Genomic DNA, 246,869 nt, shown 5'->3' with positions numbered 1-246,869 from the left:
TTTGTATGTACTCTATGCTTTTATGTTTGGATTTATATTTAGGGCATGCTTTCAACATTAAATACAGCTTTAATTAGTACCTTCAAAAAAAGTACCACAAGAAGAGAGAGTTTTCTGCAGACTCCCAATCACTTTAAATTCTGTAGTGGGGAGGGAAATATAAATTTGCATGAAATAATGAAGTACAAAAATAAACACCAGATTCTTGGCATCAAGAAAAAATATTCAAGCATTTCTAGAAAATAATGTACAGTACAGAAAGGAACCGTGAGATTAAACAATGGCTACTTTGGTCACATGTTAAACGACTGGAGCATTTCAGGATCCGTTTCATTCACCATACCCACGCAGAATTACAGTCAATCCATTATTCACACAGGCATGCATACACTTACTGAACGTGTGCACTTAAGCTTCATTTTGACAAACAAACAGACATTTCGCAATGTGGTGGTACAGGGAGCTTGTCAAGTTGTGCAGAGAGAAAATGATCCCTTACTGTTCAGAAATGAATCAGCAGTTTGAAAAGACACTGACACTGTTGCCTACTCAAATGCACAGACTCTCTATTTTGGAGCACAAAGGGGATGAGGAGCATTTCATCACTGGACCCCCTCCACTTCAGAATTAAAGGGAATATTTTAGGCCAATGCACTGTACCCTGCGCTCCCTCTTCCTGTATCTACACACACATGTCCGCATATGTACATGCACACTGATGGATCAATATTCAAATATACTTCAAGTTGGAAACATATATTGGACAGGACAGTGGGTGAATATATGGTGTGAACCAGAAGACAGACGGAATGAATGTACAACTATATCAAAAAAATGACCGAGATGATTTTCAACAGCATTAAATGTAGCAGTGCAATGCAGCCCAAACTAATTAAACTACACTGCAAATGAGCCAAAGCAAGGGACAGACTCAGAAAATAAAAAAAAGAGCAATGCAAATTGCACACGCAATCCCAAATTACACACATCATACATACATACACCAGTCATTATGTATTTTCAGACATATTGAGAAATAGGATTCTTGTAGTTTTAGGTGATGAAAATGAAGCTCTGATATACATGAATATATATATACAGTTGACACTTTGCATATTTGTATCAGCAATTCCCACCATTTTGTTTCAAACATTATGGAAAGTTAAATTTCTCCTCTCCGAACAGTTCAGTCTTCCAACTTGTTTCAGATGCGTGTCAATATTATTCACAATCATAATCTGTCTTTCAGCTTTTCTAGCTGCACCTGTAGTGCCCATCCATGTTTCAGTGGCATCAGTCCAGACGCCTGACACCATGTGTCGGTCCCGGGTGTTTGGCATCTCAGACACTGCACAGTCTGATCAGTAAAGTGACTGGAAGCAAATTTTTAGCCGCATAATAATGGTTTCCCATTCTTCATTTTAGAAAAAAAAAAAAAAAAAAAAAAACTTCAGTTGGAATCAGTGTCTGAATTCTAAATAAGCACAATAAGGATGATACCGGCTCCTTGATTTGGATTATGGTAATTATTATCTTAGACTACTGCTTTCATTACATGTAATTATTATAGAGAGGTTTCAAAAAACATTCTGCCAGATGTCGAGGAATCAATGAGCACAACGTTTCAACTAAATATCGATACTGGGTATAAATTAAAAAAACAATAACTGTTTTGCATCGTTTTCTGCCAGGAGGGGGGGCAAATTCATATTTATAGAGAGTAAGAGTAAAGTTAGCAGATAGTGTTGGGAGTAGTAGTAAAACATATTTAGTGCCGTTTGTGGTGCCGATGTCAAAAATGTAAATATCATTCAGTAAAATCCAGATGTTACGGAAAACAAACAAAAGAAACTTCAATAACATAAGAAATATTTGTCACATTAAAAACACACCATGAAGTAAATGTGAATTGTCTTGATGTCACTCTAAGTAAGCACATTTTGTGTTGGCTATGTATTCATAGACACGAGGTGATATGTTGGACTGAGGGAAGCCACAATAATCAAAGCACGCTATGTTGAAAAATATCTCATATATTAAACTCAAATATACATAACTCTGAATATAACTATTTTATATGTACAAAGTGCTTTTAACCATGAGTCAAAAACTGGCAAAATATAAGAAAGGATTCAGACTCGCACATCAATTAAGGCTTCATCACCGACTTATCACTCATTCCTGTGGAGCAGAGAAAGGGCAGAGGGGCTTCTTCAATAAACAACAGCCCGGAGCGAAAGACCTCAGTCACAAAAAGAACATGAGTGGGATGAAACAAAGGGCTTCTCCTTTCAAAAATACTGAGAAGTGTTTACTTTAAGGCTAAAAGGGAACACGGAAAGGTCCAGCTATGCAACAGCTGTGGAATGCCAGAAACTGCACCACTACCGACTTGGAGTGGCAAAAATGTACATGTAATGTAGTAATCACTGACATGAGCAATTACTCAACTTTGGCCTTCTTATAACCACAGCAGCAGAGCTGCTTTCTCTTTTGGCACAAGGTGGGGAGGTTCAGGAACGGGCTCCATAATATTTACCTGATAATTCAAATAAATAATGTATTCTTTTTACTTTCAGCTGAGATAAATATGATTAATCTTACAAATATTAGAAAAAAATGGAAATGATTAGGAAGTCATGATATTACCTGCTGAAGCACTGTATGTGACTTAATGAGGAAAAATGCATTATTTACTCAGTATCGGAATGAACCGGTGTATTCTTGTTGCAGTACCGTACACTGTTGCTGCACTGATTTCTTTTTTTTTATATCTACTGTTTGATCTGAACTCTAAGCATTGACCCCTGATCAGGAAATGGCATATATGCAATATGTGGAAGTGAAAAATAGAATTGTTTCTTCATCCCTAATTTCTGCTATTAAATGTAGAACTGTGGTTCAAACTTTGTGGGATTTTGTGACGACGGACCAGATTTAGTTCATAATGGGCCAAAACAACACACCCTGGAAGTCATCTGGATGTGTGGGCAGTGCATTACAGAGCAAAGCAGAAAAAAACATTTGCTAAGATGTAAAATTGACAATAATTGAATCTGCCTCCAACGACATGAATGGATGTTGATATATTTTAAAAGGGTAGCAGTCCCCAAAGTTTGGATACACTAAAATGTACAAACTTAGTACCAGTGGAAATATCTTACAGTACATTTAAATACTGCTTTCATCCTTCATCTCTTGACAAATAAAAAAAATAAAATAAGAAATGATATCCTGAGGTCCACTAATCTGTGACCATAAAATTGACTAAATTGAAATGAAACTTTTATTCCTCTATGCAGTTCTTAAGGAGACCATTTGATCATGCGCGGTCACAGATAATACTGTCATGAGGGTTTATGAACTCGACAACACATCCGCTCTGTACAGTTGAATGACTTTGATATAATTTTTGACAGCTATTCAAAATGCGTTGTTCTAAATAGCGATACTTTTCAATCTCGGTGTCAGCAGCTCAAGCACACCACCACGTCAGTTGGCTGCTAGTTGTGAGAGTGTACTATATTGTATAGAATTAATTAATCCTATATCGACAATTCTATACATATTGTGTGGGAATGTTAAAAATAAAACCGAACCATAATGTCTCTTGGCTATGTAAATGCAGTTATCCTGTCTTCACATCTTCCAGTCCTATGTGCCTTACAAGCATTTATACCGTCTGATTTCCTTTATAAGCCACAGGAAGAGGAGGAGAGCAGAAGCTGTGCCAGTGCGGGTCTCTTGGAGACACTGTCCCTCCTCCAAAATGAACTAACAAGCTCACATCCCCAAACACAGCCTGGATGTGGGGGAGCTCTAGGCTGAGTCGTCTGCAGTAGGCACTTTTTCAAGTTTCAGTCACAGGGCTTCTCTTCAGGACCTCTTCAGGACCACGGAGCCCAAGGAGAGGAGGTTTGACCTCACTGAACACAAGCTCTCGTTCACACTCTCTAGATTGCTTGCTTTCCAAGTAAAGGGAAATGTTGCTGACATGTTTTAACACATGAGGTATCCCATCTCAAGTCAGGCTTGTTTTGGTCTACGATAGCCAGCCATCACTTTCACAACGTCATTTTATAAACTGGGATTTTGGTCGCTCCTATTTCTTACTTTGTTTTTTTACCTCACCTTAACGCCGCAGCATCACTTAGTGACTATCAAAGTCCCACAAAAGTCCTCACAAAAGATCTGAATGACAACTTGAACTGGAATATCCCCCATGTATGAGAAAAATCTCCACTTCTTCCCTGGAATGGCACAATCACAGAATTCCAGCCGTACGACGCTGTGATGTGTCCCCCCTCTAGAGGGCGGTATCGTAGACTTCGTTCTGTAGGATGGGGACCGGTCCTGGACCTGGGACCAGGTTGGAGGCAAATACAGGTGGGTGTGGATGATCCCACACAGGGTCTTTTAAGGAAGGGGGTATGGATGGTAAGGGGGGGCCTGAGACTAGAGGGCTCTGGCCTCTAAGCTGCTCCCTGACCTCCTGCTCCAGACTAGGAGGCACAATGAGCTGGTCCTCAGGGTCCTGTTGTGCTGGGGCAGTGAAGTAGCCAGATTTCTTCTTCGGAGCCTCCAGGGCCACCTCAATGAGATTATGACTGTCCTCGGGGGCTACCACAGAGCCATTGGACAGTTTCTTCCCAAACAGGCTGGATGTGGAAGGAGACTTTTTGAGGTCTGCAATCTCTCTCCCACACACAGCCAGAAGGCAGCCGTTCGTAGCAGAAACCACCACGCTGTTCTGTCTTCGCATTTTGCCATTGGGATAATCAGAACCTCGCTTTTCAAGGTCCAGGTCTTTGGGGCTCTCAGGGGCCCCTGACCGTAGTTGGAAAGCACAGCAGTGAATGTCAACCTCCACTTCCAACTTACTGCCATTGGAGATCACACCCTCAAGTGGAGCTTCATCGTCACTGTCCAAGCCGTTGTCAGAGTGGTTGCTTGAGAACGTAGCGCAGGAGGGTTGCCGCTGGAATAGGCCTGGGTGGGTTCCTGCCCCAACTGAGCCTGGCACCATGATCCCACACAGTGTAGTAGCAGGGTGTAGGCTACAGCGTCTCTCTGGACGGGACGCAGGGCCAGAGGATGGGTGCTCGTCTGAGGCGGTGGAGCCCGCCTCGCTGCCCACCTCTGAGGCTGATGTCTCACTGTTGACCTCGGAGACAATACCGCTGCTGGATGACAGGGGGACCAGGTCAGAGGGGCCTGGGGTCACAGTCACAGGCACAGCGACGGGAGGGGGACCCCGTGGTTCAGTGGAAGAGACAGGTGGCTCACAGGTACAGCTGTCCTCCCCAATATGCAGGGATACCACTGCAGCCTCGATGTTGTCCTTGCAACCATAACTCTGAGCGAGTGAACACAGCTTCTTGGCAGCAGCGCGAGGATCCCGCACAGCCTGCACAGTGCACACGGCCTCCTGGTAGGAGACTCGTTCAAACAGCGCTCGATTCCCCAGGATCAAGAACTCATCCTGGGTACAGAGAGGCTCAGTGTGCACCCAGGGCTTTGGAAGCACCCAAGGAGACAGATATGAGCAGCCCAGCAGGCGGGAGCAGCATGTCACTCCACTCACTTTATTATCCTGTAATACAGAGCAGACATTAGAATTGTAGATGCGCTCAGAGCTCATAAAATATACACCTCTGAATATGAAGCTGCACACACTAGCCGTGCATTACCTCGGTAATAATGGCTTTACTGAGTTTAACTCTCTCCATCTCCTCAGTGCAGTTCTCCAAGCTGTAAACCTTAGAGAGAGGTACAGGTCGGCCATCCCGACACAACACTGCCTGGCAGGTGCCCACATTGGCCACAGTGAGGCTAAAGTAGCCTCCTGGATCTGAAGGCTCATGGTGAATATAACACAGCAAGGCAGAAGCTCCCAGTTTCTGGCCAGCCATTCCTAGTTTCCTGTCCAATACAAAAAAAACAACAACGTTGCTGAGTCACTGGCGTCAGCCTACAAAACTACAGTAAGAGTGCAATTGTACATTTGTACAAAATCAGACAAAAAAATCTGTCTTACCTGTGTGAGGTGAGGAAAGTGTTGCACATATACACACTGTCAATACTGGAGTGCTGCAGTTCCTCGCAAAGCACATCTCCCATGGTGCACTGCAGCAGCCGAGGCACTTCCTCATTGCGGTCTCCGTCAAAGATGCCATAACATGCTTCCACACCGTCTCCAAACCGGTCTACAGCCAGTACGGACACACACAACCTGTCCAAAACAATAGATCAACATTAACAAACAGATGACTCAGCGCCTCCCATACAGAGGTAAAACAAATATACACTTCAGCATGCAACGCTGCAGCTCCAGGTCAAGGGGTGACAGCTGATAAAAGACACTGCTGTGTGGGTCCCTGTGATGGCCATGACCCTGGAGGAGCAGCCAGGCAACACTGATGCACTTAACATTGTTACAGATATTAAATCAAATTGATTTATTAGGCCCTACTGCACCTGCTACTCTTTAAATGCCAATGATTCAGTTATTGACTCCTTGGTCGACACTTGCTCTGTGCTTGTACAGCAACATCCAAACAGACAGATATACAGTACACCCAATGCACCAAAATGATATTCTAAGAGTGATTCTGTGCTTAACAGCACACAAGACACAAAGTAAAGCTGGCCACTTGACATAGAAAAGACAGACCCTGAATTAATAATCAAGTGTCTTACTTAGTTAAAAACACAACGGGTAATTGTCATTTCATTCACTTGTAATTGAAATACATGATGTCAGCAGTTATTGAAAATGAAGCCCTTTATTTTTGCAAACAAACAGAGAAAAAACACAGAAACACAAAGCAGTACTCACTTGTTCCGTTGCCCGCTCATTTCAGAGTAGCCGTGGTTCCACGGAGTGGAGGCACTCTGTGTGTCTCCTGCTGTCGTGGTGGATTTCTGGTCTAATTTCAGGGTGGTGATGTGACTAAAAAAGAATAAATATAGGAGATAGAATTGTAGAATGTATATATGCAACATTTCCTCACACAGCTATGTTATATTATTAGTGTATTCTTTATGCTTCACATATACGAAGGAACTGGTCTGGGTTATATTGCTCACCTGAAGAGGTTGAGGGTTTTATGTTCCAGCATCAGGCTGTTGTTGCCTGTCAGGTCCAGCTCTTGCAGAGTGGAAGGCAGCGAGTCGGGCAGCTGGATCTCAGTCAGCTCATTACAGCTTAGATCTACGAACTGCAAACGTACAAAACACACATGAGCTAACACGGGCTGAACATAATAATACACACACTGGTCAGGCAAATAAAACCAGAGTAAGTCTGACCTTGATCTCGGGTAGGTTGAGGATCTCTGGGAAGACCGTAATGTGGTTGGAGTGTGCTATGAGGGTATGCAGTCTCTTACAGCTGGACACAGTGGAGGGGATAGCCTTTAGCTTGTTGCCACTCAGATTTAGCTCCTCCAGCAGTTCCAGCTTACTCAGTTTACTGAGGACACACAAATCCAATGAGCTAAACAAGTAGAACACAAATGATCACTAACACTGATTGACATGAAAGCCAAAGCAGCCCACCTGGCAGGGAAGGAGAGCAACTGGTTGTAGGCAATGTGAAGGACCCGCAGGTTCTGGTGTCCGACCAACAGAGCACCGCAGTTCTCATTCAGGTTGTTGCTCGTCAGGTAGAGCTCCTGGAGTGTGCTGAGGCTCTCCTCGGATGGGCTGCTGGGTGGAATACTTTCCAGGGCATTGGCTGATACATTTAAGTATTTTAGACTGTGAGAGAAGGCAAATAAACGTTAGTTTACAGCCAGTCCTGTCTAATTTACAGTGGGTATGGAGAAGCTGATGCTAAAAAGGTGAGATGCCTGAGTAGAAGCATCAGTAAAGTTTTAAGAGAGCTTTTTCACACATAGTTCCTGGTAAATTACTGGAATAATGTTTCAGGCATCTCTATTGATTTTCACTATTCCCACATTCACTACATTCAGGAACAATTCTGTCTTGCACCTTCTCCCGCATGCCATGGCAACGCGGATAATGAAAATGAATAGATGATGCGAGGGACTGTCCTGCAGATTGCAGCAATGCAACAAAGCCAACCGACATTAAACTCAACATTGTCTAAATATTTTCAGGAATATGGCGAGCAAGGAGGTGTGCGGTGCCACTGTTTTGTCATGCATTTAATATTGAACAAGTTTGCGCGAGAATTCTCATCGTACTGAAGAGAATACTTCTAAACACAGACTGTAAATTCAATCCGAGCATTGATTAACATACTGTTGAACCTGCACCAAGAGAGACAGTAATTTAAGCTCCACCTTTTCTCATGTAATTGATGCTGTTGAGTCACGGTCTGAACGTATCACATACTGAACAGTAATAAAACATGTCCTTCGGGCAAATGAGGGAGTAAACCTTGTCACGGTGTTGTTTCAAATCAGTCAGACATTTTTAAAGTGCAGTGATATCTCTGCAGCCCACAAACATTACAAGGCTGTTGACACCTCATTGGCCTTGTGGAAGTGTTACTTATCAACCTAGTTTCTATAGCCATATATTGTTTCTATCAGTCCTGAGTGTAACGGCTTTCCCTTGTAAGCTGTGCAGCTCTTCGACAACATATCAGGAAACCCATCCATCACAAAGCAGTCACTGCCATTACGTCTCAGTATTAGAGACAGTAAAGTACATTAGAGCATTTGAACTGCTAATGGGTGTTAAGTGATTTACCACACAGGAAATAGGAGGGCAAATTAAGCTCCAGTTACGTTTTGGAATGCTCCATTGATTTTCACCACAATCCCTGCATACTATCTATACTTCATCCCCCAAAAAACAATGAGCTGTGATACAATAACTGTCGACCTCAACCAAACAGTGAACACACTGCAGGTAAACATTTCAAAGCAGAGGAACCAGCTGCTGAAACTAATCTAATCTAGACTCAACTAATAGCATAAATATTCTTGAGGACAGAATTAAATAGCAAACAGAAAGAGCTGCAGAGATGAGCGGGTTGAGAGACTCACTTTAAGGCCTTGTAAAACAGACTCTCAGGGAGCTCGGCTAGCTTGTTGTGCTGGAGGTCTAGGGCTTCCAGAGGGATGTGGTCAAGTAGGTCAGGCACTCTCTGCAAACAGTTGTTCCCCGCCAGCAGCTTTCTCAAACTCAAGCTGTTGAGCAGTCTGTTGGAGGCCAGAAGAGACATTAGAGAGCCAGATTAGAACAAGAGAAAAAAAAGCAAAAGACGACCAACAAAAAAGCAACAAACTGAAGAACATTGTCTGCCGGTGCAGACTTGACTGCTAGAGCTGCTAACTAATCCACCAATGACCTATTCAGCTTGGCTGCCTGCACAGACAAGCTCTGCGGCTTTTTATTCTCTCCTGAAACATTACAGAAGAGGAATATTATCTCATTTGCAAAAGCTTTTCTGAAGTCTCATTCAAATGCAAATGCCTGTGTTGCGTGTTTTCAGCGAAAGATTGGCAAGCACTTAAGGAAGGCCATATTTTACAGTTGCAACCAAAAGGCACAGTTACTGTCTTACACAAAAAGACTGATACCAGCTCTCATTTGTGCCTCGTCCTTTACATGGTCTTATAAACATAACAAATACTTAAGATGGACAAAATGAAAAGCAAAAGAGTGAGCAGTTAAAAAGCATGACCATATGTAAAGGGATACATGATCTTATAATTCAGAAAACGATAGTTATCTGTTTATCACAAGAGGCTAAATACATTCAAATTATGCAACATTAAAGATAAAGTTTCAGCATAAAAGGTTGTGGATTAGTGACGGAATAAGGTCAGTAACCTGGAAGGAAGCTCAGACAGGAGGTTGTGCGTGACATCCAGCATCTCAATTTTTCTGCAGTCACACACCCAGTCCGGAAGGTACTCCAAAAGGTTCCTGTCTCAACACACACACAGTCACACACATAGAAAGACACACACAAACACTCAAACTGAGCAGAGTTGGCATTTTGCTTTTACTAGCACAGATAAGTAAACCGTTTTGAAACTGTGATAAACAGGAGGCCAACATAATATCCTCCAGGGTTATTTAAGCATGCAAATGATCTCTATCTGCATTTTAATAAAAACAGTTAGTGGCTGCATTCAGTACTTGAGGTTGACTAGAAAAAAGGACATTTTGCAGATGTTTCTTACACTGGCAGGTGGTTTAAAAGCACAAGATAGCTTATTTAACCCCTGACATGCCGGAAGGTTTACGTTGCATACTCAGGCCTACAGCCAGCAAGGTTGAGATGCATCACAGAAATTAAGTAGAGTAAAATGTTGTGTTTAGGCCAAAGGTGTGTGTGTTTCTTTCATACATTTTCAAATATTTGACTGATGCAGCCTGAAAGGCAGACAAAGTATCTACACAGGCAAAGTCAAACTAGCATTGAAAAGGACGTTTATCGGGACTTGTTCCATTTGTTTAGCATCTTTGCCTTGTACATACATACAAGCTTCATGGGGTAGATTCCACAGAATATTTGCTTTTGTTAGGTATTGATTATCCAATTCTGTATAGAAATTGATTTTCCTCCGTTTAGCACTTTGCACAACTAGATTAATGAGCACGAAGATAAAGATACTATTTTTAGACATCAGAGCTTCTTTTCAAAGATCTGTGAACACAGAGACCACGGACATTTCTTCTTCCCAGCCAGAACTCACTGTGATAGGTCCATGTATGTCAGCTGGTTAGGGACTGGATAGATGTTGACTGTTGTAAGGCCTGTGGGCAGATAAAAGCAGCAATCAGCAGCTAAACATCTGGCCCGATCATATGTGTGTTTATAAGATGAATGTATCACAAGGGAGAAGGGCCCGAACATACAAACAGCAGAGAGAGGCAATAATAACAGCTAGTTGACGCTCTGTTTGACTCACGGTTGCTGCTGGCATGAAGCATCCGCAGTGTGAAACCGCTGAGTGTGAGTGTCCCCAGCTGGTTGCGCTGGCAGTGCAGAGTCTCCAGGTTGCAGACTGAGCTCAGGTCTAGTGAGTCTAAGCAATTGTCCCGTAAATCCAGCTGGGTCACCTGACTCACTGCCTCTAGACTCTCACTTTTCACCCAGTGCAGCCTATTCAATCTGCATTTAAGAAGGAGCACAAGAGATGACACATCACTGGGTATTCCTAATGGAGCAGAGGAGAAAGTATTAGATTCAATTAAATGCTCGATACAGTTAAGAAACTCTGAAATGTCATACTTTCTTGAATTATAATAGTACTACAATGGTATTCCTGCAGTGGGTGTTCTAGTTCACAGTGAGAGATCATCAGTATATATTACTGGAAGAATGTTAAAACTATTGAGGCAGATATGGAAATGAATAATAGCAGTAAACATGTGTCCTCAAAATGTTCCAGTCTGGTATATGTCACTGCAGTTTTGACTTTGGCCAGAATAATAGAGCAAAAAGTAAGTCTTATAATCTTTTAGATGAATCAATGTGATTTGAAAATGACAGATGAAACATATTTTAGACATATGAATCCCCCAGGTTTCAACAAAAATATACACACCGGAACCAATCTATTGTCTCTCCCTTTTCACTGAGGTACAACTTCTATTATCTTTTTTGTCAGACTTGTCAAAAAAAAAGCAAGCTTTAAAAGCAAGTGGGCAACAAAAAGTAGTAGAAAATTCTGAGTTCAGGACTGTCAGGTAAGGATCTGTGCTGAGATCCAGGCTCTCCCTGACCCCATCCATCCTGTTAATAAATAACAATTCCTCTTTTATGAGAGCTGCCAGCCTGCTAACTCACCACAGATTAAATATATTCTGCCATGGCCAAACCGCAATTTTACTCCCAAGCTCCCAAAGAAGTCCCCTTGAGCAAGATACTTAGCCCCCGACTGTTCCTGTGCAGCAGCCAACAAATAAGATTGACTGCTGTTCTAGGCAGCTCAGAGGTGTGAAGCAGGGCAATGCAGGAAGACATTTGTCTTCAGCAAACCTGGTATCTTAAAAAAATATGTTTTGTAAATAAGGTGAAACTTAGAGGAGTGGTCGAGGTTCAGATTAGTGTTTGTGTCATATATCTTACTGTCTATGCTAAAGGAAGACTAAAAAAAAGAAGAATTTATACTGAATTGACTGGGTCCCCGAACAGTGAAAGAAGAGTTGAGAGACTAAGGGAGTACAGAGGCCGAGAGCTGATTCTTCTCCGGCAGGCCTCTTACCGGAGGTCAATGTTTTTCAGGTGGCTCATTCTGGCCAGAGTACACAACTCCAGACTCTCCACTCTGTTCCCAGCCATGGCCAGCTTGTCCACTGCACTCAGCCTCTCCAGCACAGCAGGGATGTGAGAGAAGTTGTTAAAGGACAGCCCTAGGCTGTTGAGCTGGGACAGGCCATCCAGATCTTCAGGTAGCGAGCTGAGATGGTTTCCATCCAAAGACAGTGTCTGCAGGCTTTAGGATAGAAGAGAAAACAGCCGTGTTTTACTTCAAAGCGTAGTTGAAATATCTGCGTGTGTTAAATAACAATTGCATAACTGAGCAGCATTCAACATTAAAGCAGGCAGGCAGGATAAAAACGGCCGGATTTATCTTTCTTGACTTAATCTAATTGCATAACAAAATACTTTAACGTAATGCATTTCACTGGAACCATTAAAACCTCAATCCAGATTTTATGAGAACATTGTGTGCACAAACAAGTGCAAACCACAAATGTTGACAGATGAACAACAGAACATATTACAGAGAATAAATAATGTTATGATAAATGATTTCTTATTTCTGATTGAATATTGATGATACCCCACTCTGCTTCAGAGCAACACATTGTGTTTACTGTTTTGTTAATTTGTTTCCATTGTCGTTTCTCTAAAATATCAACCTACACACCACTTAACATTTTGCAATGTTCCCTAAAATCAGTTTTTTGCTTTCACAAATGTTGTTATGGCTTACATATGATAGACAGAGAATAGAGGGACACAATTAAGAAAAAAATATGTATATTTGCCAAACAATTAATTATCCTTACCTGTTGTGCCCAGTATGAGGCATGTTTGTGACGATATCATCTGTTTCATGCTTGTTTATGCAAAGGTATTGTCTCCTTTTAAGGTGACCTACATTGCAATGTGTGCAGCATTTCACTGTGTGGTTGTCTTTGGGATTTACTTCTTGTATCATTACTTGGTGTACTGTTTGTACAGGCATTTTATAACTATTGTATTAATGTACTGCAATGTATGTATCTAGTGTATGTGCATGTGTGACACACCTTTGAAGGTTTCCTATCTCCACAGGGACTGTGTGGAGACTATTACAGGAGAGGTTGAGTTCAGTCAGGGTGAGGATCTCACACACACATTCAGGGAACACACCCAGACGGTTGTGAGACAAGTTCAGACTCTTCAGCTGAGAAAACCTGAAGAAAGAGAAAACAGCATGGAGGACCTTGCTTGCCATATTCATTGTGACATCTGCCTAGTTAATTTTCACAAATATCTCGTGAACAGATGTGTTGTAACAGTGACTGAACACCAACATAGTGCGATGTACCTGGATGTTTCTCCACCCAGTGTCTGACATAACGTTACTATGATCTAGCGCTGTTCCAGTACGACAGAAAAGGGGGCAGACAAAAAAAGAGAGTGCTTGCATTTCTTCAATGAAATAGCAACCAAAAGCTGTGGTTTAAACTAAGAGGGATATAAGTTAGTTAGTTAGTTGTATTTGTTGTTTTCATATGAGTAACAGAAGGTGACTGTGATGTTTCGAAAAAGAGCGGTGGAAATACAGTTTGGATTCAATGACACAGAAGCTAGCTGACCTGCTATGGAGGTCGACATTTTCAGAGCAATTCCTCCAGAGCTACACGTTATGCCTCCGGCGAATGCAGTCGGCAAGAAATATGATTGAAAAGACGATATAATGTGGTACTAATTAACAAACAGCTGAAGCTCGACATCCTGGATGAACGTGGTGGAAATTGGAAACTGTAGATTAAGTCCCCTCAAGCTCACTTTGGGTTAGGGTTAGTTTAATGCTGTTATTTGTTCTTCTGGCTCGCAAGATGTTATTAAGACGGCTTTAAAAGCAGCTGGAAAAATAAGTCAGTGCCTCATTAGGCAAGATGGGGCATTGTTCACATTGAAAAAGGTATTCAAATCACCCTATTGGTGCGTTAGTATTACTGTGTATGATGTTACCAGATTTAGATCGACCAGTCATACAATGTCTACTACATTTAATGAAGATAGTTTGAAATGTGCGTTTGTTCATTCATGAAATAGGCTGTCACATCCTATGATACCAGGTGGCTGTTTCAAATAGAAATACATCCTAAGCATCGATTCAGATTCTGTGTGCGTGTGTTAACATTGCAACACATGTCAAAGAGACTGGGCTGTGATGAATGAGGTGGTGCGATGCCAGATCTTCCATATTAACTCCACCTTCCTATTGTTCCCCAAGGTGCTGTGAGTGGTAGTGGTGTCACTGGTCAGGGTAGAGACTATTTCCTTTTATCCACGCATCCTCTTTCTAAATAAAACAAACAAAAAGGCTGCGGCAGCACAAGGCGCACGAAGAGAAACGAAGTGCTCATCTTGTGCACCTGATTTAGATCACTGTCGTCACAAGTATTATCTCCTGTGCTCAAAGAAAATAAACTATGACACGTAGGGAAATAACTGATGCCGGAGCACAGGGTCAACTACAGAATAGCGCTAAAACAATGCAGCAGAGATTTTCAATTGAGCAGAAATATATTCTGCACGACAGACACATTCTGCTGCACGGCTGTGATCCCGGCTAAAAATGGTCTCCTCCATCCCATGTTTGTATGAAACTATACAGGTTAAGAATGTGTGGTTACCTGGGGAGGTTGAGCAGGCCTCCAGGCCCCTGAAGGCTCATGAAGTTGTGTCTCAGGTTGAGGTGGGTGATATCCTGACTGTAAAAGAGATATTCAGGCACTACTTCCAGACTGTAGCACGACAGGTCCACCAGACTGACTGTCTGAGACACCACCTATACACACACACACACACACACACACACACACACACACACACACACACACACACACACACACACACACACACACACACACAGAGAGTTAGGATAGGAAACTTTAAGTGCTTGGAAAGAGTACTACTATTTAATGTTTGGCATGTCAGCATCATATCTTCCATTATCTCCATGCAATGGGACAAGATTTTGGTAACAGAAGCGTTCTGTGTTCTGTTTGTTGTCCGAGTAGTATTGATCAATCCCGTTTGAGCAGGCTTTGGTAGAATGCAGGTAAATAGTCCATGTGGAGAGCAAAAGAGGCAGGACACATTGCCGAAATGTTATCTGGGAACCCACCTCGTCTGACGATTCTTCAGCTTCTCATTGGTTTAAAATGAGCTTGTAAACTGGTCACTTGTGAAACAACCCGGTTGTACACGTCGTCTCTCAACTCCAACTTCAGTCTTGTACCTGAAGTTGTCGATTGAACTGTAAACAATGAGCAGCGCACAGAAAAGGAATTCTTGGCCCGGATATCTGCTGGCTACACTGGAAACCCAGAGATATATATAGCCCCTTGACCCCAGAGGCGTATCCGTCATCAGGCCGATAGCCGATGGGTTCAGAGATTGCATCTTCCATATCACAACAAGTAGCTCATACAGAAGCACACCTGAAGCCCTGTCAACATCTTCTGAGCTGCCTGCTGCAGTGCACTTAAGCTAACATAAATGTTAAAGTTTTTTCGTAAGTTATCCTCAAGTGGTACTGATGGCATTACGATATTGGACTCAATTTCACATCAGCACCAGACAAATCTAATTGAGAAAACCAGTATATTTCCTAGCCTCATTATTTCAAGACAATAAAGCTCATTTTCTTCTTGTAGCCTTGCAATCCTCAGAGCATTTTATCCACACAATCAGGACGCGACCACCCTAACACCTCAAACCTTGTGGTGAACTCCAACTCCAAATACAGCAGACAGCAGGCTCCATTTAAAGAGTTTTTACCTTAGATGAGCTGGGACAATGGACAGTGGAAGCAACTACATTCACCTCAGATTATGCAAGCAGCCAGCTGCCTGGGCAAAACATTACAGAAAATGCCCCAGTTTCCATTTCAGTGAACTTTATCTACCAGAGAAACACAGTCATCATGAATTAAGAGAGAAATAGAACAACTGCTTAAAATACGGCAGTTACAGTCAGACCTTAGAAAGCATGTGTAATAATACAGTACACTGAGCTGCCAGTATATTAAATACACCTATCTGAAACAAGTCTAATACAACAGTCCTTTAATAAATCCTACCTTCATTGAGGTGCTATTGAATTGTTTTGGTTCTTTGCACTTTCAGTGCCAAGGCAGAGTAGTTTCTCAAAAAATGAATGAAAGACAGACAAAGTCCTCACAAGTAGCAAAACTAATGTGTGTGAGTGTCAAGTAGTGTTTGAATGCATCTACATGTGTGATTTTGTGCTTATTTTACCACAGTTAAAATCTTTGTCGACACTAACACTGTTACAGTACAGTTACACAGCTTCGTCTCACAGTTCCCTCATTGTAGACTACCCAGCAGTGCTCGTCCAGTCCAGTCTGACGACAGTCTCCTCCATTAACCACGGGGCTGCACACTGTGCAGCAACCCGGAAAATGGGACTGCTGCTCAGCAGAGCGTGACATCACGTCACCGCTTTTAGAGATGACAAAGGCAAAACATGCTACCAGAAAACTACTCATCTGCCAGCCACATTTAAAAACCAACAACTCCTCTTTAAAAGAGTAATTAAACGATGTGCGAGTAGAAGGATGGTCACAGAGTGACAGAGAAGAATTAAACAGGGGTAGAGAGAAAATAAAACAGTTTTGATGTTTTAGATGTTTTGCAGAGTAATTAAACATTGTGAAGCTATGTGATTGAGGAATAAGACAAGGAATAAAACCCCATAGCGTAAAAGGTGGGCCAGTCATTTTACCAGTTACTGTGGTCCAGTCAGTCTTTGATCAGTCACTACACATTGATTCAATCAGATCGTTTCCTTTTAAATTGAGAAACAAGGGTTCTCTGCTTTTGTGTGATTTACAAACTTGTCCAACTAGCCCAGCTGAACACAACTAAACGTAACACATTTCTGAGAGCTCTTGTTTGCCAACTGATGCCATCTCAGTTTTAGTAGCGACTGTCATCATCACACACATTTTGTTAGTAGTATATTAAAAAGTAGATTTCCTCTCAATTGTCATACACTGCGTCAGTTGCTAATAAGCTGTAAAATGAGTAGATAATTAGTTTTAAAATGTTACTTTTCTACCATATATTTAATATATTCTGACTTCCTATGAATATATAATCACACAAATTATAAATACAAATGCAAAAGACAAAAATTCTGATATGCTGCTCTGTAATGTATCCCTAAACGCCAATATTCAGTCCGGTCCTGCAAGTGCATTTTGCAAGTACAAATGTACTTGCTTACACACACACACACACACACACACACACACACACACATGAACAACTCGAGTAATGTAGCATAACTACTGGCCCAAACCTTCATCAACCGTCATCCCAATAGTCTCCATAAAAACCTCTTGTTTAAGTCTCAGGCTCAATACAGTGCACGGACAGTTTACTCTAACCCAGTAATCCATACCACCATGGTAGAGAGAGATCCTAGACTTAGCGTGAATCTGCAACTAATTGGATTTTCTTTCTTTTTTTCTGTTGGCTTTCTCTTTCCATGGCTAATTGTATGCTGGCTCTGCCTCAGTGGAGCCTCTCACAGAGGCTGTTCAGCTCCAGGAAGGAGCTGCGGTACAATAGCCATTAATTAGAATATTAGAGACAAAGCAAGCTGGGCAGAACAGAAAGAACATGTTTTTTGAAGAACAGCTGTGCAGACCTGGCTAGATTCTTTGAAAGACACACAGCATATAACATAAATACAAAAATGTGTTTGGGTCATTCAGCATCCTCTAATCCGCATTGACTGGTATAAAAAAAAAAAATCTCTACTGCTGAGTGTCTATGTAGAAAAAAACTCTGATGGATGTAAAAAAAAAAAACACAGGATAAACTATGTGAATAGAGGTCTGCTGTTCAATCAATGCCAGACACCGCTGAGAGTCTGCCTCTGTAGAGCCAATCAAACGCACTCAGAGGGGCGGTTTCTGATTGGACAACTCAACAGGCAGAAAACAACTGTAGTCCCAACATCTAATCTCTGATTTAAGTAGGACCCCAGTGGAACTAACAGGAAACAAACTGATGCTGAGACAAATCAACACATTTTGTGTCCTGCACACACCGTAACACACACACCCCTTTTCTCTTGCTTACTTTTGATGCCTGCCGTTGCCATCGCTGGTAGTCTGCGAGTGTGTCAAAGTTGACAAAGTATGTCTGGGCCTGTGATCCGGCTGAGCTGAACATCAGACAGTGCTGCCTCCGCTTCACCTCCTCCACCTCAATACAAAGACAATACACAGATACGATGAGGAGGAACACTGGGAGAGAAAACACAAACGGAAAACGATGATTATAAATACTCGTTACTGCAATGATATTGCTCAAACAATATCTACATTTTCAGTAATCTTAACTAATATCAGTCAGGGTCCATCTTACTGTTCTTCAATGATGTGTCAACTAGATTTGCTAAAAGACAAAACCGGTTCACTTCAACTGTGTGAGCTGGAAAGAGAGAGGACAATGGTGACCGCTTCACAACTGTTTGATTGTGACTGCACAGCTGAGGTTTACCTCTAGATATCACATCAGCACAGAAATGTAAGCTGCATCTTTTTTTCCATTATAATTTCACTGTTCAGTAAAAATGTCGCCCTCGTTTAACAGTTGTTACAAAGTGAGAGGAAATAGGGGGAGGGTCAGGGTTAAGGTCCCTGTCTGAACACAGATTAGAACAGTTGCAGCTACATAGCATGTAGGCCTTAGCAAGCTATCGGGTGGCCCTGCTTTGGGGATTTTTAGAGATTTTAAAGCATTTTATGGTGGGTTGCATATCGTCATAACAAGCTTACTATGAAATATCACAGGTTCAGGCAAGTGGGTCAAAAAAGTGACAAAAGCAGCGCCGTGAGTAAGTAAATAATTTACAGAAACATTGAAGTGCAATAGTCCACCTTCTCTTTGACTCTCTCTCAAACACACACATTGCAAGACTGCAGCGCTCAAGTCCGCTTGTCTCTGTCCTCGTCTCAGATCTCAGACACTAATATTTTTGTAGGTTGGGCGGTGCAAATTGGCTCTCATAACGGCTCGGGTGGGTGCAGATAATAAAGACTGACCTGTGCATCACTAGTATCTACAATTAGCCGGGAGTGTGGGCTCGACCCAGGCACAGTGAAAGGTTAACACCACTTCAGGTTATCTGATCTCGAAACACTGAACTCTCACCTTTCCCCCCACCAGGGGCAGGATGTGCATCTTCCCGGTCAGGCTGTCTTTGACGGAGGCCACAATTAGACAGGTGCCACAGAGGATGACCTGCCGCTCTGCCCACTTGTGCAGCTGCGACTTGCCCTTCCTGACGCTGAACACGCCTTTCAGCAGGGTCCGCTCCTGCTGGTCTGCATTCACTGGACGCTCTGAAGGGAAAAGCCCACACACAGAGGTTAGTGTAGATCCACAGACATCGATCCAACACACAAGAACCCCCGAGCCTCCTGTGAGAAACAAATTCATCAAATTAATAGCAAATGTTCTGCAGTTACCCATAGGATGAACGCTTCCAGAAAATGAAGTCATATAGATACTCACAGGTCAGTATGACATCACCTATGTATTAGTCATCTGCTTAGCTTAATAATTCCAGGAACTGATCTATCGTCAGCATTTAGGATGGACACTGCCCTATTATCTCATCTACTGTACAGCTGGATATCACTGCATGATAATAAGTTTGATGTAGTAAGTAAGGGGAAGAACGTTTCTCCATTAAAGTCCACTAAAGACAGAGAAGAGTTCTGCTGTGACTGGACCCAACGCAAAACCTTTGTTGGGAACTATGAGATACGAGTTAGGTTTGGTACTATTCTAATTTTCTAAAGATTGATTCTGTGTTCATGCTTGACATGTGTTATAAGTAGACACACAATGCTAACAAAGGGTTAGGTTCATTCACCGGACCCGGCAGACGGTTTGTTATACAGAACAATCTGAGAAGCTGTCGTGGGAAACTGTGTGCACTTTGATGTTTAGAACTGTTTAGAACGAACAGTTTCCTCTCCGTGTTGTCCCACGCACACCTAAGCCACGCCCATAGCTGCCCGTAGTTACTTACAGGAGGCTGATTGGTCCGTGCTCTTGCTTACCGGACACAAATGCAAGATCTGTCTGACAAGATCGATGTTCATGTGATATGTGATCCCGCGATTGTCGCTTGAATTGGTGACATCGCGAGAATTCAGCTCTGTGAAAGGTCTAGTTTGGCAGTACCAGTCAGTTTTGGTCAGGTTGGATCTTGAAGACGTTGGTATGGTGTCACTTTTAGACCTAAACAGAAGTCCAAGCCATAGCGCCTAAATTAAAGATCTTCTTAGTTTAAGGCCAGTGCAGAACTCTACCCAATAGTATCTTAATTGATCCCTGCAATTAAGGATCAACGTTCTTCTCTTTTTCCTCTTTCAAAAAATAAATTGTCCTCCCTCTCTTTATAGATCAAACTTGGATGTGTGAAATCAACACACCAGTCAAAACATCAGCCCTTAGGTGCAGCTAAATTGTCAAGGTGTCCTGTAAATGTAGCATGAATAATGTATCTATCTCTTCCTCCTTTCTCTCTCTCTCTCTCTCTCACTCTATGCAAGCAGCAGCAGCTTGTCATATTGATGAATGAGTCAGGGTTTTGTCACATTAAATTTCACTCGTTTCAATTCAATTATGCCAACTTGCACAGCAGGCAGCTTTAGCTGGCCGATGCTGGAGGACACATCAGACAGCAGTGCTGTTGTCTCTGCCAGACTTCAAGTACATTCAGGTTAATGGCAGGTCAAATAAGCACAGAGGAGACACTGCCTCAGCCTTGTGTCCTCTGTTGTTAAATTTTCCTCAAACCAACTTATGCTGCCTCCCACTCAGAGGCTCTCATTGGCAACCTGCTCTCTCTCCCTCGGTCTGTCAGACTTGCTCTTCCTCTCTCCACCTTCCCTTTCACTTCACGGGGGCATCCAAACGAAATGAAAGGCTGCTCATGTTTTTCTTCGCCAGGGAAACCGGTAATGAACAAGCCAAGTGCTTCGGACAACAAATTGGCTGGCTGGCAGATCAATAGCACTGACTGATCCTCGGGCGTCCCCTCACTCAAAAGGAAAATTAGAGACACAAACCCTCACAGCGTCAGTGACGGGTAGTATGGACCTACGTGTAAGGGGGAAAACATCTGGACATGGAGCTCGATATTGAACACTTTTTTGGCACGGACCGTAATGTGTCTGTAACACACAATGTTGGAAGTCAGCATTGAAATTTTAAGATTCTTACTGTTCTTTACGCTGGAATGATTTGTTGGAAGAAGTGTTTATACTCTTTCAAGAAAGACATCAAAAATGATTTTGATCTTGGTACCGAAAACATTTCAAACAATACCCAGGACTACAGAAACATGATAAAGTATGGAGACAAGGAATTACTATGAACTGAAGCTTGAATCCATGCCAGGAATCCACACACACATCCCTTATCTGTGTGTCAAATACCAAAAAAGTAATCACGGCCTTCATGAGAGTATTTGTGATTTGTATTTGTAACATCAAAGATTTACGGAATACAGCTGACCAAGGAGAGAGTAAGTTAGAATAAACTAAGAATAACATATTCATTTAAACAAGTAATTAAGCAAAACACTCACCCACTGCGGTGCACACATCAATAAAGTCATCATCACGCACCCACTCGCTACGAACTGACACAGGTGGACAAGATGCTCTCACTGGCTTCACAGTATATCACCAGAGACGAGCACAACACAGCACTTAGCTGTGTTGTGCTGTCAGTGGAGCAGTACCTGCAGAATGTAACGCACAGTCTGGTCAAGCTTATCAATGCTCTGAACATCCATAGTGCAAGAAAGAAATCCTAAACTACCCTAAAACCAGCGAGAAGTGGTTCGGTTGAAGACTTCAACATGTCCCTCCATTTTAACACAAGTAATATCCACCAACTATAATCTCCTGTACTTTCATCTTTCTTTAAAATCACACTACATTTTCAGGGATTTGTATGAAACAGGTCATCTGAGAAATACTGATAGGAGGCAGAACATCAAGTGCTTCTGTGCAGCGCTGAAAAGATCAGCGAGTTCAATCGATCGACAGAAAACGTATCTGCGGCTATTTCGATAATCAATTGGTCATTTGAGACATTTATAAAGCTAAAATGTTGGCGCTTGCTCTTCCGGTGTATACATTTTCATATTTTGAAGTCAAGAAGACCAACAAAATCTTAAATAAATGAAATATTACCTCTATTAAATCAGTTTTCTGTTAAAGCTATGGGTGAGAAATACTCACACAATATGCATACAAAAAATACACACTTCAGTTTTACGGTATGAGCGTGCAGGCATCCATGCATTCACAACAAACTGCTTTTGAACTTTCATGTCAATACAACCACCCATCTGAAAATCATTGGCCTATTTACGCAACATCAAGTTCTGGCCATAAAGAGCCAACTTTTAAAACAAACACACACGCGATCCCTCAAGGTCTGTGGGGCTATTAGTTGCTGGGGAAACAGGTTGTTCACAAAATCAAAGTCCAATCTGAGTTGGTAAACCTCCATGATGTCAGCCAAATCAATCTCCTCCCAACGATGACGAATATTGTTGACCATTCCTAGTGGCTCAAGAGGGGTTCGGTGACATTGTCGCAGATGTTGCGTAACACTGTTTTCTGTTGCAGGATGTTTCTGTCCGAGCTCGGGGAGTATGGAGGTGCAGGGCCACAGAGACGCCGCGCGGCCTCCACTAAACTAATCATCAGCGGGTCAAGCGGCCTCCTCGGAGGGGCTGCCGAACCACGGGGACGGCGTGACAAGTGACAGATCAGGGAGTCGACTTTACGACTTCTTGTCCCTCCTCTGTTCATCTCGAGTGTGGCTGCAGCCTTCACTTGCCGGCAAACTCAGTGACATCTCACGACAACAAGGTCACGACGGGTCAGACTCTGCTCACTTGTCACTAAAGAATATAAATGGACAGAGAAACAGATGTGAAGAGGGATATGAGGGAAGAGAGAGGTGGCAGAGGAAAGGAATGTGACAGGTATAAGATAGGATGTGATGTGATGATGAAAAATATGAGAGGAAGTGAACTGAGGAACTAGAACTGGGTGGACGGCTAGAAAGGAATATGTCAAACTGAAGCCATTTGGCAAAATAGCTCCTTGCAAAGGAATAAAACTGGGCTTTATCGAATCTATTCCTATAACTATGAACTGCTATATTAATAATATTACATGTACCATTAAGGATTCAAAAATATATTATTAATAACTTAATCAAAGAAAATAGCTTCAGTTGTTTTTCAAGCAAAAATGCCAAATATTTGATGATTCCATCCTCTAAATTATGAGTTTATCTTAGAAAATTGTCTTCAAATATATCTACAGGAGTAGCAATGTATAATTCAGAACAGCTGTTGATTAACTGGATGCCAGCATACATAATGTTTGTCAGCACACCAAGAAAAAAGAAGTTGGAAAAAAGAAGAACACTGACTTCAGTCAAAATATCCGCTCTCCTGTAAACCTCTTAAGGCTAAATAAATATAATTAAAAAAGGATTAATCATTGAAGGAGGGATAAGGAAATTTACCCCAAAACAGATAAAGTGGCCATCTTTTCTATTTTATTGTCAAACACAAATGCCAATTTTCATGTCTTTCAGTTTGTAGCTCCTGATCTTGTTCTGGTGGGTGTTTTTGAAACCGTTTTAATCACATGATTGCAGGGCAACTGTGGAGCACTCAGTCGAACACAATACTCCCTGTATCCCACAGGTTTTCTGTCTCGCTCAAGATTGCATAGATTGCTTTAGCATTCAGTAGGGGGTCAGTGGAGGCGGAAACACAGTCTCATTTGACTCAGAACAGCAAGCTCTTTTTGGCAGCAAATTCAAATTCAACCCACCACCCAGATGCCCGCTGTTGGTGGTCTGTGTTTACCTCAAGAAAAACCTCTTGTTTAAACTTTGTGCAAGAAATTCAAATTCTGATATCAAATATGGCAAGTCAACACTGTGAACGACACAGATAGGAGACGCACCGCTGAACACTGCTTCTGAATGCAGATGACCATTAAAATAGTGGATACTTTTCAGTGGGAGTAAGCCATTTGGAAACTAACCACGAGTCTTGGATGAGAGACAGTCTGCCAGTTTCAAATGATAAAGAGGAAATCCTCGGGAGAAACCGAGCTCCATCACAGAAACAGCATGTTATGAGGAGCTGTCAGGAAACAGCAGAGAGCCTGCCTTTCGCAGAGCTCTGTTGCTCGGGGGCAATTTTGTGTGAACCCGGATCTGAACAGAGTTTCACTTTTCTCTTAAGTCTCATTCTGACTGCTTCTCCACTTTCTGGCCCTGTAAACCAATTCTTTCTGCCTTTATACCATAAAATGAAGAAGCACCTTTGATTGTCTATCCACTGTGATTATAGCCTCTCCTCCAGGACACAATTATTACGACTCAGTGATGAACCACTAAACCTCAGAGTTAGACATAGGTTCACTGTCCATGTCATCACAGTTTAGGATATCCACAGTCTTCATTTAGGTTTAATTTGCATTAGTAAATCAGCACCAGCAAAATCAGTAAGTGATAATGTGAGTTCACACTGCTCACGGATGACTTATTTCCTTCTGCTCCGACACTGACAGTGGGCTTGACGTGTACTTTGCACAACAGCTTCAGGTCTCTAATCTCAAAGATGTAAGACAGAGATCACCCAGGCAGAGGCGGAACCGGGATCAGTGGAGTTTACAGCCGGCCTAGGCTGTGCTGCAGCTGCATGGGCCGACACAGACAACCACTGGCCCGCAGGTCTCTGCACTTGTTTTCACTGGGAGGGTTTTTTATTAAGTCAGCATTTGGAAATATTTACTCCCCTGTCCATGTTTGTTTTCATCTCATCTGTGCACCACAGTCGGGTGTGTGTGTGGGGGGGGAGGGGCGGGGGGAGCAGGAGGTTGGAAGAAGGTTCGAGATTAGTTTCCTAAAAAAATAAGAGGACAGTGTAGTTTAATAAATTACCTGCTGCATTGCCCTTTGAAACACTTGTGGCTTAAGAGAAAATAAGGCCGTGAAACAGACAAGCGTGCAGAGCTGACACATGCAGTGCACCACATCAGGTAGTTCTGTAGCGGCTGTAGTCTTTACTGATGGACCACTGTTTGCCTCATCTGCTGAGTCAGATCATTACCCCTGACAACAGCCGAGAGACAAGCAAGCACCTGGGAGAGGGATCTCAGAACAAGGCAGTTGTTGTGTGTTTCAACAATGCATCGCAGCCCACCTACAATACCACTGTGGGTGGGAATGAAAAACCAGCGTGACCTTGTGCCAGCCAGGAACTGAGATCTACTGGTGAAGCTGTATGACTGGAAAGCTCCTGAACACCAGCACACAACACACTAATTCAGCACAACCACAACAAGCTGCAAGTTATACTCCAAAACAGTACTTCTCACCACCTCCCCCAGTTCTAAGAGCAGAAAATGGCCAAAACGAAGTTGTGCCCTCAGCCTTGGCAGCGCATCAAGAGTGCCAAAGTACCACTCGTGCCTGGTCTCTGGTCCTCTTTTCCCATGAGTTGACAAAGGGAGGCAGGAAGTCTCCAAGGGGCCTGGCTACACGCTGACCAATGTGGCCTGACTACAGATAGTAGCCAAGATCCGACCAGTTCTCATGTTGGCAAGAGGCAAACAACAGTAAAGCTTCAATTGGACAAATAGGGACTAGGAATAAGACTGAGGCCACAGTGAGCTTAAGAGCTGACGGCTAAACAAACAAACATCAGTTGTATTGACAGGCAGACATAAAGAGAAAGTTGTATTCATTCTACAGAGGCTAGCTTAAGTCAGAAAAACACAACACTACTGCTTCTTACCCAAGTGATGATCATCAAGACTGAATGGTGTGTTTATAAGAGACAAAGGACGCCAAAGTATCTTATTCTACAAAGAAGTCCAAGATTCAAATTGTACACTTTCCAAGAATCAAACATGTCTCAGAACCCTCAGAATTCTATCAAACATATTATGGGGTCTTTCTGTGTGGAGTTTGCATGTTATCCCCTAAAATATTTGCCATGTCTCCGCAGTCTCCCCATGAATCAGCCAACCAGAGAGTTTCAGAATAGAAAGCGGTTGAGATTTGTGTTTAGCTTGTATTCTTATTCAGAGTGGCAGCACCACATTTCAGTGTGGGGAGGGTTGTGTACTTTATGCGGGAGGACTAACATGTGAGCTCTTTAGACGCTGTGGTTTGCTCGCTGTATTCTCTGGCACAGCCGCATGTGAGGAGTTCAAACCCCAAACATAAGGAGTTCCAATGACTCATCAGAAATTATCAAGTGAAAACACATCACAGAACATCGTTCACCATTCTCCCTTAATGGCAAATCCCGTCATTGCTGCAACTGTAGGAGTTTCATTAGACCAATCTAGAGACGTGAGCTGTATTAAGACCCAAAGAGTCCCATCCATTCTGTTACTGCATTAATATATCACACTGACACAGGGATACTTAGTCACTCTGATCCTGGGGTCATGGGAGCGTGCTGACAGCATCAGGTGAAAAGCAGCCCACATGGGGATGGAGAATTACCACAGGATGAAGGATGATCAGGCACTTATCATGAGGCCATGATTGGTGTGCGTTTCTGTCATCCCAGGCTATATTGGATACTAGAGACAGCTTCAGAAAGGCATCACTCTCAAGGAGCCTCAAACAACAACTGGCTACACTTTGTCCTTGCTGAAAGCACACACACACACACACACACACACACACACACACACACACACACACACACACACACACACATTCGTGTACACACACACACAGACACAAGATAAAAAGAGGATGTGATAAAAAAAACGTTTTGATCTGCTGTGGATTGTTTTTAGGCCCTTTGGTCAGTTTTCCTCCTGCTAGATCCCACTGAGCAGCAGCAGATTACAGTGAAGATTGGGGATGATGGCCCCTGTGGGTCAGTACTCACCACTGTAGAAACGGATCAAACAGCTAAGGTCTGAGTTGGCTGCTTCCTGCTGCACTCGTACAGGCTCTGCGTAGCCCAATGCTGCCAGGTAGTCATACAGCATCTGGAGCGGGCGCTCACAGGGGTCCAGCCGCCTACAGGACAACAGAAAAGGAGAGGTGGTATAATGATGCCCGCCAAAAAGTAGTTACCACCATTTCCCTTCACTCAGTATAAGGGGGATACATACACTGAAGCGTTAACATCAAAGTTAAGGCGAAATCAATTCTTTATCCTCGTTAAAAACAGCAGACCAATTTTGAATGAGATAGCAGGAAAGTCCAGAGAGAGAAAACTTTCGGAGCGTTCAGGAGGTGCATCGTCCAAAGGTGTAAGTTTGCAGCATATCACAGCACACATTTCAATAGCTTCAATGGCAGATGATCTGGCCAAGTTGAAGGCACCACTGCCAGCGACTGAATCACGGTCCTTTTTACCTCTAACTGTGCATTTGACTTAAACTGAGGAAATCATCTCGGTCCACTATCGCTTTAAGGACTCTCCCCGCTGATTTCTAACAGGATCAATGTCAACCCTGAAATCCGGTACCCACAGCCTGATTCAAGCAGCCTTTCACATAAATGCTTACTGTCTGGCTGCATGATGAAAGTCTTGCAAGCACGATGTGCACTATATGACTTGCAGAATCATGTTATTTTATTTCAGACAGCTGTGGCAGCAACACTTTAAAACGTTAATGCAGGATTTACGCAGCTTGCAGTAGGTCAGCGAGGAGGACGACCGACAGTCCCTATTGACCATTTACACTGACGCATACACTTAGATATGCCTCATTTATTCACAAATCCTCCAATCTTGGGAAATGCAGCAAGAAGCTGTTCAATCATGTCAAATGCAGTGGGTTAATCTGTCCTCAGGGTGGAAGGTACATTTTGCAGCAAACTATGGAAATGTGTCCCTCGATTTACTTGGGACATACCGAGAGAAGAAGAAGAGAGCTGGGGTTTACAGAAACAATGGTCTATCCATACACATGTTTTACTGAATTAAACCTCTCTGGGATGTTAGTTTGTGCTTGTAATTCCCAGCATGGCTCCACTCAACATCAACCTGAGTAGAGGTCTAATCAGCCAAAATATCTGAAAATGTAGGTGTGTAGGATGTGTGGATTTTATCAGGGTATGTTTTATATCTGACTTGCTGGCATGAGATGTGATGCCTCAGCAATCACAGATCATTTAGCAAGGTTTCAGTTCCTTACCATAGAGGCAGAGTGCTGAGAAAAGGTGGTTGTTGTTTGCAAAAGAATCAGAGGAAAAGGAACATTCCCAACTGTTTAAACCTATTAACTAGCTGCTGCCCTTGTACTGTATTGACCGATAGGTCCTGTGAAAATCAATAATCAGACCATAATGTAGCAAAGCTTACTATTAACAATGCAAAACACAATTTTTGTGGGTAGACATGGGTTTCTAAATGGCCGTTACAGTCAAGCCAAGCCTGTGTGTAATGTTAAGATTTTCATAAAGAATATATATTGCTTTGTGACTAACATTTGTTTTCATATACAACCAAAATCTTGCAGTTAATGCCGGTCAAAGTTTTGAACTCAAAGCAAATACATGACAATATTCCTCATCAGCGGTTTTCTATTGAACACGGTCCCAATGCCTAATCTTTTCCATCCCCTCCTCTTGGCCAACAGGCCTTTCAGCCAGCCTCTACTCGTCACCGTGTCAGTGGTGAGCCCACAAGATAGTGGCCCTGCATCACTTATTTGGGCTGTGCTTAGAGGGGTCATCCAACCTGACTCATGCAGAGGTTCTCTCTGCACTTCCAGACCAATCTCAGGGGTGTTCTTGAATAGCAATTGGTCTGGGCCCTCACCATGCAGATTGTAGATACAAGCAGATGAGATGAGATTCCCCTGCAGGACGGCTGGCCTCACTTTACATTTCAGAGTGACGAGCTCAGTGATTTGGGAGGCCCATGGTATCAAGCCGTTAACTCCCCTGAGAGGAGTCAGTTGAGATGTCTGGGAGCCTCCCTTTGGGAGTGTTCTGGCCATGACAAACTGGGAGGAAACCCCGGGCATACCCAGAACACGTCGGAGGGATTACATATATCATCTGTCATGGGACCACTTAAGGATCCCCAAGGAAGAGCCTGTTGCTGGGAAAAATAACACCGGACAGCTCTGCTCACCTTGTTGGCACTGTGACCTTGACCAAGAGTGGCTCAAATGAAACGGATGAATGGAAGGATGAATGTCCTCAATCAACTCCATTGTCTCAGTAAATTTATCTTAAAAGGGAGTTTGTTCCACTCAAAATACAACGTTCCCCAAGCAGCAAAAAATCATGACCATGTCTTCCTGTAAGCCGCACATTACTACAAGCTATAAAAAGAAAATCACTAAAAAAAGCTCCCATTCCTCCCATCATGTCCTTACTAACAAACCTCTCTTCAGTGCTTGTGTCAGTGCTGCCAACTGCTTTGCATGTTTCAGATGTTCGTTTACACATCTATTATCAGTCACAGTAATAAGAACTATTACACATAGAACATTTATCTATAGAGTTTATAAAAAAGGAGAGACATTTGTAGGTTTAGAAGCCCCTTAAAAGTCAAACTAAATGTATTTTCTATGGATATATGCACTTTTAATGAAACACATTAAATGAAATCTTGACTTGTCTTTACCGTGTGTGTGCTGTCCGTCTGTAGGAATGGATTTTTCCTCAACATAAACAGAAAAGTTTTCTTAAGTCACCAATACCCTTTTGTTAAATGATGAAGACTTTAATATTAAATGTAATCCCACCTGGACAGACTGCAATTTAAGTTCTGTACTGCTGGAATGTACACTGAACCAACACAGCCTATCCACAAGCTTCATTTATTACCAGTCTGCATTACTGGGCAATGCCCACAATCTGTAATCAGCAGAGGTATAATGAGGCTTGTTCATTGGCTGTGAGCTGATCACACCATTGGCTACCAGCTTGTGATTAATAACCACCGGCCGTGTTTCCAGCACAATATCTGCTGCACGTCCACGGCATGATCTTCAAGTCATTAATACAACAAGTATCATTTAAAATTCTCCACTTTAAATGCACCTACTCACAATTTAGCTGGTACCCAATATGTCTTGTACGATTTGAAGGTTTTGCTCCGTCTCAGTATTCCACATTATTAAAAAATACCTGAAGAAACAGTAAGGCTGACATAGAATATGGCGTACGCCATTGTAATTTAAACTATAGCTAATCTATTTCTTATTCTAGACTCTGTTTTCTAATATCTTCACAAAGGCTTTCCTAGACAAGGAAAGGAGGAATGGCCCAGATTCCTTCCTGGTCACGGAAGGAACCAGCTTTTTATCCTTTCACAGATAATCAAGGGGTCATTTGCTATTTCTGTCTTCATATGGCTTGTGTAGCCGAGAGAGGCGCACAGTCATGTTCCCTGAGGGTATCCTGAGTGAGGTGCTGTGGGAGTATGGGATGTTGGAGGAACTGCAGCGGGTCCTCAGTGCTGTGTTTACCGTCTTTGCTTTAAGTCAAGCTTAATTAAGGTGACATTCTGTTTAGGGTTTTCATGGGCGGGATATCAAGCAACAGCCCAGGCCTGGTGTAGTTTCTTTATATTATATAAACAAGGACGAGATGTGGACATTTACTTAAATTGACATTGCTTCTAAATTGCTATTTTTTTTGGATGTTACTGGATGTCATTATACCAATTTAAGCTCTGTTTTTGTGGATCCGATGGAAGAGATGTGCTTCCATTATTACTTTAGCAGCTGTCTAAACCAGTTGTACAACATCTCATGTTTCACTTGCACTATATTCAAGTGCAACCCAAAGCGTCTTTTTATGCTTCAAGTCAGTTTGTATTTCTTATTTCTTCCCCATTTCCACGTTAGTACATGATTATGCATTAAGCTGTGAGCACTCAGATGCTTCAGAGTGCACAGCAGCACTGTATTGAATAGATCCAATGAAGACGCTGGTGAAGGACTGCAGATGTTGGATGCATGGACCAAGGACAGCACAAGCCTTCAAACTACAGTTGATCCCTGGGCAGCTATTCTAACTTTTTAGGATATGTTTGCCAAATAGCTGAAATGATGAAGTACAACTTTACTTTGACGACTTAACTTAGTGTGTATTTTACCTGACTAAGTCGCCATGCAGCTGAACATAGAGTCCCTGTCCGTCCCTCTGAGCACACAGTTCCTCCACTGTGGTACTGGTGGAGCAGAGCACCAACTGCAGGTCTGTCTGAGGGGTGGAGGAGGCCTGTGGACCAGAGGCAGGCGGCTGGGGGTCCACTGTCCCCCCATACAGACACACACAGCCCCGCTGGGCGTCCCCCTTCAGCCAGTCCCGCTCTCTTGATCCAAATCTGGTCTTTCTCGTCACACAGCCACGACTCCCATTCCGCTTCATGTTGCGCTGCTGACATAAAAAGAGCAGTTTTAACACATAGATTGACATCAGATACGTAATAGATCAGATACGTATCAGGTATGTTAATAGATAACAGCCACGGGCTGCCTAAAGAGCTTGACGGTGGTTCAAAGTTTACTGCTGAGATGGTCTTATTCAACTGTGCTGGTAGTTAATAATTGGATAATTTCAACAATCTAGTAACTCAAGTGCGGTTTTAGAGCTTTTTAGATCAGTACTGGAACATAAAATGTTATCAAACTACAAATGAGACAATCATGAAACACGCTGATACAGTATAAGCGTCCACAGGGCTGAAACAGTCATTTAAAGCAGATAGGGGTTGTTAGAAAATAAAAAAGAAGGATTTCAACTATGGAGACGTCAGACTCAGAGGGACAATACAGATTGTATCCTAATTGTAAGGACCATTTTCCTTTTCTTGCTGTTCATGAAGACGTCAACAACATGTATTCAATTTGTTTAACAGTGTTTAGTGGACTGGACTGCAACCACATCTCCTGATATCCAATAGGATGCTCTGAGCGACACAGTGATGTAACTGCACACTTTTCTGTCTGGACAACTGAAATGAGAAGCATGCTGAGGAATTGAAGGTGACTCTGCTGGAAATTGGTGCAGTTGTATTTGTCGTGGTGAAGGAGCACCCTTCCTCCCACATAATCAATGTTCTATAATCAATATTCTGGTACCATCAAGTATGTCGCAAGTATTTCTACTGAACATACTTGCAATTGTTTCCCTTTGTAGACTCACCTCTACTGAACTTAACATCTCCTGTGCAGCATCTGTCTGTTCATTCGATTACCTTTCTCTCTGAGGATGGACTCTTTGACTGCATTACTCACAGGAACCAGAATATCATGTTGTTCATTCTTTCCCTAATCACTTGTGGTGATGTAAGCCGGATGTGCAGTAGCCTGATGTTTTTCAAACTGATGTCGTGCTAATATGCTATGGCAGTAACATCAATTACTCTTGAAAGACTACCATTCACAGGCACAACAAAGGAATACAGCATGTCACTTGTTCCAAAGGTAAAGATATCTTATCACTATTCTGACTCTGCACGTACACACAAAGAGACCCACCAACACACACACACACACACACACACACACACACACACACACACACACACACAACACTCTATACAGTTTGTCAAGGACGCACCTTGACTCCACATCTATTCAGAAGATTCATATGAAAGCACAAGTCTGGAGAGCATCCAGTTTGGTGACCTACAGGTGTCATCAATATTGTTTGAAAATGTTGCCACCGTTGTCTCATTCAGTTGTGATATTCAGTAAGCATTAGAGCAATTTGCTGCTGTGTGAAGGAAGAGTACAGTGAAAAAAAAGGGAAATGGAAAATATCAAAACAAGAGTGAAGGAAAAGTCTGCTGGACCACCACTTACAGTGGATGCAGCTTGATACTGTACTGAGCCAGAGAGCGAGAGCTTTCAAAGATCAACCACCTGTCAAAACACACACACACACCTACATAATGATGCAACACATATTCACATACTGTTTTAATTTTTTGACCATATTTAAAAACGCTTACTTATTTCACAAAACTATAACAACAACACAAGTTCAGAAACATCAGCTGACTGCATGAACACTTCTACTCAGAAGATCCAGTAAGGGTTGCAACCAATGATGACATCGCTGTTATCATGATTAGTTCTGTATATCTTTGATTACTATCAAAAAACAATGACTAATCTTGGTCACAGCTTCCCAGAGCTATGTTTTTTTATCATGATGAAATAATAATCAATAATGAATCATTTGTTTTGTCCAACTGTCAAAAACTTAACTTAGCGGGAGCAAATGAATATATAATATTATTATTATCTCTGTCAGGCGTAAGACTGTGGGGAGATCATGCGTTCGGTCGTGTGTGTGCATGTGTGCGTGAGTGTGTGTGTTTGTCTGTCCACGGCTAATCTAGCATACCACTGAACCCATCAGCCTAATATGTGTGTGATCATTTGTGACTGTACGCTTCAGGACCTATTGTAGTTGCCGTGATTCACAATTTTTGAATAACCTATTTTACACCGTCATTGACTGCTGACTCCTCTCTCACTCCGGTGGGGGCTGCAAGAAATCAGTAGCAGAAGCCTTCTCCGGCTAATGGCTCGGCTAAAAACAAGCCCTAACTCGTCTTGTGCAGGCCTCATTTTGGGCTTTGTAGTGACTCAAAAAACTGACAACCACTGATATGTTATGCATAGATTTGCACACTACTTATTAGTTATTTGATACATTATTTCAGAATCAATTGCTTTTCGAAATAGCTTTTAATTAAATTAACAACAATATAATTTATAATTATATTGACTCAATCGATAAATTTGAAAAAATAATTCTGCTATTTGATGTTTTTCCACTTTCATATTAGTTACCAATTGATAGAGAAATGCATTTTAATAATATGATTTTGAAATACATTTCTAATGTTTTAAAAAACGTTCCCTGCTTGAATAGGTCATAACTGGAGCAGCATTATTCCAGAGGTGAGAGAGGGAACCGGTGAGAGCAGCTAGTTTAAATTCCTCACCTGTTTGAAAAAACTGTGACCACAGTGACAGTAAGCTGCCATACTCTTTCCTCGTCAGCTACCGTCAATGTGCGTCTGAGTGAAGCACTAAACCACCGCTTGCTGCTGTGGAACCACTCAATGGTTAACCTAGTTGACTGCAATACTGGGCCTGCTCCACAGGGCAGCTCCCAGGTGAGATGTGCCACTGTGTGTAAACTTTCCTGAGTCAGAAAGGAGTAGATAAATAAACTGTATATAAAATGAAATGGCAGATTTGTCAATGAATGATTGCTGACCTGGTTCAGTTTTACGGTTAGTCCCTTCACGAAACAAACCATCTTGTGCTTCAGCAAAACAACAAACATGGTCAAACTTTAGCAAAGACAGACAGGCAGGTAGGTTTTGGATGTGGCTGCTGATTTAATTAATACATTAGGGTACTGATAAAACACAACTTAATTATCTATTTTATGTTGATGTGAACAGGCATGAAAAAAAAAACTTATAAGCATTGGTCCTCTAAATTGACTGGATTTTAGGTGAATGTTTGTTAGCAGAAATATCATGAAGCTTAATCAGATCTGAACAAAAGCTAACATTTACATATGATAAACACTTAACAAGGAGGTGACCTATTTTATTTTATGATTTCGATGTGCACTCTTCCTTCAAATACAATAACTGAGTAATGCATACACATTCATTGAATAGCACAGCTGAGATTCTTTGTGTGCGTGTTTGTCGTTGCCTTGTGAGCAGTTACCCCAGGGAATTATATGTCATTACACATCATGTGTCTTGACCTAAAATGTCATAGAACAACTGTTCAGCAGTGGGCCTTCCTAAAGAAAAAAGGCTCTAATAGCTTACAGTGTGTGTGTGTGTGTGTGTGTGTGTGTGTGTGTGTGTGTGTGTGTGTGTGTGTGTGTGGTGTGTGTGTGTGGGTGGTTGTGTGGGTGTGTGTGTTAATTGGCTCTGGTACATTCCTCACTGAGTGGCATTCATCCACAGATCAATCATCAACCCGAGAATATCAATCACTGGATACCACAGCCATTACATAACATTACAAGGATGCGTTTTCACTCTCGTGCACTTTGCCCTGTTTGAATCACGAACTGCAATGCCAGACAAACCTTGACATGTAGCACAATACAGAGAGATTTTGTCGAGCACCGTTTGAATGCTGCATCACAACAACATATATATCTATCCCCCCCCCCCCCCCCCCCCCGTTATGACTTGCCTTGAGCACTCGGATCCCCGTCGCAGCATGATATCCCGGACCACTGCGGCTGCCGCGACCTGCAGTCTGATTCAGCCCCGCTTGGTGTACCACCGTGTCCGGCTGCCTGTCTATGCAAGCCCCGTTATCTCCGACATCACCTCCTTTCTGTTGGGTGTTCGTCGCCACGACCGCTGTGCGATTATCCTCGTCCTCCATCGCCATGTATGATCGCTATTAACAGCGACGAGAGCCAAGAAGTGCCGTCCCGGTACGCGACTGGCGAATTCCCACAGAGAGGTGAAAACGCATCCCGTGTCGGTGCAGCGACGCCATGTCCAGACTGGATGTGAGTGCTGTCAGATAGGCCTGCTGGAGAGCTGATCAATAAACATTAAATGGGCGGGTTCAGGGTATTCATTATTCATACCCCTGCCCCTATTTGAAGGGAGAGGCGTATTAGTCATGAAAGCAAGAGTTTTACCACTTAATGCGATTCATAACGAAACATCACGATATATGCCCTTGGAGGGCGTGTTTTGAATTACTCACGGGGTTAAAACCTGTTGGGTTTTGTAGTTTGTGTTTATATTTGTCATGGTATAACAATCATGTAATAATGTAGTTTTCTATTTTCTTTAACATCGCCCCCTCTAAAATAAATTATTGTGGAAGTAATTATAATTAAGAAATTATTCATAAACTGTAACTTGTCTTTATCAATGTTTTATAGATCAGTTATAAAACATGATTATTATGTTTGTTCACATCTAACTAGCCAATGAGAAAAGCTTTTTCTGTTTAGTTCGATACATCAGGTAAACATATATATTGCTTTGACCACTTAGCTTCTGCTAAAGAACTGTGGTGCATCTGGAACAATATTTATTTATTTAACGTCAGATAACATGGTTATTACAACTGAACTATAAAACATCAAGCTTATCAACCATAAATGAAGTCACAAGTTTAGTATTTAAATATTCCTTAATAACGGATGCCTTGATGCCGAAAATAGAACTAACATAACGTTGCAGGATTTAAGAAGTTTTATGAACGTAGTTAAATTGTAGGCTATCCTTTAAATTGGTTGTTTAAGGCCTGTGTTAAGCTAGCTAACGTTACCCTAACTAGCTAGCTAGCTTAATTAGCTAGATAACATACAAATCTTTTGTTGCTAATGTTTGCAAATACCATATGATACTCAAACTCATTAGCTTAGCCTTCTTTTTGCATCATTTTAGACACGTTTTAATATAGTTCAACGTTATTCATATTAACGTTAACCGTTGTGTAACTAATAACATTAGCGTTAACAGAAAACAGTCTAATTTCTGTAGCTTTAATTTAGCTAACGCTAGCTGAAACACAAAGCTAGCATAATAAGAATCTTCCTTTACTTAAAAACTAGTATTTTTATGTTCTTTTTTAACTTAACTTTGTTACACTTGGCGGTGAAACCAAAGACCATTTTGCACAAAGTGCACAAATATCACTAACTAGTTGGGAGGAGCTTAATTTGGGTCTCAGGACCCTGAAACTGAAGCAGCTAAATGGAATTCAGCCATAATCACTTTATCACTCACACCTGTACTCTAACTATATGTCAATATGTCTTCCATGAAAATGAGGTACTCTTTAACTTATTCAAATTGAGCTCTTCACAGATCCCCGCTCACCCTCTGAAACTGCAGTACACACAATATGGTGAAGGTTTGATTCCCAGAGGCCCATCATGCTATGTTAATAGCCTGTTAATTTATTAGATGGTTGATACAAGCAGCTACATGTCTGCTAGTTGCCAATATAATTTATTTTTTATTTAGTCCAATACAGATTATATGATCGATTAATTGCGAGCTTTATTTTTTCCCTACTTATTACAGTATTATAACAATCCACCGTGTGCTAAGTGTGATATAAGAAATCAAGTCATTGATGCAAAAATCTATTAAACCTAATAATGAGCATATAGCACTAATATTCTAATTACACCCGATGACCTGTGTGACATCTTTTGTTACACCACATCCCCGAACCAAGAAAACAAACTAGATTTTTATTTGACTTTTTATTTGCTTGATCATTTTCGCCAACCCAAAGACAAGAATACACAGCATAAATTGAAAATATCCCATTTAATAGTTTACAACTTCTCATCTTTAATCATCATTTCAGTCTGACATTCACACTCACGTTGAAGCTATGGAACTGGGATTCAGTTCAACATGTCAAACTTGACTGGAAAAAGTGAACCTCATGCCTCCACCCTCCCCCCAACACATCAGACACCATATTGTTTTACAGTCAGGACAGGCCTTGGGGTTACAAACAGTTTTTGTTTTCCAAATACAATGGATGCATTTTAGATTCAACAGGGAACGTGAACATGGGTGGCAATTCAGATGCTCTTCCAAGCCCTTGACACACTGAATTCACCCAAACAAATTAAAAAAATAATCATATTATCCAAATCAAATGAACCCAAATGAAGGATGTGCACTTTCACCACTCTAAAAAACATTAACAATATTGTGAGCACTATCTGAACAACCTCCTATAGTACATATTAGTACTGACCCATGACAGTGGTGTGACGGAGCTTAATTTAACTTTTCTTGCATTTCAAAAAGAGTCTCAGGTCAAGAGTAGAAATGACATTATTTACACTGGTTTTCACATGCAGCTCAGAAGCTGAAAGATTAATTTGCAGCCAAAAATCATGTCCTATAGATAAGACATGTAACGCCAACACGCTCCTTCAAGCATGATTATTTTCTTTCTGTCTCACAATCTCTCACACACACACACACACACACAATCTCTCTCACAAACTCACAAACACACACACACACACACACACACACACACACACACACAAATATAACCTCACACCCTAATATCACCTCAAAACGCTGATCACACCGCTGATGGGTATTTGTTTGTTTGTTTTCTTCCTTTTTAAGTTAGTGTCCAAAGCACTGTTAGGTTCATTTCCAACATTTAAACCTTTATGAATTTACGGTATAATTGAAAGAACTGATCAGATGTGATTAACAAGGGTACATACTGGTTGAATAAAACGATACAAACACCACCAACAAAAACGTTGCAGGAATTGATGTATGATGCTTCCTTTCCCATCCCGTCAGCCTTCCATTTTGCACAGCTCCCCCTTGTGGTCATTATCTTGTAGCACAGGCTTGTCCCAGGTTTGTTTTGGGGCTGGTAAAGCAGCAATCCATAATGACAAAAAAAAAGGTCTGAACAGAAAAGAAAAAAATGCTGTCTTCCTTCCTCAAATCCTGCCGTGATTGACTGCCATGTAAAGTTGAATTTAAAACAGTGAGGGCTCAGATGACATGATGTGTTACAGCCCCGCCTTTTGTATCAGTGACTGCAAAGAGAAACTGAAAGCTGTGCCGTGCAGAGGCAAATTAGGTCAACAATAAAGGGACGAAAAGGAAAGGAAGCCAAAAAAAAGAAGCCTTGTAATGTTCAGATCCAGGGAAGGACACGGCTGCTCATACATACATATCTGGAACCACTTAGCACAGTAATATGTCTATCAGCTCTAGACAAAACTCTATTACAATTTAAACCTACTGGCCATACTGGGAAAATGAACAAAATGAGTGTGGCACTTGCTTGCTTGAGACATAATGCCTTTAAGAAGGTGCTACATGGCAGCAAAAAGGTAACAGGCAACCGTGAGAGCCAACACGCCAAGACCACAGGGCATCATTTCAAGAATCAATTTGTAGGTTGAAAGGAGTTTAATAGTTTAAATTGTCAAGTGTGCAGAAAGCTAAACCAAACGAGGCCAGGAAGCTGCTCCTCTCCGAAGGAGGGCGTGGATACACGAGGCATTTAAGGGGGTTAGGGAAGCAGACGAAGCAAGGAGCCACTTCTGCAGTTGTGCAGCACTGTGCTTAGGTTTCTCAGTAGTTCATCATTCAGACATCTGTTAAGAGAGATCCAACCCTTATTCCAACATCCAAAAGGAACCCCGACCAGTAGCCTACCATCTTTGTAAAAGTAAAGATGACACATCCGATAATGAATGAAGTAGGAAGAATGGTAAATCAAATGCAGCTCAATTGCATCCTTTTAGGGTTCTTTTTTTTGTACATATAAGCATACAATTATACTTCCTAGCTAATCTTTTTAGTCTTCATGTGGGTTTTATTTAATTTGATCAGCTTTTGTTTGTTTTACAACTATATACAATGTACAGGCAGCAGATCATATATCTTTTACAATGAGTGAGTGATGATACAGGGAAGTCTTTCTAGGCTGATGTTGACTAGATCTATTTAGACAATATACATCGTGAATAATTGGAATTCTTTTAGAAAATGGTATCTAAAAAAATGATGAAAGATAGTACAAGAGACAAAATTGTAAAAGCCCTCAATATGTACAGAAAAAAAGCCAATATAGCATTTGTCAACAGAAAAAAAAAGTTAAACCGCAATAATTTCCTCCATATACACATATAGCTCAAAAATATTTCCAAAGCTAATAGTCTCTCTGATTTGGTCACAGAAGTTAGAAGACAGTGAAGTATAGTGAAAAGAAAACAGCCTGATTGAACATCCGAGGATCTCAACACGGCAGCGCAGGGCCGCTAAGCTCGTTAAGTAATGAGATGTACAGACTACCGTTAGTTTCTCTCTAAGTAGATGCTCCCCTTGATTGCAATTAATGACGAAACAAAGCTGTCACTCTACTGCAACTCAAAGTGAACAGAAAGACAGAACATCGTGAGGTATTAAGGTTACTGCCCCCGACAGCATGGTCAGAATTCGGATTTGGAGAAGCCGAGAAATCATACAGTCACCACAAGTCCCAGTACCTCAGCAAGTGATCCCAACTCACACTTCAACGTTTGTGGGCGTCCTAATGATATTTCACTTCAGTGGAACATTCAGACTGTTTGAAAACACTTGAGACCTTGTAGCCGGCCTATGAAAAGTCTACTAGCTGCCTTCAAGTTTGAGATTTGCTTGTTTTAGGACTAAAGCATTCTTAATGGAAAGTCTGCCACACAATATAGGGAAAGAAATATTTTGTCGCTATAATTTATGTTTCTCTCAAAACAAAGACAAAAAGACATGTGGACATCCAGGTAGGCCGGTATTAATGGATGACTGACTGTTAACTTATGAGATACAGAAGTGAACAAGATAAAGTTATTAAATTAAGTGATTTACAGCTTTAGATCCATCAAGACCATTTCCCTCAGATTAAAAAAAACAAAAAAACCAATGAGCACACAAGCAGACTTACAAACGAAGCTCATACAGAACTCAATAGTTCAGGGGCTTTTATCCAGCCAAGTCAGAAAGGCACATCACTTTGAGATCAGGCATAAATAATTAAGTCAAATTACTGCAGAAATCAAACAAACGTTCACAAAAATAGTGCCAGTAAGATGAGTGTCCCCATCACAGAGACAGCCATGAGAAAGAAGACTTGAAGGGGAGGGAAAAAAAAAAGCATTCAGTGCATGTAACTACATTCATAACAAGCTTCATTTACATGTATGTGCATGGTGACCAAGTTCATCCAGGTTAAACAAATCTGAAATGTATCTAAATTGCGAGCTAGACTGTGATGACACGGATGCAGGAAAAGTTTAAAACGCAGATCTCCAACACAAATGCATTCGGCTTATATTGATATAAATGTTGGGCCTGGATTTCATTCATCCTAATGAATGCACCTCCCCAAACTACGCCGAGCAAGTAACCGTTGGATTTATTATACAGATCGAAAACTAAAAGCAACGATGAGATGATTTGAGGAGAGCTGTGTGTGGGGACGTCTGGGCACATTATCTGAAACCAAACCGGGCATCTTGGATGTTGTAAAGCTCTTATCAGTGTCAAAACAAATGTAGACTACTTCCTGATACAAACAGAGGAGTGAGAGGCCTACAACCAGAGCTTGAATAAAAGGTGCAATTGTGATCCTACAAAATGCTCAAACATGCTTTAAGGAAATTTATGTAATTCAAAATGAATACAACTATCTGACAAATGATATCACCAAGGATGTGTGGAGGGTCAAAGGTTACCAAGACGTTTACAACTGCACTGGTTCATATACAAACCTGAATGAAAAGCCAATCATTAATATCAATGGAGCAAAGTGTTTCAATTGCATTTTAGCTTAATTTTAAATGAAAATAAGACTATGGTTACTGCAGTGCTCATGGTGGGCAACACTGTTCCTCTACAGTGACTCGGGATGTGAAGTGTGCCACAGGAAATGGGGTGCATGTGTGCTTTTGTGGGTCGTGATGGTGCCGAGCGAGGGTTTATGTGGAAAACAGAACTACTACACTAAAGACACGATGGAAACCAATTGAGAAAGAAAGAAAAAAAGAAAGAAAGTTCATTGATTGATATGTTTTCCCAATTATTCTGGTGATGTCAATAGTCAACAGGGTCTTCGTAACATCTGTATTTTTCTCCTGTGTTAGATGCTCTGCTGCTTCCCAACTCGAGGGCAGCGGGGCTGCAGTGACGTCACGGGGGAAGGGGGGGGATCCATAGGAAGAGAGGAGGGAGGTGAAAGGAGAATCGTTTTCATAGTTCCCTTGGTCGGGGCTTTTAAGAGCGACAGGAGCAGCTCATCACTGCCAGGACTGAGGAGGGAAGTTATTCACCTCAGCCAGGTCTTGCACAGGCGAGCCTTTGAGGGTGTACGTCAGCTTGATCCTCATTCGAAGCTGTTGCTGAAATTTTGTGAGGATGATCATGTTTATAGAAAAAAAAAAAAAAGGACATTCTTGCTTATCATTTGCGACTGTACAGGTCTTAAATGTACGCTTAGTGTGCTTCAAAAAGGACAAAAAGAAATAAAACACAATTTGTGAAGGACAAACTCACCTTCTGTGGGTTGAGGACTCTGATGACCTGCGTGACGGTTCCCTGGTTGAGTGCTGGGACAACATTACTGCTGGGGGAGAGGAGCTGCAGCTGGAATGTCTGACAAACAGATGGGGGAAACAACGGTATATGAATGTTTGGTGATGCCCGTTGAGAGTTGGGGTCAAAATACGGATGCTTACATTGATCACACACTGACCACAACTGATGGAACTTCAGATCAAATCAAACAGAGAATGTGATCGTAAAACAGGCAATGCAGAATAACCAACGTCACTCAATCTGTGTTTGTTGCCTGATCCATCATGGCCGCCAGATCTCCCTGATAAACACCTCTATAGCTGATCTGTCCCTCTAGTTGTTGAACTTATAATAGAGTGAGGCAAAAGCATCTTTCTTAGGACTGCCTGGTGTATACTGGCAGCAAGTTACTTAAATCATACTGAAAGAGTATTTTACGAATGTTTTGTTTTATACTTTCCTGTCCTGTTTAAGACATAATAGACACATACATCATAGACACAATATCATGTAAATTCTAGACATCAGAAACAACAGATTGTGGTGGCACTTTACATGTGCTACTCTCGTGAGGTCGGATAGACTTGCAATAAATATAACTTCTAAAATCTGTAACTATTAGTAGAGATAAATACATCATTTTTGGGTAGTTGAACGGAATTTCGAGAATAACACGGGGAACAAACAAGAGACGAAAAGTGGTGGCTTTTACCCAAAAGTCAAAGTAGTCCTAAAATAAAATATAACTTACAGAACTAGTTAAAGCTTCCTAATACAGTTGAAAATAGCATACCAAAGACATTTAAATTGTATTAATGAATAATTTCAACTAGTAAAAGACTAGTTTTCAGATCCAAAATGTATATTTGTAGGTTCGGCATACATGATGTACACATTAGTGCCATTGCACGTTGTGAACTGAAGAACATTCCCATTGTAATACGACACAGGAAACTCAGCAGTCATGAACACCATTATGCATTAAAACATACCACGTAATATCATTGTGAGATTGTGCCTGCTTACCTTTGGTACTGCAGCCTGAAAAACAAAGTCTGTCATATCTGCCTCTGTTGAGTTGGAAGCATGGATGGTGATGACGGCGATGTTTGGATTGGGATTAGCTCTCTCAAACGTGAAGTCTATTTTCAGCCCGTTCTTGTTGTATGCAGTCATAGGAGGAATAGCTACATAGAGATTTCAGAGGAACAAACCAGCCAAAGATTTAGAGACACGATTACGGATATTTCATTGGACGATACTTGGAGGTGGGTGGTCAAGGGGAGCAACAGACTCTCACCTGTAGCTGCAATGTCATTAAACAGGGGCTGTGAGGAAAGGCCATCCAGAAGGAAAGAGGGTTGGGAAGAGGGCACAGAGGGAGCAGGAGCCGGGACGCCTGGAAAGAGGCGACAGCAACACACAAGGGCTTCTGTTCACTTTCTTTATACCAAAACCAGACCGTGTCAGCAGTACGTTAGTACTGAACAGGAGCAGGCACAGGGTGGGCACTACATTCACACTGGGGGAGAACACAAGTCTAGTCCAGGTCCTAGAGAGCATTTAGGAGAGCATCCTACCACTTAGCGAGAGGTCACCCAGCAGATCAAGCAGCTCTCCTCCAGCTGAGGCAGGCTTGGTGGGCATCGTGGTCTGGATTACTGGCACCACGTCATTACCACTTAGCAGGTCTAATAAATCATTAGCCTGGGGAACAAGGACAACATGTGGACATGATCAAACACCTGCAATATCTATGTATACACCATATTAAAAAACAATTATCCTACAACAATAAAATAATTATTAGGGCTGTCCACAAATCGGTCATTTCTGTCTTTGGCTTTTGTGCGATTCTTCATGGAGAAACTTAAGTTTACAAAATCTTAGTGTTAGTCAACTACAAATGTATCTGGTCAAAAACCGCCCTAATAATTATTCATTATCAAGAGACATTAATTCATAATTTTCAAATTCTTTAACCATTAAAAAAAAAACGATAGTCAAAAAACAACAAAGTTTGGTAAAGTCAACCTTTTTTTTTGCACAAAAATATTACAGCACAGGGTACAACAAAGTATTCTGTTAACTGTTTATTTAGTGACTCAAATCCATATTTGCATGGTGTTAAATTTGTTCATAAAGTAATCTCTCACCTGGTTGGTTGGCTGGGTGACGGGTGGTGGATGTTTTGATTCTACAACGGAGAGCTCTGTCTCCCCATTTGTCTGAACAATCTCTGTGGGGCCATTGGAAGCACTTTTCTCCATAATGGGCATTCGCTCGAGGAGAGCTGGCCTAAAGTCAAAGAACAGGAAAGCAATAAGGAGGGAGACAAAAGACGCACCAAACACAACCACCGTATCTACAAACGGGTACAAAGCAGTTGTGATTATTTGATGTGTAATGCAGTTTCACCTCATGTGGTCGTATTTCTTGAACAGCGCGTTGTACTCCACCGCTCTCTGCTGAAGCTCCACGTCGATGCTGCTGCCATATATCGAAACCACCTTCTTGATTCGGCTGAAACAAAAAAAATTAAATTTGACAGGTTAGAAAAGGGGAAACGTTATCACCTTAGCACTCAAAGGATTTGCAAAGCTTCAAAGTAAAGGATGAATGTAATGTAATGTACTCACTTCACACTGCTGAAGCGAGTGGACAGCTTCATGATGGCAGTAAGGGAATAACCCCGAGTCACAGGTGTGGACAGGTTGGACACCAGGAGGCCTTCCAGCACGTCCAGAACTTCATCCTCAGTCACCTTAAATCAAAAGGAAGAGAAGAAAAACACAACATCTGATGATCTGGTGTTTCTCTCGGGTTTGAGGTTTGTGCACACTGACTGGGCTTCTTCAAGGTGTACCTGGATGGGCTCCTCCTCCTCACACTGTCCAGATACTAGCAGGTCCCCGTACTCTCCTATGCACCAGGACGCCACCTGCACTAGAGGTTGCTACAGAAAACAGAGAAACACAAGTCCATTCTGGTGCATTCTTAAGCTAGTATGACTGTATGCTTCAAAGACAGAGATGTCCCAAATCCAGACCAGAACTGCTCTGACCTGTGAGATGTCATCAAGCAGTGCTTTGTAAAGTCTCTGGACCGTATAGGCATGCATCTCCACACTGTTGGTGATGAGCTGGATGAGGTTGGGAACTGAATCGTCTCGCACATAGCTCCCTGCCTGTAAGGGTGAGCACAGACGTCAATGACAAAGACAAACAAGTGTTTCTTTGTTTCCAACCAACAATCAAAGAAATGAGAGGCACTGAAGTGTGTTTGTAATATACATACCGTTGTCAGGACTCTCATAATGGTGTCTATGTGCCATCTTTTCGAAGGGGCATACCTGCAACATGATACATTGATTAGTCCAAATCCTGAACATGCCAAGTTATCTAAACTCTACACAGTGAGGAGACAAATGCTGTCAGAAAATAAATGGTATCAACATGGTCTGTCAGACGATGGATCACTCATTGTATCATCATTTCAGTGTTAGCCGTCCTCTGTCCACTACAGTACCACACATTTTAGCTTGATGTTTATTTCTTCTTCACAGGCATAACTCATATTTAGATACTAAATGTGTATATACTGATATTTAGTCTGCATTTATCGAATTCATACAGATGATTACTTCTGTCAGGTTCTAGCAACCTGGACCTGGAAGAAAGGAAAGTTAATAGCTGAAAATCTCTTTTAAAACCGCACCCATGATGAAGTCACTATCTAATAGATCTAATTATAACAAAGCAGCTGAGCATAGATGTGATATGAAGTGAAGTCTGTGTGTCAGTGCCATACTTCTCCGCAGCTAGAAAGACTCCTGATGCACAGTCTGCTTTGAATTCGGGGTCACATGAGTCCAGGAAGTAGAGCAGCTCCTTCATCATGCCTCTGATGTTGTTGCCGTTCACCAGGGCGAAGCTCAGTTCCATTGCACGTCTACACAACAATGAAAAGTAGCCAAAAGGTCAGAAACAACGTGGCTACATAGCAAGAACGGATAGTTTGGGTGTTATCCATAGTCAGTGTAATGCACTTGTGAATCACCTCTTGATGGACACATCCAGGTCTTTCAAACAGTCCACAATGGTGCTCCGATGCCTCTGCACTGCATTGTGGTCCGTCTGTACAGTCTTTAGTAGAGATGTCAATGCCACGTATCTGAAATGGTGAGTTAAATTAAAAAGATATCATAAGGAATGAATAACAGCATTTGAGATGACTCAATGCAGACAAGAAAAGTACAATAAGCTAATTAGTTACCTTATATTTTTGTCATTGTTTAGAAGGAAGCGACCGAGTATGTTAATGGCCAAAACCTGTGAGATAAAAAGAAAATTTAGCCGCGAAGAAAAATGCTCAAACAAAGAGTTCCTTTAAATCAAATGAACTCACCCTCAGTCCACTTTCAGACTTGATGTCCATTATAGTCAGCACAGTCTCGTAGAGAATTGCATTGCCTACATTTTTACTCGTCTCTGTGTTCGTTGCAACCTGTAAGTACAAATACGATGCATTTATTAATATAACACTCAACCTGAGAAGATTTAGCCGAAAACCACTGATCAAGTTCATTTCTAACCTGTGCAAGAATGTCATTCATTGCTTCACTGGAGTCATCGTCACTCTTGCCTAAAATTCGCAGTAGTCTCAATATCCGCACCTAAGGAAAGAAAGAAACAGTCCGGTCAGATCACTTGACATGTGTGATGCGCCTCATTCACTCCCACAGCTGAATTCTGATTTCTCTTGTCCCACTGTTCAACACTTCACTCGTTTGTAATTCTGACTGTAAACTTTCTGTTTCATAAAAATGTATGTACATTTAAATTTAAATATTCCTTTCATTCTCTTTAATACGTTTGTCCTAATGAAGTTATCTAAACTCTACACAGTGAGGAGACAAATGCTGTCAGAAAATAAATGGTATCAACATGGTCTGTCAGACGATGGATCACTCATTGTATCATCATTCAGCATTTCAGTGTTCAACACTTCACTCGTTTGCAATTCTGACTGTGAACTTCCAGTTGATGCCGTGCTCACATCACAAGTTCTGATCATTGGTTGCTCATCACGCCAGATAGAGGTTTACCTGCAGGAAAGGGTCGCTTATGCCGGACACATCATGCTCAGGAGAGTATCCAGACATGATTAGGTTCTTCAGGATTCTCACCAACTGAGGGACCAGCTACAAAAAGACCAACAACAGAACAGAAAAGGAGACGTGTCACAGTATTTTGAGTAGATCTCTCAAATGTTCTACTTTTCCTCTTTAACATTGATATCACGTTCGTCATTAACTGTTAAAGTTAGTAATTTGTCATCGACAGTGGCAGCCAGCCAAACTCATACCAAAAGCAAAAGGGCTGGGATTTTCTCTTTTTGAGGTCGAGTAAAATGGTTGATAGGTGATTGAGTAGCCAAAGTTGTGAAATCAAAACCATAACTCGTACAAATATATTGGGTTAGAACATCTGGCTTTGAGAGAAAAAGAAAATCTGCATACACACGTCTGTAAGCTCTGAGTGACACTAAATACACATATGTAGATTTAAAACTAGAGTTTAATTCAATACTAAGACAAAAATTGAATTGTATTAAGATAGGAAACTTATGGTCTTGCCGCAATAATCAATTTTCTCATATATGTAATATCAATTTCTCAATGGCTTAAGAAAAAAGTTATCAAAATGTAGAATTATAGAAACACTACAACACTTTGGGAAACAGCATGCTGTCTTATCCAGCATGAAATTAGAAGATTAGGCATCAATTCATCTCTTTGCATCCAGAACATAGATAAGTGTAGGATGCGTTAGGCCTAAAAAACACAAAGACTGGCTTGTAAATAAAACAGGTTTGAAGTTGTTTGCGACTTTCTGCCACACTGAACATGTTTGAGACCAGCTCCCTTTACAGGATAAATAATAATAAATCGTCTCCTCTGCTGTGGGTATGATGACAAACAAGCAACCCAAAATGCCAGAATGGGGCACTAAGACAGTAACTGACATGACAAATAAGCTCCCCTCCAACAGTGACACAGACACAGTGGAAATCATCCGTTCCCGGTGACAACACCTGTGGCAATTAATGTGAACACACCCACCAACTGCTTTTAAATAAAAGCGTGATCAAATGAGTTGCACATTAGGCAAAAATTACACTCACAACAATAGTGAGAGATGTGTCTGACAAATGGACCATAAGATCATTTCATCATTTTCAAAAACACGGACATTGTAATGATCACTGTACAAGTTAAGCAAATTAAAATTTGAAATTAAAACACAACATGACATTACTCAACATCACGTCTGAGGTGAGTGTGAGGCGTGATTACTATTTACAGCATGCACCAGCTATGAGATCAGAATGTACTCTTACCTTCTCATTCTAACACAATGCAGGAATTGTAACAAAGACAAATGACAGAAAAAATATGAGGTAGATGTTAGGGAGGGGAAACTGGAAATCATTCACTTTCAGAAAGCTTAAAAATAATGTTTAGATCATGAGCATGAGGGGCGGTGCTTCTGGCACAGTTTTACACCTGGAGGAGAAGAGGTACAGCAGCAGTTGAAACACAAGAGGAAAAGACAGCGGTAGGAGATAAAAGACTTGAGACATACTTTGAATGTAGAGCAAACCTGTCGCCTCAAAAGTTTAACATGTTTGTCTAAGCTTAGCTCTACCAAAAAGGAAATGTTGTACGCAAAAGGAGAATGAAATGTGACGTGAGCTTAAGACAAATGCGTAAGCAACTACAGCGAGGTCCTCTGGGTAAGAGAATGTGTCGTTACCTTTCTGAAGTGGGACAGCATGTCAGGACTTCTTTCACACATCTCAGTGAGGAGGACAACTGATGTATGGAGAACACCTGGGGAAATAGAAAAAGGAAAAGGTTACATTCATATTTTGACATGAGAGTTGCTGGGCATCCAGACCTCAAAGCACAAGTGACTATGCAAGTGGTAAGTATTTTAGATACAAATTATACAATAAAAATTCAGGAGGGCCGGTTTGAATAGTAGATCCAGGAGTTTGAATGCACATCATGACCGCAGGAGTGTGCGCTTGTATTGCATTTGATTGGAGACCCTTCAGTTTGGCAAAGAAATATGATGGACTAGCATACATATGATTAACTGCGGGGGAACATCAGGGGACAGCATCATAAATCTCTAAGAATATCACACGGTCTAATCATTTTCTTGTGACTTCATCCGAATGTTACAAGGTTGAAAACTAATCATGTAAGTGACTGCAGTGGAGAGCAGTGGCGGTGAGCTCTGAGCTGCACAACACAGTCAGAAATATGTCTCATTCTAACGTGTTGGAATTGGAAGTTACTTTTTGACACATTATAAGTAATCAATTCTGTAATTGTTATTTTTACAGGTAAGATAACATTCATATCATCGATTATGTTAGTTGTTTCTGTAAACGTGAATATGCATATATGGTCTAATTACAACATGCATGATTACGAATCCAACATTTCTTTGGATGTTTAAAAATTAGTTTGCGTTAGCAATTCCTGACAAAGCTTAGTGCATATTTGTGTATCTTTTGGCCATGTCACACCATCTTCCATTTAATGTTCGTATTATTAATTGCAGGACAAACAATGATCCAGAAAAATAGCAAACAAAACACATGCATTTTCAAATTGTTTTATCTGAAGCAATCCCTACTGCATTGCCACACGATGTAATTTCGGCACCGTAACGAAAGATCTTTTCCTGCGACATACTGTTCTTATGACAGACTTATTAACTCCACTCTCCTCTGCAAAGCACACCACAAAAAAGGACATGAGCTGACCAGCCTTCACTGAGCAAAGCACTGTGAGTGGCAGGAAGTAGGAAAACCTCTGCATTGATGTAGGAGAGGCACACGTCCCCACGAGGCAGCAACATCCTGACAAACCGTTTACACTTACCGTGGTTTTTCTCGCTCAGCAGGTTTTTTGTGGCTGGAAGGAACATTTCCATAAGTTCTGGAACCTTCCTGATGACATGAACTGCACACAACGCTGCCTGTCAACAGATATTTAGACATAACATTGTAACAATAATGTCACAATGAGGAAAGGGTCCAACATTTAACAACATATTTCGCCATCATTTTCATTCATGAACAGTCAACCACAGATTTTAAAAAGTATCGATCAGGCTTACCTTTTTCCTCAAGTAGGAGTTGGATGTTTTGAGCAGCTTCTCTACCTCACCGGCAAGGTCACGACACATTTCTGAGGAGCCCATGCAACCCAAAGTGCACAAGGCCAGGCCCTGGACGTATTGTGTGCTGTGATTCAAGTCACTGTGTCGGGAGAAGAGAGCTGAATGAGTCATGGACACACAGAAATATAGGTACAACAAACATTTTGGATGATGTTACAGCAGCAGGTAAGGTACATTTGCCTCCACTTACTTCTTAATGCAATTTGTCATGAGTAGGTGGACGTCCTGCCTCTCGTCCAACAGCAGCATAGCTCCCAAATAACCTATTCGTTTGTCGGTGAACTTCTGGGACGCAATCAGCTTCAGGCACTCCAGCTGGAAAGCAAGTCACAGAGGATGTAAACTTTGCAACAATAATGTCACTGGGAATCCAAAAAGCTTCCTCCATTAACCAGTAATCACCAAACATACCTGCCCAAAGTGAGCCGGGTAGCCCAACATGTGCATATAAAGTAGCTTTGCCACATTTCTGCACCGGTACGTGTTGTCTTCCTCTCTGAAGGACGAGCGTATAGCAGCACACTCTTTCTGGATCATCTCACGCTCCTCTGCCTGGGTCCGTGCTGTCCGGATCGTCCGGATCAGCTCCCGCAGTCTGATCGGAGCTGGCATTCTCTAGAAAACAGTAAGAAAGGAAACAGATTGGCACTCATTGCCTCGGGGCTGGCACAAGACGAGACTATAACATAAAAAAGAAAAGAAAAGCTGAACTTCTAATGAAGACAACTTGAGGATAAATACAATGTGTCGCACTGCAGCATCTTATCACTTCTACGCCTAAAATATATAAGCATTGGTTCAAAAATATGGTAGTGGGTATGGAAGAAATTTGACTGCTGACCAGCTGCACTTAATTGTAATAAGTTATGAAGTCATTGCATGTAAACAAGCCTTCATAAGAGTTCTCCTAATAACCAGGTTTCCTATGTGCGTGTAAAACGTACCAACTTAAACTAATAAGGGGAAACCAAAAAGCTAAAAAATGTAATTCTTAGTGTTTCTTAGGAGTAAACTTGACTCCTAAAACACCATCGGCAAAAGATAATGATGAATAACCAAATAGATGAAAATCCCTTTTAGAGCTGCAATGTTTAAATAGTATTAAAAGTGCAGCAGGAAAGGAGAGCGACAGGTGACACTCTATATTCCCCAGAGAAGCTTCAGAGAGCACACATGAATTAAGCCCAAGGACCAGGTTTAAATATTTATGAGTACATGCTGAGTAGCAAGAATAAATTATCTTGTGTTTACATGTACGAACACACCCCAAAAAAATGACCATCACTATGCGTACTTCCTCTTTAAAACAGGCAACATAGGCAAGGTGATTGCATTAATAAAAGCTTGTCACAGAATTTAAAGAATTAAAAGTCGTTAATGGAGCAGGGCGAGACGTTTTTTCTATAATGTAGCTTCATTTAGGTCTTCTCTGGGTTTGTTGTACAACCTCTGTAGCGCTGTCGTTTCTTACCTGTGAAGGTAAACGTTGACATGCGGGTTCTCAACATGTCAATGCTAAATCAAACCGGAAAGTTATTAATGGTGACCCCTCCTCTACTTTGAAAGAGGTACGTTTTGTCTCCCATCTCATGAAGCCTTTATCTGGCAGCATGCAGTACATAATTAAGCTGCTACAGCAACAGAAATGATGGTAATTACTTGTCAAGTAAATCTATTTTCTCCATCTAACTAGTGCTGAAGTGGGCTTTTGGTAGACAGAAACATAAAAGCGCATTTGGACGGAGCAGATACCATAAAACCCCTTTTTGTTTTACTTGTGATAAACTAGTGAATGGGATTATTCTGATACACAACGTTTCTCATGAACAATGGCATTCTGTTAAATGTGAGACTGCATTGAGTACTTTATAAACCCTTGGTTCTCTTATCAAAGATAAAGGATTTCAGTGATCACAAAGCATAATAGATTCTGCTTTTCCCTGATACAAATACTACAGCGCAGAAAAAGTGCTGTGAATTCGACTGACACAGTCTGCCTTGATAATGTATTTTTTATATTTGTTGTGTAGTTGTGAGAGTAATTCTTGCAGCTGGATGTCATGCTAAGCATCAAAGAAACACTTTCATAGGGGAGATCTATCAGCCTGATGATTTCTCCGCTATGATTTTTTTAATGGAAGAATAATATCAAAGACAGCTTTGCATCTCTGTGAAACTGGTAAACATAAACCTGTGTTGTAAGCATTTGTCTTAGAAAATGTTGCAGCCATTGTTCCCACTAGAGCCTAGCCATTACTAAGACTTATGGGAATCTTACTAGGTCCTGAGCTAGCTAATTGCCAGAGAGCCTTACATGGAAAATCAACTCCAGCTCCTGTTCCCACATGACACATACTCCGAAAATTGCTTGAGCAGTTTTAGATTAAGCCGACTGTGCAGAATGAGCTTTAAATTAACCTAACTTCAACGTTAAATGTATCTTACATGAAAAACCTGGCTGCTCCTGACTCTTTTTAGACCAGTGTACTGTGGGGGTTGCAATAAATCTATCTGAATGGGAAAAGCGGAAAAATGCCATACCTTTTCTTGTTGCTAACTTTCACTGCAGAGATTTAATTAAATTATTTGAAACCATGCCAGTCGACTGATGGAAATAAGGATCCAGACATAGAGTGGATGAGGGCATCCTTTGTTGCATACGGTGGTGGTTTGTATAGAGTCTATGAATTCACTGTGATCAAAGAGGGATGGGGAGGGTGCTCGGGCAAGGCCACACTTTAATAAAGCCAGAGATCTACAGTCTGTCTTAACACCATTTAAATTACCTGAGCTGAAGGGGCCGAGTGTTGGGCTCCATAAATCATGACTCCCTTTCCATCGCTGTGCTTATAATCAAATGTTTGCACATGAAAGAAGGTAAATCCAGCCTCTGCTGAGAGCTAATAACAGTTACAGTTCCTCATTCCTGCAATTGCTGTACAACTGCACATTCTTCTACAATCAGAAGACGCATCATATTGTTATCCATAGTTGACATTAGTGTCATGCTGGTACCGTTTCTGGGAAGTGGACTGGTGTATTTAGTTTAAAAGACAAGAATTAAAAGGGAGGAATTGAGCACATCGTAGGTGGATTAGAAAGACCACAGGATGGGTTTATTCAACAGTCTCGGGTTCACTCACCAAGGTCAACTTCACTCAACCTTACTACAAAGACAAAAAGCCAACTGTTCAGCGGTATAGCCATATTACAGATTAAGGTGCTGATCACAAAGACGAGTAACTAGAGCCCATACTGATTTTTGTTGGACAAAACGGCTCAGTGTAGCTGGGGATATCTTGCCCAAGTGACAATGACAAAAAGGTCCACGCCCCGCGGCAGAAAGTTGAGGGAATAAATAAGCACTCTGACAAAATCATAGCTTTCTAGACTTCTTCAGAGTGAGTACCCCTAACACCTCAACATTTCTTTAAACCATTAACAATCTGACTAACACTAAGGGTCATTTATCTACGCAATCTCCTGAACACATCTTTCCTGTAGGGGCGTACTTTGTATTGTGAATGTTCAAAACAAGCTTTTGCTCTCATGAGAGTTGGAGAGCATGCCCAGATTAGCTTGCAGAGCCTGACAACAAGCAACAAGCAACAAGCATGCCACACCTCCGTTGTACCACGGGGAGCAGTCGACCTGAAGTATGAGACGTCATACTAGAAGCATTTAGAAATGAAACAGTTTTACATTAGACGATTGAATAACAAGAGGACTTGTGAAAATCAAAAGTACAGATTCAAGATTCACCACTACCTTCTTTTCCAGGAGAGAGTTGCACAGTTAAACTCTACAAAAAGATTATTAGGTGGACACAAGACAAAGAATATACAGAGCCACCACTGGGGAAAAGTATTTTCCCTACCAAATTTGGCAAGCTGTTGTAACGTACACCAGTGTTTCACAGCTCACCCAAATAGAGTTGAAGCCAACTATAAAAATGTCTTCTTGTCAGTATGGAGGGATTGTTCGAAAGTCTGCAAGTGTTCGTTAGCTTGAGAAAAAAACATCCACCCCCCTTTCCTCTTCCTACCAAGGTCCAGCACCACATTTAAGATGGAGACAGCCAAGATCCATCACTGAGCTTGATACTAGCAATTTGGCAGTCACGTGGTTTAATAGCTGAACCAGTAGAGGCTCTGCAGTTGCTCAAAAGATCTCAAACCAAAAACCGAATGCAGCATCAAGGAGTTCAATTGAATAACTAGCTGTTTGCAGAGTAAACAACGGTTCCTGTCCTTTAGCCGAGGCCTCATAGCTCTACTTTCTCATTTTTAACCTAAGCAAATAGTTCGTTATTTGGATGTTAGGTTGCAAACTAGGCTGCAGGTAAATCTCGCAAAGCAACAACGCTGAAAAACAACTAAAGCTATCACCTACAGTACTTTCTCTACCTCTGACTTTGTGAGTATACAGAGAAGAAGTAACAATAAATCAAAAATCTAGGAGCGTAACAATCAGACACTGTGCAAGTCAAATGCGTCATCAAGACAGTGGCGACGGTCACTATAGTAGTACAATGTCAAAAAGTCAAAAAGAGAATTGCAAACAAATCAAATAATGCAAAGAAGTAATCTGTTGAGTCTTTTTGAGAACCTTCAGACAAAACCAGGAGTAACAATAATGCCAGAGTGTATGGGAGACTGATTTGTAGACACAGTAGTGTGAATAGTTTAATTGACCCATGCCCTACTGTGAATAAACCTCGACTTAATTCACCTATCATGCCACAACGATAGTCACTGTGTTGGCATAGTTGAAGGTTAACTTTTAATTAAGGTAATAGCTGTCTTGTTTAAAGCTGGACATTATATACTCTAGTCGTCATGGGATTACACTGAATTATTAAACATCAAAGAACAATTTTGGATTTTGTTGAATCCTGGATATTTCTTGAACTTGGGTCGATATCAGACAACCGTATCCCGTCAAACACTGGGTAATACTAGCTAATATTTAGGAATGGTAAAAAGGGATGTGACAAAAAATGCCCAGGAGTCACTCAAACCTTACGTCACAGTCATTTAATCACTTCCTAGTTAACTTACAGCTTCCTTAACGTTTACCCACAAACTGATTTTATGTAAACTGGTCTTCCTCGGATGACGTATAAGCTTTGTTACACGACGCATGTCTTATTGTTACCCTCTTAATTAAAAGAAGTTGTCAACACCAAGTCACAAACTTGTGAAACAAGGAGTCAACGCTACACTAGCTATCGTTCGCTTTCTGAATATGTAACTGTGACGTTGACTTTTTTCGTTGAAACGTTTACAATTTGTCATATTTAGTAAAGTCTGATGCCAAAACAAAGCTTTGAGGCCAGATGCGTAACGTTACTTAGCCAACACAAATGACACATAGCAAAAGTCTGCTAACAGCAAGCTAACACCAGTATTTCCAGTGAAAGGGGAACATATTAGGTTGACACTACAGCAGCAGCTTCACCTTGGCTGACGTGATTTCGTTAAATGAAGGTTTGTATCCACAGCATTCGACTATGTTGTCGAACTGAGACGATAGGCCATCACAGGCTTGGCATGACACCTGAATCTGATCAGTACATGATGCAGTTCAGGCCTTCTTCAAGCATTTGAATTATCAAGCTAGCGAGTCCTCTGTGGCGTTAGCTAGCTACCTGACCACTCGTTGGCTTCTCTGTTATTTAGTTCGAATACAATCTCAACTGAAAAAAAAAGCAATGGGTACGAAGCTAGCTTGTTAGCTGGCTAGAACGATTTAAAACATAAAGTTGGCATTGCGAGTTGTCACGATTATTAGGACTTATTAGACAGCCACACCACCTAAGTGAGCTTCACATCCCTAGCCCAGCAGGTAGTTAGCCAGGCTAGCTAGTTAGCAAGATAGCTACAGCTATATGACTATGCTAACCATGCTAGCTAAGTTAGCTGCTGACAGGCACAGCCCCGGTGCACTGAGGGCTGCGACTTCCTATGCAGCGCCGCTGTGAGAGTTGTCAATGTAGACACAAACAAACCACACATAGTTACTCACACGTCAAGACGTTTTCGTGTATTTCTTCCGATATATTGATCTTAGAATATACTTACTAGCCGTAAAGATGCCAGAAAATAACTGGAATCGTCTCTATTAGCAATGGAGGGAGGAACACACTAGACATGCAAAATGGTGGCTACTCCAGCCTCAGCACATCTACCGCAGGCGGAGGGTTACACTGACATCTCCCAGAGGTTGGTGAAAGAAGCGCGGACTGAAGTTTATCATCACCGTACAGTACCGTGTGCTCCTGGTAGAGGACTTCTTCACACTACCTCTGCCGGAGACTCCCACCTGATATGCCAGTGTTCACTGGACACCATGGGTAACATATTCATTATGTATTCATGATGATTAGAGATGTAACGCTAGCTAAGTGTCTGCACTGTAAATCGTAGTTATCAGTGAGCTTGTCCTCGTCCATCGGTTCTCGCATTGATCATAAAGGGCTAACGTTTGACTTGTTATCTTTAGACCCGCTAGCTTACGTTATCTCACGAGATGATTGACTAAATCATTTTGTGTAACTTTCAGTTTGAGGATTAATGTATGTCATCTGTTACTTGCTACACAAACGCCGTAAATGTCACGACACGTCGAGGTTATTTTGTTGAGATGGCATATTTTCCTCTTAACGCTGCGGAAGAATATTTTTTTTTACCCTGTCAATGTTGTGCTGCGGTCCGTTTACTCGTGGCAGCCAATGATGACGACTACATGAAATGTTATGACTTTAGCAGTCCGGTGGTTTGGAGCGCCACCTAGTGTTTCTACTGTGCTGTCCAAAACGTGTGTGTGTGTGGGTTGGTCTGGATTAACAGTTTATTTATCATTTGATAAATGACCGCATCAGGGTTGGTCTTAAGTCTAAGTATAACATAAATAGCATACCAGTTAAGCTGTGATCAATGATAAAGTAACACCAGCAATAATCAAATGGGTGTAACCAAAAACACTATAGTTAAAAAAGGATGTTGTTGTCATAACGAAGTCATGACCCTATTTATTCTAGTGATTGTAATGTGGTGTGAAGACTTTGGTTGAGGCTGTTTTTCATATGTTCACATCCTGACTTTGTTAAAAAGATCATAAAACTGAATAAACAGGAAACCTGCTGGGTGTTTTCATCTCACATGGAAACTATCTTGAATTTATTAATTTTTTTAGTTAAACCTTAACTTGTTAATCATCAGTGATATTTCTAGTCCTTTGATCTGCTTCTCAGTTCATTTTTTTAGCCTAGCAGAAAAAATAGGGTTATTTTGAAATGCTGTAGCAAAACATATGACATGATTTTCTAAGTGGATAATCTGATGCTAACGTTCATGTACAATGCCTTTGTCTATTGTGGCCTTATCTTTTGGAAAATGGTATATTTGGTCAATTCTCAAGACTTTAGTTGAATGGTACACTGCAGCGCCATTGTCCGTCTAACTGTGGACTTTAGAGTGAATGAATCACAACTATGCTAGTGTTTATACAAGTGCACACCCATCACGTCACTTTTTCATATTGTGTCCAACCAGCCCAGAGGCTTATCACCTGGGTGAACAAAAAACACTTCATGCACTCTATTAGGCCTGTGTCACTCAGCAGGAATACACATCTGGAACGTTTGAAGGGTTGTTTCACCCTAATGTTATAGCCATGCTGATGGTTTTGGTTTAATGTGGCCAGGTTTTAGTTATCGGCCTCTCAGATATCTGCCACCACCCTCAAAACAGTATTTTAAGGAAGATGAGAGGAATCAAAGATTTGTTTGTGGTAATTTAGAAACAGTGCATGGATTGCCCACCAGAGAGCACTGACAAGTGTATAAGGTCCTGCTCATAACTTTGTCACAATTAGCCTAATAAACAACCAAATTTAGGAATCATTATCAAAATTATTTTAGGTGTGCGATGTTGAAACACATATTGGTCGATATATCATAGATCTATGTGGGCCGAAATCTTACATACAAATCAACCTTTTAAAGGACTTATACTTCAATTGCTTTCTTCCTTTCTCATCAAAGGAGGATGCTTTTATGTTGGAGCTATGACAATATACAGCTTCCTGTTGTATTGTGTGCTTAGTGGTCATGGAAATGAAGCCGTTCACATGAAGCTCTTTAGCTCTTATGGTTTTAGGTTTGCACTTTTGACCTTGAAACAGTTGTTTGACAAAACGGCAAATGTTTTACAAATAAAATGTAAAATAAAATATTGTCGTTACTATCATCTACTTCCATTTTATATGCTTACAAATATATAACAAAATTCAAAATATACTATTTTTAATTGGCATTAATTCTGATTATTTTAGATGTTAAAATATGTTGTTCCTCTTACAAATCTAAGATATTTTATTTCTGAAAGAAGACCAAAGTTACATTTAGATTTTCTATTTCCAAAACTTTCAGATTCATCTTATCTTATTAAAACGTTGAAGCACTAGGTTACGTGGAAATATTGTGATGTTTATACACAGCGTCGTTCTTTCTCCCACATGACTTGAACGCACCATAGTATCTTTAGCGTGATGAACTCCCCTTCGTCCCGTTCGTATCCCACAATGCAGTTCGGCGTAGCATCGCTGCTTTCGCGTTAGAGATCAGCTGAGCTCGTGCATCGCTGCAGTGAGTGCGCGGGTGCCAGCGGCTCTGGATCGGAGCAGCTCGGGGCCGCTCGGTGTGTGTCTCTCTCTCTCTCTCTCTCTCTCTCTCTCTCTCTCTCTCTCTCTCTCTCTCTCTCTCTCTCTCTCTCTCTCTCTCTCTCTCTCTCTCTCTCTCTCTGGTCTTCATCATTTTAAACCCGCTGATCGACTGGAGACCGGATCGTTTTAACTGCTGCAAGAATGTGACTCTTTGATGTATCCGGTTTTTGTTTTTGTTTTTTTTTAAAAACCCGTGAATGGTCCCGACTCTGCTGATCGAGTAGACGATTTGATTATTATTTTTTTTTGTATTGTTATTTCGTTCATCATCTGTCCTCTCAGTGCGGAACACACCTGGACTGGTCTCAGGGTACCCGTGCTGGGTTTAGGAGGAGATTCCAGGTTTTTAACCGGGACTGGGCAATAATATGTCCAGGCGAAAACAGACCAACCCCTTCAAAGTTAACTGTAGGTATTCCAGGTATTGTCTAATGCTATATTTCACGCGTTATCGACCCACGTCACGTCCACTATACGTGTGTACTTTGGTCCGTTTTACAGGAATGTGTTGAATTATTATTGTTTCTGCAGCGACCTGCAGCAGCAGCGTTTCAGTCGCTTCCCTTGATGTCCGCTGTAGCTGGTAATAGATTCATGTAGCATGTATTCCCTGTAATGACATACCATCACGTACTCGATTGCATATTCAGAGTATATTATGTCAGCAGCTCACATTCATACATCCTATATTGTTGTTGTTTTATTTAGAGTTTTCATAAAAAACATGTATGTTTTCTGGTCAGAGTGGTGATGGATATCTCAATTTCATTTTGGTTTATAAGACTTAATTAGCCGATCAATGATTTTTTTTAATCTTTATTGTTATTATTATTGACATAGTTGCATATACAAAAACGAAAGAGTGGACAGCAACTCTTTGTCTAAATCAAACTCTGGGTAAATACAATAGAATACAAAAAAAAGATGAGTAGTAACTGAATAAAAAAACATGCAAATCAGCATAGCTATGGTAAATATTCATTTAAAAGTAGCTGTCATTAATTTGACAAACTCTACCAGATTGGTAGATCTTTAATCTGATGCCAAACATATATCACATACGGTCTTGTCACATAAGTTGTGTCAACAGCTTTCCTTTGGAAAATGACAATGTGTGCAAACTTGCGGTTTCACGTCCGAGGACTCGTATAATTGACATCACTATTTGCGTGTTTTCCGAGTAGACTGGTATACAAGAAGTGCTGTGAGAGTGTCTTCCTGTAGTTGGCCTGTATGTCGGGGCTTGTGGGTGACCCTGTTTCTGGCTTCTGGGTTTTGTTTTAAGTTGTCATTTCTCTAAATTCATTGAGCGAAAGCACGTCTCAGGGGTTTAAGAAGAAGCAGACCCGGAGTGTCCTCACACCACCGTATAGTGAACGGTGATCGGAGTGTTTCTTTTACACTTAGCGCATGGTGTCAATTCGGAGCACACAATCTGCAAAAAAGGAAGTAAAGCCTCCGCTATTCAAAATGAGTGCAATTGCCCTGTACTTTAGGACGACACTTGTTGAAATCAAGGTCTCTGTTGTCTATTGTTCTCCCTTTTTTTAGGGTGAGATATCTACAGTACTATAAGCCTTTTCGTACACACTTCTCATATTGAGTGTCTTCTGAGTGGCACATTGTCCTCAGGCATCCTTGTTTGTATGCAGGGCTTTCCTACAAATCACCAATGGCACTACACAATTATGAACCGTAGCATCTCAGTTTGATTTCGTATTCTAATGAAATTAGTTCATGGTCTGAAATTACGTTTTGTTGTGGCAGCTCACTGAACATTTCTACCAGTCACTCAATGTTTTCATCTGCCCCTTCTAAAAATCTATGTAGAACGCTTTAAACTTGTAAACACTAAATCAGTGGAAGCAGACAGTAGGAAAATGCAATATACCATGTGATATATTCTTGGTAGAAGGAAAACCCATCTGCGTTGGTGGCAGGTGACCTGAACTGTTTACCAACATTTACCTTGTATTTGGCTGGTGGCAGGTGCTAATTTCATTCCCTGCTAACATTATTCAACATGAACTTAATTGAAACTAAGGAATACGTGTGAAGAAGCTATGGCTATCCCTCTTTGTGCTTTTGGCCTTCTTTGGGCCCCGGATCTTCCTTTCGGTGGACAGCATGCTGACCTCTTAAACACGCCTCGGCCCACAGAAGGGAACGGCCCGGTGTAATCTGCTGAAGTTATGTATGCTGCAGCCCTTCTTTTCTATACATAGTTTGTTTGAACTGCTGTTGAAATGCATCTTGCGACTTGCGATAATCCCTGCGAGCTAATGTGCCCTGTAGCACCTCGACCAGAGTCTAGAGTGGGAGGTGAAAACCCTCGGCAGGGCCTGATACGATGTAATGTTGGCGTATAATGGAGCACCTCATGCTGTGTGACAAATGCCAAAATATTTTGTATACTTGACAAGCCGTACCTCCCACCGTGTCACTGGAGTTTGAGTTCAGGCACTGTGTTTTTTACGTTGGCTCTCCTCTCTAGCTTGTTTTACCTGGTTATTGCTGTAAAGGTATGAATTGCATGCACAGAGCTGTCCTCCCCCTGAGAGGGTGAGACCAGACAGACAGACAGACAGACAGACAGACAGACAGACAGACTGACAGACTGAGAGACAGTCTGACTGGCAGTCGGATTCCAGACAATAATACAACAGTGCTGTCTTTCTAGCTTTGTCTTCCTCCTCGAGGTTGATGCTCAACAACCGCAATATATAGCAGTTGATTAGACGTGGAGGTGGTGCATGCTTTATGGAGAAACCTTGATGTTTCTTCAGGTTGACATTAAATAGACATCAGTACGTTAAACAATACGAGTGCAAATGTTGCCATAAACATTCTGAAAACCTCTTGATGAGTTGACTATAGTACAAAACAGGTTGTGTCAGAACTTTTCAAGTGTTTCAGTAAGTGTACAGAAGTGTGTACAGAAGCTACAATTTGTGTTAATTGGACTTTGAAAGAGCTGAAATAAGATGTGCCCTCCCAATTTAGCTCAGGACAAATGTTTCTTGCTTATCTGCGATGCCTGTGTGCTTTCATGGTGACAGTGTGGTCTTGTGGCCCGGAATCAAAAGCCAAATAAAAGTAAGTAAATGTGACTTCTCTGTTGAGATTATCTAGGAGGAGCATTTAGGTTCATTTCAGGTGCGAAAACTAACCAGAGAAAGTCTTCCACATAGAGAAAAAAAATATGGTTAATCACTTCACCTTCTTCTTTCCAGTGCTAGGTCACCAGTTAATCAAAGCGAGAATTGATCAGATGTCTGGCCCACTGTCCCCAGTCTCGTGTGTGTGTGTGTGTGTGTGCGTGTGCGTGTGCGTGTGTGTGTGCGTGTGTGTGCGTGTGTGTGTGTGTGTGTGTGTGTGTGTGTGTGTGTGTGTGTGTGTGTGTGAGAGAGAGAGAGAGAGAGAGAGTGGACGTAAGACGGGGGCCCCAGCACTTCCTGCAGATTCAGACGGAGTTGTGTGTGTGTGTTTTCGGAGGGGACGGCGGCTGAAAAGGAGAAGGAGGGGGCTTTGAATTCATCAGGACCCCCATTGCTTAGTGTTTGAGTAGAGTTTTGGCATTCTATCTTTTGTCTGTTTTGTTTTGCGTGCTACCCCTCCACCCCCCACTGCCCCCCCCCCCTCCTCCTCCTCTCTCCCCCTCTTCTGTGTGTCTGTTGGCTGATGAGTTTGTCTCTTTGTCTGGATTCAGTCAGACACTGCGTCACCTCCTGCCTACAGACACACAGACTCAGAGATAACATCACAGTGGCAAAGACTGGGGGAGGGCGGGGGGGGGGGGGGGGGGGGGGGGGGCGAGGAGAGACAGATGTACAGACAGAGCCCTAACAGCGGAGGGGGGGGATGGGTATCTCTCACACATCAATCATTGGCTATGTGCCGTGAAGCCAGCTTGTTGTAGTAGTTCATAGTTCAATACTCCGTCACTCTACTAGTGCTAATGAATGCTCTGATGTCTTTTCTAAAAAGTGCCCAAAACTGTGTTCACATACTAACTTCTCGCCAGAGGCTTAATAGTAGAATGACAAACATCACGGTTATACCTCCTCTTTTCCTCATAGAGTGTGTGTGTGTGTGTGTGTGTGTGTGTGTGTGTGTGTGTGTGTGTGTGTGTGTGTGTGTGTGTGTGTGTGTGTGTGTGTGTGTGTGTGTGTGTGTGTGTGTGTGTGTGTGTGTAATACCTCAGGATTGGGACGAGGGCTGTAATTACTTCTGTCAGTCTCAGGTAACTGAAGTCGGGATCTCTTTCCCATCTCTGATCTGTGTTCACGGAGAGAAAGAGAAAGAAAGAGAGAGAGCACAGAGAAAGAAAATTGGATTTTAAGCTGTCATTAATTTTAGTGCTCTTGTGTGTGAATGCCAGAAGAGCATTCAACAAGACTGTTGGTCGTCAAATCCAGGTACTTTGCAGGGTCACGTGTCATAATAAGAATGGGATTTTGCGAGAATCCTGCAACCGACAAAGCTATAAAATAAATGGTGGCATCACAATGAGTTAAATGAGCCACATATGGGCTGTCACGGTACGAAGCTTCATCCTCCCCCCTCAGAGGTAATGGTATAGATGTATGGAAGTAGTCAGAGCTACATACAAGCAGGAAGGACAGAGGGCGAGCCAGGCTGTTCAGTGTGTGGGTGGTACTGAGAGAGAGAGAGAAACACACCGAGCAGCTAGCTAGAGGAAAGAGTGCAGGCTGCTTCCCCCGTGGGACTGCAGCATGGCTGTCGAACAGAGCTAGCATGTATCTGTCAGTGTATATGTGTGTGTGTGTGTGTGTGTGTGTGTGTGTGAAAAAGTGGGGGTTGGGATGCAAATGAAGTTAATGTGTGTGTGTGCACGTATGTCTGTGTGCTTTTCTCGCTGCCTTAGCATTCATTACGTTTCAGTGTCGGATGGTTCACGTCTGGCGTGGAGCCCAAAAGTCGTGTCAAAAATAAAATGTAGAAACGTAGAAACAATGCACTATTTGTTACTGTTTTTTGTTTGTTGCACCTTTGTTACCATTTTGTGTCACTGAAATCTCTACCTTTCTACGCTTTAATTGCTAAATGTTCTGATATCGGTGTGGACAAAAGCTATAGGCGAATTCAATAGTCTTGAAAATTGAATACCTTCTGATGGTATGCTATGACAGTAGATGCTGTTTCTATGTTCCTGTGGAGATAAAGCACTCGTATGCTGAATACAATAGAAGGGTCAAAAGGTGGCCTGTGTATTACAAAGGATTTAATTTATTGACATGGTTAATTATTATGAATTAACATATTTTAAAAAGCATTTTCTTTGTGAAATCAGTTCCTGAACAGGAGGTCCTGCCATGGTGTGGCGGTATAGTGAAATACATTGTCATACAAGAAAGGCCTCAGACGTTGTGAAACTTGATCGACATGCTTGGTCTTCCATTCATGTGCTCCACACCTGTTTAATGCAGCTGCAGACATAAAGGTCATTGCGGTTCTTATTGATTGATGGATTTATTCAGTCATCGTCATATCAACAACCAATGCTTTTCTTAAGCAATGATATAAAGGTTTTGCACCATCCAACTCTACTATACCATCATATTATGATTTTAGTGTTAAATACAGGGCGCCATATCGCTGTGTATCGAGACGGAATACATTTTCTGGAAAATAAATTGGATCGTTAATGGCTAAAAAACAGATGAGAATGTCTGTTTTCCAGCAAAGTTTAATACCTGAAATATCAAGGTACTTTATCTCATTTATGTACAAACAAAAAGATGCTGCAACATTGTCAAAATGGGTCTAATACACCCAGAGATACCACGATAGATATCCAAGATCTTGGGTTTATATCGTCCTAATACTAACCCACATCAGTCACTCCCTCCCGTTCATTGTGCTCTCTGGAAACACTTTCATCTGACTGACTGCTACTGTCTTTTTTTTTTTTTTTTTTTATCACCAGGGCCATTCCACACTTCAGGCATCACAGGACTTCAGCACACTATTAACATGGATGGCAGGGACGAATTCACCGAAGACAATGAATGCTGCAGCAACAACTCCCAGGAAGTACAAGAGCAGGATAGCATCTCAGGTACAAGATGGAAGGACGGGACGAGGGGGGGGGGGGGGGGGGGGGGGGGACTGGATGGACTCTGTGTGGGACGTCTTGGGACTGAGGGGTGTTAGTGAGAGTAAGCCCTGCTCTGTGTTCTGTTGTCCGTCTGTATTGATAGGGCTGTGTTTGCCTCCATAGAAGACAGCGATAGTGACCTCGACAACCACGGTGAAGACTCTTCATCCAACACCTCTGCTGACGACCACATGACCACCAAGAGAACGCAGTGCCGCCTACAAGGAGCGGGAGTCAAAGAGGTGAGAGGTTGGGCCACTTCTGGTTCATAGCCTTGTAGCGGCCACTGTACTGGGAAGTTGATGCTTTGGCATCGGGGTGGGGGCGACATATCTGATATACTCGATGTGTTGCGAACGTTGGATCCGGATAGAAGCAGGGGACCGGAGAAGAGCCTGGAGAGAGCGAAAGAAGTGAAGTGCCTGTTTCAGAGAAATATTTTATTTCAATTGTTTGAATAATTAGTCAAATTTAATAATAAGGGATACATTTCCGAGACCAATCTGACTTCAATATGACAGTACACCACCTCAGAGTGTCACTCAGATATCATCAGGACATTCTGATGTGTGTAAATTGTCATATATATATACGAGCTGTGTTCCCTCTGAATTCTGATTAGTTTATGTGGCAGAAATTCTGTGATAAAGAGTTCCTAAACAAGAGTGTCTTTAATTACACACGTACAATCAAGTTTTAGGCTGCAATTACCTCCTCTCTCAGTATCCACTTTCTGAAGCCACACAGACGTAGGTCCTTCCTATTATTTTCAGACATACAGTCAGACGCTCCCTGTTATTTGACACACGTAGTTGGGTACTTCTTGTTATCTCCAGTCATACAGACAGTCATACAGAATGCATAGCCGGACATTCGATTCATTTACGGTCAAGGCTTACAGCATTGGTCCACTACGGTTAAGATCAGACACATCAAGGGGATAAATACAATGTTTGTTCTTTTTGACAAAATATGAAGATATTGCATTATAGATTGCACATCGCTGCATAGCCTAAAAATGTTATTTGTAAGCCATATTACTCTACAACCAATACTCCGCAGTGATGCATTTTTGACACAGATCGAACATTCATAAGGTTGTCCTTTTGTGTTTGTCTAGATTCAAATATGTATTTGTTAAACTTGTTAAAAATCTTTTTGACAGATTTTACTCTCTTGACATTTAAAATAAAAAATAAGTAAAATTGCGAGATAAAAGAGGTATTTTTGTTAATAATACTTTCTCACTTCTGTGGGGTGTAACGACCAACACGTACCCCTCTGCGATGTAGAAAAACAGCGAGCACTTCCGTGAGCAGAACACCTCTGGTATCGGCCAATATGTTTTGTGCCGGGACCTTCTGTTTGAAAATGTTCTGTATTTCAACTTGTGTGTGTGTGAGTCACATCTGTGACAGCACACAGCATCGTGTCACTGTTAGTGAGTCACTGGGGCTTGTGAGCATTTTTCACACACTCAACACACCACCACCACTTGCAGAAATGCTCCAACTGGAAACGTGAAGTCAGGAGTGACTCCACAAAAAATTAAAAAAATAAAATAGTCACGGCATCATTTTTCTTTTTAACCATGCATGATGTTCTGTTCATAATCAGTTTGGTATTTAGATTGAACTTGTGGAGATGTTGTGGTGCAGCTTTGGCTCCTGGTTTGTGTTTTAATGGTGCTTGCTTTCCCTCAGGAGAGCGAGGAAGGGGCCGACCACGGCAACAACTTTGTTTGTCCTCTCTGCCCGCTGGATTTCAGCAGCCCTGAGAAGCTCATCTCCCATGTCTACCAGGTGAGAAAGACACCGTGTCGCCTGTCCTAATCTACGACAGAACCATGAAAACAAAGCAGCCCCTGCAGATCCTTTACTGCAGTCTGTTTGTACTATGCTAGGGGTAGGTCATCACCTCTAAAGCCCTTAAGTAGCTTACAGCATCAGTGCCTCAGTGAAATGCAGGTTGAGGGAGAATGTGTTGACTTGTATGAGCTAGTGCTTACGTTGTCCTGTAACTGCGTGAGACCCTTATTCAGAATTCAACCATTCAACACTGCATGTTTTGTTTTTTTTGCAAGTGTCAGGCAGTTTGTGGTTATTGCACCTAAAGTTGCTGAACGATGATTGTGCATTCTGTCACTGAAATGTTGAGCAATTGCATTAGTGTCTGTGTTGTTAACCGGGTGTGGAACGTAAGTACAGTGGCTCAAACCGTAACGGTGTAATTCATTGCAAGGCTAGTTCTTGGCTCTGATGATCACATTTGAATGTCCTGTCATTTAAGTTTTACTTGTAGACTTTATTTCCAAAACATTTTGTCATAATGCATTAGTATTCCATTTAAATATTTGCTTTTTATAAAAAAAAAAATACTAACTTAACATGCTTATAGCATGCACAGTACTGTGCATCACGCCCCCACACCATCAAAGATAATTATATATTTTTTTTATCAAATATTAATTTAGAACAAACGTGTATGTTTCAGTATTTGCGAGGGATCACCTACAGTTTAAGATATGATTATATTCATATATCTTTTAATGTTGGAGGTGTACTTTATCATTTGTTCCCCTTTTTCCAGTTTCTTGTTCTAATCTTGTTTCGCTGTCTTTAACAGCACACGACGATGATGAGCAATAGCAAGAGCTATGTGTGCCCAGTGTGTGGGCGAGCCCTGAGTTCGCCTGGCTCGCTTGGCCGGCATCTCCTCATCCACTCCGAGGACCGCCTCTCCAACTGTGCCGTCTGTGGCGCACGCTTCACAGACACCAACAACTTTAACAGGTTCGGCTCATCGCTACTGTGTCTCTTGTCTCAGGTCTTTAATGCACCTTCATCCTTTAAAGGAATTAGCATGGATACATTTTAGATGCGATGTTTCGGATGTAGAGGCATTATTATGGTCCCAAAGTGTCTCTGTTTTACTTCAAATTATCAATAATGAAGCGGTCGACAGATGTCAAGTCAGTTGCTGTCACTGTTTTTTTTTTTTTTAATTATATATCTATATTTAATTTGAGTAGAAAGTTGTAAGGTATATAAATGACAAATATATCAATAAATAATTAATTTAAAATGCAGCGTTTACCTCGTAGGGTTTTGCTGCTGTTTCATATTAATACTTAAATATTTTAAACGAGATTGAGGGGTTCAGTCTGATTCAGCAGGAGAAACCATTTTTAAATACTGCAGTGAACAAATAAAAAACAAATGTCATCAGTTGCAGGTCACACTCCTTCAAAAGACGTATTCAGGTTGACTGGTTTTCTATTTGTCCGTCCAACAAGGAGTCAAATCTGTGAAAATGTGTCTTTAATGCAGAAGACTAAAACAACAGAGCAGTGGTTCTCTCGGTACGAGATAAGGCAGGATGCAGAACATGAGGGACGAATAAAATGAGTACCGTATTGACAGATTGAATGGAAATAAAAGTGCATGTTGCTTAGCAACCACCATTCCTTTTTAAATGTAAACAGCACTGGAGAGGTCAGGACACGTAGTAGAGGGAGAAACTGAGAGGCCGTAATATAAAAGCAGAGAAAAGAAAAGAAAATCACGAGCTATTATAGCTAGTTAGGTGTTAATTTAAGTGAAACAGCATACGGATGCATCATGGGGTTGGGTAAAGGAAAGAGAACATGTTGTTTCAGGGGTCGAAGAAAGCCTCCAGACATGGATAAGGGGATGTATTATTACATACATAGTATGACCGGCTGTTTTTTTCTTAGGGAGAAGCTTAAAGATGTCCTCGACACAACCAGGATGGAAGTCTCCGAAGGAGGGGACAGCTGCTCCATGTCCCTCTCCAGCAGCCCCATGACCAGCCCGGGCCCCGGCTCTTGCTCCTGCCACGGACCAGGCCCCAGTTCCTGTCAGGGCCCTGACCCCAACCCCAACCTATGTCAAGCCCATAGTACCTGCCAGGGACCAGGCCACATGCCGAGCCAGTGTCAAGGCCCCAGACCGTGTCACGGCCCTGGACCATGCGCGGGCTCTGACCAGGGACCCTCCTTTCCCTCACTGCCCGATAGCCTCCTCTCTGAAGGGCCCTCACTGGCATCTATCCCTGATGCTCTTAACTCCTCTTCCTCTGGCTTTCCTCCCATCCCCGACATCCTGAGCGCGATGCCGGTGTATCCTGCCGGAGTGCTGCTGGTGTGCAACAGCTGCGTGGCCTATCAGCAGCTCGTGGACGCCCAGTCGCCGATGCGAAAATGGGCCCTGCGTAGGAAGAACGAGCCCTTGGAGGCCCGCATGCAGCGTCTGGAGCGCGAGCGCACGGCAAAGAAGACCAAGCGGGCGTGTGAGTCGGAGGACGAGAGGGAACTCAGGAGGCTGCGGGACCGCGAGGCCAAGCGCATGCAGAGGATGCAGGAATCGGAGGATCAGCGATCACGCAGGCTGCAGAGGGACAGGGAGGCCATGCGTATGAAGAGGGCCAACGAGACTCCGGAGAAGAGGCAGGCCAGGCTGATCCGCGAGAGGGAGGCGAAGAGGATCAAACGACGGCTGGAGAAGATTGACCCTGCTCTTAGGACACAGATAGAGCACGATCCTGCCGCCATGGCGGCTCTCACCGCAGACATGAGTCTCTTTCAGTTCCCCTGCCCGATGCCCGTCCCTTCCATTGATAACGGTCTGTTCATGAAGCTGCCCTAGAAGGGGCCAGGCCACTAGAAGGGGCACTCTGCCATCAGGCTGCCATGGTCACACTGAAACCATTCCTAGGTTTACCTCCAGTGTCCCAACAGCTTCACAAACTGCATTGTTAAATACAGCAAAAAACTACTTCAATTTCTAATTTATTACAGTCTACAAAACCTTGGGAACAGGGTTGAGAATGTTTCATATTGTATGGATGATGACATAAAAGCATGTTGTAAAGAGATTTATCTGTTCGTCAGCAGATTTAACACAGTTCATTTCTAGTAGGAGCGGTTCTACTTCCTGTTGAGGGGGGGGGGGGGGGGGTTGAAATCTTTTTGCACATGGACCTTCAGTGACAGGAGAGGGGTCTTTGTGGCCTCAGCCCCCCCCCCCCCCCCCCCCTTCCTCCTCGCGTCCTCCCTCCCCCCCCACACTCCGCCAGCCCAGTGACTCGGGTTTACTGGCAGCTACACCTCTCTCTTCAAGCTGCCACCGGGGGGGGGGGGGGGTTCATTTTCTCTGTCAAACTCTACTACCTCAGCTGGCGCTTAGGTCGCGCTGTCTGTCTCGTGGCTTACTGCGTTCAAAACTCCGAGCTTCCAAAGCTCTTCGTGTACTTTGACACTACGACAGAGGATTGCAGGTTGTTTCCCCACAGCTTTAGGTTATCACTCAGGCACTTTTAATAGGACACAAACATTCACAGGAGCAGCTGATTTACAAACGCACCAGTTCCAACGTGAAATTCCCAGGTCTAAATATGAGGTTTGTTAGTTCTTAACAAATAAATTAAACGAATGTTTTGTCCTATTGAACGCGCCCGGTGTTGAGCAACATTCCCACTCGCCTCCTGTGTTGTACAACTTGATACATTCGCCTCTTTACATTCTCTTTGCCAATATTTAAATCTGTTTTCTTTTTCCTGCCTTGTTACACTCAAGTATTTTGCCAATGTCATATTTTGTTTTTTACCTTTTTTGTTACAGAGCTTTTCTTTGGCTCATAAAAAAAAAGTCAGTCTTTGCTGCTGTTATTGTACTGTACAATACATTAGTTACCTCGTATATATTTTGGGCTCATCACGCGAAGGAACATTGTGCTAAAATGTTCCATCAAATAGTCACAATGAAACAGTTCTGAAGATGATACTTTACTTGAATTCTGCCCGCAAAGACGCATTTGTTTTCCTCATGATGAGTAAATTGCAACATGAAAATGTATTATCATCATTTTGAGGATCGCACACAGATGATGCATTCTCTGCATGCAGTTTGTGTAGCATTCACATACTTTGTAAAGCTACAGTACCTTCAATATATGTGACCTGCACCACTTAAATTGAGGTGAAGTTATATCATCTGTCAGCAGAGTTGATGAAAGATATTTATTGATTCACATGAGGGGACTCATTTTAAACTCGTTTAAACCGGTTTTATTTTGAAATCCCGTCCGTTACTGAGCACTGGGGCTAATCTCATGACGCATACAGCCCATACTGGGAGAGAGATTTTATTTTAATCTATATTCATTAACCTCATTCCAGCACATATTTATGCAATATGATGTGAATATATTTTTCTTGTGAAAATGTTTTTTGGGGTTATTTTGTGACCTACCATCAGTGGTATAAAATTGTTTTAATGTTTTAAATTAGAGGCCATGTCTGGATATCCCTTGTTTAATTTCCTGTACGGTTTACTTCCAGCTTTTCTTGACTTCACTGCTCCAGATGCAAACATTTACAGTGTCAATAAGCAGTTTCCGAAATATTCTTCAAGGAATATCAGAGACGAGGACAAGTACTGGTTCAGTTTGAGTCACTCCTAGACGAGAGTCGATCTGCTGTTTGTCGCATCAAAGGGAAAGAAAAGAGGATTTTGTGTTCGTTTGTTACATCCTCGGAGGCTTTTCTAGGAGTGCATCAAACCTCTATGCAACAGATGTTATTTATTCAAAGGAAATTAATTCACTTTTCACTGAAACTATGCAGAATGCGACTTTAATTTAAACGGACTTCAATGCAAAGAGTTTCGCTTCTCAGGCAATTTAACTCAGTGGGGCTCCGACACCCTGGTCCATAAGAACCACATCAAACGATGTGATAGCAACCGTTTTTTGGGGCAGTTTGTGTGACTTTCCCCAGAGACACTTTGTTTTTAGATATGTTTTCTCTTCCTAGTTCAGCACAGGGTCTCTCACTGCCATCCTATTCATGACATCCTGTAACGAGGGCGGATCAGTGTTCTCCACAGAGGCTTCAGGTGTCCCTTTATTTCTCTCTTCTCTCAGACTATGAATACTGGGTATTCTCAGAGGTTGCTCTTTGAAATTGCTGTGATCACCTTTTGTCCTCCGGTGGACCAATGCGACAGAAAACTGCGGCGCCTGTGGTCTGACATACTATTGCAAAAGGAAAGTCCTCCGAACTCTGAAGCGATGCTGGTCTTTTACGAGCAGCACCTTCGGTACGTGGGTTAGGTAAGCACTGCATGTCGTGAAACTGCACTCGTCCTAGAATGGTTCAATATGAGCTTGTGTTCTACTGTTAGTTTATGCCTGCCTGTTTTTTACAGTTTAATCAAAAGAAAAATGTAAAAAAAAAAAAAGAAGAATATTGGCCTTTTCTATTTTAATTCTATCAGGATTTCCTCTCAATGTCCATGTTTACAAAACAAATCTCTCTGATCAAGGCCAAATGAATGAGCTGAACTGCTTATGAGAACATTCATGCTTGCTGCGATATCAATGCATTCTGTAGGAGGATGGCCTCCCCAAAGTGCCATCCTCTGTTACTGGATGAACAGATGTACAGACCGTGATGATGAAACCTGGTAAAGAATGTGCAAATAAACATTGACTTTACTACAGTGGCAGTGTCCCGAGTCACTTCCCTCCTCCTGTGTTTTATACACACAAATACACATTTCTGTAACTGGGAGGTCTTCTCTTCAAATGTCGGGTGTATTCTTTATACCTCTGTTCCACTAGATCACTAGATTAAAAATGAATACAGAAATATTTGTTTTTAGCAAATTATAGCCATACAAATGTAAAAACGTTTAAGAAACTGAGCACCTCAATGTGAAATGAATTACTTAGTATTGTTGAAAATTAAATGCCGCAGATTTTACAGCATTCAAGTGTAAAAAAAAACAGGGTTCACAAATTAAAGTCCTTGCTATTTTTTAATTTAATAAATAGATTTTGGTGTCGGGTACATGATCTTATAAAAGTTTTAAGCTACTTGATTTGTTTTTAACTTAACGCAAATAATTAAGATCAGAATTCGGCTAATTGATTTTAAACGACTGTAATGTGTAATTTGGAGTATTGTACAGTTTCACTTTCTATCTGAATTTGAGAAATTTTAAATGACCTAGAAATCAAAAAGAAAAATTCAAACCGTATGAATTCATGTAAAATTCATACTTCATTCTACTCGGTGGCATTTAAATTCCAGTAGTGGTTACATGTTGGTACGTATTCAGTTGCTTATGAAACACTCATGATGTATATTACTGGCTGCCATAGCTCTATACCACCATATTTACCAGCTATACTTCCTAGTCACTGTAAAGATTAAGGATTGACATTTAATCATATGTATACATAAACTACATAGTGTATAAAGTAGTTACATTAGCTCCCCAATAACAAGCTGCAGCATTCAAATAATTATTCTATATAAATGCATCAGTGACGATAAACCATTGTACATTCTCTACTCTGAGGTAACTCGCTTCATCTCAAAACCCTAAATGACTAAATACCACTGAAGAGAAAGAAACTCAAATAAATACATAAATGCAACTAAAGAAACACAGCACACAAGTTGGATAATAGTTTATATTTATATATATATTATATTGTGTTTACTTAACAAACATGATAAATGCAATGTCTCCAAGTTAGCTGTAACAATAAAAATACAATATCTTTGTGTCCTTAAAGTACATAGAATTAAAACAGCAAAACAAAAGAAAACCGCCCTAAGTAGTTCACAGAGAGGTACAAATATACAGTACAAATCTATTTTATTCAAAACCAGTACAAATAAAAACGCAACAAAATAGAGATATTAATGCTTTGTTAAAGTCAGGTAGGTGTGGGGTATTCTAAGGGAGCACTTTCGGTCGACAACTCTAAGGCTTCTGATAAAGATCAATACATATTGGTACGGCCATACGATATTAAAACTCACTATACAAAGTTCATACAACCTGGATTATACTTGAGGATTGAATGTTACATTTACATCATTGCATATATTTTGCAGATTTAGGCATTTAAAAAAAAGAAAAAGCAGTTTTTTGTGTGTTTGTTTTTCAATAGTTGCACGTCACATGAAAAGCAGTGTCACCATGAGGCAAAAAAAAGTAGAATGTAAAATCTGAAAATACAGACTTCTTTAAAACTTTGAACCGTTCTCCTGATTTAACTGGACATCAGCGACACCAAAATCATCTAAATTCACCGTTTGCAGTTCAATGCGAGATCAAACGGGAAGTAGTTCACACGGGGAGTAGAAATCCCCGCTGCCAACATCACAAAACATGATAAACCGTTACATTACCACCAATGGAAAGCTATCTGATTAATGCAGCCTGTCTGTCTCCATTTATTCACCGAGATTCAGCTGTCCAGAGACCAAGCACAAGACACCAAACACGCTCCATTAATTCTAGGGATAAAAAAAAAACACTACTGATCTTGTGCAACAACAATAAAAAAAACATGTGTTTGTGTGGAAATAATGGATTGCCCTCCGTTACAGACACTCCTCTCATCGTCTTGAAAAGAGTGCAGAAAAGTGCTTTCCATTTACTCCACTTACGCACCATGAAAAAAAAACTGGAATTAAAAAGGCAAGTATGACAGAAAAAAAGAGTGTATTAAATATGTAACGGAATAGTTCATGAGGAAAGAAAAGAAAATACAAAACACCACCCAAACACAAAGTTGCAGATTTCATGGTTGAAGCGTCTGGGGCCGGAGAGAATTCCCCGGCCCCCTTTTGAGAAACATGAAGATGAATTTCTGCTCATAGGCGTGACAAGAGTGTCAAAGCTCGACGTTTCTGATTTGCTCTTGAACAGCCTGAGAAGGGAACACGAGTCCAACAGAAGCTTTCCATCATTTCAACTTCACACATTGAACAAAGCAGAGTTTAAGGCATTATCAACAAGCATCATCAAAGCTATCTATACAACAACAAAAAAAAGAAAAAGAAAAATACAGCTATCTACAGAAACACACAACCATGATTCTGTGCGCTTTACATTTTGGAACTCTTCAATTTACCAACAGTTTTAAGCTCAAAACACTGTAAAAAGGAGGGAATTTAGTGCAATTACTTACAGCAACAGACTATCAGTGATGTGAATAAAATTCATCGGACATCTTGGTAGTAGAAGTCGAGCATTCCTGCTTAACATGGCACACACGCGCTGCTCAAAGCAGGAACCAGAAAACAACAAAAGGCTCATGGCAGTGCAGTCTTGCTGTGAGAGTCGACAGGCGGTCGAGTCTCAGGTGGCACTGCTCGCACCATTTAAATCCCGTCAAACGCATCTCGACTTAAGATACGACCGTGCCAAAAATAATGCCGGACAAACGCAGGAAAATTGAAGCGATACTCGTCTTCGAGTAATTTGGCTCCAACCGTGTGGCAACGCGAGAAGATGAAAGTCGAGTCAGCGGTGTGCTATACGTAGGGAGAGGGGGACAGCCGAGCAACAAAAAGAGAAAGTAGCAAAGCAAAAATACTGGTTTGTATTCTTATAAAAAGATCATTCAAAGCCAAAAAAAAGAAAATCCTATACGCAGACATCAGTGTAAACGGACTGCATCATCCCAACCTGCTTCAGAGAGCTCTACTTAAGACAATGAACGGTACAACACTTGAGTTTACTGCATAGAAAATGCCAACACTACATGAAATGTGCTCAGGTATTATGTATATTGCTTACAGCATGAAACTAACTCGATGTGGTGATCTTCTGAAGGTGAGATGTGTGTGTTTGAAAAATGAAAGCGAAGCACTTTTAAAAAAGGATAGGTTCACCTTTTCAAGTCTATCTTAATACAACACGAATCCCATTTGCACACCGAAAGAGTTACTAGTCATCGTCATCATTCCTCCCGTCCATAGCGGCCATGAAGAGAAACCTTGAAAAGCATTAGGAAGGAGTCTCTGTAGGCTGCAGTGTGGACAGGAGGAATGATTACAGCAACCTATAACTCTTTATGGGCGTGTGAGAATGACTTGTAATAGTATGAAGCTATCCTTTGAAGCTGCTCTTCATGACAGGACCAGAGGATACTTGTTCTCTCTGCTCACAGAGGTTCAGGCTGCTGTACTCTGAGGACAGATTTAAAAACATTCCAGTGTCTGGGGGCCGATGGACAGTACCAGCACATTAGTCAGACACAAAAGCCGTGTACCGGATTCTTCTGTCTGAGCCCGTCCCAATGAGAGGAGATATAACCGGTAAATACATGAAATATTCAAAACATATCAAATGTTTTGTCAGAGGTAAGTCCAAAGATCAATGACAGGAGAGAAAAGCTGTGTGATTAACACTTTGAAATTGGAATGTGTGCATGAGGAATGCCGTCTGATCATTACACTCTAAATGATTTTATGTGTGGTCTAATTGCACTTATTTTAAAATTTAACCCGTGTTGAGTTCTTTTTTTTTTCAGTGACAAAGATATAAATCTGTCAGGAGGAGGAAACTGCAGCATTCATCTTGGCTAATTTGTAAACAGGGTTAAAAATGCAAGTCAGTTTTTTATCTCACCGCGAAAACACAAACAATACTTCAAACATATTCCCTTCATAAAAAAAACAACAACATCTACTGTACTGCGATTCCTATCAACAAAGTCAGTGTGAAATCAATGAGTGATATTTTCTATGTGCAACACAAGACAATCATCAGATACACCGGATAAAGTGTATCCGAGTACAAAAGCGAAGGACAGAAGAAGATAACGATCACAACGTAATTAGAGTCAAGCCTTTCTTGGAGATGCACTTGAGTAAAAACATTAAAAAAAAAACACCATCAGTGAGATGGAGAAACAAAAGAGAAGCAGTTTCATCTACAATGACTTCTTGAGGAATTTGTCATGCATTGCTTGTGTAGAAATACTGAAGAGTAGATTTTAAATGAACACCAGAATAGTGCATCACCTTTAAAAGGTCGGTGAGGGTCAGATGTCCCGCCTCGGATGGACAGAGATAAAAAAAAAACTCCTGGGGGGCGGGGGGGGTTACAGTCGCATGCTGTAAAAAGAACTATTGCTTTAATTTGGTAACTGAGCAAAGAGTAACTAGGACGAAGATTAAAAACCACTCACTACCCCTCCTTTTTCCTATGGTTTCAGGCTGAACAGGCCTCCAAGCCAGTCATGTGACAGGGTGGTGTCTCATTCCCACAGGTGCCTTCTCCTCCTCCTCCTCCGTTTAATTACTTTGTTTAAAAATTGCATTGAAAGTCACCCGTCTGGTGTGGAAAGCTTTAGAGGTATAGTGAGGAGGAGGGAGGGATGTGAAGTGAGAAACAGTTAAAACACTGAGTGATGGATATTTTTCACCGATGATACTGGAATGCACGATATCTCTAGTTATCGAAGAGAACAAAGCATTAGTCAAAACACACTTACACGCTAAGGCCCTAAACAAGAGGGTATGAGCAGAGTTTTGTTTTGAGTGGACACTGATTGATGAACAGACATACTGATTGACTTATCACTATTTCGATTGTAAGACGAGTGCAACGTGCCACACTTGGCCTGAGAGAGGATCCCATTCACTGCAGAGCGGGCGGCCTTCTGAAAAGGAAGGAGGAGAGAGAGAGAGAGAGCATCTCTGCTGACAGCACAGGTTTTAGACTCCTGCAGGAGAAGCATAATGTAACATACACTGACAGTTAGCGTCAACAGTGCCGACATCACCGCAGGAGCTGCCGATGTCAGCAACTCCTCTCTTTTTTTTTTTTTTTTGGGTAAATGCTTTTGAAGGAAACGGGATCTGAGGAATGGAGGAGAGAAAAGATCAATGGCTGGGATCTTTTTTTAAATATATCAGAACCTGCAGAGTTGGTAGCTTCGCTGTGCTACAAACATTCCTCGTAAGTCCTCGGTCTTCCAGAGACGGTTTGGTCAGAAAGGAAGCAAGAGTGTGCTGAATGCGATGGTAACCTCCAAGCATGGGTTATGAGGAAGTGATGACAAAAGGGAGGGAGGGAGGAAGAGGACTGCAGTGTGCAAGGACTAGGGGAGGCGTTTCATCCGCTACATACTTTCTACTCAGTTTGTGATGTCTCTGCTGGACCTCAGCTGGCTGGGAAACCACAGGCGCGTATCCTTTGGCTGAGTGACAACCGGACCACAACTTCTCACCAGAGACCTTGTACTTTTGTATATTTTAGGTGTGCAAAATCTCAAACATTCTGAGGCTACATTCGCACTTTTTTTTCCTCTTTCTCTCCTTGTCAGACTCATTCGTGGCAGTCTCCTCTATAGCTGCTACCAAATGTGATGCTACTTCCCTGCGTTAGAGCGCCCCTCGATGGACAGTTTGACCTCCTGGGGGATGAAAGAGGGCCTCGTGTGGCCGGTGGTGCTTATTTGAGGGCGTGGCCCTTCGTCTCCCTTCATACTGTATCTTTGGAGGCCAGGTGAGGACCAGCGCCTCTGAGACGCACCTAGCGCAGCCTGCATCGCTCCCATCCCCGCCCCTGCAAAAGCAGGGCCCTCTGTGTGCAAGTGGTAGCTGCTCTGGCTCCTCGGATGCTCTGCTGAGGTCCTACTTATTCTGATGGGCGACTCAGAGTGCCCGACAACCCCAAAATGTGTGGTTTCCTCCTTTTCTACCACATCTTTTTCCCCATCCCTCTGTCTGTCTCTGTGAATGCGGTCTGGCCTGAAATGAGACGGAGGCCTTGATTGTTGCGGGGCCGGAGGCCCCATGAGCTGGTGGCTTGATGTGGCGTTGGTTTTGCTCAAAGTCCTGGACAGGTTCTGCTGTTTCTGTTGCTGCTGTGAATGATGGTGCTGGGGCTGTTTCTGCTGCTGGGGCTGAAGCTGCTGCTGCTGCAGTGTGATGGACACGCACACGTCTCCTACTTGCAGATGATGGCAGGCCAGGCCGTAGAGCTGGGCCGTGCGCTCGGGGTTGCAGGACGACCAGCCTTGCCCGAACACAAAAAAAGGGTGCTCCGGGGGAACGTCGATGGTCACTTTGCTCTGCTGCTCCCCCACGGTGAAGTGAAGCGACACAAGACCCGGTCTCTGCTGGCTGGCACGGATGTCCACTACCATGCTGGAATCAATCTTGAGCCCCCCACTCACCTCGGCGCTCCGCACAAAGTCCTGAGTCTGGAGGTCCTCCACGCGCTTCAGCTCCCCGGTAGCCAGCTGGATGATGGCTCCCTTCATGAAGTGTGACGGGTTGGAGGGAGCCGAGGCCGGAGCGAGGCTTTGAGCGAAGGCCTGAGTCACATCCGCTGCAGGCTGGACAGGGGGCTGCTGGGGCAGCTGCTGCTGAGCTGTGGTCAGCTCCGCCCTTTCAAGGAGGCACACTCTGGCTGAAGAATCGGAGGCTTTAAAGCTTGCGTTAGGGGAGGCCATGGTGGCTGCGTGGCTGGCTGAGGCATCATTGGCCTGTCCTAGGTAGTGTTGCTGTGGCGGTTGGGGGTGATGCTGCAGGTGATACTCCAAGGGTATAAGAACGGGTTGCCCGTTGGCAAGCATGACCGCATGGCCCGGTTGTCCCGCTTGCTGCTGGAGTCCGGTCACTCTGGGATCATTGTAACTCACAGCCTGGGTGGTGAAGGCAGTCCGCCCGGAGATCACGCCCGTGCCCTCTCCATGGACATCTCTGGCTCTCTGGGCACCCTGAGAGAGGTTCAAGGGGGCAAAGGAGACCTCTTTTCGCACTCCACCATGGGAAGCCAAACGACCAACCACTTGCTGCACCTAAAAGTTGATTACGGGAATTTAGTGTTAGACAGAAAACTTGTTATTTTTGCTGAAACGCACATAATGTAAAACTTACAATAAGACATTCAAATGTTTTTCCACAGCAGCAGACAGAATTATGGCATGCGAGTATGAAACATCTGTGTCGCTAAGTAAACCCTGATTTAATTGATTGATTGATTTGCCCTGCACACCATCTCAAACGAGGTACAGAGGGCTTCATTGAGCATCTCCATGCAACCAAAAATAGCATAGCTTTGCCACAAAGTAGCAGTTGTGGCTGTGAGTGATTGCACAATTACATACAGACCCACAGCACAAAGCAGAGTCTGTCAATAATAATGTAAGCAACTTAAATTTCTATAAAAATGTACTCATATCATTATGCAAAGAAACGGTGTGAGATATTAGTAAAAACTGTAATTTCTCATTACGTTGAAGTATTCCCGTCTGTATATATCTTATAAAAGATATTTTATTGCTTGATCAACATGAGGATTAGCCTTTTGGTACATTTACATGCTTCTGTCGCTAGTTTGCTGCTGAAAGTTGGAACTATGGTAACAGAGATTAACAGGAGTCATAAGTCCCATTAGGAGTCGTTTAGTGCGTCTCACCTCCAGGTCACTGTCTGGTGTGCTGCGCTGGCCAGGTGAGCTCCGGTCTTCCAGCCTTCGGTTCAGCGAGCCTCTGTCTTGGCTGTACTCCTGGGCTACAAAGTTGGATGCTCCCTGCAGCAGACGTGCATTTCTGGCAGCGAAGGCCGAGTCGAGTACAAGCTCCCTAGCTCCCTGCTCTTTATCGCCTCCGTTCATCTCTGGTTCATTCTCCTGCTGGGCACTGTGGGGGTCTCTGGTGGCCCTGGCGCCCTGAGAGTGATAGTAGACCGGCAACCCCCGAGAGCTGAGCTCTGTCGTGGGCAGGACTCCTACGTTACCGAGGTGCTGCTGTGCAGCTTGCTCTGAAGGCAGCATCAGCGGGACGCCGCTGGATGCTGAAACTTTGGCAAAGGTATGAGCAGCGACCTGGGCCTGGGGAGGTGGGGACACCACACCTTCCTGTATGACGGATGGATAGGGAACAAGGTGGGACACAGCATGTTGCTGAGGAATGGTGCCTGAGGGAGAGATTAAGGATCCCGGGACAAAGCCAGGGGGTAGGGCATAAGGTACCGCTGCATAAGGGGAACTAACGAACTGGAGAGAGGAATGAGGGATCTGGGCATAACCAAGAGGAGGATAGGAAAGGCCTGGATGCTGCAGGAGAGAGGAGTGTACAGTGTAGGCTTGAGAGATGTGGCTTAACACTGGGTGGAGACTGGTAGGCGAGTAGGTAACAGATGGAAGAGCCACTTTGTAGAGCATACCGTACTGGTCAACTGGCACTGCTGGTATGCCATCAGAACTATCCACTCCATAATGAAGCCCCGGCTGAGCTCGCAGCCACTCTCCAGACGGGGTACCTCCCTGAGTGTCACTGTTTGTTGCAGAGTTCTGGATAGAAACCACTTCATCTTCTCCAATACCACCACCACCACCACCACCACCACCGCCGCCGCCGCTGCTGCTGCTGCCACCTCCACCAGCCCCTCCTGCAGCCCCAACTCCTCCAGTAGTCGCTGCAGCTCCACTGCTGTTGCAAACTAGGAGGTCCCTCTTCTTAGGAGGCAGGCACTCCTGGTTGCGCTCCTGAGCTGGTTTCATAGCAATCCTCTGACCAAGCAAGTGCCTTTACTGTACTGCACAGGAACTGAAACTTGCAAGCCAGTCGGCCCGCATAGGAACCAGTTCTGAAATCACCGGGCTGACCTCGACTGCCAATTCACCTAGAACAAAGAAGAAAAGTCAAAGTATCTGTTTCTCTGGGTGCGTACTGCCCATTACATCTGCGCTGAAATGATTAATAGACATGTCAAATTAGATGAAGATTCTTTAGTTTCAGGTTGGAAATGATGGTGCTGCTACACTCATCTGTCACTGTAGAGACAGACATTGATGGAGAATCTTGTCATCAGTCTCTTTGACAGAGTGTATTTGAGAAATAAACCATTAGACTGGCCCAAGATGAACTTCACCGGCTCGAGATATACAAGATCGTTGATTTTTCTCACCAGGGACACTCATTCTGCAGGTCCTTTAGTGGAACATACTAGAACACTGAACTGTTCTGCTTTTTAATTATCTCAGTAAACCTGCGTACTGATCAGCACTAGATAGAAACCCCCTGTTTTATAAACGTAGTTACAAGTCAGTTTTCTTCCAGTTACCGCTACACTTCACTTCGCAGTAAGTTAACTGTTTACCGTTAGCTAGCTCAGTGGCTGACTTAGCTAAAGTTAGCTAGCGACTTGGGAGTCATCGTTTTCTAGGAAACACAGGAAAGTGACAGCATGACACGTTGTGCATCAACATTAACCGTATATGCTGAGTTCAGCTGATAGATAACGTTATATGAGGCCTATTAGTTATCGCTATAATGCATCACTGGGCACCAGCCCAAAGGTTCCGGCTAGTTAGCTGCGCGGCTAACACAGCTACAACTAGCTAACGTTAACATTAACTGACTCCAGTCCTGCTCGCAACTAACATGTCAACGCGCAGAAGGCCGATCAAAGATGTCTCCGATTTGCATCGTTGTGCGGACGTACCTCCAAATGTCATCGCGAACAGGCTGTTCTTCATAAAAAAAGTTATGATATGCGGAGGGACAATTGAAGAAATCAAGGCAGAGGAGTCGAGCCCATTTCGAAGGCCAGCAGAGAGGCGCTCACCGATGACGTCACTAAGTTTATTCAATTTCCTGTTTTTTTCATGTACAAACGTCCAGCACGTACACTAAAGAGCAGACAGCAACATACGTTACGTTTCGCTCCCCCTCCCTCCTAATACTACATCCAACTAATATTTGTACTGTAGTACTGTAGATATCTGTGAAATATAATACTCTCGATGCCATTTTAACAGAGACTCACGGGTCATGTGATTTTATCTCAGAAAGATATTTAAAAATAACTCACAATAATGAACTTTACGAAAAAATGCAACGGTAGTTACCGAAACCTCCGAGTTCGTTTAAATGCATCAAATCTACATTATGATGGTTGTATACAGTAGGGGGAGCTGGTGCCACGTGCACTGAAGAGATTTCAGTGTTTGAATACATCTGCCTCTTCAGCTTTAATTTGATCATTTGCATGGAAACCTCCTGCTGATAATAAAATAACTGATAGAGACATATCCACAGTAGATGTGACCTAGCATTTCGTGTTTGTAGCCTACTTGACTTTGACCTTTCATTTTTTTTCTGACAACAGTTATTTGGCTCAGTAAATAGCAGACTAGAGACATGTCACTCCAGTCATAACTGTGGCTAGATTAAGCTGTTATAGGGAGCACATACTGACCCTAATTTCTACCATATTCCTATGCTGGATTCAGTTTTCTTGAAATTTAGCAATATGCACTATGTGAGTAAAACTAAAATAACAACTTACCTGAGAGGTGTGCATTTGCATGTAATTAAATAACCAAAAAACAAAACAAACATGGGGAGCACAGGGAAGTTTGCCTGGTTGATAATCTATTTTTGAGACAAATACAAATCATGACCTTACGGTTAAAAGTGCATATGGTTAAAATCTTCACATCAATTTGACTTAAAATTGGGTCAGCAGTGAGAGTGTATAAATAAGCTTGTTGAGACTGATGCGGAGATGTGTCCCATCAATGGCTCAGTCAACACTGGGAAGGTTAGCAGGGATTTAAGGTTTTAAAATCAAACCAGTGAAGTTGTTTAGTTGGCTTGAAAGGTGCACACATTCAATTATGTATGCATAAAGTATGAGGCTGTGAAAAAAAAACATTGTTTGTTTCACCCACTCATTTCAGGAAGTCTATAAACTGAAAGGATTCACATTAAGAACCGTGGAATGCAAGGCAACCTCCCAGAAGTTTAACTAGCCACCTCAGAGACTTCTTGTAACACCACCAGTAGCAATTCCCTCATTAGGATCTCTTCTTCTCTGTTATAATAATGCTTGCAATTTTGTAATCCAAATGTTCTTATTTCTTTCTGGTTTGAATCACAAAGAAGCACACTGTAAATATTTGTTAGTAAATTAGTGTAGAGTTGGGTAGTAATTCTGAAGAGACCAACCAAAAACTAATGTGATGTGTGAATGGCCGGTTATATAGATAGATATATCTATATAGATATAGATAAGAGTATATAAACATGTATACGTCTCAGGGTAATAGACAGTGAATTCTTGAGCCAGAATCCAGTGAAATAAAAGCACGAACGCAAATTAATTTGAAAAATAATGTAATGATTGGTTATTGGTACACATTTGAGCCTTACTCTGTTAGTAAACACAGCTTCAGTGCAGTACCACTGAAGTTAACTACATTTACAGGATAGATAAATCAACAGTTTTAGAAAACTAACAAGTCAACAGATTTAGAATATAGTTACAAAAATGGTCAATCTTCCCAATAAAGGCACAGGGGATGTACAGCGGCACTTGCATCCCTCTTAGAGAACATTTGCATAACTGAATAAATACATCTGCTGCTCATCAATATCAAACTGTGCCACAGTGGAAGCACGGTCATCATGCAATTACAGCAGAGTGCAACATTGTGAGTTAGTGGAAAAATACAGCATAGAAATATCTCTCCAGAAAATATAAAGACTAAAAGGATAAAAGGTTATTTAGTACCATTAATCAAAAATATGAATTGGACATTTTCAAGCATATACAGTATTCATAATATTTGCCAAAATGATATTTAACAACCACCGTAAAACAAACTCTCTTATATAATGAGTAAAATGTGCAATTAAAAGCATTTGGGAGAGCAGGTTCTGCACTCGCGCTACACACACCTATATCAGAAAACACCTGAACGAGTTATTGCCAAAGAATCACGAGTTTATCTGAATATCATTGGATGGAGACTGCTCAATCAGATGTCGAGTCTGTCCAATAGTCTTATATTTTAAATAACAAAGGGCTTTGATGTTAAATGCTGTACTGTTATTTGACACGAGGATATTACACAGTGCTCGTTGCTCACCAATTGTAAAGAGTAAGAAAATGACGATGTGTCTCAAACCACTCTGTAGTTTAGGAAGTAGTGAACTTTCCAGACGGAATCTTTTCAGGGTCTCCAAATGACAAAGTCTTTGCAGCGCACTGGCAGTTCAGCTCTCCGACTGCTCCATACACACCTGTTAAATTAAAAACCTGTCCTGACTGAAAGTACAGTAACTTTTTAAAACTCGTTTTATTTTATCTCTCTATGCATTATCTGCAACAAACAAGATGCTTTTACAAACATAATTATTGTTGTATTTATGACACTTGTTATCCAGATGATTTATTGCTCATATTTTCTCGTGTGCTGCCGTGAAACTGTCACTTGTCATTGACCCATCGCTGTTTGGTTCACTGGATCAGTGCCCAAAATTCACTCTGACTAACTACACACTGGTTTGAGTCGAAGCCCTCGTCTGTGCCTTTGCTTTCAAATATTTACCCATCCAGCTACTGTTAATATGAACAGTTTCTCCTCAGTGCCTTACCAGAAGGTCTCTATAAACGTTGAATAAAGCCCCTTCCAAAAGAGAAGAGGAATTATCTACCACAGACTGAAGTCATCACAGCTCCACTTTGCCTTCTAGGTGTTCACCTGCTTTATGGTACTAAACATACAGGAACCTTTTCTCTGCTTCAAAAATAGAGGAAATCTACAAAGTTAGACCCTGAAATCACACTATTTGCTGCTTACAGTGAAACCTCAACACAACCATTAAAATATGGGTACTTGGCGCAAATAGCATTAAGTTTGTGCAAAAAAAATTTAAAAAAATAAGACCCCCCCCCCCCCCTCATTACATTCAAACAGGCCAGATCCTCTTCGTTATACTACATAGTAAAATACTTCCTAGCAGTGTTATGTACAATTTTTCATCATCAATTACTTTTCCTGGAAGCTACAAAATAATTTGAGTACTTAGAAATCAGTGTTCAGTGAAATGCATCATTGCTGCTGCAGTAAAAAAAAAAACAGGCATTTTCTAATTTCAAGCATTATTATTTGGATTAACTTCTTCAACTCCATTACAGTGAGGAAGTTTTACTGACCAATGAGGATTCAACAAAAGGACAACTAAACTGATGGCACTGCTACACCCATTTCAATTATTGCTTTACAATGTGTATTGAATCACAGGTAAATCTTGGAGAGGAAGCTCTCAACTCAATAGTAAAATCCCCAAAAGCCCTCTTTGTGTGTGTGTGTGTGATACAGTACACTCATTAAAGAGAGAAGTTTTCTAAGCTAAATCTTGCTTTAGTTAATCTGAATTCCTAAACTGCAATGATGATTCCGTCCTAAAGAGGAGACTTCAGTTAAAAAAAAAATTACCTCAGATTTCAATGCAGCATCAACGGTGCAAATTCTAGCTTATAAATAATAAAAAATCCAAAGTCCAAGGTTGATGTTTTTTCTATATTTCATTTTCCTTCTTGGTATTTAAGAAAGAGGGAATAGAAAATAAGATGATTAACTGTTACACAAACCTGTACTGAGCTCAGAAAAGTCTTCAGAGACTGTCATTTTCAAGAGTCTCTGTCGAGAGCCAGATCCTCGCCCCGTTCAGAAATTTGCTAATGGGGGTCCCATAGCTACCGCGGCGACACAGGTTTCCCATTGGGGTGAAAGGAAAGGAGGAAGTAAGGAAGTCTGGCGGTGAAGAGGGGTCATGCGGGGAGCTGGCCTTAAAATACATCCTCCTTTGGTCGGAGAGGGGCCCACTTGAGCCGGGGCGTGACATGCTGCCTGGACTGGGTCCCTTATACTGCCTGAGCTGGCTCTGTAGAATCTCCATTTCATCGACCAGTTGGGAGAGCTTGTGGTAGGCGGTGATGGGGCCTCCTTTGGGAATGCAGGCTTCAGGAACCCAGCGTAGGAAGTAGAGCTTCCAGAGAGCCAGGTGTGAGGGCATGAGCAGGGGAATCAGGAGGCCCTGCAGGTCAGCAGGTCGAGAGAACCAGTCTCTGAAGAAGCGCTCTGACGGGCTTTCGTCTTTCACCAGTGAGAAATCAGGCCTCAGGTCCGACATCAGAGAGCCCCGTCGGATCAATGACTCGTCTCCAGCCTTCAGTCCATTGCGCAGAGATGCAGGCGTTCCTCGCAATGTGGAACTGTAGGTTTTCTGGTGGCGGAAAGACACAGTTATGCATATTTAGTGAGAAAAACCATTCGTTCCAGGTTCTCTTTTAGTGCATCTGCAAAAAAACAATGATGCGTTTTCTGTGTAATGATTCACCTCGTATGTGTTGTCTCAAGTTGCTGATTACAGAAAAACTAAATGTTGCCCATAAAATCTCCGCAGCAATTATCAAAACTGCTGACTGGATGGATTATTCATGTTAAACATTTACTCCATCAGAGCAAAATGCAGAATAAAAATAAGAAGGCTATGTGGCGAGCACCTTAAATTAATTAGAAATCACAGCCGGAGAAGCAGCTGCACTGTATTCAAAAAGTAAAGCACAAATGCTGTTAAACTGAAAACTACTTCATAGCGTCCTCTTCCTAAATTCCTGGAGAATGAAAAAAAAATTAAACTGTCTTGATGCGTTACCCAATACCAAAGGAGAAAACAAGAACGCCACACTTGTGTGTAGACGTATAACAGGTCCTTGCACACTAAAAACTGGCTAAATGACCGTAAACGGGAAGGACTGGTAAAGGCCGTACGCCTTTTATCCAACATGGCTGAAAACCATTAAACTAAGGCTGAAAGTCTGTTTGTTATGAATCCAAGGTAGTAAAAGAAGTGAACATGCAGATAAAATAATGTGCTACTTCTACTCCGATGAACTTGTAAAGTGTGTTATGTACCTTTGTGCGTCTGAAGGTTTTCACTTCCCCATTCTGAACGCAGGCCGCTCCTTTGCCTACGTACATGGGGTTGTTGAAGAGGGTTTGGTCTTTGGTGGAGAACTGCTGTGACCAGTCCCAAACAGGAGGGAAATACACAACCTGGTCCTCTCCTTGAGGGATTGCTTTATTCTTGGCAAAGTCCTGTAGAGTAAAGACATGGTTACTTATACTCTGGAAGTGTTTTCATGACAGTAAACAAAAAAACAAAAAAAAAAACTGCCATAATCAGTCAATTTCATTTTGTTACTTTCCTGACCACAAGCTAAATGTGCTCTTATCTGTGTGCATTACGTTGTACTCTTTCCTGTCAGTTATCACACACACACACACACACACACACACACACACACACACACACACACACACACACACACACACACACACACACACACACACACACACACACACACACACACACACACACACACACACACACACACACTAGAGTCTTTAACATGAGATAGTACCACAAAAACATGTTGCTTCTAAGCAAGCACAAATCAAATAGTGTTTGTTTTGCTGAGTTTTTGAATTTTATATTTAATTAACTACCATTTTTGCAAAAGTTCGTTCTCATTTATTTGATTTCAACACACACACACACACACACACACACACACACACACACACACACACACACACACACACACACACACACACACACACACACACACACACACACACACACACCTAAATAAATGAATACACAATCATATGCGTGTGTCTCTTACCATCAAGTGCTGAGCGCGCTGTTTGGGAGAATTGAAGAGGAAAGTACTGAAGAGTGGGATCCACATGCTATCACTCAGTACTGTCAGATAAGCCTCTGTGAACTCGAACGCTGCTGGGTACTGGTTCATCATCTGCCACACGCAGTCCAGGAACAGCATGAACAGCGGGGACTTGACCGAGAGAACAGAGACGAACAAACAAGAAGCATAAGTGTCTCGGCATTTCTATTAGTTCTGGGAGCAGGCCATTTACCGTCAGACAAATACCTCGTCTTTGTCATTCTTCTTTAAGTGGTTGCATCTGTCCAAGAAGCGATGGCCTGCCATCACCCACTCCTTCTGCACCAAACTCTGAAAGCCAATGAGGCTGCGATAATGAGGGTCCAACATGAGCTGCACCAAGGAGGACACCACACAGTTCAGGTCTCTGTCTTCCTCTTCTGCACAGGTAGACAAAAAGGGAAACCAAAAGCTTAAAACAAGTGGTTTATGTTTTATGCGTTGTTGTTGTTCAATTGTGTTTGGGAGGACATGTTTGAACGTGGTCTGAACGATCCGATCTCAATGCGTCTTGGGTGCATTCACACTTACTACATAGAGCTGTCCACGTGTGATCGGATTACCCATGACGCATGTTAATGCAAGGTCCAAACAGGGCCTCTGATGGCTATAATATGGTAAGATTCTAAATTTGACCACAATATTTCAAATGTAATTTTGCTGGTTTGAAGCCAAACGTTGGTTCAATACAACAAATGACGGACAAAGAAAATCTAAAGTTATAGTCTGCCATCATGCACCATGATGTAAAGAATAAAAAAAGGCTGTTGTTCTGCAACTCCCTGGCTTGAAACTGTGAGGCTTGACCTCAAAATAATATGGGGACAAATGACCGATAAAGACAACTTACAGTTGGGGAGTCTTACCTTGAAGAATGACTGAAGTGTTCTTTCCATCCAGCAGGTACACCATCTCAGCCGAGTGTTTCAGGAAAGCCCTTGAGTCACAAACGGAACAGAAACGTTTATGGATTTTGAAAAACATGCAGTACTATTTTACAAGAACCCAGCTTAGCACTCAGTGTACGGTGTACAAAAGTAAAACATTAGTGTCTTGACAAAATATAAACAATCATTTTCACATCATTTTGTGCTTGTTGCCCAGGAAAGCAGTAGCTTCCCCGTCACCAGACCATTGATTTCAAGGCTAAATATTCATGCTGTAACTTGGCTCATGAGAATTATAAAAGGACATACAATGTGCTTCCACAGATACAAAATTAAAAAGTAACTTATATATAGGATATGTGAATGCATCTTAAATAAGATATAATGACAATAATGATACGTTTATGTAGGTATGTTATGTTCCTGCTGGAACTTTGAGGTTAACACAGACGTCGTGACATTCTAATCATAAAGAGCTATCATGACGTGTTAGGTTGTTTACATACCTGACGTACTCCAGCCATCGTGTGTTTTCAATAGATGAGAGCCACCTCTCCTCTGACTCCTCGAAAGGATCTGCACACAGTCAAAACAGTCAAATACTTGTACACCTACAAAACTATATCCACGCACGTGGAGAATCCACATTGGAATTGAAAGTGGCAGTGAGGCTCACCCATGACACAGATCTGCCTGACTTTAATAAAGGCACTCTGGATGTCCTGGATGTTGGGCAGACACTTGTCTACATCTGACCTGATGACTTCACTGCGCTGTGGGTGGCTTTTTGTGATGGCGGGGAAGACCCTACAACAACAACAACAACAACAACACAAGACAGAACTCGATGACGGAGGTCTTAAAAAAGCTGTCAACATCTCAGCAAATCCTAATATGTATATTCAGAACATTGGCATAATCAGCTTTATTACCAAAACTGTTGCATTCCAGTGTAAAAGACAGTAGAAAAAAAAACACATTTAATACATGTTTGAGGAGTTTTGTGTACCTCTGATCAATCCTCCTCTGCTGCAATGGATCACCTATGCCGGCCATGCGGACAAGAGCACTTCCATTTGGGTGATTCCAGCACCAGTGCTACAAGAGAGAATGGAAATAAATCAGCGGGCAAATAAAAAGGGATGCCCTGATCAATCAAAGATTACAAATTACTCCATTGGTGGTCCATGGATGTGCTAATAAAATAACATTCAAGGCCTAATTATATATAACGGACAGGGATAAATTGAGTATTGCTCAGTGAAGCTGAACAAGCACGCTGTTAATGGAGGCATCAGAAAACTCACAGGGACGCGCTGGTTCATGAAGAATATGGAGTGCTGCTTTAGATCCTGATCTGCCAGAGAAACTGGGACCACAATGTGCTCTGGAAGACTTAAAAGAAGAGTTGGAGAAAGACTGCCGTTACACAGGAAGCAATCATCAGACACCAGGAAAATATATCAAAGAAAAAGCACTTTTTCCCACAACTACCAATCTTAAAGTCTGAAAGACAAAGACCTTGGTCGATGTACTGTAAATATCTTTTTGGCACCGGATTTGTTTTCCTCCGTCTGTCCCAAAAACCTAAGCTGAGGAGTATCTCAGTGACTATTTTTGTGACTGAGGCAAAACTGAATCTGAGTGCACTACAAGTATTGTTTTAGCCCCATGTGATCTGCACAGTTTGGTGCAAGCTACTATTATGCAATCTTGAGTCTTTTCTCAAATTCCACATAAAACACTGTACAGTCCTTACTTTGAAACCCACCATGATGTCACCACTGAACTCAGATGAACAGCGCATATTGTCCAAAATAGACTTGCATGTCACACTGAGACATTCACAACGTTTTTTTTCCTCAAGTCACTGGTGAAGCGAGGAAAAAAAGCGTACAGTGTAAATATACCGTCTTGCCAAAACATACCAGGTTTTAGTAAAGGGTGAATAATGTGTGACTGTAACAACTAAGGCCAAGTGACGGAGCTATAGACATAATCTGCCTTTGACGCCCATCATAAATTGCCAACAATACACAACGTGAGCTGAAAACCTTGGTGAGATGGCATAACTCTCGTTGACGGAGCACACTCTCCACTCCGACGCCCCCGTTCTCTTGATCTCCCGATCCCAGTCTGATGGACGGTCGAAAATGGGGGTCTGTAATCCTCCTCGAGGGGTGGCACCATTGACTCGCTGCCCTGCAAATACAGATACACTTTCAGATTATTTCTGGCACATATTGCAGATAAATTCAATAGTCATAGTCATTAAATAGGATAACCAAAACTACGTCTGGATTAACCTAAAGATCACACGTTCAAAAAACATTTCATGCCTTTTGGAAGCAATAACAGGAATATGGCATGCTAAGGGCGTACCTTTAGATTCATGGTACCGCCGCCCTTGATACTCAAAGCCAAACAGCAGTGGAAGATCAGCTGGGTGGGAATAGTGGGCAATAGCAAGGCAAACCTAGAATAAAAAGAAAAGTGCACTAATGGGACACACGGAGTATAATACAATAGAAGTACAGCTGAATGGAGGAAACAAATTAAACATCATCAAGGCAGATTAGGTTTCATCAAAACCATTCAGCTTCAAAACTCTTCTTTAAAACACACAAAGACAAGAACAAGTAGAACCTGGGAGAGCAAATGTTGAACTGACAGCCTACTGCTCTGGGTTCATAGGACTGAATCTCCCTGTGGCTCCGCTACAGTCACACAAAGCCATCCATTCAGTAGTAAAGCTGTGAAGAACATGAGAGGACACTGAAAAAGTGTGTGCGTGTGCGCATGTGCGTGTAGACAAGGCTGCTCCCAACTCTGTAATTTCCAATGGCAAAATAAGCCATTATAGGTTGGGTTAATTCCATATGAAAAGAAAAAAAGAAAAAAGAACAGAGCCCCGTTTTAGGTTCACACTGTAATTACATACATGGGGTCCATAAATAAACTCACACGGAGTGAGGGAAGGCAGACTCATTTATATTTTGAGTGCTCTATACATAATCACCCTTCCAGATTCTGTTGCAGCAGTAGAGTACAGAAATTAAGGTGAATACTTCATTTTGAAATACATTAAGTCGAGACTTGTAACGCTGGTCATAGGACTGTTCAATGCCATACTTGAATGCTGTTGTTTGCCTAATGTGCTGCAGGTATGTGCTGTGGAGCGCCAAAACCTACACAGAAATTGCTCCCAGATGACATGGGAGGATATCAGACATGTAGCTTTGTACATTCACGTCCGTTTCATTGGCACGCTGTATACTTGAGCTATACGGCTGCCTAACTCTTGTGGGTCAGGTAGTGAGGCTGCAGGGAGCCAAGAGCTTCTGAAAAGCTTTGTGCACACAATTCACAAATACACATTTATTTCCTGGACTTCTACAAATCCAGATAGCACAATGTTTTGAACACGGCATCCGTGCCTACATATTCTGAGTCAGCTGATTGTCTACTTTGTTACCGTTGGCTGTGTTTCGAGTTGGTTCAGTTTACCGATCAAGCAATCACATGTTAATAGGTTTTGTCCAAGGTGCAAACTTCTTGTTTAATAAAAATGTTTCTTTAAAAAAAAAAAAAGGGCTTGAAAGTTTTGGCAAATTCACTCAAAGCCTGAATTGCTTAAAGGATTTCCTTTCATTCCCGTTGTGTGCAACTATCTTCTGAAAACATCACCACAAGCCATCCCCAAACTATCAAAACATTATATTACTGGTATTGAGGTATTTGACGAAGTTGAAAACATATAATCTTATATTAACAGCTACTATAAAAAGGTACACTCACTTCCAGGTCTCTATATTGAGCTCTAGTTTGAAAAATGAAACATCTGTCCATCTAATCTCTTCCTGCAGGAGATGAGTCAGAGTCACGCTGGAAGTTGTTCCTACAATAAGGATCATTCTCAGTTTCTGTGCCTTGAACGAGCATTGTTCTCTTTGTCTCTTATTCATCGTTTGGCGAATGGCCACACTGTTGAGAAGTTAGTCGCTTGTATCCAGATGGAGGGTGAGCGATAGAAATATCCTTGTTGCTGAGGAAGTGGTCATAGGACTGACACTGACTGGGAGTATGAAGTGAGCTCACACAGTCAGGAAAGGAAAAGTTTGCTCAGCAGCAAGTAACAGTGAAGTGGATAAGGGAAACGGAGAAAAGGGGAATGAATGGTTAATACTGAGCAATAGAGGCATTAAAGCTTTTACATTGGAGGAACCAGCAGAAGTAATCTAGATTTTAAAAAGGTACGCAGCTGCACTAGATCCAAAAATCAAGATGGCAACACTGAGGCCACCCTCCAAAACCACTCCCCCAAATTATCACAATGAACATTAACATATCATAATGAACCTAAAGAACAAACATGGCTATATTAGAGCCATAGATACCTTCTTTTTTTTGCCAGAGCATTTGATTTATTGATTGCTGTCGGGATGTTAAATATAACAATTACAAATATAACAATGTTTCTAAAATGCATTACCTACCCTAGCTTTAAGAGCCACAATGTAAAACTTCATGTGAATCTTTCACATTATTGTGACGGCAAGTTATTCTTTGCACAAAAATTAGCCAATTGTGGTGAAACTGGTGCCATTTGTGTTGCGTTCAACCCAATAATCTCAGGCTACCAGGGTTCGGATACTTGGATAGCCTTTTTTTTTTTATGCTACCACTGAATTTTTTTTAAGTTTCTATGTTTTAAATTTCATTTGTCTGTTTTTTTCACTTTTTCCATTTAGTCAGTCTTTCTTTCTAAGACGATAACTATGAAATTATTGGATTCGATATGCAACAAGAGTCAGCATCACTCACCTTTTTGGCACTCTCAGGCCCAGCCTCAACAAAGCAGAACCTAATGATGCGCAAGTCTTTGCAATAGAGGATGAGCTCTGTCGGGTTGAACTTCAGCTTCTGGTTCGAGCCCAATACTTTCTTCTTCCCCTTTGTATCATTTACTGGGAGGAAAAAACACAAAACACAACTCAACTTCCTCTAATGCAGATGGCAATGCTTAGTGATGTAAGATTGCATTTTAAAGCAACAACAACAACTACAAAACACTAAACATATCTCTGCCAAAGCTGAATAATTGTCTTTAGATATTTTAAGAGTTTCACAATGTGTTTGAGAGTTGTGGCAGTTTATAGACCCACAGCAACAAGAACTCTGCAACCAATTATATAAAAACTGTATGGCAAATCAAAAACAAATGAATCGATTTTGGGCGCAACCAATCATTCTATTTATCCATCCATGCATTATAGACCAAAGCCTCGTGCTTCATCACTGCGACACAACAAGCCTCGCTCTGGCCAGTTGCCCTTGCAGTGTCAGCAATCGACAGCAACGCGACATATAAACAAGTCTAATCCCAGCCAGGCTGCACTGCCCCTGAACGCTGCCTTAGCTGTGACATCACTTGTTATCAGATGTTTGACCGGGAAAGACGGCCAACGAACACAATCAGGCCACCAAGCTGTCGAAGATAAAACATGGGCCCATCTAACGTGTATTCTGATTTTAGCTCACTCTGGTAAAATGACGACTTTATGCTAACAGTCGATTGAGTAAGAGATTAAACATCTACTGAATACAAGATAAAACGCTTTAATCTTTAATACCATTAATAAAATGAATAGTTTCGGGTTATCTGGATACAGAAACATTTGGGATCTGGTAACAAGAACTCTACGTGTGGAAGTCAGTGAATGTCTGCCATGACAATAGCAAACAGAAAAGAAGAAACACAAAAGTAAGGTTTGCCACAAATGTTATGTTACACCAGATGTACCTGTTACTACTTGCTCCAGACAGGTGAGGGGGATGTCGTGTTCTCCAAGCAGGAGGTGGGACAAATGGAAATTCTGTAGTGAAGGCAAACAACAACAAATAGTATGAGTGACATCCTGTAGACTTTATTACACCTATAACTAACCGAAATATAAGTGGTGGCTGGATTGAGTTGATCCCCTCAGACCGAGTAACGATCAAGTTCCATTTTGTTATCACGGCAACAATCCGCCGCATAGCTGGAAATGACGTCTGTTCTCTCACTTCTTGTGCGTTACCGCTGACAATATAGTGCAGGAAAGTACACAAGTTTTCCTTCCTCCTCACCAGCTGCACTGCACATACAATCATGGCTGTGGAAATGCAAGTATTCAAGCTATTCAGCAGTCGTCTGGTGGCACCAATAGATTTCACATGCAAAAAAGCACTGTTTATGAGGAAGTTTAAAAAATGTGGTTTGGACTTCTATGGTATCATAATGACAGGATTCAAACCAACAACCTTATTTCTTTTTACTTCTTTTAACAATGACTAAACGGCACAGTTGAGTGCTTTGAAGTTAGACAACACAAATACCTGTTTGGAAGAGGCCTCTGAAGGGATGAAGGAGACCTTAAAGTTGGTGCAGATCAACTTCCCCCAAAGGTCATCCTGGCTGCTTTCCGCACTGATGCATTTCCTCACAAAGTTCACCTCATTAACTACGATCTCGCCTGGGGACCAACAAAAAAGAAGATGCGAGTGTAAAACCTTCAGTCTACCACAACACGGTTCAAGGAAGAATACATAAAGTGAAGATAAAGTAAATAAGATTAAGATTAACTTCCTGAACATACCAGTACTTGGCTATTTATGATTAAGTTTTACCCACTGGTATCCAATGAATACTAATGTGTATAAATATGTTAAAATATCTAACGTTCTCAGAAAAATAAACTTGTGCTTGTAAAAGTATCTCTAATTTACAAACATATTGCTTTGCAATAAAACCCACTGAACATTCAGGGTTAACTACATGACTTTTACATCCTTTGTTGTTGTTACATTTATGACCAAAGTTTAAAACTTTGTGATTTGTTTCTTTCCTACAGTAATTATCCTTCGCCGTAATTTTTTTAACTAACTGCCCAGTGAAAAACAAAGGATTTCCACATTTCAGTGATACACCTTGTGATTTTCCAAAAGCATAGCAGACACTGAAAACATCATTTTCTTTATACATAAATAGGTATAAAACCAAGCAGGAGGCTGGTGTCACTTATCTCAGCTCCAATGTGTTTCTGTAAGAGCAGCATGTTTGTGAAAGACTCAAAAAGTTAAATGATTTTAAAAAGCTGAAGCTCCTAAACTCAAAGTTTCTGTGGGGCAGAACAAAAAGCCAAAACGCCCCACACAAAGTTTGTGTGATGACAAGTGGGACAGTAACCCCCCTTCAGTTTGGCTATTTGCAAATCACTTTATCGATTATAAGCTTTAGGCTAACGACACATCTTCTCTGAGTAACATGCCCTTTATCTCTGAACATGACAACCAAACAATAATGCCGCTAAACGTTGTCCCAGGGATTCTCAAAAGATGAGAGCTGGAGCAATATTGTTGAGTCCTACAAGACGGAGACACATCAAAGGACTGCCTCAGAGCAGCATGTAGCACATGCACAGGAAGTAAAAAAAAAAGAAGAAAAAAACATGCTCATATGTCCGGCTCTAAAATCAAGATGGGAGAGGATCGACAACCTCTAAGTGGTAAATGCTGCCTGCGAATGGAAAGTACCAGTTATTTAGTACGCAATGAAAGCTCTAGTGTCGTACTTGACGTAAATAAAATACACTTCAAAGTACAGCAGGTTTGCAACATGAAGATTTTGTTAAATGTGGCTTTTAGGAAACCTTAAAAAGATCATCATCCTCATCCTTTCATAGCAGACATCTCTGTATATTTACTCCAAATCACACACAAAACGTAACACTATGCATCGGGTGTGTCGAGCCACTCCCATGAGGCTCCCAAATCTACTGCTCAGACCAAACCAGAAGAAATCTTTGAAATGAAGACTTTCCTGCTGCTCCAGTTAGGTAACTATCTACACTTAAGACTTTGGGCAAAGTCCTGGTGTCAAGTGAAGAATTCCATACATATATATAAAGACCACTTTCATGATAGTCGTGGAAAGTTATGTTTTTACTGGAAACACCACAGGAACAGAGAGGAACTGAGTCGCAGCCCTAAAAGTGATGCTGACAGACACTGAACAAGAATCTTACTTTCTTTTTGCGATGCCAACTAGTCTTAGGATGATGCAGAAAATAAGACTTACCTTGAAGTAACTTGGGTTCCAACTTTTTAAGAGGTGGTTCAATAGTTTTCTTCACATCAGTCTAGAGAAAAAAAAAGCACAAGTCACTTCAGAGTTACTTAAACATGACGTTTGTTAGATGGTTGATGAAAGAGGGCAATAATGCGCCATTACAGAGTGGAGGGGCTAGAAAATGACCACTCGCACACTCACCATGTGTGACCCTGCGTTGTAAACAAAAGTATGAAATATAAATTGCTTCTGTGGAATTGATTGAGACTTCTTAAAGGGATTGCAGATTCCCAACACACCTCAGATGCATGACGAACATCCTGACAGCTATTATGCTCCGTTTTGTTAAATGGATGTTGCATAAACAGGTGCAACATGCCGTTAGCAATGATAAGCCTGGGGCGAGCTGTTTACAGAACTAGATTGAAACCAAAGATACACAGCGGTCAACTAATGCTATTAATACTGTAACCCCCCCCCCCCCCCCCCCCAATGCTGCTCACACTTGCAGATACAGTAACAGCCTGTAAGGGTTTGCAGTCATGTGCTTTGAATGACTACGAGGCTTAAGTGCTGACTTTCAACTCTAAGGAGTGTTTGTGGTGGAAGTGTAGGAATCGTAGTCTGCATGTGGGTTTATAGATAAAATGGGCAACAGTTTCTATGCAGTTAGTCAACTGCGGCTGTATGGATGTAATCAAACTAAAAGTTAGCAAAGAGTTTTAACCTCAACGTTATTGCTTTATTTAAAATCCTAAGTGCTGGGGTACACGTCCAAAATAAAACCTACCAAAATACAAGGACATGAAAAAGAAACATTAAATGGTCAGAGCATATTTAGTTAAATAAGCGAAGGGCTGGAACTTACCAACATACATAAAATACATCCCCTCAGAGTGTAAAAGTCACTAAAGCTGTATCTGAGTTAAGTGGATCATTAACATTCTCTCATAAATGTGCCATCACTGCAAAGTGCATTTAATCCTCGATTGGAAAAATGTACCTAGACACAAATATAGGTAATCAGTATAATTTCTATTTGCAATTTTTAAAGTGATTACCAAGGCCAGAGCATGCCCAAGACAATATGATGATCATTTTAAGCTAAAATAAAAAATGTTAAAACAAAATGACAATGTTAAAAAATGTTATCTGTATTTAAAACACTTCCCAACTCTAGTCTTGGCCTTGACAGAACAAACACAGAATGTGTTGTTGCAACCGCTTTGACTGGCTGTCTAGACAAGTGCACACATACACCTGTAAGCAAATACGAGCCCATAAACACAATGAATGTCAAATTGTAGTCGGGCACTTAATCTCCTTTTTCAAAACGGTAACAGATTACCCATGCATGGTTTCAATTCTTCAAATAAAACAGGAATAGAGAGAAAACTCATGCCACTTCCAACAAGTGACATTTTCACTTGGCATGCACATTAACATCTTTAGTGTTAAAGCTTGTTTTTAGTGTTTGGCGAGTCCAATATACACAGCAGCAAATCAACAGGGCTAAACGACAATTTAAGCCTAACATAATACATATTATTTGACACTGTGTGGTGACCATTCACCGTGAATACTTAATCTTAGCAAATACATACCGGTACAGGAGGAAGATAACTCTTGAAAGTTGGTTTCATGGGTTTGACAGAAAACATTGTTTATGTTCTGCTCTCTCAGCGAGGTTCTGAAAGGGTCGTTTGGCTTTTGTCAATGGAAAAAAACAACAACAACAACAACAACCCAAAGGGAGCCTTCAAAAAAAAAAGTTCCGTTCAGTCCTTTTATCTGAGTAAATCCAACACGTCCGTGTGTAAAATACTCATCGAGACAGCCTGGGCCAGCGACGACACTCCTCCATTACGATCAGCCGTTAAGCAGCAGATTACGCTAGCTGGGTGAAAAGTTGTCAGAAGTTATCGCAGACGCAGACGTCGTTAGCTCGGTTAGCTGGCTAGCGGTAAGTACTGTGTGAAGTTTAGAAATGCCGTTCACGCACACACATAAAAACGGTTACAAAATAATTTGTAGGAACCCGTTATGTGTCCACATTTTCTTTCCACCTGTCACGGTGTTAGTTACCCTCAGTAACTTCCTGAATGTCCAACCAGTTCAGCCAGACGCAGTACCTGATGCTGTAAAGGATTTATCGGCCATGTTTATAAAAAGCCGAGGTCCAGCCCTACTTCCGGGCTCCACTGCTGAGCTGTATTTCTGGACCGAGACTTTCTTTCATCAAACTTTATGTAAAGCTGGACAGGACACCGGGGTACTTTGTACACATTCTAAGCCAAATTACTCTCTGCTACTGCACATTGTAGTAAATATTGATAACCTTGTAATTTGATGGATAAAAGACCGATTATTTTGTTAGCGTTGATGAAGTACACCACCCATGGACTACAACTCCCATGAGGCATTGACAGCTTACGGGCGTCAGTCGGTCAGGGTTGTAGTTTGTTTGTTTGTTTGTTTGTTTTTTGCGATAACTTTATTTCACAAATATACAAGCTCTTGTCGAATTCAGAACACTTTCCTTATGTATTTCATTTGTCAGATAATCGAGATAAAAATACAATATATGAGTCAAATACAATCCACGGAAATACAGGTACAGGTGTCCAACTAACTGTACCCTAATAAACCAAGAACTACAACAGAGCAATATAAATTGAAGTGTTGTGAAAGGTTGTCATTAATCTTTCATATCTATTTATCTTTCGACATTAGTGCCTCTAACTATTAATTACATCCACTATAAATACCTAGACTTTAGGAGATTGTATACACTGGGTGGCATTATTAGTTACGGGAGCTTTTGGCCTGCATATATAATGTGGAAAGTTTTCATGATGATCATTGAAAAAGTATTTCAAACATTTGCATTAACGTTGTAAGAATAAATGTTTCGTAGATTTAAATGATCTAGTATGATAAAACAGTAGATAGGATAATAGTTCAACCTCTTATGTCAAATTTAATTTACGAGGTAGAACTCATCTCAAACTGTATTCATAAATTACAGGAACCCTGCATGTCACTTTTTTCCTTTCGTTGTGTTTAGTAACACAGTAAGGAAACATACTCAGAGAGTTGACCCAAAAGCAGCCTCAGGAGACATGGCAGACAGGAGTGGGCTTTAGTCTACTCAGGTTTAAAGGCAGGCTTACAGTGAGATGATGTGGCAGAGGATAAAGTGGTTGGCTTGATGAGGTAATTAGGAGCAGGTGTGCAGGCAGGGACAGGTGACGGAGAGAGGATGGTGCTTGGTGGACAGATGGGGAAGGGAACGATAGTTGTGTTGCCAGTTCTGCCTCACACACATACTGCTTCTATCCGTTCAGAAATACACAGGACCAATTTTTACATTTCAAATCTATTGCTGATGCATTCCAACTCAATCTGAAATGTATAACTAAACCTCAGAGCTTTGGCTGAATACATTCAAAAGAATCCTCTAAAACATAAAACAAATAATCAACATGGGCAGGGCTGGGGCGGGGGGGGGGGGGGGGTACGACACGCCCTGTCTCAGAATCAGAATCAGAACTGTTAACTGTACGTTACACATATGGAATTTGACTTGGTGAATGTTGCTTAACAATAAAAACAGTGCAACAGTATGAGACATAATGTACAATAAAATATGTTAAACAAACAAATAAGAGTATGTTAAAACAAGTGTATTATTAAAGTGTGATGTACATATTAATAGAGAAAAGATGAGCAAGGGTGTGTAACTGTAAGAAATTGTCCTGGGGATGTAAGTGTTCTCAGTGGGGGTCTCGTCTATTATAGGCTCATGGTCATTGAAGCATTACAAGCACAAGCTCTTCTGATATTTCTCTCTCCACCGTCTGCAGAGTCTGAGACATTGGTTGTATAGACAATTTCACAGTTGTAAACATAAACAAAAACATTTCAAATGTGTCCCAGTGTTTGTTGGTGAGGGAAGCTGCCACCAAATACATCACTTGCCTCCATATCATCCGATACCAAAATCCAGTTGCATCAGCCTGGTTTCAACCAGTAGAGAGCAGTAGCTATGCATAATTGTATCCGTAGTCACCCACAACAACAATCTTCTGGCCAATGGCTTGAGGTTTTTTTCATATCTTCTGCCTTGTCCTATAAGAGCCACTGGGTGGTGACAAAATACTGCACCAACAGTATCCCCAAAGCTCAATGAATCATACCTTATTTTTCATTAACAGCTCTCTTGGTTTGCTCGTGTTACTTGCCAGATTTGTTACCGTCTGTCAATATTTGGAAACACCATTTACAGTCAGATGACAAATACTGGGCAGGAACATTTAGGCCATTACAAGTGAGTATTAATTATGTTCTGCTGAGCTGAGCAATTCCCATTATTTTTGAATATGTATCTCAGATGTAAAAGTACAATTTTAAAAGTACATTTAAAATAAGACTTAGATAGGACTACAAGACACACACACACACACACACACAAACACACACACACACACACACACACACACACACACATATAAGTGTCTACTGCTCACAGTGGCAGCCTGTTAGACAGGTTACACCCTGAGAGTGGCCTCACCGCCCAACATCATTTCAAGGCGAGCCTCAGTCTAGCTGGAGACTGGTTGTGAGAAGTGGATACCAGTGCCACCCATGTACTTCAAAAGAGCTTTCCTTTGAGTAGGCTTTTTCATTTGTCTCAGGAGAGGGTGGGACTGAATTACTGTACAAAATGTGTGAGCTACCTTTAAAAAAAAAAGAGTAATTTATTAAAAGATCATTTTAAATCAGATATGGGAAAGGACAGTCAAACGACATGAACTGGATACCAATGATACAGAGACAGAGTCACTTGAATTTTTCCGTCTGTGTATAAAGTTCAGATGATTATTCCACAAGCAGCATGTAAAAAGGAAATATTATGGCTTCACAAACTATCATCAATACTGCATATTGCATGGAATTATCAGTTGCACCTAAACATGGCTCCTTTTTGGTTACTGTTTAATCTGACAGAAGCTAAAAGGCCTAATTGCTAACATGTAAGTTACATTTTAAAGCACACAAGAAAGGCATATGCACAAGAACTTTATATAAATGTTGTTGGTATAAAGTTCTAATGGATGGTTGATTTGCACAAACAAGAGAGAAAGGCCCGTAAAACAGCGAAAAAAATATTAAAGGAAATTGCTTTTACTGTTAGATTTGACATTGTTACCTCCCTGCATGTGCTTTATGGCGCACTGGAGCGGACAAAGTTCAGGTCTGGAATGAGCTCGAGCCCGTTGTTAGGTAGTCCCAAAGCTGCGCATGCCCAGTTGTTTCTCTCCCATCACCTAATGAATATTTAAGTATATTCCGCGTGCAGCGTCGTTTGATTGGACCTTCTGGCTCCGTTTCCTGTGTTGTGTTTTTAGAGCCCAGTTTTGAGGGCACTGCTCCCTCCGCAAATTACTGTAGCTCCGTATTTGAGAGCACTGCTCCGCCGCTGTCAGCGTAGGACTCTGATCTGTCTGCACAATGGACGGAGGACACCGCTGAGGATCCCTGCAGTGCATCCATGCTTTCTGGAGTTTATCGGGAATATCTTCTTTTGACTTGGATTTTGTTCTCTGGCTTTAGGTTTAACATTTAGAGAGTTGTTGTTTTTTTGTAACAGTGTGAATTTTAAGGAGGTTTGTAACGTTACTGGATCGCGGAGAATACGACAGAGAAGACTGCGATTGTTTTATTGAAGGCAGAGGATGGTGAGTTATATTTACACTGGCTCATATTTTAAGATAAGATAATCCTTTAGTCGTTCCACAGCGGGGAAATTTGCAATTTAATGTTTTTTTAAATGTAATGTTTTGTAACTGTATTTTATACAGTACTGTACAGTACTTTTATACAGTATCAATAACACGTGTTATTTTATACTTCTATAATGGCACAGTTGCTATAAAGAAACAGACGTATAATCGATATATAGTCCATTTAATGTCTCCCAAAAATGACTGTCCATTAACCAAATCAAAAATGATAACCAACTCCAGTTTCTGTTACTTTTTTTTTGACAAATTGCTTTATTGTTGTTGTGAGAAAAGCTATAGGTGTCATTTGTTGGTATTTCTTTAATTATTTATGGTACATTGTTTTGGTGTTTATTCCCATTTTGATCATCAATCCACAATCGGTAAAAGTCTCCTCTGTCTGTCTCTGACTGTTTCCTCCTCTGTCTTCATCCTGACAGTCTCTCTGACTCATAGACTTTGTATAGGCTACAGTGAAAGTAATTAGACAGCACTGACCCACAGCTGTAGAATTACACCTGTGTGAGTGACACCCAGAGAGGATGCAATGTCACTTAAAAACATTTGTCATTAGGTGCAGCCTTTTCTTTAAAACTGGTTAGTCATGGAAGGAGAGGCAGCCCTGGAGCATGTGTCAGGTGGAGTGTGTGCGGCATTGTTGTTGTATGTATGTGTCTGTCTGACAGGTTTTTCCTGGTTACTGAATGCCATCCCTGGAGCAGACACGCCTAGAGCTAAGTTATCGAGGTCGTGTGGCCTAGTTGTTGTGTTTTGGCAACAATTCTTCAAGCTACATTCTTCTGTAGCGTAATTCCCACTTTAGCTGATGAACATAATAATACAGCTGTGATGCAGCTTTTTAGCACATATTAATGTGTCTTTGACAATATGGCTGCTTCTTTGTTATTGGATTACATCACTTTTAACCAAACATATCCGTTTGTTTTGGGCTTAAATTTGCCTTCAGGAATATAGAATCATTTGTTTGTATCTTAGCCGGCATGATTGCAGCTTCAAGCTTTGTTCACATACACGCAAACAATGTCCATTCAAAACAGGCAGGACTAAAACCTGTACTCGTAGTTCGGGTTGCCTAGAGACAAACCAAAAGGACAAAGGTTGCATAATATGCAGTCAGCATAACAGAGCGTTTGCACTTGAGCTGAGATGTAATACATTACTGCAACATTCCTGCTGTGATTCTGCTTTTGTGGAGTTATCACTTTTTATTTTGCGGAGTGAATGAGCAGTCAGCACAGTTGTTTTCTTCTTGTGAGGTAACTTAGAACACTCTTCAGCTTTGACATGAATAGAACGGCTTCAAGAACGGCTTCTAAGACGTGGTCAAAACACCGATTGTAGGATTTGTTTTTAAAACAAAGAGGGTATCATCAGTCAAAGAGAGAGTATCAGCTAATGTAGAGAGTAGAAGAGAGAGAAAATAGTCTGGTTGTCATCCTAACTGTCTGGAATAGCAGACACCAGCATCGCTCACTGGTTCTTTCTCTGCCAGATGCTGAATAGCAAGTCGGTATGACAGCAGATGGTTTGCATTAGTTTCTCCTACAGGGAGGTGCGTACTGAGTAACCCCCATCTCCCTTCGTTTCAAAGCTGGCGCTCCATTTTCAAACCGATCACTGCTGTAGAGATTTGCTCAGGAATTCAAGCCGTCTCTCTAAAAACAGGACGAACACTCATTCTGTGGACCTGGGGAACTCGTTAGGCTTGTCGCATGTGGTTCAGTACACTCGCACACTCTCGACCAGCTCCATACGTCATTTGTACAAAACTGTGTGTTCAATGAGCTGCTGTTTGTGATGACGGACATCAGGAGTGTTGACTTCTTCTACTGTTGCACTTGTTGTAAATCACTCTGGATAAGAGAAGCATATAAATTGCTCATTGTAAATTTCTGTTGTCAAGTTTGTGAGCTTTTCACTTAGTATGAGATAAACTTAAGTCAATTCTGGTTTTTACTTCTTTTTGCAACATTTCCATTTCATTATTTAATCTTTGAATTTATTGCAAGCAGATGTGGTACTATTTTCTTCCTCCTTTTAGATTTTGTTTCACATGAGCACATCCAGTCATGAAAAATGTTGACGCAACAACAAAAACCTTTATAGTCTGACACTGTAGAGATGAACGCCACACTCACAATAATGTACTCCATTACTCACCTCATCTTCTTAATTGGCCAACACATCTTTTCTTTCTTCTTAAAACTCAGGCATGGAGCCATCCAAAGTTGATTTGATTTATTGAAATCTTAAATTAAGTATTAAAGTATTAAGTATTCCTCTGTGCACATGATGCAAGAGGCTGGATTACTGACGATAAGTAGCAGGAGTTATTTCTTCTTTATTTGTTTGTTGTTGCACAGTAGCCTTTAGCTCGGCCAAATAAAACATCAGATACGTAAAATAAGGTGGCATGAAACCTTTGGGGTTTGTTTTATCCAAAATTAGTTAAACCTAAAGGATGGCCAATCATTGTTTCTACGTCATTATTTCAGTGTTGTCTCTTACCAAAATAAGCATATTTCGATTCACATTTCATCAGTGAGTCACCCAGAGATGACATCAAGGCTTCTTGTATTCCTGTAAATGTGAAACATGATATTGAACCCTGGAAGTGGTGAGGTGAGGAGCACCCAGCGGTTCTTGTGACTCAGTTTGTTTACTGGGTCCCCTGAGCAATGTCTGTGTGTGTGTGTTTGTGTGTGTGTGTGTGTGTGTGTGTGTGAGACACACCCCTCCTGGGGCCAAGAGTTCAGAGTATAGCTGCCCAGTGTGGCTCTATGTGTATGCCTCAGCCTTGTTTTCAAACTGACCACCAACCATGGACGCCTTTACTCGTCTACTTACACTGCTGTAGTTCTGGTTTTATAGTCTCAGCCGCCATGTTTTCACTGTGAGTGATGGGGAGAGGATGCACACAGCAACTAAACAGAGCGCTATACACATTTTCTCAGAGATCAACTGGCCAATAATTACAGAGCTGTAATATTTAATGCAGTTATCATGGGGTGCAAATTTAATCACATCAGCTGTAGCGTGGTAACAGTAATTACATTTTTAGCCATGCTACAGGTGGGGCTCTATGAATGGCGATGCTGGTCAGTCCCTCCACTACTTTTGCTCAGACTGAAATCTCTCAATACCTTTTGCATGTATTGCCATAACATTTGGTACAGATATTGGTGACCAGAGGGTTAATCATCATGATGTTGGTCAAATCTGCTGCACACATGCTCAATGCACCACAGTGCCTAAGTGCAGCCTTACAGATCCTCTTAACTTGTTAATGCAGTTCTTCCACAACATGTTTGAATTTGAAATTTAAATAAGGGGTTACATTAAGCACAGCTGTTTCTGCAGCTGTTCTGGGTTTGTGTTCTCACCGTTGGTGAACATCCCCATCAAACTAATAAGAGTGAAGTTGATGGAATTGTTTTATCAGAGTTTATTAATCATCTTTAGCACCTAAGCGTCTGTGCTGAAATTAATTTTCTCAAACATTTTTTTAAAAGCTTTAGGGTGTTAAACTAAATTGTCTTGCTCAGCTGTTTTTAGATCCTTCTCAATGCCTGACAGTCCACTTCTCTTTTTCTTTCATGAAGATAATAAAGTAAAGTAAATATACTTTGTCATAAAGTCTCTTATCTGTGTCAACATATTCATGTAAGTCCAGCTCCATGTAACATCCTTTAATGCTTGTTTAGTTTGTTTTCCTTGTTCTCAGACCATGAACCAAGCTGTGTCCTGTCGTAACCGCCCATTTGCATGTATGACTTTCCTCATCGTGGACGGGGAACAAGTTCAGACTCTTGTGCTCCGGTCTTCTCTGATAGTTTCCCATCGTCACATGCCAGCCAGTGTTCGGCCTTGTAATATGTCCAGCTCATTGGTCTTTAACTTGTCACTTGCTGTCTGTTTGGCCTGATTGATATTGTTTAACCCTACTTCCTTCACAGAGACACTGTCCTGGCTCATCTCAAAAAGGACCTTTATTTATCCAAGGGTAGTCGTATGGTGTTTAAATGAATATCTTACAGTGATATCCACAAAATATCAAGTTGAGTGTATATATTTTGGGCAAAGACCATGTGGGGAAAAACATGGTAGACAGAACAAGAACTGAGTCAAAGCTTTTAAAAGCCTTGTCAGATGTTATGTTTCTCTGGAGGGACGTGAAGGAACTGACTGGAAACAAAGTCAAAATTAGCTGGTTTGAATTAGTTGTCTTTTTTGGCACATGCCCCATGGCGGGGCTGAGTCAGTGCAATTCTCAGCGTGGAATCATGCAGTGACTGTCGTGTTGGAATAGTATCCTCTTGAACTTAAAGGTTATTTTCATCCTTCAACATGGTTTTACAGTGTACTAGTCATACTATGTCAGCTAAATATAATACTATGGTTACTTACAGCTGGGTCACAATAACATTAACAAAACTAAAGACATTGTGAACCATATAGCGTGCCCTAAACAGGACATTCAACAGCTTTGTCTTCTGATGATCTGATTGAAATGGGCTGCCTGTGGTCGACATCTGAAAACTGCCCATCTCAAAGATATTCTGCTGTGTTGAACAGTAGGATAGATTTACTCCTTCAAATTATGTTTAACATTGCCGTTAACGAATATTGACTTATGTGAGGTTTAATTGTACTTAAATGAACAGTTTACTTTAACGCAATGAGAAAGAATATCTCCAATAACAGTTACTGTATGTAAGCAGCCAATGTTCCTATTTGTAATACAGTCAGCACAGCATGTCTATCTACTCAGTTTGAATTGCTAATGGGGCTAATGGTCTCTTGTGTACAGTACAATTGTCTTCTGATTGGAATCCAGCTTTTCTATTCCTGCACTCAGCTTGTTATTGTTCATAACAGATAAATTACTGACGTGAAGCCGAGTAAGCAGATCAAGCTTGATGCAAACTTTGATGCGCTTCTTGTTTTAAGTCACCACCTATAATTATAATAATATCAAAGTGGCGGGCATTTCGTGCCCTCTTTTTTTAGATGCTCAGGATGAACACATCTGTAAGAGTATTGTGTATTTTCTTTTTCAACACTTAAGCACTGCTCTTTAATTAGGAGAATCACAGTATGCATCATCAACCAGTGCTGGCTGGTGCTCCATTCACCACATACTGAGAAGCAGCGCATTGACTTTCTGTGCCGTCAGTGCCTGCGTTAAACAGCTGAGTCATTCTTTTTTGGTACATTATGACTGTATTCACTTTGGTGGAGTTGAAAATGTCAAAGTCATTAAACTCCCATTTATCATATGCATGCAGCACAACCGTTCACCCAATGAACATGCAACAGAAAACACTGATGCACATGTCGACACATTCATAGATATGCAGTCAAAAGCTGTTTTAGTTTCACTTACAGTAGGTTTTGTCATGATAGAGCCTCCTATGGTATTTGAATCGACTAAAAACTCTCTGGAGAACAAGTGAAGTTTACTGAAACCACGTGATGTCAGGACAATGCATTTTTGCTCTTAGATTAAAGTGAGCTTTCTCACAGTAACGTGAGGCACCTTTGACCAATGTCAGCCTTTCAGCACTGTACTCGACACCCAAACAGTTTTTGCACACAGCGGAATAATTCCTATAATGTGACGTGTTTTTCAGAGATACACCTCTGTTTTTGACCGAGTCCTGGAGGTCTGTTTCAAGTTTATTTGTTAAAATATGATCAAGAGATATTAGATTTACAGAGAAAACAAAAGACTTTTGTTCAGGGATACAATGGCTCAGATTCAGCAAGAAGCTCTCTTTGAAACCTTTGTAGACTTTGACTTCAGTAATTTGCTTCTCTCATGGAAGCTGTTTACTAAAGTGAGCTGCCACTGTAGCTTGTTAGTGCTGATACTAGAGGGTATTTCTGCCCATGGTATATTATGAATAAATGGAGGCATTATTATGTCGTCAAAAACATAAAAGGCTGGGTTACTGACATAATCAAAGCCATCTTTAGTGAAATGCTAGCAACCCACTTAAATAGATTTATGCTCTAAATGCCAAATTCAGTCTTTTTTTGGTCAATTTATTTGTGAAAACTTAAATTTGTTGAGCCCATAATTTTCCTCTTACGTCTGAAGAAGTGATGGCGGCATTAAGATAATTCATGAGTGGCAGGAAACACAAGAAAGCCCTGGCATGTTTGGTGGCCTTTCACTAAACCAACGATTCACTCTGTCAAGCTTCCCCTTCCTCCTCAGATTCAAATTGAAAGAGTCTGCAACTTGTGTCTAACATGTATTCGGTTGCTACTAGGGAAGATGCTGGTTTGGGTTTCGTTGATTGAAACTTGAGACTGAAGCCCTGTTGTGGTACAAGGCATGGCTATGAATGAGTTTCCACTGCAGATGGTTTGTTTACATTCAACCACTACTGAGGCTGCTTTAAAAAGAAAATGTACAGTACTTTGTGACACGTCTTCAGTTGAATTAAACCACATTGTCTTTGATATTTAGTTTTATTAGCAGCCTTGTTGCCGTTGTCATCCACTTCAGAGGCTGAGATTAAAGTTTAAAGTCAGCCGCTCGGAAGTTTCCAAGGTTTTACTCCACCCGGAAAAAGAAAAGTGCTGCCACTCGTCACAAGCTGAAACTCTGTGTAGTTCATTCTGAGATGTGTTAAAAGCTGTCCAGTATCTGTTTACACTTGATCATTGTGTCCTCTTTCTCTGGGAGCGACGGTGCTCAGCCCTGCCCTGCCTGCAGGCACAGCATTATAACATCATCACAACCAGTCAGTCCTCATGTTACCAAATCCTGGCAGAACGATACACTTCATTCCTCCCTTGTGTGTAACCTCGAGCAGCTCAGATCCATCCCAGCATTAGAATTCTAGTCATGGAAACAAAGCACGAGGCTTGTTGGTCTGCATTATTTATATTGTTGCAGTCCCAATAACATGCAAGTGACCAATGTCACTGAAAGTTAAAGTTAAGAATGGCTTGTGCTCCCAGCTATCCTCTACTGTATGTGCAGGTGTGTATTACTTACATCACCTTTTCCTGTACACCTTATCCAGTGACTTTGGCTCCAAGCCTTTGCATCAATAGGAGATTATTGTTTTCCACATACGAGTAAGCGAAGATAGTAAGTAATAAGATGTTTAAAAAGAGAGGCTGTGTATCTAAGCCTAAGCCTAATATTTGAGGCTGCAGGCTATATATTTCTCCTTACAATCCGAACAGACCTTTCTGATATTTTTCCACAGCCAGTTGGCAAGTAAAGCAACAGGAAGCTTTCTGTCTTCCTCTACTGTATGTCATTGAGCCAGATGTGACTGCATGTTGTTTGAAGTGGCACAAAATGTGGATTTGCTTCTTTGAAAAAAACGCTTTAGTCATCGAGCTTTCATTTTGTTTTTTAGCTTTGAAAATGTCAGCACCACAACTTGAATTTTATATTATATATTTTTTGCAATCTTCAGTGAGAATTTTCAACACTTAGTTTAGAGAGAGTTTTTCTGCAGTTTGTAATTTTATTCTGTGTGGATTTACTCTTTAATCAAGTTCCAGCCTCATCTGGAGATTTCAGCACTAAGATGATCCCTGAAGTGTGTGTGTGTGTGTGTGTGTGTGTGTGTGTGTGTGTGTGTGTGTGTGTGTGTGTGTGTGTGTGTGTGTGTGTGTGTGTGTGTGTGTGTGTGTGTGTGTGTGTGTGTGTGTGTGTGTGTGTGTGTGTGTACAGGGCTCAGTGTGACCTTAATGAGCATCCCATACTTATGAAGTTCAGACCGGTTCAGACTGCCTCACACTGTGGGTCACTGCTCCTCTGACACCACACACACACACACACACACACACACACACACACACACACACACACACACACGCACACACGCGCACAAACTCTGCTTCTTCCACTTTGCCTCTCATCGTTGTTTATCTTCTCCCTCTACCTTGGAAAGGCCAACCATCTCAGTCAGCAGTTTCATCTGCCTCTGGTCCGATTACACGCAGTGAGTGATCCTGGATAAAGTGCAAACGTAAGCAAGAGAGACCAGGTGGAAATGCTGTTTAGAGAGTAATACCATTAAAGCTGTTTAGTTTAGGTCAAACCAGATATGTTTTGGATTCCAAATAAGGATTAGGCGAAAAATCTGTCAAATCAACCCACACATTACTGGCGTGTGTGTTGGAGATATTCACTGACCTCTTTTGGCACAGTTCAGGAGTGGACGGTCTTGGTTCACATTATAGCTCTTTTAGTAGTTTGAAATAGTGTCCTGTAGTAGCACTAGACAAAAATAATGACGATAAGCTTGGACGGTATTAATGTACAAAGGTATGATTTCAGGCTATTTGTCTGTGAATTAAGGCTCCCCAAGACTCAAGCCAAGTTCCAGCATCTTGCTTTCCACCTACTCATTAAAGCAAAGGGGATTTCAGAGGTGGACTGACCTTTAATCCAGCTATGCTCATTTTAGTGACAAGCCGCTCCTCCTCGTCATATACCTCATACCCCAGTGAAAAATCAGGAATATATGAAAGTTAGCGTACCATATTTTCTAAAATTGCTCATGCTCATTTTAGTGTAGCAATGATCTTGCAGATGTTTCAGGCTTGAGTAGCTAATCTATAAAAGCATACATTTGGGTGCCTTTTTTGTTACAATAGAACATATGTGGCTGTGTGATAACACTTATGAGCAGGGACTGTTTTGAAAAGTAGTCCTTGTTGGTGCATTCAAAATCAGATAATTGGAGAGTCCACTTCAAAAAGTATTTTATTCACAAGGTTTCCAAGTTTTAGGATTGTTGAAAAAGTAAAGATAGGGAGAGAAACAATAAGTGAGCATCTTGAAAAGGACAATGTGAACTTGGTTCTCTTGCATTAAAAATGTGATTCTCAGGTTGGAGGACAAAGTCTCCCAAAAATGTTTGAACCTATCAACAAGGATCGACAGGACATCACTGTTTGACAATGATGTAACTTTGTCAAACAAAATGAAGCTGACTCATTGTGCACGATGATGGATTGTCTATCACAAGCACGTTGTAAGTCTCTCAGTATGATTTCCATACTGTACTGAAATAAACTGCTTGAGGGAAGTAAATCAATAAAAAAAAACCTTATGGTATAATTTGGAAAATGGTTCTCAGTAGCGTAAAGAATACATGATTTAAAGTTAATGGGCTAAAACACGCAAAACCACTGGCATGGTGCTTGAAGTGTTCTGCCTGTTTGCTGCATGACGACTAAATATTTTATCTTTGAGAATATCGTGCAGATTTGTTAAAGCTCATGCAACAGTGTGATCTCTAACATGCATCAGGGAATAACTATTTTGTTATGTGAAAAATTTAACTGAGCAAATCTTGAATCATGACACACTGATCAGGCCAATACCCCCTTCAGTGCTTTTACTCTGATTGTAGATGCTAAACTCAACATGTTATTCTGATGGCGAGGCAACTCTTTTGTCTACATTTGGACCACATAATTGTTTAAAGATCAAAAATACTTTACACTCTGCAAAACCCATCGGAAAAATGACAAAATGCAGGCACGAATTAGAGCATTTAGAAATGTATTTTAGGTTGCCAGAACAAAACAAAAAACAAAAGTAATTTCAAAGGACAGAGTCTTTTGGAAACTCTCCTCCATTACTGGAATTACCCTTAATTTGTAATTTAATTTGTGACACGTGTTTACCAAATTAGATTACTCGGGTCTTTGTCCTTCGCTCTTTTGCCAGCAGGCTTTTCAAAACGCAGTCATTGGTGAGTACTGATGATAATTCGGAAATAGCTGTCACATCTGAATCACTGCTGTTGGGCAGTTATTCATAGCCCTACATCCACATCTTTTTACATTTTACCACCAGTTGCTTTTGAACTATTCTAAAGAGGAAATATTAACAGCAGTAATATATCGTCATGCAGTTAGTGCATCTGAGAAATAGATGTTTGGTCTGATTATTAAGTTTATTAAGAGGGAGGATTGTTATTTTTCAACACAACTACAAAAACATTTACTGTGTGTTTATTGTCGAAGCTTTAATTCTTGAAATTTGTCTTTATGACAGGAACGTTTTCGTAACAGGACATTTTCAATCAACATTGACTTTAAAAATCAGGTCAAGTATGCTGGTACATGGTGGCACTGCTAATCTAATACGTGAGAGCTTATCAGACATGGGGTCTCTCCTAAAGCGGTCCAGGCCCAAGTCAAAGTCACATCCTCTGAAATGCTTTGGGCATTTTCCTGGAGTTGCATTCAGTACATGAGCAGTAAGTCCGGCATGTAGCACTAAGAAGGCTGTGTAGTTAAGCCAGATTTGGCTTCATAGGCTTCAACTAACACATCCTGCAGTTTGTACTTTAAAATGTTCTGATCTGATAATGACAAACAGGAGAATCGGCGTAGTCCTGTGCAGAAACTAATATTTTACCAGTATTCGATTTACCTTCACCACATGTCGTCCTCAATCATTTGCTTGTACTGAGGTTGTGCTATTTCTCCAGACTTTTGGTACGCAGTGATTAACAACTTTAGTTGCTTCTTATTTTAGAACAGAGGAATTTGTTCTTATGGCTTCTATCCAGATTTGCCTCAGAGGGCAGAGCACAAATGTAGTCCTAACACATGGTGGACTGTGTGTAAGATCCTGGTGAGCGAAAGGAGAACGGCACAGAAGGGAGAAATGAGGGGAAAAGTGACGCTTATGATACCGAATCAAACCCAGCCATTTCCTGTCCCCCGAGCCAGAGCTGCTCAGCACTCTCCATATATGGTAATGGTATTTTCATGGAGGGAAACCCTGGGCTTATGGATCAGGACTGGTATTGAAATTCCTTTGTATTTAACTTCTGGGAAAAGGTCTGGTCCCATAGCTTGATTTTGGATGATCTGGAAGTCTTTGATTTTCAAATGGGAAACTAATGAAGTTAAAACTGTCTTATTCTTCCATTAATAACTGTTGTTATAGTATCTGTCAAGATATCATTAATTCTGATCAAACTGGCTCTGAACACTATATATTAGTGATGTCAGGCGCTCGGCTCTTTAATGAGTCCACGTGTTGCCGTGCTCGGGAGGAAGTCTGTGGTTCCATGGTGATGATGTTGTTATGGCCACCACATTTGTGCCAGATGTCCCTTGTGTGTGTGTGTGTGCGTGTGTGTGTGTGTGATTTCTTATCACACCTATATAATACAACTAATTGTGTTTTGAGTTGTGTGTGTTGCTGTTTTGTTCGAGGATAACTGGTTTGAATGGATGGACTTTGGTTATTTTTGTAACCACTAACACATACTTCATCTACTCGGACACTTCTTTGTGAGCGAATACTCCCTACTGCCAACAAGTAATGATGGGCTGCTGTTATGTTTACCTGCCTCTAAGATAAAAAATAATTTACTGTCAATCTGCAAATTAAACATTAGGTTATCGTTCTTAATTGTTATGCTTAATGTACAATATGTATGTTGTACTGCCTAAACTAAAATGTCCAATTCCCTTATAGGCATTATAAAGTTGTATTGTATTTAACATCTGCATACTTCAGTAACATCACAGTGTTACTAAATTAAAATACAAGAAAATCCAGAATTCAGTAAAACATTTAGGGAAATATCTTCATCATTTTTCAGATTGATAAAAGTATGTCAAATAATACTGTAAAAAGCTATTTTCATGTTCAAGCAGAGTGGTTGTTTCAGGCACCTCCCAGAAGTCCTTGTGTGTATATGTGCAGCCCTCCTTCGCTGTGCAGCGACTCCCTTAGTTCACTGCTGTAAGTAAGAATATTTTCTTAGTCCTCTTGCCTCATTACACAAGGCCTGAATCCAAACAGATGAAACAATCCTCAGAATATTAGATGTTTACCTCCTACATGTCCAGCTTATTACTTCTCCCTTCTTGAATCTGCACACGTTCATTCCAGACATAGCAGAGAGAGGTTAAATATAGCATTTTCAAGTGTTTTCACTCTGTGGCTGCCAGCTCTCTCTCTTAATGTCTGCTCTCAGAGAAAATGGTTTCATCTGTCATAGTACTATTAATAAGTAGGTTGCAGCCAGTAATGGCATGAATGAAAAGAGTTCATCAGTGATACAAAGAAAACAGGCTTAACGTCTGCATCCACAATCTTCAGTCCGAACAGTTTTACATACATTTTGCCTGAAACTTTCTTCTTGTTCTTAATCATTTGCCTAATATTATATGTGATGTACTTGATGTTTGTGTCTCAATATTGTAAATCAACCTCTCCTTTCGTCTGCTATGTATGAACGACGTCGATTGAATGTCTGTTCGTCCTGAAAGATGGATCTCTTCTTTGTGGCTCTTCTTTAGGTTTTCCATTTTTTTTAGGAAGCTTTTCCTTCACCGAATCAAAGGTTTTAGATATTGTAGCTTGAACAGATTGTAGATCCCTCAAAGACAAAATATTTCAAAGGCAAAATCGACTTTACTAGAAGACTGGAACAAGGTTTCTATGCATGTCTTCCTTCTCCACAACCTGAATTTGCTTCTTAAACTCCAATCAAATGTTCCTCCCCTCCTTTCTCTCATTGTCAGGAGGTGCTTTTGTCACTGAGAGTGACATCAACCTGTTGTTGTTGCTAAGACAGGAAGAAAGTCAGCATCTCTCTCTGCCGCACCTAAAAAGCAGTAAAACATGTTAATGGGTGTGATCTGAAGAATTAATCAAGCTATAATTTGCTTCTCGCCTCCTGAGGGGGAAATACCTACAGAATTAGGGTGAAGAGCTGGAAACATTCCTCGTCATCTCCCATGCTATGACCGAGTCTGTAAAGTGGCTTTAATTTAGCTGTTGTAAAGAATGAAGTCACCCTGAAGGATATTAAAAGCTTGCTTGCCCTCCCCCTTCGCTAAGTCATTTAGAGTAAATTACCAAATGCAAAATAACTTTCCACTGGTTTGTTTTGTACTGTGACGTTAGTTTGTGGATCAGGGTTTTGCTCTTGGTTGTTTTTGTTTCATCGACTTAATATCTGTTGTTGTTTTACTCACAGTTTTGGTGTTTTGAAGATTGTTTCCATTACTAAAGATTAGTCAGTGTAAATTCAGACTATTGTGTATACATTGTTCATTCCTGCATTGTATGATATTTCATGGGCTGTATAATATTGAAATCAAAAGGACACTACAATCTCAAAACATAAAGAAGGAAACAGAATACAATTGACAGTGTAAGTTTGTTCTTGACCTTGCACGCAGCAGTTAAGAAAAGATGAATTTAGGATCATTTTACTAAACGCCACAAATATCAACCGCTAGATGAAAAGTCAGGGGATCAAACTCTGGGCACCACGAATGTCTGTAAACAATTTCATGGATATTTTTCCTCTAGTTGTAGAGATATTTAATTCTGGACCAAAGTGCTGAACCGACTGACTGACATCCAAAGAGACATTCCTCTAGCAGGGTTAAAAATATCGATATATGTTATAAGAATAAATTATCCCTCCTCCTCTACATCAAGTACAGTATCTTGCTGTCGAAATATGACAGGATGATTGATTTATTTCTCTCTGCTCCTCCCTCTCCAATCACTTGCTCACTAAAGAGGGAGGAAGTCAAGAGTTAACTTGTGTGTGGCTTAATGTTCTGGATGCTCTCTGCAGCTCTGAGTGGTTCTCCATCCAGGAGAAAGAGACTCACTCCTCACAGCACATTGTGACCCTCGTCCACAGTAGCAAGACAACACTGACTCATAGCGCAACTGACTCATAGCGCATGATGAATGACCTCAGTTCTCCGGAGACTCACTCGGCTAAAACAAAAACAGGAATGTAGGAACAAACCAGATTGTTAGGATGTGGACAAAAGTTGGGTCAGAGCATCTTTAACACTTGGACAAATAACACAAAGCACTCTTGGGAATCTGACCTTGCACTATTTCAAAGTAAACCCAGGTCATTGTGCTGCTGGGATCAGAAAATGTGCGCACTTTGACTTTTCGTTGCTGGGATAATAACCATTTTCCCCTTGGCTTTCATTTTGTGATAAAACCGCACTACCTTGGCCTCCGAGTGTCCTGTAAAGACGCTCTTCCTTCACGTAGCAGTGCGTCAGTGTCACCTTGATGTCAGACTCTCGATTAGTCCACGCCGTCTCTTTGTGTCTTTCTCAGTGACCTAACAATTGTACTTTGTATGTGTTTTGTTGCAGGGGAGCCGGGGGTACCGGTACCACTGGCAGAGCCACAATGTCAAACTCAGCGGAGTGGATGACATGGTGCTGCTCAGCAAGATCAATGAGGACGCCATCGTGGACAACCTCAAGAAGAGATACATGGATGACTACATCTTTGTATCCTTTGCTCACAATCGCAGCTCACACCCCGGCGAGAAATAGCCGAGCCCCTGTCTCATCCCTGCTATTCCCAGAATAGCTGAATGGTCATTCATAGTGTTGTTGTAGCAGTTGAGTAATAGTGTCAGTGTTGGGAGGTAACGCCTTCCTCCTGAGTCTCTGCCATGTGCAGGGGGCAAAAGGCCTCTTTGTACGTACCTCCACCCAGACCCTTTATCTCCCACTCCTTCACCAAAGTCAGGTTTTATCTAACTGTGGTGCAAAATGTGAACAAAATGGTGTAAGAAACACTGGATGGCATAATGATGACATCACGTCTTTTTTTTTCCAAATCTGAGCATTGCTGCTATCTTTTTTTGAGCTGCTGTCATTTTTTATTGTGGTGGGGATTTAAAATGGGGAGTTGTGATTTTCATACAGTACATTGCACAGATGCTAGGTTTAGGTTTCTAAAGTGCAGCTGTGGCCACACACACACAAACGCTATTCATGACGTCAAATGAGTGAATGAATAACCCCCTTTGAAAAGCAATGCTGAGCAGCTCATTACATAAACTTCATCCTCTCTCCGGCAGTGCTCAGGATTATGAAGTTTAGTAAATGCTGGCACTTTTAGGTTCAAAGTCTCTGAGTCAGGCCTTTGATTTGGGTCAGTAAATAGCCGTAACTGTGAGGTCTCCTTGCCAAGCCTGTGGGTCACTGTAGGCCACCCACAATAGCAGCTTTATTTGCCTTGTGCTGCATTTTGGCTTCAGGGCATAAAACCTCATAGTGTTATATGGCCGGTCTATTCTCTGTCATTTGTAAGCACTGGATACTTATTTAGCCTCAGGCCTGATCACCAAATACTCCACTGCTGCACTGTTGCACTCTTGACGTCATGGCAGCCTTAGATTAAGTCATTTATTTTCTATGCTATAATCTCTTTGTAAAAATGTAATACAGATGTTTTGCCATTAAAGAGTGAATGTTTTACAATTCATACATAACCTTTGCACTTCCAATAAGACGTTTTTTCTGCTGATGTGTTTGTCTTCCTTGTATGATCTTTAATGTATAACCTTCTCAGACATATATTGGTCCTGTGCTCATCTCCATAAACCCGTTCAAGCAGATGCCCTACTTTGGGGAAAAGGAAGTTGAGATGTATCAGGGAGCAGTAAGTAGGATACTATATGATCTATGAACACGTTTTCAATGGCTTCTGTTGTCTGAAAGATTCAGACCGGAAAACTCACTTCACACTGTAAAAGCACTGATATGTCTGGGGGTTTACGATGGCAACAGTGCGAAGGACAAAGGCTTCGACATGAACTGGGTTCATTGCAGTGCGAAGTTTCCAGTGGACTGGTGCAGATGTTGCTGTCAGAAACTTGACTCAACCATTGAGAACACTTGGCAGTACCTTCACAGCACAGCCTGTTTGAGTCTGTCTCCCCTCTTGGCCGGCCTGCTGAGAGTGGGCTTGTCTCCTTAAGCCAGGGACACACTGAAAGACTTCTAATATCCTAACTGACTGTGAAAACACTCAGCAATACACATGCCAGATTTAACAGTTTGGCAGATTACAGTTAAGTGCGGGTTCAGGTTTGCATAGTGTTATCAGCTCGAACTACAGAAAGTTCAGATTTGTTCAGAATTGTTTGAACCAACCATTAAGTTACCGACGTTGGAGGGCAAAAGATTTAGCATTTATAAGCTATCCTATTTTGTTTTATTTAGAGCAGACCAAAGCCTAAGCGGGGTTAATATATATTTTATATTTTTTAGTGTCAACAAACGCTCCAAAAAGACCATATTCAATCATGTGTTAATCCATCTCTCACTACATCCCGACTTTCCTCTCTCTTTGAAGAGGCTAGGTCATTTTCTAAAACAGCTGGCCACTGCAGTTTTTTTGCAAATGTTATTCAAACAGGAGTAAATTGGGCATTTTTGGAGGATTATTTTCATTTTGAGGATTAATACACATTTGGGACTCTAGTGAGTATTTATAGTAGCAGGATGCGGGATCAAGTCAAAACACAGTACATTGCCCATGTTCAGCATAATGCTGGGATATGTCACCCAGCGCAACAGTGTGGCTGAAGTGAAGTGTGTTTTGACAACAACCGAGGTCTATGAAACAAAAGAATAGATAAATTAAGCTTTGGCTACACGGACAACATTAGTTTTGGATTAACAACCTCTACGAAGTTACAAAAGCTGTTTGTTCAGTGATTTTAATGAAATTCTTTTGTCAACTCTCAGGCTCAGTATGAGAACCCTCCTCACGTCTACGCTCTGGCAGATTACATGTACAGAAACATGATGATTGACAGAGAGAACCAATGTGTCATCATCAGGTAAGACTTTGAAAATACAGTCGTGCATCATTCTCAGCCTTCGTCACACATCAAGAACTAAACAAAAAAATGTATTGAGTGTTCATTTTATGAACTCACTCCTCTCTAAATGCCCAGGATAGGAGAGAGTGTGAGATAGTAATCTGTACAATGTGATCTGTGAGGTATTTTGAACAAAGCGTAGCTGCTGCTGAGCCTCTGCAGGTTGTGATAATGGTTGGGAGGGGAATCAGAGAACAGAACAGGTTCCACAACATCATTTGGTACAGTTGATTGACTGAGAGTGATGTGTTTCTTTTGTGTTTTTTTTCCATCATATCACTTTCATCTGGAATGCAAATGAAGAGAAAGAAATGTACTTATACGCAGATATGAAAACAATGCACAGTTCACAGTTAGACGTGGCCTCAGTACAGGACCTGAGATGGGAACAAAGCAGCAGTTACAGTGGCTATTTTTGAAGGACTTCCTGGTTTAAAAAGAAAGCAACAGGAAGAACACCTGCATGATCCTTGGCCCAGAATCATTCTTTCTCTACATTTAGGGAGATTTTAGGTACTTTCACAGCCTGTTTGAGTTTGTCTGTGAATGTTTTGGAGCTGTAAAGCTGTGGAGAGAAAAGTGTGGTGTCATGATGGGGGCTTTACCCATAGGCCCAGTCACCTGAGCAGTGTGGTTGCTATAGTGCTTGCCTCATGATGAATGACCCCTGCTTCAGCACTTTTGCCTGTTGTTTGGACAGCCAGCAGTTGCTAGTTCAGTTTCCCACATAAAGGCACTGAGGTGGATTTTGTGATCGACTAAATCAGCAAAAAAAAAGCATGGAAGTGGTTTTATGATGAACCAGGTCTCTGCAAACAAAGGCTGCTGTGAACTGCTGGCCAGGCAGTGTGGTCAGCATCGGCCCGCGTTAGCGCTTTTCCACATTTACTAAGAAAATGTGTGAATTAATCATAAGGGGAAATCAGGATGAAATGGTGGAGCAGTGTTGACCGTCCTTGTAGGGGAATTTGTGACTTGTTATTGAGTTTATCTTCCTGCTATCTGCATATTACAGCATGTGATGACAGGGGTGAGCAAGTTGGTGTTTTTCAGTTTGGCACTCCCCGTCAAACTATTAGATGAAATCAGAGCTGTTATCGGAGGACTAACCGCCTCACATGTTCCAAGCACAGATCAGAAATACACGATCACTAAGTTTGTCGACAGTTTCAACAGAGAGCCGTGCTTTTCTGTCGTGAAACATAATCCTGCAAATTAAAGCAAGTTTGTTCAGTGTTGGCTGGCTTATTACTTTCTTTTCTTTTGTCTTATTAATGGCCGCTCACAAGTCGAATGTGGAGGATCATCTTTGTCAACTGACTCTTGGTCGATGGCTTTCGTCCCGGTTGATTCTGTGACTGGCTTCACAGACGGCTCATGTCCTCTACTTTCGGTGTTCATGCAGTCTTTTGTCCAGAGGCCCTGCGTGTTCACCGATGTAGTATTCCCCTCAGCTGTTGCACATGAGGTCATACACGACTCCAGTCTTTTGCTCCTTCCTTTCCAAGGAACTGAGCACAGCACATCAATTATTTTAGGCTAAATCCTCTTCTTATCGACTGTTGAATTGGGCCTTAAAACAGATTAACTCAGGCTCCCTAATCCTAAGAGTCGACTTGGACATACTGTACATGCAACTAGTTCTGTAGGAATGCAGTGCGCCTTATTAGATTTAAAACTAGAACTCAGTGCTGACTGGGCATCCTTTTCATAGCTGATGTCAGTAATGATTTATGAAAGTTACTGCTTAAATCTTTGTGCCTCTGCAGTGCATTGTTTAACCTTGTTTGGTTAATAAATCTCTGCGGAAGTTAACAATGCCTTCAGCATTTCATAGCCAAAACAATGAGACTCGCCCATTTTGGGGCCTTAAAATGAGACTCCAAATCCAGCTGCAACTTGTGTTGAAAGAAGCTCTTCAGAGAATAACTTTCATGAGGAAAACAATGCTCTCAGATTGAGCTCTGGAGTTTTTTTTCTGACATTAAAAGTAAAACAATGTATCAGTTTTTGGTTGTTAGTTAAGTAGTAAGTGTGCATGGAGGAAGCCCAGACAATGCTGAAGGATTTGGAAGAAACAGGGAGGTAATAGGGGGAGGGTCACAACCATATAGAGACTGCTGTGTAATAGAGTGGCTCCCATGACTTCCTCTGGCAGCCTCTAACAGTCTGCAGCTGTGTTTCTCACAGAGGCATTACCGACCTGACTCTCTACTTTAAGGCACAGAGAGAAGAAAACAGACTTCACCGTGATTCACGTCCAAACCTCATACATCAAAATAAATATGACACTGGCAAAGCGAAAGGCAAAGGGGAAAATAGACAAGTGTAGGATGACAGGGAAAGAAATGAGGGAAAAATCTGTGAATGTGACAAAACAGAATTAATGTCCTTGTTGCTGCAGAGTTCATTTGGCCAGATGTGCTGTGGCCTAACACACATTTAGCTTCTGAGTTGAAATTTGCTCCCAGTTGCATAAAACACATTTGGGTTTGTACAGTAAACAGAGTGTGTACACATGAAAGCAGGAGTTGGGATTTCCCCTCTTTATTCAGCAGGTTCAGCATAACTGATGGGTTAGAAGCCATCTTTGCTTAGGTGGACACAAAGATGCAGACATGCACACTCTTTGCTGTCTGAAGTTAAAATGTCTGCAGTGTCTTACAACAAGAATGAAGTCAGTAGTTGTGCCTTGATATAAAGCAGGATGTTATAATTGTAATACAGAATATGTACAAATACTCTCTTCATTGGTGGGACCTGGAATTCAAAAGTAACCTCATCATCATGACCATGTTTACCACAGTAGTTCAATCATGTAAACAAACCACCTACAGCTTAACAACTATAAGGTATTATTTCCCATGTGTTGGAACTGAAAATAATGGCAGCATGCACATACAATCAGTAAAAGCACATAACTGTCTCATTCTCCATGACGAATGGTTGAAATACCAAACAACCACCCAGGTGTGCATGACGTCTGAGCATAAACTCAGGTTTCACATGCTATATTAGTTAATGCATTAGGTGGATTGAAATGTTCTGCGCCGATTGTAAGAATGCAAAAACGCATTGCTTAAACTTCTGTCTGTTTTTCAGTGGAGAGAGCGGAGCGGGGAAAACTGTGGCAGCCAAATATATCATGAGCTACATCTCCAGAGTGTCAGGGGGCGGACCCAAAGTACAGGTGAGAGGTGCTGCTTTTTTTTTTCCTGCGAGGACGGTATGTAATAGATGCATGAGATGTTTGAGATTTTTGAGATGTTGAGCTGCATCGATGGAATGATAGTGTTGGACATGCTGGAGCTGAACCTCAATGTGAAATGTTGGGGAAAGCATCCGCACACTTCTGTGCAGCAATCAGTCATAGTGGCAAGCTTTTGATCAAGGTTCTTCAAGTTGAAGAAGGTTGGAGTGTAAAGATGGTTTTTCTATCATTATTATTAGTATTACCATATATTCACTGGAGTGGAAATACATTTTATTATGTAACATTTTCAAATGAATGGGTGTCCTTCATAACACATCCCACTTCTCAAATCATTCACAAAATGCCATCTAATGTAATGGCACCGCAGACTTTTATGAAATCAAACAACATGTTTCTTCTTCATTCCTGCACATTTCTAGTTAGACCCAAATCTTCCTCTTATCATCTTCCTCCTTATACCCCATTATCAGCCCATCAGCAGCCTCTTATTCACCCAGCCCCCTTCAGCCATCTGGCAGCCCCCCAAACCAGCAGATGTCCAGTTCCTAAGCTTGATAAAGATCCAAAGTTTGATGAGGAAATGCCTGCACCATGATGGCAGAGGGATTTTTATATTTAATCCACTCAGAGCTGCTTCCACCAAGGCAACGTTAGAAATCATCTCCAGGCTAGAGATTAACAGTAGAGCTGGTAGTCTGACGACATCGCATGTGTTAAACTTGTGTAGCATTATTATTATTGTTTGTAGAGTTGAAAGTTGCAGTATAGATGTACACTTTAAAGCTAGTTATACAAATAACTATCTTGGTGTTGTTTGTTTAAACAAATGGGGCCTCTGGACACACACACACACACACACACACACACACACATACACACAAGCACGTTTATGCCTCCACCTCTTCCAGCTCCTGTTCAGCATCGCTTCCCGTTCACATGGTTCCCTTTAGCTTTGCACACATTGTGCGGTATTCTCAGTACAGCACATGCATTCTTATGCAATGTGTTTATGGCTTGTGTTCACATGTGTGTGAGAATAGTTTTAAAAAGAAAAAAATCCCTGACAGCAACACATCCGTTCATCTGTCCGAGTGTTCTTATCGTCACAAAGACTAATCACATCGATCAATATTCGTAACTCGAACTAAAGATATAAATATCTTATGGATATAGACAATTTATGTTAACATCTTGAGACCCTGTCGGAAATGTGTTCTCACTTTGAAGTTGTTGTCTCATGGATTTAGTTTAGAAGCTACATTCATATATAAGTCAATACTTGTCAAATGTGTATAGGAAGAATCTCCTCTGCCTTGGAGGAATACAATATGATAAAGTAGTGAACTGTTTGATTCTCTATAAATAGCTTTAAGTGTGAAGTTGCAGTGGTTATTTTTCCTTTCATACAGGCCTAAATTTAGATACGCAAAAGAATTCTTCTTTGTACAATAGTGGAAGTGGGAATAGCTCTGTCTGCTGTACCAATTTAAAACTCATGTGTTTCTGACATGCAGATGGCTCACAGGAAAAATAATGCCCTCCAGACTTTGTGTGTCTGTCTGTAGATGTGCTTTTGTGTGTGTGTTTGTGCTTGTATTTGAGTGGAAAGTTCCAGAGACGTGCACACCAGCCTGTCAGCGAGGGTGTGAAGTGTGTGGTATCCCTACCTGCTGTCTGTGACGTAGCTAACAGCTTATTGCATCTGTCTCCTCGCAGCACGTCAAAGACATCATCCTTCAATCCAACCCGCTGCTAGAGGCGTTCGGCAATGCCAAGACCGTGAGAAACAACAACTCCAGCAGATTTGTAAGGCTTTCATTTTTAAGTTTTTACACTTTTTGAGAATCAGGACGCCTAGCATTATAGTGCAATTCATAACAGGTTCTTGTTGACTAATGAAAACGTTTGAAAAGCCACTTCAAAGTAAAATACAAAGGACACATTTTTTAAGCCTAATTTTTTTTTGTGTATCAAAGCTTATTTGCAGTGTAAGTGAGGACAACTCTGGGAAACATAGACACAATTAGAGAAACCCACTCACATGGCAAATCCTGGACGGTTTTGCTCAGAGATGGGTACTACTTACCCCAGAATAATTTGAGGACTCAACTTTTCTGTGGCGCACCTTTTGGATCCAAGCTGAGTCTTTTGAACACAATGATTTGCAGTAACAGATTTTCTGTTTTACTGCACGAGGAAGCAATCCTCATGTGTGTCCTGGTTAACCAGAGCTGTGCTGTAAGGACACGTTGCATTGAAAGACATACATGCAGAACCACTGAGGCACATTCTTCACTGCTTACAAAGTAACTTGATCAAAAAAGGCTTAAAATTGGTATTCAAGTTAGCATACAAAGTCTTATTGTCTCATTACTCAGGATATGTTTAGAGCCAGTTTGGGGGAAATGAGTTTGGTTTGGCACTAATGGCCTGAGATCGCTACTTTTAAGGTACTGTCTTTGAATAAATAGTGTCTCTGTTCACTTTTGGGCCATGACACATTACAGGTTTGTCTGGGGAAGAGAGCAGGACAAAAAGCAAGATCAGATTTTTATATAAATGTACACACACACCACTAGCACAAGAACAACCAGGGGCCAGTATTCAAGATCTTATAGCTCTGGCTTTAAACTTTATTGCAGCCTGCTCCAATACTGAAAAAAACATGTTTTGATCCATCAGGGGAAATACTTTGAGATCCAGTTCAGCTCCGGTGGCGAACCAGATGGAGGGAAAATCTCCAACTTCCTTCTGGAGAAGTCACGTGTTGTCATGAGGAATCCTGGAGAAAGGAGTTTCCATATATTCTATCAGGTGAGGCTTATTTTTCGAGCCGAAGAGTGAACGGGAGACATTTGGCATGTGGAGAGGGTCTGTGAGGGAATTTCAGGACACGTTGGGCTCGACGTGCCATTTGGCTGCAGGAAGAGGGTCAATTTGTTTTCATTGTGGATGGCTCGAGGTCCCTGGAAGAGATAGTTTACCATGGTGCAGTTTTCTTCACTTGCAAAGTGGAGCACAGCACATAAATATAAGCCTGAACATGTTTAAAAGTGACATTATACACAGCCTTTGTGCAAGAACATGTCAGTTACATCCACAATGCACTATTCATTTCTGCTCTGCAGTTGATCGAAGGAGCCAGTGGAGAGCAGAAGAGCAGCCTGGGAATCACAAGCCTTGATTACTACACTTACCTCAATCAGTCCGGTTCCTACAAAGTGGACGACATAAACGACAAGAGTGACTTCCAGGAGACGACGGTACGGTCAGATTCCTTCTGTTTAACAGGCAATAATTTACCACCCTCAGTGGTGTTGTGTGTGTCTATGAACCTCATACCAGCGTTCATGTGGCTCACAGCCTTCTCTTTCCATTCCTCTCACTCCCTGTCCTCTTTTGTTTTCTTTTCCAACGATCTCCTCCTGGTTTTGTTTACCAGTGAGACCGCAACAGGAGTAATTAGAGGACTTGAGCTAGGTACCACAGGAGTGCATAAACCCACACTGCAGCAAAGATTTAGCATGACCCTTTCCTTTGCTTTTCCCAGCATGCCATGGATGTGATCGGCATCTCTGCAGAGAACCGCTCCATGGTGCTTCAGATTGTGGCCGGAGTCCTGCACCTCGGAAATATAAATTTCAAGGAAGCAGGCAACTACGCTGCTGTGGAGAGTGAAGAGTGTAAGTAGGCTTTTAATATGGTTCACAGTAACACGGGTAACAACCAAAGCTCAAATTAAAACCTTTTTTGAAAATTAACTTTGTGATATTTTTTGTTCGATGTTAAACAATTAGCCGGGAGGGGCCGATAGAAATCGTCCTTTTGTGAGTTTTGGCAATCAATAGCTAACTGAGATGGTGAATGTTGGCTCTGAAGCTTCACTTGAAGCTGCACAGCTTTGCTTTGAGATAAAAGCTAATGCTAGCATATTCTCATAATGAGAATGCTAACATGCCGATGTCTAGTCGTCTACTGACATCCTTGTGTCTCTTTGAGGCTGCACTTAGGCACAGCAGGGCTTTGAGCTAAATGCTAACGTCAGCATGCCAACATGCAGGTGTAGTTTTTACCATGTTCGCCATCTTAGTTTAGAGTTTAACGTTGACTAATTAGTACTAAGCGCTGAGGCCGATGGGAAAGTCATTCATTTTGTAGGTATTTGGTAATTAACAAAATGAAACAAATTATGAAAGTCAGGAAATTATCAGAGTTGTTTTAATTCATCCTCTGGGGAACATGAATGGCTGCACCAAATGCTGTGCCAATCCATCTAATAGCTTGTTATCTACATAGATTAAGTACAAATAAAACAATAAAAAAGTTAGTGGGATTTGTCCTCTGGGGACCATGAATGTATGGGCAAAAAAACATGGCAACCTATAAATAGTTGCTGAGTCTGGACCAAAGAGGTGGATGACCAACATAGCTAGTGTGGCTAAAAAGACTGATACAGTTCTCTGGTTACGACTGAGGCTGAAGACAATGGTGCTGATGTTCAAGTTGAGACTGAATTGTGGCAAATTTCTTCTTCTCATTACATTCTTGGCCTTTGGATTGTCTCTCTTCTCCTCAGTGTCCTGAGCTGCACTTCTCTGGTTGGTTTTGGAGGATATTTCTCCCTCACCACTTTCACTCCTTATTAAAGTTGTATTGTGTTAATGCAGGGCTGCAGCCAACTGTCTGACAAAAAATGACTTGGAAACATACTTTTCCTTCTGTCCTCTTCTCTTTTTCCTTCTCTTGCCTCATTTTACTCGTCGCTGTTTTTTTTTTTATTCCTTTCCTTTACCCTGCTCCTCATGCTGTGTCTGTATGATGCAGATGAGAGTGCAGTTGCCCGCGTACAAAGCCTTGGTCTGTTCTGTGCAGACGTAACAGCAGCGCTCCATAATCTCTGCTTTTCCTGTTTCCTCCAGTCTCACTTACTGTGTGCTTTAGCTGCAGTGTGTTGCACGTATGAAACTTTGCGAGCCAAGTTCACTCGACTTACACTCGGCAACAAGAGTCAGTGCGTCATCTGTTGTTGAAAGAAATGTTGAAACTACTAATTTGGACATTATTTTGGTTGGTCGGGTTATTATTTAGTTAAAAGTAAGTTGATCCCGACAGTGACGTGCTGTTTTGTAATAATGACTATTTTAGGAATATTTTTGGGTTTGGCATTATGTGTCGTCAGCAAGAAGGTTTTTGACTTCACTTGACCCCCTACGTCACAATATTGCATATCCATTCTCTCTCTGCCTGTAACAGTGCATCCTTAAGGCTGTATACTAAGTAAAATCCAAAGACGTCATTTTTTACAGCCGTATCAACAGATACCGTTGGTTTTGTACTGACCTTCAGCTAAGCACAAAGACTACTGTACAAAGAGGTCACTGTGCCTGATTGCAAAAATAGTCCCACACATAACCCCCTTAATAAAACAACAACATGGCGTTTAAAAAAAAATGTCTATGAATTAAACAAACTGGATATAAAATGCTTATTGGTGAGCTTTAGCGGTGCTGGAAGGTGGATTTTGTTACCTTTAAACAGAGCCATGCTAGCCGTTTCCCCCTGTTTCCAGTCTTTATGCTAAGCTAAGCTAACTCGCTGCTGGCCATAGATTTATATTTAGTGAACAAATATGAGATTGGTATCAATCTTCTCATCTTAGTTTTGGCCCCAAAAAAGTTCCCAAAATGTGAAGCTATTCCTTTATAAACCTCTGGGGCACCAGATGATAATCTCATAACTCACTGCAGATGGAACTCTTACAAAGTTGTGAAAGGTGTGCTTTAGTTCTTTATCTTGCACCACATGCAAACATCTCAAATTAGATAAGCAGAGTCAATATCGCAGAAATGAAGCATTGAGTGACAGAATCATTGTATCTGTCACATCCTATGGGATGTGACTCCCTCCTATTCCTCTCCTTATCCTGTGCCTCTTTGACTAACAAATGTCCTGCAGGGGAACTTGTGCTCATATGAGCATTGTTCCCGAAATATACATATTGTATACAGCCTTTGTATACAATCTATACTTTTGATGCTGAACACAGAGAATGACTTTTCCTCCTGATTTAAGCTGGCGTATGGTCAGTCACACCCTCATGTCCCATTAGGGGAGCTACTGCAGTGGTCTGAAGCATTCCCAGACGAAGTGAGTCTGCAGGCCTGAGAGCCATTTCCTTTTCAGGGAAGTGAGTCACTGTAATAAGGCAGGGAGGGGCTCTCAGGGGAGAATATCAATGCCAGGTCGGGACAAATGATCTCTGGTGTTCTCCTCGCTCTTGTATTTCAAGGGTTTGTGGCAATTTTGTGGCTTTACACCACACTTGTGCATTGATTTGTGAGACTTTATCACAGATAGATAACAGTAAATGAAGAGCAAAAGGTATATTGGAGCTCTAAATATGCAGTGGTTCTCTCTGCTACTCAAAGGTCACATGAGGCTGCCTTTCGAATGAATGCAATCCTGCATGTTGATTTGCATACTGGTTTTATAAGAGATGTCTCTTTGTTTTTTAGAGCATAATCCATTAACATGCTGCTCTATTTTATCATAACAGACAGAACAGCATTACAGCAACAGCATAATATGCATTTAGACATGCTTAAATAGCCAAATTGACAGTAATTATATAAATATACTGCACTTATAGATATATAATCTATATATGTCTGAAAAAATGGCAAATACAGATTCTGTTTGGAAAATGAGCATTTATAATTATACATGTTTATTTATACACTCTGTATTCTCCTCTCGTGTCTCTTCTGTCTTTTAACAGTTCTAGCCTTTCCTGCGTTTCTGCTTGGAATTGACCAGAACCGTCTGAAGGAGAAACTGACGAGCCGGAAGATGGACAGCAAGTGGGGAAGCACACTGGAGTCCATCGACGTGACGCTGAACGTAGAGCAGGCTTGTCACACACGTGACGCCCTCGCCAAAGCCCTGCATTCGCGAGTGTTTGACTTCCTGGTCGAGGTATGATTACATGTTTGTACAGTGTTCGATTTCAGTATTCATAAGTGACAAAGCTGTGATAACCTACAGTATAATGAAGATTTATTTTGGGAACACAATCCTTTGATTTCAGTCCATCAACAAAGCCATGGTGAAGGATCATCAGGAGTTCAATATCGGAGTGTTGGACATTTACGGATTTGAAATCTTCCAAGTAAGTGTTTTTGGCTTTTTCACAGGCCGACACATGGCTGCTGGAATTTTACCCTGCAGCAACGAATAAACTAAATAAAAGATTAACAGGTATTAACTTTGAACATTTAAAGAGATTAAACACAAAGGATAAAACTAATTTATAAAGTATGTGGATTAAGTTCTATCTCCCGTTTGAGACAGCAGACCTCAACAAGCTTTTCTAATCTGATTACTTGTTTGTTTAGTTTGCTTAATGAGAAATATTGTTGCTGAGATCGGACGAACTAAATGTTTTTGTATTATTTTAGTTAGCAAGAGCTTTGGATTCCTAATATTAAAAACAGGTACTGAGTGGATTTCTGTACTCCTACATATCTCACTCAGTCTGTGTGGATTTAATTAACTGTGTTAACTCTCTTCATCAGAAAAATGGATTTGAACAGTTCTGCATCAACTTTGTGAATGAGAAACTGCAGCAGATATTCATTGAGCTGACTCTGAAGGCAGAGCAGGTAAACGTCCTCGACAGCGTTCTCCTGTATTTGGTCTCTATGGTTTTAATTTGCTGCCTCGTTACATGTTTTGTATTTTGACTCATGTCTCTCTTTGTAGGAGGAGTATGTGCAAGAGGGCATCAAGTGGAGTCAGATTGAGTACTTCAACAACAAGATTGTCTGTGACCTCATCGAGAGCAAAGTAAATAAACCAAACATATAAATACTAAAGTGCTGCATGTGGATAACACACAGTAATAGACAATTATGGATAGAGCTGAAACGACATCATCAAAAAATGAACCAGCAATTATTTGCTAATTAAGTATTCAAGTAAAATATTGAATATTTTCTAGTTCCAGCTTCTTAAAAGTGAGGATTTGCAGGTGATCTGTGTCTTATGTGATAATATTATTATTATGTATAAAAATATATATATATTATTTTTTTTAAGAAATTACCTGGCAAAATAATCAATAAGTAAAATAATAATTAGTTGCAGCTCTTAATCATGTGATACAGGTGGTAGTTTTGTATTTATAGATTATTGGAAAATAGATACAATGTTTTAGAAATGCCCTATTTAGCTATTTTAAGTAATTATACAACTAGAAATACAACCTTCTTTTTGGAGATAATAAGCACAGTTTTATTGAGAGATTGTAAAAACACAGTATTATTATTCCCTGCATCAATTTAATGAAACGTGAACATGATCTTTATTAATGAGCATCTGTTTTATTGGCTCCCAACTGAGTTGCAAACTCCCGCCAAGTTTCTGCTCCGTGACTTGTAGCTTAATTTCCTTAAACCTGCCGACATGCCTCTTAATTTGATTTATCTGCCCCACTGAGAGGTCTAATCCATGAAATCTACAACAAGAGAGGAGCAGGGGATCTGTATCAGTGCCTGACACTTCAGCTCTTTACAACAGACTTTAGTTTGTCCAGTGACAACTTAACATGTGTCCTTTTAACAGAGGCTTGTGTTCGCTGACTTATAGACACTGTTGCAGCTGCGCAAACTGAAGGTCTACTGATCATCTCAGAACATAATGGAGCCAAATAGGTCAGCATGAGAGAGAGAGGCCGTGCTTAAGCTGCTCCACTGTTAGATTTACATGTACAATTTATAGCATTTGTAGCTTTTTTTCATGATACTTACTTATAATAGGTAACCTCTAATGGCACATAATAGGGCTGCAACAATTGATTATTTTCATCATTGAATAATCGATTGTGCGGTCTATAAAATATCAGAAAACAGTGAAAAATGTCTATCACAATTTCCCAGAGCCCAAGGCAACGTCATCAAATGTGTTTATTTTGAACCCCAAAAGGTAATTTATTTACTATCATTACAGACCAAGAAAACCCGCAATAAGTGGAGAAGCTGGAACCACAAAAGTTTTAGAATTTCTACTTGATAAATGACTTTAAAAGATGATTGATTTATCAAAATTGTTTTTGAATAATCTTCTGTCAACTGATTAATTGTTCCAGCTCTGGTACATATAAGCATGTGTCTATTTGAGTTATAACAGAAAAAAAGAAACCCTCATTTTCAGAATAGATAAAGTCCTAGCTTGTAAAGTCTTGGTGAGTTTTAGAGCCAATGATGACACAAGTGTGCAATGTTTTCTGTGTGATCCCAGAGTCCTCCTGGCATCATGTGCATCCTGGATGATGTGTGCGCCACCATGCACGCAGTGGGCGAGGGAGCAGACCAGACTATGCTGCAGAAGCTCCGAGTTCAGATCAACACCCACGAACACTTCAACAGCTGGAACCAGGGCTTCATCGTCCACCACTACGCTGGGAAGGTCAGTCTGAGCGTGCTCATCTAAAACGCTGCACTCATTTTGGGGGAGTTTGGGTCGTTTGTCAGCTCACCCTGACAACTTGCATCATCTTGTTTTTGACAAAGAATACTCCCGTCTGCTTGAAAATATTTGTATCTCATATTTCATGTTTCTTACATAAACATTTATGAATACTGGCAACCTAATATATTGTGTATTGATTATCTATTATCTGTGTGGATTACACCTGGTTTTATTATTCTTAACTATTGTCAACATGAGTATTTAAGCATGTTTATGCATGAGTGTATGTATGATCTATGATCTATGTTCTATGCATGCATGTGGATATTGTGTATAAATTTCCCTGTGGGACGATATAGTATGATTTATCTTAACCGTTTTTCTTATTAACATGCAAAGAAAAATGTACTCCTATGTCTCAAAACCAAAAGATTACGAGTTCAGTATAAGGTTTACAGCAACCTCCATACACTTGCCTTTGCCATGTTAGAAACTGTAATGTTTTACGCATAAGGTCCTCAGCAGGCAGCTGACAGAAACTTCTGGAAATAGAAAGTTATTAAAATGTCATTTTTTATGGTGTGGTATGATCTGTCATAAATACCAGTTATGCAGCTGGAACTTTAATTCTGGAGTCGGTGTCGTCATCTTCGCCCTTTTAAGTTTTTCCCGTCTAAACTGACACCACCTTTCTCTCCTCTCAATTTATAGTTACAGGCCCTCCTGTTATGTAACAGTGTCTAACAACGTCATACATGTTAATCAGCCTCATGAAATTCAGATATTACAGTTCGTCTTTTTTGCATTTATTTTTCACTCTGGCGGTTTGGGCCGAGGTTGTCCCGTGTCATTCTCCAGATGTGTGATGGCCTCAGCCTGGCACACATGCCGCAGGCTTAATGAGCTGTGCCATAAAGACTCGAGGGGCTCCCATGACCGGACTCAAAACATTCCTACAGTCTCAGGCTACAGTATAGCAGAAATAACACGGTTTCATTTATATACTTTAGTTTTATAAGGAAGCTAATCCTAGGGTGGTGTAAAGCTTGGATCTGCTACCCTTCATTTTCTTTTCCCATAAAATTCAAGCCTTTGATTTAAGCCAGAATATCAGTCACAGCTTTTTATTTTCACACAGGTGTCATCTGTCATTTTGTTGGAGGTTTCAAACAGTTCAACCTCGTCCTCTTTGATAATTATGACTCTTTAGAAATGCCTCTGTGTGTCTCTCCTCCAGGTGTCCTACGATGCGGAGGGTTTCTGCGAGAGGAACCGAGACGTCCTTTTTACTGACCTCATTGAGCTGATGCAGAGCAGTGAAATGTAAGTCATTGCACATTGCACCGACATGTGGTGAGGATTTCTATGGTTCACACTTAAAGGGAGTCTTCTATTGTGATGCACATGGTTATAATTGAATACATCTGAATGAGAGCTTCAGATGTTCCAGCGCATCTGGAAGCCGGTGGGACATAGCAGAAGTGTGCAGGGCCCGGTTATGTCGCGCTCTCTACCCTGAATCACGTCTGGCTGCTGCTCCAGATATGTGGCTTTTGGGGTCTTACAAGTGCAATCTCTCTGTGGGGGCTGCATTGTGGAGTCTGGTCTCCCCTGTGTTTTGGTTTCTTGGGATTTCTTTGTGTCAAAGTGGCCATCTGTGCAAACAGCCTGCATTGTCTGTGTAACCCCTGCAGGCCTCAGCCACTGCTCGCCCCCTTTGTGTACTTGTTACGTGAGGCATGAAAGGAGGTTACATCAAAATCCCATTCAGACACATGCTGGAAAATATATACATCACATATAGGCACACAAGCATGTATACACGCATAGATAAAAGAGTATGGCACGGTCACACATAAAGGAAGCTGGAGAAGGAAGGAAGCAGACCTCATTCCTCAGAGCAGCAGGTCTGAATAGAGAAGAAAGGAGTGACCAGTATTGTCAGCTGGACAGTATTAGCAGACCTCTGGTTCATTTGTACACACAACCTGCTGATCCTTTCTTCTGCGTCCATAGCTCTGAGCCGGAAGTTTAAAAACAAACAAATACCAATGTGGGAGAAAGTCAGAAAGGGGAAGGAGTTTAACAAATACTAATATGAAAAAGCACTGAGAAAGTGATGAATTGATAAACACCAAAGGCTGAATCACAAGCAAGTTGAAGTAAGCCAAATGTTACGCAGCAGTGGGTGTCAACTTCAGACCAGGCCTGACAGTCACCACATTTTTATGTGAGTTTTCAAAGCAAAAAAACAGCCGACACAGTTCAAAAGGAGCTGAATACTTTGTGCCTGAATGACAGATGTGCTGATCACAAAAGGCGCTTTCTTGAAGATCCTAATTTTAGATTACTTTCTTTTCATTCATCAATTAATATAGGTAAGCCTTTTGAATGTGTAGCCTTTAAATAAGTAATTGAAAGTGTTGATTTTACAGCATAACCTCAAAGAAAAACTACAAAAGCTTCTACTCTGTCGAGAAAGTGGGTGTAGCACTTTTCCATAATGCAGGAAAGTGCTGATACACAAGCATGTGAGACTTGAGATACTAAATCATTATTATGAATGGCTGCAGTGTGGCTCAGTACGGCCTGCAGATGGCTTTAAATGTACCTTTGTCACAAAAACCCACACCTTCCTCCCTTTTAGCACTATGTATGAAGTTCTATGAAGAAGGTACAAATGAACCCTTAGACTGAGTCTCCTACAAGAACATCAAGGGTTCAAGCCTGAGCTACTTTAAAATATTCTTGAAATTAGTTGAGTGTTTGTCTTCAGTTGAGAGAAACCCGAGGATATGTAAACCTCACAAATATCTGCTACATTCTGACCAGCAGCAACACATCATAGTGTAGTCGTGATGTTATAAAACACCACAAACTATGAACTGTACGTTGAGGATTAGACCAAAATATTGTTCCTTGAAATCCAAGTGTACTGGGACCCAGTAATCCTGCTGGAGGGAGTGTAAGAATAAGAATAACAATGAAATCTAATTACAGAGCACTTATCAAAACAATGTACTAAGTGCTTCACCGAGGAAAAATTAAATAAAATACCAAAGTGAATGATAAAATACAAGATTAAGAGCCAATAGAATAAACAGGCATCTCAGATAACACCAGGATAAGCGTTCTGATCAAAGTGTGTTTTTAGAAGAGACTTAAAAGAAGACGCACGACATGCTTTTATTCTCCATAAATTCGGCTTTGAAGGAGAAAGTTAACATTGTTCTTTATATTTCGTCTCAAAAGCCCAAATTTCAATTAAAAGTGATACATTTTTTTTATTTCACCGAAGCATCAAATAGTCACAAACATTCCTCTGAGCAGTGTGGCCTCGGTGAGAGGTGTTTGTACAAATACAGCATAGTGTGACCACACACACACACACACACACACTTGTTTTCCCACCCGCCCCCAACTGAGACCTTCCCAAGTGGTTCAGGAATTTTAACCAGTGACCTTAGTCGAAGGTCCTTGGTTCTTTAATCATTAACTGCATTTTTTGTTTTTGGCTGCCAGGGAAACTCAACATTATTTTCATCTCTAAAACACAATATTGAGTTTACTCTGTTTTCGTTGATACCCTTCCTGTGTCAGTCCTAACTCAATCTCCTCAACTTTGTCCTCTTAACAGCGCCTTTATCAGAGCACTGTTTCTAGAAAACCTCAACGCTGAAAAGAAGGGTCGACCCACAACTGCAGGCAGCAAAATAAAGGTGTGTGTTCAGCTGAGTGTGTGTGAAAACAGTATGTACCTCTCCCTCTTCTTTATCAGGGTTGCTGTGGTAAAGGCCTTTGAAAAGATAATGTGTGTTTGCTGTTCAGTGGTGTGTCCTTCAGCAGTTAGTCAGTTATTCAGACGCAGCATTTTGGGTTTTCATGAGATATCATTATGGTCATCAGTGACATCATTACCTTTCTTGATCTTTGCTCTTACTGCACCTTTTTTAGAAACAAGCCAACGATTTGGTGAGCACACTGATGAAATGTACTCCGCACTACATCCGCTGCATCAAACCTAACGAGACCAAGAAGCCCAGAGACTGGGAGGAGAGCCGGTAAGTGACTGACCCGCTGTGTCCCCTGATGTCCTCACAGTCTCTCATGACGACAAACCATCCAGTGTGTGTATCAAACTGATTGCTGATAAAAGACACATGTATCAGGTGGCCCACTCACTAACAGTAGGTGTGTGAGTAACATTTAAGGGTGAACACATGATTTGTCACATGTATGCTCTGAGCAGGACCAGACTATTAGAGACGAGGATGATCCTACATCCGTCATATTATTCTGTCTTTTGAAAATACATATGTTGTGAAAAAATATGTAATTTTTCATATATTTTTTTAAATCTCCAGTAGCAATTAACACAAGGAATTGATGACAATCTAATATATTTATGATCTGTAGATAAAGATGAAATAATAGAAAATTGTCTAACTCTCAAAATATTCTCACACAAAAAGAAAACACAGAATCATTGTTCTGATCTGTTTTGCTTCCAGCTGTTTTATTTCTTTGCTCTTTTTTGGATGTTTTCTGTCCGTCCAAAGACCGAGTCATCTGAGACCTTTTTCAGACATTGCCCCCCCCCCCCCCCCCCCCTTTCTCCCTTTGTTTCAGTTTCCCCGCTCTTTCCTCCTTGCTCACAGACTTTAGGCACTACATGTTCAGATACAGAGTTCTGTTGTATTGTTCAGAGCCTATGACCTTCCTGTTGTGAGTCGGGTGCAGAGTTGCTCATTAATTAGCACCGGAACTGCTGTTTTCACAGGAAGTCTGAGTGTACTAAGTAGTGCTTAAGGTCTTTGTTTGAGGGGAAAAGTTTGCAAAACGCAGCTAGTTTGCATACAATGACATATGATTATACCTTCCGCTGGTGGAGCAGGAGCCTCGTGCACCGTAGACCTGGTAAAAGAAGTTTGAGTTAAAAGCTGATATCTCAAAGTACTGAAAAAGTAAATTACTTTAGGATGTTTTTGTGTCTTGACTTTTTATGTCCTTTTGATATTATCTGATTTATTCTCAGCTTTCATAATTACATACAACACAAAACTATCGCAATGTCAAAAGAACAAAACCTTAAAACATGAATGTGGAAGGCGGGGAAGGGAAAACACAGCAAGTGTAAACTTTAATCAAACATCAATACAAAACCACATTCTGATGGCTTAGTGCTCAGCATGTATGAGAATACACAATTCATATTTATTATTATATATATTTACTCCAATTTAAAGATGAAACAATCAGTCGATCAACATGAAATTAATCAGCAGCCATTTTGAAAATCGATTAATCGTGATTGTTTAAGAGCAGAAAGAAGTTTGTTAATTGTATTCTTATGTTACAACTTTTTGTGTGTCTTAAGAGTAAAGCACCAAGTGGAGTACCTGGGTCTGAAGGAAAACATCAGGGTGAGGCGTGCTGGCTACGCCTATCGCAGAGTCTTCAAGAAGTTCCTCAACAGGTAACACACCTCAGACTCACAGTGAGCTCATACTTATTTCTGACTATAATTTGGTTTGAAGGAGTGAGCCTGATACAGACCTGGACATTCCCCCGAACTATTACATTGCGACCTTTTTAGCGACTGCCTGCTGCAGCGTTTCTCTGTTGATGTCTTTATAAAATACAATGTTTCGAGTTCCATAAAATCATGACTGATTTTAAGATGGCACCTAAAGTCAGTCCTGATTGGCCTCATGTTACCCTCCACACAGTGACGTGCACAGACTTTTAATTTTTGAAAGAGAGAGCGTTCGGTAAATACCCTGACTTTAGTTATTGGAATGGAATTAAATGTTGTATTGGTACAATATCAACATTAAGTTTGTCATATTGTGAAATGACCCTCTATTTTTTCCCTAATGAACTTCCTGGTCCTCAGGTACGCCATCCTGACCAAAGAGTCCTGGCCAACGTGGCGAGGAGACGAGAAACAAGGCGTCTCTCATCTCTTACGTTCTGTCAACATGGACCAGGATCAGTTCCAGCTTGGACGTACCAAGATCTTCATTAAAGCCCCTGAGTCGGTATGTTTGACATCCGCCATCGGATCCTGCTCTTTTGCTACGTCTTTGCACTTTAGGACACCACGTCTCTACTAGAAAGCAATCCAGAAAAATGGACCTCAAAGCAAAAACTTGTTCAGATGTTATTTATGTACAGACGTCGAACTCAAATCACATGTCAGAGTGTGTGCTGGCACACAAAAAAAGCCTTTTTGTTTGCAGGGAAAAAACTGAACTCACCATTTTTACAATAAGCACCATAAAAGGGCACTAGTGTCCCAAATCATGCTTGAATCCCTGATGTAGGGGAGGAGATTGAACCCGACCCTTGCACCACGTCAGCACTGAGTCAACACCGCTCTGGAACTAAAACACAAGTACAGACTGTGGTTGCAGAGTTTGGGGGGACATCGTAAAGGCTTGTCTTTTTCCACCATAACTACGTTTTTTTTTTTCATGATTCCTATGAAAGCAGCACTTGTGTAATGCCCGTGCTCTCACTTATTAACATTTGTACACATCGTGCACGAAGGAGCCTGCACACACACAGTGATGTATGTTTGTAAGCTAATACACAGACATCTTAGTTTTTAATTCAGGCCTTACAGCTGATCCTGAATGCCTTTACTCATTCATTGCAGCCGTGCATGCCAAGAGTCCCCCATCCCCCACACTGCCAGACTGAGAGTCCAAGTCATTGAGGTGTGCTCGTGAAACGCAAATATCACACAGGGCGGACCGCTGAAATGAGCTGCCAAGCTTCTCAAAACAAGTCTCTCTGTCTGATAAGACACTGACACTTAGTAATTAGTGGTATGATTGAAGCATTTTTTTTTCTGTTGGACGTAATAAGTCAAGTTTGTTTGACGCCGAGTTTCTCCGTCAAAGCGCTGACGGATGAGCGGCGGCTTACTGTCAGTCATATTTATTGTAGCCATGTATTAAATCTTTGTACGCTGCTTTTAAATACCAAATCGGGGGTTAAAAGTAAATTGTTGCCGACTAACTGATTAATCAGTTCATCACGTCATTATTATGATTTATTTATCATGAAAGTAATTGTTAGTTGCAGTCCTAATAATGATCATCTTGAGCTAAATTCATCACTGAGTAATATAAACATAAACCCCACCTGCTGTTTGTTATTAGATTTGTTATCTGGGAAGTTTAAACACTGAATGATGACGTGGTGTCACTGTCTCAATTAATGACTCAGTGCATTTTGTTGGTTGTGGTTTGTTCCTGTCCTGTCACACTGCAGCCTGTGGCCGGCCGTGTCGATGCCAGGCCTGTTGCTGCAGTGGGCAGGATGTTTAGTCTGGGAGGGAGAGGGCAGAGAGTGTGATTGCGTGTATAGAGGAGGCCCATCGGGAAAATGACAGACTGGTGGTCTGCTGGTACAGAGTCAGCTCCTTGAGCAGGAAGTGGTGAAATCACCTAACGGCCAAAGAATAAACTATTTACTGGATGTGGATACTGGTAAGCGGTGTATTGATCATACCGAACAGTACAAAACAATGTGCTGATGATCGGAAACAAATCAAAACAATCTCCGTATTCCAGTAAAACCTAATCAATAAGTTATCCTGAAATAAAGGATCGGTCCGCATTATTTCAAGTAAGTCTTAAAACACTCCTCGAAATCATTCCTCCTGTTCAGTAGTGGCTGATAGAATATCCCTTCCTAACACATGTTTTGACAACGGAAACACACAGTCAATGTTGTAGCTTAGTTGAAAAGGTCTTGGAGATATTGTTTGATGCTAAATCTCTCAGCAGATCAGCGATTTGACCCCTTACACCAATCAGTCAGATGCAGAAGATGACACTGCCTGTAGAGTAGTTAGGAGTAAAACCTCCTCTCATACACTGAAAAGCCATACAAATCTAAATGTTTAGATTTGGCTTTGTTCAACTCTACCCAGGAATGTTCAGTATGTATGTGCAGTCATTCCTTCCAGTCCCCGTGTTTTAGGTGTGTCTGTGTTTGGGTTTGAGCAGGTGTGCTCGTCTCTTACTGTGTGTCGTTTCTCTTTGTTTTTGTTCACAGCTCTTTCTGCTGGAAGAGACGAGGGAGCGCAAGTTCGATGGCTACGCCAGGACCATCCAAAAAGCCTGGAGGAGATACATGGCCCGCAAGAAGTATGTCCAGATGAGGGAAGAAGGTGAGTGGCGCAACATCTTACAGCTTTATTCTACTGTCAAAGTTCCTCTGTCTCCATCTCTCATTCTCTTTCTCTTGGTTCTAGCCTCTGACCTGCTGGTGAACCGGAAGGAGAGGCGGCGACACAGCATCAACAGAAACTTCGTCGGTGACTACCTGGGCATGGATGACAGGCCTGAGCTCCGGCAGTTCCTGGCCAAGAGAGAAAAGATTGATTTCGCCGACAAAGTCACAAAATATGACCGCCGCTTCAAGGTCGGTCTCTTTTGAGTCTGCAGCTTGCTCCGGTCTTTTAACAACTGACAAAACCTTCATGGAGTTCTTCTGTTGTTTTTGTTCCTGCTATTTTTAGGGAATTAAGAGGGACTTGATCCTGACCCCAAAGTCCGTGTACCTGATTGGAAGAGAAAAAGTGAAACAGGGACCAGAGAAAGGGCAGGTTACAGAGGTGCTGAAGAGGCGGATTGATGTGGACAAGATCCTGGCAGTATCTCTCAGGTACAATTCCCTCAAATCTGAGACAAACTGGGTTGTAATACTAGAAGTATTACATCATGTGTATCAGCTATCAACATAAACTCCCTGTCAACAGTTGAAACACAGGTTCTTACAGCTTTTCACTAACTTTCAGTTACTTTTTTTCTAAACAGGATTTTGCTCAAGTATTTTATTCCTTTAGGTGGTTTTAATGGAGTCTCACTTTAGTTCAAGCAAGCACCAAAGATCTTTTCATCACTGTTTATGACCACCACAAACAAAACCCTTCCATACAAACAAATTTGGTGCTCATACCATCTACATAAGTCAAATGTAAGCCCTGCATCCTGCTGCTACACCGCCAATTTAACTCCTGCCGCATTTGCATTTAGGGATATTACAATTTCCAGGTCATGGACAGTCATCAAGTTGTCAAGCTTACACAGCTTACGTGAGGAGCAACACATTAGTCCACTCAAATACAAAAACAAATTGTTAAAACATTGACCAGAGGTTCCTGATTGAAAGAGCATATCGTAGGGAAAAAAACACAACATAATATAGGATAAAAACAGAGCCTGAATACCAAGACTTGCAGTAGATGGCAATATACTCTAATGACATACTGACATTTATCAGATGTGCATTCAACTTTTTTGCAACTGAGCAACAACATGTTTCTTGGTATTTCTCTCGGATCGGGTTCCTTCGGAAAAAGGGTTTAAAGTTAGACGCACTTGCAAACATCCCACTCTGCTGAATACAGTGAACCTTGCCCATGCTTTTACTTTGAAGCTGATGTCTTGATTCACACAGTCCTCACTGGGACCCAGAGCTCTCCAGAGGCATTATGGGTGCTAATGACTAAACATAAAGATCACAGTCCGCCACCAAGGAATGTGTTTTCACGACATACCATAAACTGTATAGCTACACAAGGCACACGATTATTCTGTTGTTGTGAGCATAAAATCTATGTGTACGAGTATAGCAGTACGTAATTAGTTGTTTCCAAAACAAGACAATGGCGGCTCAACATGAAGCATGGGCCCACCATATGATCTCTACACATTGCACTGCAGAAAGACATGAATCTACTTCAAAGACATTTCCATTCACATAAGTTCCCATGTTCCTGTAAATGTCACTCAAGGGACATTGAAAACATGTGGAGTATGTTAAACCTGTCTCTTGTACATGTGTCTGTGTGTCTGTCTCTTTGTGTGCAGGCCTGACTGATGGTCAACATCTCACAAATGTTGCTAAATATAATGCAGTCAAAAACATTCTCATTAAAGAATGTCACAGAGTTAACTACAAAGAAATGGAAACAAATAGCACAAAGAACTGAGAGACTCTTTGTTGCCTTTGTTGTTAATGACACTGTACGTCTTGTTTTAGAGGTAGAAATCAGAGCATGTGGCTTTTGAGTCAGCGGGGTAATACGGACCAGGTGGTGCAATGAGCGAAAGCAGGAGTTGTAAAAAGCTCATCAGAGAAAAAGTCCACCTCTTTGAGAGCAACAAAGTATCCTTGTGTGGGTTACGGGCACAAGCTGTCTTCCCTCTTCAGATGTGAGCCGCTTTGTGAGCCCCCCTCTGTTTCTATGCAAATGTGAAAGATGATTCTGACTCTCCATCTTAACTTCCATCAAAGCAGTGAAGCTGCAGTGGAGTGTCTTTAAAGCATTAAAAAAACAACCTTGTCAATGCGTTTTTTCTTCTGTGAGATTTGCTTCAGGCCTCAGCGGATACGAGGATTTTGAGTTTTATTAAGTGTCATGTTCATGTTTTTGCAGTACAATGCAGGATGATTTCATGATCATGCACGAGCAGGAGTACGACAGCCTGCTGGAGTGTGTCTTTAAGACAGAGTTCATCAGCTTACTGGCCCGCAGGTTTGAGGAGAAAACCCAGAGGAAGCTACCTCTCAAGTTTAGTAACACGTAAGTAAACACACGCTAACCTTTTTGACAATAAATCAACCACAGTCAATAACTTAACTTATTGAGTTTAACTTTATTTATTAGAATTTGAATCAGACTGGTGCTAAACCCTCATTGCTAATAAGTCAGCATTTCAAAACCACTGGTTAAGCAGAGTGAAGCATTTCAAAAATAATGACCAAAAGAAGTCACAGGGACCATTTAAAGAGAGAGCGTTGTTTTGGCTTGTGCTCTACAAAACTTCATTTTTTGTCCCTCAGACTGGAGTTGAAGTTGAAGAAGGAGAACTGGGGCTTCTTGAGTGGGGGCGGCTCCCGGCAGGTCCTCTTCGTTGGGGGTCAGGGAGACATGCCAGTACTGAAGCCTTCGAGCAAATCTCTGCAGGTCAGCGTCGGCCCCGGGCTTCCGAAGAACACGCGTGAGTATTTACAGACCCAAAGTACAGCAATGACCTCGTTCTCACAGCGAGATGTGATTACGTTGACCCGAGGGGTGGACTCAAGTCACACGATGAAGTTGACCCATGAATTTGACCAAGTCAGAAAATCTTACCAAATTGATTGACTCTGTCCCATCTCGAAATTTTACATATCCACTTCAGATACAAACTAAGCTATTTATTCATTCCATTAATGTATCCCCTCTCTTCTTTATTTCTTTCATCCTCAGGCCCCACTAGGAAGAGCTTCTCTCAGGTTCGCTCCAATGGATCCAGAACTCACCAGAACACCCCCTCGAGGGCGGCGCCGGGACCTCCAGGTACATCAGCCATCTCACAGGATCTGAACAGGCTTCTCTTGCAACCACGTTGACTGTCTAAAACAATCTTCTTCTGTTTTTGTTGGCTGCAGTTGCTCACCAGAATGGTGGCCCTAAAAACAGCAACCACGTAGCCAATCAGAGGAACTCGCAGCATCACAACCAGAGGAATCCCCCGACCGGCAACGCGACACGCCCCTTCCTGCCCAGCAACGGCAGCCAGCTGAAGGAGCGAGGCGGCAGCCGGCCGCAGCCCAACCTGGACTGTCTGAAGGTGCCTGATCAAGGAGCTGCAGGGTGAGACACTGGCACAAAACACAGTAAATTAAAACACACCTACCACACAGTAAATACAGGGGTAGACAAAATAACACACACATGCACGTAGATGACGTGTCAGGAATAAGGACTTGTACAAAGGTGGATCAATTTACACTGAATGCAGCATCAGTGAACCCTTCCTGTGATGGATCTTCCTAACTGTCTTAGACAGTTGTGAGACTTAGACAGTTGTTTGCCTATTTGGAGCTGTTTTTGGTAAAACCCACCAGAATCATGTGTTAGTGTCTCACTGCCTAAAAATGGAAAATCTTAGTGTCGCACGACTAAAGAAAACTAGAAGTGTGTGATTTGAGTGAATGCTGCTGTAATGCTGCTCTGTTTTTGTTTGTTTGTCCTGTGGTGTTGAGATTTGAATTGCCTGAAAAGCATTGATTGTCATTTTCCCAAAAGGCCAGACCCCCTTTTCTATTTCCATTACAGGGAATCTGACGAGTATGACGAACACAATTGTATCTTGAGACCACTTTAATAGCTGATGTATGCTGCTAATTATCATTCAGCCTAACATGACTCCACCGTGTAGCATTTAGTTCACACGTAAAGCTTTCTCCCATGAGGTATTTAACATTCCTGTGTCTAGTAAAGGTATTAGTACAAAAAAAGATCACTTCTTTTTTTATTTCTACAACGTGTATATAACTGCTGAATGTGATGAGGTTTTAAGGCGGTATGGTGCAGTGGCTCGCATCACATGCACACACATCTTTTTATATTCCCACACACTCTAATGCACACACTTGTGTTTCTATAATTTGGCATAATTTGGATGATTTATTCTTTTGTAGCAATGGAGACAGACGGCCAACTTCAAATGGAGGAATGTGAGTTGGAGAGTTTGCAGTGTTTTGGGTGGTGGTTAAAGACTAGAAAAACTTTCAGCAGCAGGATATGTTGACGCTTCTTCTCATGTACTTTTTGTTTTTTTGACTGCAAAGAAAGCAAAGTTCAAACTCTCTGAAGGAGCCGACTGTAGTCCGCAACTAATATTTAATTCTCTGCTGCTGCTCAATTTCTTTGATATCGGATGGGAATTCTTTTACAATTCATCTTAGTACAATAGATCTTTCATTTATGAATGAAAGATCCTTGAATGCGTTTTTGTAATGAAAGAATCCCTGCTGTGCACTTCTTCTGATGCCTCATTTGTATCAAAGAGATGAACATTGAAGATGGAAGTTGCTTTCATGAACACAAATCTCACTGGGAGGCCTAAATGTTTTACCTTTATAAATGCATATATTGCATTATGTAAAATCTAACTATTGACACTTCATTTGTTCTGATGTATTTGATCCTCAGTTAGTTGAACAGTTGAGTGAAGTTGTTCACTCTCATCCTTAAATTTTACATTTGGCATTGTGTTACAAACTCATTTTAAAAGAGAATGTACTGTATATACAGTATTCATAATAAATGAAAACAGCCAGTATACAGAATAATAAACAGAAATCTTAAAGGTACCGCTGACTCTGGATCAACACTCTCTGCTCTGAAAGGCTTCCTGAAATTTAAACGTTTTCTAGTCTCAGTGCGTTTGTGAAAGATAAAGTGTGTAGTCAATCACCATCTTGTGGCGGATTTGTGTACAGCAACAAAATCGAGCAGGAGGCGTTATAAACACAAAACCTGTATTTACACTCACTGTCAGGTGAAAATAGAAAAACACACCTTGTTTAAAATTTGATCACAGTGTGGTTCTGACAGATGTGGAAAAATCTAATTGGAGTCAAAATGTTTTTATGTGACAAGATGGTGATTATGCACACACAGAAAACACCACACCTACAAACCGCTTCTTCTGACTTAACTTCACAGCCAACTGCAGCACAGTGAACTGAACTTGTCCCACTGAGGCCCCTTCTTGCACATGTTGACCGTCGTGTGGTTTCCCTCTGTTTTTTTCTTATAACGCCTCAGAGCCCACAGACCATCAGCCAGCAGGCCTGCGCCGGGAGGAGGGCGACCCAAACCTGCACCCAAACCCAAACCACAGGTGCCCCAGTGCAAAGCTTTATACGCCTACGACGCTCAGGACACAGACGAGCTCAGCTTCAATGCTGACGAACTTATTGACATCATCAAAGAGGGTAAGATGGCTTGCTTTTGAAAAAAAGTCGTTTCCGTGATGTTGAAATGCACTTGAATGTTTGTGTCGGATATCCGCTTGAAATGGGCCTCTAATCTAGTCGTGTTTGTCGGGTAGATGCATCCGGGTGGTGGATAGGACGACTTCGTGGAAAGCAGGGACTTTTCCCCAACAACTATGTCACCAAGGTCTAGGAGCTGCCGGTTTACAGCTCGAGGAGGAGAGCCCGCTGCGTCCCCACAGACCCTCTCAGAGGACGGGATGGAGCTTTCAGTCAGAGAGAGAAGCACCGCGAGACTCGCACATCCTCCACTGCTGCCTTGTAGTGAATGAATGTATCTCTCGGTTACACCACCAGACCAAAAGACCGTCAGGCTTGAAATGAGGCTCTGCTGTAAAGACAAGAAGACTGTTTGACCGTGGGGTCTGTTTTCCCTCCACGGTCCCTTTCAGTACTGAACAAAACTATTTATTGTATTTATAGCTTTCTGTATTCTTCTTACTGTCATTTATATCTTGCTGAGAATTTGAGCTCAAACATGTTTGAAGCGTTGGAATGAAGTATGCTTAATCTGTGGGAACCAGGCTTGTGATTTTTATTTTCAGAGGAAGGTTTGATTGCTGAATCAAAGGTGATCGCCTCGGTGGCAAAACTGGAGCGACTGCTGCTTTACCAGGAATATTTATTTTGGTGCAAAACTGTAACTTCTTACAGGGGACGGCGTTTCGGTAAATCATCACACTGTGATTTTTAATGATATTAAATACCAAAGCTATGACAAATTTAATAGGTCTGAAAAAACCCTTTTAGAAGGTCAAGTGGTGAAACGCCTGGAGAACCATATTCTTTTGTTGTTTTTGTTTTTCTATCACACCAGTATATTTTGGACACAGAGTAGAGGCAATGTATACTGTAACCCGAGCATGCTGTCTGTGGTGTATTAGCACTTTATTGGTACAGGTACTACCTTGGACACAGACATCGTCACTCGTTCATGCCACAGCCGGTAAGTCATGTCTATGAAGGACAAGTTGTAAAGCGAGAAATAAGCTCAGTTACTGAGGAGAATCATTTGTTTACATGAAATGATAAAAAAAAAAGGCATTTTAGATCTGATTTTGTATATGTGTTCATATTTTAGGAGTACGCCTGTCGTTGGTTAGAGGTTAAATGAATGTTTTTTTGTATTTTGTTTTGAAGGATATTAGTATTCAAATTGTTCTGCTTTTGATACTCAAAAGGCTGCTTTATTTCTGCTTCAGCTACAGATTGATAATAATGGTTAGGACCGATTAGGGTGAATGGATTTTTGTTCGTGCAAAAGTTGGTTTTGGTGAAAGACATTTGTTTTTTTCGGTGGCACTACAAAGAATTCCTTTTGCTTCTGCACATCTTTTGCACTGCTGTTACATTACTTACACATTCCTGAGTATTTTTTTAATCAAATAACCACACTATGCTCTCGTCAGTAAAAACAAAAACACCTGGGACTTCTGTCATAGATCTTCTGCATCATCAAATATGGTTTGATCTTGGATGGTTGATAACATCCTTGTGCAATACAAAAAAGTGGATGAGTCTTTTAATAAAGCATGTCATATTGTATTTTTAAATGCTTTGTTTTGTTTTATTATCAGAGAACACATTCAATGATCAATCAGATGTTTATGTATTTTAAAATGTTTACCTGCAGTGCAACAATTTACAAATATGGAGATCATTAGTTCAGGCTACTTTAACAGACCAGACCCCACTAAATAGTCTGTTATTTTTGTTTTTGCTAATTAGTTGTTTTTTCCACACTTAATAAATTAATTTAACTGTTCAGATATATATAGTTTTTGGTGAATGTAATTGCTTATTTAGAAGCAGTGCCACAGAGTTTCCCTACATGGTCAAAAACCTATTTCTACCTTTTCTGTCCAGAATAAAGTTCAAGTGAAGAAATCTATGACATTTTTTTTTTACTAAAATGTTGAAATGAAGGAACAAAAATTAGTCATTTTAATTTTATATTGTAAACTGCAATTCAGGTATAAAAAAGGACATAACAACAATGCTGGGGGCAAAAATCATGGCAGAATATTTGTTATGTAACTTTATGTGCCACCTTTCAATAAGATAAAGCCATTTTACTGACAAATATCACAAAAAGGCCTTTTTCACGGAAGGCATTCTGACGTACCACAGTAGGAAAAACACAGTAGCTGTAAGTAATCAAAGTAAATGTCATGAGGGGCCACCTGCCTTGCAGAGCCATCGTTAATGCTTTTGACAGCTGTGCTTTTCCTTATACAAGGAAACAGCCTGTTGTTAAAATCGTCCATCTGAAGAAACACTCTGGATCATTTATCTTGAGTGACGACTTGTAGAGAAGCCTTAAGGTTCTAAGTCATTTCTGTGATTAGAAATGTTCTTGGTTTATGGTATATGGCTGCAGTATGTACTGCACTTGATCTTGTCTTTTCATCTGAACTCCTCAGTCTTATGTATTCTCTTTGAACATCAGAGTTGGACTGTGGACACATCTCCTTTATTTCACCTCAATGGACCATCTTTGATACAATCCTTGAATCTTTTAGTCACCTCCGTCCAGTGGTTGCTACTCATTGAATTAAATGGTTTTATTTTACCATAACTATATTTTAATTACTATTCATTCAGATGTTTTTATAGCTACATATTGCACTTTATCAACCTGTTCTAGTTAAAGCACAGGAGATGAATCGTTGTCTTGCCTCTTCTCTCTCTCTGTCATTTTACTCACTTGGTTGACATTTTGATTGGAAGACAGATTTACCTGTTTGACTAAATTTGGTATTCGAGAGAAGGCCGACAGCGGTGGGTTCAAACCTGTAGGACGTGACCCCCACAAGGGGCTCCAACATATTCCACAAACTATGTATAACAACTTACATTTTATATTTCACAATTTCTAGTATTTTTTTAATTTGCAACTTCAAAATAAAAAAGGATTGTCATAGTGAAATCTTGCACTTAAGAGTAGTTTACCATCCTGTATATCTGGATTGTATTTGTGCCAAATACATTTACATATTAAATCTGTCAAACTCATTTAATACTAATCAAAATACATACACGTAAACTAAAGATGGAACTGACATTGTGTCAACTTAAAAATACAACTCAGAAAAGAGAATATATTCTATAAAATAGTCTTTCTACCCAGGGTAACGCTTAAAACTCTTACTGCATCTGATCATTTACAGCACATATTTAAACACGCTCGAGATGTTCACAGATTTTTATCTTTAAACTCATTCAATTGATTCATGATCGTAAGACAAAGCTCTTTCATGACATTTCCTAAAATAGACGTTTCATCAAGAACTCATTCACTCAAACATGATTTTCAAAGAGACCAGGAAGAAGACTCAATTAAGAGTTATCCAAGTTTATTAATATTATTTTTTTAAACTAATATAAATCCCACAGAATATGATCCTGGTGCCTTTTAAGTCAATGAATGCATGGATACCTGCTTTAAGTACTGCATTTCAACACTCCATTCAAAATATCTTTTTTTTTTTTTTTTTCCTTTTTTAATATTCATCAGAGTGGAAATACATGGCCTCAGTCATATTCACTACTATTCTCCTACCTTTTTCTCTCTTGTGCAAGTCTATGCGAGTAAGTTAATCAACAGTATTAGTGTTTTTCTTTCAGCAGCAGCCAAAAAGGTCGCTGCTGCTCAACTACAGAGAGACAAAAGGGAGGGTGGATAAAATGGTTTGAAGTGCGAGAACAAGCAGTAAATATTTATCCCAAAATGAGCTGTGTATTTCCCTCTGAACACACACACACACACACACACACACACGCACACACACACACACGGAGAGGAACTTAAGTCAACACCACTGCCGGTATCAAATTGACCAAATGATCCCAGGTTGCAGGCTCATGTGAAATGTCTTGCACACATGTAGACCTGAGATCATCTTACAGAAACCGAGTTAATCGTCACAGGCCCGTCTGCAGGGAGGAACCCCCCCCCCCCAAACAAAATGAAGAAAAGATTCACAGCCGGTCCCAACAATCGCTCAGTTTAGAACAGTCAAGAGAGGGATGCGACATTCTTTTTCTTGTTCTCAAAAATACAGATGATGGTGATAACGGTGTTTTTGTCAAATGAAGGTGCTGGAGGGAGGTGTAATCGTAGCAAAGCATGTGCATATTCTGGGACGTGAGGTGAACATTGGAGTTTATTTCCACTCTAGAAATACTGGGTGTGCACTAATACAGCAGCTGATCTGTTAACATATTTCCCTAGGTAGGAATGTCTTGATTTACTTAAAAAACATCTTTCACTAACAATCCACATCTTCTAAACAAACTAATCAATACAATGATTGGTAAAATGAATCCTGCAATGTTTTTTTTTTGTTTTTTTTTGTCTTTTTTACTTGAGGGTGACATTCTAGTAAAGCAAGGCATTAGGTTTACAGAAATGCATCTTTACTAGAGCAGCTATCCTCACCTGCGAGTTGTTAGGCTGTAATAAGCCAACGTTATATGTGCAAAGAAATGCATTGCAAGGAAACATGCAGAAAAACAAAACAAAAAATGACACTTGAGGAAACAATCAAAAGCTACATAAAAGCTTTATAAATACAATAAAATCTTAAACCCTTGATGGAAAATTCTAGCTGTTGTAGTAATATGTGATAGCTGGCACTCTGGGCTCAATGCTTTTTTGTCAGGTGTTTTGTTTTTAATTTTCTCGTAGTAGAGCTGCGCAGGTCATTCATGCCATCTTTGGTTGACTGCAGTACTGAAGAGAAAATTAATGTGATCTCAAAATAAATTTTCAACAAAAGGGGTGGTTAGAAAAAAAAAACAGCATCAACTCTCAGCAGACAGCTGCGCCTCAATGTCCACTCTGCAGATGGGGCACTTCTTATTGGTGAGGAGCCACTGATCCACACACAGCTGATGGAAAAGGTGCATACATGGTAGGCGTCTGGAGGGGAAACACAAGAGGCAAAACAAACAATGACTTGAGGCTACTAACAAATACTGCCTGTGGAGCCAGAGCTTATTTCTCCGTGCCATAGAGCTCCATTGTTGTCCAGAAACAGTTTGAAACATCTGTGAGCACCATCATTACAGCGGGTGACATGTTTCTTCATTATCTTTGTCCTGCTGCTGTAAATGCTCATAGAGCACCACATCAATGGTGGAAAATAGTCCCCAATAAATACACAATTTGCTAATTTTGGAGCAATATTTGTCACAAACCTATACCAAAGAAACAATATATTATTTGTTTCTTTATTAGGGACAAATGGGTTTGGGGCTTAATGCCACAGACAGGGTCGAGTAAACCAAAAGTACTGAGAAACAGATTTGGGTTTCGGTCATTTCATGGGATTTGTAGTGTATAAAATATCACCAGCCTTATCCTTTAAAAAAAATCTATCTCAAGCCTGAGCCTCAAATATCTGAATAATTCATTTAATTAAAAAAAGAGAAGATAAACACGCTACACTCATCACTTCCTTTTATACCAACAGAGGGCAGAAAAGAGTGCCAAGAGGCAGTTCCATGGGGCCGGTAATATTAAGGCACTCTGGGGTTTTTTGTTGATTACTACACCTTTGGGTTTAAAAGAATACAAATCTCCAGAGACGGTGGCAGAATGGAGCAACTACACCTGCCCTCCCACATGTCCCGCCCCTGAAAGCGTAATTGAACACACTCAAAACACAAACACCCAGGCGGGGAGCTACTCACCTGACGTCCTCCCCCTCCTCCAGTATCGACAGACAGATGGTGCATTTTTCTTCTGTGTCTTCATCTGCCCCCTCATCTTCGTCTTGCTTAATAAGCAGCTTTCTCTGTTCGTGAGAAACATTTGGAAACATGACTTTTGATACGAAGCATCGATTGGTTACATATGGTTAATAATCCTATTAATCCACTCTCTGTTTAACACATTACACTGCTCAACTTAAACACTGTGGTGACATAACGCGTACGTATTAGGTTAGAGTAAAAATATAGTGCCTATAAAGAACTGTTTAGAACAAACATTTCGACAAAAATACAAATTCCTTTGGGGACAGAGAGAATGGTCATTTTGTCATGAAAACAAACACTTTCTATCTGTCGTCTCTGTGCTAAACAAATACAAATCATCCAAATCAAAGCTATTCTAGAGCCGAATTCCCTGGCCCCCAAGACTAATACTAACATCTACTGTACACGAGAGCAGAGACATGTTTCCAAATTGATTTGTTCATTATTTCTCACCGATTCTGGGGTTGCGAGCATATTTTTCCCAATAGATGCCCAAGCTTCAGGGGTTAACTCTTGGTCAATGTCTCTCTCCAACACCTTCTGTATTGGGTGGCAGGGTGTCAGATTGCTTGTTTAGATACATTTGGAAACCTCTATGGAAACTTTTCCTCAACAATGTCTTCACAGCTGCAATCTAAAACACACTACAGTATTTCTGCTTAAACATCAGACGTTTGCAATGAGCACAAAATACCACTGCGCACTCTGTCCCAGAATAAACTGTAACAGACAAGCACAACTATAGACAGTCTCTGCAAAATCCAATACACCATATATACATAGCTACACACACACACACACACACACACACACACACACTCTCTCATTACGCCTCACCTTCTTGTACTTGTGTGGGTAAGTGCACCTCTCTATGGTTCCCTGAGAGGCTCCTCGGTTCACAGTCCCCAATCTTTCCTCTAAATGCAGCAGGTCCTGAATGGATGCAGTACAAACAAACCGCTATGAGAATGATGGACAGATGCACATTGTGGCTCTTTTGCATAATTCCTCTTACGGTGCACGAAACGGCAGCACACCGGGTCAGACCGGTTTCCTCATTGGTGTTTTTTTCTGACTAAAGGTCGGCTTTTCATTCAATCATTTTTCAGATTTAGGGGTTGAACCCTGTGAGTCAGTGAGTTAGACTTGTTTATAAAATGTTTAGAGTTCAGTGTCTTGCTCAGGGAAACATTCAACACGACATTAACTTCACCCAGTGATGAAGACCGTGACGTGGCTGAGTGCTTTGGAAAGAAACGAGTAAGTGGACATTGAGTTAAGATTTTGTCAAGATATTAAACTTTGTCTTTGTATGCACTTCCGCTATATCATCACATCCTGCTTTTCCTTGTGACAGCTGAGGACTGTTTATTTTGAATACAAATAATCAAATGTGTACTCTTATTACTGTTCAGTAACTCTTTAATATTGATCAGCCATGCGGTGTTGAGTGAAGCAATTATAACATTAATGATGATGACGGCAGCGATGAATGAAATGGGAATTCATTTATTTTAATTGTCTGAGTTGTGTCTGGACTGATTAAAACACATTTAAAAAGGAATAAATAAATGAAAGCAGTCCTCACCTCATAGGTTCTTCCAAAGCCAGTCATTCTAGATGAGATGTACCGAATGTGCGGGTAGGTCACTTCAGATATGCCAGTGTGCTGTGAGGGACAAAAGAAAAACATGCACAGCACATTTCCTCAGAATTATCTCAGCATGTCTCTCTCATAACTGAATCCTTCTGGACTCAGAGGGCTCATTTTTAATGTCAGAATTCCACAGACTTTTATTTACTCTTAAGCTTCTGGTGAGGGTTCAATATAATGCATGCCATTAGTGGCTGAGCCATTTGACTTCGAGCGATGCTGTAGTATTGTATCAAGTATAGTAACAGGCATTATCTCAGAGAGTAACATTGAACCTGCATTTAATAGAGTTCACTTCAGCACATTGTCATCTTTTAAGTTGCTACGGTGAACTTGTTAGTAAAGAGTTTCTTATTTAAACATCCAGCAGTTACGGAGCAGCATTAGCCTTCATCTGGAGTCGTGTTTCTGGCCACCTGATGAATTTACTGTCCAATACTCTCCTTTTAACTCTTTAGCGGCTAAATGCTCCACTATGATCACCAGCTAGTCGCTAGTCGGGTCTGTCTGCTGTTTGGTGCCGAGCAGTTAGTGTACATTGACGCCAACGGGGAAGCTGAGAGCTGGACGATGAGCTGAAACTCACTATGAAGCTCGATAAAGCCGAGGCGAGCTGCAGATTTGAATACTAACTCCTTGTAGGTTCATTGTTATGAACATCTGATACATTGTTACAATAGAAATATAGATCATAGCCGCTTTAAGTTAAACTACCCTGTGTAAGTGGTAGTGCCAGTTCAAACATGTTAATTGAGTTTTAAGATTTATTTTCTTTTAAAATGTATTAGAAGGGCCGATGAAAGTGTTCACATGGCAAATATGCAATGATGAAGGTCATAGACGTATACAAATTAAAACTAATGAACTCTGCCGAGACTGTTCATCAACATTCAATTGCATATGCTTTTGGTTCCATATTTGTACGCCCTAATTCTGAGCATGCATGCTGTGATGAACTGCGGACATGCTCAAAGCATTTGGAAAACAGCAAACTGACTTAAAGTGCACTTGCATCGATGCTACAGCGAAGAACTGATCGTGGAAGACAACCAACGTTGGTATATCTGAGGGTGACCAAGTAATAAAGCAATAACATCAGGAAACTGTCTACGACGTTTGCACAGGATCTGTCTCGAGGCTTGTGGATTTGTTGAGTGTGCACTTGAAATGCCTGATGAGCGACTATTAATTGCTACTGCATTATTCATGTGGTTAACCAAATCATCCTTGAAATAACTGATGTTATAAATAAGGGGGCCAACACCATTAATCTAAGCCAGACTTTATATAAAAGTGATTCTTTCTAATTTATGCTAATGTAGGCATTTGTGCCGAGGGTTTGTCTCACCATGAAGGGGATGGGGAAGTGGTGCAGTCTGGGGGGAGGGTGGTAGTGGGGCAGGTGGGAGTGCAGGTGCCCTGAAGGGTACGGTGCCACAGTCACTCCAGCCTCGATGCCAAGCTCCCTGTTGACAAACGCATTAGTCATCATTACGTCAAAACTTTCTCTGGTCGATCTAAGCATAAAACCAAGGAACCATAGAGCCACATTCAAAATGTGCAATATCTGATTAGCTGCCGTTAAACTAACACGAGCCATCTGCCAGACCTCGATTGCCCGATACTGACCATGCTGTTCTCTGCTCAGGCTGGCGAGGGTGGGAAGACATAGTTTGTGGCACATGGATGTGGTGTCCATGGCCGTAGTTGGGGTGCATTCTGTGGGGGTGTGGAGGCGGACGCTCGTGTGCTCGTCTGCAGGGACAGCAAAGTACAGGGTCACAATAATATGAATACTCAGGATGAGGGGGAAAACCAGCTGGGTGATGGCGGTACTCACGTTGGGTGCTGCATCATCCTGCGCCTCTGGACCTCCATCCTCTGCAGTATCTCGTGCTGATGGAGTCTCTGCACCGAGGCCCCCAGCGCCGGCATATGGTGCGGCAGGGTCTGGTGGTCCGTAGGCAGGTGCTGGGCCAGTGGGGCACTTGAACTAGAGAGGTGGTGGGTAGACAGAGGTGGGGGAGGGGCAGGGGGCACGGCGTGGCCTGCAGGGTGGGATGGCAGTGGCGGATGAAAGGTGACAGTGTGGGGGATAACGTATTCGCCTTGTGGAGGGGGCTGAGGTGCAAGTTGGGGGTTCCCATGGGAATGAGGACAGGCGGAGGAGGGCTGATGATGCAGTGAGCGTGCTAGAGAGCCATCTGGGTTTAAGGAAAGAGAAAAAAAACAAACATATTTAAACACGAAAGGATAAGATACTTATAACATATTTTTGTTATTGTAAACAAATCCCATGGAAAGACCAAATCCAACAACCGGCAACAATGCGCGAGTCTCTCCGTCAATACTTTTCCCGCCCGTCTGTGGCACTCATCCCCAAGTCCATCCATTCTTACTGAAGGCACGAATGTATACTTTCAGTATATAAAAATATGTATTTATGAGTATTCACGGCAGCAGGAAGGTGCATACGGCGTTGACTCGAAATACTCGACACGGGCGACATTCATTGTGATCAACAAACATGTCAGCTAGTCCAAACAACGTGGCTCAGTGATGCGTTTTTAATCATTTTTTGGATCCCCAGCTCCCTCTTTTTGTCTTTGGTTGAGCAGGATGTTTTCAATGGCGCTCTACAGCACAGAGGACTAAGCTACATCAGGCCACACAAATACATGCTAAAAGGATCAATTAACTTTTTGGTGTTGGGTCATTTTGTGGGATTTGCAACAGGCTTATTACAAAACGACAGAGTTCTACATTTGTACTTTATGCCAGCAGACAAACATCTCGCCTCATCGTGGTAAAGATGATGCCTTTGTAGCATTTTTCTGTTCTCTGGCAAAGACAGAAGTTCACGACTGTGAGTCATCCACTTAATAAATATTCATTTGTTCTATTGTTGTAGCTCTTCTTGGTGCAGACGTCCTTGCTACTCGCAGCAGTACAACGAGGAGGAGAGGCGAGCGTGAGCACCAGCAGCAACTAACCGTCTTACTACTTCCCCACCAGAGAGCCTCGTCACGCCGCTTCACTCTCCACACTGAGCCGAGTAGAATGATCAATTAACTACTGCTGCCTGGTGCAGTTCCCACAGCACTTGGCACATTAACCACCAGGCTCTGTTAATTACTATTAGCATTAGGTTTTAGAAGTGCAGCTGTCTTCCAATTTTCGCAAGCAATATGGCACTGGCACTGCAAATAAGTGGATTCTTCAAATGCAGTAGCACACATGATAGTCCAACTGAAATTAAATTGTATTTGTCTGCGACAGCATATCTTATATCGCTTATATAGATTTCTCCCTTTTTTGGTTTCTGATTTTTTTTATTTCATAATTGCGCCCCCTAGTTTTGCGTTAATTCAATGGAATTCCCATTTAAGTAGATGGAGACCTTATTTATAAACAACCAATCAAATGTTTCATAAAGCAGTAACTCCAGCTTTCTGGAGGTCACATTGAGGCAGATACTACTTATTAAAAACATTATTTTTGACCAGAAAAAGGATGACTAAATCTGCTATAGTCTGATTTTGGACTTTCAAAAATTCTGCTCTGAAACATTAAAGACCATTAAAACAGAGGTGCATGTCATGTTTTCTGTCCTGCATACGCCAATATACTCACAGGAGGGGTGCATGTAATGTCTGCAGGGCTGGGGCTGCGTTTGTGGCTGAGGCTGAGCCACCATGGAGGCGCTGAACGATTCCACCACAGCTGGCTGGCTGGGCCCAGGGGTGGCCTGGGACACGAAAGCAGGAGGCCGTGAGGTGGAGCCCGGGCAGCACGGGTCAAAGGCTGAGGTGCTGCCATGGAAACTAGCCCCGTTGTTTCCACCGCTCCGAATACCGCTGTTGCTGAGGTCCACCGGCAGTGTTTGCTGTGGAGGGAAGGTGGAGGAGATGTTATAGAAAGAAGAGGGATGAACTCCTCCTGTGGAATGCTGAATGAGTCACGCTCTAGTCATGTACGGTATCGTGTACGATGAAGTCGTCCTTTCTGTGCTGCATTTTTCTCTCAAAGTAAAAAAATTTATTAATATAGGAGAAACCTTTGTGTTGCCTTCAGTCTCCTGCTAAATGCCCTTTCAAGATGGCGAGAGCATCTTCATTAGTGACAAGTTCTTAAATAATTGAGGGGAGGATGATGCTAAGTGAAGCTTTGACAAAGTTAGCAAAGAAAAGACCATTTTAGACACTTTAATACTTAAAACGTGACCGACTGACCTCAATCAAACATTATTCATACTTTTAATGACACAACGAAATTGTTCAATCACTACTCGTCATAGATTCATTTTGTGTCGTGCTTTGTAGACTACTTCTTAATCTTCTTTAATATTTGCTTCAAAAGCTAAATAAATTCACAACAACCCAGAGTGAGGCTGACCTGCAGACAGATTTTTAGATTATGTTTTGTGTGGAGAGAGAGAGGCGTTTATGACGGCTAGGAATCAATGTGGGACATTGAGCCGATATGGTTTATCTATTATGACATTCAGCAACACCCTGAGGGATATTCCTATCATCAGAACGTGCCTGTTCAAGCTCACCGTTACACAATGCTAGCCGTTTAGAGGCTGCTGACCACAGTATGTTGTTACTGAATGCGGCATGGGCATACCTGGTCATGGTAGTGGGCTGTGTTGCTGCTACTACTACTGTTGCTGCTGCTGCTGACCCCGGCACAGGATGCAGGCAGAGCACTGGGTCGCTCCACGGGGATGCTCGGCTCTTGAAAAGGCAGGGTGCCCGGGGGCTGTGGAGCTGGGTGATGGACGTGGTGGATGAAGTGGTGAGCGTTGCTGTGGCCGTGACCGTGGCCGTGCTGAGGGCCACTGGTCTGCTGAGAGGACGACACCTGCAAGCAGCTTGAATGGGAGTGGCTCAGCGACAGGTGACCGGGGGAGGGCCCTCCGCACGGGGAGTGCTGCTGGCAGCAGGATGGCAGTCTGGGCATGGCCGTGCCTGTGTTTTCTCCTGCTGTGCCTGACAAACCTGGTCTACCGTCCTCTGATGAGCGTAAAAGGTATCGGAGGAAACAGCGGGTTAGAAGATGACCTATGGCGACATGTGACTACACAATATAGACCACTTCACACTTTGATGTGCAAACATTTCGGATAATATCAACAGCTGAAAGGAAGTCATTTTGGACCCCAACTGCCTCAGAGCAAAAGAGTTGAAATGAATTGGTCTCCAGCAGCTAGTTTTAACATGCCATGTCCTGTCTTACCCTCTGCGGCTGTGCGAGCAGAGATGCTTGGCCTCTGCGTGTGCATACTTTCAGGTATTGAGCCTGGGCAGCTAGTGGAAGGGCCTGGGGCATCATGGAGCTCTGAGGTAGAGGCATGATGGGAAGATGATGAAGAGGATGACCTGATTGTTTGAGGGTGAATGCTGCCAGAGGTTGTTGGCACAACTGAGAGATCTGTCGAGGAAAAAAAAAGAAAAAAGGAGGATTAATGTGCATTCATTGTACGACGGGTATTACTTCACCAGAGTCAATGCATTTAAAAAGTCATACAAGAGCACACAACTCGAGAGGGGGCTGTATCTGATTTTGTGCGTTTTGTTTTCCAAATCCTCCTACGATTAATGTAATTTATTTACCTTAATAAAGGTTAACAAAGCCTTATTGATTCAATATAACACCATGTAGATGTACCAATTTATATTTGTAGATTAAAAAGGCATGATTTTCACAATTCGTGTGACAACCTCAAATCCAACTTGACACTTGGAATAAAAACCCTGCACAGCGTGGACTGAAGCATGTGTGTACTTGTAGAGAAGCGCAGGAGAGCAGCAGTCCTCATTAGCATTCCAGTGTGTGCACTACATCCGCTTTTCATATTCACAAATTAATTTCCCCTCTTTCTCCTACGAGATGCAAATACTCTTAATACTCTAGTGCTCTACCATTTACTGTCTGTCGTGGGCGTGGGCTGATAAAGAAAGTCACACAAATGCCTTCGGCTACGAAGTAAACCCCTTTTATAGCGATTATAGTAAAAGGGGGTTAATGTAGAACATTAAACTCTTAATTCTTATCGCTGAGTGATTAATTGATGAACATGAGTTAATAGTGAAAGCATAACAACAAGTTATCAAGATCAAAAATATAAGTGTTGTTAACTGTTATTGTTAGCAGTTTTTTAAAACTATAGTTGATGATTTCTCCATCTCTGGCACATATTTAGATAGAGATCAATAGATACTTTATTTATTGCTCATGTCACAGCAGCAGCAAGTGAACGAAACCACACTGAAAGTAGTGTAAAGATCAAAAACACAAGCACTATCATAAGAGGAAAAACTAATAACGTATGCCCATTAAACATGTGCAAAACGGATGTTATGAGTTCTATCTACAATGTACAGATGTATTAAACTTTTCCAGAGTTAGAGTGTGTATTGAATTAAAAAAGAGAAACCTGAAGAAACTTTGTGGCATTAAAGTTGTGAAGGTGCTTTTCTTCACCTTGTCATGAATTTGACTTTATCAATTCAAAGCTATTATCACAGATCACGTGAGAAGTCTAAGGACGCCACATATTTGCAGCAGAAGACAGAAAAATATAAAAAGGCATCACTGCTGGCAGATGACTTGAAACGATGTGTAGCTTTAATTTAATCAAACACAGTTAAAAAGTATGTGGATGAAGGATTTTTCCCTATTTTTATTCTTACCATCTTCATCGACAGTGAGATCTACCACCTCCCCAGCGTTCTGCCGCAGCGGTTGGATGACGGTGGAGAGTCGGTGACGTCCACGTGGCTCCTGGAGACGATTCTGGGAGCAGCTATTAGCCCAAATCCTGCCAAGACCCGCCACTGAGCGTGACCTGTGGACATAGACATAAAAAAATAAAAAAAATATTACAGCCAACTGCAGTAGAAGAACCAGGAATATTCAAGTATTTCCCAGACTCTCAAGCTCATTTCCAGGACAGCGGTGTGCTTTGACAAAAGCCTGCTGGTGCAAAGGTAGGCAAAGAAGCAACAGCGGGCAATTCTGACAAAAGCATTTGGCTCCGGTCATAATAACCGGTGAGCACATTAGTGTAGGAAATAAAATAGCCACTAAACAAACAGTCTTCACCTTTCTTCATGGCAGACATCTTGACTTGGCAGGAAAAGCATTGATGTAACTACTTCCATTAATAGCGTCTCTAATCTAATTGGGTATGTTGGTATAATTCCATTGTCCTAGCTCTGGCACACATAGGTGGAATTACTTACATCCACGTTATAAATGTCAGAAACTACAGATGGTGTGTTCCCTCTGGACTGCCATCATGAAGCTCTGTCACCACTTTCATCTAAATATCAGCATTGTTCCCTTTTCCCTATATCTCGCTGCAATGCTCTGTACCTCTCCTGCCCTGCCTTTCCTTTTTTTCTCGTCCTTTTAATTTTCTCTCTCAAAGGCTGCCATCGCTCTACCCTTTGCTCTCTGAGACTGGAGTGAGAGCCCAGGGAATAGCCGCATTTCCCCCCACAGTGCCGTAACGCCAGGTGATCAGAGGGAGGAGGGATGAGCCTGAGGGACAAGGGACTATTTGTGAGTGCCGTAAAGCCGGATACCATGGAGCTCTGAGGCTTGGGGAGTTCACCGTTGTTCCCCGAGAGCGTTGCACAGGAGCAGAGGGACAATGCTGTTCATCGAGTGCCAAAAGCACTGCCGTGTTATCCACAGTCTTCATTGTAGCTATGGAGCTTTTGGTTTGTCAAACTAAACCATAGACTAGCTTGTGACTCTTGATTAAGACATAGAAACATAACAAATGATCAAGTAATTCAATAAATTGTTAATGCCTGTGTTTGCAGGGACCAAAAACATGCAGGTCAGGTGAATTGGAAACTTTAAACTGGCTCTTGGCGTCAACGAATGTGTGTTCTAGGTTTTTAGTGTTTAGCTTTTTTTAATGATGATTTTAATGTTTGTAAAGTGTCTTTGAGAATTTTGAAAAGAGCTTTATAAATACAATGTGTTATTAATATATAAATAGTGTTACGTGACTCTCTTTGCGTTTATCTGGCCTTCCCCCCCAATGGATACAGGCTACATATCACCGTACAGGAAGAAGTGGGTACAAGGACTAGATGGATGGAACTATGCACTTGATCAAGTTGGCAATAAAACATTTAAAAAAAAAAAAATGATTTTCTATTTCAAAAGCATCTCAAAAACTTAACTAACTGGAATTATGGCACAAACACGTTTGGTGTGTTGTTGCTGGTGATCAAAATGCGAGTACATGAGTTCAAAGATTTCAATATTGTACTGTATAAAAAGTGTAAATCATGCATTAATAGTAATGTAATGGTTAAATTATTGATCTTTTCCTCTTTATGCTGAAAGAGTTTGGCTTTGATCACATTTCTCTGATGTGTTGAACACAGGAAATGCCTTTCTCACTGCCGTTTGTGATGAGGGGGGATTCCCATCAGCTTATACTGGCTGCTTCCAATTCAATTTCCTGCGAGACATGCCGCACAATGCAAGTGGAATAGAGAAGGAGGAAGCTTATCAACTTTCATATTTCACAACTCGCTAAAGCAACACACACACACACACACGCACGCACACGCACACGCACACGCACACGTTGTGTTGGTGGGTAATTGGCCCGGCTCCTCAGCTCTGGGTTGATCCGAGGGAGCAGGACGAGCCACTAGGGAGGGGTTCCTAATTAAGTAGACCTGGGATTATTTTGTAAATATCTGTTTACCGCCACGATCTCCTGAGGGTAGGGGGGGTGAAGCCAGGAGGAAAACAATACATTGTAAACATGAACACTATGGGAATGGGTGGCTTGGTTGTGCCAAACCAAGGTGATGTGAGCCACAAGCCCCAGAGGAGCGCTGCAGTAACAGAGGAAACTACCGGTGTGGGAGTTAGAAGGAATAACACTGTGTTCTAGTGTAAACTATTTGGGATTTAAACTTTGCAGTAATTAACATATCAAGTTTACGAGGGCTTTACTTTCTAACTCTCGGCACCAATAGAGAACTGGCTGATATAATGAGTACTGATGTTTATCACTTATATTAAAACAAAGAAAATGTATCATTGCAATTACAGAGCTGCCTTTTACATTTTGCTTGAGCACATCGTTAACAAGAAAAATATACATACAATAACTATATATAAAATATATATTCTAATGTTTAAATGAGACGACAGAGGCTATAAATATCATAAAGTTCAAAAGAAAATGTGTAGACCTAAAGCTGTGAACTGAAATCTGTCTCATCTCCAGGTTGAGTGGAATTGGTTAGTTTTTTAAACCTAGCCCTATTTTTAAGCCTCTGCTCGAAAATGTCATACCCATACTCAAAAGAGTTTTAATGGCATAATAACACTAACACTTGTAAGATGTGTTAACATGTGTACATATCAGTGTATATGTTACTGGTTAACGCTGAATGAAGATAACATACAGTTCAAATTGAAAATGTTCAGGTTCGCCTGAGAAACAATATGCACTTTTATTGATTTTATTGATTTGAAATTATGCAGATATCCCCAAATCAACCCTTACAAGTCTCTACAAATATTTGTATATATTGATATATTGATAAATATTTTGAGTAAAATAGCTTCCACGGTCCATTTGCTCAGAATTTCTTCGTTACGTAGGTATATGACATATCATAAAAAAATCATTTTATTCATTCTCATAAGTGATTTGTACTACATGTGTGTACTCTGTCGCCCCCCCTAGCCCCCCCCCCCAATTGGGGGGGCTCTCGGGTCTAAGAAGTTTAAAGTTGATGGGATATGTTTGGGGATCCGTTGTTCAACGCAAGTGACTTTAACACCAGTTTGTTTGAAGCCACATCATCACTTTTCTATAGACGGAAAGGCTCTACTCTGGAATCCTGATGGCAGTATGTCTTGTACTCACAGAAAGTCTAATGGCATTCAAATCATTTCCTGTCCTGAGCTGATATGCAGAATAAGAACAGGAGCTGATCATGTTTTTTTTAATATCCATATCAGCTACATAATCCTTGTTTATTGTAACTCACTGCGTTTTGGGTAAAACCACAGCCAAACACGGCCCACAGTGCATTGTTAAAACACTTTATTGTTCTTATAATGCACTGCTTTGCAAGTGAGCGAACTGTGGAGCGACACAAACAAACACAAACCTACAGCCAGCAGAGACATATCCACACTGACAGCACGTCACTGAGCAACGTGCGAGGAGCAGCTTTGGGTTAAAAATGGTTGTTTTCCCCCTAATTTCAGTATCATTTTGCTTCATGTCCGTAACGTGCTGCTGTTGGTTGAGAACTGTATTTGAACATTCTGTACAATCTGGGGAAGAAGAGAGGAGACTGTCCACAACAAGTTACAGACACTCCTCTGTCCACAAACATGACAGATAATACCACTACACACAGCAAAGGAAAGGAGAGAATGTTCTTTATCAATGTAGGTCTGCTTGAGGCTATGAACGCAATTGTGCAGCTGTTTTAAAATCGGACAACATACACTCAGTTACTAACAGAGTCTAACACAACAGTCCTACCTCCATAAAAGTTCAAATGTTCAGTTTTTGTTGAAACTGTGCTCAGCGTCATGATAGTTTTGGAGGATGTAGTTCGTGGTGTTGTATGACCTCTGTCATAACTTCTCTGAACAAGTTTCAGCAAAAACTGAATATTCTAATTCTTATGAAGGTCGGTGAATATCATGTTTGACTTGGTATTTCCACATGGACTAAATTAAATAAGTTGCATCAGGGGGAAGCAATCCACCACAAAAACAATTTAATTATCCTCAAAATACTATAACAAAAAAAAAAAAAAAATACCCCGGAGCCATGACACAGAATGTGTGAGTATTTGTGCATGTGTGCACTTGTATTGTTCCTATATTGACAAACACACATTCACAAATCGGACCACAGGCGGCGTCAACAAAGCCTTCATTGCTCATTCTGTTGGCCTTTGGTTCCCCGCCCTCCTGCTCGCTGCTGCCCATCCCCCCTTCAGGGAAGCTCATCCCTGCATTCTCTCTAGGGATCCAAGACATCTTTGACAGTCGGGAAAACAGGAAGATTAGACAAGCCGTAGCATTCCAAGCTTGGCGCAATCACTTCTGGCCAGGGAACTATTTTCAAAATATTACTCATACATTAGTATAAAGTAGGGTGGAAGGAAAGATACTGTGAGGGATACAGATGGAGGTTAACACAGAGGCAGAGGTTTGTGAATTGAGCTGCATAATTACCAACATGAGAAATTAGGGGAGAGTTGAGACAGGAAGTCATTTTATGAGAATTGGGAAATAAGATTGAGTGAAATGCGGTGGGCTGCAGAGAATGGCAGTGGGAGCTATCTAATGTATCGCCCTCACACTGTAAATATCTAGCAGTTCTCTGAGAAACAGTGCGCTGTGTTGCAATTCTTACATTGTCCACTTATTAATCCTTCTTCAAGCCTTATCAACTATCCTATTGAAACAAGTCCACACCAGCTAGGGAGGTCTATGTGATGATATGGTAGCCATGATGTGGGTTAGGTTATACAGTCTGTTCCGGTATAGAATGTGTTTGAAGTTACTCACGGATAGTGAATTATGAACGTTGGCTCTGTGCTGATCTTGTGGTCAGAGATATCCCAGTGAGCAAGTAGCTCGTCAGACATTTTCCTCTTCAAGCTCTCATATCGTGGAATTAATTATGCACACATCACTGCCATTACCGGTGAAAAACCTCATACCACTGTGTGTGTGTGTCTACTTATAATCCTCGCTGAGATGTTTTGACAATGTCTACCTAATTCCCATTAAAGGAGCTAGAAGAGCATCTGAAAACACTTCACGTATTCTATCCCAAAAATTATACATACCAAATTTGTTTCACTTCCTGTGGCACTTAGTGCCAACTAACAAGTAATACACTAATACTGGTAACATATTGTTTTAATATGAAATATAACTAAAGGACCCTTCAACCTGCTCAAAGTGACATTGTTTGCTCCTACCTCTCAAGCTGTCCACTGGCTAATTATGAACCTTTATTTACAGAAGCAGTTTCTAGAAAGAATTAAATAACATAGACGCTGAGCGCGATGTGGTTACGTTGCTATATAAACAACAAGGCATGCAACCTACTCTCTCAATGCACTGTAAGCTATGGGGTTTTCATGAGCAAAGCACCGGAGTACACTGCAACCCACCCACTCAGCGCTTTCATCCTGAGAACCATAAGCTCCTTTCACACATGCACTGCAACCCTGAACTTATCTAGACATTACCCAGTGGAGCTGTATGTGAGAACGCAAATGTCCGAATCAGTCGGACCACGTACTAAACGTTCTTTCCACTGCCAGCTCCCGAGTTCAAAGTCAGTGTAATGTCTGTGTGAATAGAGCCGGTCATTGTCTGGAGCATTCACGGTGTACGAGTGGGCGTGTTGATGACGAAACAATACAAACATCCAAGAGGGATGAAGAGGGGTCATTTCAATTAATGTCTAAGAAGAAAACGCCAAAATCGTCAGACAGATTCAGAGAGCGGCAAGAGGAGTTACAAACCGGCCGGTGGTTTTTGCATCATGTCCTGCCACCCTTCACCTCAACCAAACGGAGTACTTCCTGTAGGTGAGAACGCATCTGGCACAGACAATCTCCTGTTGTTTGCTATATGTGTGAAAGGTAAACTCCGGACCCGATTCCCCTGATTCATAGCCCTTTGCCATATGGGGCAGTTGAGCTGATAAATGAACAGAAGCACATTTTCTTCTTCCCCAACACATGCTGAAAAAGCTGAAGGGTCCTACCTGAAACCATCTCCGACTGTGACGATCTCCACCTCGCTGTCTGTCGAGGTGACGTTGATCTCCTCGCTTGCAGGAACAACAGGCGCTGGAGCTGGAGTTGCCTCAATCACCACAACATCCTCATCCAGGGCACCTGAGCACACGAGATGAATTTAGTATAGAGCAGACACACAACATACAATATGACAAAGAAAGCATCCAACTACAATTAAATTACCAGAAAATACAAACTTGATCAACAACTACTACGACTACTCTTCATTGGATTGTGACACTTTACTTCTATTAATGTGGAATTAAACGATAGCAAATAAACGAACAAACAACAAGTATAGACATTTAAGTCTGTGCGGGCTGTCGTCTACTCTCATACAGCATAGACTCCCAGTGCTCTCTTTCTTTTTCAATGGCAGAGCCTAAATCAAGGCATGTTGTTTAACTTTCATCATGCTAACAGCAGTATGTTCAGGCTCAACAGTTTAACAGGAGAAATGTAGGTCATCAGTGCTCAACTCTATTTGCACTGGGATTGGCTTTTCTTCCCTCCTTCGCCGCTCCCAAATCTGCGCTGTGATTGGTTCACTGTGCACTAGATCTCACTTTATCTCTGCCTGGGCGAAATACTATGAGAGCCCCCTCAGGTGTGTTCACTGCGAGTAGACGGTTGCAATAGGAGATCAGAAAGAAGAGATATGAGGGTAGTTATCTTCCCAGCGGTAATAATTATAGTTGTTTTGACATTTTAGTTTGAAATTATTACAATTTCCATAGAACGAGCACTCAGTGAAAACGTATATATCTTAACACGAATGTTGACTTAGTGAAGATCTCAATATTTCAGCTCCAGAGGTCCCGCATGTCTATTAATGCCACCCACATCGCACACAAGGCGCCGAGTTCATCAAAGGCGCTGCTCAAAGCAAGCTAAAGTAAAGTAAACTAATCAAATGCATCATTCTCCTCAGCCTTCGCAATGGAGCCGCTGCCAAGACCATTGGAGGCCAACGGGGGCATTAACTTTCCACATACGTGTTGTGTTGCGTTATTTTCTATATCTGAACGCACAGCTTAATCTACGGGCTCACTTTAGGGTTCAAGCCCAGACATAGATCTATTACTTTAGCCCCCCCCCCCCCCCCCCCCCCCCCCCGATCATACACAGCACATAGTAGCAGACAATACAGGTTTATTTACAGCTTACAGTCTCATGTCTGTTTCTAATTATTGTCACAACTTCTCCTCCGTGACTCTGAAAACTTCAATGTAAATCTCCAACCAATGTTTTATGAGGGATAGTAGATGTCATCGACAGTATGTACATGTGTGTGTGTGTGTGTGTGTGTGGCTAACAAAGTAACTCGATTCTATGCTGCAGAAGAGTATACTTTGTTTTCGTGCACATGAGTAAGTGCCTTGCCATAATTCCCCAGTGTGACTTCTATTCCAATTGTCTCCTGAGAACTGCTGCTTAGCACCCTCTGCTAGACTCAGGTGAAGCCTTCATGAGGCTCCACATACAACAACACCTTACTTACAGCGTGCAGAGAATTCTAAGCAATGTGTGCAGTGTTCGGTGAGGTAGAAAAAAAAGATACGTACTACTACTACTACTACTACTACTACTACTACTACTACTACTACTACTACTACTACTACTACTACTACTACTACTACTACTACTACTACTACTACTACTACTACTACTACTACTACTACTACTACTACTACTACTACTACTACTACTAAGATGACGGTTTGTCAAACTCTGGAACAGAAATATCAGACGTCCATGAAACAACTCTCTGAAGTCCAACCAGCGACTTGATCAGTTTTTGGTCACAGGACAAGCAATATGCTTGAGACTGAACAATCATACTTTGTAACTGCTATTGGTGAAGCCAATAATTTAGCGTGACAAATCACCAGATTTGTGCAGTAGGATTTAAACTGCTACTTCACACATCTGCTGCAACACTGAACATCTAGAAGGCTTCTTCACCTGCCTCCATGCGTTCCCCTGCTGTAAACAAATGCCTTGTTTTCCCTGCGAGACCTGCTGTCTCTATGCAAAGCCTGTCACCAAACGGTGCCCGAGTTTTCTCCCATCTGCCTCCCACCAACAACTAACTTTCCATCGTCCCGTAGGGCCACAGCAGCAGAAACACCGCTGAGGCTAAATGGCTTCATGAGCAACACAATGAAGCAGGGTGAAAGTGGGGCTTTTTAAAGGATATACCGACTTCTGTTTGTCCGTCTGTTCTGCACACTGGGCTGAGAACGAGAGCAGAAAGCTATGGTTTACATTTAGGAGCTGTATGAACTCGTTGCTCCAACAGTAACAGAGGGCGGCAGTTTCCATTACAGACTGCCAGGTGTGGGGCCATGAGAAGCAGAGGGGAGCAGCTATTCCTTTATCAGCTGAGCCATTACAAAGACATGCAGACTAAAGTCTTATTCATGTTATTCATGTATTCATCTTACATTTTCTTATTTTACATAGACTTGGGACAATAGGTTGCCATGAGAAAGGCAAGAACTATCTGTGGGCATGCCTTCCCTCCAGGCAGCAAGGTGACTTCCCTTTCTCTGGTTGAGAGACAGAATGAAATCTCCTGGCACACAATGAGAACCTGTGGACTCTTGATTAAGCTTCAGTAAACACACACTAGGGGAGATTGCTTACCATTATCACCCTTCTGCTATAGCAAATTCATTTCTGATTGTTCAGTGAAGGGAACTGGACGTCTAGGGGTTATAAAAGTTTGATAAATGACAATACATGTGTGTTACATTATTTGAATTATGACACTAGCAACCATTTTTGTTATGAAAAAGTCCAGCTGCTATCGCAAGTTGCACAACACATGTCGACCTCTTCTCCGGCACAAGCCGTTTCTGTTTTGTTCGGTTTTGCCCTTCAGTGCATATTAATTCACATTGCATCAATGTTCTTCAATTAAAACGATAATTCATGCCGGGTTGGGATTTGTTTTTTTCTGCAACTTTAGAGATCCTGAAGCCATAATTTACCATTCTGCCTGTTGATATTAAACCCACGTTATCTAATATAGACAGTTAAAAAAAGGGACCTGATATGATGTAGGAGCCATGCAACGTTTATTTTATTGACTGTTTATCAATAAAATTGATATATTAATAAATGTAACTAAATCCAACACTACAAACACATTGCATAGTCTGACCTAGTATAGTCCAGAGCTAACCCTCACGCTGCGATCACACAGTATTATGCTACGCAAGCCTCAACTATTTTAACCACATGATACCGCCTATGTAACCATACCTCAACGAGATATGTTGGATAGAATGCAGAGATTAAAATGCAACACAGAGAAACAAACGCACTAGAGTCGTGGTTACCTGTGGCTACAGTAGCACTGTTGGGCTGGCTGCTGGTGCTGCTGACATCGACATAGAGCTCTTCTTCTGCTTCAGTAGAAGTGGGGGAGGAAGAGTCACTACTCAGCTCCTCGCTAGAACTACTGGTGCTATGGAGTAAAGCATACTTCCTACGTGCAATCACTTCCCGTTTCTTCCTCTGCAGCAGTAGTCGCTCCTTTTGCTTCTGAGTCCGCTGGCCCCCTCCCGGGGCCGTTTTCACAAAGCGCTTCCTATGTAGGGGCCGCCGGCTGCTCAGACACGGCCGCTTCAGCAGCACTGGCTCAGCTTCAGACCGCACCCACTTATGAGAGCGATTCCCCCGAGTTCGACCCAGAACAGGGTGCAGGCCAACTCCAGCGGCTCCTCCCGTTGTCAGGGCAGGAGCCTTGTGTTGGCCCCCCGTCGCTCCAGCTTCCCCCTCCTCCTCTGAGCTGAGAGTGTCCGAGTCCCCAAATCGCAGGCTAGAGGAAGGGGAGGAAGCACAGTCACTAAAAGAGGACTCGTGATTATGTTCATCCTCACTGGGGTGCTGTAAAAGTTCTACCCTGGGACGCTGAGGGGCCAGTGAACTCTCACTGATGTGGCCCTCCTTCAGCGAGCAGTCCGACGGCCCTGCCTGTTGACCTTTTCTTTTTCTGCGCCCAGGGAGGGTCCGTTCTGAGTCTCTGTGCGTTTCTGTGTCCCTCAGGGGCCGATGCCTGGACTCACACAGGGTCTCAAATTCGCTGCCTGCCTTTCCAATCACCTCCATGTTGTTCGGGAAGCTCTTGGCGGCCTCCATGGGCTCTGGGTTCACCAGTGGCTCCTTCAGGTGCTCCTGTATGCTGGGGGCCTCTGACTGCACCTCACTCTTCATGGTGGCAGGTCCGTCCTCAAAGGGCAAACAGCAAGTGCACTCGCATCCGTTCCTAAGCGGCTATCCGCTGCATGTCACAAAACCTGAAGAATAAGGAAGAAAGGAAACGATTACGTGATCATGACGCAGATTATATGATTGAATTGTAGTTCTCCTTACGCCGTCTTCACTGAATTGTTCAACATCAGCCTTTTAGAAAACAATTTACAGCAGAGCATATCAAATGATCAATCAAAATGTTTATTACAGATTGTTTTCTAGTATTTCAATGATCAATACACAGACCTAAAAACAAACATTAATATGCCCATGACAGTACTTCATGGTGGTCAATCCGGGGCAAAACATTCGGTCACTGACAAGTCATTTGTTTGTTAGTACAGATGAAGGCAGCGTGACCCGCGGTTGCTGATTACAGATGTAGTATGGAGTCAATAATGATGTGTTTGCCTTCTTGTTGATTTCACACAACCCATCAATCATACAGAACTGAAAATGTGATCTCAAGAGAGGATATCAACCATCTCCTGTTTCTTGACTCTGGGACATTTCTGTCTGTGTGTGTGTGTGTGATTGGGCCAACAAATAAGTCCCAAGAGAAGCAGACTCTTATGTGACAGTGGAGGAGTTTTCACAGCGGTGTAAGGTCTCCCAGAGCAACGCCAAATTCCAGCATTGCTGAAATGTAAGCTACTTCCTAAATACAACACAAAGTGTGTCTCTGGTAAGACGCCATGTGTATTTTGGCACATGGCTGACCACACCCTCTGTCAGCCAAAAGTCAGCTGTCAATAAACATGAAGGCTGTTTTTAATGCGATGAATACATTTTGTATATTACTGATTTCTGCTTTTAAGAAAACTGATGGTTTATAGGTATATACTCTGTCTGTTTCACATACATTGCTGTAAAGTAGACTCTAGTAAGATTACTTTTTTTGCAATATATCACATACCCAATTATCATGAGCAAGATATTGTGATACTGCTACATGGTAGGAACCAGTTCCAATGTTTTAATGGAGTGAAATAGGAAAGTAATTTTTTTTCCTGTTGTGTACACGGTTCCCAGTTCAATACACCAAGGATTTGTAATAGTTCAGGCTTTATGAAGCTAATACTCATCAATTAATGCTGTGACCCAATACAGCAGATCAGATGTGTACTTTTAGGCAATCACACACACAAAGTGTTCACATGGTTGCAAACAATAAACATGCTTTAAAAGCATTTCAAAAGCAGAAACATTACATGTGATTGCTCCTATGATCAACATGTTCAGGGATATCTCTATTGCAGATGTGTGTTACTAATCACAAAGTATGTTGCACATCTGCAGTGATGTCCACTGATCAACTGTGTTTTAATAATGTTAAGGACAGCGTGAAGAGAAATCGCAGGCTTATGCACTATTCACACGTGGCGATATCGCCCACAGCCAACAAGCCAACAGCACTTCTTGATATGATGTAATCAGAAAACTAATTCATGGAGCCACTACTCCAGCAACTGATTTAGGAAAACATTGAGATTTGGATGGTCTGTCAACATCCCTATGTGGTTGTATCTTCATCAAAATCAAACTTGCTATCAACAAAGACTGAAAAACATGCTAAAAATAAACATCCAACTACTGCATTAAGCCATTTAAAGACATGTTATTCCACTGTAGGACAGTTGAGAGCAAAGTCAAGACTCATATACTTTTTAAGAAAACACAGCTACAAAGACTTCTTTAGTGTTCCCATCTCTCTGTCAGAGACTCAGTAAAAAATGTAACACAACAACATTCCTGGTTTGCTGCAGGGTATTTGTATTGGCCTGCATTAGGTTGTGCAGTTGTTCATTATGTTCCTGCGTGGTGCAATGAATTAGATCTTGTGTTATAGACTAAAGCTGTATCGAGCAATGCATTTTCATCCTACATTCACAACTCATTTCATGATGATAATAATAATAATAATAATAATGTAGCTGGACCTGAAGCTGCAACTCCTGTGAAATGTGGCTGATTGATGATTCTTTAAAATAAGCCACAAACGCTCTTTGGTGCTTTTATAAACAAAAGTGAGAGTCCTTCAGATGCCACAGAGAAAGCTGCGCAATGACATGCATGAATTCAGGGGCGTCAGAGGACAGCCATGAAGAGGAGCAAAAAAAAAAAATCCCCTTGCACCAAGGCTGAATAACGCAAATGTCCAATAAAGAAGCCCACATCACACTAAATAATACACACTGTTGATGCTATCAGGTGCACCAACCGCAGCTACTTGTAGCAGAAACATGGTATGGTGCACCAGAAACGGCAACAGTAAACCAAATTGAAGCTGTACGACTGAGACAGGACAGCTGAGCTGCTGCTAACGATACTAACGAACTACCAACCACTCCGACCAGGCAAGCGAAAAACACAGAGCTGCATAGATGTATTTATCCTGACAGTAGCGAGCCTGAAACGGAGGCTAAGCATAGTTTCTACAACGCTTAACAATTACAATAAGCTCGGCTGCTGTCTGTCTGTCTGAGCCACAGATGCTGCTGGAGGGACTGGGGACACACAGACTCGAGCTAACGGAGAAAGCACTGAAATATAAATATATAACGTTAGTGACTTGTGTTTAGATTAGTACGATGACGAATCGAGGGGAAACAAAGTGGACAGCTAGCCGCCTAGCCTGACACACACAGTTAATCCAGACAGAAGACAACAAAGACAACACGTACCTGGGTATAAGTCCTTTTTCAAACTGTGTCACCGTCCTTTCTGTAACATTTGAGGTTAAATCCTGTGGGGGAAATAATGACAAAACGTTGAAAACGAGCACTCATCGAAATGTTAATCCTAAATGCAACTAGGCAGGCCTACAAAGACATCGCGATCCGAGGACGTTAGTGGCTCAGATTGTGAAACTGACAACACAGTCCCGAGCTGAGCAGAGAAGCAAAACTCGAAGGCAATGGGCCCTGGACGGCTACGAGCTAAGCTAACGCGAAGGCTAGTCCCACTTCACTCAGCGAATACCAGATTAAACTCAGCACATTTTGACCCGCAGAGGAATCCTGTGGAATCTTAAAGGGTGGTGCGATCTCTCGGTTGTGTTTTTATTTGACAAGATAGAAATGTCTCACTATTCGCCCTCGACGAAGTTGCCATTCCTGCCTTTCGATGCATCCACTCTTGTTTACCCAGCAGGTCGTCTGTTCGCTGGCTTCGGATCCAAAGAGAGTAGTTGTCCTGACTGCCGCACGGGGGCGCCAGATCGCGACCAATCTTCAGCTACTTTACGACACTTTACGACAGTTTGACTTAATCCCTTTTACTTTTTGAAGAGGTAGATACACAAAAAAAAAAAGACTTATGTTGAGAGGACACGTGTCGACAAAAGAGCACGATAAGCTCTGTGTAATTATACACCCATGTACAGGGGATAGTAGAAATTCATCCATCATTCTTTTGCATATATCACTTTACTAAATCTCAAATCCTCTATTCCAAATACTGGCGCGCCCACTAGCGGATGTGTCTGACGTGTGGAGACAACACTAGAGCCAGTGATTGAACCCAAATACAAGAACATCAAGAATGTCTGATTGCAAAAAATAACAGTTTTATCCATACTAATAATCGAAAGGCAAAATCTCTAATTAAATATGCCTGACAAATAAAACATTAGACATTACATGTATTAAGCCGTCGACGCTTTTATCCACAGGCACTTTCAACGATTCAAAGATTTCAATCGTCAACTTCAGCTGAACTGCTTCAAGTTCAACATTTAGATATACTAAAAGACAGAGAACGAGTCTTTATGGGCCAGGGTGCAGTCTGAACAGAAGCAACTAATCCTACCAAGGGTTGGTAAACACACACCCCTTCCAGGCTGCAAGGTATGAGAGTGATGGCGACCAATTAACCACTGGATGGTTCAAATCACTTAACTCACTCACATACACCGACTTTTCTCATTACCACGAATATTCACACAATGCAGAAATAAGCACTTGAACATCCCAGACCACATTTTTTAATTTACAATAAACCCTCTCAGATTAAGTAATTATTAAGTAATGAGTTATGTTTACAACATATGTAAGCCACAGCTACCTATGAACCCTTAAATTGTGAGCAGTTCAATCAGAGAGGTGTTCTCCCTTCACAGATAATTTAATTTGAATAATTTTGACTTTAACTGCTGACTTTTACTTAATTGAAATATAGAGAAAAGATGACAACCAAGTAGCAGATAAGATAAACCTGACCACTTGTAATAAAAATGCAGATATAATTATTTCAAAGTTTTAGTATGATTACGTTTCAGTGAGAGGTCAAGATTCAGGGTGAAACATCACAGTGTTGGTTGTGCTTGTGAGATTTATTAAGTCATGGAACTAAAATGGATTTGTGTCTGTCTCAGCATGTCTTTTAGTGTTGTCAAAATGTCATCACTATTATGATGAATAATTAGGGCATATCTGCTGCACCATCTTTTATATTATCCAGAGAGTAATGGCATTTTATTATCGGATTAGAGATATTATTGAATCCATTACTGACCTGGTGTCTGCGTGACTCTTGACCAGAGACATGATGCAGTCTTCACAGATGGAGCTGAAGAAGATATAGGGATCCTGATTCTGTCTCAACAGAAGAAAGGAAAGTAAACTGCTGGTGCTCTGTGGAAATAAAATGATTATGGAAGAGGGAAGCAATTCTGTCTATAGGAGTGTGGGTTTAATCAAGTAAATGTAGGCCTACTACACACACACACACATGTTGAAGTAGCTTGGTTAGCCTATAAGGACAAGAGCACATTTATAAAGCACATGATTGACAAAGTGCAGGTGCAGGGCAACACAAAGCAAGATATTGCATATTCAGAACACTAGTTTGTTAGAGTAGATTTACATCCTACAAGTAGGCTATCTGAGACTGATCAAGTTTAGGATTCAGTCGAGAGTCGATATGTCTTTTGAGACCAACAAGAGAGGCAGCTGAATATGGTCTGTGTAAAATCAACGGCTAGGAAACTATGCAGATCACTGTACATTTTCATTAGGCCTACATTTCTTTATCTACATTTTCCACCTGCTTGTGAAACTTTGTTGAATACAAGCTGCGATTCAACACTCTGTGTCAAGAATACAGTTGCCCCTTGTTTTATTTGTCACTAAATTAGGGTTGAATTAAATGAATGGCAGACTATTTTGTCCTTGAAATACAGTAAGTTTTCAATATTTCAACTCGTTCATTGGCTCCCCCACTACAGTAGGTGGCGTTGCGGCATTTAATGACTATAAAATCTAGAGACACGAAGAAGAAGCAGGGGAAAAACAGTCTGCGCTCGCGCACGGTACGGTGAAGGGGAGGTAAAATGGCGACGGATGCCATTTCCACTGAGTCAAAGAAAATATCAGATTTAAGAGTTGTTGATTTAAAGTCGGAGCTCAAACGAAGGAATTTGGACACTTCGGGTATAAAGAGCGTCCTACTTGGAAGATTGAGACAGGTAACCAGAAAAAAAAGAAGCTAATCTGTCCGAGGAAGAGTGATCGAGCAATGCGATACAAAGCTAACGTTAGCTAACGTTGTTGACCGATTTCCTTCTAACGTTAGGCTATTGTGTCAGGTTAACAGTTGCAATCTCCGCTGACTAGTTTGGCAATGTGACTACAGCCCGGATAAACCGCTCTGTGCACATATACCTGTCGAAAAGGGAAATGTTAGCTCACGGTCCTCGAGCTTGAATGAATAGTGAGAGCAGGTGATGCTGTAAGGTTAGCTGTAAAGTGAAGAAGGCCCGCGAAGTCTGTCGGTTCCTCGAACACAACGGGTGGAAATCTATATCCTCTCAGCGCTACAAGTTTTAGTCGATGTTCAATTGACATTAACAGATTGCACGTGCTAGACTTCAGCTGTTTAAATGAAGCGTCATTAACGGCAATTGTTGACTGCGTGGAGGACCGTGTGCACATGCTCGTGCGCTTTATAAATAACGTCAGTTAAGCAGCTTTGTTGTTCGACTATAATTTGTTAGATTGATCACGGTTAAGAGGCGTTTTGTTAAATCTGGTTTATGACTAAATTATTTCAATATTTGTACGATGACATTATTTAATTGATGAAGTGGACCGTCTTGATGAACAGATGAAGTAGTGCCTTGTTGAGTTTAGATTGAACACATTTTGGGGGTTAAAAATGACATTCTATAGATCAGTCTGAAAATATAGCAATTGGCCTAAATGTTTTAAGTTGAATTTGAGGTATTATGAAATTCACAATTAAGTTTAAATGGTGTTTTGGTTGAATAACAAGTCATTGAATTGTTAGTATTAACCCCCCCCCCCCCAATCTAAGGTCACAGGTGTGACAGATTGAAACTTAAAAATGTAGCCATAATAACACATATTTGGGTGCTGATATGTCATATTCACTATCAAAAGCCCTCTATAAGAAAACCTCATTTTTTACTTATTTGATTGGAATACACCTCAAAGTGGTTTTCATTGAGATCTATAAATCAGCTGTTTCTGCCTTTTTATAAGGAGGCAGAAACAATACAATGCTGAGTGGTGCAGTTTTAGTGGTCATCACTTCGTTTCACAAGACTGATGTGATGAATGAACAAACTTGACCAAGTTTAAAACTATTTTTATTTGTATCACATCTAGCTCAGTTTATTATGTCTTCCTGGCAGATGAGTTTGCATTTGACTAGACACTTGGTGATGTCCAGCATGAACAACAAGGAGATTGTGTCTTGGGTGTAAAGTAGTTGAAATGTTTTATTTATTTATTTATTTATTTATTTATTTATTTTTAAATTGAGGCTCTTGAGGATGAAGATGGTGACACAGAAAATATTGAAATCCAGCTTTCAACTGACTCATCAAATCGGAAAGGTGGGAAAGCTAAAGGTAATCTTGCTTTTGATTTAATCGATGGTATAGTGTGGCTCAGCAACACCATATGTTTTATTTATTCATTTTCTTTCTACATTTCACCTATCAGGGAAAAAAGTGGATTCTGATGCGGACACAACGGGGGAGGAAGATGTGCTGTCCAAGGTGACCGCCATAGATTCTCTTAAATGTTTCTCTGTTGCTGTTCTGTAGAGATGAACCGATTCCATTTACTTTTTAACACAAAACATTTGAGATGCTAATGAGACTTAACATGCTGAGATGTATTTAACTCGAACAGAAAGCAAAACCATGAACTCAAGTCACACTGGCTGAAACTTCCCATTACATTACAGTCATTTAGCTGATGCTTGCGACTTACAATTCAGATGCTATCATACCATAGGCACAGCTACGGGAGCAACTCCCCCACGTGATTCTGTAAACTATTGTGGAAGTAACTTAGCCATTGTATTTGTCAGCAGTTTAAAATGACAGTGCGAGCGTGTGTGTATCGATAGATGTACATTAAGTTAGCGTTTGGATAAAGAACCTTTGGAAAGTCTGACATAGTTATAACATACTTTTTGTTGCTGTAACTACATATTTGTCATCTTACCTCCGCGTTTTCTTTTCTAGGAAACTGAAGAATATGAATCTGAAAAAGGTATGTGTCATATGCTGGCGAGCTAATTCCCGACGCTAACGTTAGGTTGTTTCTTCTTTACAGCTTACATTTATGATGACAAGACCTCCTGGTCGAATGCATAACATCTAGTGGTATTTCATGCTTCTGCTAGCTACTGCACTATATAGGTCAGTGTGCTAAGAAAGAGAATCAAGGAAATGCTTAATGAATACATTTCACCAGTTATTTGTAATTGGTCCACACGTGACGTATTGAATGCGAGTTGCCTTGACTCAGGTACCCATTTTTCGTGGATTACTTAATATTTATTGCTGCTGTGAATTTCCATTACCTATGGCATTCAACTTCCCACATTCCCCAGGGAAACTTACGAGGCATGGTTCACAAACAAGCTGACATTTTATTATGTCCAATGAATTGGAAGAAGCGTTGAACTCGAGGATTGCACTTTCCTGTTGACATTTTGATCGACGGTAGTGGTGGACTGATGGGTGCAATTGGCAGGTCTGAATTCTTCGCTACCCTCGCCTCAGGAATCGGTCCCCTTATTACAGGTTCTGTCAGGTGAGATGGCCTTTGAATGAAGCTAGGATTTGGGTCGCTCAAGGACCACGAGACTCCTCCACTTTGTCGAGATGCTGACGCCTCGAGTCAGGAGCGCAACTGAAAGATCACAAGACTTCATACATTGCAGGCAACATCCATCAAAATTGCACATATTCCTGCCAGGTGACCGCAGCCCCTGCATGATGTGTGCAGTGAAGAGATGTGACATGAACCATGGGCTGGGACTGGAAGGACCGACTGTTGTGACCAAAGGGACAGACTTTTCCTTGGTTTTGATGATGAAAGATACTTTTCCAGAGTGCTCTGAAAACCTACTGATGACACACTGATGTTGATTATTGAAGATATTTAAATGTCTTTACATGGACTGATCAGCTGGAGATGTATTTTGGGCAATGGAAGAAAACCTGAAGGATGAACTGATGAGTTCCTCTACCTCATTTGAACTTTGTCAGAAGATTCCTCCCTGGAGAACTGCCACACATTGTAGGAAGCATCTGGAATTGTACGCTTTAGTATGAATTATGACTCAAGAACATAACATGTGACAAGAAATGAAGAGCACTGAATCATCCCCGGTTTCCATGAAGAATGTGTGTTTTGTGTCTTCCTGTGGTGTCTACGCCCTCGATGACCATTAACACTAAATGTGCTTTCTATTTTACTTTTAGGTCGAGTAACATGCGACATGTCAATGCTAAAAGTTGTGTTTTGCCATGTTTATCCTTGTTAAATCCCTCAGATGTAACTGATACAGATGATGGTACTCGTGAAAAGTCTAAGCCTGCACCCTGTGAGGACAGCCTTGCTCAGCCTGAGGTTGAGGTACTGGCTGAGGCTGAACCAGAGTCAGAAGCTGTGGCGGCTGAGGCAGATTCAGAGCCTGACCCAGAGGTGGATGCCGAGTCTGAGGCCGACCCAGAGGTGGATGCCGAGTCTGAGGCCGACCCAGAGGTGGATGCCGAGTCTGAGGCCGACGCAGAGGTGGATGCCGAGTCTGAGGCCGACCCAGAGGAGGTGGATGCCGAGTCTGAGGCCGACCCAGAGGAGGTAGATGAGGACGCCGACCCAGAGGCGGATGAGGACGCCGACCCAGACATGGATGGGGAGGCAGAGCCAGAGCTGGAGACCAAACTGGCTGAGCTGGATGATGAAGCCATGAATTCCTCTAAAGAAGTCGAGGACGATCACCTCTCCGTCTCAATCCCAAATGATGATGCCATCACCCTAGATGTTGATGGCGATGACCTCCTGGAAACAGGTAAACATGTGAAACTTCCAGATCCAGAGGCCGAGAAGGGCACTGATGAGCCAGAGTCCTCTGCTGAGATGGTACAAGATGATGACATGACGATGGAAGAGAGCGAGGGCCACAAAGATGGTAAGAAAGATGATGGGTCCCGGAGTGATCCCACGAAGAAAGACGGCAGAGAGGTCCTGAAGAAAGCTGAAATGGGAGACAAAGAAAAGGATTCTGGGAAGAAAGGCCCCTCCACTACTGGGGCGTCAGGTCAAGCAAAGAGGTTTGTCTTTCTATGTCAGTTATTCAAGTCCAGCTCACTAAGAACGCAACATTGTGGGTAGCCTCAAGATTTTTCTGCCATAAGGGAAATGTTCACTGGTGTACCTAATCCTGCCAATTACTACTGATTTGTTTTTCTGAAGTTGGTTGAATTGTGATATTAACCAGGAGCTGAGAAAACGCCTCTTATTTTGTTACTTTGGCCTTTGCAGCAGTTTTAAAGCCATTTCCAATTTCTACAAAAGGCATTGTAAAAGAGCATTAGTACCCGAGAAGGCAGTGGTTTTTTTCCCTTCTTTTTGGTCAAATGATTCGCTGTGAAGTTGAACAAACCTCCGAAGATTTCATTGGTCCAGGAAATAAATTGGCTGTCAACCTGACTCATCTCACCACTGGAAAAGCAATGAAGCCTTTGAGACATTGGTTCAGATCCACGCCTTGCCCACAGGATTTTTTTTTCTTCTTCTGAACAGTACAAAATATGGTGTTTCTATTCCACTAGATGTATGCCCATCACTTAACATCTGGATTTAGTTACGTTCACTCATTTACGTTTGTTGTTACATCTGCTTTGTAGCTCTTCAAGAGATAGAGATGGAAAAGCTGCAAAAGATGAAAAGGGTAAGAATTAGAAATATATAAAACCCAAACTAATTTCATTCAACTTGATGCAATATTTTTCATACCCAATGATTGCCGAATGTGTTTTGGAAAATCTCTTCATCAGGAGTCGTCAGCTGTAGCAGCAACAGCAGCTCTTCTCGTAACATATGGGTGAGCGGCCTGTCTTCAAACACCAAAGCAGCTGTCCTAAAGAACCTGTTTGGCAAATATGGAAAGGTAATTAACGTGTGCAGATTTCTAATGAATTAGTAGTTTCTTATTTTGAATATATCTGAAACTTTTGCTGCATGTCGTAGAAAAATGTTGAAATTTGTTGCCAACAGGTTTTGAGTGCCAAGGTGGTTACAAATGCTCGCAGTCCTGGTTCAAAGTGCTACGGCTTGGTGACCATGTCTTCCAGTACAGAGGTGACGCGGTGCGTCTCCCACCTCGACTGTACAGAGCTCCACGGACAGCAGATATATGTGGAACGGGTGAGTTGGGAAGGAGATGTCGAGTCAAAATGTTTTTTTAGCCAGATTGGTCTAATGCAATCCGTTTTATTTATGAAAAAGTGTGGCCCTGTGTCATTTGTATTGTCCTGCTGCTGTTTTTCAGGCCAAAAATGATCCGTTCAAGAAAGAGGGCTCAAAGAAGGAAGCTGAGGACAAAGCAAGTTCCACCAAATCCAGTGATAAGCGCAGTTCTACAGGGATAAAACTGCCCAACAAGTGGGTGACAGAAAAAGGTGTCAACTTAATTCTATGTGGATTGAAAGCACATTTAACATTTGGTTCTCCTTATGTTTAGAGCACCGCCATCTTACAAAAAAGAGGATAAGAAGTTTGATAAACTCTCAGAAAAGGACAAAGATTTGTCCAAGAAACAGGACGCAAGAAGTGGAAAAGAGTCTGTTTCATCTAACATGGGGCAAGATTCTTTGAAGAAAGATGACCGAAAGCATGGACGTAGGTTTTATTCACACATCTCTGATTTAGAGTATATGCAAGTATACGTCTGTCCTTCCTGAATATTAGTTAATTTTCTTTTCTTTTCTTTTCTAGGGATGAAGAGCCCAGGCAAGATGGTCGTTTTACATCATCCCAAAGGAGACAATCATTTTGGCAAAATGAGACCTTTTAGAAGGGGGCGGTATTTTGATAAAGTAAGACATTTTATTTGTCTTTGATTGAATTATATTTCAAAGCATATTTTTAATTTGCCACCAGAGGATGTTAAATGACTGTTTGATACTTTCTTTCCCAGCCCTTTGTCCCAGCCCACATGAACATTCAAAGGAGGCCAAAATGGTTGATTCCTCCTGAAGAGGTACAAACTCTTGATGAACATGTTGCTTAATATAATATTGGCTTTTAACATGCTTGACCTTTTCTTTTTTTTTTGGAGCATTTTCCTTTTTAACTTTCATTTCTATTTTCCCTCTTCCAGTTGGAGATGATGAGATTCAAACAGCGACCTTTTATGAACAAGGGGGAAGAACATGACATCCTGCCGTTTGAAAAGATGAAGGAGCAAAGGATGCGTGAACGGGTGGCTCGAGTTGACCGCGTTCGCAGAGCCGTAGAGTTGCGCAGGTAGTCTGCTGTAGCTGGCAGTTTTAAATATATTTATATATTCTTTTTATTGTTTTAAAGTTCTAAGCGGAGGGATTTCTCTTGTTTTTTTTTAGGCGGCGTGAAATTGCCGAACAAGAACGCAGGGAGCGTGAGCGCGTCCGTCTCTTACGAGAGCGCGAAGAACGGGAGAACCTGCTCCGGGAGCGCCAGAGACTTGAGATGGAAAGACAAAAACTGGAGAGGGAGCGCTTGGAGAGGGAGAGGCTTGAGAGAGAGAGAATCCGTATAGAGCAGGTACAGAGAGCCAGCCATGCTGCCTTCAACAGTCGTGTGGGGGCGGGGCTGCAGCAGGAGACTACGTGGCTTAATTAATGCATGAAATAATCAATGGAAATAGTGCGACGAATGTATCCAGATGTAAAGGAGTAAATGAGTTTTCTCTAAAAATCTATTCAAGTAGGTAAAGAGTATGCTGCATTAATACTACTCTAAGTAAAATTTACTCAAAATGTACTTGAGTACATGTATTCCTACTGCTTGTAATTGTATAATGACATCCAGGTTTCTCAGTTATTTTAATTGGTGCAATTTTCTTTATGACCTCTTTCAGGAACGCCGTAAAGAGGCAGAGCGCATGGCTCGTGAACGCGAGGAGCTGCGAAGGCAGCAGGACCAGCTCCGTTATGAGCAAGAAAAGAGAAACAACCTCAAAAGGGGCCGTGAGGTGGAACACGGGTATATACACAAGATTTAAATGTTTTACCCTCAGCAGTTTCATGGTGGTGTGACTATGACCCAAGTTGTTTCCTATGAAAAAAAACCTTGTAGTTCTTCCCATTTATTGCAGCCTAATGGCAGTGATGGAGGTTTTACCAGGATAAATTTGCATCAATGCATCAACCTTTTTAAGCAAACTCAATGTTGTGATTAAAGGTTCTCTAAACAATGTTCAAAGTATTAATAAAGCAGCAAACAACAATTTTCTATGTGAAGATATGGGGGAATATGTCTACCTGAGTAGAGAATGAAGTCGCTCTCCCTGTGTCGAGGCAGTAGATGTGATGCTATATTTAATGTTTCAGCCGGAGGGACGATTCTTATTGGAACGGCAACAAGAAGATGCAGTCTGAGTCTGATGTCCGTCTGAACCAAGGCTCCAACTACAACCGACAGCAGAACCGCTTTTCAAACTTCACTCCCAGAGAGAGGGGTCGCTTCCCAGAGGCTGCTGCCGAGCAGCCCAACACGTATGACAGGTACAAGTGATGGACCAATAGGAATCGAGGTAGTCAATTGTGGCAACAATATTATTTTTTTACAGACGACATTTTGACTTGAAGACCACGTCTGTGTAATTTAAAAACTAGATTTACCTCCTCAAGCTGTTATGCCAATTGGTGAAACATCACTTTGAACCTACAAAACATGTTTTTTGGCCATAGCTCAAGAATGAATATGCTAATTATGACAATTTAACACAAATATGGAATAACAAATAAATAGGACATAATAATGAAGTGATACTATTTTGGACAGACGAGTCTAATCATGAGACGGTAATTGTAGTTTATTTGTGATGTGACTAATCCCACGTTGTTCTTTTGTTGCCAGACGTAACCGGTTTGACGGTGAGCCGGAGGTAAAGAAGAGTCGCCCTGCTCCTCACAGAGAGAGCTCTGGCTTTGAGCGCTACCCGAAGAGCTTTGAAACAGTTCGCAGAGCTGAGCCGCCGCCTCCTCCACGCGCCGAACTCCGGGACACTGACCGCAGGGACCGAGATGAGAGGCGGCCTGTGCCCATGCATGATCGCCCTATGGGAGCCAGAGCTGCAATGCCTGGCATGTCGCACAACCGCTCACCCAGGGATGGAGGGCATGGATGGAAGAACGATGGCGGCATGAACTCCAACAAGGGAGACATACGGTGAAAAATACAATGCAGTTTTTGAACATCAGCGGTTGTCCCCCCCTCCCCCAACAACAAACGGTGAAAGCTAATTTCTTTTGTTTTTAATCTCTCGCCTGCAGTAATGCTGGGTTGACCAGAGGACCCATGCGCATGCGTGCTGAGCGTTCAGGCAGAGATGGTCCAGGCCCAGTACTTAGAGGAGGCACCTCGGCCAACCGTGGGAGGAGCAGCTTTAACGATCGAGACGGAGGGAGACCCATGGTGATGAGTAATCAGGTCAGCCTACCTTCAGACTAAAACTTTGTGACCAAAAAAAAAGGGGGTCGTGACAAAGCGGCGGTGTTTGAAACTGGGAATAAGAACGGGCTGCACACCCTGCTCATTGGTTGTGGGTTACACCCCCACATGTGGACCAAATCCTCTTTGCTGATGCCCGGAAGTGTCCTGAAAACGGCTAAATAATAAGAAAAGAGAATACAGGCAGAGAACAGGGTCTCTATAGATGCAGACCCCACCACACACTTAAAGTGGGTTGTAAGTGATGTTCAAGAGGGATTATTTTTTTGTATCCGTCCATACATTGTTTTGGGGGAAATTGTTGAACATTTTTTAAGGTTATCTTAATTCTTTAGGAAGTCAGCTAGTGCTCAAAGCAGTTTGAAGACATCTCTCTAAACTGTGGGAATTAGTAAAAACATTTTTTTACATTTCAATGACTGCTCATATAATAATTATTGATGGTGTACCAGTGTTATTGATGAAATGGGGGTCCAGTCCTGTAAATTAAGTCTCATACATATACGCTTTAAATTTCAACAACGTGTTCGTCTTCAGCTGTCGCTCACAGATTCCTATCTTGTGTGTCTGCAGCCATTCAGCTCTGGCCGCCAGGTCGTGGTGGAGCGTCACAGCCGGGACCAGGGCCTGAGGAAGGAGTGGCACGGTGGATCAAGCTCCCAGGGGGGGGGCTTCCCTGATAATCGCAGAATGGGAGACAGCCGGGGCAGCATGATGGCTCCTTCGAGGTATGCCGAACTTACAAAAGTCATGACGAAACTGAGTAGTATGACCCCTTTTCTCAGCTTTCTTACATTTGGGCTTTGTTTCTTTTTTGTGCAGTCACTCTTCGTCCGGAATGAACCGTATTGTACAGATCACCAACAGCTCCATCCCCAGTGGTGGCAACGTGGGGGGATTCAAGCCCTTCAAAGGAACGCCGCGGCAGTTTTAGCTGCATCCAAATTCTGCCACTTTAAAGCACCTACAAATTTGAAGACTTTTCTGAACTCTTTATTTTTTAGAATATCAAGTGTTTTTGTTTGTAGCCACGAGGTTGATAACACTATTTTATTTTGTATAGACAAGTGTTTACCTTGATGTAAGGTTTTCCTGATGGTTCCGTTGTTACCATTAAACAGTCCTCTGCGTAACATTTAGGAAGATATTGTACAGCCCCGGGTCTTTGTAACAAGTTTTCAAGTGATGTTATAAACTTCTCCTCCGAGTGTTGTATGTATATTTTCAATAGCATAGTGTCACACTCGGCAGTCCTGTGTAATGTCTTATTTTAGTGTATTGGAGTGCATTAAATGTCAGGGTTCATTTACTCATTTGGATTTTTTCTCTGTGAGGAAACAGATGACATAAGAGTATTTTTCTTCTCTTTTTTTTTTCGAAGTTATACTTTGTGTGACTGTCCTGTTTTGTAAAAAGTAGTTGGATTTGCGATGTCAAACTGTAAACGAGCCCGCATTGTAACAAAACTCTTATAGACCATGAGTTGAGTTACATACAGGCCTGTCTGAAATAAAATTTGACATTAAAATCTGTTACTACAGTGAGACCTGAAAGGACCATCACACTTTATTTGCTCATTGTTATTCCAAGGATTCTGCAAATTCATTTACACCTGCCATTTAAATGGCTCGATTTCTGGCAGTTCGGTTTTCTCAGTCAGTTCACAGGCTGTAGTCTGAATTTGAAGAGGAGAGGAGTTCGTTAATCGCATGTTGGGACAGTGTACAAAATGTAACCTTGTGATACAAGCAGGAAGTACTTTGACAGCTCGCAGAAAGTTTCAGCACACAGTATGAAATCTGCATGTTGATTAAAACTACAAAAGGTTGACTCTTATGTGGAGCAAACATTGTCAGCTGTGACTAAACCATTGTAAAGCTCCATATTGCTTTTTCATTTATGAATTTTGTCCTTTTTATGGTTGGACCAACACATCCTGGTGTGCACTGCATGGTGTATCACACATAATTTACCTACACACCTGTCAGAAGTGGTTAATAAAGCTTGATTCAATTAAAGAAAACTGAGCAGAATGACTTTTGCTGATTTGTCTTAGTAGCCTCATTGTCTCCCCTCCGGTCGTGGCCGGATTAATCCGTGGTAAAACTGTTCTGATGTGATTAGTTGACACTGAAGTTTGTGCTTCATACATTTCTTGAGGATTCATCCTCTCAAACGTATCGGGTTGTCTTCAAAGTGATCAGAGCTCATTACAAACGACAAGGCAACTGTTGATCTTAGTCTTTTATTATCCTGGTACTTCTAATCAGGTTGAATGTCCCTCGTCTATAAGGCATTTTGTTATATATATATATATATATATACACATATATCACCATATACATTATGTGACTGATGTGAAAGGCTACATACATTTGGTCATTTATGTAAATGGTTTAACATTGAAATCAACACAAATGAGTAACCTCCCTTATTCTCAAACACTTTCCTTTTGCTTGTATGTTTTATGTGAAATACAAACATAACGGGCCATACAGTGGAAATGATGTTCTCGGGGTAGTTAATTTTACGCTGCCTAACTTTTTAGTTCACACTATTCATGCACCACCAAGTACAAACTGGGGGTTTGACGTTGCATTAAAGAAGACGTCTCCCTTTAGATTGTTCAGCACTCTGTAAGTGTCTCATACAGCAAGAATGAACATTTTCCCTCTGCCACATAGATGACACACTCTAGCCTTCGCAAGCAGCCTTTCCCCTTTTTTGTTTGTCAAAGTTTAAAAGTATTTGTGGAAAGTTGTGTAGTTAAATGGACTCTGGACTGGAAAAAGAACTACCTGAATTGAGGGTGCACACACAACATTTTTTGCTGATTGAGTAGAGTACCAGTGTTGGCTACACATTTTCTAACGTTCTTTGTAGAAAAACTGCTTCTGTTCCACTCAAATGACATCCATCTCTGTTTTGTTGTAATTCACATCTTCCTTGTCATCTATGAGCTGTGTGCTGGTACTGAGGCCTTTGTACTGGTAGAGGTGTACCACTAACCTGAATGTATCAAATTGCAGCAAGTTCTATTGAAGTGGTACTATATTTAAACAAAAGTACTTTCATTTCAAGCCATACAAATTTTAACAGCCCTTTCATACTTTTACAAATTAATATTATTCAGCTGGTTTAAGATACCGCTACCATGTTGAGATAATTCTTTTGGCCATTTTTCAGTTTTGAAAAGGTACCCGAAGGACAATAGCACTCCTGCACAATTTATGTTCTGTATAAAATGAGGTATGTTTCTCTTCTGTTAGTGCATATCAATGTAACAGTGCAAAACCAATTACAACGACTATTTGTTCAACGACCACCTTGTCAAAACACTACTTTTACAGCATTTTACCCCACCATCACTTTTACAAGGCATACAATAAAAACCACTTTGAGACACTGAACACACAATATCCTTCTGATCAATTCGTCTTAGGAACGAGGGTGAAACTAACACATTACAACAAAATATCAAATTCTGATAGTAATGGCTAGGGATAGCAAGCCAATGCAGTAGTACATCTGGTGGCACTCTTCACACATACCAACACACTCATACAAAAGCCAACCAACTTCAAATGTTTATCTTCAAACTGCCCGAAGTGAAGTTACACTTCTTAAACTTCCACTGGAATGTTTAATCAGCATGTTCACTCAACGGGCCAAGATATAAATGAGGTGAAACTCAAGAGAAGACAGACAGAAAAAATAGCACAATGTTGCCGAAAGCTTCCCCTCTGCCTTTATGCGTTCACCGTTACGAGTATATGTGTTATTTACTTAATAAGCTGCATGGGAAAAAAAAAGAAACTGCCAAGGAGTCAATGAAAAGTCTACATAATTAATGTTTCTTAACCCTGTCCAAGGTTTTTATTTTTTCTATCAGGTAGTCCAGGTTAACACAAGAGGAGCAGCTTAATTCATATTTTGTTTATAGTGTGAAGTTCAACAATGAGGGTCTTAAATAATATAGTGTCCTTCAAAGTGTCAAAATAGTTGTGTTTATACATAAGCACATACTGAAAGTTGCGACTGACAAAGTGACTACAGGCCAAGGAACTGTGCCAATACATAAAAGACACTGGAGGATATGTCCCTTCGCAAAAGGCCTGAGCGTATTTCTGATGGTCATGGGGAAAATGCGTGGATTGTCTCGTTCTGGTAACACGCCCCTTTTCCTTTTGTCCTATTAAAATATGTTGAAATGTTGTAAGGCGTTATATATATATACAAAACATAGACTTGTAAGGGCCAAACAAACATGGAGCTCAAACTCCAGCCGTCACATGAAGCCCATAAGAAAGGGTTCCCACACAGTAGGTAGCCTGCTGCCTCCATGTAATCGTCCCGTCCAGTTTGTTCTCACTGAACAATATAATGGAGAACGCTTTACAAGCACTGCAAAGACCTCCTATGACAACCGTCTCCCTCAGTCTGTAACAGAAGGCTCGAGTCAAGGCATCCACTTGGAATGTATAGATAGAAAAGTTTCTCTGGAGGCAGTCCCATGGTACAATAATGGCACAAACCACTAGCTAAATCCATTATAAGAATGCATCAGGTAAATATATACATCATGTGTGTTTGCACGCTGCAGTGAAATGTACACAAGTTAGAAGGTGATACCACAGAATTCAGAATATATATCCTATGGTCCAGTGAACTTTCATTATTAGGCCTCATTTCCAACAAATAACAGATGAATCTTGCCCTCTCTGAATTTGACATTTGTGAATTTCTACTCAAAGAGAGGCTAGAGGAAGAGACTTAACTCGGGGAGAATTGTGGAGAACAAGGGAGAAAATATCTACTCAACACAGCATGAAATGAGTCAGGTTACCAACATCGGAACTGGAGTTGAAACACATTTTGTAGATCTCGGTGCCACGGATTTGGGGGTTTGGATTCAGGTTTGTGCGAAAAAAAACAGTTCATGTTCACAAATATGAATTGAATTTTCATAGTTTTGAGGAATAATACATGCAAATTACTGAATTCTGCAGTATTTCTTTTCAAAACCTGACGGCAGTGGAACTTCTACATCCAGAACCACACAGAGGAGATCATGATAGTGCACGCACACACACACACACACACACACACACACACACACACACACACACACACACACACACACACACACACACACACACACACACACACACACACACACACACACACACACACACACACACACACACACACTCTGCATCTTTTCAGAAAGCTGCAAGAAGAGACTGAGAAAGAAAGTACCTTTCAGAACTGCCATACACTCTAAACCGGGTGTGATCTACTACAAATCTAATCTGCTCAAAGATCGTCGTGTCTCACACAAACACAACTTCAGACAAAAATCCTGCAACATTATTCTCAGTTTGACTGTCGCAAACGCAGCTTTTGTGAAGTACAACCTCAACGTAAAAGACTAGACGAATGTGTAGCTGAATTAATACAGCACAAAAGATTTGACTATTTCCAAATGCTCAGTAAATGCGACATGTATACAACACACCAATTTATACCACACGTGTACAGTACATACCACACACATGGAAACAAACACACATTCACATTCAAACAGAGCAGAATACAACACCACCATACTCTGGTAAGGCAAATCTGAACAGGGCAAGCTGTGATGAGTATTGATCCATAGCTACAGTAACTGGCAGCTATCTGGCATTAATTAACCCTTAGGTACATAGTGTTTTGGAAGGGACACAAATAGTGTTAAACTGATTTCCTACACGCAATATTATGAGCAAATCTATCTCAGTTTACAGAAAGAAAAAAAAAAAAAACTCACCAAAAAGCTACCTCATACACAGATTACATAAATAAAATGTGAATCTTGGCATCAACTTAAAAAAAAAAAAACATGGGTCTGTCTATATACGTTTTGTAAATATTGATACGTACCAAAAAGCTTATGAGCTTCAGTCATGACAAATGAATGATTTTTTGGGGAAAAGAACATGGTGAGAGGGTGACATTTTGATTCTTCAGATTATGTCTTTTGCTATAAAATATACCACCCCAAATAAACCCCGCATCCCAAATATAGTGCACTGTGCAACTTGTAACAAAGTTTGGCCGACACTATGAAAGATAAGCTGCAGTTGTCATGGTCGTGTCCCTTCCTCTGATGTCCAGGTTCCACTGAGGAAAGAGGATAGCAGGCACCAGTGGTTTGGGAACAGCAAATCCTCTGTTAGTCTTTTTGTGTCTCTCCTCAAAACGTCTCCTTACCTTGTTTGTCGTCAAGTGGGGACTGGGCGTTGTGTGTCCAGTCCTTGGAGAAACAAATGCTGTCCGCTTCCTCACAGATAAGCAAATGCACAAAACACACACACACTCACAGAGACACACTGTATGTTACAAAATAACACATTTGTCTTTATCCTTCGATTCTTTCTTGGTTTTGCGCTCCCCGCTTGAGGACTGTTTTCCCGGGCTGGGTGTGGCTCCAGCTGCTGCTGCCGTCCCAGCGCCGGCTGCTGCTGCTCCGCCTGCTCCTGCACCTCCTCTGTCCGCCTCGTCTCCCTCGGCAGGCTCCTGCTGGCCCTGCTGCACAAACAGCGGACAGTGGGGGCAAAAAGGGTACAAGTTCATAGATATGTGTATGTCACAGGCACGGCTACTTATTGCTCTGAACTGGAACGTGGTGGTAAGGCAAATATGAAATGCTTGGTTGAAAAATGGCAGGTTGTATGCCATTGGAAACAAATTACAATCACCTTGAGAAGTGTTTGTGAAGCCATTCAATCTTTATTTAAGACAGTGATGTCGGGAATTTCCTCATAAATACGGTATTAGGTTATGTTTGTATATAAATCAAATACCATACCTTAAGATATAACAACCCTGATATGGGGTTAAATGCAGGCTCTGTTACTTATTTAGTTTTCACTTTTATTTTTTTAGATTTTGAATGATATTATTTAGGTATATATTAGGAGAGGTAAGAAGAAAGTAGGAATAAAGCATGGCACACATATTTGGTAGACAAATTGATAAAAAGATTCTTAAAAAACAGGACTGGTCAGAGAAAGAGAGATCGTCCAGAGAAGCTTCTTTAAAATGTGCAATGTCACATTGGTTCTAATTATGCCGTGTATAGTATATATATCGATATACTGCATATCTCACATAGCTGCACCAAGGAGGGCCTCAGCAGCTCCAGGGACAATGCCTGTGTCTTGACCTCACAGTGAAAGGAGGCAGCTTTACAAGGAAAAAGAATACCACTATCCCTTTTCATCTTAAAGTTCTCCTGCACAGCTCAAACTTTCTGAAGCATCCACCTGTCTCCAAAAGGCAACATCTTACCCGAATGCTAAATTAAATGCCCCTCATTTGCTCAAAGTCCTACTTCTCCTCCCTCTCTCACTTGCTTTTATCTCCCTCGACCCCTCCCTCCCCACCTGTGCTGCTGCTGCTGCTGCTGCTGCTGCTGCAGCCGCCGCCGCCTGCTCCTGCTCTTGCTCCTGGTAGTACTGGGAGGCTCGTCGGTCCTCCTCCTCCTGAAGTTTTTTCGCCAGCTCTAGGTCACTGATGCCCTCGGGGAGCTGCTCCCACTGTAGGTCCTGGCTTTGCTGCTCCTGCTGCAGTGACAGCGCCATCAGATAGTCCTGACACACATGAACATGCACAAAGAGAGAGAGAGGCTTGATGATTTACGAGCAAAGCTGTCACCGTGATATACTGTGCTCTGATTATGCAACAGCTGAACTACCTCAGCCTATACTGCAAACAGACCAATCCACACGCGAGCAACTTCAGTCACATTATTTCTCAACTGGGCCATCTGTGTCGGCCTTCATTCATTTTAATTTGCTGTACTATCTTCATTATTCTCTTTGTAGTAATTAGTTGCGGTGCAATTTACAAAATCTCCTTTACGCTGTTGCTATCTATTGTATTATACTCAGTATCTTCTAATATGTGATGTACTTTGTCATTGACAAAAGACACAATTTCCCATCTGGGGTCATTACAAGTTTTCTCCGATCTAACGGAATTGATTATGAGTGCAGAACATTGCCTGAATGGATTTTTTCCCACCAACCCCATCTTGGAGATAAAGAGGTGCTGGGTCTGAGTAAGCAAGGAGAATAAAAAGTAATAGCCCCCGTGCTCTTGTCTAGTCTGTGTGTGTGGGAGCAGAAGCAGACAATTTATCAGCAAGCTCTGCGTTTGGACCACTCTGGCCGACCAATGAGCAGACAAACCAGCCGGGAGACATAAACCCAGAGCAGACTGTGTGGTACAACAAAGCATGGATGAGAATGGAGGTGGGCGCCTTGCAACCCTGACATGTGCTTTTCAGGCTGTCATATGTGTGTGTGTGTGTGTGTGTGAAAAAGCTGCATGAATTAATGAGCAACTTCCTTTATTTTCCCTCTTTTGAAGAAGCGCAGGTGTTATTTTTTTTTGTATCTGGTTTCTTTTAGTCTCTCCTTTCCTTCAGTGTTTCTCCAATTTCGGTAGCACAGTAAAGACCAGTATGACCTTACTGGTCTGGTATTCTGTCTTGGCCTTTGTGATACACTGATGGTGTAAAAAGCGCAATCATGGTTTTTGGAGTGGATAATTGCTGCTTCTGCTAGTCTTGCCTGCATCAGTGCTCAGACCTGGTCTATCTGATCCTGCTGGCCGCGGTACACAGTCTCTGGATTGGAAGGAGGCCGCAACCGGAACTCCGAATCACAGAAGTTGCCGTCTCCGTCGACATTGTGCAGACTTTCCCAGACCACCTTCTCCTCTGTCAGGAAACCTTGGTCTGTAACCAGGTGATACAGCTGGCCCTAGGAAACAAGCACACATCTTATCAGTGTCACACTGTATGCAGACATACAGGACTGTATGGTTTCTACTGTTAGAACACACACACACACACACACACACACACACACACAATCTGTATATACTTGATGCTTTGTCTGAGGGTTTTAGGTGATCCACACAACTTTGCTCACGATATTATAGAGTACTATTCAAAACGAGAGTAAGCAGACTCAACTTCCCCTCCTGCAGAGAACAGGAAGGGTCTGTCCAAACTGCAGTGATATGGCAAGCCAGCCGTGGGCAGGCGCTGTTACAGATGGGAGGCAAGCCTCCTAAAGGGTCTTCATCATTGGTCTAAATCTGTTACACATAAATACGTAGCTTTCATCAGTTTGAAGAGCATGTTATAGCCAGTCTGTGCGATGAACACTGCAGGACAATCCTGAGGCTCTTATGTGGAAGAGGAAGAGAAACGCAGAGAAGAAGTAGATGGCAACACTTGATAGCAAGCTATTTTTCTTTATCTACGGCGAATAATAATTACAAATGTAAAACTCGATTAAATATTACTCAAGACTTTTCTATAAAACTCAACTCTTCAAAATCGACCTATCGTAAAGGTTTAATAATTGTCTCGTTAACGGCTTCAAGGCGCTTGTCACTGACTGAAGGGACAGTTCATAACACATCCTGACCTATTTGAGCCCCACACGTGATTCTCAATCTGACTCACGCAAATAATGCCAACACTATTTAGTGTTTACCTTGTATTTGATCATGGTGCTAAAGTGGTTATTCCTGAAGAAGACACAGAGCTCTCCCTCCTGTACGGTGGATGTGAGCTCACACAAGCCGTGGTACGTGAGCTGAGTGGCTGTGCTGCTCAGAAACTGCTCCGCCACGATGCCTGGGGCGAGAGAAGGGGAGGAAGACGCATACATGAACACAAAAAGGAGAGATTGAATTTGTGATTGATGAGCTGATGAGCAAATGAGGACACATGGACCCATGACGAGTGTTACTTAAATGCTTTATCGCATCTTTGATCGTGATTGTAGCCGTGTATTTTGCAGAAATTGCGTAATTATGATGCTTTTTTTTATTACAAGCTTCACCTCTTGACCTGTGAGCGACTAAAGCAGTTCTGAAGATAATCAATTATTTAGCTTAGCAAGGAGCATAACCTTTACGTTACTATTAAATGAACACATACTTTCATCGTTAGACCCCAGACCACTGGATGAGTCATCCGCACAACAATCAAGCAATCCTTACTCATTCATAGGCCACCGTTTGGAAAGCATGAAACCCTGCTGTAATGTTTGCCATAACTATTTGAACATTCTGACTCCGTGCTGCTGGAAGTGGTCGCAGTAACTACAGTGAACTCAATAAAAGGCTGAGAGGCAGATGGTGAGTGACATCTGCCAGACGGAGCGGCATTCAACGTGGAGCAAACTCGGTGCGACACTCAAACAGACAGTAAACAGTTTGCCCAACAATGAGACACAACTTTTACAGACTGGTGGAAAGGAACTATTGAATACTTCCAATAAAATATTTAAGTACGCTTTAGCATGGCAATAAAAATGAAAAGATTGTTTATAGTTTTCAGAGTATATCAGTCCATTTAAAGTGGTTGGTAGCATCAGCGTCAAAACACTTAAATAAATCCCTCAGCTAGAAAAAACAAATACAATAGAGGGAGGTGAATCACCCATATCAATATCATCATCGACTCTAAGGCTTTGATGTGTCCACTTGAAAGCAGACCAGCTGACAACTACTCAGGAAGCTTGGTATTGAATGAGCAAATATTTATTTTAGTGGAGAAGTTACTGACAGCTGGTAAGACAAATGTGAGCTGTGGAAGTAGGTCATTTGATGAGTGGCCACATGTCCTGGTTTCATTTGAACTTGATCTGTGGTTTTGTGCAGAATGTGTTTGCACTGGACAATCCAGTAAACAGATCACAAGTAACAAATGTCCCACTGAATTAATGGTGCACTGCACATGGACGTTACAGTGCCAAACGGTACTTGAGTCACTAGTTACGTAACAAAGATGGTCAAAATTGAAAGAATGAAGATTTTTTTAAATTAGAATGTTAACCTCTTTTTGCTCTGAAGCTCATACGTTTTAACCACATTGTTACCCAGAATGCATGACTTTGTTTCTTTTTCTCCATCTCCAGAACACAGAGGGAGAGAGAAGAGACGAGAGGGAGACAGGAGGGGAGTCAGGCAGGTCACAAAGCAGAGGGAGTGAAGAGAAAGCACTCACCTTCCCCTGCCAGCTCGCTGTTGTCTGACTGTTTGCAGGATATTATCTTCTCTACCAGCTGGTTGTAGCTGCAGTTGCCCACTGCCTTGACAATGTCATGCATCTGCAAACAAAGACAACAAAGAATATTTAACAAGCTGGGATGCTGTTTTACTAAAAGCCCAAGGAAGATTTATACTGAATGTATAACCGAGAGAAACCTTCTGGTGACAAGGGGTTCATATTGAACTACGACCACTTTGTAAAAGTAATCCCTTTTTCGGAACAGTTCAACTGAACTCTGGCACATTTATCCCTTAACTATCTTTATTTAGGGTGTTGTAAACGCTGTCGTTTGAAATGAACAAAACAACTGCACATAGACCACCTAAAAATGAGGTGGTGTGCTTTCCAAGAGAACTCTGGAGCTGTTAGCTTGGGACGGGAACACAAACCAGACGAGGACCAGGACTTTGTAGTACTGTTAAATATATGCAATCCATTTAGGTTCATACAAAACAGACAGAAACTGGAGGGCAAAAATGAACCGAACTAGTGTGAAAGTGACCTCAAACTGCAGTAGTTGGCAGGTAGAATATTTCATTACTTGTAGTGAATTTGAAAGAGACGTGTCCTGGATGGAGAGGAGGGCAATACAACCAATTTGTTTCCGGGAGGTCCGTCTCACCTGCGGGTCAACCAGCCAGCCGTGGTAGAGAGGGATGTCAAGCAGATCAAACACAATGCATTCTGGGGTGTACTCGAAGACTCGCACCCCTGTGAACTTCACGTTCACATCCAGACCTGTCTGCAGCTTGTGCAACACTGCCATGGCATCACTCATGTTCTAGGGAACAAGGAAAACAACGGTTCAGACTTTTGTTAAGAACGTGTAATAACAACGCAGCAGAAGGATCAACCAATGTGAACTTGAGCTATACACAAACAAATCTCTTAGAAAAAGCCAGACTTGCTTTTGTATTGAACGCATTATACAGAAACAAAAGCTGTGTCCAGTCCAGCTGTTTTCATGTGCCGTCTTTGTCTGTTACATTATACCTGGTTGTCTGCACGCAGTCAGCATAGCTGAAGCTATCAGGGATTGATTTGTCTACCAATCAAGAAGCCATTAGCTGCCATTTATTCCTGTACACAAAAACAGCTTCCACACACTCACACCTTACTTGGTTTTCGTCAAATAGTTCTTATTTATCGTTACTTCAATGTGACTAAGTTGACTGTTTTCAAATTGACTGCACTTACTAGGTTTTGCTCTGCTTACTGTCAATCAATTTACAACCACAAAAAGAAATGCGAGTCGCTGCCAGGAAACCATTTAATATTACATTTCTGAGTGAGCTCTCAGGCTCGTTGTTATGAGACATATTATAATTACGAAGGAGTGGACAAAATATCAGGAGCATGTAACAACATAATGCAATCCACTAGCCCTGCAATACACCCAACCTTTGTTTGATTTTTGACTTTAATTCTGATAGCTGACCGTAGAGCCATGACAGGAACTGAGGGGAGAGAGCAGGGATGAAATGCTACACAATAGTCATACATTAAAGCTTGAGCTGCAAACCAATTTTTTTAATCCATCAGTGATTTCTTCTTTGTTAATACAACTTTTTCAACTCACCACTGCTCTCTCTCTTTAAATAGATGAAGCCAGCAATGTAACGTATTTAACATCTTAAAAAGCCTAAAGTTCCTCAGCAGGATTGGAACAGGGGACGCTGTGACTACATGGTCAGAAACCTAAACCCTAAACCCTCCAGTAGTCATGTCAGACAGATGGTTCACTTCTTTGGCCATTTTAGTGATGTAGTCTGTTAACTTAGAATGTATTATACTGAAAGTTGTTCCACAGAATGCGGTGCCCATTTGTAAATATTTCCTCAAGGCTCAAACATTAAGGTACAGGATGATTCAACAATGTGGCAAAGTTCATCCTTCAGCTTGGCTGTGTGGGCCATAATTAGTTAAGGAGGTCAGTAGACCTTCGCAACACAACAATTATAAATTACGGCAAAATATCAACTTCAAACGACTTTAACTAAAGATATTGTTGTGTCTTTTTGTCCAGATGACGGAGGTTGACTCGCTGGAGGCGACAGTATGCATTTTCAGTATCACTTTTTCACATGACACCAATGCCCCTCACTACATGAACAGACTGAGCCGTGATACCAGAAGGAAAACACAAAAGTCTAGAAAAAGTAACGGCCACCAGAGTCTAAAATTCCCCTTGCTAGGCAGAAGGCATTAAGATGCATGGGGCAGGTTTACTGTCTTATCTAGATACATTTACTGAATTAAACCCAGAACATAGTGCAAGAAGAGCTGTTCTTGATTGACAGCTGCAAACGATACTATGTGCTTGCTATTTTAATGTTGCACAGACCCTGAGAAAGTATTGCTTCACCTTGCTTCACTTATCTCTGGCCTTCAGCAGTCTGTAAGAACTTCAGCATGGATTCTTTTTCTAAATCTGTGCAGCCCAATTCCAACAGCTCTTTACCACCGTGTTTTCTATATGTGGTGAGTGCACAATGGCAGATGCTGATTATTGCAATTGTGATTTCCCTAAAACATTATAAAAACAGAGCTCCGTGATGCTTTTTTTCTTTTCACACCGATAAGAAAACATCAGTTTAGTTTTGTGAGGTGGACAAATCTGAACTGTGCACTGACTTTGAAATTATGTTTTTATCTCTTGTAGTGGAGGAAAAGGTTTAAATAAATACATGTAGAAAAAAAAGTCCTTTATTTCAGTGACTGAATGATTGAAGAGACCGTCTCCACTTCATTCATCCTTTAATTATGAGTGAGGATTTTATTACTACCACATAGTGAACACTTTTGACATTAAATACACATCGCATCATATGTATGCCATATATGTCACATGCATGCATCCACACACATGTGAACCCAACAAAACAGACTCATTCTCGCATTAAGTCTCAGAGCAATGTTCCCCAGCTGGCTCTGAACCGCTGCTGCCATTTAAGTCTGGGATCAGGATAAGTCATGCAGCTGAGCCCTACAACTCTTTCATGAGTGTGTAGTTGTGAGGGATTTCACAATAAACTACTAGAGAAGGTAGACGGTCATTAAAAATGACTTGGAAGCAAAGCCAATAACTTTAGAGATACCAGAACAATATAAAGTGGACTCTACAGACTGCAGATTTATTTGCAGTTCGCCAGCTTTGAAACAGGGCTGAATAATAATTCAATACAACCGTCTAATACAAAACCGTACAAAAAAATTAGTTATAGTGCGAAGAGTTGTGTCTGGTGTTAAAAACAACATTGGAACACAATTCCATGCACCACACATCAATTAGATTATTTTATAGGCGACGTTTAAATATTCTGATTAATATTATTCAACTACAGTATCGACCAGTTCACTTCGACACTGTCAAAAAAAACCCATCACTATTTTGAATGTGAATTTTTATTTTTCATGATGTATTGCAATGCTTTTGTGTGTGCACCAATTATGAAATCTCACATGCAAAATGTTCAAGTGTTTCAAAGGCTTCTAAATTCATTATTTCTTCAATTTGAATTATTTCATGTCCAATAATCAGTATAACGGCCGTCAAATTTAAAAAGAAATGAGCAAAAAGGTCACAGTACAGTGTGCAGACTCTATTTTTCAGTTCACAGTAGAGATACTGTACGTCCCATGAACTACATTCTACATGAATGGAGAGCTGAGGTGAAAAGCCTTCAGCTGGCCCTTCTGAATGTGTGGATTAGGACGCTTATGAGCAGAAGTGATGCCAGGATTAGCAGAGCTGTGTAATGGACCATATCTCGTCACTTCAGGGCAGAGGGCTCCAACAGCAGATGAGCACTTGTTGATTAGATGATTAGCATAGCATCACTTGCATACATCTGTGCTTGTGTTGGATGCACTTCCACAGTATAACATGAGCACCGTGCTCTGCTGAGGATTTTCTCTATTCTTACATTCACTCTTCAACCTAGGTCTGCTTAACTCCATATGCTGACTTTCACCCAAAATGTACCTGAAAACATAATCCTGAGTAGATGTTATTAACTGGTAGTTGACAGAATACCAGTTATATACATAATGCTGTGACCCATCAGTGGAAGCTGTAAATAATGAACAGTTTACAAGACTGTAATGTCCCACAATGTGGGGCATACTTTCATGAATCCTGACACACATCAGCAGCTGTCGCTGCTCTACATTTCTGCTGGATGTGTCATCGTGCTAATCTCTAGTTTCTACACATACATTACACACATAAGGATGAAAGTACAGCTCTCAACATAAAGTGATTATAAGCTTCGTTAAGATACATGCTGGTGCATTGGAGCTAATGTAATAGATTGCATTAGATTGTGCACGTGTACCTAACAAACAGATAACCTTGTGTATAGCCTAATCTCTGATCGTATAATAACATTGATCGAATTGCTTGAATTGAATCAGTGTCCAACACCACAACCCGTTCAACTGAAAGCACGGTCTCTCCATTTACTCCTGTCGTGAGCTTTTATGATTCCAAACCAGTTCTTTGCCTCTGACATCACCGTCAGCAATTTCTCATCATGTGGTCGTCTCACTTAATGTCTCTGCTTACTCAATTACAGAGAGATTACTATTCAGAAAGCTTTTAATTTGATTTAGAGGGAGTCCAAACAGCATCCATTCATCAGCACACAGGCCAGGGTTAAGGAAATACGCGAGATCTGAGAGAAATGCCTTTTGAATTCCAAGGTGGGATTTTATCTGCTTTACTCAGAAAGAAACATTTGTGAACAAGGCCCATTGCTGTGAATGACATCAAATTGAAACAAAAGAGGCTTCTTTGACATGATAACCCATTTCCTCCAATGGCTGAACCTTCACCGTGGATGAGTTGTCTTGTACGAGTGCTTTTGAGCCGGGTCCACTGAGACAAAAGCAGAGAAAAACCATCTCTCACTCTCACTTACACAGCTCCTCCGAGTAAATATTTAACAATAGCTAAAGAGCAGCCGTGCAACTGCTATTTTAATCCTCATACGCTCCTGTGGCAGATGATGTTTTTTAAGCTGAATCTATAAATAGAACAACTTCTCTTATGAACTCCTACAGCTATTTTTAAAGTCAGGGTGGCTTCAGTTGTATTTTATAACAATCTAATAAGCATTGAAAGCACATCTCTCCACGATATAAACAAGGGGACACCTTTCGTTTGACATGCACATAAACACATTTTAGACTTGCGCTCTCTTAGCTCCCAAAGCCCGGCCCACTGTAGTCTCCACATACTGTGTCAACCACAGCACACGGACATGAGGACACCCACATGCTAAAGAGCTCTCAGGCCAGTTTAGACGGCCATAATAACTGTGCAACACAAACTCTTACCACTCCCTTGCTTTAACAGTGCATGCTGAGGCCACCACTGATTTATTTAAGAGGTTGTCTTTCAGCCAAACTTAAATTTAGAAAGGCATTTTGCAGTGAGCTTCTATGAGGAGACTGCACATTATTTTTCTCCTCTTTGAAAGAGGGACAAGTGTGGCTTCAAATCATTTACAGATGTGCTGGTGCTCTGCCACGCAAGAGGAGGAGAGGCAGGGCCTCTCCCACACCATAGGCAGGCAGTGGAGATGGGAGGAAGCAGGGGAGCCGGAGCTCCATCTCCAAGTGACACACACACACACACACACACACACACACACACACACACACACACACACACACACACACACACACACACACACACACACACACACACACACACACACACACACACACACACACACACACACACACACACACACACACACACACACACACACTAATAGCCGGGAGCTGAACGCAGCCATGCGTCTCTAAGCATTCACAGCCATGTGAAACAACATAATCTGACACTCCTGACCCATGTTGTTCCCTGGGCCTTGCAAGACTCATCTTATGTAACCTATAGAGCAGCGGAGAAAAGCTAAGCTGCAGTTTTATGTGGTTTGTAATCAACTCAACGCTTACTTCCACATTATGGAACTTCCACTGACCTTCACTGCTAACTCTATGCAAATGGGCAAAACCCGCTTCAGTGCCAGTCGACCGAGCTACTGAATGCACGTCCGAGCAGTGCTCACTTTGAATACTGTGGTAATCATTTTTCAATGACGACGGTGTGAACAGCTGAGATATTTTGAGTGTGTTGATGAGACAAAGTGAGAGGTCGTGTTCAACTTGCACAACTCTGGTTTCAACACAGGGAGGGAGTTCATCCCAGAAGCCCTGCGCTCCTAACTATGAACAGTCAGCAGCTTACCAACGCACACGCACGAGCAAAAACACACGTCTGTTCAACAATAATATTCAGCAGTGATTAGGCAGGACTTACCTGCTCATAGTTTAGCCGCTGAGCCTCCGATATCTCTTTAGGCTTGGTTTCAAGAATGTAGTCTCCTGCAGTGGGACAGAGGGAAAGACACGTTGACAGATACGTTGACTTATGTTGCATCGACAGAACAAAACAATCACTGCCTTGACTGATCATAACAATGGCTTCATAGCTTAGCTTAAGCGTTTGATAGGAGTCAGATGGTAGCAGGTGTTTTTATGAGCCGCATTGTGGGGGTGTGTGTGTGTGTGTGTGGGGGGGGGGGGGGGGGGGGGGGTTTGGCACTGGCCAGCTGTTTTCCTCACATGTGGCATCAACCATGTAGCATCAGTCCGTCCACCGTGGTGTCACTTGAGAGCTCTGTAGACTCGGCTCTGCAGCAGAGAGCACAGCCTGGCAGCTGTCTGACTCCAGCTCTGTGCAGCCTGATCAGCACTACAAACGTGCTGACCACAACACCTCAAGCCACATGTGCATTTTTTTGTTGTAGTTTGCCGTTCTCTTGAATAGCTTAGTGCTTACACAACTTTTAAGTTCCCTTTTCGGTATTGGACATAGTTGTAATGGCAAAGGAAGTCATGCAAACATATTCTTGTTATTGCTGTTGAAGTTTTATTGCAGTCCTTACTTTAAAAAACTCTTGTGTGAGTTTTTTTTTTATTTCAAACGCTTCACAGAGACCCATTCATTTATTAAGACCTGGAGAGAGTACCATGCTGCACTGTCATCCCATACGTTTTCCGAGTATTACTTAGATCAATGCCATCAAACCCGAGCGGTCATGAAGCGCTACATTAAGTATAAAGCTAAACAAAAAAGACACGGTCAAGTGTATTTTGCAAGCGAATTGAATAAATGGAGTTTATCCAGGGGGGGAAAACAAACATTGAAAGCTTTTTTTCTTGTAATTTGTGCTTTATAATAATGACTGACCAAGAAAAGCACAGTGGTTTCTTCAAGTGCATGCCGTGAGGGACCGTGTGACAGTAAAGACATGTTTAAATCTCTTTTTAGTGAAGAAACGTATGCTGTATAAACTGAACTCAAAATGATACACCAGTCAGGCTCGTATACTATTTGTAGCCGAGTTCTGCAACATGTGGAACTTTAGCTTTACAAAGTTGGACTGAACAACAGACTAACTGCTGGTTGCAGTTTTGAAAAATGTGTCCGACTTGATTTCCATGCGGTCACCGTAGATGAAGATTGTTTTCGAGCTAGGGGGAGCAGCAAGCTGAGTGGTTTTACCGCAGCATGCCCTCGACAGGGAAAACCCCTCACTGCTCTCAACGGTGAACTGTTGACTCACTCACCCTGGTCATCCCTTAATATCTGTGTCCGTCCGGATCACTGGCCTTGCTGCGCAGCCAACTGCTGAGCAAAGACCACCACCCACTTTAAACACCACATCTGAACTACATCCCCAATCATCACTCTTGGTGTTTTTGTCTGTGTGCCATGACAAACAGGACAAGAACAAGATGAACTCTGTGTGCAATTAATACACGCAAGCACAATCCTCCCAAATACAAAACAAGTGGGCACTTTTGGAGAAAAGTACACGCGGTGATGAAACTGCAAAATTCCAAGTTCAACAATCACAGTGAGGGGGAAATCATCCTTAAAAAAATGCACAGACATTGTTGTGATGTGGATTATTTGAGTCTACTATTGGCAGTGGATACTGAAGGCTCTGACAGGAGACACTAGTGAAGACTGGCTCTACTCACTGCTGTAATCATACACTCTACTTTGATATTGTAGAGTCATTTTAGTTATGAGGGGCAGGACACAGCCAGAGAGAAGAGATAGCTCCAGTTTCCTTTGCAACAGCAGCGGACTTAATCATGGGGATTCCCCTGTTCCGGTCTCTTCCTATGTTGACTCTGGAATATATATATATATATATATATATATATATATACACCGCAGCATGCCCATATATATATATATATATATATATATATCTCTGACCTCTCAAATTTGAGAGGACGTGAAACACAAGAATGTTTACTAGGCTGTTGAAACTCAGTGACAGTTGCTTTATGTTCCGCTGTGTTTACAACAGTGGACTCATGGGCAATACTCTCTAAAAGCAGGTCAACATATTATTATTCAAGTAAGCTACTTTTTATATATGTATATATCGTTTTTTTTATTGAATTGCAAGTTACAATTGTAAATTGTAAATGTAAAGCCAGGTGAAACAGGCAGCTATCTAAGTATTGCATTTCCCCCCATTTGATCAATGATGTGGCATCAACTTGCTCTTGAGTAATAGGTTCAATAGCTAAAAACACTCACCAAGATACTCCATTAGTTGCTCAACAGTTATAATTTCCATCATAGGCGGCATCTTAACCTGCAGCAGAGAGACATGGACACCCACTGTTCATTAATTCAGTACCCATTTATAAAAAAAAGACAAAGCACTGCAACACAAGTTAACTTCAACCACAGGAAACAAACTATTTACTGTTGGGACCCATGTGCTACAGTTTATAAAACACCTTATAGCCGATGTCAACGTTCAACATGCACCAGCATGTTGATATAAAACGATACCTCGTGCTAACATGTCTTGACAGAAATCACTTTTCTAACAGGGAGTTAGGCACCTGAGGCACCTGCACTGATAGATGTAGTGTTGGATGTGTATGTTAACCATAAGCAAATCTGAAAGTTAAATCAAGTCTTATAATAAATGCTCCTTTGTACATATAGAAAAATTACCACTGACACAGTTTACAACATATGCCAATTTGAAGGTAGTATCAAAATCATAGATCTCTGCTCGTCTCAGCACCTTTACCTTCCATGCAAGCAGAAGGACATTCATAATTGCCAGTAATGGACAGGGGCCGTTCTCGTTTTGGGTGATGATCGGCGTATTCTCCTCCCTCCACTTGATCCACTTAATGTGGTATAAGGACTGGCCGGCGGCTCGATCCTTTGCGCACGAAGTCTTCGTCCCATCAGCCCCGTGCTCGCCCTGCAGGGCCAGGGCCAGTCCTCTGTCCTCCAGTCCCTCGCTGTTCAGGTCGGAGCTGGGGCAGGAGTTGAGGTTGGAGAAGGACTCGAGTGAATCTATGCTTCGGGACTCTCCACCAAGGCTGGGATCGGGGTCACTCCCACTCGGCAATCCCTCCGACAAGGTGTGCTCACCGGACAGCCCGGGCTTGACGTGTGCTGTGATTGCTTTGTCCGGACACAGCTGAGTCGGTTTGGCAAGTTTTGTCGGCTCACTTTCTCCACGAGCCAGAACCTCAGCCTGCGCATGTGTGCCGTCCTTAGCGAGAGGTGTGGACGGGCTATCGGTTTTGTTGTTGACTAACTTTGAGGCACCACCCTCGCTATCTTCTGCAGCCAACACCGAGTCATGCAGCCCCATCCCGTTACTGATCTGATCCCCGGACCCAGACGCGCTCGTCTTGGTGTCGCTCCTCTTGTCTCCCTGGACAGCGAGGACTTCGATCACTTCTGAGACGCCAGACTTCCCAGCACTGGACATGACATTAATGTAGCCGGGCGCACTGACATTTGCGGTGCTGTTATTGCAACTAACGTTACCCAAAGTGCTGAGAGGAGCCTCACTATTCTTGCATTTCTCCGCTGCTCCTTTACCTCCGCCGACAGCCGTAACATCGCCCATCTCTCCCGCGATCGTGACGCACAAAGAGCTCCCGTCCGTGGCTCGATGCAGCTTTGCATTTTTCTCCATTTCGATTTTACAGACTGTCGACAGATTTTTTTTTTAGCTCAATTGCAGCAGGAGCTTCAGTCCCAACGACGCCATGACAACTCTGCGAGTGACGTCATCAGAGTGATTCGCTTTCAGGCCGAGCAAAAGGGAGGAGGGGGGGGCAGAGAAACCAGGCGGTGGTGGTGCCTTTGGGTGGGCTCGTATTCTTCAAATGAAGGAGTTTATCACTCTGATTTAATATCTGTGGCCTGTATAAGATATTTCTTTTGACAAACGTTATCCCCTCACGTGTGTTTTTAATGTCTGTGATGACTAGGTTACTGTTTACATTTGAGCTGATATTCATTGACTAGTATTTATAAAAAACGAATTTGTCATATCTTCGAGATATCCGTGTTTACATTAGATGTTCATTTTAATGACGACTTTTGTTTACACTGTGTGTATATTTGGCCAATCTCTGAATTGATGGGCATTTGCCATAGACGCAAAAGTACTAGTGTTCAGATTGTTTATTGTCTGACTGTATGAGCACAACATCCCCAAAATACAGAATACAAAAAAGTTATTGAAATGACGGGGTGTGTACATGGATGTATAAATAAAGATACTGATGTAGTTGGCTGTACAACCCATTGAAAAGTGTCTACTTTTACGAGTATTCCTGAATGTAGACTGAACGGAACCTGCCGTGGCCTGAATCATCTCGCGTACATGGCACGTGTGCTCGCGCATTTGTGAGACGATACAAATCTCGCGTTGTCAGCCCTCCGTATTTCTAAAGAGCCTACAATAACAACAATAATTTATAAATGATTAATAGTTATTGCTGCTTTATTGTTTCAATCCTCCGGATAAACGAGACGTTGGAATTTTTTATTTCTTTAGTGGTGTGCAAAAAACCCAATCACCCTCAATTCAAATTAATTCAATTTGAATACCTGTATCTAATTGTACATTATAATTCAGCATACTGTATCTCAACCCCTTTCTAATCTCACCATGTAGTATAGAGTCTTCAATCTTCTATCTATCCACATGCAGTAACCACTTACAACCGCTAGATGGAAGCAATCACTCGTCCGAGCAGAAGGGGCGCATCATTGCTCCTCAATGACAGACCTGAGGCTGATTTTACTATCAGACTGCATAAAAACCTTCCTCCATCCCAAACACACCCCTAACCCAGTACCACAGTGACAGTTCAGAGGAAGTGTTGCCAAGAACAAATGTGCTTTCTTTTCTTTTCCTTTTTTAAATATAGGATAAGGTATGCCACTCTCAAGGTTTATGATCTTGACAAGGGTATATCTGATTTTTGTCAAACTGCACCGTGTAATATATAAAGCCTCTTCAGTTGAAATGCCTCAATGAAAAAGAGCCTTTTTTTTGTTATGTTAGCCACCACTGATTGATTTGAGCATTCAACAAATGTGGTGATTTAATACAAAATAGTTTAATAGTGTTATTTTAAAACTATTTTAGCACATTTTAATGTAGTCTAATTTTGAAATTCTGAATTTGCTTCCAAGTATAGGCCAATATTTGTATGCAGGCCTTAAGGTCACCAGTCACAAGCGTGGACATAAAACACCTGACCTGCTGTGGGTGCAGAAACACAGTACAACAGTACCAAGTGCTTGAGAGAACCATAACCACATATTATACCTTAAGATTCCACAATGTCAAAGCACATACCTAAACATAACCATTATTAACTGCAAGCCAGTCATACTACATACCTCTAGTTGTGTTTATACTGAGGATCTATTGAGATGGAAACATTATTTTAACAACTGCAGTGTCTCAGTTTAGCACAACAGAGATATCTTTAAAAGTATTTTGTTCAAAGACTAAATTGGATAAGCGTAAAAGACTTAAAGTAACTTTGTGGCTAACAAAGGAAACCAAACCAGGAAATCAACACTCAGTGTTTTTTAACACATTTGTGATCCCCCCCCCAGCAGGATGTCGTTATGAAATCATTTACTTTAAGTCAGTCCCCATACGGATTTGAACTGTCCATCAGTTGTATTATTGTTTATTGCGCTATATGTGTGTTGACTGTGTAGTAATTGTGACCTTTCATACAGAATGACCCTTATTGGTGGAAAAAAAAATACCACCGTGCACATGCATTTTTTTAATTTAGTTGTCATTTCTTGATGATCATTATTTCCTCATAAGCAGGACTTTGTCCTCCATATCGCCTCACCACTAGTATGAAAACCCCTCCAAAAACACTTGGTAAACCCGGAAGTCATGATTTGCGGATGTAAACAACAGACTGATCAATGAAAAAAGTGCCTAAACATCAGTTTAGTGCATGTTTTCAGGCTGGTGTCAAACTGAATGGTAGTTTAGACAATGTCCTGCAGATGTTTTTAGATTCGCTCGACCTATGACCACAGTTATACACGAACGGGTGTGTCTATGATATCTTGGCAACACACGCCGGAAGGGAGGAGGGCCTGTGTCTCGGTCTATCTGTCTGACGTCCCATTTGTTTGTGATGTGTTCTCGTTAACTAGGAAGGGCGACTATACCTTTAAGTGAAAGAAAGCGAAACAAGGAGCAATCAGCGGTGTCGCTGGGTCGCTTTAGCTAGTTTACTGGACGTTCAGGGGGATTTCGATATGATATTTGTTAAAGTAATTTTCCTGTTTTGCTGCCTACGAGACATCACAGGTAAGTTTTCTATCGATTCACACGGAAAGGAAAGTGTTCAGTGGTCGTCAGTGGAGCTAGCGCTAATCGGATCAGGCACTTGTACTCCGGGGCTATCTAACTCGCTAGCTAGCTGGCTAACGTTAATGGTAAACGGCTGTTTGTAGCTGCTAACTGCTGTTTACTCGATATAGAGTGCGTACCAGGCCAGGTTAACCACCACGTACGTTACGTTTAACGGTAACATAGGGGGAGAACTCTCACAGGAAAGCAGCCTGTTTGTTGACAGTTCCTGTGTGGGGTAAACTAACATCACAGTGCTAACGTCTACGAACAGTTCAAATGGCGAGGAAATAATATCACACTCTTAAGTTACAGAAATGTTTACTGGCTTTAGAATAATTTGAAAACAACTAATGCTAGTTTACCATTAAGTGTAGCCGCGCTGGAAAATATATACAAGTTGCCAGTACGTTAGTCTGAGCTAGTCCCTTGCTTATAATGATTAACGTTACATCTAACAGAAGCAACTCTGTAAACTAGCTCTATTACTTTCACTGTTGACATTTAATGACCCAAACAGAGAGTTTAATTGGTCCACTGGTGTTCACATCAGCTTAATGTAATGTTCTTGTTCTTACCAGGGATGAGTAACAGACTGTGGGGTTGGGGTTCTTAAGGCATTCTCTAAGGACTACAGTATTATACTATTTCATCAGTGTCCCAAATCATCTCTTTGAGGACTGTTTTTAAGTCGACAAAAGCTTGTTGTCATTTCAGTAGTTAGTCAGTAACCTGAGGATTAGTGGCTCTCAAAACATCAAAATGAACACATTAAACGTACATGTTAACTTTGTCTTCTAGGAAAATGCTGTTTCTATTGGTGGAACATTTTTACTTAAACTCCAAATGTTGTGGAATGGAGCTCACATTACAAAGAATGTAATTCTTTGACTTATGTTTACAAAAGCCTACATTTATAGCGCGTATCAGATATGTTTCATGGCGCTTATCTTTTTGTCTGTTCATATACATTAACTTTGTGTGTTTTAAAACCTTTACTATATGATTGAGGCAGAGGGGCTACAACATAATGTTTGCATTGTGACTGGCATATTAGCATTTATAGCAAGTTCTTCTGCAGCAGTGCTAGTGGAAGTGTGTAATTTAGGTAAGAAAGCCTTCCCTTTTCTCCTTTTTCTTCCACCATACATCCTTCCATTCGTTGACCAAACAGAAATCATGGGGCCGTGTAGATAATAACAATGAGAGAAACATTATGCTCAAGGGATAAGGAAAGGTGGGACAAAAGATATCCTGATACAAACCTAAATTGTTGCAAACACCTGGCTATTTGCTTCATGCTAGTAAAAGAACATACTGCCCTAAAATGTATGAGATATGACAGACATGATGGGAAACCTATGTGTGGTTAAATGTGGATTGTGAAATTTTCTGAGGAAGTCAGTGTTTCAGATAAACCAGGTTGTCTCACTTTTGACACAGCTGCTGTTACTTGTCCCGCTTACAGTGACGGTACGTAGCAGAGAATCTTTTCTGTAGTCATAAAGCGTTGACTTTTGAAATGACACATCTTGTTCAGAGTTGATGCTTGCAGGTCACAAACAACCCTCTTGCTGTTATTTTACCGGTACTTGGTGATACACAAGTAGAGGAGATGGAGATATTTGAGTTGCCCTGAGCTGTGGGGTCTGTGATGTGTCGTGTTAGCCTGCCTGCCATCACCCAGCATGCATGGTAATGTGAGGCTCAGATCAGTTGTGATGCATGCTGTTAGCACCTCCTCTGTTCCTGTCAGCAGTTTCCTCTCTGTCAAGAGTTGCTCTTGAGGCTCTTGAGGCTGAAACAGATTGCACTGATATCACGATGACATAGCCGTTACAGTGAAAGTGACTGCCAGTTGTTTTCTCATGTTTTGTTGCTGTCAGCTACTACCTCTTATTGAGGTAATCTATTGGCCCAAATGAAATAAGATTGTTCCTTCAAGTCATCATGCAGTGTATTGTTTTCAGAACAGTAATAACAAAAGGTGCCTAAGAAAGAGGGGTGAGTGTCACAGAAAAGTGATTCATTTAACAACACTTTAAAGCAATGAAATAGATTGCAATTAAACAGATTATATATAATTTACCACATATAATGTAATCTTGTTAGAAACAATTGCCAAATTAAATGCATTTAAATGTAAAATAAAGTAGTATTTTTCAAAATATATATTTGTTAGTTATGTTACTATTGCAAATGATAAAATATTAATTCACGAAATAATGACATTATTACAGAAAGAAACGACCTCATCTTACTTATCGCTCTAACCCTAGAAGATAGATCTGTGGATGAATAGCTATTTTATTTCCTATGAATCCAGTTGGTTCGTATCTTTGTGTCACTAGTATCCTAGTTTTGTCATATTGAGGATCAGATGTTTACATGGCGCACAGAGTAACCCGGTCACTCAGATACCTGAAGAGATGATCATTATCCAGCTTTCTGATTGTCTGCCTCTGTCCAGGTGTGTCTTTGTAATTCAGGTATCTGAAACCAGGGTAGATGGTACATGCAAAAACAAACAGGTTATAACCAGGATGGTTATTTACATGTCAAATTATGCTGTAGTTGCTACACTCCTTTTTATGATATTTTTGTTTCTTTTTTTATGTTTAGATGAGCAGCAATCTCCCAGAAATGTCGAACTTACTGCTTAGTTATTATGCAAGCCACCGTCTGTTCATAAATCACCCTTGTGCTGTCACATCATTACATATTAATGGAGTTGTCACGTCCTACTGAGAAGGCAGATCTGGGCAATCTGAGCTGGCAGTGTTTGTTTTTGTACAACGTCAACATATTACCTGATTAATTACAGCGTCGTTCTCTCACCCCACAACCCCTCTTGTTGGTTTCCAGGCTGATTGTTGGTTCAGTCTCATTTTGCAGTCTTCATTTTCATTGTTGAAAAATGGCTAAAGATGATGGTTGGAATATTGTGCTGCCTTCATGGACAAGTTGCTGCTAGCCCGTTACAGCCACTCCCTGCTTGGGCAGGTGTGACTCACACTACATGGAAGCCCTACTGTAATCAACAAAATAGTGTTTAAATACAGGCAGTGTGGCGCACCATATCCCTTTTGGCCTGAGGGAGTCTCTTCATAATGTGTATTTTTCTACCATTTTTCGTTCACTACAAAAGCTTGAGCTCAGCTGTGTGTCAGTACCAGCATGTTAACCTCTTCTACTCCTTGCGTACGCTGGCGTCCTCGGCCGACTATATTCTCTGTCAGAGGTTGTAGCAGACTTACTGTATAGGGCGAGAATGACTAGTATCATATGAAACAAGAAAAACCTAAGGAATCCATTGGTACCAACCATGTCATGCTAGCTTGTAGGGAAGGATGCTAAATAAGTTAGGACCCTAAAGTTTGGCAAGGGAATAACTGGCATGGCCATATTCACAGGGGTCCCTGTAAACAAACGGCAGTATAAATGTGTTATTGTTGCCTATTCTAAAAGGGTTTTCTGCTTACTGGGGTCCCTAAACAGTGTTGTATTTGCATATAGGAAAGCTGAGACTCTTGTGGATTCAATGAGCTCAATTGTATTCATATATGGTGATGTTAGTCACTTTTTGATTCCATCATAAAGATCTACACCTTAACAAAACAAAATGTTTATTCCAGATTGAGATAAACTTCACACCCAGTGCTGAGTTGCATCTCAAATTCATCTTTAGACTTCAGATGATACGACACCACTTCTATGAGCATACACTGCTGATCTGCTATCTCCCCCTAATGAGGCCTAGTCCCCCCTTAAAAAAGACAAAAATGGTCAATGGTAAATGGAATTGAAGAGGTTAAATAGAGCCCTTGCTAATTAAATCATTTCCAAAGGCTGCTTTTGTAGCTACCAACGAAGCATTTATGACCCAAAACATGGGACTGATATTTAGTGAGTAGCCTTCTGTGTAGCCTTAGGAATGCAGATTAGCATTTAAATAGCCTGCAGCCAATTCAGTCACTGTGTTCTCGCACAATGACATTACAGTCGTACTGAAAGCAGAACCTCAGTCACCTGATGTGCATCACGTGCTCCTCATTTGCACTTTAAACTGACTTTCTTTGTCTTTGTGAAAAGAACAAAGAAATGGTCAGTATGAAAGCTGGCAGGATTACCTCTCTGGGGTCACATCAATAGGCTGAATAAGGCTGTTAAGCTCGTCTGGTGACTGACAGCTTTTTCGACCCTTTTCTCATGAAAGACATGTTGACAAGGCACAGGTAGATAATACGATTAATGATGGCTGAATTACATTTAACTGCTTCAGCTTCAGGGCCCTGATATTGAGCATGCTGGCTCCCTGTCATGGTTCACAGGGAAACTCAAATAGAACAGAGCCATCGTTCATTTTCTGAGCAAAACCTTTGGCTCAAAAGAGATGTGCAATTGTGGATCTTCCTCCAGATGTTCCCGTGTTGTTGTGGTTGCGTAATTCCAATCCAAGTGCCGATTGCGTGTTGGAAGAACGAAATGTGTCAGCGCTGTTTTGTTAGTCCATTAGTTCTAAACAAGATTCAGCAAAAGGATCAAAACAGAAAGTGATTATTTTAAGTTTTTCTTTAATTTGCTTTGTGAAAACAAACGCGTTGCAAGCTCTGATATCTGTCTACTGTGTCAGTCACATTCTATGTAAGGATGGATGAATACTCAGACTAATTAAGTCAAATGATAAAGCAAAACAAATGTTACTCTCTTGCAGCAAATGTTTGTTGTGAAATGTTGATGAGCTACTGAACTCTCTTTCAGGTCAGTTCGGGAACCCCTTGGACAAATATATTCGCCATTATGAGGGTTTATCGTATGACACAGAAGTCCTGCACAACAGTCACCAGAGAGCCAAGAGGGCGCTCTCTCCTCAAGACAAGACTGTGCACCTGGACTTCCATGCACACGGAAGGTCAGTTAAATTACAAGCTCACATACACACACACACACACACACATACACACACACACACACACACACACACTCACTGACTGTCTTCCTCAATTCTCCCCTTTTATCTTTCAACTTAACCTCATACAATGCTGCGTGAACTTTATTTTGTGTAGAATGTAGTTGAATGGACTTACAAATATAATCTGCTTTACTCAAGAACATTTAGAAGAACAATGTTAAGTACCTTTTGTTTAAAAAAAGAAAATAATTTAATGTCTTTTCTTTTTGACATTTATCTCAACATTTGTACCTTGACCTATGCTGGGCGTGGCTTATTATGTTCACTTACCGTGCCATCACCACAATATTATATATCTTCATTTGCAATAAAACTTTGTAAGGAAATGCTTTCAAATGTGTAATGGGAATGTTTGTTCAGTTCCCCCAGTGCCATTACATGTGACATGTCATGTTATTTATGACGTCAGAAACATTTCGTTGTGCCGTTGACCCTCTGTTAACCTACATATTAAAAAACAGAAACTTGAATTTGGTTACACCATTTCCTTATTGAACCATCTGGTCATTCAAAGACAAAATGAATGTCAACATAATACTGGGCAGTTGCATCAAAACTGAAAACCAGATCCTAAAAGTCCCCATGTGGAGAGAGCACCTGCTGTTTTCTTTAAATTAGACAAAACATGTGTGAGAGTTTAATTAACCCTGTTTGAGGGATCATCATTGATCTGGTGTTGATGGGTTTTGTACCAGGTATGAAAGATACCCGTCTCTGTGGTGCAGGCGTCTCTCAGAGTACCTGTGGCCACATTGTGGTTATTTATTTAAATCTGTGAAAGAAACAAGACTAACCACATTATTGCAAGCTGTAATCAAATTCTGTTTTAAATGACATGTAATTGGAGATGAGCCGTTGTCAATGCCAAGTAGTCCTAGTAGAGTGGTGCCATCCCTGTTTTGGAAACAGATGATTTTAGGCAATAACAATTGAAATGTTCTCAGATTTGTATCAGCTGAGTTCTTGTCACTTGGTATAAAGTGACAGCGGGCTGCAGCAAAACCTGTGTGTGTGTGTGTGTGTGTGTGTGTGTGTGTGTGTGTGTGTGTGTGTGTGTGTGTGTGTGTGTGTGTGTGTGTGTGTGTGTGTGTGTGTGTGTGTGTGTGTGTGTAAAGCATTTGGAAATAAATGGCACAAGAATATGCAGAAGTTATAGTTGAATATGTTCACTGTGACTAGCAGATGTCTTTGTGAGACTCTTTCCATTTGTCCCTTTATATCTCACTCTCATCTATCTGCTTTCCTTTTTTACTCTTTTATTCATTTTACAATAATTTACCTCAGCAGCACTGTTTTTTTTCAGCAAGCTCCCCCTGCTTTCCTCTTCCCCAAGCCAGGTTTGTTGTGGGATATCAAGGCCCTGTCAAACCGATCCCTTTCCTGTGTTCTTGTGCTCTTTCCTGTCTTTGCTGGCCTGGGACAAACAGCTGGTACTCCCTGTATCGGTGAGGTAACCACAGCGTAATACTGTAGTGTCAAAGGAGGACATTAACACTGTTTCATAGAGGGAGTTGAATTGGAGATGGTTTTGCAGTACGATGCAGTTTCAGAATCTTGGCTGACTGGACCTGCAGTATATTTACGCGCTGTGTACAAACTCTCATGGATGCTTTAGCAGAGGAAAGATCAGTAGTACTGGACCAACCTGATATTTTCAATATAGTGTACTCCACCCCAGTTTACTGAACAGGAAAAGACTAGATGATGAGAGATTTATGAGCAGGTAATATTCCCTCTGGCTTGACATTTATGACAAATATTTTGAATTGTTATTGATGTCCACAAGGAAGGAAACGAGGTTTAGCTTCACATTACTGGCTCCAGTTATAAATGGTCCAGTTATCTGCAGCAGAAAAGCATAGACCCTTGCACAAGCTTATGCACCTGTATGATGCTTACGGTATTACATTGTTATTGTATACTACCGCAGAGAAAGTTTGATTTAACTCTGGTGTTAAGGCTGTCGTTTGTTGTGTTGACTGACATCATATATTGCACATTTGCATTTGTGTTTTCCATGATGGTGATAAAGTTGGCTTCAAGAGCCAGTGGGGATAAAGCTAGTATCTTATTCTTTATATTCTCAATGTATTCATCACGTTTGCCAGTGAGTGAGTGTGTGTGTGCAGCATGTGCAAACACGGACACACACCCTCCCCTCAGGGAAAACCCAAGGCAGGACTGTGTGGCACTATAGAGGAGGGTTGCTGTAACAAGAGAAAAGCTTTCTTGTGTATGCCCGCTCACATGAGTATTTGTAGCTGGATCAGGTGATGGAACAAGGCAGGGCAGATAGCTGTTTCTGGGGAGGACTTCTTTACCAAGAGAGGTGCCAAAAAAGTATTGTCTATAATACAATGCTGGGGGAAGTGACACGATTCAGTTTAGTGTCCAGCTTTCCAAGACTATTTGTGATTTGTGAAATGTATTTTCCCCTTGGAAATACATCAAGATATTAATGATTTGCAATAAGAGAAGCTCAGTTGTGTTTGGAGGCCCAGGCTCACGTAGCAGGCTACGCAATACCCTTAATGATTTTGAAGTTAAATTATTACTCGCATAGGGAGTAATCACACATTTCACTTATTATCTGCTCTCTAATTGTAATCATAGTTCATAGCTATTCAGACCGAGCCAATTCAAATCAGGGTAAACTTGTGTGCTTACATTAGTGGTGAAAGTTCAGTGATTGTGTAGTTAACAGACCGAAAGCACCAACATAGATATATAGTTATACGTTGTGAGGTATAGGTGATTGTTAATAGATAAAATACAGTTTTAAATGTATGTATATTGGCCTCTTTGTAGACACACCATCTCTGTAGACATGGCTTGACGGCACTTTCTTTAGGCCGGCCTGCTTTCTGAGCAAAGTGTGTGACTGTCAGATGCTTGAGTCAGTATGTTCAGCATTTGGGATATGTGTGAATAATTGATCAGTCAGCTGCTTCTGTGTGATGAGTAGCACTGGCTTCATCCACCGCCTTTCCTCTTCCTGTCTGTTGCAACCACGTTTATTTGGTCTGCAGGTTTTTCATGTCTGCAACACGATGCCGTGATTTCCTCTCTTTTTTTTTCTTTTTCAGTTTGTAAAACCATTAACCGTTTGGGGTCCTTTTTAACTGTTCAGTGATTTCTTTGTACGTCATTGTTTTCCCTGAAATTGTGTCTTATTGATAAATAGGTTTTGGATTCCCTCTGATCCATAGAGAGAGGCTGGGCTGCATTATGATTTAGTATTATGTATTGTGTAGTAGCTTGCTGTGTTGCTGTGATTATGACTATAGCCATGGGATGATGTGGCTCTGGCTATGCTATTGTGATTGTGGTGTGCTTTGGCTGTTATGATTGTGGCTGTGACACATTCATTTATGAGTGTTGTTACACTAGCTACAATAGCCATATCCACAGCCACAGCTTCACCCACCATAGCCAGGCAAAGCTGCTGCAGCTGTTCTCCCAGCCAGAGGCTGTATAGTGTTGGAACTCAGCCCTTTTGAAAGGAGTAATGAGCACTAAATGCATAATGTAAAGTGTCACGTCATCTCTCCTTTCTGTAGTATCTGCAGAGTGTTTCCCTGAGCTGGCAGCGTATAGCTGGACTGGACCGACACACTTAATGTCCATATGCATCAGGGCGAATATTGCAAGGGAATGCAAGCCTTTTTTTACCTATTTTTGGATTTTATATTTGTATAAGTGTAAAATTAAAGCGAGGCAATGCAAAAGTAGTTCAGAAAAAACACCCGTGACCTTCTGGGGGGCTCTGCAAGTTTGTGTTTTTCCCGAGAGAAAATGAATCTGAACATATTGAGATTGTGCATTTATTCTTTGGTAGTAAACCCCTGAACACAAAATACAGAAGCTAGTCCATCTTTGTGCCCAAGCCCCATTTGTGTGTCAGGGAATATGCAGGGTACGTATTGTGGTTTAGTTCAAAAGGTTGGACATAGACTGGAGGCAATCTGTAACTGAGTCAGGGGTGTTGGATTTTCGCCCTGGATTTCAGTATTCACGCTATAGGTGTCCATTCATAATGGACTCTGGGCGATAACTTGCAACTTTGGTGTAGCACAGGCTTGGTGTTAAGGTTTGAATCATTGTCTAAATATATGGGGATTCTTTGGTTATGATGTTACTGACTTCCTTTGGTCCTCAGTTCTTTGGAGGACGATCTTTATGATCAAATGTAAAAAAAAAAATTGCACAATGTAGTTTTAAATAAACTAGGTTAATTATATAATTCTATAATATATAGAATGGCTCTTGCTTGGAGATGGTTCTCTCTCAAAAATGTTATATAAAAATGCTGTAATGGACAACAGTCACTGACGATGAACATTCAGAATGCCTTTGCAGATCCCTGATAATGCAGATTACATTTCTAAATAATCTACTTATGGATTCATCTGGGTCTGTGACCAGCGTGCCATGATGGTATCACGGGATGACCGAGCCATGCTTTGCTTGGCCATGAGTGAAGTCATGAGGTCATATTGATTGTTGTAGTGGCCACTGATAAGGTAGAAAGAGGCCAAGAGCTGTGACGGGTGTCCCAGGATGAATAACCAGCAGAGGAATTTATACTAAATCTGTTTCCGGGTGATCTCTGTGTCACCATTGTGACTTCAAAGAGTCTGTGTTCCACATGTTGAGCAGTTTTCTCTCTCTTTTGTTCAAATGATTTTCTTATGTTTTTCTTTCTCTGTTACAATTCTCTTGACTTCATTTGAAATGATCTTCTGACTTAAGAATTCCAGTTCATGAAACAGATTTTTAAGGTGGCAAAATCTTCAATCTAAGGACCTTTTTATTTTACTGTTGAATTGTCTTAGTGACAGGAAAATGTTGCAATGAAACAAAGGATCATTTATCATCAATAAATAACAACATAGCCTTTTCAAAATAAAACAGTAGTCCTACATTTAATTATCAGTGCACTCTCATAGGAATGCAGCACTATCAGAGCGCTAGATACTGTAGATTTAGAGTTTATGAAGGATTCTCTCAAATCTGGGGCAGGTCAGTGACTCTTCCTGAACAAGGATGTCCTGGACTGTGTCTGACCTTTTCAACAATATCTGCTATCTCACAAATATGTTCTCCTCCCCACATTCTGCTGCCTGTCTCTTGTGCTCAGTTTCTTTTGGTTTTGCTCTTTTAATGTTTTCATGTACTCCTTCCTTCAGTGTTGTAAGTCTGCCTTTATGTCCTCGGCCCTTCTTCTCCTCCTGAACACACATACCTCTGCAAATATATTAAGATATAAATATTCAATATACTCACGCTAATGCGACCGTAGTGTAGTTACTTTATAGCGTACGTAGCGTAACGTTAGCTTTTTTATTTCTGCTGATTGCGTTCACGCTTTAAAAATCAAAAGTGGTGTTTATTTGTAAAGATTATCTTGTTGAACAAAACATGTAAGTATCCTAACAATAATCTAAAATCAACTGGAAAAATGTCGTAGTTTTTTTTTTTTTGTCGAGGGAACCAGTGCGATCAATCAGCAAAAATCGTCATCTCTGCAGCTTTCTTAAACCAGACATGGGGCTTCAAACTAAATGTACTATTTGTTTTGTGGTAATGTAGGTAATGTCCAGTGTTTTTGGAGATGGACTTATACAATACATAAATGATTTAAAAACAGAGGCAGTGCCTACACTCGTTCGATTCCTTAAAAATGTAAAAATGTCTGCCAATGCTAATCACTGGTTATATGTGGCTAATTACCTGCCTATGAAAGGACAGGTAAAAAAAAAAAAAGATCAGAGAGTCAATAGTTTATCTACATTTTCCCGATAATGTTTTTTTGTCTTTTTGCAAATTGTGCTAATGTAAGAAATAAAAAATGGTACAGTCCATAAAGGGCTCAGTATGAGGTAGCAATGTGAACATCATTTGAGTCATTTTTGAGAAGCTCACAGCTTGAGAGTAATCCTTGTGATTACTTAAGAGAGTCCTGATAAAGAATATGCCTCTGAAATGCTCCCTACATTGCCTCAGGGTTCTGGGAAGCTAGGGGCTCATGTGCACCTCATGTGATGCTTTTTTTTTCTTTCTTTGACATCATGGTCTTATGTTAACGAAAAGATTATAAAAAAAAAAGTAGTATGGCTGTGCACAAATGTTCATGTGCTTTTCCTCATGACTATAACTCTTCTTCTAACTCAGTGAGCAACAACCAGCACAGCAACACTGTGAAGCTCAGTAGAAAATGTGTGAATGATGCTGCTTTTTCTGCTCAATTCTGTGTATTCCATCACGTCTTTCCAGAGTGTGTCATCCTCTATACTTTGGTATAAACAGTACCAGGGTTGAGGGTGTGTATCGTGTGACCCACATGTCAAAGTACAACTTTGCATTTGGTTTTTTAATTGCTATGCTAGTGACACGTTTTCTCCTGTTCTCCTCTTCAGACATTTTAACTTGCGGATGAAGAGAGATACAACTCTATTCTCCCCAGATCTCATCATTGAGGTATCGGGGGAGGAGACACCCATTGATACATCACATATTTACAGTGGAGAGATCTTTGGTAAGTCCAGCAGTTTCTTCAAAGCAAATGTTTCAAAAGTTGCTTTTATTTTCAATTAAATTGAAAGTCTGTACCATCATTTTCATTGTATCATCCCTACATTATCCCTTATATTCTCTTTAGTGACGTTGTTTTTTTCCAGTTGTTATCACATCACAACACCACACACACAGGACGGGCCTTTACCTTTCATCCAGTTCCTCCTTCCGCTCTTAATCCCCTCCCTTCCTGGACGTCTTCCTGCTGCCCGTCTCCAGCCGAGTTCAAATGAACAAGAGAGAAAACAAGTCTGTTCGTCCTGTTGTGATGAGTGTTTGTGAAACAAAGAGAAAGGGTACCAAGAAACAGAGAGAGTTCTACTTCTCTTATTGAGGAAGGCGCCCTCACAATATGCATCCTTATCGGCTAAGAACTAGCTTGAGTTTGAAAATATAGCTGTGGGAATCTACACAACATTTAGTTTTTGACCACACATTGAGATTTCACTCGAGACGTTTCACGACTGCTTACAATCACAATGTGGCAGCTTTGTATATTTTGAATTGTTCCAACATTTGGGAATGCTACAGATTCTAATTAATCACACAAATTAAGATGTGGTCAGATTCAGCACAAAGATATCTTTTCTTAAACTGCTTGAATATTTGGATCAGCTTCATTGTGTATTGGATATATAGACGTATATTACTTCGATCTTCAAGTTTCTTTACAGACAAAGACTATGTTTTGCCTGCCTCTGCTCATCCTCATCCTCTTTTGTGCTTCAGGTGAAAAGGGAACACTGACCCATGGCTCTGTGGTCGATGGGCGCTTTGAGGGCTTTATTAAAACTCACCAAGGAACATACTATGTGGAACCCTCCGAGAGGTACCTGAAGAACCAGAACGTGCCATTCCACTCCGTCATCTATCACGAGGACGACATCCGTAAGTCTTTGACATTGCACTCGCATTACTGAAAGACACTGTGTGGTCTAGAGGTACTTCATGTCCAGATAATATTGTGACTTCCTTGCCTTTAGATATGTTACAGTACAAGTTTAACAGGAGTATTTTTGAAATGCCTCTGTGTAGGAATGTGTTGGCTGAAGATTTTTACTTGACTTCTTCTATATTGTTTAAAAAAAAAAAGAGATAATCATTTAAAAAGCTACAAAGGAAGATATTAAGTATTTGGGAATGATAATAGGAATGAAAGTGTGAATAAGTTGCTGCAGCAAGTGTTTTGAAGAAAGGGGATGATGATTAAGCAGTTCATAGACTAGCTCACAAGCTTAAGGAGAAGGTTGTGTTTGACAGACTGGTAGCAGTAGGATTTGGTTCTGGGCCATGGACAAGGTGGTCAGTTTTTATACTAAATGTAGTATTTGGGCAGGGCACAGCAAAAATACATCCATTGCTATTGTCAGACTACAACCAACCAACTACAACCAAGCAGTCTCATAACTGCTCAGGAGACTGCAGCTGATGGGAAACTGCAAGTCAACTTTGAAAATGTCTGGAAGTAATAAGTAGATTTCAGACAGACTGTGGTTGGAGAACAAAATGTAGAGTAGGTAGATCAGGTGAGTAGAGAATCATGATTCCAGCAGAAAGTCTGATATGAACCCCGCCCTGGCTTGGGGCTGGCGTGTGCGTGTGCGTGTGCGTGTGTGTGCGTGCGTGCGCGCGAACACACGTATGCGAACACACGTATGCATTGACACAGACATAGAGGGTTTCTTTTGAACTTAGATAGAAATCACCAGCACCGTTATTCATTATTGTTCAAGTATTTTGGTGTCTTGGCTGCTGACCCTCATTAAGCTTTAACTACATAATAATAGTGCATGACAGTTGACAACACACTATTTACTTTTGCTATGAGCGACAACGTTAACATTTATGATTTTTAATGCATCGGTTTGTAACAGCTGCTGAGCTGAAACAACTTATCGTGCTCTTTTTTACTTTCAGTATGTAATATTTTCACATTCGATAAGCCCAAAATAAACATGCTCTATTCCCCATCACCAGTCTCCGTTTTCATATCTCCTTTATCTGAAATAGCTTTTTCAGAGAGGACGGGAAACTTTGAATCATACATTATTTGATCCTGGAAGGCCATATGGGTGTGGCCAGTGGTGAACTGTGTTGTGACTGTCAGCAGAGGTGGTGATTATGTATTGTAAGACTGATCCCATCTTGTTTTTGTGATCCAGTAAAGACAGCTGCTGAAGCCAGATGGCCATGCTGTAGTGGGGCACAGACTCGTATGTTGTAGAAGTGTGTCTTGTTTCTATGAAAACAGAAAAATGCATTAATTTAGTACACGGTGTGCAGTCTAGATAGAAACACATCGACGATTGTGATTGTAAAAATACTGTGAGAATTCCCTATGTAGTCTATTAGTGTTATATAATAGCGTTGTTTGGCATCAGAAATTCTCTTCATACTGTACACGGATGTTGTTTGAAGCCCCGTCTCATTTGCCCTTTAAGACTCACTGCAGTATGCGTACTAGCTTGGAGAGAACTCTGTTACACAGCAGTTGGAAAAAGGCTGGTTTGAACAGAGAAGCAATGTTTTCAATAAGTAGAGGCAGATCAGCTGGTAATACCCTTTACTGCTCAGTGAGAAAGGAGAGAGGAAGATAACGCTGACTTGTCAGTTAGGATTTGTAGAGAGTAAAGCCATAGCAACTCCAGCTTTTTTTTTTTTTTTAAATGCAGCTATTCTTAACGCCCAGCTCAACTTGATTCACCTTCTCCAGCCCACCACACGTGGTTCAAAAGAGATCCATGATGGCAGTGTAAGCCCTTCACAACCATCCTCTTATATCCTCCCTCTCTGCCAGATTATCCTCATAAGTATGGCTCAGAGGGCGGCTGCGCTGACCACTCAGTGTTGGAGAGGATGAGGAACTACCAGGCAACTGCAGTAGAAGACCCAGTGAAAGTAAGTGCCAGCATCACAACAAAGCCCCTCCTCCCTCCTTCCAGCTCATAGTTAATCACACAGATGGACAAGGCTCATGGGATTAAAAAGATCTTATCTCATATCCAAACTACCTTACACCAACAGTACGGGCATGTGTGTATATTTTAGCACAGGTGTACACACTTTCAATCCTAACAGCTGATTTTTTTAAATGCAAGCCATGCAAACATATTTAAATACCTTTTTTATTGCTGTGTAATATTTTGAGCACCAGGCTGTTCTCAGGCTTCCTCAGCCTGGTGCTCAAAACGTTACACATCACTTCAACAGGAGCTACTTGGTGTGCAAATCTACCTGTTTTGAATTCTGCTAGATATGTCTTTGATCCAACACTCTCCCTATCAGACACTGGATATGTGTGTCTTTCTTATCGTTTCTTATTAAACCTTTTAAACATGCCAATGTGTCCCCACTACATCTTCCTTCTGTTTTGATCCTGGTGTTTTTTTTTTGGTACAGGATGTGAACAGTGTGTCGCGGGAGGAGGAGAGCACCCATGGTCCTGTTATTCTGAGGAGAAAGAGGGCAGCGGCGAAAGAGAAAAACACTTGCCAGCTCTTCATCCAAACTGACCACCTCTTCTTCAAATACTATGGCACAAGAGAGGCTGTCATTGCCCAGGTATGCACACAGTGTGTACACATGACTGAAGTCTGGAGGCTCTTTGGCTGGCACCTATAAACTCAATCGCATATCTGTGAAATCAAATAATCACATAAAAGACTGATTAGCAGATATGTCACAATGTAAGAGATTCATCCTCTTTTTTTTTTTTTTTTAAATGGCAGCCCCTGGGAATGTGACAAAGCGTAGTGTCTTCAGTGCAGTAAACATAACAGACTAGCTATCATATGTTGCTTTTTTGGCTTCCTACAAATCTAATTGATCACTTTCTCCACAGATATCCAGCCACGTAAAGGCTATTGACTCAATTTACCAAGCCACTGACTTCCTGGGCCTTCGAAACATCAGCTTCATGGTTAAAAGGATCAGGGTGAGTTGAATCTCCGTACCGCTGCAGATTCAGTTTATATAACAACTGACCTGAAGGGAATTAAGCTGCTAATATGAGTGGCTTTGCAGTTTCTGTAAGTTTTGGGGTCTCTCTCCTCCCTCGCTCCTCTTGTGTAATTGTTCAACTCTCCTGTTTTCAGATAAACACCACCAGTTCTGTAACAGACTCAACCAATCCTTTTCGCTTTTCCAACATCGGAGTGGAGAAGTTTTTGGAGCTTAACTCTGAGCAGAACCACGACGACTACTGCCTCGCCTATGTCTTCTCTGACAGGGACTTTGATGATGGGGTGCTTGGCTTGGCTTGGGTTGGGGCTCCTTCAGGTTGGTACACAACACAACCACACACACACACACACACACACACACAATCCTGGTAATCACTTCCTGTGTTGCTGAGAGACATTTAAGCTGGGTGGATGCTTTCTAAGAACAGCGACTTACTCCAGGTCATCCAGTTGAACAGCATTCTTCCAATTTGCTACACTGATCTTTTGCTGGATACACTTTCATCTATTATTTTGTTAAATTGAGATTAGTTTGGATGTGGATTTTATCCCCAAAATGAAGTCCCCACAATGTGACTCATGTGATTCATAATTAGTTTTTCCCACTAGGTTTGTGCAATATGTTAAATCATTTCAAAACTCACCAAAATTGTCTTTGTTATTAGTCTTTCTATGAAGGATAGTTATGGCCATCTTGGATCCCATTGGTTATCAGTCGGACGACATCTTATCCTCTGAGGGTAGTTGCCCATAATTCTGTGGTTCTGGTGTGGCCAGCGGATATACAAATAACGGATATCTGGGCCAAGACTTCCTCTACCATGCTCTGGTCAATGTTTATGGTCCGATTAGCAACTTCAGACGCAAGAATAGAGTTTGAGTTGAGAGACGACGTCTACAACCTGGTTGTTTCACAAGTTGCTAGTTTACACTGCATGTTAATGCAGATGAATAACATGAGTTAATTCAAAACTAAATCGTTGTCAGACGATAGCCGGTGGGTTCCAGAATTGCTTTTCGGATGCGTTTTGCCTATTTTGCTGTCCACGCCGACTGTTAACCTGGCATTCAACCGAAGCCAAACGTGATTGGTCAATGCTACTCAATCTACAAATGGCAATGTTGTCCTGTTGCCTACAGATTCTGCTTTCATATGCATATATCTGTTCATAAAGATTACACTTATGGTGGCTTCTCCTTCCTATTTCTTTGAATAAGTTTGGATACCACCATCTCAACTTGAAGAATACAGCAACAAACACAGACGATCAATACGGGCAAATTGGCACTGCTGTAAGCTGAAAGAATCGATTGAGGATAAAAGATGGAGAGTAAAATGGGCTGCAGTGAGCTGTGGGGTGATAATTTGAAAAAGGGAGGCTAGAATGAACGGCCATCAGGGATGCTGGACGAGCACAACTAAAGTGCATCTTTTTTTATGTGAAAAGCTGTTTTGTTGCTTCAGTGGAGGAGCTGCACAAGAACACACACACACACACACACACGTGCGGTAAACATATAATGTGCCGCCTTACTTGTGTACACTTACACATAATGGACACATTGTGTTTATTGCTTTAAGTGCTTTGGTCTCTTGTCTCTGTTTCTGTGCGGTTAGGAGCTGAAGTTGCCTCTTTATGTCTGGGTTTATGGATTATGAGAAGAACGACTGCAATGCCGACATGCTTACTGTTAACTGTGGCTGCAAGTGATTTTCATTGTTTTTTTCTAGATGGTCTTTTTTGGGGCATTTTATATTTTTGATCATTAGTAAAAAGTACAGAAATAGCATCAGATTCATCACATATACGATCAGTTCTGTGACAATATATACAATATGTATATGTATAATTATGTATGTGTGTATATGTGTGTGTATATATATATATATTTTAAATTAATGACTCAGAAAATTTTACAGATACAGATAACAGAAAGAAACACAATTATTCAACATAGAGATGCATGCAGCCATTTCAAACCCCTTCTTGAGTGCAGAAGTACATGAGTAGTGTTTTTTTGTGAGCAGTGACTCCTGCTCAGGAGCAACTTGCCATCAGACCACTCTCCCTGCTGTGTGTGTGTGTGTGTGTGTGTGTGTGTGTGTGTGTGTGTGTGTGTGTGTGTGTGTGTGTGTGTGTGTGTGTGTGTGTGTGTGTGTGTGTGTGTGTGTGTGCGTGTGCGTACTTGTGTGGGTGTGTGCGTGTGCGTACTTGTGTGGGTGTTAAATGTGCTATTGTACCTGGTACACTTCACCTAACTCTTGCCTGGCTCACAGCAACAGCCATGCTTTTAATGGAGGCCGATTGATCCCATTTGATGATTGTTTAACTTTATTCTGCAACAGTGAATTTACCCAATTTTTATGTTAAAATACAAATAATATTCTCCATGAAATCTTGTCTTGTATTTAAATAGTGTCAGAATTCATTCTGCTCTCATATGTTTTTATTATGTTGTCTGTCCGTTCTTCTGTTTGTACGTACCAATGTCTTCAAATGTGTCTAAAACGCCCACTTGGACTCAAGGATGAACTGATTACATTTTGGTGGACAAAGGTCACCGTGACAGCATGTTTGGTGGTCAAATAAAAATTCATATGCTAATTATGACAATCTTACACAAATGTCATACGGATGTAAACTTCAATTTGACTGGTTGGTGGAGGCATGCAACCACGAGTGGATGATTCTAGTTATTCTCTTTCCACAGGGAGCTCTGGGGGCATCTGTGAGAAGAGCAAACTGTACTCTGATGGGAAGAGAAAGTCTCTGAACACTGGTATCATCACTGTGCAGAACTACGCCTCCCATGTCCCTCCCAAGGTGTCCCACATTACTTTTGCTCATGAGGTTGGGCACAACTTTGGCTCTCCTGTAAGTACTATGATTTAAAACACTGACCTTTACTAGTACACTTCTTTCTTTTTTCAAGATGTGCAATATATTATATGCATCTCTCTCTTAAGTCTCTATGTGCTTTACTTGCCTACTGTTTTACAGCATGACTCTGGGATCGAATGCACCCCCGGAGAGTCTAAGTTGCAGGACAAAAAGGAGCGGGGCAACTACATCATGTACGCAAGAGCCACATCAGGGGACAAGCTCAACAATAACAAGTTCTCTATCTGCAGCATCCGCAACATTAGCGCCGTTCTGACGAAGAAGAGAAATGACTGTTTTGTTGGTAAATTCTCTCTTACGAACATAACCGTTTCTTTGCTGAGAGTGTGTGAGAGAGATTCTGTCTTCATGCTGTTGTGTCTGTGTGTACAGAGTCTGGCCAGCCTATCTGTGGTAACGGACTAGTGGAAGATGGAGAAGAGTGCGACTGCGGCTACAGTGATCAGTGTAAAGACCCTTGCTGCTATAACGCCAATGAAGGAGAGGGCAAAAAGTGCAAGCTCCAACCTAACAAAATCTGCAGGTCAGATGTGATTAGCATGCTTTCGTTCAGTCCTGTAATTTGGTAAAGAATTATTGAGCACAAATATTGCTGTTAATAGCATTTGTTTGACTGCATATATTCGTAATTCTTGTTCTGCAGTCCCAGCCAAGGCCCATGTTGCACACCAGAGTGTATTTACAAGAGCACGAATGACGCATGCAGACTGGAGTCGGAGTGCGCCCAAGAGGGCACGTGTAATGGAGCTACTGCTCAATGTCCTACCTCAGAACCAAAGGCAAACTTCACCTCTTGCCATGCCGAAACACAAGTCTGCCTCAATGGGGTATGTTAGTATTAATTAACCTCCTTCTTTTTGTGTCTGGAATGAGCAGTTTGTAAGCTTGTATTTCAAGTAAACTTTTTGAAAGCTTTTTTTTTCTTTCTGCATACTTGTTTGGAACAGGTATGCTCTGGATCCATTTGTGAAAAGTATGGTCTGGAGGTATGCACCTGTGCCAGCGAAGAGGGCAAGGATGAGGCAGCCGAGCTGTGCCACGTGTGCTGCATGGAGAAAAGTGAGCGACCGTTCATGGATCAAAAATACTCAATCAAGCTCGAATGATGTGATGACATCAATGACGATAGCTGTGTCATCTTCAGGCTAAAGAACTGAGTTATTGTCAGTATCCAAAACGTCACTCCCTCTCTCTCTGCCCTCAGTGAATCCTAGCACCTGCAGCAGTACAGGCTCAGAGAAATTGGCCCAATTCTTCAACAAGAAGACCACAACGCTGCAGCCCGGCTCCCCCTGCAACGACTTTAAGGGCTACTGTGATGTGTTCATGAAGTGTCGTCTGGTGGACGCCGACGGGCCTCTGGCAAGGCTGAAGAAAGCCATCTTCAATGCAGAGCTCTATGAAAATATTGCAGAGTGGATAGTCGTGAGTGACCCACGACACAGCAAATGCAACAAACACCCGTCAACACAATGACACAAATGCATATAGAAACTATTTCTATGATGTTTCTCGCCTGTATTTAGATGTCCTTTAATATATATTATCTGTTATCCAGGCTCACTGGTGGGCAGTGCTGTTGATGGGCATTGCTCTCATTATGCTAATGGCTGGCTTCATCAAAATCTGCAGCGTCCACACCCCCAGCAGCAACCCCAAACTGCCCCCGCCAAAGCCACTGCCAGGTACAGTACATCATATGTGTTTATATTTACATGTATGTTCACATGCACCCACTTTAGATAGATAGATAGATAGATGAGTGCAGCTTAAGGAGACAGATGTTACATGTTGATGTACTTTGTTGTTGTTTGTGTAGGGGGTCTTGAAATGTGACTATTTGCTATTCAGTTGTAAGATGTTATTGCTATGTTTGCCTCTTCTTCTGCTGTGGGAACCTTTCTGATGGTGTAAAAAAGGAGCAGCATTAATTTCCAGTTTTCATTGTCCTTATTCTGACCCTCACCGAGATGTTTATGTCCTGTAGGTACACTGAAAAGGAAAAAGGCAAACCAACAGGCACGGGGCCAGCGCCACCAACGTCAGGACAGAGAGGACTATCAAATGGGACAGATGAGACGCTGAGACTCTGGTCTGCTCTTTGCCTTGTTTCTTCCTTGTGCCTATAATATGAGCACTTCAGTCCAAAGAGTTACCTTTACCACCTATTGCAAAATTCAAAGAATTTGCAACTGGATCGATTTCACTGGACAAAGCCCAAAGTGTTTTGTTGGGCCTAGCAAACTCACTCAGCTTTTATAGGAAATAAATAATACCTTTTCCAAGGAAAGACAGGAGGAGAAATTCACTGATCTCTGTTATGTGGTCTTAATCTTTGAATGCTTTTTTTTTTTTTTTAACCAGAATGGAGGAAAGAGAGGCAGCTTTGTCCTCCATTGTCCTTCCTCTGTGTCACCTTTTCCTTTCCCTGTTCTTCCTCTCTGCCAAGTGCTGCCATCATCAGTACGATGGCAGGACTGCAAGTCACATCGGTATTTACTACCACCAAAAAGAGCATTGAGATATTAGTTGGAAGAAAACTCTTTGCCAATGTAATTAGATTATTAATCAAAACACCCTCAAAAGCTTTTTATTTCTAAAGCATATATATATATTCCTTCAGTGTGCAATTGTACAGGTGTTGCAGTAGTTTTCTTTTTCTGTGTTTCAAATGTAATAGATTTTCTTAAAGTTATTATTTACTGTTTTAATTCACTTTCTCAGGATTAATACAACAACAGCAAACAAGTGTATTGAGTGGAAACGATGACTGCATGCGTATTTCAGGGTAGAGTCCCTCCTGGCTGAAGCCTGTACAGACGTTGGCGACTGTGGGATGCAGAGGACAGGTTCTATGAAAAGAATTTAGATAAATACGTTTATTATAAATGACTATGTCTTCTAACATCAGATGAAGGGGAGGTGGATTATCTGGATGTGTATATGTATCAACTGGTTTCGCAGCTGCGTTTACATAAAGATATAGTCTTTGTACTACTGAGTATGTCTTTACATTCAGAGCGGTGACAGTGCAACCAAACAGAGAATGTGTTCAAACCTAACTCTGAGGACAAAAAAGCCTGCGTATGTGAGAAGTTATTACAGAACAGAAGTGTCCCATTGGGATTGTCCTGCTCGTTGTGTTCTGTCCACTTTTTGAATTTCAGACACTGGCAGTTGTGTAAGAAATGACAAATTCTGTTAAAACCACTCAAGAGCAGTTGGATCCTCTCAGCCTCTGTATCCAGATGAGGAACCGTTCTGGTTTAAATGTGATTTAGCTTTTATTGATTCCACTTGCAGTTCAGATTACTTGTATATGTGGAGGAATTGAATCAATTGAGGAAAACTAGAGCTTCTAATTTTATTGTTGCTTTGTTGCTGCTGTTGGCGAACAATCACTATTTGTCAGCCATCCACCGCTGTTCTGTCCTTTTCTTTTCCTAGTGATCGGGATTTTCTCAAAGAACTTTGTTTCCCTTGTTACACCCTCTTGGTTTGTGTTATTGCATTTAAATGTGCCTAATCCGAGAGGTTTGACTGAAGTTGGTGTACTAGTGTCAGTGCTCTTTACCAAGGCTGAAACCAAGCATGAGCTGGCAGTTAATCCGAGCACTGTTACCAGTCTGGACTGCTTGACAATGTATGATGATCATCGGAAATGTAAGCGACGATTGATATATATTGGCCAACACATGAAAATCATGTTAGAAAAACTAATTTTCATATTATACTCCATGATTAGTTTCAGATTTTTTTTTAGATAATTATTATTTACTTTGTATAATATTTTAATATTCCCCAGCTCCAATTTGGCTTAACTTGAGTTTTCAGTCGTCTCCAACTTGGGTCAACTTCCTTGACAGATGGATGAGAGGGCCAAACACTACCAGTTTCTCACAGACTATAAAAATATGTATATCTATAGTTTCCTAAAATTATTTTAGGAGGGAACAACTTGGTGGAGCAAAGACAGACTTATTTTTTTTGTTTACCTTTGCAAATATGTTGAATGGAGCACAGCTGCCGCTCGGCATTGTGTTCTTTGCGAGATGTAAGGATGTTGCGTTATTGATTAGATAGAGTCTATGCAGAGTATCACAGAGCTCAACAGCAAACAAGTTAGCCTCTTCACAGAGAAATGCCTTCAATGTTTTCTCCTAAATGGGCACATGGAATATTCTGTTGTGTTTTCATAATAAACTAGTTACTTATGTCTGCAGCAACGTTTCTGAACGGACAAAAATGCAATCCTCTGTTGCTTCTTTTACTGATTTTGTTTGTCTTTCTGGTGCTACTGGTAGTGCTTTTTCTTGGGTTGGAGCTTAAACAATATTTTGTATTATCTTTGGCAAATTTTAAAGCTTTGCGTGTCTGTGTGTGAGTGTGTGCGTTTGTGTGAGAGTGTGTGAGTGAGAGCTTCTTTGCTGAATCATCCGTATCCATTTTATTGACATGGTAAGATGTGGACAATACTGGGTGTTAGGGTATAATACTCTGGAATTCTTTTCTGTTCCACATGTGTCACTGTGATGTTGAGAAAATGTGCACTGAAGTGTAAACGAATAATCCAAAAGGGTATAGATTCAATACTACTGTCTGATTTTAATGTCTCCTGTGTCTTATACAGTGTCTTTGCTGGTCTTTTTTGTTTTAATTTACATTTGTTGGTCAGTTTCCCGTTCTGCTTACTTTGACATTTTTACTTAATTTGCAAAGTTATTGTGCAAAAATATAATTTCTTTTGAATGACTTGAAATGCATTAATAAAGCAGAGTTGATCAAATGTTTGTTTTTCTTGTTTTGCATAATAGCCAAAGGTAGTATTATGATTGTTTAACAGGTTACAGTACTTTGTTTGTGTTTAAGTCTCATTACACCATAAAAGTCAGACACTCAGGGCAGCGATGACATGTGAGACATTACAGAATGGTCTGACATGAGCTTGTGTTTACTTCAGCGCTGTGTTTAAACCTGCTTCTGAATTTACAGATGTAGAAAAGAAAGGGTATATATTTATTGCTCTGATTTGACACGTATATTTATATGATAGTATTGATCAAGACTAACATAGGTTTTTAAATAATGAGATTGATCATTTTACATACACCACATAGACAAAAATGCATATACATCGTTTGTGATTAACGTCATCAAAAGGTAATTGAACGTCCGACTGTGTTCACTGTCTGGTTAATATTTGAATTGGCAATCTTTCAACTCTTCATACCCTTGAAAGACATTTGTATGGAGGCAAAAATGTAAATATGGGCTGGTTCCTAAAAGTACACTGTGCAATACTTATCTTATTAATAATTTAACACACATCTTTCAGACGATCAATCATTTGTAATTTACTCCTTGAATCTGCATAGCCTCACTTTCATGCAATTGTTAACTGCCATTCCATCCATTCGAGATGTTCAGTCTGTTAAACGGATTAAGAAACCCACACAAGTCTTTTAGCCTGGTTGTGCTTTCTTCGGTGCTGTCTTGGTGCTTCATCTTTACAGCGCACAAACACTTGATCTTGTGACACTTCAACATGCTGTCCATCTTTTGTCATGGCACAGAAAGACGTCCTACAAAACAGAAACAATGCAGTTGACACGATGTTAAACAGAAAGTATTTGAACAATGAAGTGGAGCAGTGAGTGTGCGAAACAATCCACTAGGTGGCATTAAAAGTCTGTGAAGGTGTAAATGTAGATATTTTTTCTTTCTGCTGTCAAGAGTGGGACACTGCAACATGTGATTGTATCTGCAAAAAAGTAAGTTTAATCTTTATCGAATGGGTTTATCTGTAATTAGTATGATTAATAACGCAGCACAGTTTACTCAAATAGTACATATGTGACGGATACCTTAAATACATGCATTTGATAGTAATACTCAAGTAGTAATAATCATCTAATACTAATGAGTACAGTGCATTTGCTCATCTACTGTTCTTACGTACAGTTTTGATGTACTATTTCCATTTCATGGTACTCCACGACATCTCACAGTATAATTATAGTCCTTTTTCCTTCACTACATTAATATGACAGCTAGCTGTTTTGCAGAGTACAATTTTCCATACAAAAAGTATCAGCTTCTAAAATATGATACACAATGATCTTAAACGGCCTCTTCTTGAAAATACTTACTAACTGTAAAAGCATGTTTGAAAGGCTGATTGTAATGTTGCTTATATTTGGTGTTTGTAGTATTTATAAGTCACATTACTAATTAGCGGATTGTATAAAAAGAAACTAGAAACCACCTCAGATACCACGCTCCGAATTGGGACAAATACAACAGAGAGCTGTGTTGAATTTTGATGGAATTATGTCCAAGCTCCCATTGGTCTGACCTTTGCTTTGTGTGCATTTTCAACTAAGAAGTGTATATATTTAACAACAAACAGTATATACATTTAGTAGAATTAGCTCCACTTTTACCAGCTGCAGCGTTAAAATCCTGCTTACATTTCAGAAAATCTGAAAGGGGCCATTCAGTGGTACTTTTACTTTTCTGAACTTGTATACTTTTTTGTTGCTAATACTTAATACACTTTTTTGAAGGTAGTGAATGCTGTAATGAACTTCTAGTATATTAGTATTGCTACTTTAAAACCACTGCTGCCTTGTAAGGTAGAGCTGTACCTCTCCTGCGTCTCGCCTGCTTTGACGCTGATCTTGCCCACAGTCAGCAGTGGCTTCCTCTCCCGGCCGCCCCAGGGAATGACGTTCTGGACCCGGTTCCACATGTTCTTCCACAGAGCCGATCCTTCCCAGTGCAATTTGAGCAACATCAGATCCCCTAAGTCTCTGTCCAGGGTGATCAGGAAGGTGTGGGTCTTATTCCCAGATATATTTCCAGTGCTGTCAGAGTATAAAAAGGAAAAAACAATCAGACAGAGTAAGATTACTACAGCAGGGAACATCTTGCAACAGGCTGTCACATTTCTTTATTACAAAACAAAGTGATGGGCAGGCCTGCACGGGATATTTCGTCTTCTTACACTGGTTTGCCTAAGGCTCTTTGATACACAGAACATGAAGGATAATACAGTTGGGGAATAGTGTCTTGAGTAAATTATTCACTCCATCATTTCCATTTATAGTTCACTTTCATGCAGCGGCTCCAGTTGTTTCCATGTGTGTCAGCTGCTCCCCTTAACTTGCCCTCTTTCTTTATAAGGTTGACTGCACAGCTGCATATTGCATGTGTCAAAGACAGAGTACACCAAGCGTATGTGATGTACTGTAAGCCTGATGGGAGGCGGTACAGTACTCACACAGTGATTGGGACATCGCCACTCTCCTCCTTTGTTCCAGTGAGGGAGATGGTAAGAGAGGGCTCGAGCCCCTCCATCTGGTTGACAAACTGGATCCTGAACTGATAATGATAGACTGTAGAAGAAGATAGAGAGAAAGAAGAACAACAACAAGGAGAAGATTGAGAAGAAGAAGAATAACAACAAGAAAAAGAAGAAAGATATGTTGAATTATTGAATTTCCACAAAATACACTCAGCAGTTTTGGTCTGCAGTATATAATAAATATAATGACTATAGATGCATACATGTATCAAGGTTGTTTGGTTGAAATGACAATGACGACCACATACGTTTGTAAGGCATCCGAGAGCGTGTGTTCAGGTAGAGCCTCTTGCTGGTGCCACTACGGACCTTCTTGATATTGTAGCCCAGTGTGTTGCAGCGATTCTTCCGACAGTCCAGACAGACGCCTTGGTCAAAAGCACTTTTGCCGCTGCACCTGTAAGCCATGCTCTGCTTGTCTTTATTCAGCACAGAGTCAATGAAAAGATGGACTGACCGCTCGTGAGCACATTTCACGGTCTGCTGGAAACCTACGGGAGGAAATAAAAATACGGTGGACATTTAAAATGTGAGACATTGATTTTTTCTTTTCTTTTAAACAACCTTGATTTTGAATTTCAACAGATCATTTCCATCCAAAATATTCTCCTGTATATTGAGAGGCTGTGGAGTACCTCAATCATGGTGTCTGACCATTATTAGTGCATTGACTTCATTATCACCAAAGTCTGACATCTCTCAGACTGTCCTTCTGTCACATCTCCTAAAAGCGTCTCATTATGTCTGATACTGATCTGCTCTGTGGGCCTTTTCTCTGAATAGACTCTTGTAGCCTGGAGGCAGCTCAGCTCAGAGGGATGGACAGCAGAGGAAGGCACATGTTGCTAATTAACTTCCGAGGATGACAGATGCTTTAATGTGGCTCTCACTATCATATTATGCGGATGTGTTTTGGATTGAGAAGCACCATAAATCCCAGAGCCACTTGTGTTGGACTGGAGGGAATTAAACTCATCTGCCTAAGCACAGATCGAGAAACTGTCAACAAGCAAAAGATGAATTGGTGCCAAAGATATTCCTTCTGAACCAGTGTTTTGAGGTGGCAAGACCAATTAAGAAAAAAAATATGTTATGATAGAACAGAGGAAGAGGCAAACCAGTAAGCGATTAAGCAGCAGAACACACTGCTTTAATTGAAGTTCTGCATTTTGGGGGTTGTGAATGGCACACAGAACTGTAAGAGTGGGTAACAATAAAGATGAATTAATCACGTCATGGTTCCCAAATATTTAATTCTGATGTTTCTTGCACCAGTGGAACTTTCTAACGCCACCATCAGGCTACAATTCCTATTTCTAAATAGCACATTCATGGTCCCCGTATGATAAACCTTTTTTCCACATATTCCAGGACCTTTCCTCCAGCCTCACATGCCTCAGGGAACCTTTTCCATTTTTAGCCTCACTACTGCAATAAAACGAGCACAAAGTTGTTTCTCTTGAACACTTTGGTATTTTAGGGAATATTAAACATTACAGCCTCTAGTGGCCACTTGCAGAGCTTTAGATTTTGTGGTCCCCGGTGGACCATATTATATTATATATTTTCTAAAGTGTTGTAGTGTGTTCTTTATCATACCGTGGAGCCCGTACTGGGATATGTGGTCGTAAATGTTATGCAGATTACATCCAGGTTGGAATTCTCCTCCGTTGGGGTAAAAGTCATAATGTGCCACAGCTTGCTTGATGCCCACACTGAGGCCCATACGTTTCTGGGTGAAGGTGTGGATGGCATCTACAAATTCCGCATCGTCAGGAGACAGTCTGTCTGTGGGAGACATGCCTTCAAACAGTGGCCCCGCTGGATCGAGACCTGAGCAGATACAATACGCAATCAAGAACCGTTTAGTAACAGAATATAAAATCAATGATATTTGTTTTGGCCAGTGGATTTAGAAAGCACAATTATTACCCTACCCTTGTAAAAAAAAAAAAAACTCACCTGTAATTCTTCCAATCTTCTCTGAACCTTCCAGATAGCTTCCAGCAAATCCAGAGATGTGAGCCCCGAGGCTGTAGCCAATCAAATGAACCTTTCTAACTGGGTACTGGTAGTGTACCTGGTGGGGTTTATGAGAGACTCATTATTTACATATGAAGACATTTGACAACTTAAATCTGCTACCTGCATGGTGCATTAAGTTGCCTCTTCAGTAAAAATGTTACCAATTTATCAGGCTTCACTTAGTTATGTTAAATGGTGAAAAGGTGACATTCAGGGTGAAAACCTCTATAATGGTATTTACTCTGAAAATAAAGAGGCTTCAGCAGAGACATTTCCCCTGACCTGAAGTGACTGCAGCAGGTGAGCTATGTCTTTTCCAACAGTGCGAGTGCTCTGTGCAGCTGTGGGGTAGTGCGTGTGAGCCAGCGACAACCAGTCGGTAATCACCACGTTGATGTCTATTAGATTTGTCTTCAGGGCTGTGGCTAACCTGAGCACCCAGCTCTCCATCATACCATCTATCTTAGGAAAAAAAAGACACAATACAACTCTTAATTATGATGGTTTCAATCTGATCCGCTTCAACTAACTGCATCAGTAAAATAAAAGTAAAATATTGACGTGTAACTTAATTGACCTCAGTTTTAAATGATAGTCTCCGTAGGCATTTCACAGAGTCTCTGTGTGTTAACTTAATGTTTTGTTATTTCAGCACATCTTAGGGATTTGTAAGTAACATTTACATCTGAAACAATGCCAGCAACAAGTCCTCCGTACTGGCCTGAGTTCCATGTTTTGTATGCAGTGGTTCAAGTCAGTGAAGTGGAAGAAAAGTTGACCTTACCGACCACCCGTGAGTGATGATGATGATGGGATTACTGCTGTTGAAGCCACAGGAGGTGAGCGTGTGCAGCTGCAGAGGATCCAGTGTGCAGTTGTCCTCACCTTCTAAAAACATCCTGAAGACTGAACTGCTGACGTACGGCTCTTTCACCCTCAGGACTACCCTCTGCTCTCTGTCCACTGCACCTCGGAAATCAAACAGCAGAAGAGTCTTCTGTTTGTTCTTGGTAACTCTGCAATATCGGAACATGCTGAGGTACTGGATGTGTTTACTTTGAGATTAATTATTACAAATAACGCATGCAAATTCACCTTATTGGTCCACTCGAGAGCAGAGGAAATGTTTTAATGAATGCATTGATACAATAATGAGTAAACAGGGTGACACTTTCTGCTGAGGCCCATTTAGACTGCAGGCTGACTAACCCCCTTTCAGAAGCACTTTGCTTTGTTTCCAGATCATGCAGACTTCTTTGGCAGATGCTTACAGTTAACACTTCACAAGAAGTCCCATTAAGTGAATATCTGCCAGCCTCATCTCGTAATTTCTTAAATAAATGCCTCTTCCCTTAACATGTTTAAAACCACAGCCCACAGTCCCCCATCTATCATTACATCTCCTTTATGGTTCATCATTGATTCTTGTCCAGGATATTTATTATTCTAACATTTTAATGTTTATAATGCCAGAAACCCAGGCGCCTAAACGCTCCATGATACAGTTGCCATCTGATGAGCTCTGGTTGCTGATACGATGGAAACATTTCCACAGTGAAAGTAAGGAAAAGTATTTATCCATCCATCATCCACCCCTCTGCTCATTAATCCCACATTTTCCTTGGTGTGTCTCTTCACTGTTATGACTGTTCAGCCAATTAAAAACAGTGTGACTCATTAGTAAGAGAGCACCAGAGTGTACTTTACAAATCTCAGCCTGTAATTAGTTTAATACGGTTTCTGCAATAATGTTGAAGGATAAAACGAAAACAAAATAAGTGCAGCAATGTTTGCATGCACTGTGCTCTGACTGATACTTCCCATGTGGCCCAGAGACAGATTTTTAATCTGTACTATTTTACGTGATAATTCACCGAATCAAACAATTGAGGGAAAAATTGGGGTTGTGTGAAATTTATATAGTGATTATTTCACAAATATTATTGACAAACTCAACATCAAACACAGTTATGTAAATGAAGAAATCAGGCGATAACACTTCAGCTCGACACACAGCTCTGTGGTGTTCAGTTGATTTTAAACAGAACATTTGATGAATTGTTTGATATCTAATATATTTTTAATCAATAGACTTCAAATATTACGGAAAATACAATACAATACACCTTGGATATTTGCGTTTGAGGTATTGGTTAGAAAAATTGATTTATTTATTGTCAATTTAAACAAACATCTGGGGAAATTTGGGAGGAAAAAGTAAGTTTTAAGGTTAAAAGTCAATTTTTTAAACTGCAGTTTGGTGCCAAGTGTTCTAAAACTGTCACCAGGAGCTTGATATTGGTTACATGATTTGTTGCTTAGAATATATGAAGTGACAGTATAATGGCTGAATGGGAGTGGTACAATTGTATTTAGGGTGTCCATTATTAATAAAGGCACTTGAGCCTATGCAACAAATGTCTTTTATCACATTTTTTGGAATCTTTTAAATACATTTTACTCACCTGCTCTGTTTCCTGTGATTTGCTTCCCTTCATTGAGATGATACGTTAACAGCAAACAGCACAGGATTTTGACCACAGTCATGGTGTCGCACTGACACGTTGGTAATTCCTTTAAACCAACACTGGTGGTCGATATAGGTGATGCTTGAAATCTTTAGCTCTTTATGTAAAGTCTGTTGGTAAGATCCTTTTGTTTGCTGGTGTAGAAGTTTTTTAAAGAAGCATAATTACTGTCAGAGTGGGAAACACATTGTGCTGTACTGTACAGAAAGAGAGGGGACATCAGGAGTAATGGTTATGGATAAGGGGACATTTAGTCCTATCCTGATTGGCTGGGGGCTGGGCCGTGTGATCGAACACATTGTGAAAGAGCAAAGGGATGAGGGGTAGGGGGGGGGGGGGATCTGGTACAATGCACTGATAGTGACTAAGAAGTAGAAATGACCTCAGACCCTTCAATCAGACCCTCCTCACGTCCCACCTTTAAGAGTGAGAAATGTCCTTCCTTGTGTAGCTGTTACAGAACTACCAGTTACAAGTCAAAGTTTAGTCTATGGACAAACCATTTGTGACTAGATGTGGAAATGTTCCTGTGTTTGAACAGGTGAGAAGTAGCACTTCATGTACCCAGTGTACTCAGGCTAACAAGAGATTGTGTTCAGAAGTTATCGTTATGTTTATTTTTCATAATCCAACAAAATCAATCATTATCGAGATGAGATTTCACTCAGCATGCTGTTTTAAGAGATTGTTGATCAAATGAAGCCTATCCTCATTTCTCTTTGTAATATCTGTGGTGTTTTATTAAGTCAAGAGAGTGAAATGTTACAAGTCTGTACTATCACGATCACATTTTCATGTAGTTGGTCTCAGGTGTATGATGTGAGTAAACATAGGACACAAACAAGGTTGTTGGTCACACAATGGGCATGGTGACCCTCACGTACTGATGCAAGTCTAGACCTTGCACACTTTTTATTTTTTAACTCTCGATCAAAACAAATTAAAAAAAGATATGAACACAAAATCAAATGGTGAGTATGCTATATGTTTAAGTAGGAAAGTTTCCCCCCATCATTCCATATCACACCTCCTGTTTTGGTGTCTATATGTCTGTTTTATATTATTCTAACTTCAGAGCAACTTCACATTTTTACTGCTTAAGGAGTATATTTACTTTCCAGTATTGCTCTATTTAGAAATAAACCAGAAACCACAAATCGCAATTTGAGTTCTGAATAAATGTCCTATTAACAGTATTCTCAATGACTGTATCTTCAAATGACTGCATGTGGTGTTATTTTTTATGCCAAAATCAAATTGCAATCAAATCAACTCAGGCTTATGTGTTCTTATATCAGCTTCTATGAGAAAGTTAATATTAGTTATCCTGTGGCTTACAATGCATTTACACAATTTCTTAAATCATAGAGGCCTTTGAATTACCATATTTGTCATTATTAGATGTATTTATGAAAAGAACTGTCCCATATCAGATCAGTGGTCACACACATACAAATATAGTATGTACAACATTTTGAACTGTAAACATTTTCTTTTAAAAGCAGAAGCAAAAAGAGTCACAGTCACAGTTTGTCTCATGTGTTATGTCACATCTGCGGGGGGGGGGGGGGGGGGGGGGGGCGGTCTGGAAGAGCAAACATGATGAACCTTTGCTTTTCCAAGTAAATGTGTGTGCGTGTGTGTGTTTGCTACTGTGTCTCTGCCTCCCTTTTTGGCAGCCAATCCCTGCTTTTATGAACATATACAGACAAATACAACAGTTTATCCTGGTGAGATAAAAATACGATACTACAACTAGTACTAAAAAGAACGAGCATGAAGCTAGGCTGCCATATTTGTTTGATTAAGGACAAAAAAACTGAAGTAATACTTTCATATGAGCAGCGGGCTCATGTGCAGTGGCTGGTGTGGTCCAGTATTATGTAAAGCTGTTATTATTCAAGTCAAAGAGAGAATGCACTCTGGGGAAGAGCTCTGAAACCATTTGACCGCAAAAATACACTCTTCATCCATTCTCCATGACGTTATGTAAGCTTTTCCAGTCGTCTTCTTTTAAATTTTAATGCTATGCTTTCTACTCATATGATTGTGTACATTCACTTGTGTGTTTGTGTGCTCTGGACTAAAGTAATGACTGAAGATTTTATTTGTAGAATGAATGCCTGGTCTATAACAACCTGTTTGTGTGTTAGTGTAAGTGTGTGTTTATGTGTGCTCTTGTACAACTATCTTTCTGAGGACCAATTTGAGTACAATTTAGAATCAGGACACTTTTGAAAGTGAGGACATGTTGGCCGGTCCTCGTCTCTTTAAATGTTCATTTTGGGAAAGGACATCAAACTTTTAATCAAACATTTTGAAAAGACAGTTGAAGATTTTCTTATGGACAACATGTCTCAAACCAGTATGTTAAACTTTCAATGGGTACAATATGAGTTGTTGTTCGCAAGTAAAATCTTACCTACATGAATTAAATAGTTTTTTCACAGACACACATTTTGCCTTTCTGGTTCTGTTCAAGTCATCGTCACAGTGTGATAGTGAGCCAGTGTGCCCGATACCAGAACCCTGAAACTGAAACAGTTACATTGAATTCAGCCATCATTCATGTTATTATTTACAACAATGCTTTGAGTCAAAATGTCTTCTCTCAAAAGGCCTTTTTCTCCTATTGGATTATAACAATGCTGGGTGACATTTGGCTGATATTTTCATTAAAATAAAGAGCAAATGTCTAAACAAAATTGGACAATAATTCTCCCGACAAACACCTTAGCTGACAAATAAACCCAATTTTCTTACACAGAAAGTGATTTAAAATGACTGGTCTCGAAAAAGCACATGTACATTTCTTTTAAGGAAAATCAGCAGGAAACAATTTTTTGTTGTGCAATAGTAGTGATTTTGATGATTATATTTTTTACACTGTAACTTCTAATGTTTTCTCAATGAAAGGCACAGTTGCGGAGCATCATATTTTTATATCAAATATATAAATGACTATATATTGTTAAACCCCTAATTACCAGCCGTGACAGTGACACTTTTCACCCAGTAAATATGTGTGTGTGTGTGTGTGTGTCATCATGGCAAAATGTGGTCCTGGTAGTGGGAACAACCACAAAAGCTGTTTGAGTACTTTGCCAGGTGTTTATATTTCTGTTTGTCTGTGTATGGAAAGATTTTGTCACCGCTGACCATTTCAATTTCACCCATGTCTGTTGAGAAATGAAAAAAATAACAGGTAAAAACAAAACAAATTACAACATGATTCTTTAAATGAAGCATTGTTTTGAAAGCAAAGTGTGTTGTAAATGTGTAACTGAGTAGATATTGTCAAGTGTGAGTATATTGTAGCTGCACATTTGAGGTGTCGACCCAAACTTACAAGCTTTGCTCCATTATCACAAATTATCATCTTCTTACAAAATTTGATGAGGCAATTATTTTCAAAATACTTCATCCATTAATAGAGATTCTGCTCCTAGTTGGAAACATGGAAGTAAGTCCAGTCTCAGTAAAAATCTGATGGGAATAATAATTACATACAACAGAAATTATATTACAGTCATCTAGCAGATGCTTTTATCCAAATCAAACTTACAATTCAGATTCTATCACACTGTAGGCACAGCTACGGGAGCAATTTTGGGGTCTTGCTCAAGGACACATCGACATGCGACTAGCAGAGCCGGAGCCGGGGATCGAACCGCTTATCATCTGATTGAAGGACGGCCCTGCTCTCCACTTGAGAAAGTCATTGTGAAGTTTTAAAAAAAAAAAACGTACAAAAAGCAGTCAAGACATGTTTGAGGTGTGTAGGTGAGTTCTAACTGAGGGCTAAATCTGAAGATGTGTGAGGTCACAGCAAGGGAGGCAGGAAGTGGGTTCTTTGCCTACTTTATTCACCGGCTGTCACGGCAGGAGCGTTCGCATTGCAAGATGGTCTCTAGTTAGTTGTTGTTTTTTAAGAAAATAAACACAAGTATAAACAAACAAATAATTTAAACAATCTTTATTCAACATTAAGATACACTAAATAAGACAAACAGCTAATTCAGACGGATAAAGGCATTCATGTTAGGAAACTACCTTAGAAAAAGCAAATAAGCAACAACAAAAGACTTTAAATAAATGTACATCTTACTTCCTGACAGGCTACCACTCTGGACCGATACACTGAAATCAAAGTGTGTGACAGGGAGAGAGAAAATATACACCATGTCACTGAGCAGCTGAATAGATTCAGTGAAACAAACACCTTCAACTCCTTTTAAAAAAAATGTAATTATTCTGATTCAAACATAGAACATACAGGGTCTGAAGTATAATGGGCACTCCCCATGAGTGTTACGACTGTTCTGGTGAAATGATGCAGTGCATGTTTAATCCATCTCAGAGAAGAACATCTCTGTGCCTCTGCCTTTTGTCACATCATTTTGTTTCACAAAAGTAAAACAAACAAATTAATTTAAGTAATTGTCACGTATACGTGTTGGAAAATGTCATTCAGTGCAGTGCAATATAATCCCACAATTAGTGTAAGTAATGTAGTGTATATACAAATTAGTGTATTAGTGTAAGTACAAATGCATGTTAAGCAGATATCAACATGAATATCAGCATAGGTCTGTATGCGTCCTGTTGTCTTTCAGGCTGCGTAACAAGTATTTTATTCTAAAACATGTCTTAGAAAATTCACACGATAAGAAGTGTTATGAATCACAACAACACCGTTAATAAGAGAGAGAGAGTCCATTTTACATTTCCAAGTATTATTGTTCCTTTCTTGTGCTTTATTACACATTTGACCTCAGCTCAAAGTTTTTAATGTAAACAGTTTACTGTCAGTGTTTGCATGTTGCCCCTAATACAACATGTTCACTGACACAATTCACCATGGGTTTCAGTAACATTAGCAAAAAGCTTCTGCTTTGCAGACATTTACATGTCTTAGTTATGTCTGTTATGTTGAGTTATGGCTTGTCAATATCAAGGGTGTCCGTAATGAGTAAATCTGTAATCCAGCAGTACAACACAAGTAAAGTTTGTGTGCTGCAAAAGTATGGAGAAGACCGAATAACTAAACAATGCCAGGAAAATCATTTAAGGCTGGATTTTCTACATGAACATGTAATAAAAACTCCAACGCTGTAAGCAAGATAACGCAATCAATCACATGCACATGCAAAATAAGAAGTCAAACAGAATAAGGAAGTCCGTCCATCAAACACATTAGTTGGCTAAAAGTTATATAGATTACAACATTTCCACATTAAATCAACTTTTTACAAAGTGCTATACATATTAAATATGTGTTTGTTAGATAGACAGTAGTACAAATAAAAATGCTGTACAGAAACTTGGCAAATACTTCTAGTGAGAGGAAAATATCCTAGTTAGGAAATAGGAGATTATGAATAATACTGCATGACTACAATGTGGAGGAAACGCTCCATAGTAGGTTTTCATTTTATGGAATTAAAGGAAAATCGAAAGAGAACATGTTTATGAAGCTACTATTATATTTTGATATATGAAAGAGCCCCAGGCAGATAACCGGGGAACTATAAATAGACCAGAACTTTTACAAAAAGAGACTTTAAAGGCTTCATAAAACTCATGCATATTTTATAAATGACTATTAAATTGTGTAGTCAGATGCATGCTTTGTATTAAATATGAACAGCAAATTTGCCCTGAATTTTTATATAACAAATGTATAAAACGGCTTCATCTAGATGACATTTTTTGCCTTTTTGAGGGTGAAAATCAGCTGCGTTGTTGCTTCGCACTGCTACCCTTGTTCTAAATTTTAACTCATAGTTATCATTTCATATTTGTCCTGGACGTTGTTCTCCGCCTGTTTTTCAGGCTCGGGATGGTGCAACTCGATGCAGAGGAAGTAAACGCCTGCTCCTACTGCTCCGCCTACCATAGGCCCCGCCACAGGGATCCACCACCAGCAACCTCCAGCTCTGCAGAGAGAACCCATACATATCAATGACTATGACAAAATGCAATTACCAATGTATTTACTATTATTAACACAGCATCCTGCATTGATTAAACACTTCAAATCTTAAGCCCATGCCATACTGGGACACTCCACAACTAAGTCATCCATGTCAGGGTTAAAAGTACTCTGCGTTGACAATAGAACACTATATCCTTTTAATTTAGGTTTAAAACAGGGGTTTAAGCATGCATGCCACCATTGGCACGCGGTAGCTTAACCAATTGCACACGAGCAATACATGTTTTTTGGAAATGTTGAAAAGCACTCTCGCCTGCATGTCTTTAACAGCAATTGGCAACGGCACAGCCTGTTATTTACAGTAGTTTTGTTGATTTGTATCCCAGACGGCACACTATGACTTCCGATTTTTTTACATTTGTTGACAAAACCAAAATGATGTGCCTCTCAAGGTCAAAGAAGCCAGCTGGTTATGTGTATCAGATTGTTGCTCAACTCATAACCTGGGTTATTTCCAAGAAGACAATCAGTCTTTTAAACATTATATCAAGTGTCTCATGAAAACAAATTAGGTTATAGGAACAAATTCTGTTTTTCTTTTGCTGCAAGGAAAACATTTCTTTAGCAACAATCCCATCAGCGATTGATTATGGATATATATCCTAATATCCCAATCATTTATTATCAGCACCAGCCTGTGATCATGTCATTCCTAAAACCACATTGTTTTTGCTGAAAGCTCTTTTTACGTTTTTGGACCCTCATCTTGGTGTGAGCTAAAGAGATTTTAATTTACATTATTTCATAAGCATGGAAGATTTTAAATAAGAATCATTAGAGCACTGCATGTACTTGCCCTAACATTGAATACACATTCTGTGATTGATGCATTTTGCTGGTTTGTTTGAAGTCTGCCATCTCTTTTATGTGATTTCTTTGTTTGTTTTTAAAATTATCCTGTTTTGTTTTTGAAGTCTATTATTTAAGGCTGTGTTTTTATGTGGTGAAACTTTTACGATGCAATCTTGAATCTTGATATATATTTTTTTAAACCAATAGCAGATACTTTACATTTTGATGTGGTTTCATGGTTAACTAAATGTTTATATGAAACACTAATTTACAATTGTTTTAAAATGGCACTTCATAGAAAAACATTTGCAGACCCCTGGTTTACATTTTGGGAAATTAGCTTTTTTTGCTTTCTTGCAAAGAGAGTAAGATGAGAAGATTGATAATGTCCCATGTCAGCACAAATATAAATATAAAGCC

The 246,869-nt window shown here is 41.2% G+C and overlaps 12 protein-coding genes across 18 annotated transcripts in view; 4 read left to right on the top strand and 8 right to left on the bottom strand.

Moving 5' to 3' along the window:
* Positions 1–4,267: 4,267 nt before the first annotated feature.
* Positions 4,268–31,701, bottom strand: phlpp2 (PH domain and leucine rich repeat protein phosphatase 2). The gene is made up of 18 exons (XM_079164842.1): positions 31,418–31,701; positions 27,236–27,369; positions 19,411–19,601; positions 18,334–18,459; positions 14,851–15,005; positions 13,252–13,398; positions 12,198–12,428; positions 10,899–11,101; positions 10,683–10,743; positions 9,811–9,906; positions 9,021–9,176; positions 7,561–7,761; positions 7,312–7,474; positions 7,090–7,220; positions 6,839–6,952; positions 6,038–6,232; positions 5,691–5,922; positions 4,268–5,593 (listed from the first exon to the last, which is right to left on the bottom strand). The coding sequence occupies exons 1-18, from the start codon at positions 31,690–31,692 to the stop codon at positions 4,307–4,309; spliced, it is 4,098 nt and encodes a 1,365-aa protein (XP_079020968.1). The 5' UTR covers positions 31,693–31,701; the 3' UTR covers positions 4,268–4,306.
* Positions 31,702–37,573: 5,872 nt separating this feature from the next.
* On the bottom strand, positions 37,574–56,855 carry ap1g1 (adaptor related protein complex 1 subunit gamma 1). Of its 3 annotated transcripts, none has more exons than XM_079166219.1 (23): positions 56,757–56,855; positions 51,085–51,288; positions 50,864–50,988; positions 50,611–50,752; positions 50,373–50,469; positions 49,231–49,307; positions 47,520–47,615; positions 47,007–47,087; positions 46,820–46,918; positions 46,688–46,743; positions 46,472–46,585; positions 46,223–46,363; positions 45,710–45,764; positions 45,477–45,599; positions 45,279–45,368; positions 45,052–45,176; positions 44,831–44,935; positions 44,569–44,710; positions 43,993–44,119; positions 43,713–43,811; positions 43,439–43,599; positions 42,392–42,490; positions 37,574–42,237 (listed from the first exon to the last, which is right to left on the bottom strand). In XM_079166219.1, the coding sequence occupies exons 2-23, from the start codon at positions 51,283–51,285 to the stop codon at positions 42,136–42,138; spliced, it is 2,457 nt and encodes an 818-aa protein (XP_079022345.1). In that variant the 5' UTR covers positions 51,286–51,288; positions 56,757–56,855; the 3' UTR covers positions 37,574–42,135. The 3 variants fall into 3 exon arrangements, with proteins under 3 accessions (XP_079022345.1, XP_079022347.1, XP_079022346.1); XM_079166221.1 differs by having other exon boundaries at positions 37,574–42,231; XM_079166220.1 differs by having other exon boundaries at positions 56,701–56,764.
* A 94-nt stretch (positions 56,856–56,949) lies between these two features.
* On the top strand, positions 56,950–70,441 carry znf821 (zinc finger protein 821). Its single transcript, XM_079165598.1, has 6 exons — positions 56,950–57,028; positions 65,351–65,482; positions 65,645–65,763; positions 67,225–67,323; positions 68,147–68,313; positions 69,258–70,441. The coding sequence occupies exons 1-6, from the start codon at positions 57,025–57,027 to the stop codon at positions 70,186–70,188; spliced, it is 1,452 nt and encodes a 483-aa protein (XP_079021724.1). The 5' UTR covers positions 56,950–57,024; the 3' UTR covers positions 70,189–70,441.
* Positions 70,442–78,726: 8,285 nt separating this feature from the next.
* On the bottom strand, positions 78,727–81,869 carry atxn1l (ataxin 1-like; the record flags this gene model as incomplete). The annotated part of the gene is made up of 2 exons (XM_079163473.1): positions 78,727–80,163; positions 80,784–81,869. The coding sequence occupies 2 exons, from the start codon at positions 81,867–81,869 to the stop codon at positions 78,727–78,729; spliced, it is 2,523 nt and encodes an 840-aa protein (XP_079019599.1).
* Positions 81,870–84,476: 2,607 nt separating this feature from the next.
* Positions 84,477–100,048, bottom strand: mtmr10 (myotubularin related protein 10). 2 transcript variants are annotated; one of them, XM_079171056.1, is made up of 16 exons: positions 99,514–100,048; positions 97,919–97,979; positions 96,178–96,314; positions 95,603–95,675; positions 94,624–94,766; positions 92,182–92,275; positions 91,854–92,001; positions 91,107–91,194; positions 90,809–90,897; positions 90,476–90,606; positions 90,306–90,375; positions 89,779–89,849; positions 89,120–89,292; positions 88,853–89,023; positions 88,080–88,262; positions 84,477–87,387 (listed from the first exon to the last, which is right to left on the bottom strand). In XM_079171056.1, the coding sequence occupies exons 1-16, from the start codon at positions 99,568–99,570 to the stop codon at positions 86,776–86,778; spliced, it is 2,301 nt and encodes a 766-aa protein (XP_079027182.1). In that variant the 5' UTR covers positions 99,571–100,048; the 3' UTR covers positions 84,477–86,775. The 2 variants fall into 2 exon arrangements, with proteins under 2 accessions (XP_079027182.1, XP_079027183.1); XM_079171057.1 differs by lacking the exon at positions 99,514–100,048 and adding an exon at positions 98,111–98,189.
* Positions 100,049–103,391: 3,343 nt separating this feature from the next.
* On the top strand, positions 103,392–148,693 carry myo1ea (myosin IEa). Of its 2 annotated transcripts, XM_079186391.1 has the most exons (29): positions 103,392–103,650; positions 117,874–118,014; positions 119,087–119,176; positions 120,268–120,362; positions 123,507–123,594; positions 125,335–125,424; positions 126,301–126,432; positions 126,747–126,881; positions 127,169–127,301; positions 130,397–130,593; positions 130,706–130,786; positions 131,193–131,279; positions 131,380–131,463; positions 132,916–133,083; positions 134,324–134,409; positions 136,724–136,805; positions 137,041–137,147; positions 138,464–138,562; positions 138,983–139,127; positions 141,157–141,271; positions 141,356–141,525; positions 141,623–141,768; positions 143,546–143,692; positions 143,953–144,110; positions 144,362–144,451; positions 144,544–144,748; positions 145,579–145,614; positions 146,711–146,880; positions 146,997–148,693. In XM_079186391.1, the coding sequence occupies exons 1-29, from the start codon at positions 103,648–103,650 to the stop codon at positions 147,071–147,073; spliced, it is 3,357 nt and encodes a 1,118-aa protein (XP_079042517.1). In that variant the 5' UTR covers positions 103,392–103,647; the 3' UTR covers positions 147,074–148,693. The 2 variants fall into 2 exon arrangements, with proteins under 2 accessions (XP_079042517.1, XP_079042518.1); XM_079186392.1 differs by lacking the exon at positions 145,579–145,614.
* A 1,542-nt stretch (positions 148,694–150,235) lies between these two features.
* On the bottom strand, positions 150,236–174,635 carry rnf111 (ring finger protein 111). 2 transcript variants are annotated; one of them, XM_079165899.1, is made up of 16 exons: positions 174,552–174,635; positions 174,147–174,208; positions 170,547–171,506; positions 167,166–167,298; positions 161,056–161,210; positions 159,599–159,793; positions 158,987–159,375; positions 157,991–158,243; positions 156,198–156,561; positions 155,987–156,112; positions 155,706–155,823; positions 154,292–154,372; positions 153,541–153,636; positions 153,157–153,243; positions 152,638–152,741; positions 150,237–151,864 (listed from the first exon to the last, which is right to left on the bottom strand). In XM_079165899.1, exons 3-16 carry the CDS (start codon positions 171,421–171,423, stop codon positions 151,747–151,749), a joined length of 3,096 nt encoding a protein of 1,031 aa, XP_079022025.1. In that variant the 5' UTR covers positions 171,424–171,506; positions 174,147–174,208; positions 174,552–174,635; the 3' UTR covers positions 150,237–151,746. The 2 variants fall into 2 exon arrangements, with proteins under 2 accessions (XP_079022026.1, XP_079022025.1); XM_079165900.1 differs by lacking the exon at positions 153,157–153,243 and having other exon boundaries at positions 150,236–151,864.
* A 2,155-nt stretch (positions 174,636–176,790) lies between these two features.
* sltm (SAFB-like, transcription modulator) lies at positions 176,791–187,465 on the top strand. Of its 2 annotated transcripts, none has more exons than XM_079156972.1 (20): positions 176,791–176,929; positions 178,249–178,321; positions 178,431–178,486; positions 178,961–178,988; positions 180,280–181,060; positions 181,637–181,680; positions 181,787–181,899; positions 182,007–182,156; positions 182,281–182,393; positions 182,473–182,630; positions 182,727–182,827; positions 182,929–182,991; positions 183,112–183,257; positions 183,353–183,533; positions 183,850–183,974; positions 184,322–184,495; positions 184,851–185,162; positions 185,267–185,423; positions 186,018–186,172; positions 186,267–187,465. In XM_079156972.1, exons 1-20 carry the CDS (start codon positions 176,795–176,797, stop codon positions 186,376–186,378), a joined length of 3,177 nt encoding a protein of 1,058 aa, XP_079013098.1. In that variant the 5' UTR covers positions 176,791–176,794; the 3' UTR covers positions 186,379–187,465. The 2 variants fall into 2 exon arrangements, with proteins under 2 accessions (XP_079013098.1, XP_079013097.1); XM_079156971.1 differs by having other exon boundaries at positions 178,249–178,336.
* Positions 187,466–187,727: 262 nt separating this feature from the next.
* On the bottom strand, positions 187,728–206,669 carry mindy2 (MINDY lysine 48 deubiquitinase 2). The gene is made up of 9 exons (XM_079157206.1): positions 205,707–206,669; positions 205,199–205,256; positions 202,895–202,959; positions 197,189–197,347; positions 196,522–196,624; positions 195,002–195,144; positions 194,084–194,257; positions 192,875–193,081; positions 187,728–192,017 (listed from the first exon to the last, which is right to left on the bottom strand). Exons 1-9 carry the CDS (start codon positions 206,613–206,615, stop codon positions 191,826–191,828), a joined length of 2,010 nt encoding a protein of 669 aa, XP_079013332.1. The 5' UTR covers positions 206,616–206,669; the 3' UTR covers positions 187,728–191,825.
* A 2,487-nt stretch (positions 206,670–209,156) lies between these two features.
* Positions 209,157–232,606, top strand: adam10a (ADAM metallopeptidase domain 10a). The gene is made up of 16 exons (XM_079160013.1): positions 209,157–209,285; positions 214,089–214,239; positions 220,719–220,837; positions 221,605–221,763; positions 223,673–223,773; positions 224,275–224,436; positions 224,717–224,809; positions 224,970–225,153; positions 227,550–227,713; positions 227,840–228,023; positions 228,113–228,263; positions 228,384–228,567; positions 228,688–228,799; positions 228,945–229,165; positions 229,299–229,425; positions 229,728–232,606. The coding sequence occupies exons 1-16, from the start codon at positions 209,234–209,236 to the stop codon at positions 229,823–229,825; spliced, it is 2,262 nt and encodes a 753-aa protein (XP_079016139.1). The 5' UTR covers positions 209,157–209,233; the 3' UTR covers positions 229,826–232,606.
* Positions 232,607–232,752: 146 nt separating this feature from the next.
* Positions 232,753–239,678, bottom strand: lipca (lipase, hepatic a; the record flags this gene model as incomplete). The annotated part of the gene is made up of 9 exons (XM_079162749.1): positions 232,753–233,322; positions 234,388–234,606; positions 235,023–235,137; positions 235,355–235,597; positions 236,706–236,939; positions 237,069–237,186; positions 237,414–237,593; positions 237,916–238,094; positions 239,597–239,678. 9 exons carry the CDS (start codon positions 239,676–239,678, stop codon positions 233,181–233,183), a joined length of 1,512 nt encoding a protein of 503 aa, XP_079018875.1. The 3' UTR covers positions 232,753–233,180.
* Positions 239,679–245,435: 5,757 nt separating this feature from the next.
* aqp9b (aquaporin 9b) overlaps positions 245,436–246,869 on the bottom strand; it is a gene marked incomplete at both ends in the record, with an annotated part of 11,228 nt that continues 9,794 nt past the window's right edge. Inside the window, one exon of the mRNA XM_079170362.1 lies at positions 245,436–245,598. Coding sequence (XP_079026488.1) covers positions 245,436–245,598 — 163 coding nt within the window. The remainder of the gene's footprint in view (positions 245,599–246,869) is intronic.

Source organism: Pholis gunnellus, assembly GCF_910591455.1.
Source record: "Pholis gunnellus genome assembly, chromosome: 1".
In the NCBI taxonomy this organism is placed as follows: domain Eukaryota; kingdom Metazoa; phylum Chordata; class Actinopteri; order Perciformes; family Pholidae; genus Pholis; species Pholis gunnellus.
This window is presented reverse-complemented; position numbering and strand designations above follow the sequence as displayed.

What these genes read in the sequence shown, in the direction of transcription:
- phlpp2 (XM_079164842.1), bottom strand. Translation starts at nt 31,692, where the DNA reads ATGAAGCGGAATGGGAGTCGTGGCTGTGTGACGAGAAAGACCAGATTT. An exon ending in GGCAACGGCAGGCATCAAAA is followed by an intron (nt 15,006 to 18,333) that starts GTAAGCAAGAGA and finishes GTGTGTGTATAG; the next exon opens with GTGGTGTCTCAGACAGTCAG. An exon ending in ATGAGCGGGCAACGGAACAA is followed by an intron (nt 6,233 to 6,838) that starts GTGAGTACTGCT and finishes TGTTTTGGACAG; the next exon opens with GTTGTGTGTGTCCGTACTGG.
- ap1g1 (XM_079166219.1), bottom strand. Translation starts at nt 51,285, where the DNA reads ATGCCAGCTCCGATCAGACTGCGGGAGCTGATCCGGACGATCCGGACA. An exon ending in CTGGATGTGTCCATCAAGAG is followed by an intron (nt 46,364 to 46,471) that starts GTGATTCACAAG and finishes ATTGTTGTGTAG; the next exon opens with ACGTGCAATGGAACTGAGCT. An exon ending in TAATGACATTGCAGCTACAG is followed by an intron (nt 43,600 to 43,712) that starts GTGAGAGTCTGT and finishes ATCTCTATGTAG; the next exon opens with CTATTCCTCCTATGACTGCA.
- znf821 (XM_079165598.1), top strand. An exon ending in AGAGCAGGATAGCATCTCAG is followed by an intron (nt 65,483 to 65,644) that starts GTACAAGATGGA and finishes TTGCCTCCATAG; the next exon opens with AAGACAGCGATAGTGACCTC. An exon ending in TCATCTCCCATGTCTACCAG is followed by an intron (nt 67,324 to 68,146) that starts GTGAGAAAGACA and finishes TGTCTTTAACAG; the next exon opens with CACACGACGATGATGAGCAA.
- mtmr10 (XM_079171056.1), bottom strand. Translation starts at nt 99,570, where the DNA reads ATGTTTTCTGTCAAACCCATGAAACCAACTTTCAAGAGTTATCTTCCT. An exon ending in GTTATCTTCCTCCTGTACCG is followed by an intron (nt 97,980 to 99,513) that starts GTATGTATTTGC and finishes TTTTTTCTCTAG; the next exon opens with ACTGATGTGAAGAAAACTAT. An exon ending in GCGGTACCATGAATCTAAAG is followed by an intron (nt 92,002 to 92,181) that starts GTACGCCCTTAG and finishes CTGTATTTGCAG; the next exon opens with GGCAGCGAGTCAATGGTGCC.
- myo1ea (XM_079186391.1), top strand. An exon ending in GGGGCGGACCCAAAGTACAG is followed by an intron (nt 123,595 to 125,334) that starts GTGAGAGGTGCT and finishes GTCTCCTCGCAG; the next exon opens with CACGTCAAAGACATCATCCT. An exon ending in AGAGACTGGGAGGAGAGCCG is followed by an intron (nt 137,148 to 138,463) that starts GTAAGTGACTGA and finishes GTGTGTCTTAAG; the next exon opens with AGTAAAGCACCAAGTGGAGT.
- rnf111 (XM_079165899.1), bottom strand. Translation starts at nt 171,423, where the DNA reads ATGAAGAGTGAGGTGCAGTCAGAGGCCCCCAGCATACAGGAGCACCTG. An exon ending in GCTTTGGAAGAACCTATGAG is followed by an intron (nt 153,637 to 154,291) that starts GTGAGGACTGCT and finishes GCATCCATTCAG; the next exon opens with GACCTGCTGCATTTAGAGGA. An exon ending in ACCCACACAAGTACAAGAAG is followed by an intron (nt 153,244 to 153,540) that starts GTGAGGCGTAAT and finishes CACCCAATACAG; the next exon opens with AAGGTGTTGGAGAGAGACAT.
- sltm (XM_079156971.1), top strand. Translation starts at nt 176,795, where the DNA reads ATGGCGACGGATGCCATTTCCACTGAGTCAAAGAAAATATCAGATTTA. An exon ending in AGGAAGATGTGCTGTCCAAG is followed by an intron (nt 178,487 to 178,960) that starts GTGACCGCCATA and finishes TTTCTTTTCTAG; the next exon opens with GAAACTGAAGAATATGAATC. An exon ending in AGAGAATCCGTATAGAGCAG is followed by an intron (nt 183,534 to 183,849) that starts GTACAGAGAGCC and finishes GACCTCTTTCAG; the next exon opens with GAACGCCGTAAAGAGGCAGA.
- mindy2 (XM_079157206.1), bottom strand. Translation starts at nt 206,615, where the DNA reads ATGGAGAAAAATGCAAAGCTGCATCGAGCCACGGACGGGAGCTCTTTG. An exon ending in GCAACTAATGGAGTATCTTG is followed by an intron (nt 202,960 to 205,198) that starts GTGAGTGTTTTT and finishes GTCCCACTGCAG; the next exon opens with GAGACTACATTCTTGAAACC. An exon ending in GCACCATGATCAAATACAAG is followed by an intron (nt 194,258 to 195,001) that starts GTAAACACTAAA and finishes CTTGTTTCCTAG; the next exon opens with GGCCAGCTGTATCACCTGGT.
- adam10a (XM_079160013.1), top strand. Translation starts at nt 209,234, where the DNA reads ATGATATTTGTTAAAGTAATTTTCCTGTTTTGCTGCCTACGAGACATC. An exon ending in TCATGGTTAAAAGGATCAGG is followed by an intron (nt 224,810 to 224,969) that starts GTGAGTTGAATC and finishes TCCTGTTTTCAG; the next exon opens with ATAAACACCACCAGTTCTGT. An exon ending in CGTGTGCTGCATGGAGAAAA is followed by an intron (nt 228,800 to 228,944) that starts GTGAGCGACCGT and finishes CTCTGCCCTCAG; the next exon opens with TGAATCCTAGCACCTGCAGC.